The sequence below is a fragment of the Lissotriton vulgaris genome, chromosome 5, assembly GCF_964263255.1.
Source record: "Lissotriton vulgaris chromosome 5, aLisVul1.2, whole genome shotgun sequence".
NCBI lineage: Eukaryota > Metazoa > Chordata > Amphibia > Caudata > Salamandridae > Lissotriton > Lissotriton vulgaris.
Window position 1 is genome coordinate 52,450,114 of NC_141693.1, and position 288,358 is coordinate 52,738,471.

The window sequence follows — 288,358 nt, forward strand, 5'->3', positions numbered from 1 at the left end:
TTTCTATATTTTAGAAATCGATATTAAATTACTTACCTTCAATTCGATATTTTTCACCACTATATTCTGTCCATTCGATATTTTGTCCATTCTATATTTTGACTTCGATATTTTGTCTTTTCGATATTTTGAATTCGATATTTTGTGTAGTTACCGAGTAGGTTCCAACATTAGTGCTAGGAGTGCGCAGTGTGTGCGTACCAAACTACTATTCAAGAAATAAATATATACTTAATATCCTCCTGTGTTTTGTTAGCTTGGGTGGTTGGGGGGGACTAAGCACATACTTATAACTCTGTTAAAGATCATTAAACCAGTGCTTACAAAGGATGTGTGCGATAATAAAAAAAGTTTGCACACTTCTTGTATTACATATATTTGTAGATTGCTGGGGGTCAAGCAAAAACTCAGAGAGATGCAACTGCAATACATGCTTTTATACCCCGCCAAGCTCAAAGTTCTGTCAAAGGGGAAGGCGCACTTCTTCGAGGCCCCGGCCGAGGTCTGGGAGTGGCTGGAGATCCGGGGGGGATGATCTTCCTCCGGGAGAGCGGGGGGTCCCCCGTGAAAGATGGGGCTCCAAACTGCCTAGGAGACGCAATAGCAGACGGCGGCGCCGTTCCGGGGCTGCGAACAGTCAAGTGAGCGGCAGAGTTTTGGTCGGTGAGGACGGCGCCTTACATATGAGTCCCGCGGAGGTGGCCGACGACCGGACGGCTGGACTCCCCCTTGAAAATTATGATATCCTGGTCCCGGACACTCACCTGGAAGCGGCTTCAACCGAGCAGCCTACTGCCACGGCGGTCCCGGAGACTGCGGCGAGCAGATCCCAAGGGGCTGGAGATCCCTCCTGAGAGACTTGGAGATTTATGTGAGCAAATAGTGGCTGATGGGTGACTCAGTATGGTGGCTGAATGTTGGCCAGTTAGATGGGTGGGGGCTCCCTGAGGCTGTTTCTGGGGAGGGAGGGGTGGAAGTCTCCCCGTAGTTATAGGACCTGGCGTTTGTTGGTGTAGTGGGTTGGCCTCTTAGGCGCATGGGGTGGCTGTGCACGTCCTGGCACCAGCAGGGTAAGGGCAGAGTGGCACATGTGGTTGTTGTTGACATTTTGCTCGTGGGCAGGGGGTGGGGGGCTCGTTTGACTGGGAGATTATGGGGTAATGTCGGGGCATCAGTTGTATTACAGGTCGGGCACTGCGGAGGGTACACACTGTGCGGGGGAGGATACGACGGGGTAGCAGTGTTTGGCAACCATGGCGTATAAATTTCTGAGTTGGAACGTGAGAGGGCTGGGCACATGCACCAAGCGATATAGGGTCCTCTCCTACCTCCGGAGACACAAGGTGTCTATAGCTTGTTTACAGGAGACCCACCTGGTGGATGACGGGGCACAAAAGCTGGGGAAAAAATGGCTTGGGCAGTTGTTTCATGCATCCTTCTCCTCTTATGCTAGAGGGGTTCTGGTTTGGGTGGCACCTGGGGTGCCGTTCGCTATGCAATATATGGAGGCAGACGTTCAGGGGCGGTATCTGCTTCTTAGGGCTACGCTGGATGGGAGGGATTTAGTTATAGTGAATTCCTACGCTCCCAACACTGATGACCCGACATTTTTTGGGGGATTGCAGGACACTTTTATTCATGATATGGGAACCCTGTTGCTTTGGTTCGGGGATTTTAACTGTATCCTTGATCCGGTCCTGGATAGGTCTCCCCCTCGGGAGGGTACTAAGCCCCGCATGACTGCGCAGCTTAGAGAGGTCATGAATAATGTGGGCGCAATAGATATCTGGCGCTTGAAACACCCGTCCCAGCGGCTGTACACCTGTTTTTCGCCCACACATAATACGCACAGTTGTCTCGACAGGATATTAGTGGCTGATGCCGGAACTAGCCTGACGATTGAGGTGACGCACCAGGCCCGAATCTTGTCCGATCATTCCCCGGTGTCCTGTGAGGTTTGGTGGGGTTCCAGGTGGCTCGGCCTCGCACCTGGAGGCTCCCGGCGGACATCCTTCGTGACCAGCTGGGGAGGGCGCACGTGGACAAGGAGATAGAGGACCACGCGGATCTCAACTGGAGTGATGGGACGGTATCCCTGGCCACCAGATGGGAGGCCCTCAAGGCAGTTGTGCGGGGTGCTTGTATGGGGCTCACCTATGGCGTTCGAAAGCAACTCCTTCACGACCTCCAGTGGGAGGAATAGGCGCTCCTGCGTGCTCAAACAGTGGTCGACCCTAGTAGTCCCCAGCAGCAGGAGGAACAGGCGGCTCGGACCCGGGTACATGATGTCCTGGATCGGTTGGACAGGTACACTCTGGGCCAGTATAGGCAACGCCTTCACCGGGAAGGGGACAAGTCGGGGAGGCTCTTGGCCTGGATCCTGAAACGGGAACAGACCCCTGAATGTATTGTTGCCCTACGTGACCAGAAAGGCGCAATAGTTTACTCGGAACAGGCCCTCCTCGAGGTCCTTCAGTCCCATTTACAGCTTGTGTATCAGGCGGACCCGGCCATTTCGATGGCCACTTATATCGCTTATTTACAGGACTTGACCCTCCTGACCCTTTCGGATTCGGACCGCGAGGACCTGGACTCGGGCCTGACCCTCCTGGAGATGCATGAAGCGCTGGCTCGTTTGCTGCGCGCCAAATCTCCGGGCAGTGATGGATTCCCCCCGGCGTTTTACTATGAGTTTTGGGAACGTCTGGTGCCTATCCTGTTGCAGGTCTATCTTGAGGCCTTTGAGGGGGGTGCTTCCGAGGAGCATGGCTCAGGGAGAAATCCGCATGATTCTCAAGTTAGGGGGGGACAAGCATGACCCTTCCTCATACTGCCCCATCACTATGATCAACACTGATGTTAAGATCTTGACTAAGCTGCTGGCTACCCGGCTGGCGCCATATATGGGACAATTGGTGCATCAGGACCAGTGCGGTTTTATACCTGGTCGTAAGACGGCAATGAATCTGAGGCGGTTAAACCACATACAGCATGAGATGAGCGGTAGAGAAGAGCAGACGGTGTTGGTTTCTATAGATCTGGCCAAGGCCTTTGACACGGTCGATTGGGGCTATTTGCAGGAGGTACTCCGGAAGATGGGTTTTGGACCCAACTTCGTTCGCTGGGTCGAGATTTTGTACAGTTTCCCTAGTGCCCGGGTCCGCCTTGGCGGAACGAGATCGGAGGAGTGGCAGCTGGGACGGGGAACGAGACAGGGTTGCCCCCTGTCGCCACTGCTCTTCGCCCTGGGGATAGAGCCCGTTTGCGGTTAAGGCTCGTTCTGAGCTCCAGCAGTGGGGCATCATGGTGGGCGACACTTGTAATGTTCTGTCGCTCTACGCGGATGACGCGTTGTTCTATTTGTCCACATCTAGAGAGGCCCTACCGCAGTTGTTGAAGCTCCTTGACTCCTTTGGGGATACGTCGGGCCTGCGACTTAATCGCGATAAATCACTGATTTTCCCGCTTTCGGGTTTTGACTCTGTACACATCGAGGATCTGCCGGAACTGGGCTTACGCGGGGAATTGACCAGCTTTAGGTACTCGGGCATTCACGTTGCCTCGTCGGAGGCTCAGGCCCTGGCCCGTAATGCGGACAGAGTGATTGCCTCGCTGAGTCAGTCGGTTAAATTTTGGAACACCTTGCCACTCTCCCTTATGGGGCGGCTGGCCATCGCAAAAATGGTGATGCTGCCACAGATGCTGTATATTCTTCGGTATACGGTGTGCCCTCTCCCACCGAGGGTGTTTCGAACCCTCAATTCACTGCTGATGTCCCTGCTTTGGGCAGGACGGCACCGCAGAGTGGCCCTTAGCACCGTGGTGTGCTCCTTTTCAGAGGGAGGTTTAGAGGCCCCACGCTTTGATCTTTATTATTATGCGGCACAGCTCCTTCTGGCGGCCAGATGGTTTGCAGATGTCGATACGTGGGAGACAAAGCTGTTAGTTGGCGGGCCACGATGCAGGAGCTTCAGCAGGCACTGATGCGGGGCTCGGGGGCCTCACCCGCGCTCCCGTATGTGGTACGGCACACGGCTAGTGTGTGGCAGCGTTTTGTGGAGAGGGTTCTGCACTCGGCGCCCTTTCATAGAGAGTTGCCAATTTGGATCTTGGCCCCGATGGTGGAGGTGGAGAGTCTCCTTTCGAGCATGGAGGGACGGGGGCTGTGAACTGCTTGCAGATCTGTACCCATCGGTTAGCTTCCTGAATTATGAACAGGCGGAGGACACATTTGACCTGAGCGGTGGGCAATTCCTTCAGTATCAGAACCTGCGCTCCATTGTGCGTTCAATCTGGCAGCAGTGTCCTGAGATTCCCCAAATGACCCATACACTTCATATCATATTGACCTGTGGAAGGGGGCAGAAGTTGATAACTTTGTTGTACGCGGCGATGAGACGTGATTCACCCCCCCCCCGGTCCCACCCTCCTGGGCGGCGTGGGAAGGGGACTTGGGTGCACTTCTGGATCAGGGTCAGCGGACGTGCATAGGGTCCTTAACGAAACGAGTGTCCTGTAATGCTCGTTTTAAGCTTATTCATTTTAATTTTCTTCATCGCACCTATCTTACCCCCAAAACGGTGAGCCGTTACTCCACGAATGGACGGGACAACTGCCCCAGGTGTGGCGTAGCAGGTGGCGGGATTTTTGCATATGGCCTGGGAGTGCTCTTCCCTGGAGAGCTTCTGGACTGGGGTGGTGAGTCGCATAGTAGCCGCCACCGGGCTTCGAATTGAATTGTACCCCTTACATTGTCTGTTGGGTTTGGTGCCTAGGCCCAGGAAACGGAAACTTCTGTATAGGCTGCTGCAGTTGATGCTAGGTTTGGCTAGGCGCAGGGTTGCCATCACATGGATGGGACAGCGGGCCCCTGAGGTAGATAATTGGCTTAAGGATGTGAGGGAATGGGCACTCGCAGAGGAAACGCACATGCAGAGTTCCAGAAAAGATGACAAATTGCAGGAAGACCTGTTGGCTTGGCGAACCCTGTGTATGGGAGGGTTTGGCACAGAGTCACACTCTGATTCAGAGGGGACCAGCGGCGACCTGTTCTCGTCATCTGAATCAGGCCCGGAGGAAGGGGGGGATGCACGTCTATGAGTACTTGATTGCGGGGTGCGGCTCATGGGTCCTGCTCTAACTTCCTCACGTACACTTGAACTGTAATTCTGGTAATGTTTCTCTGTCACATGAACTTCCTTGCTTGCAGATGTAGTCCTTTCTGTAGAGTGCCATAATGAGTCCATCGACATGTGTACTACGGTTTGTAATGATGCCCATGTGGGGGGTGGGGGGTTTCGCTTTTTGTATTTCTCGCAAATTTGTTTGAAAATAAAGGTTTAAAAAATAAAAGGCTGTTAGGCAGCCCCTAATTAAATATCTCTGTGCTGTTGAACATGCGTGCCACTTGCCCACTAAGCTTAGGACGCTGCGCCTATTTAAGGATGCTGTTATCCCCCTTGACCTGAACAGATTACCTCCATAGCTGCCCCCCTGAAATGCGACCCCATCATCGCCGGCACTTGGTCGGATTCATTGCCCCTCTTCCTCCTTCCCTGCGCACGTTGCTCTTGCTCTCGCTTCTCTGTCCCTCCTTTTCTCCTCTTGTTCTCCTCTCCTTGTCTACCCTTTCCTCTTCTACCCCTACCACTCTTTGGGCCCTGGGCCCCGTTGGGTTGGTTGTTGAATTTGGGCTAGTTGCCGTTTGCTTAGAAGGTGGGCCTTAAGGGTCTTACTTCCCCACATTCTGCAGTATGGAACGCGGCCGGCCCCTAGTGGGCTGTAGGCGCAACGCTGTGTACAATCTAACTTTCTGCATAGACTCTTAGCAAAGTTAATGCACTGTACAATCACGCGGCCGGCCCTGGATAGGGTTGTAGGCTTACCGCTGTGTATCTAATACTCCTGTGATGGGTGTGTTTTTGTCAGAAAATAAAAAAATACTTGAAACAAAAAAAAATGCGCCACTAATAGTTTCAAGAACAGTTTACCATTCCTGCTCTGTGAGGTTTGATTTCAAATGGAATTCACCAATAGAAGGAACTCTGCGCAGGCCGGGCTTCTCTCAGCCTTGCAACATCCTGCCTGCCGCAAAGAGGAAAGGCAGCCCACATTCCAGCACTCCTCATGTTCAGCTCAAAAACACCCTTTTCCTGCCCGGACTCGCTCTGTTCCTTCCCCGCTGGTGTGCCCGGTATCTGCGTGTTACACACACACAAACACTGCAGATTCGCAGGGCACCCGGGGACCGCTGAGAGGATACACAAAGCCCGTGCCTGGCATTCCTGGTGGTGGCCCGGTGTGTGTCCTGCACTGCGGCAGGCCGACCAGTGGGGAACTTGCTGCAGTTAGCAGGCTGCGTGCCCACTGCGCACAAACCCACACACAACTCCCCACAGCCACACACGCACACACAAAGTCTGGGCGCCTGCCAGTTTCCTCACCTCACAGGGCGGCAGTCCCTCACGGCGGCCCGGGCCCTTTCTGGTTGCACTGCGGGGCTCTCACCATAACATTCCTGGACGGCTGCTAACAATGAAAGGTGGACCCGCACTGCCAAGAAGCAGGGCTCCCAGTACTGATGTCACTCCCGGCCGGGCCTCCCTCTGACGACCTGGGCCGGGAGGAAGGCGGAGCCCCGGGGCCAGGGGAGGCGGAAAGAGGAGCTCTGCTTCCTCGCCCCAGGAAGAGCCCAAGCCAGGGCGGCTTGCACGCTACTTGATGGAAAGGAGTCGGCTTAGCGGAGAGGAGAGCGCCTTCAGACAGACTGGGCGTCTACTGTCCACGCAGCTTCCTCTCGTAGAAAAAAAAAGCTTTCTCCGTGGAGCCGACGGGGGGGGGGGGGGAGAGAGGGGGGAGTGATATCTCCTGTCCTGCGTGCGCGTAGACAGGGAGGGAGGGGGAGCGAGGAAGCGACCTGAGCCCTACGCACGTGAACATCTCCTATTCATGCGCGCGTCCACATTTCCAGTCCGTCTTTTGCGCGTGCCCATCTCTTGTTTCGCATGAGAGGCAACTCAGTAACAATATTTCTCGCTGGCAGCAGCGATACACGCTGCGTTCGCCAGGCTCGACCTAAAAAGAAACAATGAACAATCAAATGAGAATGCTGAAATCTGAGAGCCGAGCATGCCTCGGGTGGGAGCGCGTGGTGAGAGCAGAGATGACAGCTCGCGACCCCGAAGAGAAACACACACTGTAGACATCAGGGCCGCATTCCTTAGCGCCTGGGGAGGGATTGCATGCGAGGCACTGCAGAGACAGGTACAAGGCCGCGTCAGAGGAATGACTGGATGGCGTTTGCGTTTCTAGGGACTCAGAGCAGCAAGTGGAGAGGGAGAGGTCTGGGAGAAGGACGTTCCATATGGAGGCTGCGCGGGCCGGAAAAGAACTGCCTGGGGCCTCGTTTGTTTTACAGTTTGTGAGCCCGCCTTTAGATTTGCATGTCTCCCGCTAGAAGATAGGGGTGGGTTTGCTGAGCCATCTTTTAGATTTGCATGTCTCCCGCTAGAAGCTAGGGGTAGGTGTAATATGCCTGTGGCACCCCAAGTTGCGGTGCACCTGCCAGCGACGGCTTCTTAGCACTTGCCCAACCGATGAATGTCCAGGAGAGCGCACCTACCTATGCTATGGGGCGCAACAAGGAGGAGTTGCCTGTGGAAAGGCAAGGGTATTCAGAGAAAAACAGCCCCACGCAGGGGTGTGTACAGAAGGACTGCCCAGTTGAAGAACACACAAAGCAGGGGCGTAATACGGGCCCACGCGTTGCGGAGGAGGGCCCTCACTTATCATGAATGAATGCTGCGCAGTGAGCACGCAACGCCCGGCGGCCCGGCCTCTTAATACATTAAATGGTGTTCAAGGCATGCACGCCTGGGCCCCTCCGGTCCGGTACCTCAGAGACACATCAATGATGATCATTATCTATTAATAATTGCTGCATGCGCGCACTCGGATGGGCCTCAGAGCCTCGCCCGCGCTCTTCCAGCCGGGCCTCTGAGCCTCTTAATTAAATGGTGAGCGGGCACCCAGCCGAGCCTTTGAGCCTCTTAATTAAATGGTGCGCGGGCCCCCAGCCGAGCCTCTGAGCCTCTTAATTAAATGGTGCGTGGGCCCCAGCCTCGCCTCTGAGCCTCTTAATTAAATGGTGCGCAGGCCCCCAGCCTCACCTCGCCTCTGAGCCTCTTAATTAAATGGTGCGCTCGCCCCCAGCCGAGCCACTGAGCCTCTTAATTAAATGCTGCGTGGGCCCCCAGCCGAGCCTCTGAGGCTCTTAATTAAATGGTGCGCAGGACCCCAGCCGTGCCTCTGAGCCTCTTAATTAAATGCTGCCTCTGAGCCTCTTAATTAAATGCTGCGCGGGCCCCCAGCCGAGCCTCTGCGGCTCTTAATTTAATGGTGCGCGGGTGGGGCCGGGGCCGCCTCTGAGGCTCTTTATAATTAAACTAGCAGCCCGTCCCGACGTTGTCCGGGTATGAATTGCTGCCAGCCAGTTGTATATTGTTTAGTAGGATTTCGTTTAGATAGCATTTCTTATCTGTGACAGGCCTGTGAAACGCTCTGATTCACAGTGCACTGCTGATGCACTTAAGAGTGCGCGTTCAGTAGTGTGTGAACTCGAGTTTCCCTACTTTATTTTTCCTTGCAATATTATATAGAGCGAACTCGACAACATGGCATGAGCACAATTTACATTACAGAAGAACACATTCATTTGTGGTAGTGTCGTAAATATTTAATTTACCATCTTAATTTCTATGCAGGTAAGTACTTAATCAATAATAACTCAATCGGAAAGAAAGAAAACAGAGTCCGTGGTGTTAGAGTTCTTAGGGGTTTTATTCCTTAAAAAGGAATCGTTCCGGAATTGGATATCATGTTCCTGCAACCACACAGGGTTCAGGAAGGGATAGAGCAATGTTTTATTGACAGTACATAGCTTATATACTTAATTTACATCATAGAAAGCAATATAGTAGGCGTAACAGCTGAGAGTAGACAAGATAACAGCATCCACGTGTTACTAGTACGTAATCAGAAGGCATGGTCTAGGCGTAACTGGAGGTGTGCTCTAGAAACGTCACTGGTAGGTGTCACATGTGGGTGGCACTAAAACAGAAAGGTTGCAATGTCAGCAGAAATCAGAGGCTTGGATGCGCGCGCAGCTGCATGACGTGTGATTGGCGTGAAACTGGAGGGTGCAGGGGGCTTGACATTTACACTGACGGAAAGAGACAGAAGTCTGGCATGTCAGATCAACTTGTGCTTCTATCATATCTGATATCTGATGTTTGGGAACTGAGCTATCTGGGCGGAAAGGTCTCTAGGGCAGAAGCTATTCTATACTGACTGTGAGTGCGTGTATAAGCGCCTGAATGTCTGCATGAGAAGCGTGGGGGCATGGGCCTTCCATGGGAGCATGGTAACAGAGGCTATGAATTACTTGCACGGAGACAGGCCGGCCCTTCGGTTCTGCAGCTGGGGAATGTTTACTGAAACTAGAAGGCAGGAATGTATCTTCGAGGAGCGGAACAGATAACTCGAAGGTTGTAGTCAGTCTTGGCAGGCAGCAGGCTGAGCTAAGCGTGGTGGGCCGCGCTGGAAGTAAGGCAGAGTTCACAGGTACGGGGGCAGCCTGGGCAGCCTGGGCTGAGGCTTTCAGAGTCAGGAGGAAGAAAAAAACTCGATGGCAGGAATTCAGGGCCTACTTTGCCAGAGCTGAAAAACATGTAAAGTACACTACAAAAAGACGTTGGCATAGCATACTTAGGAACGGACTATTCAACCCATTCAGGGTGGGTCTGAAAGAGGACATGTTAACGTTGGACGCAAATGTATTTGCGTCTTCATAGCTGGCACAGGAGGGAAGTTACATGCACTTTAACTCGTACATGGAGACGGTGGGGTACACGATAGGGAACATAACTTGACCAAAAATTTATATTTCCTCATTCCCTCCTTGTTCCCTACGGACCCTTCATGATAAATCGATCATCATGAATTGATCAGTTTGTTCTTGTAACATAATTTGTTCGTCTCTCTTCCGTTGTCTGTTTGAGAGAAAACTGGAATGTTCAATGCACGATGTGGCACACAGTCCACATATCGCCGGCCCACACTGTAGGCACAGGCAGCAGCTGAATACTATGACAAGGCCAAGGCCTAGGAAGGATAGGATCTTCCATCCCCAAGCGGACAACGTTGTCCAGAACCAACCGGACCAAGTCCAGGTGCCTGGATTCTGATGTATTAAACTTGCAATTTTGTGAAGACGTGTAATAGCTTTGTATACAGATGGCGCGTTTTCTGGAATGAAAACACAGCAACTTGACCCGATGACCTTACAGGCTCCACCTCTATCTGCCAAGATGACGTCAATAACAAGACGATTCTGAAGGACAACAACCCGCATGGCGGACTGCTCCTCAGTTAGGTTACCTAAGGCGGAGGCAGTTTCATGTACTACAGCTTCAAGGGTTCTAGTTAATCTACGTATTAATTTACTGTTTTGGACGGGGCCTAAAAAGAAAAAGAATCCTTTATTAAAATCGGTGTATTGTTCCCATGCCGTTTCAGTATAGTCGACAAGCGGGATATCTCTTCGGAGTCTATTCTTTACTAGATTTGTGTTTCTGTGATAATCAGGAGGGGCTAGAAAAACAGGTGGCAGGAGGAATGCAATATAACAGGTACCATCCCAATCTGGAGGCAGACGTATGTATGCGGTATGACCACAAACAAAATAAGAATGACGGGTAGCTTTAAAGGATGATTTACCATGATCACTGAATTCGACCACAGTAGTACATGTACTATGACCTAAGTGTACTGAACCTTTCTTCCTGACACATAATTCACCAGTGACTGGTAATACTGACATAGCGGGCAGAACTGGTGCAGCTTCGGATTCAACAGTAAGAATCATAAGGTTAATTGTGTAATTACTTAATCCATATACTTCATTTTCTAGATCAGTTCCTATTCTAATGGGGAGTCCCTCCTTATCAGGGTAACAGACGTCGAGCAGGACTAAGTTCAGGTTTCCCCAAACCCAGTTCCCGTCGAAAACAGCAATATCAGGATCTAAGGAATTAATTATTTTGAACCATGCACCACAGGAGCCATTGTGAGTGAACGGGTACGGAAAGAGGGGCAGAGCTCCCTTGTAATTCTGGTAGGGAGGGAGTCGGCCACATATCCAGCAGTTTGTAGCGTTATTAGTCTGATGGGAGTGATGTAACATACTAATGAATGTGTTGTTGCGCAGCGCAAGTCTGTAAGAAAGTTCATGTGGAGGTAACTCACTAAAAGAATGTTCAGCAGAAACATTGTAAGCAGATTGTTCACGCTTGAAAATAGGGCAATAGATTGGAAGAAGTATACTTGCAACAATAATCAGAATACTTAGAAAAAACATAATTAATAATGTCACTATACAGTGACTACGCAGTGATTTGCAGTATGTACGTTTCTTGAATTGTCTCTCTCTCTCTCTATCTCGATCTAGGGGATACATGTCAGAAACTATTTAACCGATTCACCTAGGGGAGGACTTAAACAATTAAACTGTCTGACTTGCTAGATCGAAGCTTTAGTCGGTACTCCTCTTGGGGAGTTTTCTCTCGTTCAGGTATTTTAAAGTCACTAGGTTTATACAGTCTTTGGTGGGGGTGGGCGAGTCAAGGTCTGGTTTCAGTTCGTTGCATAGTTTGATATGACTCGTATGGACCCACCCCTTTCTGCCCTCCAACTTCACTGCGGTCCTCGTAGTAAGAAGGACGGTCTTCGGTGCTTTCCAGCGGGGCTCCAGCGGGCTTTTCCTGTCAAAATTCCTCACTAGGACCATGTCGCCAGGACGGACATCATGCGGCTTTACATCAGTGTTGTCAGGAAATGCTGCGGCAACCTGTGAACGACATGATTGGAGTGCAGACATCAAGGAGGCAAGGTAATCTGTCAACATGTTACAATCAACATCGGTAATTTTCTTAGGAATGGGCGTCCCCCACATATTCGGTGGTCTGCCAAAGACCACTTCATACGGGGATAGTCCTGATCTCGAATGTGCAACCATTCTCATATAGAACAGTGCAACTGGCAGGGCGACTATCCAGTCGACCCCTTTCTCCTGGCATATTTTGGCAAGGCGGATCTTAAGTGTCTGGTTATGCCTCTCTACAAGGCCTGCGGCTTCGGGATGTCGGACACAGTGGAATTTCCACTGATATCCTAGCAAAAGGGAGACATGCTTCATGAGTTCGGATGAGAACGGCTGTCCGTTATCTGAGTACACGACACGAGGCAGGCCGTATCGTGGGAAGAATTCTCGAACCAGCTGCTTGGCAGTGGTCGGGGCAGTGTAATCTGAGACTGGGTATGCTTCGGTCCAACGAGAAAGTGCACAAACAACTACGAGGACATATTTGAATCCTCGACAACGGTCCATCTGGATATAATCCATCTGGAGGACTTCAAAAGGGTGATCGGGAGGATGAAATCCACCTTGCTCTACAGGGACGCTTTTACCTGGATTGAACTGACAACAGATCATGCAAGTACGCACTTTCTGTTTTGCTGCTGCTCGTAAGTGTTTGTTGTACCAGAGATTCTGTAAACTGTCTAACATAGCTTTTTCTCCTAGATGTGCAGGACTATGTGCTGTATTTATCATGATTTGAACCATTGAGTCGGGGAGGAACCATGCAGGTTTTCCCTTTGTGACCCATCCTTGATCTGTCTGGATCCCTCCTAGTTCAGTCCATTTCTTTATTTCATCTGAAGTGGCATGTGTCTGAATATCGATTACGTCTAGGGTGGGATCCCTGACGGACATACACTGAGTTGGTACTATTGTCTTTGTCACATCAGTAGTCTGGGTGTGAGTCAATGCTGTATGTTTTGCTGTCTGGTCTGCCAGGTTGTTACCCTGGGAAACAGAATCTGTAACCTTAGTATGTGCTTTACACTTCATGACTGATATGCCCGAGGGCAAATGTATTGCTTCTAATAGTGCTTGAATGAGGGGACCGTGTTGGATCTTGGCACCATGAGAGGTCAAAAAACCTCTTTCTTGCCATAACATGCCGAAGTCGTGTACGACTCCGAATGCATAGCGGGAATCAGTGTATATGTTAACATTTCTGTTCTTGGCTAGAATACAAGCTCGGGTCAGAGCGATGAGCTCCGCCGCTTGAGCAGACAATGTGTCAATACGGTGTGTTTCTCTAACTTCAGTTTCAGTGGTCACTGCATATGCGGCCACTAATTCTCCTGTACTTGTTCTCATGCATGAACCGTCCACATAAAGTGTCAGGTCTGGATTTGTCAGTGGAACATCTGTTAGGTCTCGTCGAGGTTTTGTTACTGTATTAATGATCTCTATGCAATCATGCGGTGTTGGATCTGTCATAATTGCAGGTAACAATGTTGCGGGGTTCAGGATGCTACAGCGTCTGATTTCTATGTGTGGCTGGAATAGTGTCAATTCATAACCTGTCAGTCGTGCTATAGTCAAGTGTTGAGTCTGGGTTCTGTTTAAAAGAACCTCTACAGAATGTGGAACTTGAACTGTTAATGGATGTCCTAAAACAATTGAATCGCTCTGTCTGATTGCTAATGCTGTTGCTGCTACTGACTTTAAGCACGCAGGGAGTGCCTGGGCTACTGAGTCCAATGTGCTTGAAAAATAAGCGCAAGGCTTATATGAACCTGCTTGGTCTTGAGTGAGGACAGACAGTGCTGTACCCTCACGTTCTGTAACAAAAAGTGTAAAAGGTTTGCTGTAACATGGTGTCGCTAGAACTGGTGCTTGGCATAATGCTTTCTTTAATTCCTCAAAGGCTTGTGTATGTTCCTGAGTCCAGGGAAGGACAGTCGAAGTCGCTGCCTCCTGTGTTGTTAACTGAATGAGTGGTTTGGCTAGAAATGCATACTGAGGAATCCATTGTCTACAGTACGAGGTGAGGCCTATGAAGGCCCGCACTTCCTTTTGTGTCTGGGGTTGTGGCATATTTACAATTAACTGAATGCGATCGGGAGTGAGCTGTCTCCCCACTTTGGACAGCAAGTGACCCAAGTACACAACTTGCTGAACACAGAATTGTAGCTTCGAAGGAGACACCTTGTGTCCCTTGTCGGCCAGAAAATGTAAAACTGTCAGTGATGCTTGTTCACATTCGGGCTCACTTCGTGCGGTGATCAGCAGATCATCGACGTATTGCAGTAAAGCGGTGTTAACTGGCATTGTGATACAATCAAGTTGTCTTTTCAGTGCTTGGCTATAGATGCTGGGGCTTTCTGTGAATCCTTGAGGTGCGCGTGAAAATTTGAAACTTCGTCCATTTAAACTGAATCCGAAGAGATATTGGCTCTCTGGATCAATAGGTACACTGAAGAAGGCGTTCTTGAGGTCAATTACAGTAAAGAACGTCGCTTCTGAATCAATAGCAGTCAATAAGGATGAGATGTCGGGAACCACAGGGTACTGTGGAATAATGCATTTATTCAGTTCTGTCAATCACCAGCCGATATACTGGCGGTGCATTGGGATCAGTACGTTTAAGAATCGGAATGATGGGTGAATTACAGATATTGGAGTCGGTCTCTACGACCACTCCCTGGGTAATGAGCTCTTCAATGATTTCCAGTAAAGCCACTACAGCATCGGGTGGTAACTTGTATTGTCTGATTCTGGGTAAAACTACACCTTGTTTGAGTGTAACACGGTATGGGGTAATGTGCATACAACCTACATCAGTTGGGCCTTTTGCCCACAGGTGATCTGGTACATTTTTCAATCTGACATCAAACTCACGTAACATATAATGACCCTTGAAATCCCGCAGAAAGAGTCTGACTCCTTCCGGGGAACAGCAGATCACGGCTCCTAGAGCCTTCAATGTCTTAATTCCTAACAGATTTTCTGGACATGATTTCGTAAGTAACAAGTCTGTAACACGTGATAATGGACCCACAGCCAGGGGAACCGGTTCTGATACCTCATTTACAATGGGCTGTCCTGAAAACCCAAGGGAAACATTCTGTGAGCCTGAGAGGGGTGCCCCTGGAACTTCATCATGACTAATCGTGGTGCGACTTGCCCCTGTGTCAATTAAAAACTTTCTGTCTTTTCCCAATACTTGACTATGTACATAAGGACCCTCTTGATCTACAGGAATCTCAATAAGAGGCAAGCCACCCTCCCTCTCTAGGCTGTTTCATGTATATCGTGGATAATCGGGGTAAGCGGACTGGGCATACTGGTACATCTGTTGTGAAACTTGCTGAGTTGCGGCAATGGGCTGCGGCTGTGATACCGCTACTGTCTGTGCTGTATGTGATGAAGCATGCGTAGGTTGTGCATTCTGCATGGGCTGTATATTCTGTGAAGACTGATGCTGGTTATGGTCTTGTCTAGGCGGATGCGGTCTTTCTTTAGTTTTTCCTGTTGCTATATTATGTTTCAGAACTGGGCATTCGTGTACGTAATGACCTGGCTGCTTGCAATAGTTGCATGTCCCTTTAACGGGAGCTGCAGTGTGACCTGTCTGGGTCGTACCCTTTCTGTGGCCGTCGGTTGGGACCGATTGGGCTACTAGCATTTTCATTTTCGTGTCTTTCATACGTTTCTGTTCCTGATCCTGCTCTTCTCTAATTCTGTTCTGATGGTATTGTAACATTTGTAACATCTGTGATGGCGTATTTGCTTGCCATGTACTCTCGACCTTGTATACACGGTTTTTAACTGCTAACAGATAATTCTCGACTAACTTTGATACAAAAAGATGCGGGTACGACTCGCTACTTGGTTTAAGACCACTATTAATAATGAAACATTTCTCGAATCTTGAATAGAAGTCACTAGTATCTTCGTCGGGTTTCTGTTTACAGGCTGAGATTGCATCCCAGTCTTCCTTTCTAGTTGTCAATAATCTTGGCAGAACCTGTACTATCAGACCTGGTAATGCTTTAGTTTTCTCCCCAAGGCCTACCCCTGGGACACGTTTGTTCTCTTCGTCTTCTATTTCTGCCCATACAATCTTTTTCTCTCCCACCTCCCACCTCCCATTCTTTTTCTTTTAGTTTCTCGTAGATGCCCGTGGGCAGCAGTACCTTTAACATTTTCGTGATATCTTCGTACGTATAATCCCCCATCAGTAACATGTCTTTAAGCTCTCTATGAAAACCTGCAGGGTCTTTATCATGGCACGGGACTAGTTTCTTCATTTCTAACAGTTCTAACTTAGTCAGAGGCGTGTGTACATACACTCGTTTCAAGTTATGATCGTCACCCATAACTGGGTGCACTTCTCGTAAGGGGTTCTGACTTTCAATGCCATGCCGACGTTCTATATGATACATTTTCCTTTCTGGGGGCGGGGCGGGGACATATTTGGAGCTGATGAAAGTGTCATATCTATGGCGTTGTTCTAGAATTATTTGAATTAATTTGGTACTTAAACCTCTCCATCTGTCCATGAGTAGTTCTTCTAATGTTTCGTGTAAGGGACCTGGATCAGAATGTTGATTTCTGTATTTCGTGAGGAGGTGCTGAATCATGTATACACCTGCTAATTTCTGCTCGTCTGGGGAAAGGTTCAGGAATGTCTGTGCTACGGTGTCATCATTGTATATATCCGGATTGTCAGTCCATAATATGGCTGACCGGGCTAGTTCTTGTTCATCCATAGAATTGAGTACATGGTACCCTACTCGATCTCGAAGCCTTTTATCAGTCTCCTGGAACTGATGTTCAGCAGAATTCGGGTTTGTTAAGGCAGAGAGAAAAACTCTCTTGCTTTCTGGACGGATGCCTTTCCTAAGGTAAGTTCCCTTACCTACATACGCTATAGTGTCTGTAGTCTTTTCTGGTTCTTCAGGTTCTTCTTCCCCCTCGGGGAAGAAGAACCTCACTGTCCGTCCTGGCGACATGGTCCTAGTGAGACAGCTCACTCCCGATCGCATTCAGTTAATTGTAAATATGCCACAACCCCAGACACAAAAGGAAGTGTGGGCCTTCATAGGCCTCACCTCGTACTGTAGACAATGGATTCCTCAGTATGCATTTCTAGCCAAACCACTCATTCAGTTAACAACACAGGAGGCAGCGACTTCGACTGTCCTTCCCTGGACTCAGGAACATACACAAGCCTTTGAGGAATTAAAGAAAGCATTATGCCAAGCACCAGTTCTAGCGACACCATGTTACAGCAAACCTTTTACACTTTTTGTTACAGAACGTGAGGGTACAGCACTGTCTGTCCTCACTCAAGACCAAGCAGGTTCATATAAGCCTTGCGCTTATTTTTCAAGCACATTGGACTCAGTAGCCCAGGCACTCCCTGCGTGCTTAAAGTCAGTAGCAGCAACAGCATTAGCAATCAGACAGAGCGATTCAATTGTTTTAGGACATCCATTAACAGTTCAAGTTCCACATTCTGTAGAGGTTCTTTTAAACAGAACCCAGACTCAACACTTGACTATAGCACGACTGACAGGTTATGAATTGACACTATTCCAGCCACACATAGAAATCAGACGCTGTAGCATCCTGAACCCCGCAACATTGTTACCTGCAATTATGACAGATCCAACACCGCATGATTGCATAGAGATCATTAATACAGTAACAAAACCTCGACGAGACCTAACAGATGTTCCACTGACAAATCCAGACCTGACACTTTATGTGGACGGTTCATGCATGAGAACAAGTACAGGAGAATTAGTGGCCGCATATGCAGTGACCACTGAAACTGAAGTTAGAGAAACACACCGTATTGACACATTGTCTGCTCAAGCGGCGGAGCTCATCGCTCTGACCCGAGCTTGTATTCTAGCCAAGAACAGAAATGTTAACATATACACTGATTCCCGCTATGCGTTCGGAGTCGTACACGACTTCGGCATGTTATGGCAAGAAAGAGGTTTTTTGACCTCTCATGGTGCCAAGATCCAACACGGTCCCCTCATTCAAGCACTATTAGAAGCAATACATTTGCCCTCGGGCATATCAGTCATGAAGTGTAAAGCACATACTAAGGTTACAGATTCTGTTTCCCAGGGTAACGACCTGGCAGACCAGACAGCAAAACATACAGCATTGACTCACACCCAGACTACTGATGTGACAAAGACAATAGTACCAACTCAGTGTATGTCCGTCAGGGATCCCACCCTAGACGTAATCGATATTCAGACACATGCCACTTCAGATGAAATAAAGAAATGGACTGAACTAGGAGGGATCCAGACAGATCAAGGATGGGTCACAAAGGGAAAACCTGCATGGTTCCTCCCCGACTCAATGGTTCAAATCATGATAAATACAGCACATAGTCCTGCACATCTAGGAGAAAAAGCTATGTTAGACAGTTTACAGAATCTCTGGTACAACAAACACTTACGAGCAGCAGCAAAACAGAAAGTGCGTACTTGCATGATCTGTTGTCAGTTCAATCCAGGTAAAAGCGTCCCTAGGGGGGATAGGAATTTCTTCCTCTAGTATCCCTTTCCTAGTTCCTATCTGCTTTAACTTGTTGAGAAACGGCATCTTGTTTACTTAGTACTGGACGCTCAATCCTTGCTACTTAATACTAGATACAGTTAGTTAGACAAGAACACAATAATGCACATTAAAACAGTCACACTCATACCACGACATTGATCACATGAAGAAAAACATTTGCGACATATATGACTATCCCCTATATCGGATGTACTGCTAAACAGCACAGATACACTGCTGAGAACAGTGCAAGAACTTGAATCATCGGATGTACTGCTAAACAGTACAGATACACTGCCTAAAACAGTGCAGACCGGACTTGTGTACCCAAACCCGTCTAGATACGTCCCAGCAATGGTACTCACCGGGAAGCACGGAAACAGAAGGCCTCGGAGAACTCGACTGGACTGGACTGGACCGGACTCGACTCGACTCGTGGATACTTCGGAAAACTGGTGGGCCTCTTGACACCTCGGACCTTGCTTCTTTCGGCTAGGCTCTGGTCGGGATCCTCCGCACTCCTCACCGCCTCGTCTGGGTACTGATCGCAATCTTCGTCACCTCCGTAGGCCAGAGGGAGATACAGGAAATCCTGCCGGTACGCGTAGTTTCCTTCTAACTGATGGCAGGGGACAGAGCTTGCAACGCACCAACCGGCGCGTGAGGTGGGGGAGGGGTCCCTATTCGGGCGCCAAAATGTCGTAAATATTTAATTTACCATCTTAATTTCTATGCAGGTAAGTACTTAATCAATAATAACTCAATCGGAAAGAAAGAAAACAGAGTCCGTGGTGTTAGAGTTCTTAGGGGTTTTATTCCTTAAAAAGGAATCGTTCCGGAATTGGATATCATGTTCCTGCAACCACACAGGGTTCAGGAAGGGATAGAGCAATGTTTTATTGACAGTACATAGCTTATATACTTAATTTACATCATAGAAAGCAATATAGTAGGCGTAACAGCTGAGAGTAGACAAGATAACAGCATCCACGTGTTACTAGTACGTAATCAGAAGGCATGGTCTAGGCGTAACTGGAGGTGTGCTCTAGAAACGTCACTGGTAGGTGTCACATGTGGGTGGCACTAAAACAGAAAGGTTGCAATGTCAGCAGAAATCAGAGGCTTGGATGCGCGCGCAGCTGCATGACGTGTGATTGGCGTGAAACTGGAGGGTGCAGGGGGCTTGACATTTACACTGACGGAAAGAGACAGAAGTCTGGCATGTCAGATCAACTTGTGCTTCTATCATATCTGATATCTGATGTTTGGGAACTGAGCTATCTGGGCGGAAAGGTCTCTAGGGCAGAAGCTATTCTATACTGACTGTGAGTGCGTGTATAAGCGCCTGAATGTCTGCATGAGAAGCGTGGGGGCATGGGCCTTCCATGGGAGCATGGTAACAGAGGCTATGAATTACTTGCACGGAGACAGGCCGGCCCTTCGGTTCTGCAGCTGGGGAATGTTTACTGAAACTAGAAGGCAGGAATGTATCTTCGAGGAGCGGAACAGATAACTCGAAGGTTGTAGTCAGTCTTGGCAGGCAGCAGGCTGAGCTAAGCGTGGTGGGCCGCGCTGGAAGTAAGGCAGAGTTCACAGGTACGGGGGCAGCCTGGGCAGCCTGGGCTGAGGCTTTCAGAGTCAGGAGGAAGAAAAAAACTCGATGGCAGGAATTCAGGGCCTACTTTGCCAGAGCTGAAAAACATGTAAAGTACACTACAAAAAGACGTTGGCATAGCATACTTAGGAACGGACTATTCAACCCATTCAGGGTGGGTCTGAAAGAGGACATGTTAACGTTGGACGCAAATGTATTTGCGTCTTCATAGCTGGCACAGGAGGGAAGTTACATGCACTTTAACTCGTACATGGAGACGGTGGGGTACACGATAGGGAACATAACTTGACCAAAAATTTATATTTCCTCATTAGGCACGGGGAGACAAAGCGATTTGCCTGGAATCAAAGGATGTTGAGCTGATGCCGCGATTCGAATGTATCTCCCCAGCTCTAAAGTTCGCAATTCTAGAACTTGTGGCGGGAGGTGTGTCTAAAAGTGTATGTCGGTGCTGGCCATCAATGAGAGAGACCTGTGCTTTTTTCAAATGGGTGGTGAAAAAATATGAGTATGTTGCTGGAGATGTGAGCCGCCGTGCCACCAATGTACTTACTGGGGGAGGGTAAACACACATTATTCCGAACTTTCTTTCCGCATACCATCACTCCGCATACTTTCATTACGAAAGTACCATGACTCCGCAATGCCATTATAACGCATGGCATTACATTTTATATGCTTTTACCAAGCATACATTTACAACGAAATTCGTTGTAAATGCATGAATGGTAAAAACCCTTTTTTTATGTTTGGATAAGGTAAGTATGGGTATAGGGGTATATGTTTTGGGGTTCTAAGGTATATGTTTTGGGGTGTTTGGTTATTTTAAGGGTTCAGATATAGTTTTGGGTTATGGTGTACAAGGGTAGTTTTAGGGTTTAGGGATAGGTATGGGTTTTGGGGTACAGGGGTATTTTTAGGGTTCGGGCTAGGTTTTGGTTTTGGGGTACAGGGCTATTTTAGGGTTCAGAGGTAGGTTTGGGTTTTGGGGTACAGGGTTATTTTTAGGGTTCAGGACTAGTTATTGGTTTTAGGGTACAGGGGTATTTTTAGGGTTATGGGCTAGGTTTGGGTTTTGGGGTACAGGGGTATTTTAAGGGTTCAGGGCTAGGTTTGGCTTTTGGGGTACAGGGGTATTTTAGGGATTAGGGGTAGGTTTGGCTTTTGGGGTACAGTGGTATTTTTAGGGTTCAGGGCTATGCTTGGGTTTTGGGGTACAAGGGTATTTTTAGGGTTCAGGGGTAGGTTTGGGTTTTGCGGTACAGGGGTATTTATAGGGTTCAGGGCTATGTTTGGGTTTTGGGGTACAGGGGTATTTTTAGGATTTAGGGATAGGTTTGGGTTTTGGGGTACAGGGTATATTTATAGGGCTAAGATGGGTTAGTGTTTAAGGGTGTTGCGGTATTTTAAGGAGTAAGGGTGGGTTATGATTATGGGGTGCAGGGGTATTTAAAGGGAGCAGGGTGGGATTAGCACACGATATGAGACACGGCATGAAGGGCGGAACGTACCACACGCCCGCAGCGTTTGTCATGCCCCCAGCACACGCCCACAGCACAACACAGACACGCCCACAAGGGACTACTTTGCTGGCACGGTTCTTTTACCTTTTAAATGTATATGGTGGGCGTCTGCATAGCCTATTCCGCAACTTTCTTTCCGCATACCATCACTCCGCATACTTTCATTACGAAAGTACCATGACTCCGCAATGCCATTATAACGCATGACATTACATTTTATATGCTTTTACCAAGCATACATTTACAACGAAATTCGTTGTAAATGCATGAATGGTAAAAAACCTTTTTTTATGTTTGGATAAGGTAAGTATGGGTATAGGGGTATATGTTTTGGGGTTCTAAGGTATATGTTTTGGGGTGTTTGGTTATTTTAAGGGTTCAGATATAGTTTTGGGTTATGGTGTACAAGGGTAGTTTTAGGGTTTAGGGATAGGTATGGGTTTTGGGGTACAGGGGTATTTTTAGGGTTCAGTGCTAGGTTTGGGGTTTGGGGTATAGGGGTATTTTTAGGGTTCAGGGGTAGGTTTTGGGGTACATGGGTATTTTAAGGGATCAGGGCTAGGTTTGGGTTTTGGGGTACAGGGGTATTTTTAGGGTTCGGGCTAGGTTTTGGTTTTGGGGTACAGGGGTATTTTAGGGTTCAGAGGTAGGTTTGGGTTTTGGGGTACAGGGTTATTTTTAGGGTTCAGGACTAGTTTTGGGTTTTAGGGTACAGGGGTATTTTTAGGGTTATGGGGTAGGTTTGGGTTTTGGGGTACAGGGGTATTTTAAGGGTTCAGGGCTAGGTTTGGCTTTTGGGGTACAGGGGTATTTTAGGGATTAGGGGTAGGTTTGGGTTTTGGGGTACAGTGGTATTTTTAGGGTTCAGGGCTATGTTTGGGTTTTGGGGTACAAGGGTATTGTTAGGGTTCAGGGGTAGGTTTGGGTTTTGCGGTACAGGGGTATTTATAGGGTTCAGGGCTATGTTTGGGTTTTGGGGTACAGGGGTATTTTTAGGATTTAGGGATAGGTTTGGGTTTTGGTGTACAGGGTATATTTATAGGGTTAAGATGGGTTAGTGTTTAAGGGTGTTGGGGTATTTTAAGGAGTAAGGGTGGGTTATGATTATGGGGTGCAGGGGTATTTAAAGGGAGCAGGGTGGGATTAGCACACGATATGAGACACGGCATGAAGGGCGGAACGTACCACACGCCCGCAGCATTTGTCACGCCCCTAGCACACGCCCACAGCACAACACAGACACGCCCACGAGGGACTACTTTGCTGGCACGGTTCTTTTACCTTTTAAATGTATATGGTGGGCGTCTGCATAGCCTATGTCCTTCTGCTGCAACTGCCCTTTCCAACGCTGTATTGGGTGTTGTGATTGGTGCTGTGGTTCCTGAGATTACCCGCCTCAAAGGTTTGGGCTCTCTCTTTCTTATATTAGTACTAGCAGCCCGCCCCAGCGTTGCCTGGGGCAGAAGGGGGCTGGGGGCAGCATTTCAGGCTTACGTGCACTCATGGCTCCTGCCCGTCCCACCGCCCGTCCCTCTGTGCGCGCCCGCGGCTCTTGGCTGCTTCACTTACCTCACCCGCCGGCGTTGCCCGGGGCAGAAGGGGGCTGGTGGCAGCATTTTGGGCTTGTGTGCACTCATGGCTCCCGCCCGTCCCTCGATGTGCACCCGCGGCTCTTGGCTGCTTCACTTACCTCACCCGCAGCTCCTCCCCGCGCTGCTGATTTTACCGCTCAACTGCTCCTCCGCTTCTCGCTGCTCCTCACCGCTTGACTGCCGCTCGCCGCTCCTCCCCGCGCTCATGTCCTCCGCTCTTCCTGTTGCTCCTGAACGCCGCTCCTCCCCGCGCTCCCAATGTCATCACGCAGACGTCGCGGCCGGCGCTACTTGCAAGGCACTACTTTCTTTTTATTTCAAAATTTTTTAAACAGCGTATACTTTTTATTTTTATATAGCCTATGTCCTTCTGCTTGCCCAGAGGTTTTCAAATATGTCTTGGGTGTTTGGATTGGTGGTGTACTTTTCGAGTTTACCTGGCTCAAAGAACACAGGGGCATATTACCAAGCAATAGCGATAATTATCGCTATTGCTTGGTTAGAGACAAAAATTTACCGCAGAGCTGCGGCGATTTTTACCGCAAATAAACCTTGGTATTACCAAGGTTTATCGCAAATGCGATAAAAATCGTCGCAATGCATGAATATCGCTGAAAAGTCAGCGATATTCATGCATTACCGAGCTAATGCTCTTAGCCATGTTATCCACCTCCCATTGGATAACATGGCTAAGAACTGCTCAGGGCAGGTGTTAGCTTTTGGAGATATTCACGCTTAGCGCGAATATCTCCAAAAGTTGGTAATAGGAGACAGCGATGTTAGCGACTGTTTTCAGTCGCTAACATCTTGGCACGCCCACTTTGCATGTCATTAGTGATAAATATCACTGACATGCAAAGTGGGGCCCAAGATGGTCGCTATCTCCTACTAGCTGTCGCTAACTGGTGTTAGCGACAGCTAGGTAATAAGGAGATAATTTTATCTCTACTTTCTTGGCTTTTAAAGCCAAAAAAGCGGAGATAAACCCCCTTGATAATATGCCCCACAGTTCTCTCTTTATAATAGTAGTATAGATAGCGATATTTATCGCTAAGTATGGTTAGAGACAATTTTTTTATCGCTAAGCATCGCCTATTTTTATCGCTTAGGAACCTTGCTATTATCAAGGTTTATCTCCTAAGCGATAAAAATCGGCCGAAATGCATGAATATCGCTGAAAAGTCAGCGATATTCATGCATTATCGAGCTAATGCTCTTAGCCATGTTATCCACCTCCCATTGGATAACATGGCTAAGAACTGCTCCTGTATTTACAACAAGGGGTGGTGAGGGACAGAGTCTCTGAATTAAGCAGAAAGCTCTCATCGAGTCAAGAGATCAGGGCTAGATCCAACACCGTTTTTTAGCTCATTGCACCATCCCAGTTTCAGAACCTGGCTGTATGCAAATTAGTCTGTTCCTGTCCCAGTGCATGATGGGAACAGGGCAAACCAAACTACAAAAGCCAATTCTTACACTGGGAAGGAAACAAGCTCCCGGGGACCGGTTTCTGGCATTACAGCCGTCTTCGGCCCGGTTTGCTTGAATCCTGATGGTGCAATGAGCAAGGGTCTCACATCTGAGAATACCCTTCCACGCTTAGGGTGGACAAAAATATTTACAACAAGGGGTGGTGAGGGACAGAGTCTCTGAATTAAGCAGAAAGCTCTCACCCAGTCAAGAGATCAGGGCAAGAGAACTGGGTAAGAGTGGTCTGTTTAACTCAGACACTCTGTTCATCACCACCCCCTTTTCTAAATCGTTTTTGGCCACTATAGATGTGGCAGGGTATACTCAGACATGAGTCCCTTTCTCACTGCTCCATCAGGATTCAAGCAAGCCGGGCCGAAGAAGGCTGAAATGCCAGAAACCGGTCCCCGGTAGCTTGTCTCCTTTCTGGTGAAGAATTGGCTTGGTAGTTTAGTCTGCCCTGTTCCCATGATGCACTGGGCCAGGGACAGACTGATTTGCATATAGCCAGGTTCTGAGCTGGGATGGGGCAGTGAGATAAATAACGGTGATGGATCAAGCCCTGATCTTTGGACTGGGTAAGAGTGGTCTGTTTAACTCAGACACTCTGTTCATCACCACCCCCTTTTCTAAATCGTTTTTGGCCACTATAGGTGTGGCAGGGTATACTCAGACATGAGTCCCTTTCTCACTGCTCCATCAGGATTCAAGCAAGCCGGGCCGAAGAAGGCTGAAATGCCAGAAACCGGTCCCCGGTAGCTTGTCTCCTTTCTGGTGAAGAATTGGCTTGGTAGTTTAGTCTGCCCTGTTCCCATGATGCACTGGGCCAGGGACAGACTGATTTGCATATAGCCAGGTTCTGAGCTGGGATGGGGCAGTGAGATAAATAACGGTGATGGATCAAGCCCTGATCTTTGGACTGGGTAAGAGTGGTCTGTTTAACTCAGACACTCTGTTCATCACCACCCCCTTTTCTAAATCGTAAGAACTGCTCCTGGGCAGGTGTTAGCTTTTGGAGATATTCGCGCTTAGCGCGAAAATCTCCAAAAGTTGATAATAGGAGATAGCGATGTTAGCGACTGTTTCCAGTCTCTAACATCTTGGCACGCCCACTTTGCATGCCATTAGTGATAAATATCACTGGCATGCAAAGCGGGTCCCAAGATGGTCGCTATCTCCTATTAGCTGTCGCTAACTGGTGTTAGCGACAGCTTGGTAATAGGGAGATAATTTTATCTCCGCTTTCTTGACTTTAAAAGCCAAAAAGCGGAGATAAACCCCCTTGTACATATAACCCACAGTTCTCTCTTTATAATAGTAGTATAGATAGATATACGCACGCATGAATATGTATGCATGTATGTATGTAAAAACACATTTGCAAGGCTGCGCATAAACCGGGACAGGCCAGACCAGACATAGAAGTAAGACTAAAAAACTTTAGTTCTACTTTTATTTCTTCCCGGTTTTTGATTTTCAAAATCTGGTCACCCTAATTGTAATCGTAGCTAGATAATGTACTGTGTTTTTATGCATATAATGAAATTAGTGTGCAGTTTGGATGTAGTTCCCAATATTGCCCACGAGATAGCAATATGGGACCATAAATAATTGCTCACTTTTAAGTCGCCATGCAAACTTGTGCTGTCGTTACAATGTTCTGTCCTTTTCCCTTTATTACCAAAAGCCAGTTTTACAACGTGCTTCAAACATCACCTGCTTTTAAAGGCCTGCGGCCGTTAGCTTTCCTCACATGCCGCAGGGTCAACATGGGAGGGATTTAGAAAAACACTCCGAGTGGAGCCATCATTCGAAGCAGAGTAAATGTTTATACCAGACGAGGTTAATGTAAATGTGGCAGAAACTTCCGGTGGATGCATGCATTAGACACCATTAAGTAGGCAATGCATAGAGAAGATGTGAAGGCATGCATGCTGACAGGGGAGGTAAGCATACAATTTAAGAAGAAATGTATGGAAGGTGGGAAGTGGTTTATGTGAGTCAGAAAAAGATGTGCGTATCAGGGAAGAGGTTTATGGACAATGAGAAGTCCTTTCGGCTAGGAACACATTCATGCAAGATGTTTATGTAAACCTTGATCTACGTAGGAGGAATGAAATAAGAGATGATCTATGCACAAGGAAGGGACTGTCATCGCGAGCCGGCGGAACTACAAAAATGGCCGCTGTGATGTCATTTTGTAGTCCCGCGGGCCGTTTTTTCACCGATGGTCAGTGTTGCCAGCTCAAAGGGCAGTGAGTTATAAAATACGAATAAACAGACTCTCGCTAGTAAGAGCGATAGTTTCCTTGCAGGCATCAGCCAATACCTTATAAAAACGGGGCAGATATAAAACGAAGAAAAAGTAGTCCCCTTTGCTGAAACAATACTAAAACGCCCAGGTTCTTTCCCGATGTCATCACGCAGACGTCGCGGCCGGCGCTACTTGCAAGGGACTACTTTATTTTTATTCCTAATTTTTTAAACAACATATATTTTTTATTTTTATATAGCCTATGTCCTTCTGCTTGCCCTGAGGTTTTCAAAGATGTCTTGGGTGTTTGGATTGGTGGTGTACTTTTCGAGTTTACCTGGCTCAAAGGACACAGTTCTCTCTTTATAATAGTAGTATAGATGGATGGTGGATCAGGGTGGGTCGCCGCCGCGCAGTTGTTTAAGCGACGCATCTGCACGTTGTCCAGGGTGGGGGTGGGCAGGGCTGGTGAGGTGACCAATGCCCTGATCGAATTTGCCATGATGATGACATGCGCTAGGAGCGCGCGCGCAATTAAAAGTGCGCGTGAAACAGACTGGTGTGGCACACCAGGACCCAGCCACGCTCCAACTACACAGGACTGTCCGAAGTCCATCACCGGCCATAAATAATTTGAATTAATTTATTACTAGCCCCCCCAGCCCCTGCCTTGCCTTCTGCTGCCTGCCCGGCCGGCCCGCCCACCTCACGCCCGCCTCTCTGAAGCCTCAGCCTGCAGGCCAGACCCAGCCCCAGCCCTCAGGTCACTCTGCGTCGGAGCCTAGGCTTCCACATGGGTGACTTCACCTTCCTCCCCAGCCTCACTTTATTTTTAGAGCACTGCAAATGTGTATATTACAACCGCAATAATTAAAGTTATTAAAAGATACCCAAACAGACTTTATATCCCTTTCAACTACAAAATGATGTTGATAACGCCGTGCTTTAATTGGCCTACTAAAAAAAATTATTCAAGTTGAAAAATAGGTTTCTTTTGACTACATTTCAATAAAATCCCTGCTGAAAGAGAATGAAAACGGAGTTTTAATGCTATTACACTCTACGCTGCCAATAACAGGTGGTAAAGAATTAAATATGAAATATTTGCATATTTTACATAGTATTCCTTTTAATGACCGATGCTCAGTTTCTAATTTTACCTGCTTGTGAAGGCAACGTAAATGATTATAAATTGTAGAATAAACAAGTGGAAGTAAAACCTGCATGTTTAAATCTTTGAGAATGGGCGGTTTGCACTTTACTGTCAAACTATGCACCATGTAGCTAAATGGCGGGAAAACAACGTCACCCAGAGCCTCTTATCTGGTTAATACCCACATATAAAACATTGTGTCTTCAGAAATCCCACTCTGTTTTGAGGGAACCAATGGGCATAGAATTGTTTACGAAAAAAGAAGCAGCAACTAAAACGGCGATAACATAGACTAATACGACATTCCTTGTTAGGAAATGATTTCCATGTAATTTAAATGTATGCATGAATATGTAATGAACCTCCAGCGGAAATGCCTCTTGAATTAAGTAGACATGGCCCCCATTCACACACACCCTTCTAAAACCCCTTTCCACTGCCATATTATCAATGACCTATTCTCTTTCTACACTCAGCATTTAAATTGAACGTATATCGAAGGTACACACACTTTTGTAGGCAGTCTCCGGCAATCCAACCAGACCCATGCCTGGTCCTTCCTTGCGCATCACCGAGACCAGGGGGGGGGGGGCTCTAGGCTCATGGCGGCCCTGGGCAGGGAGCATAGGTAGGGTACCCTGGAAGAGGGGGTCCGGGCGGGTGTTTGGAAGTGGAACCGAGCCGGAAGCCACCAAATTCCTGCCTGGGGCCGCCAGGCAAATATGTATCCATCCTCAGAGGATTATTATATTAAGGATATATATTGATGTGGTGGCCCCCTGGGGTTTGGCGGCCCTGTGCAGGCGCACAGCTTGCACATGCCTAAGGCCGCCCCTGCCGAGACGTGCTGGGATGCTCCAAACTACCACCTTTAGGTCAGAGGAGATCTTCATTAGTCATTCCACCCTTTCATACCAGACGGAAACGTTCCACAGGCCTCACAACCCAGACGGCTGCTTCCCAACTAGACCTTCTACTTGTCACCTATGTCATTGAATCCCTCTGAAAGGTGGCCCTTCCTGCCTGCACACAGCGCCGGGCTAGAGCCTGTGTAGCCCCTGTGATACCAGAGAGTTGCCTGGATTCACCATCCACTGCTATCATTCTAGACCATGCCCTGCAGCAGCCAGCATGATGCCAGCTGGGCAAGAGCCCTTCTAACTACTCTGCAATAGAAGCTTCTATGACACTCACTGGCATGGCTGCTTCACTCATCTCTCCATGAATGATTCTCTGGCACTTCATTCCTGGACTTTGCTCTTCTGTATTCCGTGAAGATTGTACTTTGGTACAGGATTACGGTGCCATTTGAGGTTTTATGTCATGTACCCCACATCTACTTCCACGACAAATTACAAGAAAAGATTTAAAATGGCCACCTCAACAAGACGCCCAGAGTACCTCAGTGTTGTAGTTTACATGAACATCAAAAGTGGCCCGGCTAAAGCAGACATCCTGTTCTTTATGAAACTTCCCAAGGAATGGCAAGAAACTCTCCTGAAATATTCAATTTTTTTTTTTTTTTTTTTAATTGAGTTTCTTAAAACGTACAACAACGCGACTCAGCGTGGAGCATTACCTTATACAGAGCAACCAAATCAAGCATGTGAACAAGAGTTTCAATTTGACAAAAGCACCAAGTGCCACTGGCAACACTGCACATAGAGAAGCCCCTTGCTCGTTTAATCATTATAGATAGATTACAGATGTCACAGCACTCATGGTGCACACACCTAGAAAGCAATACCAGCTTAGATTGCAAGGCGAAAGGAGCTGAACCCTGACACACACAGTCTAACTCTGCGTCCATGAGGGTGAACCGTTAACACCACTGGCAGATGTGAGATTGTAAGTATTATACAGTTCCAGACATTTTTTGGCCTGCTTCGTGGAGGGAAAAGCTCGCTAAAGATCTCCGTCTGCATACAGCAGAATGTCATGTCGTTTGTCCATCGAGCGAGTGTAGGGAGCGGACCACGAAACCAGTTGATAGCAACCCTGCACTTGGCCATCAGCATTTCCATGTCCACCAGCCCCCTGACTCCTTTGGGAATTGACTTGGAGTAACCTAACAGTGCCCGCGTAGGGTCAGGATCGAGGGGCAAGTGAGTGATCAGACCTATTTCCTTGACAACTGAGACCCAAATGGCTGCAATTCCCAGACACGTCCAGGCCAGATGGAGGAAGTCCGTCAACGCAGCGTGACATCGTTCACAGTTCGCAGTGTCCCTCAAACCGCACCTGTGTAGCCTCTCCGGCGTATAATAAATCCTACTAGGGGACTTGAAGTGTACCAGGCGGTGCCGGCCATTTAGTGATATCCGCTAAGTACTGGTACAGCAATAGAACCACACTGTGTCTGTTATTTCTATGTTCAAGTCGCTTTGCCATGCTAAACGTGGCTTGGTGTAATGGTTAGCTCTATATGACATAGATGAATTGTAAATGGTAGCTACTATGCGTTTGGGGGATTTCGCGTGTATGGTGAGTGTTAAAGCTGCTAATTCAGGTGGTTCCAGATAGTCATCACCCAGTTGCTCTTTCAATGCATGTAGCGTTCTATGAAATTGGAATCTCGTCAATATAGTAAGTTCTGCTTCGTTGGTAGCAAACTCCTCCCATCCTTTAGCAACCCCATTGTCAAACAATTCCCCCACAACACGTACCCCCAAGGCATTCAGTGCTTGTGTGACCCCATACTCTTTGCAGGGGTGGAACCATGTACACCATTTACTAAGGCTAATGGGGAATACAATATTGCACCAGCCTGTAATTATAATAAATGTTGCCAAGCGTGCGTTTTGACATTAATAGAATCCAATATGCAAGTCCTGCAATCTGCCGCTTGAAACAGCAGGGCAGGGAGCTGGAGTGAGGCGACCACCTCTGATTCTATATGAAGGTGAGGTATATCTGGGGGGCCATGCATCTAATAATATGCATTGTGTGGCCCTGTAATATAAATTGAAATCCGGCGTGCCAAATCCATCCATAGAATAGGGAAGCACACAGATCTGCCGCTTCGCGCGTGGCTGCTTACCCGCCCACGCTACTCTAACCATCAAAGAGGTGAGACGGTCAAAGACCCCTGAGTGCTTAGATATAGTGGACCCCTGATATAAACTTTGAAGGTTTCCCAGACAACCTGGTAGTCATCCACAGAGCCCATATTTGTCTAAAAAAAAGTCTCAATTGCCTCAGCGAGTTCTTCCTTGAAAACCGCGTCTAATAAAGAATAGAGATGGAAAGGCCATGTGAATGGGGGTATGCGTCTGCAAGGTGTGTCCAGCACCAATAGAATTGGCGAATAGTCTGAAAGTGTACGTGGCAACACCTTCCATGATCGAACCCTGTCACAAAGTGGCCTAGCTGAAAGCCAGTAATCGATTTGGGGGTGTAAGTTATGGTAGGCGGAATAGTGTGTGTAGCCACCAGTGTTTGGGTATTTCAAACGCCACACATCTGACTGGTCGAACCTAGTCAATGCACACTCAATCACCCTAGCGGCAGCAGAAATGTTTCTTACAGGCCCACCAGACCTGTCCAATGAAGGACTACGCACAAGATTAAGGCCCCCCCCCCCACAATTGGTGTCCCTCTCTATAGTCCTGTTACAATGGGGGATCTCACCTGCGCTCCCAAATATCTAAATTAAGTAGACCAAATATAGGTTCAAATTGACAACGAAGTATCAAACATATTACATTACTGGACCCGACGTAGCGTGGACAATAAAGTGGGGTATTGCAGTTCAGCTAGAATAATTACTGTTCATATTTATTTCAATTCAGAGGACATGATGACCGTTCTATTAGTCTAGAGGATGAGATGAATCTTCTGTGACGCGATTTCATTTAAAATTTTAGGTGATTATAATCACATCATATTCAAGTCTTGGGTAATACGGTGTGCACAAGGGTGACCCTATGACCTTGGTGGCGTTATATACTTTCTTTTATATTCCTCTCAAAACACTGGTACTTACTAGGTGGATGCTTACTATCCCTATTTACCTTCGGTTAGTATGCTAAAAATGATAGTATACTGATATATATTTATTTGATTTTTATAATACAGCCCTGATGAAGTCATTGGCCGTTGTATCGGGCCAGACGAAACACGTTTTGGCTGTACTGACTGTATTGGAATTTGATACACCAAGCAACAAAACTTAAGAACAAAGAAGAACATCACGACTAAACATATAATTGTGGACATTAACTTTATAATTTTTGATATTGGACACATTGAAGTTTCAGACCAGGATTGGAGGAATGATCACTGCCCGCTTTTGACCAGTTATTTATGGTCATAACAACACTGTTAGAAAATTGTGATTGATTAGAATTTCATGTTTGATACTTCGTTGTCAATTTGAGCCTATATTTGGTCTACTTAATTTAGATATTTGGGAGCGCAGGTGAGATCCCCCATTGTAACAGTTTTATCCCCACACCAGGTGTGGTTCTCTGAGGGTAGTCTGGTAACCACCCCCTTTCTCGCCTAGCAGCACCACTGATTATTTCAAACAGTATTAATCCCTGGTAATACAGAGAGCGCCCTTACCAGCAACGTTACCAGCTGTATATTTCCTCTCAATAGTCCCACCTTATCTGCCAACCCTGCAAAAAATTCAGGGCAATCAAAATTTGGGCCATAGATATTGACAACCAATAAGGTTATACCCTTCCCATAACACCTAGTAATGATGTATCTGCCCTCGGCATCAGTGAATAATGGGTCTATGGTGAGTGCAGATCCAGGGTTGGCCCAGGTAAGCACACCACGCGCGTGTATGTTACCTAGCAGGCTCCTGCTCCGTAACATGGGGCAATTAAGTGGGAGATGAGTTTATTGCAGCAGGGCTACCTCTATATTATGTCTCGTCGGGTATGAAAGGACTTTACAGAGTTTTCTATGATCGTTTAGCCCCCGGACATTCCCTGTGAGCACTCTGAGTGTGTCCACTGGTGACACACCACCACCTCCCTCTGTACTTGAACTAGGGTCAGTCATTGCTGCCATACATCAAATATGTTTGGTGCTATGCTACAATACAGCAAATGCATTTGTCCAATATCTTGCATGATTCAACATCTGAGTCTCAACAACCCTACACCCCCCTCCCACATCATGATTCTCCCAACTCGGACCTGACTAACCAATACCCCAAATTCCACATAATACAAATAGAACATTGTGCTGCTCTGGACCAAAAAGAAACAATCCCTCCCACCAGAAAACAACAATAACAAAACCCCAAGTGTGTGTTACACTCGTAGGTGTAGGTTGCCAACTATGTACCGTCGACCAAATGGACGACAAACGACAGCCCTCCGCATTCCATCTAGCACATTGTCAGCGTTCACAAAAGACTCACGCACCCCGCTTATGTTATATATGTGAAGCAGAGTGCACAGCCCAACCAGACCCACAACCAAACATTAATGGGCAAACCTGTGCAAAATATACAAAAGACAAAAGCAGCACGCAACCAGAATAGATTCAAAAACTCTCCCCCATCTTTACAGCATCAGTCATCTTCAGTAAAATATCTGGACAAAGTATCATTCCCCCAACATATAAGTCTTATCTGTGAGACGAACAACGTGTTCCTCCAGGGAGACCCCAACCGTACCAGTCAAGGCTTCTCTATCTGGGTTGCGCCTCTGCTCCTTTTCCCAGTCCTTCATGACCTTTTGAAGTGTCTTGGGGTCCATGAAAATATACGACCTGCCCTGGCGGTTAACACGGAGGCGAGCCGGATATAACATCGCGCAATCAATGTTCTGGTCTCGCAACTACTTCTTGAGTGTCACAAACTGGCGACGTGCCACATGCACCTTCATCGTGAAATCCGGGAATATAGCGAGTGTAGACCCCTCGTAATGTAATGACTGCTTCTCTCTTGCTGCCCTTAACGCGGCATTCCTATCATGATAATTAAGTCGCTTTGCTGTAATTGGCCTCGGAGGTGCACCCGGAGCCGGACGCGGGCCCAAGGAGCGATGCGCCAGTTCAACCACAAACATGGGCGAAAAGGTATCAGAGCCCAAAAGTGTAGTCAGAAGGTTCTCGATGAACTGTTCCATGTTGGCGATAGATGTTGATTCCGGCAGACCAGTAATTCATAGGTTACTTCTGATAGACCTAGCCTCCCAGTCCTACTTCTTGTCTAGTAGCACTTGTAGCGCCCCGATCCATACACTTATGACCAGTGTCCATATCGGTCTGTGCTTCTTCCACCTCCGTAATGCATCGTTCCGCCATGTCAAGGCGTTCCACCTGCTTGTCCAACCTTTCAGACATCCGGCCCATGCGGTAGGAGAAGAAGTCTATCTTCATCCCCAATACCTTTAGTGAGTTCTGCAGACCTTTTTCCATGGAAACCAAAATGTAAAGCCAGCCGCGCTAATACTTTCGGGTCGCGTTCCCGATATATAAACATTAACACTTTTTGAAGTGCAGAGTGATTTCTTCTCTAGATTTTGTCTACAGAAAGTGAAAAATATGTTAATAATAATATTTCTTCTTGAATGTTTCTATTAAGTTGTTTGTTTAGTTGTTTGCAGTTTAAATTTAAAAGAATCTGTGAGGTTCTCTGCATTGTATCTGTTATGAAGCTCTGTGGTTATACTGAATAGGCAGCTACCATATTGTTATATGACATCCCTTTATTAATGTAATAACTGCACTTTCACAATTGCTTTATTAACCTTCTTGCTTCTCACATTTGCTTTAAAATGCACCATTTACCCTCTCTTTTTTCAAAAATGTCCCCACTTTAATGGTTCACATGATGCTCTCCCACACAACGTTTACGCCTCACCATTTTCAAATGTCACCAGCCACCACTGGTTGTCAGTCGAGTTTTTATGGAAATCCAGGTTTGGGTTAGGCTTTCAAAGTTTTATATTAGTGTCCATTAATGTCAATTCTAATTCTGACCCGTCATAGTTATTCTTCATCCATAGGCAGTTCCTAACACAATTGGACCACTCTTTGGCATTGTTCAGATTGCTGCAGTTCCAGAGACAATAGGATCGCTCCTTGGCATTGTTCTTATTGCTGCAGTTCCAGAGACAATAGGATCACTCCTTGGCATTGTTCTTATTGCTGCAGTTCCAGAGACAATAGGATCGCTCCTTGGCATCGTCCTGATTGTTGCCTCAGTAAAATGATCAGCTTTTGACATTATTGTTACAAATGGCGTAGATTATATGTTAAGAGCGTTTTCCACTTTTTCATTAGAACTTTGAGAAAGTCAATATAGAAATATTTCATTTAAATGTTGGAGGTTTCAAATCGAAATATGCCAGATTTTTTGGCAGTGGGGCAAAGTGGTAGGTGTTGGGCCTGGCCACCAGAGGTGAGGGGGGCCCTCCATGTGTTTTGTAGGGGGGGGGGGCTCAAGTTTAGTTACGCACTGACTCAAAGGGTATTTAAGCCAGGGCAAGACCCTGTGTGTAGAAGAAAATACATCTTCCACGTTGCTGCTTCACAGATTTGAGCGCGTCCAGTGTTCCCTGAGGGAGCTCACGAAGGGGGGAGGGGGCGAGTCTGAGGGGTCGCTCTTCTGTGCAGCAGTTCATTATGCTTAAGATGTAACTGAGGAACTATTTTGTGGTCAGCCACCATGAATGTAATCCGCCTAACAAAGATCAACAATATGAAAGAGAGAACCCAAACTCAAGGATGTTTTAATGGAGTGAACTAACGTATGGATATTCTGCGAGTGACAAAAAACTCAACTAGAAACAGCAGAGAGGCCATGCATCCTACCAACAGAAGAAGAACAGACAGAAGAAGAAGAACAGACAGAGAAAGCAAAAGAGGCCAGCCGTCCAGCAGAAGGACAGCCTACCCAGTCAGAAAAACACGAAACGTTCAATCCCATGGATAGAACCTCTCAAACAACAAGCGTGTTCCCGAAAGTGAAAGAGGACCGCGCAGCAGCCGGAGCATGGGGATCTCTTGTCTTTATGGTGCCAAGTGTTTCTAATTTTAAAGATAAGAAAGTGCTTTGCTACTGCAGCAAAGCAGGCGAGCCAGTCCGGCTCACAGGCAAAAGGGCATGTACAGAAAACCCTCATTTTCAATGGCAGGCCACCGTTTATCATAAACGGTGATGCCAGCCAATGGAAATGAGGGGCGGGGTTAAAAGCCCTTTTCTAAAACTCCTTGTTCTCAATAAATCTCGCTGAGGCGAGCAGCTCTTTGCTCTGCAACGCCACCCAAGACCTAAAAAGCACTGGCATAGTCAATAGGTCTCACCTTTGGGACCTTATAAGTCTTTAGCCATGCAACAGTTGATGTTGTTGCACCAAGGATATTGTGCTGGATAACTAAACACTTATATGGTCCCAAAGGAGAGACCTATTGGCTATGCATATGTTTGTTATTCCTGCTCGGGGGGTGGTGGAGTGGGGGCGTCGGTTGAATGCTGGGTCGCACAACACACCAGAGTGGGTATGATTTATGACCTGGTTGCCATAACGATGCAGCTGCGCATTAGCATATTGGCAGAGCGTGGGATGGATTGCGGCCATTGATTAGTTCATGGACCACTGATGCCCATTTGTTAGGGAGAGGTTGGTGGCCGGCCTCTTCCCAAACTAGCATGTCGCCCTTTTTCAGTGCGAGGAACTTGGGATTCCGTCGTCGCCGGCGTGTCCCCCATTACGCAACGCAGAGCTTTCAGGGGTGTCAGAAGGAAAGTTCATTCCTCGCCCTGGCCCCGCCATTGCTCATCAGCCTGTTAGGGCCAAGTCTCTTTTTGGAAATTAATGGCTGCCCGTATTGAAGCCATTAGTTGTTGCCATGAACATCTAGGCAGAAAGCAAGGCTCCCCCTGGAGGGCCTGATGTATGGAATGTGCTTTATTACAACCATAAAACTTACTGACATTTAAATGCTTCTGCAAATAGCATCCTGGTATCAAACTTTAGAATTAGGCGGAAATTGAAGCCATAAATTAGGGGATGAGTGTACTTTGCATTATGCAACGTGATCTGTCGCCCATAGGAAGGCAGGACTATGTTCCCGCCATGACTGGCCCAGAAAGCCCACCTGTACCTCGCCCAGCGGACACCAGCGCTGCGCCCGCTGTCGAGAATGGGGCAGTGAATAAAGAATAGGTTCCGGCGAAACAGCCACCCATTATAATTTCACCTCCTAGCTCAGAAACAATTTAGCATCTCCAAGGGCGACTGTTTCTGCAGTGCATCACGATTTCTGTTTAGATTCAGGAGTTACAAAATGGCTGCGACTCAGACCTGATCAATGATGCTGAGCATGGAGGCCACGGGGCAGCCACTGAAGCCAAGGCTACCTGGTGCAAGCCCACCTGCTCCTTGCTGAGTCCCGGGGGGCAATGTTCACTCAAGTAATGACACCCGCGCCTCATGTTGTACTGCGTCTTATGTCAATATATTTAATACATTTGTTTTGAGGAGGCCCGCTCAGATTCTGGACCTATACCAATACCTGCACTCCGCCGTTTACTCCTCCAAGAGGGGCAGCCTTTGTCTCCCTGGCCTTGCAGGTGACAGTGGCAAAAAATATAATGGTTAAAAATCACCGCTTGTCCCAACAAACTCCGCTTTACTCTGGCTTGCCCTCCCTAAGACAGTGCCTGCTACACTGCCGGGTAACTCCATGCTTTAACGGATTGTCCGCATTGGAAATAGAAATTAACTGGGCACCATAAAGGAGGTACAGGAAATGGAGGAATGGTTGAGGGACTGGGGTCTGCAGAGTGTGAGCGCAGGAAGAAAGGAGCCCAGACTGGAGTCAAGGATGGAGGGAAGAGAAGCAAGAGAAAGAGAGGGTGAAGCCCATCATTAGCACTCCGAGGGGCCTGACTTTGGGAGAGCGGACAGATAGATTAAAACATTCTGGACACTAATGTACCCATCCATGGAAAGACTAACATTCCATGCATCCTATGGATTTCATGTGGCAATGCTTGGCATGTCCACACAGTGTCTTGTGCAGCAAAACAGGAAACAGGAATGGCGAGGAAGGAGGGGGGGGAGGATGCACGTAGGGCGCGCTGCTCCTGAACACTGGGCTCTGCTTCAGAAAAGGGGGGGCCAATCGGCCCCCACGCAGGCATGGCGGGGCCCGGCCCCTCCCATATCCCGGCCCCTTCGTGGTGGCTGGTCCCGCCCCCTTGCCCCGGAAGTAGTTGTGTGCTTCCGGGCCGGGGGGGCGGGGCCGCGACCACGAAGGGGTTAAGAGCCTGGGGAGCGCGGGAAGCGGCCTCTTTGTGCCCGCGCTCCGCAGGCTCGCTCCTCGCCCCACCGTGGGGCTCTTTAATTTTCCCCACCCTCCATCCCCTTGGTTAGCGAATTGGGTAATGACAATGGTAGGTATACTGTTTAATGTTGTCACTTGATCATAAGAATGGTATGATTGCTGCCTCGGGCGTTCCCCCCGTTCACAGGTGGGATGTGCAGGTATATATGCTTGGTGCTTTGCTGTGGTTTTTTAACTAATTCTCTCCTTAGGCCTTTTTTCCCGTTTTACAGGAAATGTACAAATGTAGATGTTTTTGTGTGTTGCTGTGGTTTTTTAACTAACTTTCTCCTTAGGCCCCTTTTTTCCCTCTTAGAATAGCAATGTCGTATTTATTATGTGGGTCTGGCGGTAAGGTCATAATCGGTGAGCAGCATTTTAAGGTCCTTAGGGGGGGGTGGGCCCATTCACGAAAGGGGCCGCCCATCGGGAGGGGCCATTGGTCTCTCCCAGAACTTCAGGGGCAGGATATGATATCCATTACTTAGAAGGGTGCGGGGGAGGGAACCACGCTTTCCTCAGGCTGGTAGCCACCCCTCACAGACACTATGACGTCATCAAGGTGCGCAAGTGTGGGCCCTCCTGTTATGGTTTAATGGAGTTCAGAGCGCACGGGGTGAAACGTGCCCTGGGTTGCGCATGCGCATCTCGAACGTGAGAGAGTAGCTGTAAAGGATCTGACACCGGTTAGCGACCTTGCCGTCCGACTTAATTATTAGAATGCTTAATTTTCAGGATGTTTAGATTCGGTTAGGAAACACGCTGTACTAGATATTTGTTAAGGTTAGCCCATCTTACAATGTCAAAATGGATGTAATCTAATGTTCTGAAATGTGCATTCAATAATTGTCAAAATGTTTATTTTATTAAAATTTTCATTTTATTTTCATATTTTAATAAATACGGCCAGGGGTCCCTTGACCCCTGCCTTCCAAAGACCCATGTGTTGACTTGCTGAATTAAGTAATGCAATTTGTGTAGTAAGGAGGGGGGTGGCCGGTAGTCCCAGACCATGCAGGACATGTGAGGAGAGGAGAAGAACACAATGTTCCTGCTCGGAAATTAGCATCAGAGCACAGACCGCATTGGGGAGGGGCGAATGGAGCAAAGAGGCCCGGGGTGTGGCAACAGAGGGGGGCACAACTGGCCGCCCTGGCCATTACATAGAGGAAAAGGCGGCGAACAGGGGAGGGTGGGGAACGGGTTGAGTGGTTATGTAATAGGGGCAGATGAAACTGGGAGCATGAATCGCCACCGTGGTGGGAGGTAAAGGGGTGGGGCGGGCGGAGGCAGCCGGCATCGGGCATTACTAGCAGCACAGAGGAGAGAGTTTAACCAGCGATGGCAAGAAAATAGGAGGGGCGGGGGAAGCAGAGAAGAAGGGAGGAGGAGGTGAGAAGGGAATGAATGGCAGAGCTCAGAGTAGGGTGAAAGAAAAGGATGAGTAGAAAAGCAGTGAGGGCACAAGATAGTGAAGGCGGTAGGGAAAATACCTGAATGAGGATGAGAAGGACACGAATAGAGCAGTGGCGGGTCTTTAGAGGGTAGGCAAAAAAGGTGCGCTGAGGACATGTGAGTGAAATGAGCACGAGTAACAAGCTGCTGCCACGCAATGGAATTATCAAGTGAAAGCACGACATGCGCGTTGTGCCTGCCTGCAGCCCTGCCTCCTTTTGGGACGGCCCATCCGGACTCGATCATGGCTTGTTTACATAACACGCCTGTTGAAAATTAGATTACGATGTGAACATTACCAGCGCCATATTGTCCAACTGAGGCCTCTGCGAGCGCGTAAGCAGCAGCCATTTTAGATACCACGACCATTCCGTGCATCGCAGATCACCTACCCGTCACCCTGACCTCGCTATCATCCCCTGCACGCTGACCACCCCCAAGCACACATGCTAGAGTCATAAAGCATCCTCAGCGCGACCCAGCCCCGGAACCACTTCCTGTGCCAAACCCACATGCCCTTTTATCCCCCACGCATGAACAGGCCCCATCAATAACCACCTCCCCTGCACCTGCCTGTTCGATCCGGTACAGTACACAGACAAAATATCGAGTTTTAAATTTCGATATACAATTATATCGAAGTTTAAATATCGATGGGACATAATATAGAAGGTAAGTAATATCGACAGTCTTAATATCGATATTAGTATGATATTAGTAATTTCGAAGTTTTAAATATCGATGTCAATAATATCGAAATAAATAATTTCGATGTTACTAATATCGATTTTTAAATACATTTTGTGTATATTATATTGTATTTATTATGTTTTATTATTTATTTTTAATATAATTTAATTAAATATTGTCTTTTAGTACTGTAGCGGGTTGTGGGTTTATAGGGGAATAGGGTGGGAAGTAATTTAATTATGTTAAATTAATTATTAATTAGTAGGAAATATTAATTAATTAATTGAGAATTAATTTTTAATTAATTTTTATTAATTGATTAATTGATAAATATGTTCTGTAGCGGGTTATGGGTTTATAGGGGAATAGGGTGGGAAGTAATTTAATTATGTTAAATTAATAATTAATTAGTAGGAATTATTAATTAATTATTTGAGAATTAATTTTTAATTAATTTTAATTAATTGATTAATTGATAAATATGTTCTGTAGCGGGTTATGGGTTTATAGGGGAATAGGGTGGGAAGTAATTTAATTATGTTAAATTAATTATTAATTAGTAGGAATTATTAATTAATGAATTGAGAATTATTTGTAAATAATTTTAATTAATTGATTAATTGATAATTATGTTCTGTAGCGGGTTATAGGTTTATAGGGGAATAGGGTTGGAAGTAATGTAATAATGTTTAAATAATTATTGATTAGTAGGAATCATACATTAATTAAAAATAATTGGTAATTATATTTAATTATTTTGGTAATTATTTTTAATTATTTGATAAATATGTTCTGTAGCGGGTTATGGGTTTATAGGGGAATAGGGTGGGAAGTAATTTCATTATGTAGAATTAATTATTAATTAGTAGGAAGCATACATTTATTTTTATTAATTGGTAAATAAATTTAATTAATTGGTTATTAATTTTAAATAATTAATTAATTGATAGATGTAATTTATAAGTATGTAATTTAAACCCCTACGCTATCCAACACTTTCCCTACTGTTGCACTCTCTGGAGTTGGAATAGTAATTGTTACCCCTAAGCTATCCAACACTTTCCCTACTGTTGCACTCTCTGGAGTTAGAATAGTAATTTTTAATCCTACGCTATCCAACACTTTCCCTACTGTTGCATTCTCTGGAGTGGAAATAGTAATTTTTACCCCTACGCTATCCAACACTTTCCCTACTGTTGCACTCTCTGGAGTTGGAATAGTAATTGTTACCCCTACGCTATCCAACACTTTCCCTACTGTTGCACTCTCTTGAGTTGGAATAGTAATTTTTAAACCTACGCTATCCAACACTTTCCCTACTGTTGCACTCTCTGGAGTTGGAATAGTAATTTTTAATCCTACGCTATCCAACACTTTCCCTACTGTTGCACTCTCTGGAGTTGGAATAGTAATTGTTACCCTGACGCTATCCAACACTTTCCCTACTGTTGCACTCTCTGGAGTTGGAATAGTAATTTTTAATCCTACGCTATCCAACACTTTCCCTACTGTTGCACTCTCTGGAGTTGGAATAGTAATTGTTACCCTGACGCTATCCAACACTTTCCCTACTGTTGCACTCTCTGGAGTTAGAATAGTAATTTTTAATCCTACGCTATCCAACACTTTCCCTACTGTTGCACTCTCTGGAGTTGGAATAGTAATTGTTACCCTGACGCTATCCAACACTTTCCCTACTGTTGCACTCTCTGGAGTGGGAATAGTAATTTTTACCCCTACGCTATCCAAAACTTTCCCTACTGTTGCACTCTCTGGAGTAGGAATAGTAATAGTTACCCCTACGCTATCCAACACTTTCCCTACTGTTGCACTCTCTGGAGTGGGAATAGTAATTGTTACTGCTACGCTATCCAACACTTTCCCTACTGTCGCACTCTCTGGAGTGGGAATAGTAATTTTTACTCATACGCTATCTAAAATGTATTTAGCTTTTTTATTAGTTTTATGTTGTTATTAATTGTTATTTATGTGAATATTTTATGTAAATAAATGTATTAGTAATTTATTACATTTTTATTTGTTTTTAAGTTATGACAATAATTAATTTAGAGTTATTATTAATTAAAAATATATTATGTATTATATATTTATTAACATTAATTTGTATTACATTATGTATTAATTTTAAATATTATAGTACATTTTTAAATATGTTTATTACATTTATAAGTATTATTTTGTTAATATTACATTTTTATTATATTTAAAAAAAACGATATTTTACAAAAAACAATATTTTTGTCATTCTATATTTTATTTTCGATATTTTTGTACTTACCTTGTTAGGGATAGGATTCCTATATTTTTGACTTCGATATTTTTGTTCCGATATTTTTGTATATCGATATTTTTGTTTTCGATATTTTGTCAGACATTCATCCGGTACCAGGCAATAACCAACCCCTGCGGATACAGTTTATTACCCTTGTACAGTAGAACTTGCTTCCCCATCAAAAGGGGCTGGAATTAATCAATGCCACGACCCCCTCAGATCTGACCGATTACGCATACTTCAGATCCTGCCGGAATGCCCAGATACGCGATAGCAATCACCTGCTGAGACCTGGGTGGGGGACATTTGCTGTTGGGTATGTGTGGGAACTAGCTGGAAGCGGGTATTCCGGGGAGGTAATAAACCAATGTCAGGAATGTGTTACCCTGCAATAAAGAGTTGAGATCATGTATAAAAGCCTATGCCACAGAGATGCAGTTAGAGCACCTTGAGAAGACATTTCGTTTGTCCTATTTGACGTGTTCTCCTCTGGAGAAATAAACCCGTTCCTTGCTTTCCAGTTACTAGCGCCTGCCTCTTTATTTGATTAGCTAATAACCAAGTGAATTAGAGGCGACTAACGCCAAGCAGTGTTGGATAATATCTAGAGAAAAGCTGTTTTTTCACACGCCTCGTGAAGATAAGAAAGTGCTTCACGACAGACGTAAACCAAGCCATCCAGTCGGGAGGGGCTGTCCCAAAAGGCGAAAGGGAGGCAACCATAAAAACTCTTTTGCAATGGCAGGCCACCGTTTAGCATAAACGGTGACGCCAGCCAATGGAAATGAGGGGCGGGGCTTCAAGCCCTCTTCTGAAAGTCCTCGTTCACAATAGATCTCGACGAGCGTGCAGCGCATGCACTGCAATGCAAGGCGAGACCTAAGAAGCATAAACAAAGGGGTATTTTTTATTGTTGTTTTTCCTTTTGACAGTTTTAGATAGTGTGAATTCAGCCCAAGATAAAGGCTATTTGAGCGTTATTCATGAGCACCGAGTACAGTACACAAGATCAGATTTTTAGGTCTTGCCTTCCCAGCAAGCATGCGCTGGAAGGCAAAAATACCTTTTCCCATCTCTTTGGCTTTTCAGCCAAGCAAGTGCATGTGTTCCATTGCCTTCAATGGCAACACGTGCACGTCAGGAGAGTCACTTGCTAGAGCGCGCGCCGCCATCTGGCAGCAATTATCGCTCCTGCGAGTGAATCTCGGAACCCCCCTCCTCCCCCCTGCTGACGCGCGCGCCTCCCCCTGCTCCCTGCAGCCTGCCGCAATAGTTTGCACTTAAAACGCAACCGTTCCATTATGTCCCCTTCTCCGCTGCAGAGAAGGGACAAGAGTGTTCCCGGCCGCAATCTGAGCAAACCATGAACAGAATTCATTATTCTAAGCCTTGAAGCCATCAACACGCCCTCGTGCCATTTCCCTCAAGGAGGAAATGCTGACCTAACGTGCGATAGCGGCAGTTATTGGATGCTTGCACTGGGTCAAAGAGGCAGCGCCCTCTTTGTTCTCCTCCTGGTGCCGTGGGAGCTTTTTTTATTTTTTGCTGTCAGTTCCCCCAGGGCACAAGCAGGCATCCACTTCTGTCTTTTTGCTGAAATCAGCTGTCCTGACAGAAGTGGATGCCTGCTTGTGCCCCGGGGGAACTGCAGGACTGCTAGTCTGCACTGGGGCTGCTTTTTAGGTCACGGCCAACGCAGCGCGCATGCGCTGCATAGGAAAGGGACCTTATGTCAAGGGCACAGCTTTCCCTGCAAAAACGTGCACGCGTTGCATTACTTTCAATGGCAACACGTGCACGTCTGGCTATTTCCTTGTGGGAGCCAGCAGCTGGCGCAATATGGCAGCAATTATCGCGCCTTGCCCCTCGCTCCCGCGAGGGAATCGCACAAGCCCCCTCCTCTCGCCCCTCCCCCTGCTGCCGGCAGCCTGCCGTATCCTCCGAATGTGTGTGGGGTGGCGCGCCTTTAAGTGAAAAACATCTTAAAAGGAAAACATTACTGTGGTATAAACGTTAAAATTCCTCACTTTAACTTAAGCTATCACATACATCTCCTGTACGTTTATTAAATGGGCTCACTGTTCGAGAATAACCTTAAGATTTAAAATGTACACACCCACGTCTGTAGCTCTTTAAACGTCTCCGGAATCTTTTCGGCTAGACAATCATCCGACCGGTGCCTGGGCACAGACAAAACACATCTGTGCAACACTTGAGCCACACAAACTCACACACATACAGATAAATGGAGTAAACAAAGAGGAGCCAGGCATTCTGGATAGAGTCGCCAAGCAATGGAAAGACGTCAGGGTTCATCTGCGGAGGCAGCGGCCTGCATAATTGTCACCTCTTCGCCAATAGCGATACATATTTATTTTGTATTTCTTCGCCGTTCCACGCTTCTTTTGCATGATTTGAGGCCCAGGCCCTGACTGCACATAATGAAGCCCTGTTTGTCTTCATTGTGTGGCAGAGTGAAGAGAGCAGTTGACGTCCTAATCTCACTTCACTCGGGCTCATTAAAGAGATGGTACGAGGGTGACGGCTGGCAGGCCATGCATTTAAGTGCTGTTACCCAGGCCTCCCAATATTGTCAGAGTGCCAAGGCCTGGGAAACTATGGATGCCTGCAGCCGGCCGCAGCTCCAGACACCTCTCAGACACACTCTGTAAATGGAACAGATTCATGAATTTTCATGAAACGGAGAGAACAAAATATGCTGTTTCCACAGCACCAAGCGGTAAAGTATGCAGGTCTCATTTCCTTTACTTTGCTCTTCAGCACAAGGAAAAGTGGGGTTTTAAAGTATGGAGATCGCAGGGCCCAGTCTGCAGCACTAGTGAGCCGTGTGGGAAACAAACCGTGATTCTATGGCAGGACCGGAGGCTTCTGATTATGCTTTCTTATTTCTTTACTGCAAAACACAGCAGCCAATGAAAGTAAAACTACAGTATTGAAAAACCACAATACCCATGAGGCTTTGAACCACGCCTCTATCATTACAGCCAATCACAGCACACATTAGCATACAAAGTAGAGAGACACTAATTTGGCCTTCCCTTTCTTTGCTGCTCCGCAGCCCAGATAAGGGCCTCTCTACCTTATATGCATAAACGTATTAGTATATTATGATTGCGATATATATAAATTGATAAATCGTGTTGGGGATTGTTTATTGAATTGTGCATTGATTTTTTGTTGCCAGTGTTTGTAATGCCCTTGTCAGGCTGAAGCGCCTTTCGCATTGTACCGTGTGCACGAACTTTCCTCTGTGTCCCCTTGCAGCGTGCCCGCTTCTTCCGACTTTCTCCCCGAAGCGTGTGTTGCGTTGTAGGCCCCCACCGCTCTCATCGCGTACTGCCGGCAGCGATTAGCTGCGACGCGGATGCGGGGAGAGTGGCTTGGCCCCCACCTCAGGGAGCTGGGAACACGTCGGGGCCTTCGCAGGCGCCCAGCGTGCGTCCCCAGGGCTCGTGCGCGTTAAGACACTCGCGCAGCCCTGAATCAGCGCCGATCAGAGACGACTTTACCCGGGCTGAACTGGGATTACCGCAGCAGGGCAGGAGTCAATTTGGGGCCTTTTTTCACTCCTAATTAAAGCGCATCAATCGGACGATCTCCAGGCACCTGATTAACCCTTAAGCTACACAGGGCCTTAGAGCCTGAATTTTTGGGACCCCTTCTGCTGTCTGCAGATAAGGTTTTTTTTTTCCTCCATTAATCCTAAGACTGGGTCTGTGACTCTGTGAGTGTTTTTTCTTGGTATTTTATTGGCTCCTGCGCCAGGCACTGCTCCCAACCGACACCCTTCTTAGGGTTGGATAATTGAGCTTCCATCTGGGGACTGTGAATTGGAATACTCTTCTAGTTGATGATGGCAGAATTTGATTGCTACCAGGAGGAAGTTGATGCTTCCGGTGAGCAGGGGGATGAAGAATATTATGAAGAAGAGTCCATGGAGGACCTTATTGACAAAAAGCTTGACGCAAAACTTGATAAAGCCTTTTCATCCGCCCTGTTACCTCTAGCTAAGAAATTAGAACTCCTTGTCCCCGCAGGTCCTAAGGGTCCCCCTCCCACAGACCCTGGTCAGCCTACGACTCCTATGCCCCGTGAGTCCCCAGAGTCCGCCTGGCCACATCTCCACTCCTATGCTAAGATTTACAAGTCCAAAGAAGGCGCTAAGGACGTCCTCTCGTCCCTCCCTCCTCCTCAGTCCTCCCCTAATCCGGTGGCTGACACCACCACTGACACAGATACGGACACAGATTCCTCCCACTCTTCCAAACCTCGCAAATGCGCAAAAAAGCGCAAACATGCTTCTTCACCAGTTACTCAGCCCCCCTTTCATGTTCGACCCCTCGGACATCGTCCATCCTAGATCCTCCAACTGGGTCCCCCCCTGCAGTGGCGGAGTACCTACAAACCCACTTACGCAAGGGATTTGACAAGGAAGTCAGAGCCCGTCTCAAGTCTGAATGTCCCCGTCCAGACTTGGCCCATAAGGTAACCCTTACACCATACATTGACACATCAATGACCACCTTTCTGAAGAAATATAAAAAGGATCCCAAAAGGGGGATTGACCGCGCGCTGAGAGCGTGCCAGGATCAGGGTCCTCGACCTTTCTGGCCCTTTGGCAAAAATACTCGAGTTGGCTCTCCAGGCTCAGGAGACAGGTGCTGCCATCCACCCTGAAGTCCTGGCTGGTTGGGCTCAAAGAGCTATCTGTATGTTAGGGAATGCTTACTCCGCCCTTGCTTCAGAACGAAGAAAGCCGGTCCTGCTCAGGATTGATCCTCAATTAGTGGAGCTGGCCTCATCAGAACCAGGGCTTTTGGCGGAAGGTCAACTTTTCGGAGATAAATTTGTTAAAGATATAGCCAAATTTGTCAGCACGTTCGCTTCATTGGACAAATCTCAAGCGTCTTTGAAAAGAGTTCTTCACCAGGTCTCTGGTAGGGCTGGGAGTGGCAGAGGACGCTCGACCTGCTGCTACTCAAATACAGGTCCTCAAAGAGGATATGCCTCAAGGCGTGGCAGAGGTTACACTCAAGAACCGGACCAAGCGGGATTCTATCCGTCCAGATCGCATGGCTACAGAGGCCGCATCAACCGGAGTGTCAACTGAGGTTATAAGAATTTCGACAACCAATCCTCTGGTAAGTCCTGTGTGTCCAGCGACCCCTCTAGGGGGCAGACTGCAACACTTCATGATTAATTGGGTGAACCTCACCTCAGATGCTTGGGTCCTTCAGACTGTGCAGGGTTACCAGATAGAAATGTTGGAGTGTCCCCGTCAGGCCTTTCCCCCTCCCCCTCTCCTTTTTTCCCATCTAGGGCAGAGTTTTATAGACTCAGAGCTGGAAGAGCTGTTAGCCAAAGAGGCTATTGCTGAGGGCGCCTTCTTTCCAGAAGGGCTTTGCAGCAACGTCTTCGTGGGGCAGAAAAAGGGTGGCGGTCAGCGCCTTGTGTTAAACTTGAGAGATTTCAACCCTCAAGTAGTGTATCGCCACTTCAAGATGGAGAGTATACACCTCTTGCAAGATCTCCTGTTGGAGAAAGACTGGATGGTCCGGTTGGACTTGAAGGATGCTTACCTTACTGTCCCTATCTGCCCCTCACATCAGAAGTTCTTGCAGTTCCAATGGAAAGGGCAGTGGTACCGGCATCGCTCGCTCCCCTTTGGTCTCTCCTCAGCTCCTTGGGTGTTCACCAAACTCCTCTAACCAGTGGTCTCTCGTCTTCGAGAGATGGGGGTACGTCTTATTGTGTACCTAGACGACATGCTAATTCTGCCACAGGATCAGAATCTCCTCCTCACTCCTCTGGAGTGGACGATGTCCCTGTTACAGAATCTGGGGTTCGTCATCTATGTCAAAAAATCAGTGATGCTTCCTGGGCAACAGATGGAATTTCTGGGTTTCCTGATAGATTTGGTTGCTGCTCAGGTCCTGCTCCCGGATTTTCCTGGAAGGTACTCTGCCACTACAGAGATCTTGCGACCCAGGCAAAAATGCCAAAACTCCTTCACAATGTGGACTCCTGCTCCCGGTGAGCAAAATCAGGTCCATAAAGAGGGAGATCAGAACTACCCTGTGCAAGGAATTGATTTCCTTGCGGGTTCTAGCGAGGATTGTGGGCCTCCTGGCTTCCTCGATCCAAGCCATATTCCCAGGCCCCTTACACTACAGAGCCCTTCAGAGACTAAAAATCTTTTATATTCAAAGGAAATTTCCTTACGATCATCTCATTCCCCTATCTCAGGAAGCTCGAGAGGAGCTTCAGTGGTGGCTGGAGCACATGACAGCCTGGAATGGGCGAGCAATCTTCGGCACTGCCCCGGACGTGGTCGTCGAGTCCGACGCCAGCCAATGGGGTTGGGGTGCTCACTGTGGGGAATTTACCACAGGAGGACGATGGTCAGCAGAAGAACTAAGGTTGCACATAAATTGTCTAGAGTTGTTGGCAGGGTCCTTTGCCATCAGGTCTATCTCACCCCTGAAAAGCAATTGTTGCATCCTGCTCCGGATGGACAATGTCTCGGCGGTGAGATACATCAATCGATTAGGGGGGACGTAGTCCACATTGTGAAGGGAGTTTTGGCATTTTTGCCTGGATCGCAAGATCTCTGTAGTGGCAGAGTTCCGTTCCGGGAAAATTCAATCAGATTGCTGACTGGAATTCCCGGTTCCTTCGGGATTACAGTGACTGGAGGCTTCACCACCACTGTTTGCTCAGATCATGGTTATGCAAGGCCCATGTCGGATAGACCTGTTTGCATCTCGCCTCAATGCCCAACTTCCCCTGTTCTTCAGTTGGAGGTCGGACCCGATGTCGATGGGAACGGATGATTTCCTGCAACATTGGGGGCAGCAGAAGAATTATGCGTTTCCTCCGTTTGCTCTGAATCCGAGGGTGGCGGCCTTTGTCCGCCATCAGAGGGCTTCACTAGTGTTGGTGACTCCGTTTTGGTCGACTCAGTAGTGGTTTCCCACAACGTTGGAGTTATCTTTGGACCTTCCTTTCAGGCTTCCAGTTTTCCCGACTCTTCTCCAAGACCCAGTGGGAGCGAGCCATCCGCTGGTCCTGCAGAATCAGTTGACACTGATGGTGTGGACGCTCTCAGGAGACATGAGAGCATGGCAGGCCTTTCACAGGCGGCTGACAACTTTATGCAGCAAGCGTGGGCTCCTTCCACACGAAAAAGATATTCTGCTTCATGGAAGAGATGGGTGGGTTGGTGCCTTTCAAGACAGGCGGATACCGTGGGTTTGAAGTTTTGAATTTCTTGTCAGAATGTGCTGAATCGCACCTAGTTTACAGGTCAGTTAATAATTTCAGATCCGCCATTTCAGCTGGATATGATCAGGTTGATGGGAAACCTGTAGGGATGCATCCCCTGGTTTGTAAGTTACTTAAGGGTGTCCGCGTGGTTAATCCTCCTCGGCCCAGGTATTCCGCCTTATGGGATGTTAATAAAGTTCTCTCTCTTTTGGAATCCTGCCCCGATTATGGTGATCTGTCTTTGAAGCAGCTTTCTGCAAAGCTTTCAATGTTACTTTGTCTTATTTCATGCCGTAGAGTATCGGATGTTAGAGCCTTAGACTTGGCTGGTAGGATGTTTTCTCCACAGAGTGTTTCTTTTGTTATCACAAGACGGACTAAGACCATGTCTCCTTCAGTGGAGTATCCTGCTTTTCCATATAATAACAAAGTATGCGTGTTACAGTGTTTGAAATGTTAGGAAGAACGTACTATTGCACACAGAGCTGAGCCTTTGGGTCAATTGCTTATTTCTGTTCAGAAACCTTTTAAACCAGTTGCTGCTGCTACCGTAGCCAGGTGGGTTCGTTGGGTCATGTCAGAGGCTGGCATTGACATTTCTGTTTATGGTGCTCATTCCGCTAGGGGAGCCATGGCCTCTAAAGCATATTTGTTAGGATCCCGTTTGGAAGACATCCTTAAGGCTGCTGATTGGTCTTCTGGTTCAATGTTTAAAGTGTTTTATTATAAACCTATTCCTCGCGTTTCTGATGCTGTGATTGATGAGCTTTGAACCAGCATAATCAGAAGCCTCCGGGCCTGCCATAGAATACAACATTTTCTAGCTATTGCGACAAGAATTTTAGATTCTACTAAGGACACGGAGGCGAGGATTATCCCACCCGTTGGGACAGTTATGCAACTGTAAAGTTGTTTTGATGTTATGTTGTTTAACAACTTTTATGCCTACCCAATGAGAAATGAAGTTGTGGGCTCCCTTTCTCAAACTTGTTTTTCTGTTTCAGGAAATGATTCTAACAAGAGTTGAGTGTCTACTCCGGATGAAGCTACTGTACCTTCTTGACAGAAGAGGATTCCTTCGTTGGTTATGGATTATTCTCTGTTGAGATTTCCTACGGGAACTGTTCTTCTCTCCTTGAGAGTTTAAGGTTTTGTTTGTTCTTATTGGACTGATTCGCGCAAAGAAAGAGGAGGCCAGATTAGTGTGTCTCTACTTTGTATGTTAATGTATGCTGTGATTGGCTGTAATGATAGAGGCGTGGTTCAAAGCCTCATGGGTATTGTGGTTTTTCAATACTGTAGTTTTACTTTCATTGGCTGCTGTGTTTTGCAGTAAAGAAATGAGAAAGCATAATCCTCGCCTCCGTGTCCTTAATAGAACCTAAAATTCTTGTCGCGAAAGCTAGAAAATGTTGTATCCGGGTGGTGTTTCTTTCCAGCTTCAAAGGAGAACGTTTACCTGATACCGAGCGTCCAAGAGCTCCCCCTGGTGGCTAATTATTTAATTAGGCCGCTGGACACAAAACAGTTGCTGGGAGTTAAGATATACCTCTTTTTTGGAGTTTTTATTTTGCCTTCCACCATAACACGAAAAGTACTATTATGTAATTTTACAGTTTAATCCAAGGCGCAGGTTCTCATGACCTCTTCCGAATGTAGGTTCTCAGTCACAACTAGTTCTTCTTTGACGCTGGACCTCTAAAAATGTTGATAAATCCGTTTATTTAGTAACTTTAGCACTAAAGTATAGTTTCTTCATAACAGGAATTCTGCAACTCGCAGACAATTTCAAATCGCGAAGCGCCACCATTTGTCTAATGTATTCATCTCTGCACGCGTTGAAGACATTTTAAATCCCACCCCGTGTAAGCTGAAGACTATTATCAACTGTTACGAACCCTGGAGCTACAAGACTGGCAATAGGCGCTTCTCAGGGAGTCCGCACCCCAAATTCACGTCACTGCAAGTGGCAACAAACCACCATCTCAGGCCGACCCTTCGCCCCCTGAGCACTCTGTTTGTCCTCCAGTCAGCTAATTGTGGGATATATTTGTATTACTTGATGGTCATCTTGTTTGCCTTTATTAATTACATTTTTTCATTCGAAGTCTCGATGATTTTTTTCTTTATTTGAGCATGGCATTGTTTTGCTGTGTATTGCTGGTGTCTTTTTCATTCAGGGGATAGACGCCTTCATCGTAGGCATGGTCATTGGTTTTTGGAGCTAAACGCTCATCAACGGTTTTACTTAAGAGCTATTACGCTGTCGCAGCAGTGCAAACCTTGATTTTTAGAAGCGAGTTCGCTTTTCACCGAGGTATTCAAATAGACATTGTGGACAACAAGAGCTCTATGTGCGTGGCTGTGGTGCCATTGGCTGAAAACTCATCAGTACCAATAAGTCCACAAACTCCAAATGCATGGAGGGCGTGAACCCTGTGGAAGTTGAGTTCATCCATTACCAGTGCAATGCAAGCTATGGCGAGAGGAGCCCTGGAGGGCAATGCAAACATTCCCATATTTGCTGTATTGCACCGCCCAGAGTCATCCCTACCAATTCCAATGCTTTAAGCAAAGAACAGTAGTGTGGTTTTGCCACCTTCCTTGTGGCATTATATGCTTTTGGGCTCAAAGGAGGGTATGAGCTGCGCTTGCAGCGGAGTATGGAAAGAAGCCTACTCTCTGACATACGTCTGCATGTATAGGTGGCAGGCAGGACACCCTGTGCTTCGAGGCACCACGCCATCAGGAGAAGTCCTGAGGGGGTTGGTGATTTGTAATCTGCCCTTCGTTGCTAATGAGTCAGCCGAACCCATTCACTAGTGTGGATTAGGCAAGTAGGAATCCCTTCTCTGTAGTGATCCCCACTCCGCAACCGCCAAGCTAACAATCAGACTTACTCGCACGCCTCTGACACCTTCTTTGAAAACACAAGGTTGTTGTCTCATGCTTGTTTTTTATTGCAACCACAGCATACATTTTATATGGTGTTTGATAAGATCCTTTACTCTTTATGCCATCGGTAATGTGCTCTCATCAATCCAACGTATTCTTGCAAATCTGCTTCAGGGGATGGCTACATATCTGCAGGAAACCGAGTTTCCAGTCGTAGGTCCTTATTGTAGGCGACCTTGTATTTTTAGAACTTGTTGTCCTATTAGATACCTTTAGAATCTAAATTGCAATACTCAGAAATCCCTTTTTTGTAATTAAGTTGAATGAATGCTCACAGCCGTAAAAGAAGTATCCCTTTTATATTTGGACCGGTGGCTCGCCCAAGAATGGTATGTAACCCATATGCATGGTGTTGTGTCCAGTTAGGCAGAGTATAAACAGTGTGTTATCTGCTCTGAACAGTAGACTGTGATCCTTTACTGGGGTGAATAAGCCGCCCCTGGTAGACTTTATACTCCATAGAAGTCACAACAAAATTATAGTTGGCCAAGCAAAACACCTTTACTCCTAAGAGGGCCGAAGAAGAATTCTTGCAGAATAAATCTTCAATATTCGCACTTTGTAACTGGAGTAACCAGTAACTAGTGAAGCTAAGAGGCGACCTCGTGTTGTGCATAACAAGGTGAGAGGCTTGAAAGAACACTCTACTAAATGCAACATACACCCCACATAATACCACTCAATACCACATAATTGCATGCCACATAAGTACACTCTACTCAATACAACATAAATACAAACCACATAATATCAATCAGTGCCACATAATAACATGCCACATAGTTACACTTTACGCAATACAATATAAATACACTCCACATAACACCACTCAAAATCACATAATCACACCACATAATTAAACACTACTAAATGCAACTTACACTCCACATAATCCCACTAAGTACCACATATAACACTTTTTATTAGAACTTGTCTACATAAAACACATCAGTCCCAATACACTACAACATGGCCAAAACTTCAAAATAAACACATAAGGTCCCAAAAGCGCGACCTATTGGCTATGCCAATGCTTGTTCATTTTTCCTTTCCTCCCTTCGCAATCGTGGACACACAGCTATATTCATGGGCGCCATGCTTTATGTTTCAGCACGGCACCCGATTTGCTCTTGCACCCTTCTGCTTGTTTTCTCTGCCATTCGTGTCCTTAGCTATAAGTGCATGCCATCACCCTGAGCAACACTCACACATCTTCAGTTGTGCTGCAAACGTGTAATCACATACTGCGCAGGAGCCCGCAGAGTCACTGCCACTACCTGATCCACACTGCAGTGAGCACTTCTTTACAATTGTTGCAGCCTCGCTGCTTTCCCCTTTAATCCAGACTTGTTTTTTTAGGTCTCGCTACCGATGCAGCGCATGCGCTGCTCACGTAGCGAGACGTATTGTCGCGGTGTAGCTCGCGAAGTGAAGACAGGAGAGGTGCACGAGCAAACCAAAGCCATTGCAGTCAATGGCTGTAACCGCGCGCCTTAGGAGACACACGCTGTGAACGCGCGCGCTTTAGGAGACAAGCGATGCGAACAGCCGCGTCTCTTCTCGCGCTCTCCCACACTTTCACAGCACGTGTCTCCTAAGGCGCACGGTCACAGCCATTGACTGCAATGGCTTTGGTAAGCTCGCAGCAGGTCTGCACGTCGAGGAGGCTCAGTAGCCGCTTCAGTGGAGCTGGGTTGCGCTGTGCACCAGCAGCATGTCTGTGACGTGCTGCGTGGGACAGGTAAGGAGAGACCGTGACCGTGCTGCTACTGTGTTTGTTCGCTACAAACGCCAGGCCTACGGCAGTCCTTAATACCGTAAGTGATCTCTAGCGTAAACGAGGGCCTCACACCCTGGCTGCACCTCTGCCCCGACAGTACCAATATTACTTGTATGAGTTGTGTCTACCGGAAATTAGCTGCTGTGGTAACCTTGTATCTGTGCCTCTGCAGCCCCTCACAGATTGAAAAACAGAGGTGCGACACTTGCGGCTACCGAAATACTTATGTTGCGTTATGTTAGGTTACATTATTTTATATTCGCCATATGTGTAGCACATTTCGGGCATTTCCTACATTAATATGGCTTGTTGTCCTTAATACACCTTGCGACCAAAAGGCAGAAGTTATTTCTCAGTGCGCAGTCACTCAGTGCGTTGCTGTGGCTGCCACGGAGTGTCACTGCTGCCCACAGCCACTGGGAGGCACTGCATCACATCTGTGTCCATTAAACGCCATCTAATGCAAGACTCTGACTAGTCGCTAAGAGACGGCGCAGCACTGGTGCCTGTCTCTCGTCCTTCCAAGGCATCTTTTAATACCATATTCCCCCCTCTACCGCGCCTTTCCCTGCTGCTGCAGCAGGGTCTCCCTCTACCACGCCTTTCCCTGCTGCTGCAGCAGGGCCTCCCTCTACCGCGCCTTTCCCTGCTGCTGCAGCAGGGCCTCCCTCTACCACGCCTTTCCCTGCTGCTGCAGCGGGCCCCCTCTACCGCGCCTTTCTCTGCTGCTGCAGCGGGCCCCCTCTACCGCGCCTTTCACTGCTGCTGCAGCGGGGCCCCCTCTACTGCGCCTTTCCCTGCTGCTGCAGCGGAGCCTCTGGTGGCACAGACACTGACGGGCCAGACAGTCTTTAATGTTCCAATATCTGGGGAAAGTGTCTTTTCGAGACTCCCTGCCAGAGCCAGCGGCTCCCGAAATATTCTTTCCCCAAATGCGTCCCCTGTGTGCACGCGCTTGGCGCAGGTTGTGTGGGACTGAAAGACGAGGTTGAAATTTGGCCTATCGGTCGGCACAGTATTTGTGTCTGAACCAGTGACGAATGGCAGATGTCTCTGCAGGAAAGGACTGTGTCTGTAACTTGTCACCTGAACGTCGTCTCCTCCCGGGTCACCGCCTCTATGTTGTGTCTTTCAAGACCGCATGTGGCGCAGGACCCACTCTTAGAAGTCCGGAAGTCTGTGTGTCGGCGCAGACCCCAGTCGGAACTGGGAGGTAGAAGCTGGGGCCGTCTTTTCTGATGTGGTAGTTTTACATACAGTGTTACTTTGGGGCGTCGCCCCATAAACAAACAATGACTTGGACCTCATTGACTGCGCCGCGCCATTAATCGTCCAACTTTACTTCCAGTTCCTTCATTCCCATGCCGCGCCCCATCCTTTCTGGCTCTTTCCATCTTCCCTCCTTCTTTATCAATCGCCCGCATCATCACTTCCTTTCTTAGTTTACCCTTTGACCTCTTTAGTCCCCCAATGCCTCTCCCCCGCATTTCCTCCATGTTTCCTTGCTTCCTTCCTCTACTGCATCTCTTCCATCCTCCCTCTGCCTCCATCCTGCGATACTCAACACCCTTCCTTTCTTCCCCTCTATCTCTTTACTACCTTCCTTTCTTCCTCCCACAATCCTCCCCATCCTTCCTTCCTTACTTTCCTTAATGGCTTGCTGTCATTACTTCCTTCCATCCACTTGCTCTTGCTACTTGCATTGCTCTCTCCATCAGTTCCTTCCTCCCTCCCCTCCCTTCCTTTTTCTCTCTCTTGCTCTGCCGTTCTTTCCTTCATCCCATCCGTACTCCCTTTGTACCTGCATTTCTCGCTCATCTTTCCTCACTCCTTCCATTTGTTTCTTCCGTCCTCTAAACCTTGGCCCCTCCATGTATCCCTCCTTTCCTTTCTTCCTTATTCCTTGGATACCTCCCTTAGTCCCTTCTTTTCTTCTTCCCTTCCTCTGCCATTCCTTCTTCCTTCCATCTTCTTTTCTTTGTCTCTTACTCCTCCATCTTCTCTTCCGCTGTTTCCCTCGCTTCCAACGTTCCTACGTCATTCACCCTTCCTTCCTCTATTATGCTCCTCCTACTTCAGTCTTTTTATATGTTTATTTCCTTCTTTCTTTCATAGATCCTCCTCCTTTTCCTACATGTCTTCCTCAAGGTCCCCTGTATGGTAATCTCACCTCTGTCCTTGTCGCTAGGGCCCGGCACCGGCGCGGACCCTTGCTCGGACCCATACCATGGGCCCAGTGCTGACTCTGCAGTCGAGGTGAGGTCTGTCGCAACCTTCATAAGGAGTCATGGACACTTCAAGGCCCTCCTCACCATCCACAGCTGCTCCCAGCTCCTCCTGTACCCCTTTGGATACAAATGCACCGACCCAGCAGATGAGTCCGAGCTGGCGAGTGACCCCAATCCTGCTCTGTTGTTTCAGGTCCTGTCAGGCATGTTTGTTATTCTCTGTTTGTTGGCTCTACAGAGGGTTATCTATTGAGGAAACGCCGGAGGGTCTTTATTCTGAAACCCCTCGACCTCTCCAGTCAATCAGTCCCCAGTTTTGTATTTCCTTTCAGACAGCTCATTTCTGGAGTTTCAAGCAATAGACTTGGTTACAGTTGTAGAAGAAGACACTTGTGTAGGTTTCCATGCTGGTCCCCCAGGGCCAGCCTCTGGGATGCATGGGTATCACAGACCAGGGCTGCACTGTGCCCCAAGCTCCCAGGAACAGGCCCTTGACCTGGTGTCTGGAAGCCAAGGTACGCTGCAGCCTTTCCACCATGTGAATCTCAACTAGTTTGTTCAGAATATTGGACTTTCATCTATTTTTTCCCCTGTTAATTTTCATGTTATTCATTTACCGTCTATAAATATATTGTCGTTTTTTAACTCCGGTTTAGGTGTCTGGATGTTTAGAACTCATTCTTAAACAAGCTTTGGCATAGCCAATAGGTCTCACTTTGGCAGCTTATAAGTATTTAGTTATGCCGCACAATATCCTTGGTGCAACAACATCAACTGTTGAATGGCTGAACACTTATAAGGTCCCAAAGGTGAGACCTATTGGCTATGCCAATGCTTGTTTATTTAAGGGCCTGGGAGATGAAATGATCTGCCCTGAATCACAGGATGTTGAGCAGACGCTGGAACTCAACCCTGATTCCCCATCTCTGCAACTCTGGCCATCAGGCCACACCTGCCTATGCACACGCAAGGCATGAAAGTTGGAGGATATTGTTCTTGGGAAGGACACCGGAGCCAAGGGGACAATGGCCAAGAGCTGAGCAACTGAACAACAGCGAGGCCCCTTCTATTACAAAATGATTCCCCAGCCCTCCGGCGCAGGAGCACCCGAACAACAGCGAGGCCCCCGCTATTACTAACCTACTCAGCCCTCCCCGGCCCTCCACTGCCTCAGGGCAATGGCCAGGCAGGGGAGGGGGTAAAGCACAAAACACAGCTGCTGGGCCATCCGTGGGGGTGGGGGGGGGGGCGGCTGAGGTGAAGATGGTGCGAGTTTACAACATCACCTGGCTCCCACAACCAGACCCATCCTTCCTCGCCTGATATGCCCTGAATGAGAAAGGCCATGGGCGAGGTGTTAATGCAAACACTGTTTCTGGGCTGCGTGGGCCCCAGGGGGGCAGGTGAAAATGGCTTAAAGGCCTGAGCAACACCAGGCCCCCAGGGAGGCGGATTCTGGCCACACAATCACCCGCTCCCCAGCCCATCATCAGCGTGGTTGCTTGGTTGGTTTCTTCCAGTTAAAATATTGTAATCCAATAAAAATTAAATTCAGTCCAAAGTTGCTCACGTGGGTTCCGCTCTTCGAATCTCGTCGCCAGTGAAATGAAGAATAATCCAAGTATAGATAACAAGTAATCTTTAATACTTGAAGAGCTCACATATAATCATCCAGTCAGAGCTGCATCCAGGAACAACTGTCCTTTACAAATGATGCACAGAAATATGACATACATAACATTCCATATTCCAAAAGCACTAACTAGAAGATGAACATAGGAAGGAGAAAGAATATTAAGAATGCAAACACAACAGATAATCGCTGAAGGGCCATAGCACATGGCCGCCCTGCGAGCCTGCTTTACTCTCCCTGTCCAGTGCCCTCTGTGGACTGGGAAAGGGGAAAAAAAACGTCCCACAGAGGGCACTGAGACACCAGCCCTTCGGACAGTGCCCGAGTGCCCGCAGCACCAATCCTTCTCTGGGTGAACCCCCCACCCCAAAAAACACACACATTGACACCCTTCCAGACAGTCCTCGGTCCCCAGGAGGTTGCTGCGGCTTGGACGAGGTCAGTCACCGTCAGTGACTGATTATCTGACGGGTGATGTGAGTGACTTCTATGGTGCTACCACCCTCTCAGGGGTGGGGGTACCTGGATTTCAATTGTGGCTGACAGTGCAGCAGCCCCTTTTTAAGGAGCTAGGTATCACCAAAATTGAGGACTGTATTGCTTGGCTCCCCTAAGATATTGGGTTCCCATATGGTCTAAGCCTGAATTGACATCATATCTTTGAATGGAGTTGTATAGATCATGTTAGCACGAAAGCAATCTTACATACTATTTATACATTACTAGCAGCCCGTCCCGACATTGTCCGGGTATGAATTGCTGCCGGCCAGTAGTATATTGTTTTGTAGGATTTCGTTTTGATAGCATTTCTTATCTGTGACAGGTCTGTGAAACGCTCAGATTCACAGTGCACTGCTGATGCACTTAAGAGTGCGCGTTCAGTAGTGTGTGAACACGAGTTTCCCTACTTTATTTTTCCTTGTAATATTATATAGCGCGAACTCGACAACATGGCATGAGCACAATTTACATTACAGAAGAACACATTCATTTGTGGTAGGCACGGGGAGACAAAGCGATTTGCCTGGAATCACAGGATGTTGAGCTGATGCCGAGATTCGAACGTAGCTCCCCAGCTCTAAAGTTCGCAATTCTAGAGCTTGTGGCGGGAGGTGTGTCTAAAAGTGTATGTCGGTGCTGGCCATCAATGAGAGAGACCTGTGCATTATTCAAATCGGTGGTGAAAAAATATGAGTATGTTGCTGGAGATGTGGGCCGCCGTGCCACCAATGTACTTACCGGGGGAGGGTAAACACCCATTATTCCGCAACTTTCTTTCGCATACCATCACTCTGCATACTTTCATTACGAAAGTACCATGACTCCGCAATGCCATTATAACGCATGGCATTACATTTTATATGCTTTTACCACGCATACATTTACAACGAAATTCGTTGTAAATGCATGAATGGTAATTCATGGTAGTTTTAGGGTTTAGGGATAGGTATGGGTTTTGGGGTACAGGGGTATTTTTAGGGTTCAGGGCTAGGTTTGGGTTTTGGGGTATAGGGGTATTTTTTAGGGTTCAGGGCTAGGTTTGGGTTTTGGGGTACAGGGGTATTTTCAGGGTTCAAGGATAGGTTTGGGTTTTGGGGTACAGGGGTATTTTAGGGTTCAGGGGTAGGTTTGGGTTTTGGGGTACAGGGTTATTTTTAGGGTTCAGGGGTAGGTTTGGGTTTTGGGGTCCAGGGGTATTTTAAGGGTTCAGGGCTAGGTTTGGGTTTTGGGGTACAGGAGTATTTTAGGGGTCAGGGGTAGGTTTGGGTTTTGGGGTACAGGGGTATTTTTAGGGTTCAGGGCTAGGTTTGGGTTTTGGGGTACAGGGGTATTTTTAGGGTTCAGGGGTAGGTTTGGGTTTTGAGGTACAGGGGTATTTATAGGGTTCAGGGCTAGGTTTGGGTTTTGGGGTTCAGGGGTATTTTTAGGGTTTAGGGATAGGTTTGGGTTTTGGGGTACAGGGTATATTTATAGGGTTAAGATGGGTTAGTGTTTAAGGGTGTTGGGGTATTTTAAGGAGTAAGAGTGGGTTATGATTATAGGGTGCAGGGGTATTTAAAGGGAGCAGGGTGGACACCCGGAGCTGGAATGTACAGAACCTGGGAAGAAAAAACAATGAAATATTGGGCACAACGCTCGCTTTTTTTTCCATAATCCCGCACACGCCCCCAGCACACGCCCACAGCACACGATATGAGAAATGGCATGAAGGGCGGAACGTACCACACGCCCCCAGCGTTTGTTACGCCCCCAGCACAAGCCCACAGCACAACGCAGACACGCCCACAAGGGACTACTTTGCTGGCACGGTTCTTTTACCTTTTAAATGTATATGGTGGGCGTCTGCATAGCCTATGTCCTTCTGCTGCAACTGCCCTTTCCAACGCTGTATTGGGTGTTGTGATTGGTGCTGTGGTTCCTGAGATTACCCGCCTCAAAGGTTTGGGCTCTCTCTTTATTATATTAGTATGGATTAAAGGAAAGAGATGCCTATATTCTCATTTGTGTGAGAAATAGGAGTTACATTTTAGTATATGAACTAATATGATCTTAAATGAATTGAATAGGTTTTTAAAAGATTATTAACTGTGCCGTAGTATTTGATCTGATGAATTATTGAAGATAATTGAGCTTTATATTGAATTATGGCTCGTTTGGCTGGAACAATAAACAACCTGATTTGTGACTGACACTGCCCCAGCCCCCCTTGCAGCCCAAATAGTTCAGTCCACTCCAGAGAGAGAGGGGTGGGGAGAGTCTCACCTCTGGTCTAGATGGGAACCAATGGCAGAGCTGCAATGGATGTTGCAGCTCCACCATTGGTGGAATTACTCCCCTGTGGTGAGGGTCTGCCAAGGCCTAGCCTTGAAGAATTAACTATTGGGACGTGGCTAAGGATGATTCAGCAGGTGCAGTGACACCTGGGCTCAGGGGATAAAGGGGCTCACTGCACCCCAACTATAGATGTGTGTTTTTAACTTCCACTTTGGGGCATGGAGCCCATTTGCACCGGTAGCAGTAATGCCCACAGCACCCTCGCTGCTGCACTGATTAGAGTCCGCCCTCTAGTGGTGGGGTGGGGGTAGCACTGAGAAAGAAAAGGAACAGCAGGCGAAGATCGAGGCTGGGAGGTCTGGGGCAGGAACAGCAGGGGGTGATGGGTCAGGAGCGAGGGTCCTTGGTAGAGCTGTGGGCGAGGCCTGGTACAGGAGCAACAGGGGGCCTCAGCTCAAGGAGGGGGTCTCAGTAGATCTCTGGCAGCTGTGTACAGAATCTTGGAAAATAACAAATTGCTGGTGTGTTTAGCTGAGAAATGTGGAAAAGTACAGGTAAAGCACAGGAGACAGTTGTGACAGAGTCTGTTCTGTGCCTGTAACATGAACCAGGAAGGCCCAGCGCAGGCAGAGAGGGGCAGACGCACAGACACACCCACTGCAGACAGAGAGGGGCAGACGCACAGACACACCCACCTCACAAAGAGAAAGAAATGAAACTTACCTTCACTTCCTGCATTTCTGCATCATGGCGGCAGCAGCTCAGCTCGGGAACCTCAAGGAAGAGGCCACTTGTTCCATCTGTTTGGAATATTTTACTGATCCGGTGATTATTGATTGTGGACACAACTTCTGCCGCTCCTGCATCACTCAGAGCTGGGAGGAGAAAGATGGAAACTTCCCCTGTCCACAGTGCAGGGAGATATCTGGGAAAAACCTCCGACCCAACAGACAACTGAAGAACGTAGTGGAAATTGCAAAACAGCTTCATCTGCCCCCTGTGAAGCCCCAGGAGGAGAATCTGTGTGAGAAACATAACCAGGCACAGCTACTGTTCTGTGCAGAGGATCAGAGGATGATATGCTGGGTCTGCCGAGAGTCCAAGGAGCATAAAACTCACTCAGCAAGTCCTGTAGAGGAGGCTGCAGAGGAGCACAAGGTACGTCTGTGGCTTTCAGGGACAACCAACTCACACCTTAAACCCTGTTGAGAAGCCTGCAAAGGTGTACATGGCGTGTGTGTGTCTTTGTGTGTGTGTGTGTGTGTGTGTGTGTGTTTACAGTATGGACAACAGAGGAGCACAAGATAGGTCTGTGAAAATTCAGAGATCAGAAAGTCACTCGGTGCTTCACATCAAGGGGCAGCCTGAGCACAGACCCTGTGTGTACAAATGTTCAGAGGCCACAAGTCACCCTGTGTGTCCCACGGAGGAGGCTGCAGAAAACAAGGAAAGTGTGTGGATTTCGAGGGTTCACAAGTAAAGACATTGTAAGTTCTACCCAGGAAGAAATTGCAGAGGAGCACAAGGTATGTCTGTGGGTGTTCAGCATTTACAAGTGAATTCACTCGTTAAGTCTTTAAGAGGATACAAAGTATATTTTGGGGGGTGAAGGGATCAAAATTCACACCATCAATCCCATAGAGTAGGGTGCCTAAGAGTACATAGTGTGTATGTGGGTAGTCAGGATTCACAAGTGAAGACACTCTCTGAGTCAAGAAGAGAAATTTAAGGAATATATGTCAGCTTTCACGGATCGCAGGTTGTATACGTACCTGTGTGCTCTTGGGCACCCTTCTCTTTAGGACCCTCAGAGTGAGTTTAGATCAATTAAAACACCAAACATACTTTCTATCCCCTTAAAGATTTAATCACTCACTTGTTAATCCGAAACACCAACAAATATCCCCAGCTTCTTACTCTGTGGAACCCTGTATGAGGCTGGTCTACCTTTGCTCGTCTGTTCTCTGTTGCAGACCCTGTATGAGGCTGGTCTTGGGTTCTGTTCTCTGTTGCAGACCCTGTATGAGGCTGGTCTCTGGTTGTCTGTTTGTCATGGTTCCTGGACCCTCCCCCTTCCCCCACGCTTGCCTGTTGTCTGTGTGCTTGACGAACGCTCGTATGGGTACAGGAAATCCTCACTTCCGGTCTCGGCTGGTAGCGTTCCAGCCGGCGGCCGGAAGCACGACCACGTCATCGGAGCGTCCAGGAAAAGTCGCTTATTAAGCGCGCTCCCCGAAGCTCGGCGCTTCGTGTACTTTCACGGCGTGTTCCCGCTGCGGAACTCCGTATTACCGGAAACCAGAGCCAGAACTCGCCCGTACAGATAGCGCAGGAGCGCGTTTGTATGTTTGTTTGAGCCGCGCTAGGAGCGCATATCTTGCTTGCCTTTACCACGCTGGGAGCGCATATCCTTGCTTTGTTTTCACCGCGCTGGAAGCGCATACCCTTGCTTTGTTTTCACAGCGCTGGAAGCGCATAATTTTCCCTTCGGTCCCCGCGCTGGAAGCACGTTTCCTTGCTTTGTTTTCACAGCGCTGGGAGCGCATAACTTTACCTTGGGTCATAGCGCAGGAGCGCATACTTTTACTTTGGTCGCAGCGCTAGGAGCGCCTGGTATTCTCTCGCTTTCCACTTCCGTGATGGCAGCAGGTCAGCTGTACAAATAAGGAGGTAATCTGTGTCCCATCCGAGTGTTGTGGGTTGTGATTGCTAACTAACGAACGGTGGCTAATCAGTGTTCCCTTGTCTCCCTGTTCAGTTGCTGCCCTGAAACTACTCGCGAGAGGGAATGCCGCCACCACCATTCCAAGCATTCCTGCCCTAGGTATTTGGCTGCCATCCTCACTCGCATCCTATTCCTGGTCTTGTTACCTACCTGGAGCAGGGGAGGGTGTGTGTGGGGGCGGTAGTCCGTGTCGTCTCTGCGAGGACCCACCACAAGAAGCAGGTACTTGTGGGGAGTCATGGAACACTCTTCTGTGTTGCAGACCCTGTATGAGGTTGGTCTCTGGTTGTCTGTTCTCTGTTGCAGACCCTGTATGAGGCTGGTCTCTGGTTGTCTGTTCTCTGTTGCAGACCCTGTATGAGGCTTGTCTCTGGTTGTCTGTTCTCTGTGGCAGACCCTGTATGAGGCTGGTCTCTGGTTGTCTGTTCTCTGTTGCAGACCCTGTATGAGGCTGGTCTCTGGTTGTCTGTTCTCTGTTGCAGACCCTGTATGAGGCTGATCTCTGGTTGTCTGTTCTGTGTTGCAGACCCTGTATGAGGCTGGTCTCTGGTTGTCTGTTCCCTGGTTCAGACCCTGTATGAGGCTGGTCTCTGGTTGTCTGTTCTCTGTTGCAGACCCTGTATGAGGCTTGTCTCTGGTTGTTTGTTCTCTGTAGCAGACCCTGTATGAGGCTTTTCTCTGGTTGTCTGTTCTCTGTTGCAGGCCCTCTATGAGGCTAGTCTCTGGTCGTCGGTTCTCTGTTGCAGACCCTGTATGAGGTTGGTATCTTGTTCTGTTCTCTGTAGTGGACTCTGAATGATGCTGGGCTCTGGTTGTCTGTTCTCTGTTGCAGACCCTTTATGAGGCTGGTCTCTGGTTGTCTGTTCTCTGTTGCAGACCCTGTATGAGGCTGGTCTCTGGTTGTCTGTTCTCTGTTGCAGACCCTGTATGAGGCTTGTCTCTGGTTGTCTGTTCTCTGTGGCAGACCCTGTATGAGGCTGGTCTCTGGTTGTCTGTTCTCTGTTGCAGACCCTGTATGAGGCTGGTCTCTGGTTGTCTGTTCTCTGTTGCAGACCCTGTATGAGGCTGATCTCTGGTTGTCTGTTCTCTGTAGCAGACCCTGTATGAGGCCTGTCTCTGGTTGTCTGTTCTCTGTAGCAGACCCTGTATGAGGCTGGTCTCTGGTTGTCTGTTCTTTGTAGCAGACCCTGTATGAGTCCTGTCTCTGGTCGTCTGTTCTCTGTTGCCGATCGTATATGAGGCCACTTGTGGGACACCCCCGCGCCGCACGGCCACCAGCTGCTGCGTGTGTTCCCCTCTGCCTGCCTTCTGCCTCGCCGCCGGCCTCGCTGACGCCGTGGTCGCTCCCCTCTGGTTTCCCAGTTGTTTTGCCCTAAATTTGTGCTTGTCTGTTCCTGCCGTCTGCTCGCGTATTTTGCTGTTTTTCCTTGTTTTGCCCGTAATTTGTGCTTGTCTGTTTCTGCCGTCTGCTCGCGTATTTTGCTGTTTTTCCTTGTTTTGCCCGTAATTTGTGCTTGCCTGTTTCTGCCGTCTGCTCGCGTATTTTGCTGTTTTTCCTTGTTTTGCCCGTAATTTGTGCTTGCCTGTTTCTGCCGTCTGCTCGCGTATTTTGCTGTTTTTCCTTGTTTTGCCCGTATTTTGTGCTTGTCTGTTTCTGCCGTCTGCTCGCGTATTTTGCTGTTTTTCCTTGTTTTGCCCGTAATTTGTGCCTGTTAATTTCTTTGTATCCCCTGTGCCGTGTCCAGTTTCCTTCCTGATTGGCCGCCTACCTCGCCGCCCTCCGCTCTCGCTTCCCGCCACCGCCATTGGCCCCGCCCCTTTTTCTCTTCTGTTCCCTCCCCGCTCCCGCCTCCCAGCTGCTCCGCCCACCCGCGCACTTCGCCTTAAATGGCGACCGTGCGGACGCGCAGCGGTCACGCGCAGCGGGCGCGCCGATTGTGCGCCGAAGGCGCGCCAAAGGTAAGCCCGTCTGCGCCCGTCCGCGACCGGATCGCGACCAGCGCCAGGACCCCTGGCCCACGAAGACCCCGACCGACCCGCCTGACGTACTCCGCCGCCACCCTCACCGCTCTCAACACCGGCCGACCCCCAGAATGCCATCAAGCCTCTCCACGACGTACCCACGGACCCTTCAGCTGCCACGCCTGCAAGTTCACCTGCATCCGGACCTGCCTCGCACCAGCACCCACCAAGCCGAACACCAGCAGTACCCACCTCAAGTGCATCCTGCTCAACACCCGCTCCATCCACAGACATGCCATCGAACTCTGGAACCTCCTTGACACCACAGCTCCAGACGTTGCCTTCCTCACGGAGACCTGGATGAACGCCTCTTCAGCTCCCGACATCACCATCGCCATCCCAGAGGGCTACAAGATCGTCCGGAGGGACCGAAACGCCAACCAGATGGGAGGAGGCATCGCCATCGTCCACAGGAGCACCATCCGTCTCACGACCAGCACCGACAACTCCCTGACCACCGCCGAACACCTGCATTTCCAGATCCACACCAACCCGAACACCACCCTCAGAGGCACCCTGATCTACCGACCCCCTGGACCACGCACACAATTCAGCGAGGACATCGCCGACTTCGTCAGCCCGCATGCCCTCCCCTCCGCTGACTACATCCTCCTGGGGGACCTCAACTTCCACCTGGAGAACAACAGCGACCGCAACACCATCACCCTGCTCGACAACCTCGCCAACCTGGGACTCAAGCAACTGGTGTCCACCCCCACCCACCTCGCCGGACACACACTCGACGCTGTCTTCTCATCCAGCAAGGACATCAACTTCAGCCACACCACAGAGCTTCAATGGACGGACCACAGCTGCGTCCACTTCACCTTCAAGAAAACAACGACCCACCACCACCAGCAACAGACCGCCCGCAGAAGCTGGAACAAGATCACAGCAGACCAGCTCGCCACCTCCCTGAGCCAGCACCCTCCTGCCAGCTCAGCGAACCCCAGCCAGGCCGCCGACAACCTCACGAAGTGGATCAGCAACTGCGCGGACGAACTCGCCCCACTGAGGACCCCGCCCAGCAGACCCGGCAGCAAGAAAGCCCCATGGTTCACCGACGAACTCAAGAGCTCCAAGAAGAACTGCCGAGCCCTCGAGAAAGTCTGGAGAAGGGAACCGACACCGGACAACAGGACCTCCTTCAAACTTGCCACCCGGAAACACCACCAGCTGATCCGCGCCGCCAAGAAAACAGCATTCAAGGACCGGTTGGACAACAACGCACACAACTGCAAGGAACTCTTCAACATCGTCAAAGAGCTCTCCAACCCCAGCGCAGGAAACAACGACATCACCCCATCGCAAGACCTCTGCAACTCCCTGGCTTCATACTTCCACAACAAGATCGCGGACATACACAACAGCTTCAACAACCAACCAACGCACACCATGACCGAACAACCACCCCCCACCACCACCCTCCACGCCTGGACCCCGATCAGCACCGAAGACACCATCCGCACGATGAACTCCATCCACTCCGGATCACCGACCGACCCCTGCCCTCACCACGTCTTCAACAAAGCCGACGCTGTCATCGCACCCCACCTGCGAGACATCATCAACACATCCCTCGACACCACCATCTTCCCCGAGAGCTGGAAACACGCCGAACTCAGCGCCCTACTCAAGAAACCAACAGCGGACCCCACCGACCTCAAGAATTACCGCCCCATCTCGCTCCTCCCGTTTCCAGCCAAAGTCATCGAGAAGACCGTCAACAAGCAGATGGCCGCTTTCCTCGAGACGAACGGATCCCTCGACCCCTCACAGTCCGGCTTCCGAGCCAACCACAGCACCGAGACCGCCCTCATCGCCGCCACCGACGACATCCGAGCCCTGATGGACAATGGAGAAACAGCGGCCCTCATCCTCCTAGACCTCTCCGCGGCATTCGACACGGTCTGCCACCGCACCCTAGTACGGCGCCTCAGCAACGTCGGAATCCAGGACAAGGCGCTGGAGTGGATCACCTCCTTCCTCGACGGGAGAACACAGAGAGTCCGCCTACCACCGTACAAGTCAGAGGCCACCGAAGTCATCTGCGGCGTCCCCCAAGGATCATCTCTGAGCCCCACCCTCTTCAACGTCTACATGAGCCCCCTCGCGGCCATCGTACGCAAACACAACCTCAGCATAATCTCCTACGCCGACGACACCCAGCTGATCCTCTCCCTGACCAACGACCCCGCCGCCGCCAGAGCCAACCTGCACGAAGGGATGAAAGAGGTAGCCGAGTGGATGACGACCAGCCGCCTGAAACTGAACTCAGACAAGACGGAGGTCCTCATCCTGGGCTCCTCTCCCTCCGCCTGGGACGACTCCTGGTGGCCTCCCGCCCTGGGCACCGCACCCAAACCGACAGACCATGCACGCAACCTGGGCTTCATCCTGGACTCCTCCCTCTCCATGACCAGGCAAGTCAACAACGTCTCCTCGGCATGCTTCAACATCCTACGCATGCTACGGAAGATCTTCTGGTGGATCCCCACCGAGACCAGGAAGACCGTCACCCAGGCCCTCGTCACCAGCCGACTGGACTACGGCAACGCCCTCTACGCCGGGACCACCGCCAAGCTCCAGAAGAGACTCCAGCGGATCCAGAACGCCTCAGCCAGACTCATCCTCGACATCCCACGAACCAGCCACATCTCCGGACATCTGCGAGACCTTCACTGGCTCCCCGTCAACAAAAGAATCACCTTCCGCCTCCTCACCCACGCACACAAAGCCCTACACGACCAAGGCCCGAGCTACCTCAACAGCCGAGTCAACTTCTACGCTCCCAAACGCCACCTCCGATCAGCCAACCACGCCCTCGCCGCCGTCCCCCGCATCCGAAGAGCGACTACAGGAGGAAGGTCCTTCTCCCACCTGGCCGCCAAGACCTGGAACTCCCTCCCGACCGACCTGCGCCTGACCCAAGACCACCTCTCCTTCAGGAAGAAGCTGAAGACCTGGCTGTTCGAGCAGTAGCGGCTCCCCCCCCCCCCCAGCGCCTTGAGACCCCACGGGTATGTAGCGCGCTTTATAAGTGTCACTGATTGATTGGTCTCTGGCTCTGTTCTCTGTTGCTGACCCTGTATGAGGCTGGTCTCTGGTCGTCTGTTCTCTGTTACAGGCCCTGTGTGAGGCTGGTCTCTGGTTGTCTGTTCTCTGTTGCAGGCCCTGTATGAGGCTGGTCTCTGGTTGTCTGTTGTCTTTTGCAGACCCTGTATGAGGTTGGTCTCTTGTTGTCTGTTCTCTGTTGCAGGCCCTGAATGAGGCTGGTCTCTCGTCGTCTGTTCTCTGTTGCAGACCCTGTATGAGGCTGGTCTCTAGTCGTCTGTTCTCTGTTGCAGGCCCTGTATGAGGCTGGTCTCTGGTCGTCTGTTCTCTGGTCGTCTGTTCTCTGTTGCAGGCCCTGTATGAGGCTGGTCTTGGGTTCTGTTCTCTGTTGCAGACCCTGTATGAGGCTGGTCTCTGGTTGTCTGTTTGTCATGGTTCCTGGACCCTCCCCCTTCCCCCACGCTTGCCTGTTGTCTGTGTGCTTGACGAACACTCGTATGGGTACAGGAAATCCTCACTTCCGGTCTCGGCTGGTAGCGTTCCAGCCGGCGGCCGGAAGCACGACCACGTCATCGGAGCGTCCAGGAAAAGTCGCTTATTAAGCGCGCTCCCCGAAGCTCGGCGCTTCGTGTACTTTCACGCCGTGTTCCCGCTGCGGAACGCCGTATTACCGGAAACCAGAGCCAGAACTCGCCCGTACAGATAGCGCAGGAGCGCGTTTGTATGTTTGTTTGAGCCGCGCTAGGAGCGCATATCTTGCTTGCCTTTACCACGCTGGGAGCGCATATCCTTGCTTTGTTTTCACCGCGCTGGAAGCGCATACCCTTGCTTTGTTTTCACAGCGCTGGAAGCGCATAATTTTCCCTTCGGTCCCCGCGCTGGAAGCACGTTTCCTTGCTTTGTTTTCACAGCGCTGGGAGCGCATAACTTTACCTTGGGTCATAGCGCAGGAGCGCATACTTTTACTTTGGTCGCAGCGCTAGGAGCGCCTGGTATTCTCTCGCTTTCCACTTCCGTGATGGCAGCAGGTCAGCTGTACAAATAAGGAGGTAATCTGTGTCCCATCCGAGTGTTGTGGGTTGTGATTGCTAACTAACGAACGGTGGCTAATCAGTGTTCCCTTGTCTCCCTGTTCAGTTGCTGCCCTGAAACTACTCGCGAGAGGGAATGCCGCCACCACCATTCCAAGCATTCCTGCCCTAGGTATTTGGCTGCCATCCTCACTCGCATCCTATTCCTGGTCTTGTTACCTACCTGGAGCAGGGGAGGGTGTGTGTGGGGGCGGTAGTCCGTGTCGTCTCTGCGAGGACCCACCACAAGAAGCAGGTACTTGTGGGGAGTCATGGAACACTCTTCTGTGTTGCAGACCCTGTATGAGGTTGGTCTCTGGTTGTCTGTTCTCTGTTGCAGACCCTGTATGAGGCTGGTCTCTGGTTGTCTGTTCTCTGTTGCAGACCCTGTATGAGGCTTGTCTCTGGTTGTCTGTTCTCTGTTGCAGACCCTGTATGAACCCGGTCTCTGGTTGTATGTTCTCTGTTGCAGACCCTGTATGAGGCTGGTCTTGGGTTCTGTTCTCTGTTGCAGACCCTGTATGAGGCTGGTCTCTGGTTGTCTGTTCTGTGTTGCAGACCCTGTATGAGGCTGGTCTCTGGTTGTCTGTTCCCTGGTTCAGACCCTGTATGAGGCTGGTCTCTGGTTGTCTGTTCTCTGTTGCAGACCCTGTATGAGGCTTGTCTCTGGTTGTTTGTTCTCTGTAGCAGACCCTGTATGAGGCTTTTCTCTGGTTGTCTGTTCTCTGTTGCAGGCCCTCTATGAGGCTAGTCTCTGGTCGTCGGTTCTCTGTTGCAGACCCTGTATGAGGTTGGTATCTTGTTCTGTTCTCTGTAGTGGACTCTCAATGATGCTGGGCTCTGGTTGTCTGTTCTCTGTTGCAGACCCTGTATGAGGCTGGTCTCTGGTTGTCTGTTCTCTGTTGCAGACCCTGTATGAGGCTGGTCTCTGGTTGTCTGTTCTCTGTTGCAGACCCTGTATGAGGCCTGTCTCTGGTTGTCTGTTCTCTGTAGCAGACCCTGTATGAGGCTGGTCTCTGGTTGTCTGTTCTTTGTAGCAAACCCTGTATGAGTCCTGTCTCTGGGCGTCTGTTCTCTGTTGCCGATCGTATATGAGGCTGGTCTCTGGCTCTGTTCTCTGTTGCTGACCCTGTATGAGGCTGGTCTCTGGTCGTCTGTTCTCTGTTACAGGCCCTGTATGAGGCTGGCCTCTGGTTGTCTGTTCTCTGTTGCAGGCCCTGTATGAGGCTGGTCTCTGGTTGTCTGTTGTCTTTTGCAGACCCTGTATGAGGTTGGTCTCTTGTTGTCTGTTCTCTGTTGCAGGCCCTGAATGAGGCTGGTCTCTCGTCGTCTGTTCTCTGTTGCAGACCCTGTATGAGGCTGGTCTCTAGTCGTCTGTTCTCTGTTGCAGGCCCTGTATGAGGCTGGTCTCTGGTCGTCTGTTCTCTGGTCGTCTGTTCTCTGTTGCAGGCCCTGTATGAGGCTGGTCTTGGGTTCTGTTCTCTGTTGCAGACCCTGTATGAGGCTGGTCTCTGGTTGTCTGTTTGTCATGGTTCCTGGACCCTCCCCCTTCCCCCACGCTTGCCTGTTGTCTGTGTGCTTGACGAACGCTCGTATGGGTACAGGAAATCCTCACTTCCGGTCTCGGCTGGTAGCGTTCCAGCCGGCGGCCGGAAGCACGACCACGTCATCGGAGCGTCCAGGAAAAGTCGCTTATTAAGCGCGCTCCCCGAAGCTCGGCGCTTCGTGTACTTTCACGCCGTGTTCCCGCTGCGGAACGCCGTATTACCGGAAACCAGAGCCAGAACTCGCCCGTACAGATAGCGCAGGAGCGCGTTTGTATGTTTGTTTGAGCCGCGCTAGGAGCGCATATCTTGCTTGCCTTTACCACGCTGGGAGCGCATATCCTTGCTTTGTTTTCACCGCTCTGGAAGCGCATACCCTTGCTTTGTTTTCACAGCTCTGGAAGCGCATAATTTTTCCTTCGGTCCCCGCGCTGGAAGCACGTTTCCTTGCTATGTTTTCACAGCGCTGGGAGCGCATAACTTTACCTTGGGTCATAGCGCAGGAGCGCATACTTTTACTTTGGTCGCAGCGCTAGGAGCGCCTGGTATTCTCTCGCTTTCCACTTCCGTGATGGCAGCAGGTCAGCTGTACAAATAAGGAGGTAATCTGTGTCCCATCCGAGTGTTGTGGGTTGTGATTGCTAACTAACGAATGGTGGCTAATCAGTGTTCCCTTGTCTCCCTGTTCAGTTGCTGCCCTGAAACTACTCGCGAGAGGGAATGCCGCCACCACCATTCCAAGCATTCCTGCCCTAGGTATTTGGCTGCCATCCTCACTCGCATCCTATTCCTGGTTTTGTTACCTACCTGGAGCAGGGGAGGGTGTGTGTGGGGGCGGTAGTCCGTGTCGTCTCTGCGAGGACCCACCACAAGAAGCAGGTACTTGTGGGGAGTCATGGAACACTCTTCTGTTTTGCAGACCCTGTATGAGGTTGGTCTCTGGTTGTCTGTTCTCTGTTGCAGACCCTGTATGAGGCTGGTCTCTGGTTGTCTGTTCTCTGTTGCAGACCCTGTATGAGGCTTGTCTCTGGTTGTCTGTTCTCTGTTGCAGACCCTGTATGAACCTGGTCTCTGGTTGTATGTTCTCTGTTGCAGACCCTGTATGAGGCTGGTCTTGGGTTCTGTTCTCTGTTGCAGACCCTGTATGAGGCTGGTCTCTGGTTGTCTGTTCTGTGTTGCAGACCCTGTATGAGGCTGGTCTCTGGTTGTCTGTTCCCTGTTTCAGACCCTGTATGAGGCTGGTCTCTGGTTGTCTGTTCTCTGTTGCAGACCCTGTATGAGGCTTGTGTATGAGGCTTGTCCTGGTTGTTTGTTCTCTGTAGCAGACCCTGTATGAGGCTTTTCTCTGGTTGTCTGTTCTCTGTTGCAGGCCCTCTATGAGGCTAGTCTCTGGTCGTCGGTTCTCTGTTGCAGACCCTGTATGAGGTTGGTATCTTGTTCTGTTCTCTGTAGTGGACTCTGAATGATGCTGGGCTCTGGTTGTCTGTTCTCTGTTGCAGACCCTGTATGAGGCTGGTCTCTGGTTGTCTGTTCTCTGTTGCAGACCCTGTATGAGGCTGGTCTCTGGTTGTCTGTTCTCTGTTGCAGACCCTGTATGAGGCTTGTCTCTGGTTGTCTGTTCTCTGTGGCAGACCCTGTATGAGGCTGGTCTCTGGTTGTCTGTTCTCTGTTGCAGACCCTGTATGAGGCTGGTCTCTGGTTGTCTGTTCTCTGTTGCAGACCCTGTATGAGGCTGATCTCTGGTTGTCTGTTCTCTGTAGCAGACCCTGTATGAGGCCTGTCTCTGGTTGTCTGTTCTCTGTAGCAGACCATGTATGAGGCTGGTCTCTGGTTGTCTGTTCTTTGTAGCAGACCCTGTATGAGGCCTGTCTCTGGTCGTCTGTTCTCTGTTGCCGATCGTATATGAGGCTGGTCTCTGGCTCTGTTCTCTGTTGCTGACCCTGCATGAGGCTGGTCTCTGGTCGTCTGTTCTCTGTTACAGGCCCTGTATGAGGCTGGTGTCCGGTTGCCTGTTCTCTGTTGCAGACCCTGTATGAGGTTGGTCTCTTGTTGTCTGTTCTCTGTTGCAGGCCCTGAATGAGGCTGGTCTCTCGTCGTCTGTTCTCTGTTGCAGACCCTGTATGAGGCTGGTCTCTGGTCGTCTGTTCTCTGTTGCAGACCCTGTATGAGGCTGGTCTCTGGTCGTCTGTTCTCTGGTCGTCTGTTCTCTGTTGCAGGCCCTGTATGAGGTTGGTCTCTTGTCGTCTTTTCTCTGTTGCAGACGGTATACAGTCAAAATATTGAGTAAAAAATATAGAATTGCATTAATATCGAATTAAAAATATAGAATGGACTAAATATCGAATGGACAGAATATAGACAACAAAAATATCGAATGTAATGGACAAAATATCGAATGGACAGAATATAGACAACAAAAATATCGAATTTGAGGTAAGTAAGTTAATATCGATTTACATAAATATAGAAAGTCAAAATATCGAAGTATATAATATAGATGTTAAATATATCGATTTTTTTATAATATCGAATTTTTTAATGTGTTTTTTATATTAGTATATGTGTGAAAAGTGTATATTTATTTTATAATTTATTTTAAGTAATGACTTTTATGGTATTTAATTTTTGCGTAATTTGATTCTGTAGCGGGTTGTGGGTTTATGGGGGACTAGGGTGGGAAGTAATTTAATTATAATTGATTAAATGTTTTAATTTATTTATTGGTATTTATCTTGAATTAATTGTTAATTAATTTGTAATTGGTAATTAATGACATTATAAATGGTAATTCATTTTTATTAATTGATTCATTGATAATTATGTTAATGTTATTAATTTATTTACTGTAGCAGGTTGTGGGTTTATAGGGGAATAGGGTGGGAAGCAATTTAAAAATAATTAATTATAAAACATTTATTTATTGTATTCATTTTTAATTAATTGTTAATTCTTTTTCAATTGCTAATTAATTAATTGTAAATTGGTTATTAATTTGTATTACTAGGTACTGATTTTTAATAAATATTTTTTATTTGTATTTTTAATTGATTAATTATTATAATATATGAAATTAATTGGTAATTTTTTTAATTAATTTGTAATTGGTATTAATATATATATTTTTTAAATAAATATATGAAGTATTTACTTTCCCTACTGTCGCACTCACTGGAGTGGGAATAGTAATTTTTACCCCTACTCTAGCCAAGGTTTTCCCTACTGTTGCACTCTCTGGAGTGGGAATAGGAATTTTTACCCCTACGCTATCCAACGCTTTCCCTACTGTTGCACTCTCTGGAGTGGGAATAGTAATTTTTACCCCTACGCTATCCAACGCTTTCCCTACTGTTGCACTCTCTGGAGTGGGAATAGTAATTTTTACCCTCTTGCTATCCAACGCTTTCCCTACTGTTGCACTCTCTGGAGTGGGAATAGTAATTTTTACCCCTACGCTATCCAACGCTTTCCCTACTGTTGCACTCTCTGGAGTGGGAATAGTAATTTTTACCCTACGCTATCCAACGCTTTCCCTACTGTTGCACTCAATGGAGTGGGAATTGTAAATTTTAACTCTACTCTATCCAATGCTTTCCCCACTGTTGCACTCTCTGGAGTGGGAATAGTAATTTTTACCCCTACGCTATCCAACGCTTTCTCTACTGTTGCATTCTCTGGAGTGGGAATAGTAATTTTTACCCCTACGCTATCCAACGCTTTCTCTACTGTTGCACTCACTGGAGTGGGAATAGTAATTCTTACCCTCCCACTATCCAATGCCTTCCCTACTGTTGAACTCTCTAGAGTGGGAATAGTCATTTTTACCCCTACACAATCCAACGCTTTCCTTTTTTACCCCTACTCTATCCAACGCTTTCCCTACTGTTGCACTCACTGGAGTGGGAATAGTAATTTTTTCCCACTTGCTATCCTACGCTTTCCCATCTGTTGCACTCTATGGAGTGGGAATAGTAATTTGTACCCCTACGCTATACAGCGCTTTCCCTACTGTTGCACTCTCTGGAGTGGTAATAGTAATTTTTACCCCTACGCTATCCAACGCTTTCCCTACTGTTGCACTCATTGGTGTGGGAATAGTAATTTTAACCCCTACACTAACCAACGCTTTGTCTACTGTTGCACTCTCTGGAGTGTGAATAGTAATTTTTACCCCTACGCTATCCAACGCTTTCCCTACTGTTGCACTCACTGGAGTGGGAACTGTAATTTTAACCCTCCCACTATCAAACGCCTTCCCTACTGTTGCACTCTCTGGAGTGGGAATAGTAATTTTTAGCCCTACGCTATCCAACGTTTTCCCTACTGTTGCACTCTCTGGAGTGGGAATAGTAATTTTTACACCTACGCTATCCAACACTTTCCCTACTGTTGCACACTCTGGAGTGGGAACTGTAATTTTAACCCTCCCACTATCAAACGCCTTCCCTACTGTTGCACTCACTGGAGTGGGAACTGTAATTTTAACCCTCCCACTATCAAACGCCTTCCCTACTGTTGCACTCTCTGGAGTGGGAATAGTAATGTTTACCCCTACGCTATCCAACGTTTTCCCTACTGTTGAACTATCTGGAGTGGGAATAGTAATTTTTACCCCTACGTTATCCAACGCTTTCCCTACTGTTGCACTCTCTGTAGTGGATATAGTCATGTTTACCCCTCCGCTATCCAACGCTTTCCCTACTGTTGAACTATCTGGAGTGGGAATAGTAATTTTTACCCCTACGTTATCCAACGCTTTCCCTACTGTTGCACTCTCTGTAGTGGATATAGTCATGTTTACCCCTCCGCTATCCAACACTTTCCCTACTGTTGCACTCACTGGAGTGGGAATAGTAATTTTTACCCTCCCGCTATCCAACGCTTTCTCTACTGTTGCACTCACTGGAGTGGTAATAGTAAATGTTACCCTTTCCGCTATCCTACGGTAAAATTTTTGTATATTTTTTAATGATATTATGTTCATATATATATATATATATATATATATATATATATATATATATATATATATATATATATATATCTATACTACTATTATAAAGAGAGAACTTGCACCTTTTGGCCAGGTAAACTCGGGAACCACAGCGCCAATCTACACACCCGATACATCTATGAAAATGTCAGGGTGTGTAGATGGACATAGGCGATATAAATAATGGAAAAAAAAGTAAATAAAAAAAATTACGTTTGTAAACAAAGTAGTCCCCTAAAAGTAGCGCCGGCCGGGACCTAGCGCTGGGCACTACGTGACGTGCGTGAAGACGACAAGGAGGAGGGCGGTGCAGTTACGAGCGGCTGTGCAGTGAGTGAGGAGGCGGCACAGGTAAGGAGGCAGCAGTAAATGAAAATGTCTGGGCGGGAGAGGGGCGCGAGTGAGTCTGAGCGAGGGGGGCGCGAGTGAGTCTGGGCGGGTGGGGGGTGCGAGTGAGTCTGGGCGGGTGGGGGGTGCGAGTGAGTCTGGGCGGGTGGGGGGTGTGAGTGAGTCTGGGCGGGAGGGGGGTGCGACTGAGTCTGGGCGGGAGGGGGGCGCGAGTGAGTCTGGGCAGGAGGGGGCGCGAGTGAGTCGGGGCGGGAGGGAGTCGGTGCGGGAGGGGGTCGGGCGGGAGCGGGTGTACTGCCCCCAGCCCCTTTCTGCCCCAGGCAACGCTGGGGCGGGCTACTAGTGGATTATAAAAGTACAGCGTTGCTAATATACATTAGAAATTGCTGCTTCAGTAACTCGGGAGAATGAATAATATATATTGGAATGAATTACTTCGAAGCACGTATTAAATAAAGACGTGTGTTGAAGTTTGGGTCACAGTGCATCGGATCTATGGGAAAATGTGAGAGGTTAAGGCATAGAGAGTGCTTCTGGAGGAAAACTGGGGACAGAAGTGCTCATCTATTAGAATGTTGCACGGCACAATGCCACGGAACGTCAAGATGATAAAAGAATCCGCATAAAGTGCGTGGCTGTGCTGCCTGCCGGTATTAGTAAAGGGAAGCGAGACAGTGACACACTGTGAAAAGTAACATCGCCTCATTCGCCTGGGTCTGGTGCACACCACTTGTCACTCGTCTGTTGGAGACTTACCCTCCCTATGAAAGATGTGTGGTTTTCATGACACATTTTGAGAACTGGCAGTTAATGTGGCTGGAAATGGCCCCTTTCAAGATTATCGCTTGTGGAAAAAGATTTTTGTTCCTCTCATCTTCTCTTAGTGTGAATATCATTTCTGCAGATATTCAGTAGAAGGGGGATCCCTTTCTGCAATTTACATGCCTGATTAGGTGTTTTACTATGGACTTGACAATGGGCAGGTTAAAACCCATCGGCAGGCTGTAAACGGCTGGGACAAGTGGGGAGACCTTTAGAGCCCAGCAGTGTGCTGTGATTGGTTGGGAGTGGCGTATAAACTACTTAGAGCCCATCAGCATTCTGTCATTGGTTGAGACTGGTGCAGCAGAGCTTTAGAGCCCATCAGCATGCTGTAAATGGTTGACACAGGTACAGCTGAGCCTTTTAGCAAACAAGATGGCTGTGATTGGTTGAGAACGGCGCAGCAAACCATTTGAGCCCATCAAAAACAAGGTGATGGATGGAATGCTTGAATTATACTCAGCCACTCTAAATTGCGCAAGGCTACATCTCAATCCATTATTTTTTCGCAAACCAGGCAAGCTCAGTTTCGACCGAACCATGTGCCAATCAGTCTTCACCTTGCTCCAATGGAAATAGTCCAGCCTGAACTGCCATGCCATGGTCCACTTTGACTCAGAACACCAGCAAATAAGGACTGTTTTCAATCTTACCAGGGCTCATAAGCCATGTATAGCTTTGTTCCAGTGGCACAGTGAGAACGGGACCCACTTCTGGACATACTCATCCCACTTAGGGTATCAAAAACAAGGTGATGGATGGAATGCGTGAATTAATCTCAGTCACTGATATATAGGCTATATAAAAAAAATAAAAAAAGTAAATTAAAAAAATTACGTTTGTAAACAAAGTAGTCCCCTGAAAGTAGCGCCGGCCAGGACCTAGCGCTGGGCACGACGCGACGTGCGTGATGACGACAAGGAGGAGGGCGGTGCAGTTACGAGCGGCTGTGCAGTGAGTGAGGAGGCGGCACAGGTAAGGAGGCAGCAGTAAATGAAAATGTCTGGGTGGAAGGGGGGCGCGAGTGAGTCTGAGCGAGAGGGGGCGCGAGTGAGTCTGGGCGGGTGGGGGGTGCGAGTGAGTCTGGGCGGGAGGGGGGTGCGACTGAGTCTGGGCGGGAGAGGGTCGCGAGTGAGTCTGGGCGGAGGGGGCGCGAGTGAGTCGGGGCGGGAGGGAGTCGGTGCGGGAGGGGGGCGGGCGGGAACGGGTGTACTGCCCCCAGCCCCTTTCTGCCCCAGGCAACGCTGGGGCGGGCTGCTAGTATATATATATATATATATATATATATATATATATGTGTATTAACAAATCAATTCGAATGTTTTTTTTTTAACTTACATTACTTATTTATTAATTGTAAGGTATTTTAAGTATGTTTAAGTTAATTATATTTATTATTTCATTAATTTTCAATTACTTTAAAGCATTTCAAAAATCAATATTTTGACTAACTATATTTTTTACAACGATATTTTTGATTCAATATTTTTGTACTTACCTGTTTGGAGATAGGAATTCGATATTTTTGCATTCAATATTTTTTACTCTATATTTGTGTCATCGATATTGTTTCAGTGATCCGTTGCAGACCCTGTATGAGGCTGGACTTTGGTCGTCTGTTCTCTGTTTCAGACCCTGTATGAGGCTGGTCTCTGGTTGTGCGTTCTCTGTTGCAGACCCTGTATGAGGCTGGTCTCTGGTTGTTTGTTCTCTGTTGCAGACCCTGTATGAGGCTGGTCTCTGATTCTCTGTTGCAGACCCTGTATGAGGCTGGTCTCTGGTCGTCTGTTCGCTGTTGCAGACCCTGTTGAGGCTGGTCTCTGGTCGTCTGTTCTCAGTTGCAGACCCTGTATGAGTCTGGTGTCTAGTTGTCAGTTCTTTGTTGTATCCCATGTATGGTGCTAGCTTCTGTTCTCTCACTGTCTGCACCTGCTTCTGCTTAAGGTTTAGTAGTAGAAAGCATTGTTCTATAGTGAAGCCTCAAAGATGGTTCACTGTGGGCCACGGCCCAGATGTCATTTAAAGGGAACTGGAATAGAGACACCCTGAGGGTACCTCACAAATACCAAAAGACTGAGGGTATATATTTAATTAGTTAGGGAGGTATATATGCAACATTCAAGAGCAATATGGATATGTGTGGCTAGAATTAGAACCCGAGTTTTTGTTATTGGTACGTACATTCTTGATATATTTTGCCAGTATAGAGCAGTAAACCAGGTGGGTCGCTAGGAAGATGCAATTGTTGGAGAAGGTCAATGGTGGGCCGTCGGGTCAGGGGTTGAGTTCCTTCAAGACATGTGTCTTCAGCATTTTTCTATTTTGTAGGAGACTTGGAGCTGATGTCATATCGCTATTGATGCTGTATCAGATCCAGATAGCGTGAACAGAGGAGGCTTACCTTTTTACTTTTTTTCCATCTTACGTTATTTTGTCTCCAGTGAGGTGACTGATGTTGTCCACTAGACTTAGTTTGTTTGCCAGGTAAGCCGGGGTCTGGTAATCGAGCGCCTAATGAGTGATATAAATGATCTTGAAGATGATCTGGGCTGGACGGGGGAGCCAGTGTAGGTCTTTTGATGCGGAGATGATATGATCAAATTCCTTCAAGACCTTGATGAGAGGTGCCGCTTCGTGTATGCTTCCTTTAATAGTGCCAGGGTGTTATTGGGGAAAGAGTTGAGCAGGGCTTTGCCTTCACCCTCATGGAAGAGGACTTGTACTGTTGTTCTGATGTTGTTTTGTTTATGCTACCTTTCAGGGGTGCTAGTGTAGTATTGGGGATACTATTGAACATGTCTTCACTACTTCCACTGCGGAGAGAACTTGTTCTTGTTCCAACCAAAAGAACTTCATTTTCTTCAAGAGAGAGATTTGGAGCCAAGCTTACTTCTTTCCAGCATGTGGCTTGAATGAGAGGTGTGTGTTGGGGGTACACCTGAAAGTTGAAAAGCCAGGCTTGAACCTGGGGTTGTTTTGAGCCGGTGGTATACAAGAAGAATTCAACATTTGTGGGGTTTAAATTTAGAACGTTAGTCAGAATGTATGAGTTTGGGGTAGGATTTGGGCAGGTTGGAGAAAGCTGGTAAAATTATGGTTTCCCCCTTTGGGCAATCCAATGCAAAGTCAGGTGGCCAATCCAATACGAAGTCAGGTGCCAATCTTTTTCGGGCAGTAAAATGTCATAACTCTGAGTGCGTTCCTCGCAAAAGAGGAATTTCTAAATCTGAGTACATCCCCTTCCAACCATAGCCGGACTTTGTATAAACGGTGTGGAACGCTGACGCTGGTATCAGGTGTTTTCACCATGATATACTCACTCAGCGCTATTCCCACCAGGCAATCCATCAGATTCTGGTAAACTAATGTGACTTCTACCACACTGTCATCATTTTCAATGCCCACTTCCTGTTCAGAAGCAGAGTCCTCAAAATCCGAGACATGCCTGACCTTTAGACTGGCTACCATCTACTTTTTAAACTGAGGTTTTGATATTTTAGTTTTCTCTTCATTTTTATGTATTTAGATGAGCATTGTGGGTCCTTCATTTGTTTCAGGGGCTCTTCTGACCTCCACTTTGACCGTCCTCGTCAGAACGTCTTTCGGGTGTATCCTGAAAGGAATGAGAGGAACATGTGTCAGTATCCTGATATCTATCAGGCGGTTTAACATGATTATGGTTACTTAAATTGTAACGTTTTTTGGCAGTGGAAACCCACGTTGTGACTGTTTTTTCTTGGTTTTTCTTATTGTCCCACTTATTTTTTGTAAAAGAGTTGGGTTTTTTGCTTAGAATTATCTTTTTTAGAATTACTCCTAGCCTGTGGCTTTCCTGGTCTGGCTCCCAAATTATCTCTTCTCAGCGTAGCATAAGTTTCTTCGCTAATTTTAGGCAATTCGCGCTCCTGCTCTGCAGGAGTCAATTCCCTTGGGCGTATAGCTAACGCTGCTGTTTCCTCATTAATGTTACTCAACATTATGGCAGATACTGCGGCAAAATTGCCCATCAGTTTCATCCTTAATTCTAGGACAGGTGCTGCCCCACGCTCATTCTGCACCTGTTTTAAAACTTCAGGTAACACTGCCACAGAAGGGATACTACGGACTGAATAATAAACACATGTGTATCACATATGTGAAGACCTTGGTCATAATGCTAACAAAATGGGGGATAATTTAACACAGGAAAATACCTTGGCGCTCGCCAATTAACGTGAAGTTAACAAAAACAGATGAAGCAGTATTAGCGGTGCTACAGGTGACGGAAAACCCCTAAACCCTCAGTTGTGAGACCCAAGGGTCGGAAATGTGCTGAAACCAGTTCCTGTGCACATGCATACAAGTAAAATGAAAGTTAAAAGTATTGTTGGCGGAAAGATCGAGGTAAGTAATGTTTCTTGTAGAGTTTTATTCAAAAGATACCCGAAGTCCAGCCAACACGTGTTTCTTCAATAGGGCATAACCCTTGACTTCTTCAGGGCTGTTATGCAGTGAAAGGTATCTTAGACCTAAAAAAAAGGTGAACTCCTGTGTGGACTTTTTGGAGAAATTAAAACTCTGCAAACTTGACATTGACTTGGTACGGATTTATGGATGGAGATCTTTTTGGTAAAAGCAAAGACTGTGGAGAGATTGTCTGAAGATAAACAGGGGGTTTTCCTATTTGCATTCGTGAAGGGGAGAATTGCTTTTACTGTTAATACGGTGCTCTGTCCCCTTGGTTTGGGGGCCCCCTCTCGTCTAGTACACTTCTTTAAAGTGCTGCCACGTCTAAATGTTGCCAAGCATTTAGGCGTCAAGTTCTGCACAATGTCTTTATCAGTTAGCAATAAGTGCCAATGATTAAGCTAATTTACCAGGGATTCTGGCCCTAGGACCAAACAGGCCTAAAGAAGAGACACCAGTGTCTGTCTCCTTGTCTATGATACTTGGGACTGGTACTACAATCTGGATATGTGTGGCCGGTACTTACATTCCTGATATGTATGACTAGTACTTACAATCGGTATGATATGCGCCTATACACACAATATCGTATTGTTTTGTTATGTGGATTTTTAGAGCGCGGCTCATCACCCGTGAGGGTATCCAGACACCGAGTAGGGCAGGCCTACGGGTAGATGAGAGATCATGCCTGTGTCGTCAAGAAGAGTCACGGCATGAGGTTCCTTCTGAAGTCCATGAGGGAGGGGGAGGTTCTGAGGTGTTGCAGGAGGCTGTTCCATGTCTTGGCTGTGAGGTATGAGAAGGCGTGTCCTTCGCTTCAGGCCTTCTTGATGAGAGGGAGGTGTGCTCTAGCCTGGGACGTAGATCAAAGGTGTCTGGCGGGTTGGTAGAAGTTGAGGCGGTGGTTGAGGTAAGTTGGATCAATACTGTTGTGGGCTTTATGGGTTTGGGTGAGTAGCTTGTACTTACATCTTTCATGGACTGGGTGCCAGTAGAGATTGTTGAGGTGCAGAGAGATGTTCAGAATGAGTCTGGCGGATACTTTCTGGGTGGTTTGGAGTCGGCCTAGAACATGGGCTGGGTTTCAGAGGTAGAGTGTGTTTCCATAGTCAAGTCTGCTTGTGATAAGTAGCTGGGTGACTGTTCATCTTCTGTTAAGTGGTATCCACTTGAAAATCCTGCGTAGCAGTCGCAGGATGAAGAAACATGATGAGGCGATGGTGTTGATCTGTCTGCCCATGGAGAGGTTGGTGTCCAGTATGATCCTGAGGTTCTGACCATGGTTCGTAAGGGTGGGTGGGGGCCACCAAGAGACACTCCCAGGGGGAGTGGTTGTTCCCAAAGATAAGGACCAACATTTTGTCTGTGTTGAGCTGGAGGCAGTTGTTTTTCATCCAAGCAGCGACATTGCTTCAGCAGTTGGTGAAGTTTGCTTCGGCGCTGCTGGTAGAGGTGCTAAGGGAGAGGTTGAGCTGTATGTTGTCAGTGTAGGATACTATCTTGATGCCATGGGCTCTCAGGCTGTCCACGATGGGCGTCATGTAGATGTTGTGTGTATGGCTGAGCGACAATCTTTGAGGGTCGTGGGGCCAGGGTTCCTGGCACTGGGAGCAGTCCAGGTGCAGACGCGCTTGCCTTTGCCACGCGCACTGTGCACATCCACTGCGAGATCGCGCTGTGGCCTACATTATGTAGGGACACAAGTGGGCGGTGCTTCTGCTGTTGGGAAGAACCGTGAGTTGGAAAATCCCAGGCGGGAATACCTGTTCGAGAAAAAACGGGCATGAAATCCTGGGCAGCGGCGATGTCACTTGGGCAAACCGATGTAAAGTTGGACTTTAGGTCTAAACTTAGACTTTTGGTCTACGTTTACCTTTGTGAATCGGGCCCAGGGCTTGTGCAGTTGTCCCTTTAGTGATTCATTTCTGTAAGTGAGACCACACCCTACTGATCTTTACATATTTCTTGCACTCTCATCTCTGCAGGTAAAACTTCAAGAGCAGCTGCGTCTCCTGAAGAAAGAGGAGGAATATAGACTGGAGTCTAAAGTCAAGGACGAGGAACAATGTAAAACCATGAGGGTGAGTGCCAGCAGTGAACCCTGTGGGTCTGGTCATGTCTGCACTTTAGTCTATGTGTGGACCTGATAAGGTTCCAAACATACAAAAACCGATGAGTCACCCAAAGGAATGGGTTATCAACACCACCAGGTAAATTCACTGACCGGAGTCACTGCCATGGATATAGGGGCACAAATTTGCCCAAGGTGTGTCCTCAAATAAACAAAGTGTAGTGTCCTCAGAGACATTTTTTACAATAGAGCTGTTCTCGAATTTTAAAGGCTATTTGGGGGCTGAATGAAGGTTGGACAAAAATGTCCATGTATTACGTTTCAACATAATAATAGGTGTGCGCCTGAATTGAACTTAGCTTCCTTGTATTGTATAATTTCTAAAATAAAAACACTAATTACTCTGCTGACCTGAAGGTATTTAATTGGTGTGTAATAGTGTGTGTATGTACAATTGTGGCATTATCTAGCTGTGAGCATGCACTAGTTTGTCTGAGCACGTTCATGCTTATGTGTGCGTGTCTTAGGATGTGTTCATATGTGGACGTCTCTGAAATTATCTTCGGGAGTGCGGTCATGTCTGCGCATCTCTGTTTCTGTGGACATAGATAAGTGTTTGTGTGTGTGTGTTTGTGTGTGTGCGTGTGCATGTATGGATGTTGAGCCACATAGTATGCAAATTCATGTGCACATTTGTGTGTGTGTGTTAGGGGGTTGTGTATGCTTTCGTCTGGATTTATTTTCTGTGAGTTTGTACTTGCATATGTGAATGCCTGTCTATAGGTTGGCATATTGAAAGGTCTGGTAGTGTTTGTGAGTATGTAAGTACATGTATGCTTCTATATGAGTGTGTGCACTGAGAGTACCTGTATGCGTGGGTGTGTCCATGCGAAAGTGGGTATTTGTAGGTTGTGTAAGCACTGGTTATGAATATTAATCTCTGAGTTTGTACAAGCATCTATGCATCTATGTGTGTATCTGTATGAGTGTGTGCCTGTGTGAGGTTATGTGTGCATGGAGTGGAGATATGCATCTGTGAGTATGTGCATGCATCTATGCGTCTGTGAATGAGCACACTAATGTGTCCTTATGTATGAGTGTGTGCCTCTGTGAGGTTATGTATGCACGGAGCAGACAGAGATATGCATCTGTGAGTATATGCATGCATCTATGCATCCATGTGCAAGTGTGATCATGCATTTGTGCATATGTAAGAGTGTGTGCCTCTGTAAGTTTGTGTATGCATGTATCAGAACACTGTTCAGAGGGCCACCTGGATACTGGACCCAATCCAGGTGTCTGAGGTCTTTTTCTCGCGATGTCCCAGGGTCCGCCCTCCTATGGATCCTGTTCACCTGGGTCAAGCACCTCCTTCTGGGCCTGAATCTCATGTGGGTAGTGTAGCTCAAGCAGTCAAGGCTCCTTCGGGGGAAGCTCAGATCAGTGAACATGACTCATAACTCAACGTGGAGCAGTGCGAACAATAAATCAAATGTTTTTACATAAAAAGAAGTATTCTAATTCTAACTCTACACAAACAAAGGTAAACAACATTCAAAAGCAATATTACAAACCCCTTGAGGTCAGGGCTCTAGTAGCACACAGCAGCAGAACTTTTAAAATGGTGATTGAGCCTGTAGGCCTCATTCCAGTGGCACAGGGTAAAAAGTAACTGTTCGCCACTACTGATCACTACACGGTATGGTGTCACCACAACACTTGTGCTGCTTAACTCCTGGTGAAGGCGGTAGCCTTCCACCACTGTGAGGGCAGCACTTTCAGCGGTCCCCCAGTTCAACAAGACCCTGCACTCCATGAGACAGGCCTGTGTCATGGCGCACACATATGATCCGTTTTTGCCTGTGACAAACAATCAGCCTTGGGGATCCAGACAACAACACAATTGGGCACTGGGGGACGGGGTACACGTGTCTCACCACGCAGAGGGGTTTTCCATCCCACCCCCATGGCTCTTGAGTTATCTATTCATCCATTGGACTGACTCTGCCATTGTGTTGAATTTCTTGCTTGGGTGTGGACATGTTTACCTATGACCTAGCCATGTAGATGGTATATGCAGCCCCATGTCTCCTGGCAAAGCTGTTTACAATGAGAAACTGACATCTTGATAGTACGCTGCCACCACCACTTTAGTCAGGACTTGGGAAGTAGTGTCCTGTGGGTTATGGGGACACGCTTGGCACGCCTCTTCACATCAGCGAACAGGTTCTGAAACGTAAATTACCAAGGATAGGCCTAGGCCTCTTTGCACCCATTATATTAGGGGGATTACGGGCCTCACAAAAAGTCAGGGTACCAGTTTCACAGGCAGTCAGGCACTCCGTGCAGGGGTACATGCCAGGTTACCATTCTGGAGGCAAGTCCTCTCCTAATGTACCATACTGTACTGTTCACTTAATACCTTCTAGCAGGTACCCTGTCTCTGGACATTTCTTACCTAATTGTGCTGTGGGACGCAGAGAGTAGATGATTCACGTTGTCAACTGGTCCCCAAACTAGGAACCCTGTCCTGACGAAGACTGCATTGGACCACAGAGGGTAGAAACACATTGTGTTGACAACATGGAGGAAGAGTATGAATTCAGAATTGAATATGAAAGGTGTTGCCAGTAAATCATTCCACTCAGGGAAGCATATATTTGATAAACCTATGAGTCTCCTCAAGAGCCACGTTGATCAGCCCTGATCTCACAGAGTAGCATCTTTTAACTTGGGTGATTTACAAGTCCCTGCAGTATGTAAAAATCAAAAAATGGTAAATAGTGATGGTGATGATGAACTATATGTTTCTCACTTTAATCAAAGTTCTATTCCAATCATATATGCAACAGATATACTAATGATAATACAAAATAAGCTGCATATTAGATTTATCTGCTGTCCGCCTTTAAATATTTCTAAAATAATGCAAATCAGCCAAGACTGATCCATATTCCTCTACAAATGTCTTTAACACTAAAATATTGGAACTAGTGGTCAGCTCTCTGCATGTTTACTTTTGGACACTTCTGAGCACAAGAGGCATTCCTCACTTGTCCTCATCGATGAAACAGCCGCAGACTTCCCCAGAGCATTTCACTAAATTCCCAGTTTCAAATGTGTTCACATACAGGATTCTGCCATGTGTTGAACATAAACATTACAAAATAATTAAATGGAAATAAACCTCAGTCCCACCTATGTTTCAGGGAGCTATACTGTTAGAGTTTAACACAACAAAGGAACACTTTCCTTATTAGGACTTGTGACACAACACGAGGACACAACCCTGTACCAGGGAGAGAGCTAATACGTGCAACACTCTGCCAGGATTTGTGACACAATACAAGAACAAAGCACTGCCAGTACTGGTTACACATCACAGCAGCACAAACCTCTACATGTATACTAGTGACACAGCACAGGAGCACAGCCATTTCCCTGTACAATAGTGATACATACAGGAGCACAACTTCCCACATGTATCGTAGTGACTCAGCACAGGAGCGCAACCCTCCACCTGTATACTAGTGACACACACAGGAGCATGCCCCTCTACCTGTATACAAGCGACACTGCACAGTAGCACAGCACTCCACCTGTATACTAGCAACACATACAGAAGCACAACCCTTTACCTGTATACTAGCAACACTGCACAGGAACACAGCACTCCACCTGTATACTAGCAACACATACAGAAGCACAACCCTTTACCTGTATACTAGTGACACATATGGGAGCACCACCCTCTACCTGTATACTAGCAACACATACAGAAGCACAACCCTCTACCTGTATACTAGTGACACTGCACAGGAGCACAGCCCTCCACCTGTATACTAGTGACACATATGGGAGCACCACCCTCTACCTGTATACTAGCAACACTGCACAGGAGCACAGCACTCCACCTGTATACTAGCAACACATACAGAAGCACAACCCTTTACCTGTATACTAGTGACACATACAGGCGCACAGGCCCCCACCAGAAGTGGAGAAATGCCTGACTCCACAGTATTCCTCCGTCCAGCTCTCCATGGTGACGCTTGAGAGACAAACCTCTCTCATCAGCTGAAACCCTTCTATTCCATGCCGGGGTGTGATATACTTCACCTGATGGCTCACACCCTGTTATTCTATGCTAGGGTGTGACATACCTTATCTGATAACTCACAGCCTCCTATCCTCAGATAGGACAAGATGTCACACCAACCTCCTCGCCCATCCTCTCTAGGAATTTGTTTGGGAATTACCTGAAGGAACTGGAGCTGTAACACTGATTTATCTGGTAATTCTTGATTTCTCGTTTTCATAGCACAAAACTCATAATCCTGGTATAATTTTAAGTATGACATTACTACTTTAGTAATTCCACATCACTCTCAATGGATCGATAGTAGGATACCCCCTGAGCGTCTCCTGGGTGGAAATAGCCATGTCCTCGCAGCACAGGGGCAGCCCGCACACCCCACATCTCGTGCCTTCCACCCCAAGTGCTGAAACTTCCTGGCCCCCCTTCTTTTACATTCTCTCGTGTGACTCACGCTTGACTTCAGTCAGTCTCTCCACTCAGCCCGTCTCTGGGACTTTGACTGTCTCTGCCTGCGGTGGGTTCTCTTCCTTGCACTCGCTCCATGGATCGAGCGTCTCTGCCTGCGGTGGGTTCTCTTCCTTGCACTCGCTCCATGGATCGAGCGTCTCTGCCTGCGGTGGGTTCTCTTCTTGCACTCGCTCCATGGATAGAGCTTCTCTGCCTGCGGTGGGTTCTCTTCCTTGCACTCGCTCCATGGATCAAGTGTCTCTGCCTGCGGTGGGTTCTCTTCCTTGCACTCGCTCCATGGATCGAGGGTCTCTGCCTGCGGTGGATTCTCTTCCTTACACTCGCTCCATGGATCGAGGGTCTCTGCCTGCGGTGGATTCTCTTCCTTGCACTCGCTCCATGGATCGAGTGTCTCTGCATCTTCAGAAATTCAGACCTGTCTACAGTTTGTGAGGTGTCGGAGGGAAGGGGGGGGGGCAGGAGTGTGAGAAGGACGTCAGACAGTAGAAGTGAAGTTATTGAATTTAAAACGTTTTAAATAGCGCGAACAAGATCCCAAAGGATATCAGCGTGCTTTACAATGGATGGGAGGAAGGACATAAATGCAATATCGACATAACGTGAGAATAAAAAAAACAGGGATAATCGCATAATTACAAGAAAAATGAGTCAAGGAGAGTAATACAATAAACAGGTATATAGCGGGATACTAAGGGGGGCACACTATGCGGTAAAAAGAACAGCATCAAATGATGGTACAATGGTTGTAGGATCAATGACTTCGAGTAGTAAGGTACTGAGAGGCTGCAGGTCAGAAATTCGGAAAGTCGCGCTAGTGATCTGAAGAAAGTATCATGCTCTCCACCTCCCTCTGGACTCCCACTCTCAGGACGGCTTGTTGGAAGCTTTTTTATATCTAACCATCTTTTCTTTGCTCCTGACAGGACACGTTAAAAATTGAGAAGCAAAAAATTGAATCTGAGTTTGAAAAACTGCAGCAGCTCCTGAAAGAAAATAAGCAAACACTGCATGGAAAACTGGAGGAGATGGAGAAGAAAATCACCATGGTAGAAAATGCAAATATCACCAAACTGTCCAATCAAATCACCTCTCTCACTGCCCTGATGACGGAGATAGGAAAGAAGTGTGAGGCGCCGGCGTGGGAACTCCTGAAGGTGAGATACCGTTTGGTAAATACAACAAAAGAAGAAAGTGAATTATCTATATTTTATTTGCAGTGTTACATGTGTTGGAGGAACACACATGATCTCCTGTCAGGGTCAATAGACAGTGACGCCATGCACTCCGACAGGCACACAGCATACATAAAGACAGTACTATACTGTCCCTTTTATGCTGAGAGCTCAATATAATATACAAACAGTTGACTTTACATTAAGTTCTTATAGTGTCACATACATGTCAGTAACCCATCTCAATATGCAGATGAGTTGTTTTATATTTATGCATTTTTTCTTATTATGTGCGGTGCAGCACACCAACCAATCCCAGTGACAGTAATTAACATATGGAGACAGGGGAGCAGAATGTAAAAAAAGCAGGATAAAAATGTGCAGCATAGTAAGAAGCAAAATCTGTGAGAATTTGAAAGAAACCATCTTCCTCAGAAGAGTGAAAACATTTCTTTCTCTTCTACAGCGTTTACTTTTTTCCTAATGGACACTACATATTTTAACTTCATGTTAGGATGAACAGTGAGCTATGTAATTCGTCATTTAGAAAAGGTAATGATTTTTTTTTGGGGAATATTCATTTATTGCCATTTTGTTCTATCATAACAGCAGATCACACTATATATATTATCAATAAATATATCAGCACTTAAGTTCACTCTGGGAACAGTAAATGAGTAAGTAATGCATTTATAGAGCGCGCGGGGCGTCTGTGGTATGCCAATGTATCAGTGAGCAATATAGAAGTGGAATTAGTGTACATGGAAACGTTTTGTTCCAATATTATAGTAAACGGAATAAACAAAGTCGTTAACACTCCATCAGGGTGAAGCCAAAAATATAAATTTACAGTTATAATAACAAAAACTGACAACAACAGATTAGGTCCTCGGGGCGGCAACTGAAGCACAATAACATGATCACTGTAAGAACAGGGGGCCCCATTTATAAGGTTTTACCGTACGGCAGCGCCGCACGCCTTCCTGTTGCGCTGCCCTACGGTAAAAGAAAAGGGCAGGAATGTGGCCTATCTATCAGGTACAGCACATTCCTGTCCTTTTCTCCTGCGCCGGCGCACAATGGGCTGCTGTGCGCCAAGGCAGGCACTTTTTTACCATGGCGCAAGGAAGCCTGAAGAACCGGATTTACTTAGAACCCAGCGGTGCCAGGGATAACGCCCGATGTCTTCGAGTTCCCCTGCCTTGGCAAACAGAGACACAGGACACTTCTAGATGACGTCAAAGACCAAGTTTATTGGTTGCAACCAGGAACAGAGATCTACGAAGGACAACACGGGTGGTTCGCCAGAGACTGCACAAATTCTAGGAGCGGAGCATCGTCCTTTATGCCAAAAATCAAGCCTTAGGCTACATTCCAGGCTAGCATTAAACTGACCAATGAGCAAGTGACATTTCAAACATATCGCATAACGACAGTCCCACTTTCCGTTGTCCAGCCCCAAAAGATGATCAAGCAAATTCCAGTTTTCCTGTTCGATCAGGCCGGACAAACCCATTATAAAGACCTCAACCCAAATCAGTGATTAAGCCATAAAGGAAGGAACAGAAGCAGATGAGAAGCAAGATAGAAGGGTGTGTGTATGTACCATAAAACCACCAATGTCCTGCTCTTTTTCTGACCAGCTGCTTAACAAGGAACTGGCTCAGCGAGGTCAGCCTCGGGCAAGGGAGTCAGTTCGGCCAGGTCACACAAGAGTCAGCTAAGGTGTACGTGTCCCAAAGACTCGTTCGGCCATAGTCATCGGCCTATGTGAGGGCAACCACACAAAATGGCTGCCACATACAAAATGGAACCGGAGGGTTCAAACGAAATCCCTGAATACGTAGTGTTCTCATTGATCGATTATAACGAAAACACTCATACACACCGCACTCATCATTTGCGGTTCGCTGATACCAAAATCGTCTATATCCGACAACCTTTATTGAGCAGGTTCAAAATCCACGGAACCACAGACCCTCCTTTTGCCCTTACATAGGCAATAACCTAAACTCACGTCAATCTGAATCCAGGTCTATATTCATCAGGTCATCAAGATGTTGCTGTAGCATCATCCTAGTACTTAGCATCTCTCTCTGGACAGGTCTCCTCGCACACGAAGTAGCACAAAGGCCACATATAGCAGGAGCACACTGTACGCAAAGACAGAACAGGAAAAGGATAGCTAAGACCACCCCAATGACCATCAGAATCTTCCATCCCCACATAGATAACAATCCCCAAAACCATCCCATCAAAGACCAATCTCCCTTTTCTATATGTATAGAATCGGAGATCTTATGTAGCTTGGAAATGGCCTGGAAGACTGTCGGAGCGTTGTCTGGAATGAAAACACAGCAGCTCGATTGAATCAGTTTACAAACCCCACCTCTATCTGCAAGTATGACATCAAGAGCAACTCTGTTCTGAAGTGTCATAAGTCTATCCGACTGGAGCTCAGCAGTCAAATTACTAAGGGCACCGGCAGTTTCGACTATGGTGGACTCAACCACTCTCGTCAACTGGCGAATGTTCCTGCTGTTTGCCATAGGTCCCCAGAACGGCAGAAAACCCTTGAAGAAGTCTCCCAACTCTTGCCCTGCGGTATCTTCCTCACTGAAGATACCTCTAGCAACTCTCATCTTATGGTAGTCTGCCGCAGCTGTAAAAGTAGGGGGCAACAGGAAAGAAACAAAACATGAGCCCGAGAAATAAGGGGGCAACCATGTGTACGCTTTGTCGTAGCAGATGAAATAGGTACCCTTAGCTGCTAAAAACAACGGAGAATTTCGGGACTTGAAAACGTACGTCTCAGTACAGATGCTCTTCCCTAACTGAGCTCTCGGATTCTTGCCATTACCTTGCAGACAATAATGACCCTGATGGGGCACTATCCAAATCGGAGGGGATCTCTTTGCTCGCTGACTAATGCTCAAGCTAACTCCATATCCAGTCAAGTTCCATCTGGCGTATGCCTGTAACTCCTCTCTGGGAATAGTTCTATACGAGTCAATGTCTCTACTCATATTTGTGATTCCCACTACCAATGCTTTGTTGCTCGAGTTACCTTTCGCAGAACGTGGGGAATAGGGTTCAATGGCATACATGAACATTGTCTGAAACGCCCACAAAGAACCATTGTAATTAAATGGTAGGACCAAGTACGGAATACCCTTATCTGCAGTATGGGGCATAAGACCACACACCCAACAATTAGTTGTGTTCACTACTAGCTGGTGTTGGTGCAGAAGCTGAACAAAAGAATTATTAGCAAATTCCATTTTCCTAACAGTTTCATGTTCGGGCAGAGGGTGAAAAGAATGTGAAGAAACAGTAAAAGCAGGTATAGGTTGTACAGTGGGTGCAAACGTCACGTCGAAAGAGAATGTCACATAACCAATTAAAAATATCATTAAACTCAGTAGCATAAATAAGCACAATATAAAAAATCTTTTCAGGATGATCAATTTGTGTATCTTGCTTTTAAAACTCATTGTCTCTACAGGTCTCTCCAACTCGAAGTAATCCATCCTCACTAAATATGCTGCTCGCGGTGGAAGGGTGTTCTATGCTAAGGAATGCTTCTGTCAACCCAGGACAACTCCCTTAGGCCAACCAGAACCTTCGACCTAGTGTCTCAGGCTTGCACTCCAAAGACGTCGGCAACCGCGACCCTACAGCTGAACCCGGATGGCGGTTCGAAAAACAAAAATAAGCAGATCCTCGGAGGAGAGTTAACCTGCAAACAGAAAAATCATAAAAACTTAATTTATTAGTCCCACGACTCTTGGTCGCAAATTATAACGATCTTTCCCAGAGAATGTCTGTTCTTTGAATAGGAGTTCAGGCTCAGTAGTGTTCAATCGATTCGAAGGAGGCACAGCTTCTTGCAAAAGATCTTCACTTTCTTTCTCAGAATGTGTTCCAATCAGACGGGCATCGCTGAATGGCAAAAATCGTGGCACAGTTTCAGTCTCAGAGTCTGGAAGTCCTTCCTGGACCCATCGGTCGTACGGTAAAAGCAACGGGGCCCGTTTGCAGTGTACGCCGTGGATCCAGTTTTTCTTGCCTTGCACTCGAACTGCAGAACGTGTAGATAGTAGAACCAGGTATGGTCCTGTCCAGCGGGGCTGCTCGTTCTTGCTCCGCTGAAAGTTCTTAGCAAAAACCCAGGCACTGAGTTCAATGGCGTGGCCTGGATCTTCGGAAGCCTGTGGCAGACTATTGAGAACCTGTTGATGTAAGACACGTAGTTTAGCCGTCAGTTCGTGCAAGTAATCAAGTAACACAGGGTATTCGATCTCGCTAAATTTTGTCGGTCTTGGCACACCCCAAATGTTTGCCGGGCGGCCAAACACAACCTCATACGGACTCAAACCCATTCGCGAATGCACAGTCATTCTAGTGGACAAAAGGGCTAAAGGCAAGGCATCTGGCCATTGTAAACCAGAGCTCGCTTGGATTTTGGCAAACTTTAATTTGAGAGTGCCATTATAGCACTCGACTAACCCATCTGATTGGGGGTGATTTGCAGCGTGAAACTTCTGCCGGATTCCTAATCCCTCACATACTCTCTTCATCACTTGACCCACAAATTGACTCCCATTATCACTCCAGATCATTCTTGGCAATCCAAATCTAGGGAAAAACTCTTTCGCTGTGGACAAGGCAGTATTGTCCTTCAAAGGGTAAGATTCCACCCATCTAGAAGAAGAGCAAACATACTTCAGGTTGTTGCACCTCTCCATGTGGATGAAATCTAGCTGCAAAGCCTCAAACGGATACGTTGGAGGAGCAAAATGACCTGCTGGAGTTGGAGTTCCCTTACCAGGATTGTACATCAAACACACCATACAGTTCTAATCTTAACCAGATTCTCTGCACACTTAGGAATTCCTGCGTTCTGCCAAACCGGAGCCAACAACTTGCAAATCCCTTTCACGCTGATATGTGCCATTCCATGAGCCATGGTAACCACTGGAAGCACATACGCATCGGGTAACAACCATCTTTGATGCTCTGACAAATCAATCCAACATCCATTCGAATCCAGTCTACCCTTACCCTCTCTCTATTCATTCAACTCTTTCTCTGTAGCTTCAGCTTGGATGGATTTCACACTCTCAATCGTATCTTCACACATACTTCTATCTGGAACCCATCTCGCCGGACCTGCAACATACATTCGGCTCATCACATTTCTCGCAGTTTCTTTCGCAACTTCATCCGCAAACGCATTTCCGCGACCAACATCATCCGTGACTTTCTTATGCGCACTGCATTTCACAATCGCTACTTGCAATGGCAAAATAAGTGATTCAAGAAGTTCGTTCACCAACTGACCATGCTGGATCCTAGTCCCATGCGAAGTCAGGAACCCACGTTCATGCCACAAACGTCCAAAACTATGAGCCACACCAAACGCATACTGACTGTCAGTGTACACATTCACTCGTTTACCTTTCGCCAACACACACGCTCTCGTTAATGCAATCAACTCTGCTGCTTGCGCCGAATTGTGTGGGATACGTGCAGCTTCAAGTATCGTATGCAAAGTCGTAACAGCATATGCCGCAGTCGTATCGCCATTCGGAAGCTTAAAACACGAACCATCAACCCACAAAGTACCATCACACTCTGGAAGAGGAGTATCCTTAAGGTCTATCCTCCCTTTCGTTTCTTCCTCAGTTCTAAGGAAACAGTCATGTTGTTCTTCAACATTATCTGTCTCAACTGAAATCGGCAACAACGTGGCTGGATTCAACGTGTTGCATCTTTTAATGTGCACATGACTCGCTAACAAGGTCAATTCGTAACCCGACAACCGAGCACTAGTTAAGTGCTGTGTCTTGGTACGATTCAACAAGGTATCCACTGCATGTGGAACCATCACAATCAATGTATTGTCCATTACCAAACCAGCAGACTGTCGAATCGAGATAGCCGCTGCCGCTGTAGCTCTTAAACAACTCGGCAATGCTCTAGCTACAGGATCCAAAGTCGACGAAAAATAAGCACATGGACGCTGCTTATCGCCAAACTGCTGAGTCAAAACTGACAATGCGCATCCCTCTCTCTCGTGGACATACAATGTGAAAGGCTTGCTGTAGTCGGGGTACCCAACACAGGAGCCGAACACAACGCATCGCGTAATTCTGAAAAGCTCTTCTGACATTCGTCAGTCCAAGGAATAGGATTTGGAGTATCCTTAACAGTAAGAGCTATCAAAGGTTTCGCCAGCAGCAAAAAATTAGGGATCCACTGTCTACAATACGATGTGATACCTAGAAAAGCACGTACTTCTCTCTGAGTCGTAGGCACACTCATTTTCACAATGGCTTGAATTCTTTCTGGGGTCAGTTTCCTTCCCTCCTTCAATAAGAGGTGACCTAAGTAGGTAACTTCTTGTCGACAATATTGCAATTTCGAAAGAGAAACCTTATGATGGAAATCAGATAGATGACGTAACAACGACAAAGTAGCCTCTTTACAAATCTCTTCATTGTCAGCAGCAACTAACAGATCGTAGACGTACTGTATCAAAGCAGCACCATCAGGTAACACCAACAAATCAAGTTGTGTCTTCAAAGCTTGGCTATAGATTGATGGACTCTAACAATAGCCTTGAGGAGCGCGCTTAAAGCGGAAACTTCGTCCTCCTAAAGAGAAGCCAAAGATATCTCTACTTTCCACGGCAATCGGGATGCTGAAGAAAGCATTCTTCAAGTTAATCACCGAAAACCACGTGGCTGTAGCCGGGATCAAAGTCAGTAAAGCGGTGATATCAGGTACAACAGGAAATTGCGGAACTACAATCCTATTCACTTCATGAAGATCGATCACAAACCTATATACAGGGGGTTGTGAAGAATCCGTTTGTTTCAGCACGGGCAAAACCGTCTATTGCACACATTTCCCCTAGTTTCCTCAATCACATCTTTCTCAATTAAATCATAAATGATCGCTAAAAGTGCTTGCTCGCCATCACTGGAAATCCTATATTGTGGAATACGAGGTAGTCTAGCATTCGCTTTCAACGTCACAACATACAGCGGATTCTCCAAAAGACCCGCATAGTTCGGACCAGTAGCCCAAAGAGAATCAGGGATAGACAACAATTCAGCTGGAAGTCGGTCTTTAGACAAGTACATAGGAGAGACCACTCTCTTACCCACTGTAAGCTGTACTCCTGAAGGAGAACAGTATAACGTCGCATATAATCTCTTTAACAAATCCAATCCCAACAAATTCTCACCACAACCTGTCGTCAAAATGAGGGGTGCTTCAAATTCACAAGGTCCAACAGAAATAGACAAAGGATTAGAAATTGGATTCGAAACCGGGGCGCCAGAAAAACCTACTGAAACATTAGTTAAGCCAGCCAAAGGAGTTTAGAGCGATGATATAACTCTTCGCAGCACCAGTATCCAACAGAAAAGGCTCCGACACACCTGATGCCATCACTTCAACATAAGGTCCACTCTGATCTACTGGAACTGAAACAACTCCCTCTCTTTGTCTATGGCTGTCCTGGCAATCATTACCATCCATAGTCTCACCTTCGGCATAGTAATCGTCCGCGTAGTACTGTGCCGTCCTACCAGACGCACCGTTCTGTTTATCAAAGCTATTCATAGAATTCTGTGGAGGCAAGGAACGCATATTCAGACCACGACCTCTACCTCTAGACGCTTGTTGACCACCACGTCCTCTCACACCAGAAACACCATTTGTGCGCTGTAACAGCACCGGACAACTACTCTTGAAATGGCCCTCTTCCTTGCAATACACACACTGATTAGGACCTACAAGGAAACGCTGTTGAGAATACTCGAACCTTTGCGAGTTTCTCTGATATTGCTGAGGTTGCTGATAATCGCGCTGATTATTACAAGGCGGATAAGCTTGCTGTAAAAGAACCTTTGTTTTCAGATCTTTAGTCTTCTTGTCGGCTCTATCTCTCTCATCCTTGTCTCTGTTTTCGTAATATTGTGCAGTAGCCAATATCTGTGCCGACGACGAAACTGCCCAAGAACTTTCTGAATCCTTCAACTTATTACATAACTCGGGAAGCAAATTATGTACAAACTTGTTGACGAACAACCGTTGCCCACCTTCAGTACTCATGTCTTGACCACTGTGGTCAACAAAGGTTTCGTCGAACCTAGTGAAAAAGTCAGACACACTTTCATCTTTCTTCTGTTTACACGCAGACAATTTATCCCAATTCACTCGCATAGCGGGCATTAAAATCTTCATATAATCAATAATTCTACTGGGGAGGTCTGTAATTATAGGCTCAGGTTTAGCACCACCAACTTGTCGACCATCTGCAGCGACAAGATTAACCCACGTATCACCTAACTCATGTGCATGATTCTCGTGGCGAATCTTTGCCCATAACGGTTGTGAACCACATTCCCAAACAACATGTCTATATCGGCCAGATTCATGATACATGAACCTGCAGTCTGCGATAACTCCTTGTAGTACCCTGCAGGTTTTTTACGAGGATCAGCTAGAGTCTGTTTAAGGGCCAAGACTTCAGCTCGCTTCCACGGAACATGTACCCAAACCCGCTGAAAATGAGCCGGCACGGCTGGTGGATTATTACCTGCACCAGCAGCTACCGCGTCTCTCCACACCGGAGGAACCTCCCTCATTGGATATTGGCGCGTTTTCATCCTAACAGACGGATCAGGCTCAAATAACGGCTGAGAAGGAGACTCGCTCCTAAACGACAGCAGTGTCGCTACTGCTCTTTCAACATTAGAACCCACTATAGTTCCCGTCGCAAACTCGGACTGTACACGGGACAACTCAGGCGGAGTCTGTCCCAAATCATCATCTTCCCATTCTTCACGAAGAAAAGTACACATTTTCTCAAATACATATCTCTGTTTTGGTTCTTCCCATTGCCGAAAAAGATCCATAACAGACTCTAGATCATACCTTAAAGTATTAGTAGCCCATTTACGTGCTAAATCATCCAACACCATTCGTTCTTCGGAACCAGGCAAATAACTACGTAATTGTTTACGCTCTAAAATAGGGGTCATACCTAGTGACCCAAAAAGAGGAGACAAAAGACTAGTAACGGTACTTGTCATTCTCTGTTGAACAGAAGGAGAAGTCGACACAAGGACAGGAGGGAAATCAGGGTGAGAAGTAGTAGCAGAAGGAGTAGATAATACAGGAGACAAAGTTGTAGAAGCTGGAAGCAAAGTTGGGAGCAAAGTCGGCGGCCCTTGAGGAGGCTGCGGCAAAGGAATAGGAACCGACTGAGAAGGAGCTGTGGGTGGTACAATAACGGGAGGTAAAGCAACCGGAGGTTGCGGAGGTGGTGCAGGTTGCGCAACTAAAGGTTGCGCAGGCACTGTAGCACTTTGCGCATAGGGTGGCGGCGAACTTAACAGATGGGACATCAAAGGATCTTTCTCAAGATCCTGCTTTTCATTTTGCATTGTAGGCAAAGCTGGATAGCATTTATCAATCGCCATTTTACGTTGCCTGTGCAACTGCTCACCTTCTTGTTCTTCTTCATTATCTCTAAACTGTATAGCAGCTTGCACCATTGACATACCCCGTTCTCTTTTATTCTTCTTCGCTAACTTAATTTCTTTCTGTTTGGCTTCCTTTTGCCATAGGCGGAAAGAGTCCAACATCGCCGGCCGGGCTTTCTTCTTGAACAATTTAACTTCGAGATTGTCTAAAATCTCTGTTTCAAAGCTACCATAACGGGGCCACTGTAGGACACCGTCTTTTCTCGTATATTTTACCCATATGTCATTATACGTGATAGGGCCCACTCCATGTTTGACATAAAGTTCATAGGTCGGAGTTTCAATCGGAGGAACCGGACACGAGTCCTCCAATCGGGAATCCTTTTTGCAACCGAAACAAAACCAAGTACCAAATTTGCTACGACTAGGCATCTTTGCTCACTAATCGAGCTTCAAACTTCAAGGGAATATTGAACACAAAAGCCTTGTGAACACACGAGTCCCTCGGCTTTGGAACTTGCAATACCCAAATCAAAGCGATCCCGAAGGATACCAAACAAAACTAAGGACTGGGAGACGCTCCACTCATACTTAACTGAAATGTCGATGGCGTCACCAGAAGACCCGTCTATTGTCTCGCTCTGCAAATCGTCTAAAGCGCTTCCAAGACAGGGCGACAGTCAGGGCAGCAGTCCTTCGTAGCCGTCGGAAAGCGGGGAACCTCGCAGCAAAGACTTTCGGACCACGACGACATACAGGGGTCGCTGAAGTGGCAGGCCTTCCTCCAGAATTTTTACACGAAGCTCCTCACAATCTTCGGGCTTGGACCGGAACAGCTGAAGTCGCCCCACATTGGGCGCCAACTGAAGAACCGGGTTTACTTAGAACCCAGCGGCGCCAGGGATAACGCCCGATGTCTTTGAGTTCCCCTGCCTTGGCAAACAGAGACACGGGACACTTCTAGATGACGTCAAAGACCAAGTTTATTGGTTGCAACCAGGAACAGAGATCTACGAAGCACAACACGGGTGGTTCGCCAGAGACTGCACAAATTCTATGGAAGCGGAGCATCGTCCTTTATGCCAAAAATCAAGTCTTAGGCAACATTCCAGGCTAGCATGAAACTGACCAATGAGCAAGTGACATTTCAAACATATCGCATAACGACAGTCCCACTTTCCGTTGTCCAGCCCCAAAAGATGATCAAGCGAATTCCAGTTTTCCTGTTCGATCAGGCCGGACAAACCCGTCATAAAGATCTCAACCCAAATCAGTGATTAAGCCATAAAGGAAGGAACAGAATCAGATGAGAAGCAAGATAGAAGGGTGTGTGTATGTACCATAAAACCACCAATGTCCTGCTCTTTGATCTTTATCTGACCAGCTGCTTAACAAGGAACTGGCTCAGCGAGGTCAGCCTCGGGCAAGGGAGTCAGTTCGGCCAGGTCACACAAGAGTCAGCTAAGGTGTACGTGTCCCAAAGACTCGTTCGGCCATAGTCATCGACCTATGTGAGGGCAACCACACAAAATGGCTGCCACATACAAAATGGAACCCGAGGGTTCAAACGAAATCCCTGAATACGTAGTGTTCTCATTGATCGATTATAACGAAAACACTCGTACACACCGCACTCATCATTTGCGGTTCGCTGATACCAAAATCGTCTATATCCGACGACCTTTATTGAGCAGGTTCAGAATCCACGGAACCACAAGCCTGCGTTGCGGGGATGATTATTTTTGTGCAGGAAGGGAAACATTCAGAGGAGGCTTTTGTCTCTTTCTATGTGTGTTGCAGAATGACAGTAAAATAAAGGTATTTCTCCTCGTTGTGCCTCCAGCAATGCTAATGCTAGAGCTTTATGAATTGTCTACCGTGAGAAAGCATTAAACTTTCTTAAACTGGTGGCGCTGCCAGAGTGGGGCGGGATGACACATGTATTTCTTGAGAGCAAAGTCTAGGGTTTAAGAAAGCGTTAAGCACTTTAAATAGCACTTTGGAAGAATTTTCTGCCTGATTGATTTGGTTAGAAATATAAGTTGTCAATTTTATGTAAGGCTTCAGAAGAGTAAGTGATTCTTGGGGGTACCTCAGTTCTGATGTAAGGGAGGCAGGGGTTCTGGCTCCTGGCGACGAACGGGCGCCGACGGGTTTCCGCACTCGCCTCCTTGGGGCAGAGTAACAGCGCAGCGATGTGTGCTGCGTTGCTTTGCTGTGGATCTATCAAGCCGCTTAAGGGTTGTATTGTGGTGCAAAAGCAGCTCAATCCATTCATAAATATGGCCCTAGGGATCATCTTTCTCTGGTTCCATGCCCAATTCTGAAACAGTCTAAGGTGAATTTGTTTATTCTGATCAGGGCCGTCAATGTTGGTACAGAAATGTAATTGACCTAATAAAGTTAGCCTAAAAGCCATTTCTGCTTTTAGGAAAATTATAGATAAATGTTTGTTTATCACTTGAGCTCACTTGAGAAGGGGCGTGGCCAAGCTAGAGCTCACTGTAGACCCTTGTCTGATAATGAATCCATGTTGCCCGGGATGACCAAATCTGGGGCTCAAGACCACCACACCCATGTAGATAAAAATGTGGATTACAGTTTCTTTTCAATGAGAAAATGTGAGACTTTTCTATTTCAAAGATGGGGAAACTCTTGCTCCTGTTAGAATGGTGGTCCGTAGCCCGTTAATGTGACCTCTTGAGGAATCTTCAGAAAGACTGGATGAAAAACCCTGACAGTTCCTTGTATTGCTCTCACTGAAGACCATGAGGAACAGTATCCGGAGCATCCCAAAGCGACCTCACGGCTTCCTTAATATCTGTAACTCTGAATGTGAATTTAAGATACAAGACGGTGCCTGGGTCCAAGACCACAAGAATAACAGCCATAAAAAGCAAAGATATTGATAGGAGATTGGACCCCTTCACAATACCCGCCACAAATCTTGCTTACAATGTTGGTAGCGTGTATGCCACTCACCCATCCCAATATGCAGGTTAGTTCTTCCTGCATGGTTCTTGCATGTCAGTAATCTATCCCAATATAAAGGTCAGTTCAGCCTACGATGTTGCATGCTCCCCAGTAACCGATGCAAATATAAAGGTGAGTTCAGCCTACAGTGTTGCTTGCATGCCAGTAACCCATCCCAAATAAAACTTCAGTCCAGCCTACAGTGTTGCTTGCATGCCAGTAACCCATCTCAATATATACTTCAGTCCAGCCTACAGTGTTGCTTGCATGCCAGTAACCCATCCCAGTATAAAGCTGAGTTCAGCCTATGGTGTCAAATGCATGTCACTAACCCATCCCAGTATACAGGTGAATTCTGCCTGCGATGTTGCATGCATGCCAGTAGCCCATTCCAATATAAAGGGCAATAAAACAGAAACAAAACTCAAAAGGGAGTGCCTCAAGAGTCCAACAATTGTATTGGAGAGTTTGGTCTCTGTGTTTCTTCTCTCCTCCTTTCACGAAGTACACATAGTTCATTGGTGTCAATATCAATGTACTCTTCTCCAATATCAAAGTAACATTGGAGCAGTGGTTTGAAGTCTCAAAACAATGCTCTTTATTATTCTTCAGTACATCGAAGAAACACCCAGCCAATGTGTTCCGTCCTCTGAGAGGACTCAAAGAAAATTTACATATGTACATTTACAATCATATCTAAAAGCACATCATACAAAATAAATGATTAATCCATTACAATTCATATACAGTCTTACAACGTACACACACAGGCTCACACGGAACAACGTTTACATACAAACCATATTTTAAAACAATACGTTGTATCACTTATTACATGCACATTGTTTTCCTATAACATACTAACACATAGTTCACCATTGAAAAGACATACAATCACCAATCCCCCATTTTATTGACAAAATACATTTCCATCATTTATCCTACCAAATCAGAGTGTTATATGAACACCTTTCTAGTGAATAGTTCATTAATAATTTACCACGTCCTCAACTCGGATATCTAATCCAATAACCTTACTTAATGTATTTAGTTACAGCAATGTCACAGCGAAGTCTAAGTGTAAAATCGATCAATTATCCCCGAAATACCTAGTTTTACAAAAACATATTAAGATGTACAGGATTCATATTAACATCAAAAAAAGATTTTTACGGGGCATGGCTAGCAGCCAACGATGGCGGCCGCAGCTTAGAGAGGCTCCCGAGGCAAGGCGGCTTCCCGCAGCAATCCGTTCCATTTATCCGTGTCTTCACGAGCTCTAAGGGGAGGACCAGACCCGGAGGCCGTGCGGCTACCAACGCAGCAACTTTGGGGTCGGCGACGGCCCGAATTAGCATCGAACCGCCAGACGGAGACCGGAGTGGGGAAAGGCCTAATGTCTGCCTGGAAGCAGCGGAGTCGCGGCAAGTCTATAACCGGCCGGAAGTGACCTGGTGGCGGCGGTGTGGAGCAGTAAGCCCCAGCCTATCGTGAGTGTTGCTCCGAAAACCCGGCAGATTACTCTCCGGAGGACCGAAGACACGAGATGAACTCCGCGACGCCCATCGATCCTCTACAACTCCGCAGGATTTGGCCAGGGGCGCGGAAGGAGCAGCGAAACTCGAACGCAACGCCGCCATTTTACTGACTACGCAGATACCACCTCGCGGGCCTACACACGGGACAGACGCCACTACAAGTGCAGGACCCGACCCGATCTGTCCTCCACCCTGCTGCAGCCTCTGGCAACGTCAACACCAAGTGCACTATGTCGAACAGGGGACCCAAGAACAGCACCACCCAAGTTAAATTGGACAAATTCGCGTATGAAAGGCAGACGCCACCCCAAGACCAACGCAAGACCTCGGGGAAAACAACGGAAACCGAGGGGGCGAAAAAGGCCACGCTTGAAGATGTCCTGGCGGCTTTAGCCCAGGTGCAGGCGACAGTGGGGGTGACGGCCACGGAAGTCACGCTGATACGGGCGGACCTCCAGAAAATTAGTGAGAAAGTCAAACAGGTCGAGGTGGTCACTAAATCCTTGGTTGAGGATGTTTCCGAACTGCAAACAGCAATGGAGCGTTTACAGACAGACAACAAACAGCTCAGAGATAAACTGGATGACCAGGAAGGCCGTTCCCGGCGCAATAACGTCCGAATTCTAGGTGTGCCGGAATCCGAAGACACGGGGGCGATGGACCTCTATGTGGAGGACTTGATTAAAAGCCAGCTCCAGCCCAAAGGACTCTCGAATTTCTTCTCCGTGGAGAGGGCCCACCGAGTTCCGGGGGGAAAACCAAAGTCTGGAGGCTCGCCCCGACATATCTTGGCTAGACTATTTAATTTCAGGGACCGTGACGCCATATTACAGGCCGCGAGAGTGGCACCGGCCATTCAAATTCAGAACTCAAGGATTGCCTTCTTCCCGGACTACACAGCCGAAGTTTCCAAGAGGAGAAGGACGTTCCTGGAAGTTAAACAAACGCTGAGAGAAAAGGAACTACCATACTCGATGCTCTTCCCGGCTCTGCTCAGAGTCATAGCAGACAAAAAGGTGTGGTTTTTTGACTCTCCGGATGCTGCCCGGGACTGGCTGGAGGGATGGCACACTGTTGGTCGGCAGCGAAAAACTCATAGACCGGACCACGGAAGCGCAGGCCACAGCAAAAATGGCTCACAAACGTCTGGTCGTGGGGGTGGAGCAGAGAGATCTCCCTCCCGCAGCTTTACAGGAGCAGGAGGAGAGGAATAATTCCAAACCCGGGATCTGTTTCAGTGACAATCAATGCTTATTGACTTTACATTCTCTTTGCTGCACATGGACTCTGGCATGGCTAACCCAGGAGCACGCAGGGATGCCGCCTGCTCGGGGAGACACTCTCCCCCCTACACGCAAGTACTCTGGTTGAGGGATGGGTTAAGCATTCTGCTCAGTTGGGGGGGCGGGCAGTTAAAAGTCCGTTAGGCAGGGATGCAGGGAGGGGGGGAAGAGGGAAGGGATGTTTTTTGACTGTTAGGAAATTGTATGTTAGGTCACTGAAGAAGACGAAATATTCACCCGAGCTAATCCCGGAAGGGGAGAATGAAGTGAGGCTTCCAACCTACACGAGAACGCTTATCATCCTCCAGCACATTTACACACCCGCCATGGCTGCCACACCTCTCCACCAGCACCTAGTGGCACCCCTGGGGCCAAATGGCTGACATCCCAGCGGCTGACGGGGGGAATGTAGACCCCGAGACACAATGCCCCTCCCTACGCTTACTGTCTTGGAACGTGAGAGGGCTGGGGGATAAAGTGAAGAGGGGGCTAGTACTCACCGCACTTAAGAGACACAAACCCACAGTAGCACTATTACAGGAAACCCACTTAACAGGGGAGACCACCAAGGCCTTAAATAGAAGAGGATACAGGATGATGGTCCACTCGGATTTCACGTCTGGTTCTAGGGGTACCGGAATTCTAATGCATAAAAACACACGATTCCTCCCCCTGCAAACTAAAACGGATGACCAAGGCTGCTTTGCAGCGCTACAAGGACAATGGGAGGGGAGACTCTTCAACCTAGTTTCAGTATACATCCCACCAGCACTTCAATCGGTGCACCTCCCTAAACTGGGCGAGTTTCTCCTATCTCTCCCGGAAGGGGAAGTTATTCTCGGGGGAGACTTTAACGCAGTTCTGAACACACAGCTTGACAGGTTCCCAACACCAGCCTCCACGGGAGGGGTCTCCCGCCTTCAGCAATTCTTAACAGCCATGGGACTGATCGATATTTGGAGACACCTCCACCCCATTGTACGGCAATTCACTTTCCATTCTGCAGTACATGGTAGTCTGTCTAGAATCGATCACTTCCGGACCCTAGGGGATGGACTCCATTACATAGACGCGATGGAGATCCACCCGCGGGGGTCTCGGACCACTCCCCACTGACCCTCACACTCTCCTCACAGGCACAAAGACGTAAACGCATCTACCCCATACATGCTGCATACCTCAAGATCCCCCAAGTTCGCAAAGCTCTTAAAAAAACAACAACACAATACTACACTGAGAATATACACTCGGTACGTTCTGCCGAGGTGCTTTGGGAGGCGTATAAAACGGTGCTGCGGGGCCACGCTATTAATTCCGTCACGGGCTTCAAAAGACAACGGGCTCAGGAGCTGATTGCTCTGGAGTTGACCCTACAGACACTGACTACAACTCATGAACAACATCCCACTCCATCCACCCTGCATGCACTCACCTTACAACAACAGCTGTACAATGATCATCTGCGCACACGGGTCAGGGAAAGCCTGTCCGACACTCAGAATAGGATCTATGAAGTGGGCGATAAGGCTGGGAAAATGCTGGCGTGGCTCGATAAAAGAGATGGGAACTCGAGAGGCATTCCAAGACTGAAAGATGAACGCGGGGAGATTCACACTAACCCGAGACACATAGTAGAATTGCTTGCAGACCACTTCGAACGGGTGTACACCCCCGAACACACGGTAACGCCAGAGATGGCCAGAGACGTGTTGGCCCCAGTTGGGGTCAATACATTAACCCCGGAAATATCAGAAGAGTTAGAAGCGGACATCACCGCTGACGAAATTCAACTGGCGATCCGTGCTTTGAACCCGGGCAAGGCAATGGGGCCAAATGGTATACCGGTGGAGTGGTATCAGGCGATGCCGGAGACCCTCAGTATACATCTGCTCGAGATGTTTAAGGACTGTTTGGATAAAGGTACGTTCCCACCGGATCAGAGAGCGGCAACCATAGTGGCCATCTCTAAGCCAGGCAAGCCGCCTGAAGATTGCTCCTCATATCGCCCCATATCGCTGCTTAATGCAGAAGCCAAAATTTTGGCTAAACTCCTAGCACTGAGAATTTTGCCCCACCTATCATCCCTTATACACCCGGACCAGTCCGGATTCATGCCCCATCGTAACACAGCGCTAAACTTGCGCAGATTGCATGGAGTGCTGGCACGGGCGGACACAGTAGACACTCAAGCAGTGATTATGGCACTCGATGCTAGGATGGCCTTTGACCTTGTGGAATGGGCCTATTTATTTGAGACCTTATCACGCTTGGGATTCGGGCCCCACTTCATCGTATGGGTGAAGTTACTGTACACTGACCCACGGGCACGAGTGGTGGCCAACGGCCATATCTCCCGAGAGTTTTCCTTGGGTAGGGGCACGAGACAGGGCTGCCGCATATCACCATTGTTGTTCGCTCTCTCACTGGAACCCCTCGCGACACTGATTAGAACTTCGCCCCACCTTCAGGGTATTTGCTGGAAGGAAGGCTGGGAGGATCGACTGTCCCTATATGCGGACGACATGCTAGTCTATCTCACCAACCCGGAGACAGGAATCCCCGCTCTACTACACCTTTGTGACACCCATGGAAAGATATCCGGATATACACTGAACTGGGGCAAATCCGAATTGTACATCCTGAAGGGTCAGGCCCCGGTCCTTGACTCGGACTGCCCTTTACGGATAGCCGGCACATCGTTTAAATACCTGGGCATTCATGTCACCAGAGACCCAGCAGAATTCGTGGCCAAAAACTTGAAACCCCACCTAGACAGACTCAAACGAGATGTACATTTCTGGTCGGGACTCCCACTGACACTTTTGGGGCGAGCAGCACTCTACAAGATGATGGCCCTGCCCCGTTTCCTCTACGTCCTCGAAAATACACCCTACCCGGTGATCCCAAGGTTCTTCCAAAAGGTGGCAGCACTAGTCTCCAACCTCCTATGGGGGAACCTCCCCGCCCGTATAGCACAATCCAAACTACATAGGGGGTGGTATGATGGTGGTATTGCTTTACCCAACCTAAAGTTGTACTACTGGGTGGCGCACCTCAAACCCATTAACCAGTGGATCCACACTTTACAAACCGAACCGGCATTCCAAGCAGATAGAGCGCAACTTGGCACTGACAGTCTACTAGCCCCATTATATGACCGACGTAAAACGCGCACATTAATGGGACCCACCAGGCTTACTGTAGAAATCTGGCACACGGCAACGGCGGCCCTGGGTTGGAAGGGTAGAATTACCAAGCTAACCCCGCTATGGGACTCTCGAGTCCTCGGCAACATGAGGAACAGCAAGGGTTTCTCACACTGGGACACAATAGGAATCTCCACAGTGGGCGATCTTTGGGAGAGGGGTGGAGTGATACCCTTCCAGAGACTGAAAGAACTATATGAACTCAGCGACAGGGAGCTCTACAGATACGTTCAGATTCACCACGCACTATTAACTGCCTTGTCCGCCGATACTGATCTGCCTGAGTCTTCCCCGCTGGAAGACCGCCTCCTTACGGACTTTATGGTCGAGCGCGCTACATCCCTTACATACCGCAAACTACTTAATAACCTACCAGACCCAACATTGCCCCTGAAGGAGAAATGGGAGGGGGACACCAGTGAGATGTACGAGCAGGAATGGAATGAGGCGCTAGCTTCTCCTAAGGAAGTGGGCATCTCAGCGCTGCTGAGATTAGTTCAATTAAAAATTTTACACAGAGTATATTACACAAGGACAATGCTACACCGTATTCACCGGACACAACGTCCATATTGCCTGCGGGGGTGCGGGGAGGAGGGTACATTTTACCACACCATCTGGGACTGCCCCCGGATTCAGGAATATTGGAGACAGATACTGCGAACGATTTCACAAACACTAGAAACATCATTATTGCCAGACCCAAAAAGGTGCCTCCTAAACGTGTGGGAACCTACAGATATTTCCAGATATGACCAAATCTGGGTCACAGTGGGGTTGCTTATAGCGAAACGAGATATTGCACAAAAATGGGGAGTGGCGGAGGTACCAACCAAGTCAGTGTGGTGTCGGAATATGGATAGAGTAATGATAACGGAACGGGCGGTATACTCCAATCGTGCCTGCCCGGGAAAGTGGAATAAAATTTGGACCAAATGGAATGTATATAGGGGGGAAATTTGTGATCCTTTGCCAGAAGACGAACAAGATGATTCAGATGAGGAAGAGGCAGAAGGCTAGTCTACCGCACAGATTGGGGGAAGAGGGCACTGGAGGCGAGGTGGAGATGTTCAGTCGTATTGTAGTGCAGGGAACCCACGGGTGAACTTTGGGGGTCTCAACTTGGGAGAGTTGTCCACAATGACAAGTATACAGTGATTGGGTTCAAGTGGTGAGCTGGGGAAGACACTGGTGAGGGACATCTTGGTAAAAAGACTATACAAACATGATATTGTCATTTACGTGATCGCTTTGATATTCCTAACATTTATTTTGTATTCCTGTTGATCGGGGGGGGGGGAGAAAAACACAAAAACATCATACCAAAAACCAATAATTCTTGAAAAGACTTATGCTAATGCTGCACCTTTTCCTTCCGGCAGCTGTACCGTTGTTTCTGATACTGTAAAGTGACTATTGAATGTACATTGTTGCCATTTGATCTAAAGACTGCTATAGCGGCCAGCCCGTTGGGTTGTAGGCGTTCCGCTGTGTAATTTGATGGTGCAATAAAGGTTTTTGCAAAAAAAAAAAAGAAAAAAGATTTTTACATTTAATTAAAAAAATATTCCTATTGGAAAAAGACCTATGGGGTCATTAGGATGGCGGGCGGACTTTGTCCGCCTGCCATCCTTTTGTGAAATGGGACATCGCTGTGGGGGTCCCGTCGGTGACATTAGGATGCGCCCGCCATTAGGATGCGCCCGCCACACTGGCGGGCGCATCCTGCATTCTTGGAATTGCGTCGGGTGGTGCTCTCAGCACCGCCCGCCGCAATGCCAAGAAGGCATGTCGTGCACTTCCATGCACAACGTGGCAGGCACCTCGCGGTTGTGCATGGAATTGCAGGGGGGTACCAGAGGTACCCCCCCATTTGCACCCCCCAGAATCCCTGGGGGCCCGCTACAGGCCCCCAATTGCGTGAACCGCCTGCCTTTCCCCGCAGACATACTAATATGGATGGCGGTGTCTCTCAGACACCGCCACCATGTTAGCAGCTTTTCCGCACGATCGACACTTCAACAGGGCGGGAGACTGGCAGGCGAAAAGACCGTCCGCCGCCATGGTAATGTGGCGGGGGGAAATTTAAAGCGGGCGGATCGCCATACCAATGACCCCCCAGTATCTACAAATTCTATTAATATTTAACCTGATATTTGATATCTTTCTATTTTTTTTGTTAAGGGCATAAAATGTTCAACTCCTCACTTGGAACACTTGTACTGCTCCTACATTGTTGTAGGGAAATACCCGGTGACCATATATAAATATCACAGCTTCATATCCACACTCCATTGGGTTCTGTAAAATATAAATCAGGAAAAACATTTTTACCCTCCCAAAAAAGTTTAATTATTCTAAATCTCAGCTTGATATCCATCATAGAGTCCCTTAGGAAATCATTCCATGCTATAACACCATAAAGTTACACACTTCAAACAAGTAAAGGACCCCCCTCTATATATGAGTTAATCTTCTCCAAAATCACTAATCTTGACCTATACGTATCAAAAAAAGAGCAATCCCAAGTGCATAATATCCAAAGACTACAAACAGAACCAACTACTTTCCAATACATTGGGTAAAAGCACCCGAGCCACAATGCAAGCAAAATATAATTCACTCTTTTCGCCACTGACCTGTAAGCTCAAACTGAATAATACGACAAGCCAGCACCGTCACTAACCTTCTGAATCTTTGTAGATGACACTGATTCTATAAAGACATTTTACACCATTCACCATCCACCTTGGTTAACATAACCGATCACTCTGCCTCAACGACTTTAACGGACCAAAAACACATTTGGACCAGAAAGGAAAAACCCTTTCCTGTGAATTCATTGGTTGTTAGGATAGTCCAATCACAGTAGTTAAAAATCTATGGTCACTCCTACCACTATTATGGTCCAGAAACATTATTTGACCAGAAATGAACAGCCCTTTCCTGTGAATTATAACAACCAATGAATAGATGAGGGCTCCAGAGATCCATCTCTGGAGCTGGTTTCAGGCAGTTCCTGATAATGTATTTATTTGCCCAGAATGGTCAGGCCAAAGTTTGTGTTCACTCAGACGTGGCAGTTACTGGGAGTAGAGGTGGGTGTGCATTGATGGAATCGGAGACAAAGGCACAAAAGAGGGAGATGCCTTCCAACTCAGCTGCTACACAAAACTGTCCACAGCAACCATTCTGGAGACGAATGAAAGAGGAAGTGATCCGGATCTGTCCCGGTACATCTAAGTGGCACCTGTCTCCCTCCTTCCTTCCAGAGGAGCCTGGTCAGCTTCAAGGACTTTAATATACCCATAACCTCCCTCCTTGTTTGGCAGACTTTTTCCATCTTTCCGTCTTCCGTATTGGGTTGCATTGACACACAGCAGAAACAAAATTAAATCCACTTAGGTTAACGCACAAGAGACACGTTCCACGCTCACCCTAATCCACACATGCAACACTCATAGTGCACACACAGTCTTTATACATGTCTTCTGCAGCCTACCCACAGCCCCTTACCCTAACTGTTCAGACTTAGCTGGCCATATATTAAAAGGCAGGCTCTATAGGTTACAGCTCCTAATTCCATTTTAACAGCGACTACAGTGGGTGAGACCTTCTTAGGAAGACTTACAACACAGGAGAGGTCAAGGACCAGTGGTGAAAAGGTGAACTCTTGGGGTTTTCAGGGGTAGAGACCCTTTTTAAAGTACACAGCCTATCATAGCCTCTGTTGTGTCATGTGACCTCTTTCAGAACATTACAGATTGTGCTGTGTCATGGGATTTCCATTCTGGATATCACCGCCTGTGTCGACAGAATATCAGACTTTGTACGCGGCTGTGGGGGCAGCTCCCAATCTCTTCAAACAAGAGATAGAAGAGTCAATGAATCTTAAATTTCCAAACACATTTCACTCCTAAAGTAATACTAAATGTTAACATCTTCTGTGGAAACTGATCTCATTGCATTTCTTTCTCTGTTTTGCAGGATGTCAAGAGCACCCTGAGCAGGTAAGGCTGATGTATTATCCTCCTCTCAGTGTGTATGAAGCATGCCTTGCTGCTGCAGTGTGCAAAGTCCACTACTGAGCTCACAAATCCCTATCCTGAAAAATAAATATGTCAAAAACCTAATTTTGTAAAATAAATACTATTCACCTATGGTCCTCAAAAAGTTAGGTCCAGTACTTTGAAAGATCTAAACTGTACCTGCACTATTCTCCCTGGTCTCAGAATCCACAATATATCCACACGTTCTTTCAAACCCTTCATTTTGTTTTGAGAAATCTTCAGATCCTCATAAAAACTTTATTGAGATCTCAGAATTCTGCTGAGTCCTCTGAAAACATCAGTGAGTCCTGATAATTCTCACTCGCATCCTCTGGAAACTCGTTTGACTGCTGAAATAATTGAACTTCTTTACATTTCGTTAACTTACCACCAGTCTTATAAAAAGTGCCATGATCGCACAGCCAACTTCATTGCATTCCTGGAAAACCCCTCAAGTTTTCTGTCAGGTTTAGGGATTGTGCACAGCTGGTCCTCGATGCCAATCTCAAACCTCTTGTCACATATCGCTCAAAAAGGCCTTTGGAAAACAGTTTCCAAGGATATTCTCAAAGGGGAAAGAGCGGATAGAGTGGAGGGATCCACACGGGACTCAGTGGGTCCCAGAGGGTGAGTGTCACAAGCACTGAATTCTGATGAATAGTTAAGGCACAGACTTGTAGCTAGGAAAGTAATCACACTGCAGACCGAGTATGGTGAAACATACCCGACCATATGATTAACTCCAGATCCGCACCCTTCCCGCTTCAATGTATAAATGCCCCAGTTTTAGGCCTTAGCTTTTTATCCACACAGTAGGTGATCTTGAGCCCAAGGGTGACAGGGACAGAACCATTAAACCCTTTACTGTACAGAAAAGATAAAATGTGAACAACAGGTACAAAAGCGAACAAACTAAAACGAAGGAATCAAAGAAACAAATGAGAGCACCGCCAGGCACAAACTAGTCTGGCAAGCAAGAACCTCAGAACACTCAAAAGCTGCTCGGCAAGTTGTTTTTGAAAGTTGTTTCCAGTTGACTCTGCCTGAATAGTCCCAGAAACCTTCTAGCGCCACCTCTTCTCTGACCTGTGTCTCCTGAGCTCCATCCCCAGTCTGTGCCTCGGGGTCCACAGGCCCATTGTCCAGCTCTTCCAGTGACCTGCTGCTGTTCTAGTTTTACAACCCTGGGCCTTGATGGTAATATTCTTCCTACTCTTGTGGCTGCAAATCTTAAATTCTGACATGGCTGAGATTGTCCTTTTATTTGCCACAATTCAAGATGTCCCAACAACTGGGTTAGAATTTCCTAATCATGATGACAATCCTCAAAACATCTGTTTTGTGCTTCCAAATATGATTATAATTTGCTTAAAGACAAATACTTTGTCCAGTTGGCTCCTTGTAATCCGAAGAGGTCTCATCCAGTTCTCATAAACCTCATTGTAATCCATAGATCTGCTCCTAGACCTGTTAATCTCTCTCCAGTCTTCCTTGTCTTCCCTCCTGTCCATCCTTTTGGGTCTCTAGAAGTCTTGTTTCAATCCTCAAACCTCTGCCCTGGTTACTAAGGGCTCATTCTAGGAGCAAATGCTTCCAGTCCCAGTGTCTTCCTTTCAGTCCCTCTCTTGGGTGTTTAGAAGCCTCCTTTCAATCCTCAGCCCAATTCAGCGAGAGTCAATAGTGTATTGCTCGTACATCATATCATCTTAAGCAGTTTTGCCTGTACATAAACACACTCGCACACCGGCCCCTGGTAAGAACAAGCCGGGAGCAGCGGAGCCAAATAGGAAAGACCGCAGGGTCGTACCCTCGATGAAGTGAGTCTGTGTGTGTACGGAGTGGCACGGGAATGGTTTTGTTGGTCACGTGCATAGTATGCCTACCGGGTGCGAGTCGCCCCTCCCCCCTATAAAAGACATGAAGCAGGTTGTTGTCATTCACCGCGTAGTCTTTATTAAAACTTCACACAGTGGGATTAATCCTTTATTCAACTTGAATAAGGTTTAAGGTAAATCTTTCAAATTACTTGCATGTCAACACAACAGCGTTAAATAATCTCAAAGTTATAGATTGCCATTATATTTACGCCCCGCTCTCCAAGGGGCCTTTTTGCTTGTCCTTTGGGCTGTGCCAGCAGGCTACAACCAAGATAGCCTGCTCTCCTTATGTTGACCGCCCTCCGGTCAACAGAGCCGCAGGTAAATAATCTGCCACTACTTGTGACAAACATACCGGGGTATACCCCCTCCAATGTTTATAAACCAACACCCGTCATCACAGGTAGGGCAGGAGTGGTCAGAACCACCAGCAGGTCAATCCCCCCTCTCCCGCCAACCCAGAGTCCCACCATGACTGCTTGCCCTTTCCACGGGCAGCCAGTCCATACCAAAAGGGGAAGTCCACACCCTTTTCTTGCCTGGGACCCCGCCACAGGGCGAGTAGCTTACTGGCGCGCTCGCCCTCCCCCCGACCTATATCTGGGGCCGTGGAAAACCTCCCTTCATTTCCGGGTGGGCCTTCCTCACTTGCTGTTCTCCGGCTGACCTGTGGCTGCCAGTCCTATCGTACAAGGTAAACAGTTACTACATTGACTTCCAGGCTGACCGCCATTACTTGGAGTGACATGCATTCCTTGTCAAGCTACCTGGCAGTTATGATCCGCTGAATAAAATACCCATTGATGATTGTCAGCTTGGGGAGCATCTGGAGAATCCATGGTCTAGAAGGCTACTTTACTCCATTGTACAAATATAATGCCGGAGAACGCAACGCCCGAGGAAAGAGAATGCAGAAAATGAAAAATACCGCTGACGGAACCTAAACTTAGCTAATGAAGTATCGCAGTAAATGTAACCTGCGACCCTTAGTAACTGTAGTCGGTCACATTAAGAACGTCTCCGTATATAAATGAATGCAACTTCACCTCCTTACAATGGGGAATGTGAACGCCTTGACCATGACCTGTAAACTGCTCTGATAAAGTTGCAAATTAACACCAATTATTCATAATAATGATGGTCAAGTGAGATGGACGTTTCCAGGAAGGCACATTTGTTTAGGCAGAGAAATGGCACCTTTTTTTTAAAAGTTACGCTTACTTATTAAAAACCATTCACGGTGCCACTCAAAAGAGTGGGAAATAAGTAAACCATTTCTTGCCAGAAATGAAGTTATCAGTTATTAAGACTAAGGTAACCTAGTGCTAGTCTATTGGTAAATGAGTCATGAAGCAATGGTGACGGCGACCTTTTGCACTTTTCACCATCAGGACATATAGGACGTAAACACCTATGTCCTACCGATCGAGCAGAATAACGAATTGAATTACCGAACATGAAACTGGGGAACACTCGATTCCCGTCCCCTGCTAAGTGATTGTTTACCAATTTATAAAGAATGGGATAGTCAGCTTTGGACCAACAATATAATGATGACCGCTATAAACATTTTTTTTAATCTTGAGAAAAGGAGTGGTGCAATTATCACGGAATCTTGTCAATAGGATCACTTGGGTTTACGTCCCCCAGGACGGGCTACCCATGCAAAACTTCAGAGCACAATTTAAAACACAATCTTATTTGTTGTTGAGGAAGCTGCAATATGAATAGTTTGAAATATGAACTTTGAATAGGGAGAAAAATGTAAACCAACCTGCATTACATATGTTGCTGGTGAAATGGGTGTCCACACAAAAGCATGTACTTGTGTATTACCGTGGTATTGGTAGTTCCAGATCCAATTACTTTTGTAATCCCTTAGTTCTTGCCCCGATGTTGAGCAGCCTAAATTCCTGAGTGGACATAAATACATCTGAGGGTTTTCTGCAGCTCTCATACTTCTGATGGGGCAATAACTGTTATTTCGTCACTCAGCAGAACAAACTGCCAGTCACAATGAGGGCCAATATACTATAGCGTCCAGAGTGCTATTGTCACTATACATACAGATGTTAGCGACAGCTTTCTAGCAATAGCGGGTGGTGTGAGTGCCGCTTTGCATGTCAGGTTTTCCCCCTTCCCCATGCAACATTGATGGTTTTGTCGCGATGTTGGCCCTTCCCTCCCGCTATTGCTGGAATATATATCATCATCGCGCCAATTGTTGGTAATACACATGTTTAACATGACTCTCCTCCACTGTATAAGCAAGCACATCAATGATCAGTTTATTGTAGCATAAAACAGATGTAAAATGTGCTGTAACATATGCCATGCCTGTTTTTCCAGGTATGGTGTCTATGCAGAGGATGCATAGTGTACCAACAGTTCTCCAGTTCTGCCGGTTTTGGAATGCTATAAATTGCCCTTTTAAAGTAGTGTATTTTAGAAGCAAAATACTTGTGAAGCCATTACTCTGCTTTTAAACTAAATATGAGGCTGACATAACTCTGAGAGTAATATGTGACCAATGGACAAGCACTGCTCAAGGGAAATCAACTGCTTTATACACCACATGTTCCAGCGTTCCAATGACAGTGTGTGCATCACATATTACTATAATTTGTAATGCATTAACAGCCATTACAGAGAATGTGGCCATTCTCCCTAGCGAAGTTTTGAAGAAATTAGTAACACTTTGTAAAGCACATTGCTCAAGCAAAGTTCAAAGACAACATTGATTTCTTAGTGGATTTGACACTGTATATGCTCGGGTTATAGAAAAGAATTTAAAGCACGGTTGTAGTTTTAACATATGCTATTAAGAAGCACTATTTCTGTTTCTCTCGGAAGTACTCACAGGATAAATCCACCAATATATATTGAACTTGAAGAAATGCTAACATATTTTGCACCTTGCAACACTATTTGAGTTATTTCAAGGCGACTAACTTTGTTGCCAACTCTTTAGTACTAGTGACTTATCTCATGGCTCAATTATGCAGTGCCCACGAGATCTGCTCCATGTTGTGTTCTGATAGTAACTATTTTATTTTTAGGGTAGCACAGATTTGTAACAGAATAATTACCAAAGAGTAAAATTGCCAACTGCATGGAACTCATAGGATTCAAAAGGAAGGAAAGATGTACGAGCAATCAAACCTGCAACTTGTCGGTCACACTCCTTGTGCAGTGACCCACGAAGCCCACTTCTTTTAGACCTGTGCATAGCTGCAGCTTCTGTCAATCATATGTTGCAATGACTGCAAGCCTCCTTTCATCAAAAATCAGGCAGAGACACCTTTCTGTACGTGCTGTGATAAATATTTAATGAGCGCATTGTCCAACCCCAGAAGGAATTGTCGGAGAATTAGCCAAAAGGCCATCATCATTAACAAAAACTTTGCGAAAATTGGTTATAAGTGTACTTTGTATTGAAATCTGCACAACGTGCTTTAGCTAGCAATTCACTCACCCCCCTTGTCAAATCAACAAAAACGATTTTGTTCTAATCATAATGGATTTCTCCAAAATGTTTAAAATGCACAGTTTGCCACGCCATTTTATTGCATTGGCTCTGAGGATAACTGCAACCACTGCTTGAATGAAGTGTCAAAGATCGTTTTGAATCATATGCTTGTGGATTCACCGAAGCCATTACATAGGATCGGTTCAATTCCCTCAAGTGCGGTCGGGTTGCTATAAGTGCATTGATGTATTTAAAAGCCAAAAGAATGAAGAAAGTAGGGCTACCAGTTTAACAAAAAGTTCAACATTTTTGGAATTGAAATCACCTTACATTTTTGAGACTTTAAATGATTTATGTGTTCTCACATGCTTGCTGTTTCACTGATGGATGAGAGGGGTGAGAGTCAAGGCGAGGAGCTCATTTGCCCAAGATCACATAGTTTAACTAGTGAAACTATGACTTTTGACTACCTCAAAGCCGTATTGTATGTGCGCTGATGGCCCCTTGTGCCTGCTATGCCGTGATAGAGGAGTGTTGTTTTGAAAAGGTCAACACGCCCTTTTTGGTGCATTGTAACAGGGGGGTGGGGGGGGGACCACTTTGCCTCCATGGCCCTGTGTGATGAGTCTGTAAAAATGCGGTGAATAGCCTGCGATCCACCACACGTGCCGAAATTGACCCACACAAAATGCATTGGCACTCTGTGCATTGTGCTCATGTTTGTAGTCCCGGATAAAAGATCCTGCAAGCTATACTGTTATGTACAAAAGTTCCAAAACAAGGGCAATACATCTTGGCTGCATAGTGCTTCAGCACATTGCAAGGTAGTCCATGCAGAGGCCTTGAGTGTAAAGTTTGCAGTGAGCTCTAGAGTGCAAAATCAAGGTGGTATTATTGGCGATACAGCGCAGGAAACATCAAGTAAAGGCTCAGACAAGGCATTACTCGCTTCTTGGACACAGGAATCACTGTCTGGGGTTCTGGCACTTCGTCTGACCCTCTAAGTCGTAAGTTCTAGGCCACATTGGTTCTTTGGAATCATCACCAATGGATTTCAGGTTGTTTTAACAAAGTGCACAGTTGACTAAGTGGCTCGGTTCACTGTTAGATTTAGCTGTATAAGGCTTTCTTAAAAATATGCTCCAGTTCAACCTCTTGTCCCTCCCCAAATATAAGAAGGGTGCTATGCACTGGTCTGCTCCGACAGCGTTCAAATGCAGAATCTCATACCCCATTTGTGAGCCTTTAGCCCTCATATACCATAGCGGTTTAGAAAGTACCTTTTTAAGCATCAACTCCTTTATTAGATACCCTGTTTTTTGAAACATTGGTATGTTTTATAAACGGACGTGCTGTTCCAGACTCAAACTGAGGATAATGTGGCGTGCAGGTCATAGCAAACAATTTGAAAAATGCACTTTTGGATGCTAAGCTCACAAAGGCTAAAATACCATGCTTCGAGTTGAACCTTTCTTTTACCGCTAAATATAATCAAGGCTTAGATAATGTTGTAGTTGACACAGTGGGCCAAACAGTAAGGTGAGAAATAGGAGCGCTAAAGATAGTTCTTAGGAAATGGGGCACCGGGAAAACTCTACTGAAAAGGGGTCACGAGCAAGGGCGACATAATTGCTTTTCCTTTGAACAGGATTGAGAATGCTCTCTCTAATCTTCGTGAGAGATAGGCAAAGAAGGTAACTGGGACTTTAAAGGTGTGATGCAATGCTTACTATTTCTTTGTTATTTATCCTACCGGACATATGTGAGGATGTGTTTATAGCCATGTGAAAAAAAAATGCGCAGGGTAGCGCTATGCGACAGGACCGGTGTTCAAATATTATACTAATGAGTGCAGATTTCCTTCCATGTAGAGTTCAGGATTTCTAGCGATTTCGAGATCTGCATGCATCGCTATGGAAACGTGAGGCTAGACAGAGCGACCGATTCTGTTAAGTTGTTGAAGCATAGAAATAGATCAAAGGAAAAAACACGTCCTGCACGGCATCCGTGGAGTGAGACGGAATCGGCTTCACTTTTTATTACCTTGCGTTCCACTCCTCGTTTGTTTGTGCCAGCAGCCATCACGACAGGGAGAATAATGGGCTCCATGAGGCTTCCGCCATTACATACCACACTGCGCATTTCTTCCACGTTCGCAGCTTACATTACGGGCGAGGCCCCTGCTCCGGGCCTGGAAATTCACCACGACTGCGTACCTTTCAACAGCGCTTTTCCTCGAAGAAAAGAAAATGGAAGAAGAATCAAGTGGTCTGCAGCCTAGAACAACCCTCAAAGACGTGAAATCATTTCATTAAAGTAAACTCGATAAGAAAGTGTGTTGCAGACAATGAGAACAACGCTGACGAGGACGTGACACGTGTACTGTGCCTAGTGTCTTATTAATTGCAAATGTTTGGGTGTGATCTAAAATATCTCTCTCCATCTTCCATATGAGTTGTGTGTAAAGGGCTGTGGTGGGCCCTAGGCCCTCATGCTGGCAAGCACACATGTACTGACGCAGGACACACTGGAGGCATGGTGCAACTGGCCCAGAGCACGTGCGCTCAGCCTCTTTTATTGATGCTGTGTCACATGACCAGTGACATCAGTGGTGGGTGGGTGTTCAGTGTGAATACAGGCTTCAGCACTAGACTGCTGACTTGTGCTGGGCATTACATCCCTTCCCAAATTGGTTAAAATCAAACCAAACAGTAAAAAGTCCAAAAGCCTGTGGGGGAAAGAAAACACAGAAAATAACATTGGACTTTCGCTTTCAAAACGAGTCTCTTGGGCTGCTTGCAAGCCGCAGGCAGTATAGTTCTTTCGTTTGGGATTAACAGTTCTCGGTGGCACGGATCGCAGTTGTTCGGCGGGTTCATTCTTCTTCTGTGCTGTCTGTCCGCTGTTCTCAGCCCTGCATTTTGCTTTGCTCTCTTGGTGATGAATAGTTAAAGAGAGATGGATGACATGGTTGTTGTTTGTCTTCCGGCTTCTTTTCTCCATGCTGGTTGCGTGATGTTTCCGGGCAGGCTTCAGTGTGTTTCTTGGCAGGTAAAAAGAGTAGGTGCGAACATCCCTCTCATTAGGATGCCCCTCTCGCCGGTTTTCTTCTGCCACAAGATGTCCGGGAGGACCTCTTTGCCAGGTTTCCACTGGACTGGTGTTTTTGGTCGCGTTGCTCTACCATAGCCCTCGGGCCGTGAGCAGGGCGCTCCACGAGCCTCACCGTCGTGTCCTAGTTCCACCTGAAGGTTGAGTTGTCGACTCTCTTCATTGCTCTCGAGGCTTTCATCCTCTTGGGTTCTGCAGACGTGCTTCTGTAGATCTGTCTCCCGTGCGGGACTTGCTGCCACCAAAGTCCCTTGAGGCCTCTGATTCTGGTTTGCCACGGGCTGGTGCGAGGTAGGTCAGGTCCTCAACTTCCGGAGGCCTGAGTAGTCTTGCCATCCAATCTTCCGCTCAAACCCCAGAGGTAGATGTCGCCAACAGTCTATCTTGCTCTCTTCTGCGATCGCCATGTGGATGGATGGCTCGTAGGTGGTTGTCTTTGGTCTGCGCTGCCGGTGTTCTTGCCAGGCTTGTCTTCCATTGCACTCAGGTGTTCCAGTGCCTGTCCCTTTCCTTCTTTCCGCAGGGGTGGCTTCCTTCTTCTTTTCTTAGCGGCGGCGGCCACTCTGTTCTTTCTTCCTTCTTCTTACCCTGACAGTCGTGCCACTCTGATTACTTCTTCCTTCTTTTCTTCTTAGTGGCAGTGGCCACTCTGTTCTTTCTCCTTTCTTCTTTTCTTCCTTTCTTCGGTGGCGGCATGCCACTCCGATCTTTCTTCTTCTCCTCTTCTCGCGACGTACCCATGTGTCCCCTTTTCTTCATCTTCTCTGGCCAGGCTTCCCCATGCAGCGCGCCCACTCTGCACGTGTCTTCCTGGTCTTGTCCTAGTTCTAGGACACTGTCTTCTTGTCACTCACTTCCAGGGTTAGCGTCACGACCTTCACATCTTCCTGTTGCTTTCGTTAGTTTGTGTGGTTGAAGTTCGTGGGTCCAGGTCCTCGGACTGCGCCTTGTCTGAACTTCTTGGACCTCGTGCTGGTCTCGTCTGCCGAGGTCTGGCAGGTAAGATTCGTGGTGCTGAGCTTCTTGGTGCTTGGTGACCATGCTGAGTGGCCAAGTTGCTGTTGTGCAGATTCTTCAATGCTACGGGTTGACTGCGCAACCATTTTCTTTTCATCGCAGTTGAGTTGCTTTGGTGCGCATCTGGGTGCGCTTTTCGTGTCTTCTTTGTGACTTGCTGCTTTGGGCTAGTGCTGTCCGCACTGCTGCGCATTTGCGCCATGCGCCTTCGCACTTCCTGGTGCTGGGTTCTAGAACCATCGTTGGTTCGTGTGGGGGGTGTTCCTGCTTTCGCCATTCTGCTGCAGCGATGGCCTGTGGCCACTAGGCATCGCTGTCTTCTCTTCTGGCGTGGTGTAGATGCTTCTTGGGTGTTTGCTTCTGGAGTGTTGCGTCACCACTCCATGGATCTTCTCCTGGTCGTGCTTCTTCTGTTAGGTGCTGGTTGCGATTCTTGTGAACGTCTTGTGGGCGCACTTGTCGCGCGTTCTCTTGGATATCCTGTGAAGAGTCGCTGCACTCCTGGCGCGCTTCTGGGGTTTCTGTCGCTTTCCTGGGGTCGTCTTCACGCTCTTTTGTGCTGCTGGCGCGCGGCTGCGCATTTACCTTTTCTCTTCCTCAGCGTTGCGATGGCTTGTTTATTTCTTTGGACGTGACGGCAGGCAGGTTGCTGCCCTTCGTAGTCTTTAACTGCAAACCTTCCTTGTGCTGCCGGTGATGCATCTATCTTCCTCGAGCTGGGATTGATCGGAGCTCTGTGTTTGCAGGGAGCTCGCTTTGTCCCTCATCGGTGAGTCATTTTCACACCAGTTCTATTCATTTATCAGCCGGTCGGGTGTTCATTGCAGCCCGCCTCTGACTGCTAGGCTCTTGTACGGCATCGGTTTGTAGCGCATTCCTGCAGTGCCTCGCAGTTCTCCTCACAGGGCTGCGCTGCATCCGGGGCTCAGGCCGACGTTGGTTCTCCTCTCTCCACCTCGCTGCCGCAGCCTCGTGCCACACGCTGCGCGGGGTGGAGAGGTTGCTGTGGGCTTGGCAGAGGTGTTAGCGCTTGGCGGGTGACCGTGGTCAAACGTGTCAGGGTGAGAAGAGCTTCACACTAATGCGGTTGGGCTCCGCTTTGATTGTTTGAGTGCCCGGCAGCTCTCCTCACGCTGCGGGTGCTCTCCTCTTCAGTTAATCCCCCCGCCGCTGCTCTTCATACACGCTACGGGGGAAGTTGCAGGCAGGCCGCGGGTGGGCTCCGCGAGCCTTGCTTTATCATCTAGGCAGTTGCGGCCGACGTCGCGTCGCAGCAGGCAGGCCGCGGGTGGGCTCCGCGAGCTTTGTCTTAATTACGGGGGCCAATGTGCATCGCCGCTCGCATTTCAGGGGGCACTTCAAGTGTTCATGTAATATAGCGGGTGGGCTCCGCTTTTAGTGCTTCACAGTCTGGGGCTCACCTTCGGCCGACGGGCCTGTTCTTACGCGGGTGGGCACCGCGGTGGTTTCTTCGTCGTCTCCTCAGGGTATCGCCATGGCAGGGCGGGCCACGGCAGGCTGGAGAGGTGCAGGTGGGCTCCGGTCACCTCCTCCTTCTTCTCCAGGCCCGGGGCTCGACACACGCCCCACGGGCCTCTCGGCAGCCGGATCTGTTCGTCGCAGGGGTGCTCTCAGGCGAGCAGCATTCTCTTCCCCTTTTCTTCTTGACGTTTTTTTTCTTAGCTGGCACGCATGGGCACAGCTAAACCCTCGTCGCCATTGTAAAGGGCTGTGGTGGGCCTTAGGCCCTCATGCTGGCAAGCACACATGTACTGACGCAGGACACACTGGAGGCATGGTGCAACTGGCCCAGAGCACGTGCGCTCAGCCTCTTTTATTGATGCTGTGTCACATGACCAGTGACATCAGTGGTGGGTGGGTGTTCAGTGTGAATACAGGCTTCAGCACTAGACTGCTGACTTGTGCTGGGCATTACATCGTGCAACTGTTCAATGGGCAGCTACCAGCTGGGTGAAATTTTGTTGTAGGAGGTTGTTATTATACAATGCTGCCCTCATGTGGGAATACGCGATCTAACAGCGCGTTTAGTCAAGATGACCGGGAACTATTGTGTGGTGAAATTTTTAGATTTAAAACACGAATAACTGTATGAATTTAATGTCCCTTACACGCATCGTTTAGGCGACACAAACGACTCTACCACTCACCTAAATGACTATGCTGCGAGGCCCTCTCCTTTTCTCCACGTGCAGTAACCCAGCTACCGTTGTACTTCTTTGCTGGGCTGCTGCCGCCGGAGCTGTAAAGAGAGGACAAAGAGGGTTAGTTCAGCCTCCCCCGAGGCTTTTGTACCCTCGGGGGAGGGAAGGTCGGCCCTGCCTCCCTAATGACGTGTGCTGGCTCTTCCCTGTCCTTGTTCCACCCTGAAGGCGTCCCATGCTGGCTCCCGCCCCCGGATGCCACTAAGGATCGGGTGGCGCCGCTCAATGTTTGCATTTTCTCGGCCTCACTTTTGGTTTGTCTCACATCTTTAACCTCCATTGTAAACAAAAAGAGTGCGACTACAGGGCGACCCCCGTCTCCACGCTCTCCCGAGAGGCGATCAGTTCAACACCAATGGGTGAGTGCAGCATGCATTAGTCTGTGTGTTACCAGGGCGTGATTGATGTAGGTGAATTTAAAACCATCATTAAACATATCTCACTCATGGGGCATGTTGTGACCAATGAGGGGGGCTTCAGTTCTCTAATTGGAAGCAGGTGTTTGTATTTGGAAAAGGCATTCACTGTTGTGGCTGTTGTGCTTAAGATGATATGATGTACGAGCAATACACTATTGACTCTCGCGGAATTTGTGAGTATTCAACGTATATGTATTGCTACAGGTGTCCTGGTGAGAAAGGCTCATGTCCAGGTACTCTATTGCTGATAGCCGAGGGGTTTATTTAACCTCAACGTTATAATATATAGATCTCACAATGGGATTCATTATAACGTACCGGCAATTTCATACTGGTGAAAAATACCATAAATGCCGGTGTTAATATGGACTTTTTGATTACAGGTTGGACACAAAAAAGAAAGTATACACTTTGCCCCTAGATGCAGTCAGTTACATGCATCTGTTGTGTATGAACTAGACACCGCGTAACACGCACACACCAGGGAGGTGATTCTAAATCACCCTGAGAAAAGCCCCGGACCCTCCTGGGCCATAGAATAGGGTTGAAACATGTTGGTATAGGGTCATAGGACCATTAAATCCTAATTCCTCTTGGTATTCTTTTTAACTTCCCCAACTTCTCCACTAAGAAAGGGATACCTTGGAGAGAGCCAGAGGAGTTTCTAATCATTATGCCATCTGATCTCATTCTTTTACCTGCTCCCTGGAACTTGTTCGAGCCCACCCTGACCTTAAGGAGTCCCATGACGCATGACACTCTTAGAGTGTGTGAGGGTTATTTCAATATTGGGAATCATTGAACTTGACCAGTTTGAATCAGGCATTGCAGGATTGTCTTTTTACCAATTGACAGGCTTTATTGGCTGCCAATCTATGCTCCTTCATCATTGCAAGCAGAGTGCCTGGTTTGTTCAGTATTCTGTGCTTTTAGTGGGGTTTTCACCTGTTATCCTCTCCCAGCCTCTGCTCAGTAGGGTGTAACTGGGTTGCCATGGATCACTGGAGCTTTGAATGTCGTGTGCCAATAGTAGCAGGCGCTGAGCACTGGTCCAAAGGAGCGCCTGTGATGACAGGATTATATTCCTAACTAGCGGCCCATCCCGACATTGTCCGGGTATAAAAAAGAATGTCTGCAATGGTTTGAATAGGTGAGAATAAATTATTTCAAAACCTCATGGTATACAACATTTCTTGTTTCATGGGAATCAGGATTTAGAATAAATTGGTTGTCAGCATTCCCGGACCTAGAGAGGGCGACATATAACTGTCCATGAATGAAGCAGTCCTCTCGTAAGTCTATCCCAATGACTTTGTATGTCTGACCTTGTGATTTGTTTATGGTGGATGCAAAAGCAATGTTAATAGGGAATTGTAAGTGTTTAAATCGAAATGGTAGATCTGTAGGGATCATGGGTATTCGGGGAATATGAGCTAACTGTCCATCAGCAGGGCCAGTGAGAATAGTGGTCTCAATGACATATGGTAAAAGACCTTTAACTTGGAGGCGCGTCCCATTGCAGAGATTAGGTGGATGCAGGTTCCTTAATAACATGATAGGAACACCGACTTTAATTTGGAGTGTATGAGGGGGGAGTCCTGAAGGGTTAAGTGAGTTGAGGAATTCTTGCGGAGAATGCACGGCGTCTTGTGTATCTAATACTGTATCAATGGATTTATATATTTTGGTTTCACCGGGGATGTGTTCATTGATATAATGTACTGCCAAGTTTCGGGGCGCAACTATAGACCTTTCGCAAATCCATGTGTAATCTTTGCATAGAGGATGCTGAATGTCTGGGTAAACACGTTGTATGAGGTCATGTAAGGTACAGAGAGGCTTACCTAAGTCATGCATGTTGATAATGCCATTAGTGTCAGGTATTTCTCCATTACCCACTTGTAGTAGAAGATCTGCAAATACTGTATCTCCACCTCCTAAATATATTCTCATGTTAGTGCGTAAGGTAATAGATTGTACAGAGTTCCATAAGTGTGATGCTTTTAGCATGCTTTTAGTATATCAGCATGCTTTCCTCTAGGCACCACAGGAAGAGTCTGGTGAAAGTCACCAGCAAACACAAAAGTCACGCCTCCCATGATGTTGGAAGAATTTCTAATGTCTTTTAGAGTTCTGTCAACTGCCTCTATATGTGAGCGGTGTGTCATTGTACATTCGTCGCACATAAGAGACACATTTTGAAGCAGTGTCCCTAAAGGTCCGTTTTTCTGAATAGAGCATATAGAATCCTTTTCAAGGGAAACAGTTAAAGGTAGTTTAAAAGTAGAATGTGCGGTTTTTCCACCAGTGAGCAAAGTGGCAGCTATTCCAGAAGAGGCAACAGCAAGAGCCAATTTGCCTGAAGATCGAATTTTGGCTAGTATGAGGTTTATTAAGTACATTTTTCCTGTCCCACCTGGGGCGGCTATGAACAAAAATTTGCCTTGGTTGTTTTCCACACTATCAACTATGGTGTTGTAGGCGAGTAGTTGATCGGGAACTAAGTTCGGCAAGTGTTGAGCAAGGTAGTCATGTAGTTCGGTAATATTATGTCTGTGAGCTATATTGTGGTATCCAGTTTGGTTTGTCCTGACCGCTGGCGGCAGGCAGAAATCTTGTAAGGACTTCTCGCTTAATAGATACAGTGAGTCTTCTATTTCTATTAGTCCTAGGTTAACAATGTCATTGGTGATTGGCATACAGTAATTATGAGAGTGCAGACGCATAGTGTGTGTTGTATATCTTCACATAGATCATTTTTTAAATCTTCCCATAAAGCCATACGATCAGATGGTTGACAAAATAGCAAAATTGTTACAAACAATTCCCTGAGTTTATATGGAGATTCTGAAAGTGCCGCATTAGCTAACGTAGCTTCCAATGTTCGTCGTCTTCAATAAGACCGAGTTGTTTACAGGCCGCCTGATAGGTTGGCATTAGTTGCCCGTTAACAGTCAAAAGACTCTCAAAATCAGTAGGGCCACGGACATGTTGTAAAAGAATCCTTAAATGGAAGCATTCAGATTGGTTTGGGTGAATACTGTACATCCTACCAAGAGCTGAGTCTTTCCTAACCCCAGGGTGACCTAGTACCTCCTGTCCGCGTTTCCGACGTGTAAACGTTGAATGGACCCATGTGTAGTACTGTGGAACTTCATAGTATAGCAAGGTTGTGGCAAAATTGTCAGACCCACATAACTGAAAGAACGCGGTAAGGGTTGTTGACAGAGAGTTTTGTGCAATGCACCTAAGGTTAGTGTCATTAAAATACACTCTTTCTCCATTCGGTAGATGTACGGCCAAATGTGTGACAGTGGGATGCCTTTCATGAATGTGAAACTCAAGAAGCCTCCACGCGCTAATATAACGGCCATTCACATATGTTTCTATCTCATTGTGTTTGTTTTGTATAGTAGCAGTTGCCTGATCAGAGCCTTTGTTGATATATTTGCATGTATATTTTATAGCTTTTACTGCTTTGGCAGTATTCTATATTAATGTGTGCATTAAAAGAGCGGCACAGTACAGGGGAATATGGAACAACCCACATATTATTTACAGTGACCTCCGCTCCTCTGACTGTGATTGTGGCAGTATGCCCACCATGCTCAGTGCTTCTTCGACAGTAAACGGGATACCCATTAACACCAGTTTCTGTCTCATCAGTGAGCCCCCTTCGGTATTTCTTAGTACAAATACCGTTTTTCATACAGGGTGAATGAATGTTGTGTTCCCCACATGGGCCATGGAGCATGTTTTCTTGAAAATTTGGAATAATAGTTGATCCGTAACAGGATCAGGCAGCTCGGCTTATATGATGTGATCTACTTCGTCAGGCTGTATTTTACTTTCAAGCCACAATAAAATGTGTACGTGAGGAAGTCCTCTTTTTTGCCAATCTATTGTAAAGATGTACGCTTTAGTTGTACCAAAGTTTGCTTTTTGGTTCAGCAGCTTCATTAGTACTTTCACCTTTAAATTGAACACACGCGCTACGATGTCATGCCTATCGTACGATTTTTGATTTGGGAATAATTGATGTTTAATTTCTGTCCATTCTGGATTGCATGTGAAGGTGATAAACAAATCAGGTCTCCCATTGTGTCTGACGTATGTCATGGCATCCTGTGTTTTTTCGTGCATGTACCTGGGTGAGCCTGTGAAGGTAGAGAGTAATATAACGTGTTGACAAATCCTAAAAGGTTTTCGATGTCAGATTAGCAAAGGGTGCACTGCCATCAGTGGACGCATCAATAAGTAGCGCGCTGTGTAGAAGTGGTGCAACTGTGTGAGTGGAAAAACCTTGGAACAACTCAGCAGTTAGTAGAAGAAACTACCAACTAAATGAATAACAGGAGTACCCTATGCACACACACAAATATCAAACAAAAATTATATAACAGTCATGTAACAGTGTACAAATAAACAAAGCAACAGAAAGTAGTGGGGATCTCCTGTGGGAGAGTAGTCCGATGAATCCTTTATTATGTTAGACAGCCAGCCGACACGTGTTTCATCGCCTATGCGAATCCTCAGGGCTGAAATAACAAATAGGTAACAATGGAGCATCTCGTATGAAGTTGTGCAGTAATATTGATCACAACATCTCATGGTGTGTGAAAACATGTCATAGCTTCCACTATAGTGAAACAAAACTTATATTGGCAAATGAGTGCACCCAAACGTAATCGTGGCGATTGTGCGCATACTGAGTGATTAACGGTTTGTGCTGGTAGTGTATATGTGACAACGTGAAAAGAGTCTAGGTGAGGATAGTATAGGGGAAAATTCTTTTAATATAACATGACTTAGTTAATGTTTCCTCATAAAATATAGGAGTTCTGTATAGACATATTGTGTCAAATATCATGCAAACGAGTGTAGCTAGTAGTGATCGGTTCATTCACACTTCGTGTAAAATAACCATTAATCAAGGTGACGTGTGGGTGCGAATATTCGTGGAGAAGACACATACCTAAACGTGGCTGTGTCAAACCGGGAGGTCTGTATAAATGAAATATAAAGAAGAAGAAAGGAGGAAGAACTCATAAGTCAAATATTTTCTCTGAGAGCTGGGGCATATATATAAGAATCAAAATTCCGTTAGGACCTAGCTACCATAGGAAATCCGCAACATTCTATTGGGAATAACTTTGGCGCCGGTTGAGGAATGTGCGTGTAATTTTCCAAAATTTTGGCCAGCTCTGCTGCGCTCCTTCACTGAAAGTTTCGGGGGGATTCATGAAGTGGGGGCTGAGAAAAAAGGGGGGTCCCAAAACGTTTTTTCCCCATGTTAATTTCCATAGGACGTTCTGACAAGGCCACAGCCCGAACCGCTGAACGGAATTACACCAAACTTGGCAAAATTGTAGGGGCTGGTTCGCAGAAGTGCCTTTGCTATATTTGGTGAAAATTGCTCCATTGGTTTTTATGAAAATGAACTTCAAAAACACATATATATCTGGGCGGAGCCTAACCACACATCTCATCGTGAGCACTTCATCCAAGAAGTGTTGGCAGCCATCTTGGGACCAATATACATGATAGCACCTCATTAAAAAGCATTGTAGTTAATAGAGGGTTTTAGGACATTATAAATCATTTGTTGATGGTACCATACTCATTTTAGGAATTGTGGTGTGTTCTAAGGTGATTTTACCATGTGAAAAAGCCTTCTGCTGGGATATCATGAATCATGTTTGAAAGAAAACTATTATCTCATGCTTTTCCCACAGTGGTTTGGAAGGGGATCTATAAGCTAAACTGAAAGCATATTTTCTGTAAATTCACATTATCTTTCTCAGTCATGTGAGAATGAAGTCTGACATTCTCAGTAAAACATGTACATCCAACAAGGACAGAGACTGTCAGTTGATTCCTTTGTGTTCTACTGCAGCCTCCTAGAGTGTTCTAAAGAACAACTAGAGCGCTAACAGTCGATCCGTGCAGACACGCTAATGCTGGGGGTACTGTGCAGCAGAACATGTGTCTCCGTTTGTCCAGCTAGTGCCCGAAAGCGCCCCAGCGATATGTGTGCGTGTGTGGCTGCTGTCAAGTCCCTTGGCCACACAGTGTCCAAAAGCAACACCGCGATGCTGTGCGTGTCTCAAATTTCTGCCTCTGCATCTGATGATGACGGCGCCAACGTTCAGCGTGTGTGGCTGCTGTCAAGTCCCTTGGCCTCACAGTGTCTAGCTGCTGTCAAGTCCCTTGGCCTCACAGTGTCCCAAAGCAGACCTCGATGCTGTGCGCTGTGCGTGTCCCGAATTTCTCGCTGTCAAGTCCCTTGGCCTCACAGTGTCCCAAAGCGGCACCTCGATGCTGTGCGTTGTGTGTGTCCCGAATTTCTCGCTGTCAAGTCCCTTGACCTCACAGTGTCCCAAAGCGGCACCTCGATGCTGTACGCTGGGCGTGTCCCGAATTTCTCCCAATTAGATGGTGTGCTAACGCGCCTGAGCCGTCCTGGACTGCACAATGTGCCTGGGTGCCTTTGCACACATCTGAAGCACGGCGTGGTGCACTGAGACGCCACACACCTAGACGCCACACACCGCATCAACGTCGTACGTGATGGGACGCTATTCTCACACTTTACAACCCATAAACGTACACGCCCACCACAATTCTGAACGCACAACGCTGCAGGCAGCATACTCTCGAACGCTATTCTCACGCTTTACAATCCATAAACGCACACGCCCACCACAACGCTGAACGCACACGCCCACCTCAGAGCCGGTGCTAATTCCAACGGACTACTTTGTCCCACAACGTGCTTTGTCCCCTCCAAAGTATATGTTGCGCTGGTGTATAGCCTATGTCCATCTGCTTTGCCTCACCTTTCCAATGCCGCATGCGGTGCTCCTGTTGGCGCTGTGGTTCCGGAGCTTACCTGCCTCAAAGGTTTGGTCTCTCTCTTTATAATATTAGTATGGATATGGATAACAGGCTGTCTGTGGAGTTCCTTATGTTATCCTGTAAACAGTATTTGTTCTGTAACACCAAAATTATTTATTTACTGTTTCAGATGTAATAATGTGATGCCTCAGTGCCCAGAGGTGGTGAAGAGTTATAAAGGTAAATACGATTGGGTTTTTTATGCATGTTTGATACTGTTTATGAAAATGATATAGTTTGTTATAGCTATATGCTTGATAGTGTGCACACATGACAAAACAGCAAAACATCTAACTATGCACACAGCCCAAGACAAAACATTGATCAGTTCAACTCGAGGCAGCAGAAGCAAAATAACTTAAAAGGTATTTTTGTAATGACAGTACGCACTAGTTCTCAAATCAGAGTCCAAATGCTTAGTTTGCATCTCTACCTTCTAACTTTTCCAGAAGTTTTAAAAGATGTTTTGGGATTGCATGCCTTTGAAATATTGTGTTTTTTCAACCTTGAACATCTCCTCAGTTGATAGATCTCCTGACCTGTTTCCTGTTTGACTCTTGCTGCCCTCCTTGGATCTTAAGAAATTCTACTGCAGTAATTTTGCTTTTGGAAATACTGATGCTGTGAAGACCGGTAATTTCAGGCTACACATTTACTGCATTATTCGGAGATGTTCCATATGGAAGAAAAAATGAAAATTGTTTTTTCGGAAGGAATCATCACGCACACCTGAGTGTTGTCAGAAAGCCACTTTATTCAGGAGCAAGCTGGGCACACCGTAATTATATTGTCACACCTACTAATATGTATATATGTATGTTTGTATGTATGTACATGGTATTTCTTTATCGCAAACAAAGCTAAAAGCCAGTGCAGCCTCATCTTTAGCGCCCTTCAGTCCGCCACCAGAAGGAACTCTGAGATGTTACTTCTGCCCCCCAACCTATTGGTTGTCTGACCTGCCCATCCACCACCTTCTCAGCACCTCTGTCACCGTCTCAAAATAAAATGTATTTGCCAGCAAAGGTGAATGTACACTATCATGTCTAAATTACTGTGGGTTTTCATAAACAATGGCTACATGCCTCACTACTGATACCCCCTGCACCTTACAAAGTCCGACACCTCTCTGTTCACATCCTTCCATACCTTATAGCTGAGCCGTAGGTAGCCCATAGGGCGGGGTGCTGTGTAAGTAAAAGCTATAACATGTCCTGGTAGTGGCAAACACCCAAATTAAGTTTTTTACTACTGTGAGGCCTACTCCTCTCATAGGTTAAAATTTGGATTTCCTTATTACACTTTGAAACTGTAATTCCTGATTGAGAATGAGTAGTCATATCATGTTTTATATCTTTGGAATGGTAATTATAAATTCTCATTACTGGTAAAGCCAGATTTAACATTACTGTTTTAGAAATACCGCTTTTAAGAACGTGGACATTTCTTTGCCATTACTGCTCTGTATTCCTGCAGCCTGTCTCTAATACACGTGGGTGGGTGACAACTGCACTTTGTGCATTTCTTCTAAACAGCCATGCTCAAAGGTAGGATAGGTTTGTCTCAGTGCATATCTTCATCCTGATGGCTCATCATGGGCAGGATGGGAGGGAGGAGCTGACACTTACACCAGAATGGGCAGTGTCCTGTCGCCAAACAAAGGGCTGATTACCCAATACAGATATTCTGTAGCCAGGGCTGAGAAGAAAGACCTTCTATTGCCTTCAAAGACTCTTCTTTAAAGCCACATCCTCTTCAAAGGCACAACTGGGTATAAGCAATGGGTCTCTGACCTCTCCAGGTAGTACACTCCTGGAACTGAAACCACTGGACAAGGAGAAGAACTGCTGTTCTGAGGATTTTTACTTGATAGACTGCATCTCTGGAAAAATGCTGCCTTTTTGTGCTCTCTGCTGCCTGTCTGCTCTCTCTAACTGTCCCAGAGTGTCTCCAAGGGCTAGCTGACAAGCCTCCAGTTCTTCAAAGAATCAGGGACATCAAAGTGTTTAACCCTGCTTCTGTGCCTGGTTCATTGGAAGTGACTCCAGGAACTTGCTCCATCAAAATCGACGCATACTCTGCTGCGACGAGCAGTGTCACTGGAACCGTCGCATCGCCATAACCACTGAAGGACGATTGACACATCGCTCTCACAAGCATGGAGAAACCTGGTGCATTGGTTCCAGATGCATCACTTAGACCACTGAATTGCTGCCTTCACTGAAAGACGATCGCTGCATCTCTTCGACATTCACAGAGAAACCCAGCCCATCGGCTACTGAATGAACCCTCTGTGGAACCAAAGCTTGTCTCCGGAAAGGCGCATCACCATCAACGCCTGGAACAAAACAAGCCAGCTCTTCAACTGCGGGAGTGAGATTGACGTATCCTGAATCTCGTGCTTGCCACAAGGACTAAAGTGCTTTTGCTCAGGAGGCCCTGTGTGGGTCCTGTAGCTGGCTTGCGCTTCTTTGTAGGAAGCCTAAACTCTTGACTTTGTCCCAGTCTGGCAAAACCACGTAACCCCTTAAAGCGTTTTTTGCTTCTAAGTGCTAGAGCTAGAACCACATTTAATCTTCGAAAATTCATATCTCGACTTCTTATTGGATCTTTGTCATTTTGATTTTGTTTAATATATAAAATCATAATCTATTTTTCTATACATGTGTGGATCCTTTTTGTGGTGGTTTCATTGTGGTACTGTGTGTTGTGTTGCACAAATACTTTACACATGGCCTCTTTAGATACGCCTGAGTGCTCTGTGCCAAGCTACCAGAGGGTGGGCACAAGTTATCTTTTAGTGTGTATCTCACTATCCCTGACTGTGGTTCCTGCTCGGACAAGGTGCATACTCTGACAACCAGAAACACAAATTCTGACATTGGTGATCGTTTGAGAAGTTAGGACTTGTGTTTGTGCAATACCATGTAGTATTTCAGTGTTCACTACTACTTTACACTGAAGACCAATCCGAACTCTTTTTCATACCTCCTTAATTGGCTTTTTGATTGTTTGCTAAACCATGTCTCTGTGGAGAAGCATCTGCACCTGCATTGATGGGTTGTGAGCTGGCCAAGCTGGAGACGTACACCGTGGCCAACTCATGGATTACTGTACAGGGTCGACCTGTCCTTCACCAGGAAGGTGGAGCTGCAGAAGATGCTGAGGGCCCGGGCAGGGGCCCATAATTCAGGGGCTGGGACCCCAGAAGAGGAGGAGCAAGAGATTGAGGACAACGAGGAGCTGATCCTAGATGCTGAGCTGGATCTGGGACTGTCGGTGGTCGGGGCCAATGACGTGCTGGAAGCAGTGGTGGTAACTATAGCAGGGAGCAGTGTCTCATCAAAGAACCTGTCCCCAGAGAAGCTGGCAGATAGGGGGGAGGAGAGAAAGCTCAAGCTGGAGCTTGCCAAGTTAGAGCAGGAACAAAAACTTGCCAAACTGAAATGTGAGAAGGAACAAGCTAAAGGGGAAAGGAGGTTGGCTGTTGTGGAAAGGAAGATGTCCCATGAGCGGAGCCTCCATGAAGGAAATGACCTTAATAGGGTCAGCCGGGTCACGCCGTGACCACCTCTTTGCATTTCCAATAATGAAGAGTCGGTCAGACAGAATACAAACCAAAGCATTTATTAATCATACGCTGCAGCGGAGCACAGTCTGACCAGTCTCCTGAGAGGACTGCAGAGGGACTGACCCCTTTCTACATAGTAACACAAATATACATTTCCAACATCTCCAAGGGTCCGCCCAAACTGGTATTGGAATCAGGCCATGGTGAACAAAGAAGACATCGAAGGATGAACCATGGCACAGGACTGGGTACATACTATCTCGACCCCAAGCCCACTCAGCCGGTGCCTGCCATTCTAAGATGGGGGAACGAGTCTATCTAACAGAAAAGGTATGCAACAATAGATAGTACATTCATTTATTGCAGCAAAGCTTCAACCTTGTGAAGTACATGCTGGAGGCACAGTGGCAGCTTTTCTGCTGAGGCGGGCATCATGAGACAGAAGCTCGATCTCGGTTATAGAACAAGATGGCGTAAATAAAAATGGCACCATGAATGTTAACTTGATACAGAATAGAGTAGAGTTTGAGCATAGCAAAAGGGGCATTTCAGTTCTATGCATTACGGAAATAGCATTTCAAATCTAACAGACCCTCCTTTTAGCATTTCATGCTTACATTTTTATTGGGTCTATCAGGTAAGGGTCTTTACAATTCTTAAAATGGGGAAAGGGAAATACTCACATAATCTGTCATAATAAGTATATAACTCTTGATTATAGCTTGTCCTGTAGAATGCCAACATACATAATCAATACTCGAAGATGCCTTCGTCTATATTAAGCAAGTCCTGTATACCCTGCATCAGCATAGCCTTTGCATTAGAATCGTCTCTCACGGTCTTGGGACGCGCCTTGAGCATTGTTACATAGCAGGCACAGCAAGCAGGGAGACAGTGTGTACATAAGCAGCATGTCAGGATAATACCTGCTATAGCAACCAGGAAAATGAGAATCTTCCAACCACAAGTAGCGAATAGGCCCCAGAACCAACCCATGAATGACCAGGTACCGTTCTCCTGGTGTATCTCTGAGGCTATCTTATGCAACATCAGTATGGTAGCATACACAGTGGGGGCATGGTCAGGCACATAAACGGAGCCACTACTGCCAATGACGCGGCTGGCCCCACCTCGATCGGCTAAAACCAGCCTTGAAGGGCAACAAGTCTCGTAGCCTGGACCTCCACTGTGATGTTGGTCAATTTTTCTGTTGTATTATTAACCCCATCTACTACCCTAGTGAGCCATCTAATATTAAGACTGTTGGCAATGGGGCCCCAGAACGGTATAATGCCTTTCATTGCATCTGTGAACTGCTGCAGAGTAGTGTCTGTCTGATCTATATCTTCAGTGTTGATCATTCTCTTAAATCCGAGGGCAGGGATGCCCCTACGCTGTAAGCGATGGTCTTTATGGTAATTGGTAGGGGCTATATATACTGGTGGCGGAAGGTAGGAAAGGTGACACACCTTCCTGACCATCCCTCAGGGAGCCAAACATAACTGCGAGCTCCGCAGACAAAATAAACATTGGGTGGCGGGATCAGGGGTGGGCTCTTCGTTGCTCTCAATGTGTAAGTAGTGTTACATCTGCTCTCCCCCACCGCTCTCCCTCCAGCCCCCTGAACACCAAAAGGGGCTATGACATCCACTACTGCCAAGAGTATTGGCTTATCTTTAGTAACATTGTGGGGCTTGGAAGGACGGGTAGTATGCAGGTTCGTTGAACTGTAGGAAATTGGCTCTTTTAACCCGCGACCAATTTCCCCCTCTTACCCCTTTTGCCTGAAGGCAAGAGCTCAAGAACAACCCACCAAGCTGCTCTCGGCCTGTGGGAGCACCAGGAGGAACTCTATGCTGGAAACATACATTCTGTGTCAGAGTGCGAGAACTAGTACTTTTTCGCTCCAGTGTGTCAGTCTGAGGAAATAAATGGCCCATGCTAAGCAATGTGAACCAGCCCTCACAACTATTAACATATGACAGGGGCATGGGTAGCAATTTCTCACTTTTATGTGTTACGGAGGGCATCAACCCACATACCCAATATTTTGTCGCATTATAAGCAGTGTGCGTTTGATGTAAGGTCTGGATGAACACATTATCCTTATAAGACTTCCTGTGTTCCTCCTTGTGAGTCGATGGGTAACAAAAATGTGCCGGGGGAACAGGCGTAGTAGCTATCCAGGTATGTATGGGATATTTCTCCTCAAGAAAGAAAGTTACCACAAGCACCAATATTAAAGAAATCCGAATAATTGCTACGAAGACAATTTTACTTTTCACAGACTAAGCTGACCAAACAGACCCATCCTGCCCAGGACGCGGAGCTGCAAAAGGCTGCTCTTCCTCCTGAATGGGGCGACCAAATGGATATTTTTTCTTTTTTGTCAAACAATGAAAAAGACTTACACTTGAGCCAAGCTGGACAAATAATAATGACTGGAAAAGAAAACCAAAATTAATACTATATATATTGTTTGTCAGGCATTGGCGGTGTTGAGTCCTGGTAGAGGAGCTGTGCGTCCAGCTCAGATCCCGATCCCATGTGGCAGGGCAAAATCTTCTCCTCATAGACACAGTTTCTTTGCCCTGTTCGGTGACTGTCCGAAAAAACACACTAATCTCCCTTTCCCTAAGCTATCTCTTGTACCACGGGCAGGGCACACTCACCCTATCCTTCAGCAACGCAGTTCATCCCTAGCCATTAAACTTTCACTTTGGTGCACTGCTCCTTTTACGGGGGCGCAAATTGTATCTCAACACTTCAGGCACAGCGGGGTCAGAGAACAAGAGGTTGGAATCCAGGGGACCAGAAGGCAAAGGGTCACACTCAGACAGGTCGGTGCACTGGGGCTCAGTTGAGCATAACTCAATCACAAGTGGACTAACAGACTGGGGCTCCTGAATGACCTTAATTTCAGGTGGCACCGCATCATTCAGCACTGCAGGACTCTCTTCTTCCGTTGGTGCCCATATGAGGCGGGCGTCTGAAAAAGGAATGAACCGCAGCACTTGTTCTGTCTCACAATCCCCAATCCTGTCTGCTACGCACTTATCTTAAGGCAACAGGAGGGGCACCCGCTTACAATGTGTGCTGTGTATCCAGTTCTTCCGACTGTCAACTTTCACCGCAGTCCGTGTGGCCAGAAGGACCTGCAAAGGTCCCTTCCAGTGTGACTCCAAGCTGCTCCTCCTTGCAAAGTTGTGAACTAGGACCCGATCACCGGGCCATATCCGGTGGCCCGGACCCTCTGGATGGGGCTGCAATGCCTCAGCGATCTGTTGGTGAATAGAACGCACATTTTTTGTCAATTCATAAAGACAATCTGTCAATAAGGGGTATTCTATGTCAGAGAACTTTCGAGGGCGCGGGACGCCCCAGACATTTGCTGGCCATCCAAACTCGAATTCATAAGGGGATAATCCTGTTCTAGAGTGAGCTGTGACTCTCGTTAAACATCAGAGCTAGGGGTAAAGCATCTGGCCACTGCAATGCTGTACTCTCTTTGATCATGGCCATTTTCAACTTGAGAGTACCATTGTACTTCTCCACAAAACCTGCGGACTTGGTGTGGTTTGCCGCATGGAACTTTTGCGTAATGTGCAACCCAAATGTGTACTGGCTGTCAGTGTATATATTGACAGCCAGTCCCTCATTCAGCTCACAGGCCCGAAGAATGGCCACCAGCTCTGATGCTTGTGCTGATTGACAGGGGACCCGTGATGTCGCAACTACAGTGCGTAGAGTGGTGATAGCGTGTTCTGCTGTTGTCGTGCTGTCTGGTAATTTAAAACAAGAGCCATCAACATATGGTTCCCCTTGAGGTTCAGATAGGGGGACATCAGTCAGGTCTACCCTTCCCTTCGTCTCCTCCTCTGTACGAAAAATGCAATTATGCACATCCATCTCCTTGCTCTCAGAAGGGAGGGGTAGTAATGTTGCTGGGTTCAGGGTGGCACATGTTTTGATGGTGACGAGTGGTGCAAACAGGGTCAACTCATAACCAGTGAGACGTGCACTGGTAAGGTGCTGCGTCTTCGTTGTGTTCAAAAGTGTGTCTACAGCATAGTGTACCATAACTGTGAGATCGGTATCAAGGACGAGCACTGCTGATTGTGGTATAGAAATGGCCACGGACCCTCTCAGACAGCTCGGGAGGGCTCTGGCGACACTGTCCAGAAATATGCACACAGTCCTTGCTTAGCTCTAAAGGCCTGTGCTAAAACAGACGTCTCGTATACACACAACGCGAACAGCTTCTAATCTGGGTTGCCAAGCACAGGTGTAGAAGACCTATCTTTAGTTGTTTAAAAGCAAGCAGACAGTCTTGCGTCCGAGGCAGGGGTTCATGTATATCTTTAGTGGTCAGGCGCAAAAGGGGCTTTGTTACTAAACCAAAATTCTGGATCCAGTGGCTGCAGTATGAAGTAATACCTTTAAAAGCCTGCACATCCCACTGCATCTTGAGGATGGGCATCTTAGTTATAGTAGCAATACACTCCGGTGTTAGTCTCCTTCCCTCCTTCGACTGTAGATTACCTCAGTAGGTGACCTCCTGTCGACAATATTGAAATATACAAAGGGACACCTTATGTCCATGAAGGGCCAAATGTAGCAATAATTGAAGTGTTGCATCTTTGCAACCATCCTTCGCATCTGAAGCAATCAAAATGTCATCCACATACTGGAATAGTACATTAACTGAGGGAAGGACGAGGGAGGACAATTGACCTTTGTCTGTAGATACTGGGACTTTCAGTATAGCCCTGAGGAACCCGATAATCGAAAACATCTGCCGGCTAAGGAGAACCCGAAAAGGTACTTGCTATCCGGGTGTATTAGAATGCTGGAGAACGCATGCTGGGTTCAGGGTGGCACATGTTTTGATGGTGACGAGTGGTGCAAACAGGGTCAACTCATAACCAGTGAGACGTGCACTGGTAAGGTGCTGCGTCTTCGTTGTGTTCAAAAGTGTGTCTACAGCATAGTGTACCATAACTGTGAGATCGGTATCAAGGACGAGCACTGCTGATTGTGGTATAGAAATGGCCACGGACCCTCTCAGACAGCTCGGGAGGGCTCTGGCGACACTGTCCAGAAATACGCACACAGTCCTTGCTTAGCTCTAAAGGCCTGTGCTAAAACAGACGTCTCGTATACACACAACGCGAACAGCTTCTAATCTGGGTTGCCAAGCACAGGTGTAGAAGACCTATCTTTAGTTGTTTAAAAGCAAGCAGACAGTCTTGCGTCCGAGGCAGGGGTTCATGTATATCTTTAGTGGTCAGGCGCAAAAGGGGCTTTGTTACTAAACCAAAATTCTGGATCCAGTGGCTGCAGTATGAAGTAATACCTATAAAAGCCTGCACATCCCACTGCATCTTGAGGATGGGCATCTTAGTTATAGTAGCAATACACTCCGGTGTTAGTCTCCTTCCCTCCTTCGACTGTAGATTACCTCAGTAGGTGACCTCCTGTCGACAATATTGAAATATACAAAGGGACACCTTATGTCCATGAAGGGCCAAATGTAGCAATAATTGAAGTGTTGCATCTTTGCAACCATCCTTCGCATCTGAAGCAATCAAAATGTCATCCACATACTGGAATAGTACATTAACTGAGGGAAGGACGAGGGAGGACAATTGACCTTTGTCTGTAGATACTGGGACTTTCAGTATAGCCCTAAGGAACCCGATAATCGAAAACATCTGCCGGCTAAGGAGAACCCGAAAAGGTACTTGCTATCCGGGTGTATTAGAATGCTGGAGAACGCATGCTGGGTTCAGGGTGGCACATGTTTTGATGGTGACGAGTGGTGCAAACAGGGTCAACTCATAACCAGTGAGACGTGCACTGGTAAGGTGCTGCGTCTTCGTTGTGTTCAAAAGTGTGTCTACAGCATAGTGTACCATAACTGTGAGATCGGTATCAAGGACGAGCACTGCTGATTGTGGTATAGAAATGGCCACGGACCCTCTCAGACAGCTCGGGAGGGCTCTGGCGACACTGTCCAGAAATACGCACACAGTCCTTGCTTAGCTCTAAAGGCCTGTGCTAAAACAGACGTCTCGTATACACACAACGCGAACAGCTTCTAATCTGGGTTGCCAAGCACAGGTGTAGAAGACCTATCTTTAGTTGTTTAAAAGCAAGCAGACAGTCTTGCGTCCGAGGCAGGGGTTCATGTATATCTTTAGTGGTCAGGCGCAAAAGGGGCTTTGTTACTAAACCAAAATTCTGGATCCAGTGGCTGCAGTATGAAGTAATACCTATAAAAGCCTGCACATCCCACTGCATCTTGAGGATGGGCATCTTAGTTATAGTAGCAATACACTCCGGTGTTAGTCTCCTTCCCTCCTTCGACTGTAGATTACCTCAGTAGGTGACCTCCTGTCGACAATATTGAAATATACAAAGGGACACCTTATGTCCATGAAGGGCCAAATGTAGCAATAATTGAAGTGTTGCATCTTTGCAACCATCCTTCGCATCTGAAGCAATCAAAATGTCATCCACATACTGGAATAGTACATTAACTGAGGGAAGGACGAGGGAGGACAATTGACCTTTGTCTGTAGATACTGGGACTTTCAGTATAGCCCTGAGGAACCCGATAATCGAAAACATCTGCCGGCTAAGGAGAACCCGAAAAGGTACTTGCTATCCGGGTGTATTAGAATGCTGGAGAACGCATGCTGGGTTCAGGGTGGCACATGTTTTGATGGTGACGAGTGGTGCAAACAGGGTCAACTCATAACCAGTGAGACGTGCACTGGTAAGGTGCTGCGTCTTCGTTGTGTTCAAAAGTGTGTCTACAGCATAGTGTACCATAACTGTGAGATCGGTATCAAGGACGAGCACTGCTGATTGTGGTATAGAAATGGCCACGGACCCTCTCAGACAGCTCGGGAGGGCTCTGGCGACACTGTCCAGAAATACGCACACAGTCCTTGCTTAGCTCTAAAGGCCTGTGCTAAAACAGACGTCTCGTATACACACAACGCGAACAGCTTCTAATCTGGGTTGCCAAGCACAGGTGTAGAAGACCTATCTTTAGTTGTTTAAAAGCAAGCAGACAGTCTTGCGTCCGAGGCAGGGGTTCATGTATATCTTTAGTGGTCAGGCGCAAAAGGGGCTTTGTTACTAAACCAAAATTCTGGATCCAGTGGCTGCAGTATGAAGTAATACCTATAAAAGCCTGCACATCCCACTGCATCTTGAGGATGGGCATCTTAGTTATAGTAGCAATACACTCCGGTGTTAGTCTCCTTCCCTCCTTCGACTGTAGATTACCTCAGTAGGTGACCTCCTGTCGACAATATTGAAATATACAAAGGGACACCTTATGTCCATGAAGGGCCAAATGTAGCAATAATTGAAGTGTTGCATCTTTGCAACCATCCTTCGCATCTGAAGCAATCAAAATGTCATCCACATACTGGAATAGTACATTAACTGAGGGAAGGACGAGGGAGGACAATTGACCTTTTAGAGCTTGTCTGTAGATACTGGGACTTTCAGTATAGCCCTGAGGAACCCGATAATCGAAAACATCTGCCGGCTAGGGAGAACCCGAAAAGGTACTTGCTATCCGGGTGTATTAGAATGCTGGAGAACGCATTCTTCTAATCAATGACAGAAAAATATGTGGCAGAGGGAGGAATCATGGTCAAGAGGGAAGTGATGTCGGGGACAACAGGGAACTGAGGCATTACTATCTTCCTCACCTCGTGCAAATCAATCACAAAACGGCAGACATCAGGATGATCATCAGGGGGGCCTTTTTTAGATGGGGAGAATAGGGCTATTGCACACATTCGCATTTGTCTCCTCAACAACCCCATATGCAATCAAATCCTGTATAATCTGCAACAGCGCCCGTTCTCCCGCCTTTGGTATCTTGTACTGGGGAAGACTGGGCTATTGCACACATTCGCATTCGTCTCCTCAACAACCCCATATGCAATCAAATCCTGTATAATCTGCAAAAGCGCCCGTTCTCCCGCCTTTGGTATCTTGTACTGGGGAAGACTGGGCAGGACAGCATTGCCTTTGACTCTGATGGAAACCGGGTGAATCTGCAATAGCCCTATGTCCGTATCACCTGTAGCCAATAACGTCGTCAGCACTTCCTTAAACTCTGGGGGAAGAGGCTCATCCTTCGACAAACATTGCTTGGAAATGAATTCACTGACTTGGGTGCTATCGTCATATAGACAATGAAATACAAAACAGGGGGAGGTAGAGTTAGAGATCAGCCAGGTTCGCCCTCCACAGCAATACTTATTCAAAAAAGATCTGAAAAATTCAGATCCTGAGAACCTGACTAACTACTGGAACATGACACCTTTAGGTCTGTTTCCGAAACAGGGAAAGAAAACTTTTTCTTTATAGTCCCCTCACTCACCGGAGTTTCCTCACGGTGACATGCTTCATCATTGGGGCTTCCCAACCCGCTGCGGGTTGAGGCATGCTACGACTATCGCAGTTGCGTAGGAGCACTTTTTTATGAAGACTATGTGTCGTGTAATGTGAGAGAAAGGGGAAAATGAAGTGGAGTGAAAAATTAAAAATATCCTACTAGTGAGCTAAACTAACTTTATTCAAGCTCCTAGTGGATATATTAAAAATGGGGTGGTTTACTAGGTAAACCGGTTCTATTATGGAACACAGTGCCTAGTAAAAGTGTCAACTAGTTTCGACCTGTACCCCACAGCTCTTCTTCAGGACTACAGCAGGGTCCAGCCCTGTGAGTGCCACTCCAAAACAAAAAGTGAAAAGTATGCCTATATTAATATATGAATATACATACTCTTTTCTTGCAATTCATTGGCATATCTGAAAAGAAAAATACTTCCAATGTTAAAGGTTCAATGTTCATTTACCAAGTGGTGTTAACAAAATTAAAAAGTGACATTTCATAATAACATGGGGTCTGAATGACCTTCTTAGTGATAGTATATAAACACCTTCACCCGTTTCACATACACACTTTCCAGAACCGAGTGGTCCCCTCATCTGAAGGAACACCCTTCGTGAATTGCCTGTGACTATACATTAATATAAACCGCACACATGTGACCTGGTCTGTGGGTCCAACACAAAACATAACGGACAAAACAAACAAAAGAGGAAAAAATCATACTTTTGCTGAGGTTTCACTGAACCTCATGGTCAATCGCGGGAAAGTCATATGTCCCCGTAACTACGGGTATTTCAGGAACTCATTATTTTTTGGCGCATACAGGTCATGATCTCCAGTCCATAGATTTTTCAGTGCATAGATTTTTATGCAGGGTGGGTTATGCTATTAACCACATGGCTGCTGGGCGTTTTCCCCCCCTGTGCTGGAAAATGCCATTTTAGTGGCACCATGACGAGCTCAGCTCGTCATCAGCACACGACACCCGTGGGTGATGACGAGCTGAGCTCGTCATCAGCATCGAAAGGGTTAATAAACGCAGTTCTTTATATTGTGTACCATTATTTCGCCAGGAGGCCCCACGGGATGGTGTCATTAAGTCCATTGGTGTCAGTTTTCAACTTATACACCCAACGTTGTTCTTTATTCAGGAGGCGATGTTCCAAGTTATCTTGTCCATACAGTCTTTCAAGAATTACCCATTTCATATCGTTGGGCGTATGATTACATTCAATAAAATGGGATATCATTTTGGTTGTAATTTTCTTCCGTCTGATATTACTTCTGTGTTCGACTATCCTAGTGCTGACTTTTCTAGTTGTCATTCCAATGTAGTGTAATTGACAGTTACAGGTTATCATATATACTACTCCAGAAGTATTACAATTCGTGAAGTCTTTCAATTCCCAAGTCAAGTTATTGTTGAATGTTATTCTTTTTGTGGCTTTTGTCAAATGACAGACACTACAATCCCCACATGGGTAATGTCCTGTAGGCACTGTACTGATGGTTCTTTGTTTCGGGTTCCTGTTTTCCACTTGTGGGCGAGTATGGACTAAATGGTCTTTCAAATTTTTGCTTCTTTTATGGCTGAACATCGGTTTTGGTATGTCCAGACTACCACAGTTCAGGGTGCGCCAGTGTTTTCTGACGATATTTGTTACCATGTTAGAGGCAATATTGTAGGTGGTAATGCAAATTGGTCTTTTTTCACAGTTCTCTTTGGCGATTTTTGGTTCCAATAAAGCCTCCCTGTTGTTATTAGCAGCTCGTTTTTTTGCTTTTTTCACCAGATGTGCTGGGTATTGTCTGTCTAATAGTTTTTTCGTGAGGTCATTGGCTTGTTGGTTAAAAGCATCCTTGGAACTACAATTTCGTCTCAGTCTTAGAAACTGGCCAAAGGGTAAATTCTCTTTTAAATGTCTCGGGTGAAAACTATCAAACACTAAAAGGCAATTTCTTGCAGTTGGTTTGAAGTGCGTAGTAGTGCTGAGAGACGATCCATTGACCGTGATATTTAGATCCAGAAACACTAGTTGTGACCTACTCATAGTGTGAGTAAATTTGAGAAAAGGATCTTGTTCGTTTAGCCACAACAAGAAATCTTGTGCCTCTATCTCCGTACCTTCCCAGATGAGAAGGACATCATCGATATACCTTTTCCAGAGACTCACATGTTGTTTGTGAGGGTTAGAATCATTAAGAACTTTCCATTTCTCAGGTGGTCCATTTAGTCCATACTCGCCCACAAGTGGAAAACAGGAACCCGAAACAAAGAACCATCAGTACAGTGCCTACAGGACATTACCCATGTGGGGATTGTAGTGTCTGTCATTTGACAAAAGCCACAAAAAGAATAACATTCAACAATAACTTGACTTGGGAATTGAAAGACTTCACGAATTGTAATACTTCTGGAGTAGTATATATGATAACCTGTAACTGTCAATTACACTACATTGGAATGACAACTAGAAAAGTCAGCACTAGGATAGTCGAACACAGAAGTAATATCAGACGGAAGAAAATTACAACCAAAATGATATCCCATTTTATTGAATGTAATCATACGCCCAACGATATGAAATGGGTAATTCTTGAAAGACTGTATGGACAAGATAACTTGGAACATCGCCTCCTGAATAAAGAACAACGTTGGGTGTATAAGTTGAAAACTGACACCAATGGACTTAATGACACCATCCCGTGGGGCCTCCTGGCGAAATAATGGTACACAATATAAAGAACTGCGTTTATTAATAGCATAACCCACCCTGCATAAAAATCTATGGACTGAAAAATCTATGGACTGGAGATCATGACCTGTATGCGCCAAAAAATAATGAGTTCCTGAAATACCCGTAGTTACGGGGACATATGACTTTCCCGCGATTGACCATGAGGTTCAGTGAAACCTCAGCAAAAGTATGATTTTTTCCTCTTTTGTTTTTGTCCGTTATGTTTTGTGTTAGACCCACAGACCAGGTCACATGTGTGCTGTTTATATTAATGTATAGTCACAGGCAATTCACGAAGGGTGTTCCTTCAGATGAGGGGACCACTCGGGTCTGGAAAGTGTGTATGTGAAACGGGTGAAGGTGTTTATATACTATCATTTTCATTTTCCAATCTTTATTTCGACCATTTGGTCATAAAAGATACACATTACAGTAAAATCACATGAACTCTGTCAAATTTGATAAAACATCAATACATGATTTTAAGATCAACACAGACAATAAAAACAATTAATGCGAGTTGGAGCAAATCTAAAATCTACCCAGTATTTTTTAAAAAGCGATTGCGCGTATACCAAACATTCGTAAGGAATTCGGAGAGTGCAAAAACAGTTGGGCCGGAAACATCGGATTTTAAAATCCTATACGTAGGTGCATATTCCCTGCCACCCAAATTCTTAATCAAGGGGAGCAGCCAATGCTTTCTGGCTGCCTTATAGGCTGGGCAGAAAAAGGCCACGTGCAAGTCATTTTCCTCTTTATCATCACAAAGAGGACAGTGCTTGGTGGAGGGGACTTGTGACCAGGAACTTGTAAAGGACCTAAAAGGCAATGTACCGTATCTCCACTGAAGAAATAACTTTCTGCTAAGAATAGGATATATAGGATCGAAAGCCTTCTCAAATCTGTAGAGGTCCTTGGTTTGCAGGAATGTAGAAGAAAGGGACCCCTCTGTCTGGGTAGCTAAGGCCCTTGCCCTTTTGTGTTCATGATACAGATTCGCCAGAGATCTCTTGGAGATTCTTGAAGCTACAATTGCCGGTTCAGACCACAATTCAGGGAGCCCCAGATCGGTGCAAATTGATTGGATATTTTGGACCCAGGGAATACTCAGCGCCTTGGGGTGATTTAATAGTTCGACCAGTTCCGCCCTATAATCGGCGAGATCATCGCCACTCCATAGCCTGCGCCAGAAGGCAATGGGTCTTAGACTTATCTCGTCAGCAAGTGGCCGTAGCCCTAAGTCAAGCCTCAGAGGAAGGAGTGGAGTGCTAGGGGGAAGTGCGTCTATCTGTCTTATAAACCTATTTTCTGTAGAAGACAGGTTCCGGCATGGGGTGTGGCCCCACAGTTCAGCCCCATACATAATCGCCCCCCTGGCCTGGGCCTTGTATATCTGAATTAAGGCCCCCAACGGGCGGTAGGACGAGCCGGTCATCATCCGGGATATACCACCGGTAGTTTGTATTAATTTAAGGTTGGCCCTACTCTGATGGGGCCCCCAGGTCATAGTTTCGTTGAGCGTCACGCCGAGATATTCAAACGTGGCTACTCTTTCCAGCCGCACTGCTCCCAGTTGGGGATTCGGGCGCTGTTTGGGGCTCGGATTCAATACCATATATTTGGTTTTTGTGGCATTGATTTCCAGCCCTCTATCCTGACAGAAAGCCACAAAGGCATCAAGTATCCTTTGGATGCCCATGGGTGTTTTAGATAGCAACAGTGTGTCGTCCGCGAACATTATTGCGGGCACCCTGTTGCCATTCAATTTGGGAGCATCTGTGTAGTCGGTGGCGTTAAGATGAGCGATTACCCCGTTGACGAAGAGGCAAAACAGGGTCGGCGCCAGCACACAACCCTGTCTTACCCCTCTGCCAACGGGGAATCTATCAGTCAGTTCCCCCGACCTCCCACACCTCACCTGGGCATAATTATTATGGTGCAGCCTCTGCAAGGTCAATAGAATATCTGGGGGTACACCCATCCCTGCCAAGATGCTCCACAGTTTCCCCCTGGGTACTAGGTCGAAGGCGGCCCGTAGGTCCACGAAAATCGTGTACAAACTGCCGCCCTCGAACCTCGCTGTCCTCCAATAGACCAGATTCAGTCTAAAGACCTGGTCCACAGTCGATACCCCTTTCCTAAATCCTGCCTGATAGGGACTGAGGGCGCCCACCTCCTCTATCCATTCCTGAAGCCTGTTCAGGAGAACCCTGCCGAACAGCTTCTGTGCTACATCTATCAGGCTAATCGGTCTGTAGTTGGCTGGGAGGAGGGGGGATCCCTTTTTGAAGATTGGGACCACCTCAGCCCCCAGCCAAGTACTAGGGATTTCCATCCCACCGAGGATACTGTTGAAAAGAGCAGCGAGGTAAGGCGCCCAGACGGTGGGCTCCTGCTTGAACAGATCTCCCTGTAGCCCATCCAGTCCAGGCGCCTTCCCCGAAGCCAGACCTGAAATAGCAGCAGTGACCTCACTCAGTGTTATTGGATCCGCCTGGGGGTCCATCCTCTCCGGGTCAATAGGCGCAAGAAGTTCTCTGGACTCAGCACTGTATAGGGACTGGAAGTGGGCCTGCCACACTCCCGGAGCTATATTAGGCTCCACTGCCGAATGGAGACTCCCTGATCCCCCATTCACAATCCTCCAGAACAGGCGTTGATCTTGTATTGCCAGGGCCTTTGTGAGTTCTTCCCACTGGTTTTCCTCCCATTCTATTTTAGCCTGAGCAAGAAGCTTCTTGTAGGCTTGCCTGCATTGCTTAAGGCGTTCCCCTCCTATGCCCTCCTTAATTACTCCAAGGAGTTCTGTTTTGGCCCGTCTACAGGCTGCATTGTACCATTGTGTTCTACCTTGGCACCTCTCCCTTGGCTTTCGTGAGCTACGAGTAAAGTGGGGAGCCGCAACTTTTATGAGTTCCTCGTGGGCATCAAACAATTTGCTCCTTATGTCTTTGTTGTTTGACACAATGTCAAGGGTCCCAACAATTTCCAGGATTGGAGTAATCTCTGCATAAAGCAGTGGGAGTTTATCCTTGTTTGTGACCATATGCTCCCACCTAATTCTTCTCCTACTGTTATCTAGGAGGAGCATGGGGTGATTCCCTTCCTCATGGGTCACTGGGGCCTGGGGGCCTGGGTGGACGAGGTCTAACTCAAGGGCATTGTGATCACTGTCCATCCTGTCTATCACCCTGAAATCCTGTATTGTTGACCACCTCGCTAATTGGACCAAAACATAGTCCAAATGAGACTCTCTCCCCCGTCGATTGTAAGTATTTTTGCTGGGTATGTCAGATTTTATTCTCCCATTACACGCTCTGAGTCCGAACCTTAGAGTAAGGGCAGTAATTTGCAGTGCCAGTGGGGTCCAAGCTTTCGGAGGTGGAGCATCAACCCCTGGTACTGCCCACCTAGCTTCTTCTTCCGATGAGAACCCTTCAAGAAGGCCGGGGAGTGGCTCAAAATGAGAGTTAAAATCCCCACCCACCACATAGTAGGAATCAGTCGACAGTTCAGATAAAAAATTTGAAAGTTCATCAAGGGTCGGTGATTCCTTTGCCGTTCCCATCGGCCTAGAATAGATGTTGACCAGCAGGAGATTTGCTTTGTTTGGCCATGTTAATGAGACCGCAAGGATGTCATCAGAGTTGAGTGGGAGCCGTGTGGCCACACAGCCCAAATGAGCAGCAACCCACGTCGTGAGGCCCCCTCATGGGCGGCCTTTGCCTTCCCACCTTGCTGGGATGAAAAAGACGAGTAGCCTTGGTGACCATAGTCCTCTCTGGCCCAGGTTTCCTGGAACATGCATATGTCGCCAGTCTCTATGTACTTTGCCCAGGCCGGCTCTTCCAATTTGTTAGCCAATCCCGCAATGTTCCAAGAGATTATCTTCAGATGTTCGGAGGTGGCAGTTGCCCTACCGTGTGGGTTGGAGGAGTTGATTCCAGGCTCCACATCAGTTGCGGGGCCTGTGGCCGGGGCAGCAGAAGATATATGTGGCACCGGGGGTCTCGACGCCCCATTGTCGGCAAGGAAAGGGACCATAGTTGTCCCCTCATCAACGACTACTCCATCTGAGGCTAGGTGAGAAGATTCGGTTCTGCCGTGGTCAGAAGCAACTGGATCGTTCAGTGGGCCAGAAATTGAGCCGGGGGACACAATAGGGAGTTCCAGGAGGCCACAGGAGCCAGAGACCCCTGGCGCTGGCTTACAGACGGTAAGTCAGTCGACCCCATCCAAACCGTTCAGACAATTAAAGCGATTAAAATCGCAAAAGGGGGTGTCCGGCGGTTGGAAGTGCGGGCGTTGTGCAAAGCCTTTATGTCTACGTCTGTATTCCACCCTTGTCCAGTCATCATGCAGTGGGACCTGGTGCCTGGGAATGGGGGGGAAGAAGAAAGATACTGGGAGGGTCTGTATGGTCGAATCGAGGGATCTGTTCACTCCATCACAAATGTGTCGAACCGTGCCCGGGTCCTTAAAGGTTACCATAATACAGTCCCCCACTATGGTTTTCCTGGTCTTCCCTAGCCATGGGACCCTTCTCACCATAATAATTTCGTTATTGAAATGGGATGGCAAGGGTCGGTTCCAGTTAAGCCATTTGATTACCTTTTTCTTAAGGGATTGGTAATCCTCGTTTTCCCCTGATCTTAAGTGGGGGGCACCTGCTAAGACCACCATTAGTCTATTTGCTTCAGGCGGGAGGTTTGGCCTCCGGGGTCTGGGGGTTGACCAAACGGGCATGTGTGGGGAGGCGTTGACCTGTTCTTGATGTATTCTAGAGGTCTCAGTTTGAGAGCTATGGGGGGCTTGATCCAGTGGGTGAGTAGGTCTGTTGCTTTGGTTATTGTGCCGTGCCTGGAGTTGGATGGCCATAAGGGGTTGCAAAGGAGGGGCAGGTGGCGAGTTGCTGGGGGGGGCTTTAGTGGCATTTGTTATAGTTTCTACTTTGGAAGAATCCCCAGCAGAGGAATGGGTTCCCACTAGCTTTGTCTGCTTACTTACTAGAGTGTTCAGAGTGGTAAGGGAAGTCTCTAGTAAGGTGAGCCTAATCTTGACTTTTTTTAGGCTATCGCTAATGGGCTGCAAAAGGGAGCGGAGTAGAAATTCGATACTTCCCGTGGCAGGGAGTGAAAGGTTTAGGTTCGATGGGATGACCTCTGGTTCTTTGGTGGTGACAGTTATACTGGGGTTTGGGGGCTTAGGGGGTGGAATGGTAGGCACTATCTCCATAGGCTTCCCCAGTAGAACAGTGTTAGTGTGTTTCTTGCCAAAGTCAAGATGTGATATTTTGGATTTCCCCCGACCCCCTACAGTTTTTCGAGCACGTTTGCTGGGTGGGGGCCTATGTAGCTCCACCACAACGTTTAATTTGGACTTGCTCTTATTAGCTATTTGCATAGGTGGGGTTTGGGTTACCAGGTTAACAGGAGTATGCGAAGACTCTAGGGGGGCTGGCTCTGTGTTTTTTCCAGGCGCTTTCCCTGGGGTAGAGGGAATTTCCCTTAGTAAGACGGGAAAGTCCTCGAGTGTCGAATTAATTAGACTACTGGGTGGCGTGCCTTCCTCTTGAGTGGTGGGGTAAGGGATAATATCGGTCAAATGTCTCGTTTTCATAGATTCAATGGAGCGCCTGCGCTCCACCCTACGTTTCTCAAGCGAGCTTTCCTTGTCCGCGTCTCCTTTAGTAGATTTGAAATAATTATCCAGAGTCCCAGTGCTGGAGGCGCCATCCCTTGAGGGAGTTTCCCGTGGTGGAGGCGAGGGCATTGCCTTACTTGAAATGGAGAGTGGGATCAAGAGAATGGGCCCAGCCCGGCCTCCTTCGGCCCCTGACGGCCACAGACGGTCCCGCCCTTGTCCCGGGCTTCTCCCGGCGTGCTCCCGCGCGCTCCCGCGCAGCGGTGTTCGTGCACTTACTTATGGCCTTGGATGCAATTGGATAATGGGTAAGGGCGGGGCGATGAGGGAGAGCGGCCCAGGTGTTGCGGGCGGAGCTGAGCTGTGACTCTTGGGAAACTGAGTCCAGCCCCTCCTGCTCGCAGCCCTCACAGCCCTTAGCCCTGGTCAATCCAAACAACGGCTGCTCCCAAGTTCCAAGCGCCCCTTAGCGAAGCGGGACCCGCGCAGCGGGTTCCGCGAGGCGTGAAGTCAGAAGCAGAGGCGATCCTCACGCAGTCCAGCAGGTCCACGTACTGCCCAGGTATGTGCAAAAGGTGTCCCCTGGCTGCGGTCCCAGCAGCAAAGTCTCTCAAATCAGAAGCTCTTTCCACTGAATTGCTCTGGACAGCTTCTTCCAGGATCTATCAGTTTATGTTCAGGTTTCTCAGTCTCTGACTGTGCAGCTCTTTTCCTGAATATTGAAGCTCATTTTTTCCTGACGTTTTTTTTGCAGATTTACACGATTATTGTCATTATTCATAATCATTTGTGCATTCAAGGCTGGATCAATTTGGAGAATGGTTTCCCCTTCGGCAGAGGTGTAAGCTGCAGCAGCTCCAGGCAGCCAGCTGAGGGTGCACCCAAGGCATGACGAGAACCCTCGGTCCAGTAACAATATCCTTAACAACAGGGTACCTGAGCAGAAAACTGTGCAGACATTTCCAGGCTCTCTCCTCCTCCTAGGGCTGGGGTGGGGATGGTGCAGATTTGGGGTCTGGGAGAGGTGGTGGGAGGGGGGGGGGGAGTGTGAGGGTCTGAAGATACAGACAGACAGGGCGTCCTTCTTCCTCTGCAGCAGGCTGGACACAGAGGGAGCGGCAGGAAGCGATGTGACCATCAGGTGCTGGTGCTGTCTCTGCCTTCACTAAGAAGGTCATTCAGACCCCATGTTATTATGAAATGTCACTTTTTAATTTTGTTAACACCACTTGGTAAATGAACATTGAACCTTTAACATTGGAAGTATTTTCTTTTCAGATATGCCAATGAATTGCAAGAAAAGAGTATGTATATTCATATATTAATATAGGCATACTTTTCACTTTTTGTTTTGGAGTGGCACTCACAGGGCTGGACCCTGCTGTAGTCCTGAAGAAGAGCTGTGGGGTACAGCTCGAAACTAGTTGACACTTTTACTAGGCACTGTGTTCCATAATAGAACCGGTTTACCTAGTAAACCACCCCATTTTTAATATATCCACTAGGAGCCTGAATAAAGTTAGTTTAGCTCACTAGTAGGATATTTTTAATTTTTCACTCCACTTCATTTGCCCCTTTCTCTCACATTACACGACACATAGTCTTCATAAAAAAGTGCTCCTACGCAACTGCGATAGTCGTAGCACGCCTCAACCCGCAGCGGGTTGGGAAGCCCCAATGATGAAGCATGTCACCGTGAGGAAACTCCGGTGAGTGAGGGGACTATAAAGAAAAAGTTTTCTTTCCCTGTTTCAGAAACAGACCTAAAGGTGTCATGTTCCAGTAGTTAGTCAGGTTCTCTGGATCTGAATTTTTCAGATCTTTTTTGAATAATCATCATATAGACACCATCAGAGGAGCATGAAATAGTCGTGTGTAGCCTCTTCAACAAATCCAGACCCATTAAATTCTCTCCTCAGATAGATGGCAGTAAAAAGGGTGAATCTACTGTGAAAGGACCGATAGTCAGGGCTAATGGCTCAGAGAAGGGGCTCACATCCCGTATGCCTGAGAAGCCTACCGAAACATTACTTTGGCTAGACAGGGCTGCGCCAGGGACCAGTGGACGAGAAACAGAGCTATTCATTGTGTCTGTGTCCACCAAGAATTTCTTCGCTGAGCGATGCAGATCAGCAGTAACATAGGGTCCCCGCTGATCCACAGGGATCGGAACTGATCCCTCACCCTGTCCTTGGCTGTTCTAGCCGTGGGTAAGTCCCGTCACCTTGTCCAAATCTTAGTCATCATGGTAATACTGACGCCCCCTCGGATCATCGAAATAGTTCCTCTCAGACTGACCTTTCTGCTTCTCATCTCCTCGATCTCTGCCATTTGCCCCTTGTCTTCGCCCTCATCCTCTGTGTCTCCGTCCTCTCAGTACCTCAAGACTTCGCAGCAACACCGGACACTCATTACGCCAATGCCCCACCTCCTTACAGTATACGCACTGATTAAGCCCACGGACCCTCTGTTGCCGCTAGTACGGGCACCTGCTGGGCCGGACCAATGCCTCGTCCTCTGCCGTTGCCCAGGGACACCTGCTGCATCAATACTTTTGTCTTCAACTCCTTATTTTTCTTCCCTACTTTCTCCTTTTCTTGTGCTCATAATACTGTGCTAGACTTAATATGGCCGACGGGGAGGATGTCATCCAAGTGCTCTCCGAAGCCTCCCACGATCTCTGGAAGCAGGTTCGTAACAAATCTATTGACAAACAACCGAATTCCTCCCTCCACTGACAAGTCCGGTCCACTGAAATCCCAAAACACCCCTTCAAATCTAGTAAAGTTGGATACACTTTCATCTTTCTTCTTAAGGCATGCTGTTAACTTATCCCAATCTACTCTTCTAGGTGGAATCAGAGAGTGCAAATACGTGATAATTCGGCCTGTCAAAGCTAGCATCTCAGCTTTAGGCTTCTCACCAGGCTTTCTCTCTTTGTCCCATGCCCTTATCTCTTCCCATGTGCCACACAACTCCACTACATGGTCCTGCATGTGCACCTGCCGCCATATATCAACCGGGACCAGCAAGCTGAAAAACATCTCAATGTCGGCCAGCGTCATCACTGTCGAAGACGCAGCCTCTGGCAACTCTTTGTAATAAACAGTCTGATTTTTTCTAGGGTCAGGTAACTGGGTCTTAAGGGACAAAACCTCCCTTCTTTTCCAAGGAGTATAAACCCACTGTTCCTGGAAACGGGCCTATACTCGCTGTTTGATGAAGTGATTTCCTTCCCAAAGCTCTGTTAATTCGGGATGATAGATGGGATGCACTTCCCTCATCAGGAACTGAGACACTGTGATCGGGCTCCTTTGGACCAGCCTGCCCCGGTATCCAATTAACGTGGCAACATTACTAAAAACATCATTGGGGGCCATGTCGGCCGCATACACTCTATCCCGAATATCCTAAACAATTTGGGGGGCAACACCATTAAAACACTGCTCCCATAGCCCAATCAAAGTAGCGATGTGTTTAAGGGCATGCTGGTGCACGAACGGCTCATAATCTTTTAGTACACTCCACACATCCTCCACACTGTAAATTGGGTTCCGAGCCCACTGAGAGGCTTGATCAGCCACCATCTTCTTCTCCACATCACCAACATCAGATCATATCAACACTCGCCCCATTCTCTCCTTTGCAGCCTCTCGATCCCCTCCCTCGAGTCTCTGCACCGGCGTCCCAGCATACAACAAGGGTGGGAAAAACTGTGAGGGTAGGGGCGCACTCAGAGATATTATGGGGACTGGGGACAGGGAGGCTAATGTCTGTGCGGTGAGCGTAATAGGGAGAGAGAGAGAGAAGAGCTAGGGGCAACGGGCACAGCAGATCGGCCTAAGATGTCTGCGGCCTCTGCCGATGGAGCCGGAGAGGAGGGGTGCTCCATCCGAGACGGCCGAGTCAGGGGCGGGGTGACCATTACAACTTGGCGTTGTCCTTCGTAACTTGTGCCATAATGTACTAAACAGAATAGGGCCCCAAGGCCATGTTTTACGTACACATCAAAATTCGTGGTGCCTTCCGAAGGCGCATCCTGCCTCTTTTCCAATCGAAGAAAACCTGGTACGCAGACCGTACCTCACAAGTCTCAAATACTAGCCAAACCCCAGGCGTTTTCAAGAAAGGGACAAATTACCAAGTCGCATGGCAGGGCGCTCATGGGAACCCTGTATTTTCTTAGACGGTCCGCAGACCTACCAAGTTCACAACAAAGCAAGAAATGTCCTTTAGACCATAGCTAAACTACTCAAGCCGGCATCTGTTAGACCTGGCACCATTGGTGTGGGTCTCCCTTCCATTTTTTGCTGTTGCCTTTTATGTTTTTACTGGTTTTAGAAGCTTTGGGCACTGTGCCACTGCTATTCAGTGCCACAGTGCAAGTGCTCCCTATGGTAAATTGATGTATGGATTAGTGACTCCATGATTGGCTTATTTGGTTTACTTTTCAGACCCTAATACAGTTCACTGCGTGTGCCCAGGGCTTGTAAATCAAATGCTGCTGGTGTGCTTGCGGCACTGATTGTGCCACCCACCGGAGCAGCTTGTAAAGTGTGCATCAGGCCTGCCATTGCAGAGCCTGTGTGCAGCCTGGTACTGCCATGTTGACTTGGTAAGTGCACCCACTTGCCTGTCCCCAACCCTTCCCTTTTCTGAATATTAGACACCCCTAAGGTAGGCCAAAGGGCAGGGTGCTTTGTAGGTAAAAGGTAGGACATTCCCTGATGTATGTGGCATGTCCTGATAGTGAATTACAGCCATTTTCGTTTTTCACTATTGTAAGGCTACCTGTCCCCATAAGCCAGGTTGGGCAGTTTGATTATAACACCTTATAATCCTAACTGACCCAGGGAGCATGGTAGAAAAACGAATTTAGTATGCCTGAACTCAGAATGATATAATACGTCTTTTAGTGAAGTTGTTTTTAAAATTCTGTGTTTGAAAATACCACTTTTAGAAAGTAGGTATTTTCTTGCCTAACTATCCAAGCCTACCTCTGCTAGGTTGTGTATTCCTTGACTGGTTTTTGAGTGACTGGCGATGGGGGGCTCCAGGAGGCAGGGTGAGTCAGCACAGGGCTGAATAGAACTATCTGTATGTAGAGTGGTGGGAGGAGTTGCACCTGGGCCTGAATAGGGATGTGCCCGCCTTCTGCAATGCTGGCTCCACCTCCTGGAGTGTGTCTGATGACCCTGGCCCACACTGTCAAAGGAAAGAAGGATTCCTGTAAAGAAAGTGCTCCAGGTCTGCACACAACTGGTTTGGACTAGGTACAGACACTCTCTGCTTTCAGAGACAAAGGATTTTGGTGTATAAAAGGGGGGACCCAGACCCCAGATTTTTAAATCACTTCTGGGAATCAAGACAAACCTTTGCTGAGGAGAAGAACCAAGGAAGCTGAAGGAGGAGACTACCCCTGTGCTTTGTGTTTGGGGGTTGGCCTGCAGTGGTTGCTTCATCGCCAAAGAAAGGAGAAGAGGACTGGGTGCGCTTTTCATCAACGTGAAGAAGAATCTCTAAGGGCTTGAACTTGAGCTTGCCTCCTGCCTGAAGTCTCAGGGATACAAGACTTCACCAACCAGCTCCCCCCTGAATTCCCTTGCTGGGAATTGAAGTGCCTGCTGTGGTGCTGGTCCTTCTGAGAGACTGCGTGTCACCACCACAGCAGTTGCTGTCTCATCACCGGAGAAGCGTGCCGCCGCCGCAGAGGTCGCCGTCGCATCACCAGAGAAGCATGTCGCAGGGCCTGTCGCGGCAACAAAGATCATCGAGTCACCGTCGGGCGTGCATGTATCGCATCAACGTTATTGCATCGTAACCAAGACGCCATTTTGTCGCATCGCACCGGAGAAGAGTATTGCATCGAGTCGCCATCCTGTCACAACATCTAGTAGCTCATGATCAGTTAATAAATGAAATAAAGCCTTGCACACCCTAGGTTTCCTACCTTTATAATTCCACCCCCAATTTTGAAAATCTTCCGAAGTCATCTTTATATTGAAATCCCCACACAAGTATAACGGAGTGGGCCATGTGGCAAGCTCTCCATTCAGATACTCCAGTATTGGGGCTTCGTCAAAGTTAGAACCATATATTGTACACAGAGTAAAAATAGCCACCCCTGCCCTGCATTCAACAATAGGCCACCATCCGAACGTATCTGTTGACTGGGTGTGAGTGTATGATTTGTTCAGATGCTCCGTCCATCACCACCCCCTTTTGTACCGCTTTGTTCACCATAAGTTGGCAGGGTACGCTCAGACGTGAGTCCCTTGCTCACTTTGCCACTGGATTCAAGCAAACCTGGCTGAAGACGGCTGAAATGCCAGAAACCGGTCCTAGGAAGCTTGATTCCGGTCCAGGGAAGGCATGGCTTGGCAGTTCGGGCTGGACTGTTCCCATGAGGCACAGGGTCAGACTGATTTGCATATTGCCATGTCTGAACTGGGGTGGCAGAGTCGGCTAAAGATCGGTGATGGATTAAACCCAGATCTGTTGACTGGATGTGAGTGTTTGATTGGTTGAGATGCTCCGTCCATCACCACCCCCTTTTGTACTGCTGTGTGCCTCGAGAGATCACAATAGTCTCTGAGTAATACCCCATTAAGCAAATCTTCGCCGAGGGGAGATGATAAAGGGCTTTTAGAGCACCTATATAACCCTGCCCACAACCCATTTGTTGCAATCCCTGCCAAAGAAAATTCCACGAAACCCGGTCAAACGCCTTTTCGGCATCGAGAAAAAGCAGGCCAAGTTCTCGAGATTCTGCCTGTGCAATATCAAGGAGAGTAACTACTCTACGCACATGGTCTACCGTCCCTCTCCCAGGTATAAAGCTGTGTTGTTTTAATGACACTATTGATGGTATAATTTTTGCCAGCCGTGTCGCCAAGATTTTTGCGTGGATTTTACCATCTGCGTTCAGGAGAGAGATTGGGCGATACGATCCTGGTAACTCAGATGGTTTCCCCATTTATTAAACACAAATATTGGCCTCAGACCAGGTTCGTGGAATCACCCCTTTTGTGCAGTTGGAAAAACTTTAAGCATATCGGCCTAGATGTATCAAGATTCCATTTTGCGAATCTTAAATAGCGATTTTTAGCGAATCGCTATTTAGAATTCGCAAAATGGAATGTATGTAAAAAAAACGCTTTTTTATAGCGATTCCTTACTATTCCTTATTTGCGAATTCGCATTTTGCGAATTCGCAAATAAGGAATAATTTCCCATGCATTCCTATGGGCCAGGAGGCCCATAGGTATGATTGTGAAGTAATTCTCAAATTGCGAATTCGCAATTTGCTAATCGCAATTTGAGAATTATTTCAAGGGTGCAGGGGTGTCTCAAAGACACCCTTCTGCAACACTGAAATGTACATGTGTATGCATATGGCGCACATACATGCCCTAAGGGCATGTGTGTGCGTCACATGCCACCCTCAAAAATGACAATTTGGTCATTTTTAAAAGAATTCGGAAATTAACATCAACTACAATTTGGTGTTAATTTGCGAATTCTTAACCAAAATTCACAATGTAAAAATGCTACATACATTGCATTTAAGGAATCGCAAAAATTGCGATTCCTTAAATGCTATAGCAAAATAAGGAATCGCAAATTTTAGCGATTCCTTAATTTGCGAAATTTTGTTGCATGCCAAAACATGCAAAAAGGCCGTTTGCGACTCGCAAAGGCCGAAATTCTGCAAATTTCGGCCTTAGCGAGTCGCAAAAGGCTTGATACATCTAGCCCATCATCTTTAATCTCCTGAAAAAATGTCTTGAATACTTCCAAGGGGAGTCTGTCCGGTCCCACAGCTTTCCCTACTGCGAGCGAATTTATGGCCTGCTCTAACTCTCCCAACAAAATGGTTTCCTCAAGTATTTCAGAGTCCGTTTGAGCCAATTGGCCCCAAAGAGAAGCTGGAGATCCCATATCCGTCAAAGAAGAGCCCCCAGTACCATTCTCTGTGTATAATTCTATATAAAAGTCCTGATCAGACACAATGTCCCCAGCCGAATTCTGGATCCCCGTTATTCTTTGTTCAGCCTCTTTTACTCTCAATTTCTGGGCTAGACACCGCCCTGTGGCCTCGCCATACTCATGACACTCTTTTCTAAAAGTTTGATATTTTATAGCGATCTCCTTACTCCATTCTAGATTAATTTTAGCCTTACATCTCGCTAAATTATTCTGGAGTGCTGTATTATAAACTGCAGCTAACCCATTAGCTAATCCCTCCTCGGCGATCTTAAGCTCATCATATAAAGCCTGCAATGTCTGTTTCGCTATTTTAGATTTTAAGAACCTGAAACTCTGCGTTTCCCCTCTAAATCCCACTTTAAATGTGTCCCATACAATCCCCCAGGACGCAGAATATCTATTAATTTGAGAAAATTCTTTTATCCACACCTTCATGTGATCAATACATTTTTCATTTATCAAATGCTTCCTATCAAATGTGGGGCCACACATCGAGCTAGTGCTGGATTTTCAACTACAACAGGTGCGTGATCCGAAGTCACCCTTGGATGTCGACAGATTTTCAACCCCGAAAACACTGATGTAGGTGCAAAACAATAATGAAAATGAACAAGCCTACTGTGGGGGTACGAAAAAAACCTGTATCCTGGGTCTTGTCTCTGCAGACTACTCCACACATCTAGTAGCTCATGATCAGTTAATAAATTAAATAAAGCCTTGCACACCCTAGGTTTCCTACCCTTATAATTCCACCCCCAATTTTGAAAATCTTCCGAAGTCATGTTTATATTAAAATCCCCACACAAGAATAACGGAGTGGGCCATGTGGCAAGCTCTCCATTCAGATACTCCAGTATTGGGGCTTCGTCAAAGTTAGACCCGTATATGTATTACTGTAATTTGGACACTTATTCTGCTTTCCTTTGTTGTGTTTTAACCTGCGCCGTATACCCCTGCACTTCGGATTTCTCCTGAGGCGGAAGCCGGGAGACGCTATTCTTCTCAGGATAATATTTTAATTAGTGAAACTTGTATACCCACCGCATTACTGCCTCAATTTGCGCCGCATTCCGCCTCTTTTGCATTCACTCAGCCGATTAGGAGCTGCGCTGCAGTTGGGGATTAGGAGGCTGCCTGTGGCTTTGGCCGACATCTTGGGGGAGGCAGGCTCGCAGGTTGGTGGTCCAGGCTTGCTGGATCGCGCTGTGACGCTATAAATCAAGGCGGTCATGGCTCCGCGCAGCGAACGCGCCTCCCACGCGCTGAAGGAGCGCCAAAGGAAAGCCCGTCTGCGCCCGTCCGCGCTGAGGATGTGCCAGGGGCCAGGCGGGCTGCCCCTCGCTTCTGCTTATTGGTAGGGAGCTCCCTTTATTCCTTAAACACCCTACTCTCCCTAAGGAGTGGTGTTGCTCACTGGCTAGAGGCGGCAGACCCGGAAGCAGAGGACGGCCTGGGACCAGGGTTCAATTCCCGACACGGCAGGGTCGCGGACCAGGGTCAGCGGACTCGATAATTCTCGCCTCGGTGCCTACTCTAACCAGGGATCACATTCTGCAACTCTGGGCATTAGCTTGCCTCATCTCCACAACGACCCCCACAGACGCCGGGGATGCCTGGTTTCACCTTGGAGATACCCAGTAGGGACCATCTCGCAGGGAAAGCCAGGACGGGTTCCCCAGCGGTCTATAGCGCGGAGATACTCCTTCTGGAGTCGATTCTAGCGCTTTAGAAACCCACAATTAATTCATTAATTAAGGCCCCCATCTAAATCATGTCAGCATACTTTTCCCCCTGACAAGATACATCTTGCTCACTCTTGTGGTTGTAATCATGGATACACTAGGAATACACATCCAAAAAAGTTGCCTGTGTCCACTAAAGCACTGAGGTCTACTTCCTCTGTAAAAGAGGTAGGTTTCCCTATTAACTCTAGGTCTCTGTGCAAAAATAATATTGCATTCAATGATTTTGTGTCGCAAAGGAATCCTTCCTGGGTCTTTATTACTGAGACCTGGGCCTCAGAATCTTCAGGCCCTGACCTGGTCGGTGCCATTCCCCCGGGTTATGTCCTGACTAGAATGGACTGAACGGGGCGAAGAGGTGGTGGCCTAGGATCACTGCACAAAACCTCTTTTATTTGCTGGTTTGATTTTCTTACTACCTCATCTGATTCCTTTGAGGCTTTAAATTTTTCCATTAATTCCACCTCTACTGTTTCTTTCTCAGGTATCCTTTGTTATAGGAAGTCCATGAGTCGCACACTACTCCACCCACCAGCGGGTATACCCCAAGAGCATCACGGTAAATGCAGTTCTTCAAAGCGTGTGCGCCTTTCGTAGATCTTAAAGTGTAAAAGCGAAGTTGCAGCACCAACTCTGGACGCCGATGTTTCCTTCATATTTTCCTTCATCAGCAGAGTATAGGTAGTTTTCGGGGGTTTGATGTGCAGGCTGCCTAATATTATCAGGTCTGGTACCTCTCACGGCGCATAGGTGCGTTGTCCGAGCTCGTCAGCCCAATGGCTCGAGGGAACCATTTTTAAATGAAAGTCCATGGGTCGCACACTACTCCACCCACCAGCGGGTATACCCCAAGAGCATCACCGTAAATGCAGTTCTTCAAAGCTTGTGCGCCTTTCATAGATCTTAAAGTGTAAAAGCGAAGTTGCAGCACCAACTCTGGACGCCGATGTTTCCTTCATATTTTCCTTCATCAGCAGAGTATAGGTAGTTTTTGGGGGTTTTCTGTGCAGGCTGCCTAATATTATCAGGTCTCGTACCTCTCACGGCGCATAGGTGCGTTGTCCGAGCTCGTCAGCCCAATGGCTCGAGGGAACCATTTTTAAATGAAAGTCCATGGGTCGCACACTACTCCACCCACCAGCGGGTATACCCCAAGAGCATCACCGTAAATGCAGTTCTTCAAAGCTTGTGCGCCTTTCATAGATCTTAAAGTGTAAAAGCAAAGTTGCAGCACCAACTCTGGACGCCGATGTTTCCTTCATATTTTCCTTCATCAGCAGAGTATAGGTAGTTTTCGGGGGTTTGATGTGCAGGCTGCCTAATATTATCAGGTCTGGTACCTCTCATGGCACGTAGGTGCGTTGTCCGAGCTCATCAGCCCAATGGCTCGAGGGAACCATTTTTAAATGAAAGTTCATGGGACGCACACTACTCCACCCACCAGCGGGTATACCCCAAGAGCATCACGGTAAATGCAGTTCTTCAAAGCATGTGAGCGTTTCGTAGATCTTAAAGTGTAAAAGCAAAGTTGCAGCACCAACTCTGGACACCGGTGTTTCAGGATTATTTTCCTTCATCAGCAGAGTATAGGTAGTTTTCGGGGGTTTGCTGTGCAGGCTGCCTAATATTATCAGGTCTGGTACCTCTCACAGCGTGTAAGTGCGCTGTCCGAGCTCGTCAGCCCAATGGCTCGAGGGAACCATTTTTAAATGAAAGTCCATGGGTCGCACACTACTCCACCCACCAGCGGGTATACCCCAAGAGCATCACGGTAAATGCAGTTCTTCAAAGCGTGTGCGCCTTTCGTAGATCTTAAAGTGTAAAAGCAAAGTTGCAGCATCAACTCTGGACACCGGTGTTTCAGAATTATTTTCCTTCATCGGCAGAGTATAGGTAGTTTTCGGGGGTTTGCTGTGCAGGCTGCCTAATATTATCAGGTCTGGTACCCCTCACGGTGCGTAGGTTATAGGCCTCCGGGTCCCAGAACTTCTTTTACCCAGGACTTGATGAATCTTTTCGAACCTTTCCTGGATAGGCCTAACTTTACTCTCCTAGGCGATTTTAATTTTCACTTAGAGAAAGCTAGTTCGAGAGACACTACTTCCTTGGTGGAATCCTTAGCCACATGTGGCCTGATCCAGCTCGTGGGTGGTTTTAGGGAACTGCAGCCAGACGCCCGCTCCATGTCATCATATCTCTACCCCACAAATGTAGCACATTTGAAAGCATTGATGAATTCAAGTCACCTATAATTGCATCAGAACCTCAAGTTCAGGTGGAACACCATGTTTGAATAAGTAAATTCGAGTGGGCGTTGTCACTGTTCTCCATTTACACATTCCATCTTCCTGTGTTTGATTCCTACTGGAACAAGACAGGCGGTTTATCAGTGAATTTAAAGCTACATGTACCATATCCTTGGTTACATCCATCTTTGAGAAAATTAAGGATTGCAGTTTTCTACCCTCCTCATTTAATTGAAGTGAATTTAAAACCACATGTACCATATCCTTGGTTACTTCCATCTTTGAGAAAATTAAGGATTGCAGTTTTCTACCCTCGTGAGAAATGTGTAATCAAAGGAACTTTGATGACATCCCTTAGGCACTCAAGTAGGTGTAATCCTCCAAAAGATTCACTGAGAATTAGGTATTTTCAACTGAGTTTATTTCTCATTTTTCAAGTTTTTGATAACTTCCAATTCAAAAGATATGTCCACTGCCATAATGCATATTAATATTCACATTCCATATTAATATTCTTGCTCCAATGCATTTCGGGCTACCAGCCCTTCATCGGGGAGCCTATACAAGAAAAGACGAACATATCTGTCATATGTTGGCGACTGTTTGTCAAGTGTATTTAGAAATAGTAAGAGAAAATAAGGCTAGACCCTTAGTTCAAAGTATTCACCAAGTGACGTAAAAAGAACACCAATTCCGTGTGAACTGCAGCAAAGTACGCGATGCTTAACCTCAAAGTTACCAATGGATAGTACGAAAGAGCTTGACAGAACGTTAAGACAATGTAGTTCACCGATATCTTAATGTGCGTAATAGTGAAACCAGTTACCCAAGATAGAAAGCGTGCTACGCCAGCAATGCATAAAGTTCTAAAGCGGCATGGAAACTTACTTATGGCGAGGTTCACAGCGTTTCGAAAAAACGCCGACCGCAGACCGGCATGGTAATCCGGAAATGCGGTGGTGATGTTAATAAACAGTCGTGAATGGTTAGTTCTGGAGCACGTGATCGCGAGTAGAGAAAATGAAAAGAGGACTGAAAAGTAAACATGTGTCAATGTGTAGAACAATAAAGTACATAATGGTGCTGTAGATAAGAATGTATCACAAATGTTAACGTAATAAAACAGGTTAGTTGACGTCCATATTATAAAAACCACACAATGGAGATGGGATCAGAACAGATGCACCCTCGTGGTGCAGTTACACAATTAATGATGTTACAGATAACATGAAAATTCGATCCGTTCATTTAAGCCAAAGGGCTTGATCGAGTTTAATTTGTAAATCCAGAAATTTTCTCTCTGTAGTAGTACCCTGTTATTGTCTCTTCCTTCCAATTTCTGAATAATTTCCAGTGCCATGAATTTCAGTTGGGCTATGGTATGGTTAGAATCCAAAAAATGTGACGCTATGGATGATTTAAGGTTTTTTGTTCGAATGTTCGATTTATGTTCATTGACGCGGGTTTTTAACTTGCGTTCCGTTTTGCCCACATACACCTTCCCACATGGGCATTTGAGTAGGTAAATTAAGTTGGTAGAGTCACATGTAGCTGTGACTTTTAAGTTAATGTTGTAGCCTTTCATGGGGTGTGATAGTTTATTACCTGTGATTACGTTATGACAATTATTGCAGTTGTTGCATGGTCTGGTACCTTTGTGGATCACAGATTGTTCTGTGGGATGTTTGAGAATTTCACCCAGGTTTTTGCCCCTTGTGTGTGCAAATATAGGTTTAGCTTCAAACATGTTGTTAAAATCTGTCTCTAACTGTAGCATTGGCCAATGTCTTAGAACAATCCTTTTGTACATTGAGCTGGCATTGGAATATTTAGAAACAACGACCATCCGGTCATCTTCTTTTTTCTTGTTTGAGGGTTGTAAAAGTTCTTGTCTGGACAGATCTTTTACTTCATTTTTAGTTTTTTCTAGTAAATCATCTGGGTATTCTCTCGCTTTGAAGCGGTTGATCATTTCATCCATTCTGCTTTCTAGAACTGTAGGGTCCGAGATGATTCTTTTGACTCTCAACAGTTGAGATTTGGGTAGGTGATTTTTTAGAGATGGCTGATGGAAACTCGAATAATGTAACATGTTGTTACGGTCAGTTGATTTTCTGAAGATATCTGTCATGATTTGTTGGTCTTTTATGGTGATGCGAACATCCAGAAAAGTTATTGTGTTTGAGTCAATGGTCCAGGTAAACTGAATGCGTTGATTGGCTACGTTTAGGTTGGTTAATGCAAGTTCCAAGTTAGCGCGTGGACCTTTCCACAAGATAAATAAATCATCTATGTAGCGTACATACATCTTTAAATGATTTTTCCACAACGGGTTCTGCCAGATGTTGTTGTTCTCAAACTCTCCCATGAAAATATTCGCGTATACTGGGGCAGCCGAATTACCCATACTGGTGCCCACTAGTTGCAAGAACCAGTTGTCTTTGTAGGTGAAATAGCTGTGGTAAAGCGTGAATAGTGTTAATTCCATCAAGAATAATTTCAACGATTCCTCTACATCCAGTTTCATGATAGCTTGTTCCATGGCATCTATACCTTCCTGGTGTGGGATAGAAGTGTATAGTGAGCTGACATCTGCTGTGCACAGCCATAATTGCTCGTTGGGGTCTATTTGAATGTCTTGTAGTCTTCTCAAAAAGTCAGTAGTGTCGCGAATATAGCTAGCCATTGACTGAACGACAGGTTGAAGATGTCGGTCTAGGTATTGACCTACTGGTTGGTGTATGCTACCGCATGTTGACACGATGGGTCTGATGGGAGGGTTCATCAAGTCTTTATGAATTTTTGGTACAGCATATATTCGAGGACTTTTAGGGTGCGATTTCAATAAGAAGTTCTTGGTTTTTTGCTTGATAACACCCGATGTTTGTGCTTTGTTGACAATTTCTTGTAGTATCCTCATGAATTGTATGGTTGGGTTTCCAGCCAGTTGTGAGTATGTGGTCTCATCAGATAAATGATCATGAATTTTTTGATGGTACATTGTCGAATTCATAACGACTAGAGCGCCGCCCTTATCTGCTTTGATGCATGTTATGTCATCGTTGCTTGCAATTTTTTTAAGCATATCACGGTCCTTTTGTGTGATGTTTTTGAAAGGACTTTTCTTGAAATTGATGGTTTGCAGGTCTTTTTTGACCATTTGTTCGAATAGGTCAATGGTTTTGTGACTTTGGGGAGCTTGAAACGAGCTCGTGGTTCTTAAGCCCATGAGTGGGTCGGGTTCATTGTCTCCCGTTGATGGTACTATATTAGTAAAGAAATGACGTAGTTTTAACTTTCTGATCAGTTTGAATGTACTGATTTCCAGTTCTAAAAGGTCAGTTCTGGTCGTTGGTACAAAGGAAGTTCCCTTCTGGAGTAGTTTAATCTCTCGTGAAGAAAAGGTATAGTCAGATATATTAATCACTAATTGAGGTTCATTCTCTTTTTGGGATCCTTCTTCGGTTGAGTTGTACTTCTTGTTTGAGGTGGTCCTGATTTTTGTTTTGCTCCTCCTGGATCGTCTGTTTCTACGACCTGTTCTAAAAAATCGGTGGTAAGAGAGGAGTTTGATGTACTTGGTGTCTGTTCACTTGTAGTTGTTTGTTTGGGTGGTGCTCCTGGTCTTTTGTAACGATTGGATGTGTCGCTATCCGATGATGATGTTTCGGTGTTTTGGGTATAAGGGCGATTCCTTCTTTTTTGGGCATACACCTCTGCCCAGGTGTATACCTCCCCTAGTTTGTAGTCCGTGGTATCGCGGCGAAATTTCCTCAGTTTGCGTTCATTAATCTCATTAGTGTGTTTTTCCAATTGTTGTTTGATGTCGTTCAAGAAGGTATCTAGTTCTTCGGTTGTCATGGTTTTGCTGAGTTCCTCTGTTGTCTCTGATATTTCCTTTTCTAGATCAAGTAGTATTTGGGATAATTCCTCAATAATTAAAAGTATCAAGTCAAGGCTACACTTGTTGAGTATAGCGTACCAACGATCTTGAAAGGATTTAGAATTTTTGCAAAGTGAAGGCTTCAAAGCAATTCGTAGGCCTCGGGGTATTCGCAGATTTTTATGATATTTCACTAAGGTGTTTGCATGTAATTTCTGGTTTATCCTGCGTTTCGATAAGTATAGAAGTTGTTTTATGTTCTGTTCCTTGCTCCTGGTGGTGGAAGCTTGTGTTATGTCGTCTTGAATTAGGGCGTATATTCTTGTGGCTTCCTCATTGGCGAAGGCAAAGGTGTCTGCCCTGGCTTCCGTTGATCTTGCTATATCTTCATATTCCATGTTGGTGATTTTTTGTATTGTCTGATTTGACGAAACTTTGTTTTGCGTGCATACAGGTTTATCGGGTGAGATGATGTAAACAGAATTGTGTATAAGGAAACCCGTGCACTGCTGTTGATGTGATTATCCAAACAGTTTGTTTTTTTAGGTGCTCTAAGGTGTCGCCCAACACCCAGGGCGATATTGGAACAATCGTGAGAAATGTGTAATCAAAGGAACTTTGATGACATCCCTTAGGCACTCAAGTAGGTGTAATCCTCCAAAAGATTCACTGAGAATTAGGTATTTTCAACTGAGTTTATTTCTCATTTTTCAAGTTTTTGATAACTTCCAATTCAAAAGATATGTCCACTGCCATAATGCATATTAATATTCACATTCCATATTAATATTCTTGCTCCAATGCATTTCGGGCTACCAGCCCTTCATCGGGCTTGATGGAATTAACACTATTCACGCTTTACCACAGCTATTTCACCTACAAAGACAACTGGTTCTTGCAACTAGTGGGCACCAGTATGGGTAATTCGGCTGCCCCAGTATACGCGAATATTTTCATGGGAGAGTTTGAGAACAACAACATCTGGCAGAACCCGTTGTGGAAAAATCATTTAAAGATGTATGTACGCTACATAGATGATTTATTTATCTTGTGGAAAGGTCCACGCGCTAACTTGGAACTTGCATTAACCAACCTAAACGTAGCCAATCAACGCATTCAGTTTACCTGGACCATTGACTCAAACACAATAACTTTTCTGGATGTTCGTATCACCATAAAAGACCAACAAATCATGACAGATATCTTCAGAAAATCAACTGACCGTAACAACATGTTACATTATTCGAGTTTCCATCAGCCATCTCTAAAAAATCACCTACCCAAATCTCAACTGTTGAGAGTCAAAAGAATCATCTCGGACCCTACAGTTCTAGAAAGCAGAATGGATGAAATGATCAACCGCTTCAAAGCGAGAGAATACCCAGATGATTTACTAGAAAAAACTAAAAATGAAGTAAAAGATCTGTCCAGACAAGAACTTTTACAACCCTCAAACAAGAAAAAAGAAGATGACCGGATGGTCGTTGTTTCTAAATATTCCAATGCCAGCTCAATGTACAAAAGGATTGTTCTAAGACATTGGCCAATGCTACAGTTAGAGACAGATTTTAACAACATGTTTGAAGCTAAACCTATATTTGCACACACAAGGGGCAAAAACCTGGGTGAAATTCTCAAACATCCCACAGAACAATCTGTGATCCACAAAGGTACCAGACCATGCAACAACTGCAATAATTGTCATAACGTAATCACAGGTAATAAACTATCACACCCCATGAAAGGCTACAACATTAACTTAAAAGTCACAGCTACATGTGACTCTACCAACTTAATTTACCTACTCAAATGCCCATGTGGGAAGGTGTATGTGGGCAAAACGGAACGCAAGTTAAAAACCCGCGTCAATGAACATAAATCGAACATTCGAACAAAAAACCTTAAATCATCCATAGCGTCACATTTTTTGGATTCTAACCATACCATAGCCCAACTGAAATTCATGGCACTGGAAATTATTCAGAAATTGGAAGGAAGAGACAATAACAGGGTACTACTACAGAGAGTAAATTTCTGGATTTACAAATTAAACTCGATCAAGCCCTTTGGCTTAAATGAACGGATCGAATTTTCATGTTATCTGTAACATCATTAATTGTGTAACTGCACCACGAGGGTGCATCTGTTCTGATCCCATCTCCATTGTGTGTTTTTTTTAATATGGACGTTAGTCAACTAACCTGTTTTATTACGTTAACATTTGTGATACATTCTTATCTACAGCACCATTATGTACTTTATTGTTCTACACATTGACACATGTTTACTTTTCAGTCCTCTTTTCATTTTCTCTACTCGCGATCACGTGCTCCAGAACTAACCATTCACGACTGTTTATTAACATCACCACCGCATTTCCGGATTACCATGCCGGTCTGCGGTCGGCGTTTTTTCGAAACGCTGTGAACCTCGCCATAAGTAAGTTTCCATGCCGCTTTAGAACTTTATGCATTGCTGGCGTAGCACGCTTTCTATCTTGGGTAACTGGTTTCACTATTACGCACATTAAGATATCGGTGAACTACATTGTCTTAACGTTCTGTCAAGCTCTTTCGTACTATCCATTGGTAACTTTGAGGTTAAGCATCGCATACTTTGCTGCAGTTCACACGGAATTGGTGTTCTTTTTACGTCACTTGGTGAATACTTTGAACTAAGGGTCTAGCCTTATTTTCTCTTACTATTTCTAAATACACTTGACAAACAGTCGCCAACATATGACAGATATGTTCGTCTTTTCATGTATAGGCTCCCCGATGAAGGGCTGGTAGCCCGAAATGCATTGGAGCAAGAATATTAATATGGAATGTGAATATTAATATGCATTATGGCAGTGGACATATCTTTTGAATTGGAAGTTATCAAAAACTTGAAAAATGAGAAATAAACTCAGTTGAAAATACCTAATTCTCAGTGAATCTTTTGGAGGATTACACCTACTTGAGTGCCTAAGGGATGTCATCAAAGTTCCTTTGATTACACATTTCTCACGATTGTTCCAATATCGCCCTGGGTGTTGGGCGACACCTTAGAGCACCTAAAAAAACAAACTGTTTGGATAATCACATCAACAGCAGTGCACGGGTTTCCTTATACACAATTCAGTTTTCTACCCTCCTCATTCAATTGAAGTTAACAAAATTGTGCATGAATACAGACTTCCTGAAGAAGGCTCACGCCGAAACGCGTTGAAATGGGAATGCACTTCTGTATTTTATAAATTAATTGGACTATTTGTCATCATTTACAAATATTGTGTCATATGTAATGATTTTTTTGTATGTACTAAGTTATAATAAGACAAAAAATATTTTCTATAAAAAAGTTGATATAAAAAACAATAAAATATTAGAATATATCAATATATTTTTAGTGTCAGTTTAGTCATTAGCGTTTAGTTTTCTTTCTCTTTAGTTTAACAAGCACAAAACCCAGTGCAATTTTGTCCTCTCTTACCCCAAATGTAGTCTCCTTGCCAGGGCTCATCCTATTAGGCAGGGGCCCCTTTCTTTCTAAAATACCAGCTTGTGGGTGGTCCCACCCATTTAGCCGGCCACACGCTCAATGGCATTTTTTCCAATGACACCAGACTCAAGATAGGAACCCGATTCCTCTGGCATGGTCAGACCACCTGGCAGTGCCTTTGGAGCTGAATGCTCCTCAATCCTCCCCTTCTTCCGCTGACACCAAGATATGGGAACTCAGACGAAATTTTAAGCAGATTAGTAATGAAACCCTAAGGGCTAAGACAGGGCTGTAGAAAACAAGAAAGGAAGTGGCATGCCCATCCTGAACCCTCTGGAAAAACACAACACAAACTTCTCCTTAAAGCATACAAGTCAGCGATAATGGAGGAGAAAAAGACTTACTATGCCAATCTGACGGCATCGCTAAAATCATCCAGGGATCTTTTTAAGATCATTGATTCCCTCTCTGCCCCTAAGACCGGGGAGCGATAGTCGAATCCCAGGAGCTCTGTGACGACATCTCAACTTTTTTCTACATTAAAATGGTTGATATTTATAACTCTCTCGAACTCCTCAATGCAGAACTGGATGCTAGCGCTCTTCTGCCCTCCTCCCTTGCACCTGTTCCTCCAGTTGTGAAGCCAGTGTTGAGTTTTCGTGACTTTCCTTTGCTCACTCTAGATGGGATTAATCACCTCCTTGATAGCACCAAGTCAGGTTCTCCCCTGGACCCTTGTCCCTTAAAATCCTTGAAAACATGCAGGGAGGTGATTGTCCCCCCCTCCTTGAGGTGATGAACCGGGCTGTTACAGAGGGAATTTTTCCATCCCCATGGAAAATGGCGGTGGTTAAACCGCTTCTGAAAAAGGATTCTTTGGACCCGGGGGTCTTGAAAAACTTTCGTCCAATTTCCCTGTTGCCGGCTCCTGCTAAAATTCTGAAGGCTCACCTAAATTGCCATCTCACCACCTTCATTGAGGACTCTAACCTCTTGGATACTTCGCAACACGGCTTTCGAAGTAAACACAGCACAGAATCCGCCCTCACAGTCGTTATTGACAACATCCGTGCTAACAAGGGCCAAACCACTCTTATATGCCCAGATGCATCAACCTTTTTAGGAAGTGCAAACGGTGCGATTCGCATAAATCGGCTTTTTGCACTTCCTAAATTGGTTACTGGGATGCATCAAGCATTTTTTGGAAATCGCTTTTTTTTGCGAGTTCCAAAAAATGCGATTGCTGTTAAGGAATCGCAAATTTGCGATTCCTTAACAGCAATGCATCATCCTCAAAACATTTGCGATTTTAAAAATTGCAAATGCAAATTACCACGAAGTTGAACTTCGTGGTAATTTGCAAAAATGTTTAAAAACGCATGAAAATGCATTTTATAAACGTGTACGTTACAGGCACACATGTCCTTAGGACATGTGTGTATGTAACTCACATGTAAAAGTGCATTTCATGGGTGCAGGGGGGGGTCCTTTGGACCCCCCTCTCCACCCTTGAAAGGCGTTGATGCATTCCGATTTGAAATTGCGAATTCGCAATTCCCATTCATTCTTATGGGCATTTCAGCCCATAGGAATGAATGGGAATATCGGATTCGCTATTTGGAACTCGCAATTTTATTTGAATTCGGTAAAAATTGCGATTTTTACCGAATTTCAATAAAATAGCGAATTTAATGATGCATTGCCATTTGCGAATCCTTAATTGCGATTCCTTATTTTTCGCAATTAAGGAATCGCAAATGACAACGTTGATGCATCTAGGGGTTAGTCCTTCTCGACCTCACGGCAGCCTTCGACACCCTGTCCCCCTCGGTCTTGGTTTCCAGGCTGGGGGAGATAGAGGTTGGAGGCTCGGCACTTACCCCTAGATGCATCAACGTTGTCATTTGCGATTCCTTAATTGCGAAAAATAAGGAATCGCAATTAAGGATTCGCAAATGGCAATGCATCATTAAATTCGCTATTTTATTGAAATTCGGTAAAAATCGCAATTTTTACCGAATTCAAATAAAATTGCGAGTTCCAAATAGCGAATCCGATATTCCCATTCATTCCTATGGGCTGAAATGCCCATAAGAATGAATGGGAATTGCGAATTCGCAATTTCAAATCGGAATGCATCAAAGCCTTTCAAGGGTGGAGAGGGGGGTCCAAAGGACCCCCCCCTGCACCCATGAAATGCACTTTTACATGTGAGTTACATACACACATGTCCTAAGGACATGTGTGCCTGTAACGTACACGTTTATAAAATGCATTTTCATGCGTTTTTAAACATTTTTGCAAATTACCACGAAGTTCAACTTCGTGGTAATTTGCATTTGCAATTTTTAAAATCGCAAATGTTTTGAGGATGATGCATTGCTGTTAAGGAATCGCAAATTTGCGATTCCTTAACAGCAATCGCATTTTTTGGAACTCGCAAAAAAAAGCGATTTCCAAAAAATGCTTGATGCATCCCAGTAACCAATTTAGGAAGTGCAAAAGGCCGATATATGCGAATCGCACCGTTTGCACTTCCTAAAAAGGTTGATGCATCTGGGCATAAGTCTCCTGGCTTCCTTTCTCCATCAAAGGGAGCAAAGAGTCAAGCTGGGCAAGTTTCTGTCCCCTTCCAAGCCTGTGCAATGTGGGGTCCCTCAGGGTTCTTCTCTAAGTCCCTTATTGTTTAACATTTATGTGACCCCCCTTGCCTCAGTTGTGAGATCCTTTGGGTTTGAGGTGTTATCTTTAGCTGATGATACCCAAATCTTGGACTCCCTCACCCAATCGGTGGCCGACTCTGCCTCGAAGTTCAGATCTTGTATGGATGCAGTCTCTAAGTGGATGATCCGGAACTTTTTAAAACTCAACGGCGATAAAACAGAGATCCTGATTTTTTAAGGCAATCGGGATATCTGGTCCAGTGACTGGTGGCCGGCTTCTCTTGGGGATTGTCCTGTCCCCTCTCACTCGGCCAGAAATCTGGGGGTCCTGATTGATACCACTCTTTCTTTTGACCTTCAAGTTAGCAGGACTGTGTTCACCTGTTGCGGTATTATCAGGGTCCTCAGAAAGATTGCTGCATACCTCTCTCCAGCTACCCGGAAGCAAGCCACAGTGTCTCTAGTCTCTTCAAAACTGGACTACTGCAATGCTTTGTACGGGGGTATGAACAAGTCTTCTGTCCATCGCCTTCAGATGGTTCAGAATGCTGCGGCCAGGATTGTTCTGGATCTTCCTCGGCTTGCCTCAATATCACTGGCCCGGAAAAACCTCCACTGGCTCCCTGTCCAGTCTAGGATTTCTTTTAAACTTCTCTGTCTTGCCCATGGGGCTTTCTATGGCTCAGGTCCCTTCTTCAGCCCTACAGTCCTAGTAGAGTGCTGCGCTCCTCCTCCAAAAATCTTTTTCTTGTCCCGCGATTTGTAAAGGCTAGATGGGGAGGTAGAGCCTTTTCCACTCTGGAGCCTAGGCTCTGGAACTCCCTCCCTGTAGAACTGGCTGCTCAATCTTCGCCTGGACTCTTTTGTAAACAACTAAAAACCTGGCTCTTTCTGGAGGCTTACCCGTAGACCCTTGATCTGGTGCTGCAAGATTCTGTGTTGTTTGTTTGTAATTTTCTGTTATTGTCGGCGCCTTGATGCCCTTGGGCTAAGTTGCGCCATACAAATCCCCCATCATCATCATCATCATATATTGTACACAGGGTAAAAATAGCCCCCCTGTCCTGCATTCAACAATAGGCCACCGTCCGAACGTTTCTGACAAATGGCGCCCAGTAGCTTGCACAAAAGGTTTTGCTAAGATCACCACCCCTCTTACCAAACTTGACTGCCGAGAGGTTACTAGCACCGTATATCCTAATTCAGCTAAGACCTTACGTTTTGCCCACGGGATACGAGTTTCTTGCAAACACACTACATCAGGCTGGATCACTGCCTTTTATTATAATTATTTAGCCCGCACACATTCAGTGTGCATATTCGGAGACCTAAGTTTGACATATCTTCACAGTTGCCATGCCTACAGGCTTATATACACGTCTTTTTAGCCCTCTGAACAATTCTTTGCTGCTATAAAACTTCCTTTTTCCTTTGTTTTTACCCCTCCAATTCCCCTCCACCCCCCTCCACCACTCCTACTGCCCCCTACCACTCCCACAAGACCCACCATGACCCCCCTACCTCGAGGCTTTATGACTGTTAGTCCTAGCGATGACATGCTCCTTGCAAAAAAGGTGCCTCCCACACCCGTGAGCCCACCCAACCATTGAACCTAGAAATAGAAGAAAAAACACGTACAGCCGGGTCTGGTGGCTCAGTGGACTAAAACAGCCACTGCAGGGGCCTGTGTTCGACCTCATGGTCACAGGTTCAAATCCCGGCGGGTCCACTCAGCCATTCACCTCTGATTTACAAGCAGCTGGACTCTGTCAATTAGTCACCACACCCACTCATCAAGTGGGACACAGCTTTGATGGTCTTTTCACAAACAACCTCAGGTTACAGAGACAACATTGCAGAAACCTAGAACGACACTGACGTAAACATTATAGCCCCCCTGAGAAACAAACCTATAAGAACGCTTTGGCCATATACAAACGCCTTATCATATCAGGAAAGAGCAACTTCTACTTAACTCAAATTGAATCTGCTCAAAACTCTCCCAAACAGCTGTTCCAAGTGGTCAATAAGCTCCCCAACCCCCCCCCCCCCACCTGCCCAATCTCTGACACCTCACAAGCCCTCTGTAACTCACTAGCCAACTTTTTCGCTGACAAGGTCACAACTATTTTCTCGGCTTTCACCTCTCACACCCACCCCAACCTCACGAATCCGATTCCTAACCACCTCGACACTTTCACTTCCCCCACTTTTTCAAACTTCCAGAAGGTCACCCCCGAACAGATCTCTCAACTAATTTCATCCATCAGATCAGGATCCCCTCTGGACCCCTGTCCACCATCCATCCTCAAACTTATCCCTGATGCCATAACCCTCTCCCTCACTAACATCTGTAACTCCATGTTCCTCACTGACTCCTACCCCTCCGTCTGGAAAAAAGCAGTTATCAAACCCCTTCTGAAAAAACCTACTCTTGACCCCTCATCCTCTTCTAACTACAGACCTATTGCCTGCCTCCCATTTCCATCCAAAATCTTCAAAAAACGAATGAACAGACAATTATCGGAGATCATCAACCTAAATCACCTCCTTGACGACACCCAATTTGGATTTAGACAGGGTCACGGAACTGAAACGGCCCTCATAAAGGCATCCGACGAGATCAGGATGACCCTAGATCAAGGATGCGCAGCAGTCCTGATACTTCTGGATCTGTCCGCCGCCTTTGGCACGGTCGATCACGCCACCTTGATCGACCGTGTCTCAACCTCGGGCATCACCCACACAGCCAGAGACCTCCTAGCCTCTTTTCTTGCCAACCGCACCCAAACAGTAAAGCTAGGCTCCTTCTATTCACCTGTCTTCACTCTCCCTTGCGGGGTGCCCCAAGGATCCTCACTGAGTCCAACCTTATTCAACTTTAATGTTTCTAACTTGGCAAGGGTGATAAAATCCCACGGTCTAAGTTTAACTTCCTACGCTGATGACACTCAGCTGGTACTATCAGTACACAAGGACGGGAAAGCAGTTGCGGCCAGATTCCAGGAGGGAATGCTAGCCATTAGCTCCTAGATGATGACCAACTGTTTAAAACTAAACTCCAACAAGACGGAGGTAATGACCTTCGGCAACCTCTCTCCAGGATGGTCCCCTACCTGGTGGCCCAACGTGATGGGTCCTCCTCCACAACCCGTCACCAAGGTCAGAAATCTGGGGGTCCTGTTTGATGATAAATCACCATGCAAACGCTGTCGTCTCCACCTCTTTCTTTACCCTCAGAAAAATTAAGAAACTACTCCCATATCTCCCAGCCTCTGCCGGCAAAACGTTGATCACCTCCCTAATCTTCTCCAGAACTGATTACTGCAACGCCCTCCTGCTTAATGCCCAAGAAAAGGTCCTTAACAAACTCCAGTTGGTGCAGAACGCCGCAGCAAGAGTCCTACTAGGCATCCCCAAGTTCAAATCCATCACCCCGTTCATTCGCCAACTTCACTGGCTGCCCATCAGAAGCCAAACCAAATTCAAAGCTTTATGTATTGCCTACAAGGCTATCAACAAGTCAGGACCTCAGTTCCTAAAAAAGGCCTTCTGCCTATATGTACCCACCAGATCGCTATGCTCTTCCTCAGCATACCTTCTACCTGTCCAACAAACCAAGAAAGCCTCCTGGGGAGATAGGTGCTTCTCAGTATCTACAGCCAGACTCTGGAACTCCCTTCCTCTCATCATCATAACCAGTCCCACCCTCATCACCTTTAGGAAACAACTGAAAACCTGGCTGTTCAACCAATAACCCCCCTACAGCGCTCCCCTGTCTGATTTTAATCTGTAAGCGCCGAGACACCCCAGGGTATTTGCGGGCTATATAAATCGCCCAAACGTAAACATAAACATTTGAGGTCGATAAAATGAGTACCATTGAGTTGGGTAATAATAAACATCTGTTATTCAGCGCCAGGACAACTTCGGGTAATCGTGCGCTTTACAAATACACCTGTTATGTTATGTTATGTAAAGCTCAATAAACAACCAATAGTAGTTCATACTCATTATCTCCCCCCCCCCCAAAAAAAAAGAATTACCCTTCTACAACTACTGGGGTGTATACAACTTCATAGGCGAGAGGTATGCTACAATTTATACATATGAACACAAAGGGAACCTATAAATTAAACAATACTCCTATAAACCTAATCGATCCTTATCCTCCTTTAAGGGTTTGCAGAAATTCTTTCGCCAATATTTCAGAAGTAAAAAACCTAGTACTCCCTTTATGCACAATTTTCAGTTTAGCTGGTTGTAATAAGCAAGCTTCAGCCCCCTTATTTTGAAATGACAAGATAAGCTGACGTAGTTGCCAGCGCTTCTCTACCGTCTGATGGCAGTAGTCTGGCCTCACAAAAAATTCTCCCCCCTTACTAATTCTTTTTCTGTCGGGACGGGCCAGACCTGAAACGGCTTCTCATGCCAAATAGTTGTTAAATGAGATCAGTATAGCCCTTGGTTTGGACACTTCTGCTGATCGCCCTGGCCTAGCCCTAACAGAAAATGGAAAGCGATGAGCCCTTTGCACCTCTGTCTTCAAGTCCCATTGAGTTAATTTCGGAAACGCCTCGGTAAACAATTCAACAATAAATTTTTGAGGATCCTGTCCCTCAGCCCCCTCCGGAATTTGAAGTACCTGCAGATTGTTCTGCCGTGCCCTGTTCTCCAAATCAGTGAGTTTCCATAATATATCATCCTTCCAGCTTTCTGAACTCGCTTCCTCCCTATGAGTCATAATTGTTTGATATATGAGACCCAAGGATATCTCTTCTGTCGGCTGTACCATTCTGCGCACCCCCGAGGAATCAACTGTGCCTGGGGTTCTAACCCCCGTCTTTTGTACTGGTAATGGATAGTTGACAAAGTAGCAAGAATCCTCTTTCAAAGCCCTTTTCTTCCGCATTGTCAGCGGGCTTCCCTTCGATGATTCTCCTCTCGTATCCTCAGGGGGGTGTAGTACTATGCTCACTCAGCTCGCCCCCATTTTGAGCCATAATCTTTTTCCCATTTCTCATCATCTCATCAGCAGAGTGATCCAAAAGATCCGAAAAAAACTTCTCCACAAGATCCACTAACTCCTCCTCCTTCGTTAGTGGGTCTAAACTGATTAATTCTGACCCCTTCAGAGCTCCGCCACACCAACATAGCCAGTCATGTCATTTTCACTTCTTACAACTGCACTGTTATCAGTACCCGGCTTCTGAAGTACAGTTGATTCAGCACCTTGACTACTCAGTTCCATGGGTCCCCTCTCACTGTTGCTCACTCCTACTAAATTACTTCCATCCGTTTTCCCAACGCCCTTAGACAATTCCATATTGCTACCAGATATAGGATTGTCCTGGGTAACGACGACATTCCAGGTATTCTCTGGTATGCGAGAGTTCTCCCCTTTAGCTTCCTGATGTCTAGGGGGCTCCACAACAGACTCATCATTCACCGCTCCTGGTAGCTTGTCTATTTGAGGATTCCGAATACCCCTGTTCTCCATCTTCCCACTCTTCCCACTTTTGTCTTGTGAGAACATTTGCGGGATGGTGCATTTCGCGGGGCTACCCGCTCCCATAGAGTTATCACCGGTACTATTCTCGCCCTTATTTACTCTCCCATTTGCATTAGAGGGTTTCTTACCGCTCGGTGGCGCCGCGGTTTTCCCTGCAGTTCCAGTATCTACCCTGGTAGCCACCCCATGAGCAGCCGCAATCATGGTAGCGGAAATATCATCAGCAGGGGTCCGGGCTTTCACTCTGGCTCCCTTGGGCGGCATTATCTGCAATCCACAGTATCCCGTTCTGGCCCCGCCCTGAGTTTTGCCTGCAGCAGTTACTGTTTCCTGAATCAGCGTCGGCGTCCATGCCCGACCCCTTCCGACTACAATGTATCCCAGACAGAGTTTACTACGCCGATAACAGATAGCCGTCGCAGCAGTCCAAAACATGACGATAATCCCGCATCTGAACTTGCACACCTCAGTAAGTACTCCGAACTCGCTCAGGGTCCGCTTTAGTCCGTTTTGTTCCTCATATCCTCTTGCCATCTACAGCATAACCTTAAGATTGTAGAAAGACGGGAGCAACCAGCTCACATGATGAAGGTCATATTTGTGTTGTATTGTGAGGTGAGTTCTGTTGTGGATAGGTTGTCTATGATGATGGGGAGGAGTGTGCTTACCTTTTCTTCTAAGTCACTCAGCAGAATTTGATTTAGGTTTCTCACCCAGTTGGGGGGGGTTCTTGTGTACGTGGCAGGCATGGGATAGTTTGGTTGATGTGGAATAGAATTAAGTGGTGGTCTGACCAGTCCACCGACAGGATGTGGTTGATGGTGACTGTCTGCTTGGGCTATGATGGCATCCAAGGTTGATCCTCTGTTATGTGTTTGTTCTGTACAATGTTGGGTAAGGTTGGTGTTATGCAGCAGTCCAGTCAAGGTTTGGATCATCGAGTTGCTTTCCTCATTCCATTGTAGGTTAAGGTCACCAAGAATTATGCTGTTAAAGTCCTGAAGAGCACAGTGAGTTATCAGGTCGGAAAGGTGTTCACCGAATGTGGTGGTGTTGCCAGGTGGATGGTAGAGGAGATGCCATGGTAGAGTTTTGTTATCACTCATCTTAATGTTGGCAGTTAGATATTCAAATGAGTTGTAGATGAAGGAGTCGATTTCCGTTACAGAGTTGCAGTTCTTGTGTATGATTGCAGTGCCCCACCTCGTTTAATTTTTCTATTTTTGTTAATGATTGACAAGCCTGGGGGTACAATCATGTCCATGAATGGGGCAGAGAACAAAAAGTGATGGTGTAGGAGACGCGAACGGACGACGCAACGGGACCCGCCATTACGGACTCTAACTTGGTCACAGGTGGGCAACCCTATGCACTATTCCTGAATATACAGAACGGACTCTATACATTAGTCCTTAGTCCCTACTGATTACCCCATGTATTTATTTTTTTATTTTTATTTTTAGCTGTTTTATAACGCGCTCCGTTACTACCAGAGTGTCCTGGCGCGGTATGAATTACTAGAGGAGTCGCATTGACCAGCATTTTAAATAACAGTGGATCTGACGGACCTCGTTTCATTTTCTAAAACATTGGAAGGAGTGATTAAAGTCTCCTTGATACAAGACTAGTGGTTTATCAAATTTTAAATCGATTTGGAGAGAGACAAGTATGTATGTCCTGAAGAAGATGGTACATTAATCATTTGTTACCACCGAAACGCGTCAACGCCAGTTCTCCTTTTGGTTACTTCCAGGAACTACCTCATGTCTATCAAAGATCATGTTCTAAAATACTGATGGTGTTTATGATTTGATTCCTGTTAGAAAGAACCGATTTTGATGTATTTATTTTTTCACATTTGACGTGTCTCTCTTGGTAGCTTCTATATTTGAATACAAGTTTTGGATTGTTTTTAATGCTTTTACATCATTTGAGTATATTATGTAATAAACCTAATTTGCGTTTTTAATTTACATCTTTTGGTTTTTTATCCTCTTGTTGTATATAGCTGTTCTTTTGGGGTTTACCTTTTAGGTATTTTTAATTACCTTCAAATCTGGTCAGATGTGGTATAAATCAATCATATGTAAAACAGAAGCAGTAATTACAGCCTTTTTTTGTGTCATTAAATCTCTAATTCTGAATCTCTTCTCTGCAGTGATGGTGACTCTGGATCCTGACACGGCTCATCCTCGGCTCCTCCTGTCTGAGAGGCGGAGACGAGTGAGACGGACGGACACAAAACACCCCCCGCCGGACACCCCCAAGAGATTCACCTACTACCCCTGTGTGCTGGGGAGCGAGGGGTTCACCTCCGGCAGACATTACTGGGAGGTGCAGCCGCTGCTGGAGGCGGGAGTGTGGCGTGTGGGGGTCGCAGCAGAGTCTGTGAACAGGAAGGGAGAGATCACATGGTCACCTGAGGGGGGAGTCTGGGCTGTGCAGGGGTGGAATGGTCAGTACTGGGCTCTCACCTCCCCTGCGACCCCTCTGACCCCTGGTGAGAATCCCCGGAAGCTGGGGGTGTATATGGACTACGAGGGGGGGCGGCTGTCCCTGTACAATGCTGACTCCATGGAGCTCCTCTACTCCTACCCGCAGGCCCCCTTCACACAGAGGCTCTTCCCCTACTTCTATCTCAATGGAGCGGAGCTGAGGCTGGTGTGAGAGCTGCAGGGAGCTTCAGACCCTCATCCTTCCCTCCCACCCCCCTACAGGAGCAGAGCCGAGGCTGGTGTGAGAGCTGCAGTGAGCTTCAGCCCCTCATCCTTCCCTCTCACCCCTACAGGGGAGGAGCGGAGCTGAGGCTGGTGTGAGAGCTGCAGGGAGCTTTCGCCCCTCATCCTTCCCTCCTCCCCTACAGGGGAGGAGCGGAGCTGAGGCTGGTGTGAGATATGCAGGGAGCTTCAGACCCTCATCCTTCCCTCTCATCCCCCTACATGGGAGGAGCGGAGCTGAGGCTGGTGTGAGATATGCAGGGAGCCTCAGACCCTCACCCTTCCCACCCTCCCCCTCAACTGTCATCCACACCAACATTCCAAAGAATCTTTAAACACCAACATTCCAAAGAATCTTCAAACACCAACATTCCAAAGAATCTTCTTCACAAGGACCCTCCCACATGTTGCCATGACACCCAGAAGCCTCACGTGAAACTGACTGCTACATATCTCTTTTCCTTGTACAATTTTAAAACAAGGGCAGGAAATGTTTGCCGTGTGAATCATGCACCAGACATTATGTAACATATGATAAAGTCTCTGTAAAATTCAAAAATGTATATTTCTTTGGCATGCAGAGCTTTGACATTAATATGCACATTATAGCGCTGCGCTGAGAAGTACTTATTGAAAGTGATTGTTTTTAAACATGACCCTAGAAACCATTCCTGCCCCGCCCAACAACAGTGCTAATATTAGTGACCTCAGAGGCAAGACAGTTGTCACGTGAACCCTGTATGTAAACCAGATTCAGGACGGCTTTAGGACTGTGCGACCGGTGCAGCCGCACCTGGGCTGACCTGGGAGCGGCGCTGTGTGCAGAAATAACTTTAGATTTTAAAAGCACCTGCTGCTTCCTTGTGTGTCCAGCAGGTTTCAGGCAACAATAAAAATGTCTAGATAACGCAGGAGAATAATGTTTCTGCTGGAGAGAGATGGAAGTTTTAACTTGTCACAGTTTTGACTCATCATTAAGTAGCGCAGAGGGTTAATATGCCGGCTGCAAAGAACATTGTAGTGTCCTGCATATTATATTGTAAGGGGGTTTACCAGCCCTGCTCAGCCAGTGCCTGTGCTCTGGCTCATTGGAGTGTTGGAGTCTGATGAGCCTCGGAATGTTGGGACACAGAGCTGTAGTGACAGCTCCTGGTGGGGCTCTGAACTACAACGTAACTACATGATGTCCTGTACTTTACTACCGGTTATCTTCATGGAATAAACATCTTGAAATACAACCTTCCTGAGTGGACCTCCTTCACTACAAGGATCACAGAACGGTAATCCTCAATGATTTGTGTAACATTTCCTATAGACTGATTTACACACTCATTGCCTCTGTTAATGTATGTTTGATGTAAAGTGCTCTGACACCCAAGAGTTGACATGAGTAGCGCTATAAAACAAAAGACACGCATGTGAAGGAGGAGCTGTGTAGATAGGAGTGTCAGTGTTGGAAGGTGGGATGAGGGAATATTTGGAAATGGCGGTCATGGGCGAAGGGGCGCGAAAAAATATTGTCACACCTGGCGCCTCTAACTCTAAAGCCGGCTCTGCCCAGATTCTTTTAGATCCATTAATTCAAACACAATAGGTTTTTGTAGCGCTGCTATTCTAACCTCATGGTTCTGAAGGTGCTTTCATATGTGATGGGGAAGAAAATGGACCATCGCTGAAGTCAAGTATTTGTCTATGATCACAAAATGTGGTTTCGCGGCGAAGCCTAAATGAATCCAGGTGTTCTAGTTTCCTTTTGTACAAATTACCTACTAAATGGGTATCAATTTGTCTCTCCTTTTTTACCTTAAATATTAATGCTTTTGTGATCCATCACCTGTGAATTAAGCTGATATTTCTTTGCCAGGGTTTAAAACTTCTTTCTGTGGACGGTGTTTTTGTAACGTGAGCATGACGAGGCCAGTGAAGATATATCACAATACAGAACTATGTTTTGAACATTGCAATTCCTAAACTGCAAAGATTCCATCACAATTACAGACCAGCAAGTATAAGTTGTTTCTTGTGAGACATCGGCCCTGCTGCACAAGCCACTGTTGTAATTTATGAAATGTGTATTGTGCAAAGATGAAATCTCTGTTGAATTAAAAAATGTGTATTTCTTTAACACGTGGAGCACATTATATTGTTGCGCTGAGAAGTACTTATTGAAAGTGATTGTTTTTGAACATGAACTTAGAAAGCATACTTGCCCGTGCCCCGGCGATTGCACTATTATTAGTAACCTCAGAGGCAAGACAGTTGTCACATGAACCCTGTGTGTAGCCCAGATTCAGGGTGGCTTTAGGACAGTGCGACTGGTGCAGCTGCACCAGCACCTACCTGGGAGAGGCGCGGAGTTCAGACATGATTTGGGGTTTTAAAAGCACCTGCTGTTTCCTTGTGTGTCCAGCAGGTTTCTGGCAACAATAAAAATGTCAAAATAACTCGAGTGCCTAATGTTTCTGCTGGAGAGAGATGGAAGTTTTGTCTAGTGGCAGTTTTGACTCATCAAAAAGTAGCGCAGAGGGTTAAAATGCCGGCTGCAAAGAATGTGTCCATTCAGATCAAAGAACAGTAATCCTCATTTGTTTGTATAACATTTCCTGTAGACTAAGTTACACATATAAGAGTCATTGCCTCTGTTAATGTGTGTTTGGTGTAAAGTGCTCCGACACCCTATGGTTAGTATTCGCAGCGCTATTGAACAATAAAAGCGTGTGGAACTCGGCTCTGTAGAGATGAGTGGAACTGTTGGAAGGTGGGAGTGAGGGACTCTTTGGAGAATTCTTCCATGGGAGTGAGAGGGGGCTCCAAAAAAGACTGTCGCACCTGGCGCCTCTTACCCTAAAGCCACCCTGCCCAGATTCTTATAGATTGAGCAACAATATATGCAATTAAATCAAACACAATAGGTGTTTGTATCACTGGTATTCTAAACTCACTGATTTGGAGGTGCTCTCATGTGCGATAGTGAAGAAAATGGAGGATCCGTGGAATCAAATATTTGACTAAAGTCACACAATTTTAGAATGCGACGAAGCCTCGATCAATCCAGGTTTTCAGGTTTCACTTTATACAAATCAGCCACTAAATGGCTTTCTATTTGTCTCTTCTTTTTCCCTTAAATGTTAATGCTTTTGTGTCCCATCACCAGTGAATTAAGCTGATATTTCTGTGCCAGGGTTTAACACTTCTTTCTGTGGACAGTGTGTTTGTAACACTGAGCATCACGAGGTCAGTGGAGAAATAGCACAATACACATCTATTTTAAAACATTACGGTGCCTAAACTGTAAAGATTCCATCACAATTACGGACCACTATGTATAACTTGTTTTCTTGTGAAATATCTACCCGACTGCATAAGCCACTATTGCTATTTATGAAATGTGTATTGTGCAAATGTATGGCTTTCTTGTAAAGCTGATCCAATAAACTTGACTTAACTAGAGAGTGTTCTCACTGGACTCATCAAGAGGCGCCACTCCACTAGCGCACTCACACACAGCTCCCGGGGAGCCAGTCTGACTCTGTCTCAGCCCTGCCATGAGCACTTATCTCCGTGGGTGTCCAGATGCACATGCCTTCAGTCCTGGTGTGGGGTGAGAGAGAGAGAGAGAGTGGTAGAAGTGATGGGAAGAGAGGGGGCGAGAGAGAGCACAAGAGAGTGGAAAAAGTGAAGGACAATGGGGGTAAGAGAGAGTGTGGTAGAAATGGAGGGAGAGAGATAGTGATACACTATAAGGGAAGAAGAGAGAGAAAGAGAGTCAGAGTGTGATAGAGCCCTGATCACCGCCACGGACAACATCCGCACCCTTCTCGACAGAGGAGAATCGGCCACCTTATCCTTCTTGACCTCTCCACCACCTTCGATATTGATTCCCACCACACACTCATCGAGACTGCACCAGATTGGAATAAAAGGAGACACACTCAGATGGGTGGCATCATTCCTCTCAGGACGCACACAGAGAATCCGCCTCACCCTTCACCTCAGAACCCACGAGCACCATCTGCGGCATCCTCTTTAAAAACCTACATGACACCTCTAGCCAACATTATCAGAAACAACATCAACATCATATCCTACACCGACGACACCCAGCTCATCCTCGCGCTCTCAGCAGACCCCCACGGCCACCAACACCTACTTCCACAACTGCATAACGAACGTCGCAGCCTGGATGAAAGAGAACTGTTTGAAGCTCAACATGGACAAAACCAAAGTATTGAACTTTGGCAACCGGAACAACACCTGGTGGCCCACTGAACTCCGACCCAACCTCACACCAAAAGACCACGCCTAAAACCTCAGCATCATCCTAGACAACACACTCACCATGAAACAACAGATCAACACCGTATCCTCTTCCTGTTTCCACACTTTCCGCATGCTGTGAAGAATCTTCAAATGGCTCCCAATAAGCATGAGAAAAACAGTCACGCAAACCCAGCTGTTTTGACTACGGCAATGCATTGTACACTGGTACCACCACCAAACTCATGAGAAGGCCGCAGAGGAAACATAATTCAGCGGCCAGACTGATCCTCAGCCTGCCTAAACCGACCCAGCACCTGAGGGACATCCACTGCCCCCCCCCCCCCCCAGCCAGAAACGATGCCAATTCAAACTACTGACAAGCGCCTGCAAAGCTCTCACTGACCAAAGACCATTATACATGAACCACCGCCTGAACTTCCACCAACCATCTAGAAACCTTCTCTGCCCCTCCCCTACCCTGGCTTAGACACCGCGCATCCACCACACCAGTGGCCGCTCCTTCCATCAACTCACCGCCACGTCCAGGAATGCTGTCCCTCTCCAGTTCCGTACATCACCCCTGCTGACGGACGCCGACCCTCTACACTTCATTCATCACCTTCGCTGACGGACGCCATCTCTCTCCACTACCATACATCACCCTCGCTGACAGATGCCGTCTCTCTCCACTTCAATACATCACCCTCGCTGACGGACGCCATCTCTCTCCACCTCCATACATCACCCTCGCTGACGGATGCCGTCCCTCTCCACCTCCATACATCACCCTCCCTGACGGGCGCCGTCCCTCTCCACCTCCATACATCACCCTCGCTGACGGACGCCGTCCCTCTCCACCGCCATACATCACCCTCGCTGACGGATGCTGTCCCTCTCCACTTCCATACATCACCCTCGCTGACGGACGCCGACCCTCTCCACTACCATACATCACCCTTGCTGACAGACGCCGTCTCTCTCCACTTCAATACACCACCCTCGCTGACGGAGGCCATCCCTCTCAACCTCCATACATCAGCCTCGCTGATGGACGCCGTCCCTCTCCACTTCCCTACATCACCATCGCTGACGGACGCCATCTCTCCCCACTTCAATACATCAGCCTCGCTGACGAACGCCATCCCTCTCCACTTCTGTACATCACCCTCACTGACAGACGCCGTCCCTCTCCACTTCCTTACATCAGCCTCGCTGATGGACGCCGTCCCTCTCCACTTCCATACATCACCCCCGCTGACGGACGCCGTCCCTCTCCACTTCCATACATCACCCTCACTGACGGACGCCGTCCCTCTCTACTTCCATACATCACCCTCGCTGACGGACGCCGCCCCTCTCCACTTCCATACATCACCTCCACTGACGGACGCCGTCCCTCTCCACTTCCATACATCACCATCGCTGACGGACGCCGTCCCTCTCCACTTCCATACATCACCCTCGCTTACGGACGCCATCCCTCCCCACTTCAATACATCAGCCTTGCTGACGGACGCCGACCCTCTCCACCTCCATACATCACCCTCGCTGATGGATCCGTCCCTCTCCACCTCCATACATCACCCTCGCTGACGGACGCCGTCCCTCTCCACCTCCATACATCACCCTCGCTGACGGACGCCGTCCCTCTCCACCTCCATACATCACCCTCGCTGACGGATGCTGTCCCTCTCCACTTCCATACATCACCCTCGCTGACGGACGCCGACCCTCTCCACTACCATACATCACCCTCGCTGACGGAGGCCATCCCTCTCAACCTCCATACATCAGCCTCGCTGATGGACGCCGTCCATCTCCACTTCCCTACATCACCATCGCTGACGGACGCCATCCCTCCCCACTTCAATACATCACCCTCACTGACGGACGCCGTCCCTCTCCACTTCCATGCATCACCCTTGCGGACGGCGCCGTCCCTCTCCACTTCCATACATCACCCTCACTGACGGACGCCGTCCCTCTCCACTTCCATACATCACCCTTGCTGACAGACGCCGTCCCTCTCCACTTCCATACATCACCATCGCTGACGGACGCCGTCCCTCTCCACTTTCATACATCACCCTCGCTGACAAACGCCATCCCTCTCCACTTCTGTACATCACCCTCACTGACGGACGCCGTCCCTCTCCACTTCCATGCATCACCCCCGCTGACGGACGCCGTCCCTCTCCACTTCCTTACATCACCCCCGCTGACGGACGCCGTCCCTCTCCACTTCCATACATCACCCTCACTGACGGACGCCGTCCCTCTCCACTTCCATACATCACCCTCGCTGACGGACGCCGCCCCTCTCCACTTCCATACATCACCTACGCTGACGGACGCCGTCCCTCTCCACTTCCATACATCACCCTCGCTTACGGACGCCGTTCCTCCCCACTTCCATACATCACCCTCGCTGACGGATGCCGTCCCTCTCCACCTCCATACATCACCCTCGCTTACGGACGCCGTTCCTCCCCACTTCCATACATCACCCTCGCTGACGGATGCCGTCCCTCTCCACCTCCATACATCACCCTCGCTGACGGACGCTGTCCCTCTCCACTTCCATGCATCACCTCCGCTGACGGACGCCGTCCCTCTCCACTTCCATACATCACCTCCGCTGACGGACGCCGTCCCTCTCCACTTCCATACATCACCTCTGCTGACGGACGCCGGCCCTCTCCACTTCCATACATCACCCTCGCTGGCGGACGCCGTCCCTCTCCACTTCCATACATCACCTCCGCTGACGGACGCCGTCCCTCTCCACTTCTGTTCATCACCCTCACTGACGGACGCCGTCCCTCTCCACTTCCATACATCACCTCCGCTGACGGACGCCGTCCCTCTCCACTTCCATACATCACCCTCGCTGACGGACGCCGTCCCTCTCCACTTCCATACATCACCTCAGCTGACGGACGCCGTCCCTCTCCACTTCCATACATCACCATCGCTGACGGACGCCGTCCCTCTCCACTTCCATACATCACCCTCGCTGAGGACGCCGTCCCTCTCCACTTCCAAACATCACCTCCGCTGACGGACGCCGTCCCTCTCCACTTCCATACATCACCATCGCTGACGGACGCCGTCCCTCTCCACTTCCATACATCACCCTCGCTGAAGGACGCCGTCCCTCTCCACTTCCATACATCACCTCCGCTGACGGACGCCGTCCCTCTCCACTTCCATACATCACCCTCGCTGAAGGACTCTGTCCCCTCTCCACTTTCATACATCACCCTCGCTGACGGACGCCGTCCCTCTCCACTTCATACATCACCTCCGCTGACGGACGCGTCCCTCTCCACTTCCATACATCACCCTCGCTGACGGACGCCGTCCTCTCCACTTCCATACATCACCTACGCTGACGGACGCCGTCCCTCTCCACTTCCATACATCACCATCGCTGACGGACGCCGTCCTCTCCACTTCCATACATCACCCTCGCTGAAGGACGCCGTCCCTCTCCACTTCCATACATCACCTCGCTGACGACGCCCGTCCCTCTCCACTTCATACATCACCTCCGCTGACGGACGCCGTCCCTCTCCACTTCCGTACATCACCCTCGCTGAGGACGCCGTCCCTCTCCACTTCCATACATCACCTCCGCTGACGGACGCCGTCCCTCTCCACTGCCATACATCACCCTCGCTGAAGGACGCCGTCCCCTCTCCACTTCCATACATCACCTCCGCTGACGGACGCCGTCCCTCTCCACTTCCATACATCACCATCGCTGACGGACGCCGTCCCTCTCCACTTCCATACATCACCTCCGCTGGACGGACGCCGTCCCTCTCCACTTCCGTACATCACCCTCGCTGACGGACGCCGTCCCCTCTCCACTTCATTCATCACCTTTGCTGACGGACGCCGTCTCTCTCCATTTCCATACATCACCCTCGCTGACGGAGCCGCCCCCTCTCACTTCCATACATCACCCTCGCTGACGGACTTCAGGAACAGACCTGAGACCTAGCTTTTCGACTGATCTCAGCAACCAAGCGCCTGGAAACCCTCGCGGGTGATAAGCTGCGCTCTACACATACAGATTGGTGACTGATTTATTGAAAGAGGGGGAGGAGGTGGGTGAATGTGAGAGCGAGAAAGAGGGTGGCTGGAGGAGAGAGAGAGAGAGGAAAGAGAGAGAGAGAGAGAGAGACTGCCAGCAGTCAGTCTTCAGGACGAGTGTCTGATCAGATGAAGGCGCTGCACATCTGAAGGTTGTCGGCTCCCACTGCCTGTGATGGACTGAGGTGACCTGGGCCTTTCACTGCTGCATTACAAGGACACCAGGCTTATGACCTGGCCAGCTCGACCCTATGGACTAGCAGGGTCCATATCTAGTGCCTAGGTTCTGCAGCCATCGGATCGTGGCAAACCACTTTTGCTATGAACATACCTAAAACAGTCTTTTTAGGTCTCGCTAGACCTATTGTTACCGAGTTCCTTGTGAGCGACCTAGATCTGCCACGAGCGCCGATTACACCTCGTGGACGCGCCCCCTGGCCCCGCCCCCCCAGCCGTGCACATCTCTTGCTCCAACTGTGCACAGCAAGGCAGCCTCTCGCCTCTCAATCACACGCACACACACACACACACACCACACACACACAGGAGCGCACAGAACCCCCCACCCCCACCCCACACAACTAAGCAGCACACTCAGACACATGCACACACACATTCCCCCACCAATACCACTCACCCCCACTCACCTGCCTCTTTCCGGTGTCACTCTCCCTCCGCAGCAGGTCAGTCTCGGCATCGGCATCAGGCTCCATGTCTTCTCCGGCGATCCTCCCCTGCTTACGTGCACGCTCACGGCGGCGTCTCGAGCTCTCCAACCTCGTGCACTACTCGCGCCTGAACCTGGGGAACGGGATCGTTTTTTGCGGTGTCTCGCGCTAGTGCGCGTGCAGCAGTTCGTTTCATTCTTGTTAGATTCAGCACCGGCAGGACACGGCACACTTAAATCCCTTACTTCAAATCCCAGGTTGCAAAGAAACCAAGGACTGGATACGCTACTCATACATGGACCTTGGCAACGTTAAAGTTCTGGTTACAGGAGGCACAAGGTTAATGAGAGATGAGCGTGGGGGGTATAAGAGGCGGAGAGGTTGGTAACGCGTAGGGAGGGTAAGAGATACAGGTGGCTAAACAGGTATGAGGGATACAGGATGGGGGGTCTCACCGAAGAGCATCCAGCTGTTGTCCGACAGGCAGTCCATTGTCGGCAGAACTGTTCCAGCACCCAGGCAGGAATGTCCAGTAGCAGCTGGGGTGCGGGTCTTGGCACCCCCGCGGCAGGAGCTGCCATCCTCTCTGCTTCGGACACAGCGCCTCCAGCTGCCCTTACGTGTGCTCCTCGGCTCTGGTCTCACTCTCTGGTCTGTGAGGCACACGGTAATCCTCCCTGTCCTGTCCCACCCTTTTTTCGTCTGTCTCTCGCGCTCTGCCTGCAGGTTTACAGGTTCTGTCACTTTCTTTTTCTCTTCGGTAGTCCTGTTTCCGTCACTCCGCTGGAGCCCTGCCATTTCCCGTACTTTCTATGTTTCCCAATGCAGTGAAGGCTCGGCCCAGCTTCCCTTTCAGGCCCCGCCCTCGCGGCTGACGACACGAAAGAAAGTCAAAATCGGAAACAGCTGAACTGAGAGCTCCTCTGGGACTTAGCAGCGGTTCAGGCGAGGAGAGAGAAGTGACTAATGTAGGCAGGTAGGAAGGTGTCTGCTGCGGTCGAGGATGTATGACCCCGGGGCAGGGCGATGTCTACCGTAGTGAAGTTGAAGAACTGTATGTATCCCACTGGAGAATAACAAGAATGAAACTGATAACCAAAATGCACCAAATACGTATATAGTCAACAAATTCAGGGTAAGTGATGGAAGATCGAAAAGAGAGGGATGCAGATACATTCTATGCAACCATGATGCAAACAGAATCTTCACGTAGTGCTGTCTGGGAATATACATTCTAAGCCATAATACAAAATACAAAGCAATGAGGGAATAATATTGCAGAGTTTGAAATGGAAATGACGTATTTTTCGAGAATAAACGAGGCGCAATAGTTACGAATTCCTTAAGATGAAAAGAAGAATTTTGAGTGTAGCCTGGACTTTCAGGGGCAGGTGCTACAACTGACTTGCCCGTCGTGTTCCCCTTACTCTCCTGGGACAAGAAGGCAGAAGTAGGAACATAAACCTGCTTTTCAGACTCGTGTTTACTGCCTCTGGCATTCGCCCATGATACTGCCCTTAAGTGGGCTGGCTGCAGCAAAAAGGAGAATGCTGGCAGGCTTTGTAAAAATAAATAAAAGTGCAAGGATCATAATTTCTTTAGAAGCCCACCTCTGTCCCTGCAGGCAGCCACGTTTTGATTTCTCTGAACGCTTCTTTCTTTCACTGCCCTATACTGCTTGTATTTTAAAGTCACTCATGCAAGTCCTTTAGCATCCTAGCATTCTTGCTTTGTCACTGCTTTCTTATTTCTCCCTCACCTCCTTTCTTCTCATCTTGCCTTTTTTAGGTCTCGTCTGACACTGCACACATGCTGTCGCTTGCAAAACATTTTGTTAGCTTACAGGTGGCTTAGACACTGCTTCATTGGTTACCATTAATTGGCTTCATAGTTCCTGTAATTTCATTACTTCTCTTTGTGAGTGCGCTCCAGCTTCACATTCCTCTTCCTGCGTTTGTCCCTCCCCTGGAGACTGGCCTAAGTACTGCTTCCTAATTCAACTGTGTGTCCTTCCACTGCTCTGGCTTCCATTTGTACTTGTTTTTTAGGTCTCGCCTGTCAATGCGCTTGCGAGAGATACTGGGGCTCAACCAGAGCTTAACCATCGGGCGATTTGATTCTGTGCCCGTGAAAAGCAAGCTCAATGCGCAAGTGCATTGACCTAAAAAGCATGTGCACATCAAAGCCACCAGCCTCCCTCCCACAGGCATCCCCAAGCATGCGCTGTGCCTCAGGCATTTCTCCTCCCCTAGTTTATTCACTGCCCACGGCTTTCACTTTGACGGCCGCTAGGCCGTCTCTCGTTTCGTTTCCTCTTCTTTCTATCAACAACAGTCAGTGTCCACTTCTCTTGCTCTGCCGCTGCCCCTCCCCCTCTCTCTTTCCTCCTCTTCATCTCTGTCTCGCTCCTCCTCACTTGCTGAAAACCATTATTTTAACAAACGGCTCTTACCCTCTCATTCCTCTCCTTTCCTTGTTTAAGGACAGTTACACTCGGACACAATAACCACATCAATACAATGCATTACACCAAGTGCAGCGTTGTTAGAATGAAGCCTTCCCCAGAGTTGGTCCGGAACCACAGACAGGAAACGGACACTGGAGGTACCCAGAGTTCAGACCTGTTGGCGTTGCTAGTGCTTCTCAGTGTGGATAAGCATGCACATGAAGCATACTCTTCTATGCTGCTGTGTCAAAAAATGGCTCACTTCGACGTATTTCCATTGGTGTGACGCGCCCACTTTTAGTCCGTCTTTTCATGCGATGGAAGAAAATTGAAAACGCCCTGGCCTGTGTCACACCACCACACAGTGACCCCCGCCTCCGCTGAGTGTTGCATCTCTGACCTATCGGGCCACCCCCGCCCGTCGCTCTGTGCCCTTCACCAGCTCCTAAAAGGATGAGCACCCTCTCTAGCTTACATAAACGAGTAAAGACTTACACATCTGACACCGCTGCCTTTCATGCACGCTTTAAAACCAATCCTGCTATCAAAACTGCTTTTAGGGTCGGAGGGCGAAGGCCTGACCTCGGATGTGCACAGGGAAAAGTGCTGCAATGTGATTTATAGCACCCAGAGGGTCGATCAAAGCTATCCACAATGTGTGCGCTGATGCGAATGCCAGTTTAATGGGCGGCTCTTAGCGCGTTGACATTGGTGGTTCGGTTGCTGGCCTGCTGCGGCTTCTGTGCCGTAGGGGGCAGGAATCCCCCCGTTTGCAGACGCCCACGGCTGTCCCAGAAAGGCCGTAATCGGTTCCACAGTTGAATTCCATGATGAAGAGGTTCATTTAATGCGAATCAATGCTACCTTTGAAAACTTGCGTTTTACCAGACACCTTTGCATTGTAGAGTTAGCAGCGTTTATCCACAAAGAAACAAAAACCAGAAGCAAGGTGCTTAGCTGCCTCCAACATGCGAAATGGATGTCTGTTACTGCACTTTAAGCAGCACTACATTTGTCATGCTGCTCAAAGGGCCCATCTCCGGGAGCACTTTGCGTTACTTCTAATTCAGTCATAAACAAAGGAGTTCTCTTGGACTCTGGATTATTCTTCCCCATTTAGGTTAGCTCTGTAACCAATAATATGGGTTTTCCACCACTGTTTCTTAGAAGGCGAGGATGTGGAGTAAGCGCCAGAGCTGCCGACTTGTTAGACAAGTCGTCATCTGTCATTCATAAATATTTCACTCGTATCTCATACCGAATTCCATTACTGTTTTTTTACTGACTCCTTTTTATTATATTTATTATTATATTTACTTGGCAGTATTCTCCATCTCCTGAGCCTATTATCGACGCTACAACCCTTTATCTTCTTGTTATTGTTGGTAAGATTTCTTTTGATAAGCATGAAGAGTGAGCGATTTTTTAATATTGGGAGAAGGGTTTTACATTTACATATTATATTTGTAGGGTCGTGCTTAACTACTCCTGTGGAACATTGGGTTATTATTGTAGCAGCTACGGCATATTTCTCCTTTTAAGGAATATTTCACATAGCATGGTGTTGAAATACACTATACTTGTCAGTACTTTCATTTTCTTTCGTTAATTTTTTCACAAAGATTATGTTGCATATTTTCTCTACCCTACGCAGGGGTTAGAGGACACTTGAATTGTTGAGGTTACTTTTTTTGTGTACTTGGTCCCCTGCTACCACTCCCGCGCCCCCCACGCCTCGCACCACACTTCATTGGAATGCCTCCCTCCCTCTTCCAAGACCTGCTGACCGGCCTTCTCGGCTATCAGTCACTTCATTCCAACTAGTTTTTTTTGTTGACTCGACGTCCGTACCGCACCACCTCCTGCTGCGTCACCAATTTGATTAATTCACCTAGGCATCACTCCTTCTAAAATGCCCTCTCCATGCCCCTGCTCGAGCCCGCCAGGTTTGCTCCCAAATGTTTTGTTGAAAAACAACAACATTTCAGTGTTGCTGTCCCTCCCCCACTGGTACTGCAGCTCGAGTTTCACAAGACCGCCTGGGCCCCTCTTCCCCCAGCACCTCTTCTTCCCTCCCTCTCTCCGCTTCCCTCCCTCTTCCAAGACCACACGCTCTTCTTCTCTGCTGACCGGCCTTCTCGGCTATCAGTCACTGCAGAAATCCCGCCCCTCTCTCCCCTCCGCTCTTCCCTCTCTCCTTACTCTCCCCTCTCTCCTTACTCTCCCCTCTCTCCTCACTCTCCACTCCCCCCTCTCTCCTCACCCCCCCTCTCCCCTCCCTCTCTCCACTCCCTCTCTCCACTCCCTCTATCCTCACTCTCCCCTCTCCTCAGTCTCCCCACTCTCCTCTCTGTTCTCCCCTCTCCTCTCTCCTCTCACTTCTCCCCTCTCTCCCCTCTTATCTCTCCCCTCACTCTTCACACTCTCCCCTCTCACCACTTTTCCGTCTCTCACCACTCTCCCCTCCCCTCTCACCTCAATCTCCCCTCTCCTCACTATCCTCACTCTCCTCACTCTCTCCTCTCACACCACTCTCTCCTCTCACCACTCTCCACTCCCTCCCTCTCCCCTCTCACCACTCTACCCTCTCACCACTCTCCACTCTCCCTCTCACGACTCTCCCCACTCTACCCTCCCTCCACTCTCCCCTCCCTCTCTTACCTCCCTCTCTCCCCTCTCCTCCCTCTCCTCTCTCCTCCCTCTCCCCTCTCTTCTCTACCTCTCCCCTCTTCTCTACCTCTCCCCTCTCTTCTCTACCTCTCCCCTCTCTTCTCTACCCCTCCCCTCTCTTCTCTACCTCTCCCCTCTCCTCACTATCCCCACTCCCCCACTTTCTCCTCTCTCACCACTCTATCCTCTCTCATCAATCTCCCCCTCACCACTCTCCCCCCTCACCACTCTCCCCTTTCACCAATTCCTCTCTCTCCTCACTCTTCTCCTCTCTACCTCCCCCTCTCTCCTCTCTCCCCTCTCTCTCATCTTCCCTCCCCTCCCCTCTCCCCCACCCCTCCCCTCTTCCCTCTCTCCTTACTCTCCCCTCTCTCCTCACTCTCCCCTCCCCCTCTTTTCACTCACCCCTCTTTTCACTCACCCCTCCCTCTCTCCTCACTCTCCCCTCTCACCTCACTCTTCCCTCTCCACTCTTTTCACTCTCCCCTCTCCTCACTCTCACCTCTCCTCACTCTCCCCTCTCCTCCCTCTCACCTCTCCTCACTCTCCAATCCCTCTCTCCCCTCTCTCCACTCTCCAATCCCTCTCTCCCATCCCCCTCTCTCCTCACTCCCTTCTCTCCTCACTCCCTTCTCTCCTCACTCCCCCTCTCTCCTCACTCCCCTCTCTCCTCACTCCCCTCTCTCCTCACTCCCCTCTCTCCCCTGCATCTCCCCTCTCCTCACTCTTTCTATCGCCCTCACTCTTTCTATCGCCCTCACTCTTTCTATCGCCCTCACTCTAACTATCGCCCTCACTCTATCTATATATCACCCTCACTCTATCTATATATCACCCTCTCTCTATCTATCGCATCACTCAGCACCACCACCGCATCACTCGTCGCCACCACAGCATCACTGAACGCCACAGCATCAATCTGTGCAACCATTCAACAACTGGTTCATATATGTTCTTTCAATGTTTCAAGCTTTATTACAAATGTCACAAAAAGATGTTAATATTTCACTTCTGTTCTTAGATTTTCGTCACAATAAAATACACTCAACAACATAATCTTCACAAAAGTTATTTACAAAAGTTTAGGCTATTGCCATTTTAAATTACAATAACTTTTATTTAAGTATTAATTATTTTAAAAAAATTAAAAGCCATTGTTATTTGTAATATCAATACATCTAAGTCACGTAAATACAAAACATTTTGCATTACAAATGCTATAGGTGCCACATTTGCAAAAGATACAATTATTGGCCTTGTAAATGACAAAGCTATTAATTTCGCTATTTTTAAAACCAACACATAAATAAAAAATGTGTAATTTACAATACCAATAGCTCAAACTTTCCTAATGCGAGACCTATTGCATTGCAAATGCTTGTTTCCTTTGTGTAAAGACCTTTCATTGTTTGAGTTCCCCCAGGTCTGTTTTCCATGTGTGTCCATGTCACTGACTTGTGTTTATAGAAAATAGGGCACTTTCACTCCTGGTACTGTGGCTTTGACAAAGACCGGGCAGGTTGAAAAGCATCAGACTAATAAACTTCTTTGAAGAATCTGTTGGAGTGCGGGCGTCTTCTTGCGCGTCAGTGAGATTACAATTCTGCACCAATACCCGAGTCCTTTACCCATCTTGCCCTGCACCAACCCCACGAGGTGGAAGAGGTCGGAAGAACTGCAGGGAGCAGTTTCATGGTTCAGTGAGTCAAAAAACCAACAGCGACCATCAGGGGACATTCCTGTCCTAATATCCTATTTTTTTAAAATAATTAGGTACACACATCTCTTCCAACATCCTTCAATACTCACCCGTAACTCTTGCCCTTCTGAACTAGGGGTCGACTCATAACACGGCCACCTCACCTAAACACCTGATCACTCCATCACAAAAGCCGCCGATTGGGGGGTTACACGTCTTTACCAACAAAGGGGAATGGCTCAACCTTAAAGTTGGTGCCAAATCTCAACAGCTCTTGAGCGTAAAAGAGACCACACCGCTGCTCTTCCGGCATTTATCTGCCTACTCACTGATATCACGTATGGGAGGTGTTGGTCGGTGTGGGATGCAGGGGTATCTAGGGAGTGAGGGCTTGAAGATGAATCAGTTGCAGTGGGTGGTTTGCAAACGGCAAGGGTGCAAGAGTCAGGGAGTGTGGAGGAGCCAACGGGGTCAGATACAACATCAGCAAACAAGACCGATAATGTTGCTTGTGAAGTTCAGAAGGTGACGTCTGAGGAGCAGAAAGGAAAGGCAAGGGGAGGAGAAGGTTGGAAATACAGGAGCGAGAGTGAGAAAGATAAAAGATTGTCTTACATGGGAATAACGATGCCTTTGGGAGCGCATTTATCGAATTATATGAAGAAGAAATGGAAGGGAGAATGTGTGGATGTTTCCAATTTATTTCACAGAGAGATACCAGTGAAAGAGGATCAAAGGGAGAGGAGTTGTTCTCTTTGTGAATTCTTCAGCACCTTCTTATAATAGGGTTTGTCAAGAAGAGCTGGTCACAGGCTGATTTCACGTTATCTGGATGATTTCCTGTTTCTTTGGAAGGGAGGGTCAGGTAATGAACGAGAAGTGTTGGACATTTTTCAGGCCCTGCAGAGGATTTTGTAGCAGAAAGAATTGTGACGTGGATTTTGGGGGCGTTCCTTGGTTCAGTGGGCGGGAAAGTTCTCGGGCAGCCATCCATATGGCCGCTTGTTGGGACCACCAAGTAGTAGAGATGAGGTATGTTGGTGGCGTAAGAGTGGGATGAGGGGGGGCAGCTGTTGCCATTATTGGCTGAACTATTTGTGGGCAGAGGACGTCCAGATTTACGAATTATAAATCTAGGAGACAATGATCTGCGCCCCTACTGGGCCTCTCTCTGCTGAGGAGCATGAAAGAGGACTTGAGGCTGAAGAGCTTTGGGGCTGCACATGCATCGGATGGAGTGGATCTGTTCCAAAAATAGTGTGGTGGGATGACTAGAAACGCTGTTTGTTGTGCAAGCATGGGGATAAAAGAAGATGAGGCCATGGATGTCATTGAGGAGTCGCCAGGGGTGGCAGCTGCGACCCCTGGCTTGCTCCGTGTGACCATTGGCCCTGCCCTTGTGACCCCTGGCACTACCCTTGTGACCCCTGGCTTTAAAGGGGGTAAAATCAGTGTGTAGGACACTGGGACGGCTCTGTAATCAGTATTGTCTGCCTTTTTTCATTTTAATGGTGGAAAATAGCTTATTTTTCACTATTAGTGAAATAAAAATGGAGCACATTCAGGACATTTGTTGGCAGCTGTGGTCAGTAAAAATGGTTTTAAATATATGTTGTATGCATGCTTACGGGTGAGAGTGTGTGTATGTGCGATCATGCGTCTGTATCTGTAAGAATGTGTGTGTGAGTGAAAGTGAGTGAGACTCAGTGTCAAGGGGTGAGTGTGATTGTGTGAGATTGAAACTCAGATTTTCTATTCTTTGATGCACAGCAACACTGCACCGAAGTTGGTTGGTTCTAAGGATCGGCCCGTTTGCGAATGGGAATGGGTTTGATACATGTGCCCGTCAGTCTCAAAACCCATGGGAGGTTGCATGGGAACGCCGATGCACCTCCCACGGAACGCCCCTTTGATACAAAATAACTCAAAGCAGCGCATAGCGCAACTTGACGCTACTTTGAAATACTATCCAGCGCAAACCCTCAGTCGTTGCCATGTTCAGGGTCATGTGACATGGGGCTCTTTAATTTTATGTGAAATCTCCTCGATAAGATGTAATAAATCAAAGTTTGCACTGGGCTTCATCTTTTAGAAAAAAAAGGTATTTTTTCTGTGCACAGGGCAATGCTACACGTGAAAAATAATACAAAGGTACAACGGTTTCTACATCTGCAAACAGGCACCGTGTAAGTAAAGGGGAGATCTGGGGTGTGTGCTCCAATCCCAGTGATCCACCCTCCTCGACTTCTGTCACACTCATTATTCTCCACATCCCAGGAGGAGTGTGAGTATTGTACCCTGATCGCAGTATCCAATATTTCAGGTGGCGGTGTGAGTAATGTACGCTGCTCGCAGTATCCAATATTATAGATGGCGGTGTAGTATTGTACGCTGCTCGCAGTATCCAATGTTACAGATGGCGGTGTGAGTAATGTACGCTGCTCGCAGTATCCAAGATTATAGATGGCGGTGTAGTATTGTACGCTGCTCACAGTATCCAATATTTCAGGTGGCGGTGTGAGTATCGTACGCTGCTCGCAGTATCCAATATTACAGATGGCGATGTAGTATTGTACGTTGCTCGCAGTATTCAATATTATAGGTGGTGGTGTGATTATCGTACGTAGCTTGCAGAATCTAACATTATAGATGGCGGTGTAGTATTGTACGCTGTTCGCAGTATCCAATGTTACAGATGGCGGTGTGAGTAATGTACGCTGCTCGCAGTATCCAATGTTACAAATGGCGGTGTAGTATTGTACGCTGCTCACAGTATCCAGTCAGTCAAGAGGTCTTTATTTGATTTGCATCATAAAAGACAAAATACATAAAAAAAACAGTTCATACAATTTTACATATAAGATATTAAATACGTTACATTTTAAAACAATGTTAAAAAAAGTATTAAATTTAGACAATGATGTACAAAGGACCCCTGACTACATAAGAGCAATACTAAGTTGCAACTAAAAACTCATAAAAAACATATACAATGGGAACTTCATTTACCAAGGTTGCGAATGCGAATTGACCAAGCCCAACTCATAAATTTTGCTACACCAATGGCAATAGGGGCAGAAGTATCAGTTTTTAGAATCCTAGTCGCTGCAACAGCAGATCTAGTACCTAATAAGCGGCAAACTGGTAAAAGCCAAACTTTTCTGAGTAACAAGTACATAGGGCAGCAGAAGAAAAAGTGTTCAATATTCTCTACTGCTGTTACACAGAAAGGACACTTATCGCTGCCACCAGTCGACCAGGAGTGCGTAAGCCCCCGCACAGGTAACGAGCCTACTCGTAATTGATGATACAACTCGTAATTGATGATACAAAGTATCCAATATTTCAGGTGGCGGTGTGAGTAATGTACGCTGCTCGCAGTATCCAATATTATAGATGGCGGTGTAGTATCGTACGCTGCTCACAGTATCCAATATTTCAGGTGGCGGTGTGAGTATCGTACGCTGCTCGCAGTATCCAATATTACAGATGGCGATGTAGTATTGTACGCTGCTCGCAGTATTCAATATTATAGGTGGCGGTGTGATCATCGTACGCTGCTCGCAGAATCCAATATTATAGATGGCGGTGTAGTATTGTACGCTGTTCGCAGTATCCAATGTTAGAGATGGCGATGTGAGTATTGTACGCTGCTCGCGGTATTCAATATTTCAGGTGTATGTATGTATGTATGTATTGGTACTCTTTTATAGCGCATGTCTGTCACCCAACGGGTATCCTGGCGCTTTGACTAGAAGGAACCTGCTTCGCACCATGCTGACTTACAAGAACTAAAGTGATCCAACCCTAGGAAAGAGATGTGTTTTTAAATTTTTCTTAAAAGAATTGAGATCATTCATGCTTCTCAGTCCTAGCGGAAGAGCGTTCCATAGCCTGGCTGCCGTAAAGCTGAAAGATCGGCCGCCCAGCCGCGATCTCAGAACTTTAGGCACCACAGCCAGGTAAGCAGAAGCCGAACGTAGGGGTCTGGACGGAGTGTACCAATGAAACATATTCTGTAGTGGCACTGGGCCTTGTCCATGAAGGGCCCTGAATACAATACATAAAGATTTAAAATCGATCCGCTGAAGGACCGGTAACCAGTGAAGGTCCCTTAGTGCCTGAGATGAAGAGTCAAGGCGGCGACGAGCAAGCGCTAATTTGGCTGCGAGATTCTGCACCGATGCAGTTTTCCTATCAGAGTAGATGGTGCTCCGAGAAATAGAGCATTACAGTAGTCCAGGCGACTTACAATAATGCTCCTCACCACCTCTGGCCTGCTGTCCATGGGAAGCATCGGAAGGACCTTTCTCAGCATACGAAGCAGTCCGATAGAAGTGCTCACTGTTTTATTGACGGCTGCATCCAGTTGGAGATTGGACCCAAACATCACTCCCAGATTACGGACCGAGGTGGCAGACACAGTCGTGATCTGGAAGGAAGGCGGCCAAAAGTCCGGCGGGAGAGGTCTAGGGACGCGATCAGTAGTGCAGTGTAAGACTTCTGTTTTAGAGCTGTTAAACTGCAGCAAATTCTGATTCAGCCAGTCCGCAGTTGCGAGCATACAACGGTGGAAGGTGTCTAGCGCCACTGCTTCCTTGCCCTCAAGCGAGAAGACAAGTTGAGTGTCATCCGCGTAATTCATCACCGCTATGCCGAAAGATCTAATCAACGCAACCAGGGGCCGCAGGTACAGGTTAAAGAGGATAGGGCTGATGGCCGACCCTTGTGGAACACCTTGCTCCACTCTTCTGATGTTAGATTTGAAAGGTGGCAATGACACTACCTGATGGCGATTTCCAAGGTATGATGTCAGCCACTTCAGGGCATGGCCTGTCACCCCTACTTCCTCTAATCTTTTAATCAGAATTGCGTGACTTACTGTGTCGAACGCGGCCGACATATCGAGCAGCACTAAAAAGGCTGCTCTTCCATGGTCGGCTCGCGTCCTGAGATCGTCTAGCACAGTCACCAACGCTGATTCCGTCCCGTGGGCCGGTCTAAACCCGAATTGAACCTCATCCAAGCAGGACCCGGTCTCCAGGTACTTAGACAGGTGTTTTGTAACCCACTTTTCCAGAATCTTTATTGGAAACGGGAGCAGGGAGATAGGTCGATAATTCGCTGGGCAAGCCGGGTCCAAGGTGTCCTTTTTAAGAAGAGGGGATACCACGGCTAATTTCCAGCAGTCTGGTACCCGTGCTGAAACCAGGGACTGATCACAGATGGCAAACAGAGGGGGGAAAAGTTCTTCCCGGAACAGCTTCCAGTGTTTATGTGGAAGCGGGTCCAAAGGTGATCCCGACGACACGCTGTGAGCCAAGGAACAGAATTCCTCAAAAGTTGGAGAAGGAAAACAGTCCAACCTGGCAGAGCTGGGGGTTATTTCTATAGTAGGCCCGGGATGCGTTTCGTTACATCCTTGAGGATTACAGCTAGATGTAGCGCCAAGATTGTTCAGAATGGCTGCGATTTTGTCCTCAAAGGCCTGTGCCAATGAATCGCACAGAGACTTAGATGCGGAGATAGCATTAGCCGCACTAGCAGGGCATGACAGGTCCTTCACAATCTTAAACAAGGTCTGTGATTTGTTTACTGCCACCCGCAAAGACTCTTCCAAAAACCCGGCCTTCGCACATTTAATCTGTGCTTTATAGATGGACAGGGCCTGTTTGTAGAGAGCCCGATCGGAGTCCAAGTAGTTCTTTCTCCAAGTACGCTCGGCCCGCTTACATTGGAGTTTAAGTTGAAGCAACTCCTCGGAAAACCATGGCATAGCTGGAATAGGCCTGTTTCTGATTTTCCGTAAAGGAGCCCAGGAGTCTAGGGAGGACACGATCCGTTGGTTAAGCCTTTCGTAGCTCAAGTCTACGTTTTCCTCTAGGGTTAAGCCCTCTGAGAGTAGTGAAGGTAGAGGGGACTGACTCAAGAGTTTTGACCATTGTCTGGTACTTTTAACATCACCTGGATTCCTATTTCTCTCCTGCCCCACCTTGGGCGTAAGAGAGAAATGCACCAGCGCATTTCCTGGGGCAGGATGTTCCGTACAGTTACGTACTCTGGATCTGCGAAAACTAAGTCCAGTATGTGGCCCTTTATGTGGGTATGGGTGAGGACCAACTGCTGCAGCTGAATACTCAGGCAGGTCTGGGTCAGGTCTGTGAGCGCTGTATCTCCAGAACCGCCTAACCAGAGATTGAAATCTCCTAGTACCATTAACCTTGAGTGCGAGGTGGATAAATCAAGGATTAGCTCAATCAGCCCTGTCACGGCCGAAAAAGGGCTGGATGGAGGTCTATAGCAGAGCAGACCGGTAAATAGAGCGCCCCCCTGCCCATTCAGAGAGAAGGCTAGTAGTTCACAACCAGGAATGGTCTTGATGTTAATCAGGGATAGATCTATTGACTCTCTGAAAATTAAGCCCAGTCCTCCCCCTCTAGCACCCATCCGAGGGATGTGCCTGATTTTATATCCAGAGGGGCAGGCCAAGCCCAGCTCCACTGCACAGTCCGTGCTTGTCCATGTCTCTGTCATGAGTAGAATATCTAACTCATGGCAGTCAATTATGAAGGCGATATCTCCGTGATGTAAACACAGCGACCTTACGTTCAGAAGGCCGCAGATAAAAGAGTCTGTCTGCTTCCCCGATGCCACTGCTAGTCCCCTTAGCGAGGAACTGGTGTTAATGCATAGGAGTTCATCTTGAGTGTAGGTGATAGTCTCCTGAGATGGTAATCCAGGGGGACCGGCCCCCGGCGCGTCAGTTACGCGAACTGGCGCAAACGGGCTTACCTCCGGCGCCCCTGCGGCGCACCCGCTGCGCACCGTCGCTGCACGCCTGTCTAGCAGCCATCTTAAAAGCCAGGCTAAGAGATCACGTGGGTCCTGGCAGGGCGAGTGGCTCTCCCTCACCCAAGATGGCGCTCCGTGAGGAAATCCTTCTCCCCAATCCAAGATGGCGCTCTGAAACCAACGCGATGATTACACAGTGCCCCCGAGTCCCTTCTACCCCACGAAGTGTGGGTGTGCAGGACTTAAATGCAGCTAAGAGCTCCCTGTAATTCCCTCTAAGCAGCGCAGGCAAAAGAAATGTAGAAAGATCGGGCGCTCGGCGCAAAGCAAAGGAATAACAGTTTTAAAATATTAAAATTCAAGAAGAGCGTTTTACACGCAGCGCGAGTGCTGGAAGCTTGTAGTCTGCCTGAGCGAGGTAGGAGGTCCTACTTTTATTACCTCCTCCTCCAATGCGTGGGTCCTGGCAGGGCGAGTGGCTCTCCCTCACCCAAGATGGCGCTCCGTGAGGAAATCCTTCTCCCCAATCCAAGATGGCGCTCTGAAACCGGCGCAATGATTACACAGTGCCCCCGAGTCCCTTCTCCCCCACGAAGTGTGGGTGTGCAGGAATTAAATGCGGGTAAGAGCTCCCTGTAATTCCCTCTAAGCGGCAAAGGCAAAAGAAATGTAGAAAGAGCGGGCGCTCGGCGCAAAGCAAAGGAATAACAGTTTTAAAATATTAAAATGCAAGAAGAGCGTTTTACACGCAGCGCGAGTGCTGGAAGCTTGTAGTCCAAGCACTAGCCAGTGGAGTAACAAAACTTCAGAAGACCCCTGCACTGTACATTGATGGGGGGGTCCCCTTGCCATGTTTTCATGCCTTAAAAAATCCAATATCCACATGTCATTTGCAGCACTTAGCGAAGGGAAACTTTATTGAGCGCTATAGAAAAAATATTATTGTTATTGCTAGGCTGATTTGCTGCACTAGAGGTAAGAGGGTGACACTATGTCTCTCGTTTTATAGAAAACTGAAGGCATAAAAAGTGACCTGAAGCAGACACTATAAGCTTGAATGTTATTCTACGGGCCAAAACAATTGTGCTCAATATTTAGCTCTAAATGACTCTTGAATACATTTTCATTCTCTATTGACCACGATCTTCTGTTTAAATGCCGCAAGCCCATTTAATTCTCCAGTTTTTACTCACTACAAACCAGCATTTCTGCTGACATCAGAGAAAGAGGGAATGTTCCTAGTTGTACAGAGCAGATGTCCAGAATGAACTGCCTTTAGGTTCCCTACTGCCTGTACGAGGCCTGTCATGTATTCCTGAGCCTGTGACGTGCAGGTTACACATGAATCGCTGTAGCAGGTGCATTAAAACTCCGCGCCCTGCTATTTTATCAACGTTTAAAGTTGTGACCAGGGAGCGAAACACACATAACGGTGTCACATGGTTGAACCTGCTTAGTTATTGTAACATACTCTGCATCCTGTCGCCTGTAACAGCACATGCCCCTCATGGTGTGATATGTAGACCCCTAGAATGGGGGAGGGGTCAAATGAACAATAGGGGACCCTATAATAGGGAACCTTGATATGTTGTTGTTTGCTGACATTTCAGCTTTTCTAAGTGAAAAGAACTATGGTGGTGTGTATCAGAAAAGAGACCACATCAGGAACTACTTTGATCCGTTGCATATCCTTGTATTGCAAAAGCGGTGTGTCCATTGCACAGCATGAACAATAAAAACAACCCACACGGCCCAGAGATAGTTCATTAATCATCTTTTTGAACATGGCTGCTTTGCGAGCTTACAACACAGCAAAACCATTATCTACATCAGTACATGAAGGAGCTGTTTCCTGGTCTTTACTCTTCGTCCTGTACTCTTTAGAGTGTGGAGCCGTTCCCGCTCTTTACTCTCTGTCCTGTACACTCTGGCATGTGGAGCCGTTCCTGGTCTTTACTGTTTGTCCTTTTCACTCCAGCCTGTGGAGCTTTCCCGCTGTTTACTCTTTGTCCTGTACTCTCAAGCGTGTGAAGCTGTTCCCGGTCTTTACTCTTTGTTCTGACCTCCCTGGCGCGTGGAGCTGTTCTCGGTTATTACTCTTTCTCCTGTACTCTCTAGCGTGTGGAGCTGTTCTCGGTCTTTACTCTCTGTCCTGTACTCTCTAGCCTGTGGAGCTGTTCTCGGTCTTTACTCTTTGTTCTGACCTCCCTGGCGCGTGGAGCTGTTCTCGGTCATTACTCTTTCTCCTGTACTCTCTAGCGTGTGGAGCTGTTCTCGGTCTTTACTCTCTGTCCTGTACTCTCTAGCGTGTGGAGCTGTTCTCGGTCTTTACTCTCTGTCCTGTACTCTCTAGCGTGTGGAGCTGTTCTCGGTCTTTACTCTCTGTCCTGTACTCTGTGGCATGTGGAGCTGTTCTCGGTCTTTACTCTCTGTCCTGTACTCTCTAGCGTGTGGAGCTGTTCTCGGTCTTTACTCTCTGTCCTGTACTCTCTAGCGTGTGGAGCTGTTCTTGGTCTTTACTCTTTGTTCTGACCTCCCTGGCGCATGGAGCTGTTCTCGGTCATTACTCTTTCTCCTGTACTCTCTAGCGTGTGGAGCTGTTCTCGGTCTTTACTCTTTGTTCTGACCTCCCTGGCGCGTGGAGCTGTTCTCGGTCATTACTCTTTCTCCTGTACTCTCTAGCGTGTGGAGCTGTTCTCGGTCTTTACTCTCTGTCCTGTACTCTCTAGCGTGTGGAGCTGTTCTCGGTCTTTACTCTCTGTCCTGTACTCTCTAGCGTGTGGAGCTGTTCTCGGTCTTTACTCTCTGTCCTGTACTCTGTGGCCTGTGGAGCTGTTCTCAGTCTTTACTCTCTGTCCTGTACTCTGTGGCATGTGGAGCTGTTCTCGGTCTTTACTCTCTGTCCTGTACTCTCTAGCGTGTGGAGCTGTTCTCGGTCTTTACTCTCTGTCCTGTACTCTGTGGCATGTGGAGCTGTTCTCGGTCTTTACTCTTTGTCCTGTACTCTCTAGCGTGTGGAGCTGTTATCGGTCTTTACTCTCTGTCCTGTACTCTCTAGCGTGTGGAGCTGTTCTCGGTCTTTACTCTTTGTTCTGACCTCCCTGGCGCGTGGAGCTGTTCTCGGTCATTACTCTTTCTCCTGTACTCTCTAGCGTGTGGAGCTGTTCCTGGTCTTTACTCTCTGTCCTGTACTCTGTGGCATGTGGAGCTGTTCTCGGTCTTTACTCTCTGTCCTGTACTCTCTAGCGTGTGGAGCTGTTCTCGGTCTTTACTCTCTGTCCTGTACTCTGTGGCATGTGGAGCTGTTCTCGGTCTTTACTCTTTGTCCTGTACTCTCTAGCGTGTGGAGCTGTTATCGGTCTTTACTCTCTGTCCTGTACTCTCTAGCGTGTGGAGCTGTTCTCGGTCTTTACTCTTTGTTCTGACCTCCCTGGCGCGTGGAGCTGTTCTCGGTCATTACTCTTTCTCCTGTACTCTCTAGCGTGTGGAGCTGTTCTCGGTCTTTACTCTCTGTCCTGTACTCTCTAGCGTGTGGAGCTGTTCTCGGTCTTTACTCTTTGTTCTGACCTCCCTGGCGCGTGGAGCTGTTCTCGGTCATTACTCTTTCTCCTGTACTCTCTAGCGTGTGGAGCTGTTCTCGGTCTTTACTCTCTGTCCTGTACTCTCTAGCGTGTGGAGCTGTTCTCGGTCTTTACTCTTTGTTCTGACCTCCCTGGCGCGTGGAGCTGTTCTCGGTCATTACTCTTTCTCCTGTACTCTCTAGTGTGTGGAGCTGTTCTCGGTCTTTACTCTCTGTCCTGTACTCTCTAGCGTGTGGAGCTGTTCTCGGTCTTTACTCTCTGTCCTGTACTCTCTAGCGTGTGGAGCTGTTCTCGGTCTTTACTCTCTGTCCTGTACTCTGTGGCATGTGGAGTTGTTCTCGGTCTTTACTCTTTGTCCTGTACTCTCTAGCGTGTGGAGCTGTTATCGGTCTTTACTCTCTGTCCTGTACTCTCTAGCGTGTGGAGCTGTTCTCGGTCTTTACTCTTTGTTCTGACCTCCCTGGAGTGTGGAGCTGTTCTCGGTCATTACTCTTTCTCCTGTACTCTCTAGCGTGTGGAGCTGTTCCTGGTCTTTACTCTCTGTCCTGTACTCTGTGGCATGTGGAGCTGTTCTCGGTCTTTACTCTCTGTCCTGTACTCTCTAGCGTGTGGAGCTGTTCTCGGTCTTTACTCTCTGTCCTGTACTCTGTGGCATGTGGAGCTGTTCTCGGTCTTTACTCTCTGTCCTGTACTCTGTGGCATGTGGAGCTGTTCTCGGTCTTTACTCTTTGTCCTGTACTCTCTAGCGTGTGGAGCTGTTATCGGTCTTTACTCTCTGTCCTGTACTCTCTCGCGTGTGGAGCTGTTCTCGGTCTTTACTCTTTGTTCTGACCTCCCTGGCGCGTGGAGCTGTTCTCGGTCATTACTCTTTCTCCTGTACTCTCTAGCGTGTGGATCTGTTCCTGGTCTTTACTCTGTGTCCTGTACTCTCTAGCGTGTGGAGCTGTTCTCGGTCTTTACTCTCTGTCCTGTACTCTGTGGCATGTGGAGCTGTTCTCGGTCTTTACTCTTTGTCCTGTTCTTTCTGACATGTGAAGATCTTGCGCTCACTCCGGCATAATAACTTTGGAGACTGTCCTGGATCTTGTGAAACGAAACAAGGGGTGAGGGTTTGGTGGTGTACAATGTTCCTGACCCGGACTCGACCACAAAAGAAACGTTTCTCCTGGGGTTTAAATGGGTGTTTTGTTAGAAATTATTTTTCCCCTTTGCAAGTTTAAAGAGACGTAGGATTTTGTTTTCCTCTGCCGCACCAAACAATTTGGATCTAGTAAAAGGCAATTTATGGACAAGAGATCTCTGGGTCGCCTCTAATTTCCATGACTTCGAAAGGATGCTGATGATGTAGCAGCTCATAAAGTGTCAAGGGAGGCATCTGACAGAAATGTAGACATCAGTTCCATTTGTGCCAGAACAGATAGATCTTAATTAGCCTGGATGAATCCAATAACCCCTGAAAGTCCATCAGGAGAACTTGGGTTGCATATTCCGCCTACAAACTTGCCCTGATTGCACAAAGGGCTGCAGCTTATGATTGTTTTCAAGCAGCCTCTACCTTTCTGTCCACAACATCAGGAAGCGCAACATCTTCAGATACCAGATTGGAAGAGGAAGCCTTAGATGCCAATATGCTGCTTAATCGAGGAATTGGAGGACGTTCCTCCTCAAACCCTTGCAACAGATGCCTCTTAATCAAACATCGGGGTATAGAGGTCTTATCAGTGTCCTTCTATTCTTTTTTATGTTCTTTTAAGGACATCATGTAGGGGCAAATCCTTCATGTGTGCCTGACTGTATTGCTAGTAGAAACCTTCCTCAACCTCTGGTTTATCTTCAAAGCCGGAGAGTCTCTCATACGCTGAAGGAGATCTTTCAACTCGAGCCTTTCACATATTTGTCCCTCTAGTCTGTATCTGGATCCTCTTCCTGGTCCTCCTTTTAGCTCCCCGGGGTTCCGCCGCAGCAGCATCTTCTGCCTCCTTAATCAAATTCTGCAGATCGGATCTAGAGATCTGCAGATCCTTCTCGGCCTCCACTGGAGGATCGATATTGGGCTGCTTCTCAGTCACCTTTCTTGCAGCCATCTTGAGCCAATAACAATAAGATGCGCTAAAGCAGTGTCATTAAAGCAGGGAGAGGAGAGGAAGTGACCACCATTGAGGTGGGTGACAATAAACATCTGTTACTCGGCACCAAGACAGCCCTGGGTGAACGTGCGCTTTACAAATACAGTTTATGTTATATACAGCGGTGCCTCCCCGCGCCTGCCGGGTTAAACAATACATGCCTCAGTGTCTCTCATGGAAAGTAGCCCTCCTAGTCACCATTACTTCCCTAATGCATACCATACAAAAGCCTTTTAGTCGTATAAGATAGGGTAGTTTTTAGAACCAAGTCTCTTGCCACCGGTGATGTCTCCTTTCTGCCTCAATCACATCATTGTACTTCTGTTTTTCTTCCCACAGCCTGATTGTGTCTCCACCCGCTCTAGATGTTAAAAGGACACTTATGGATTACATCGATAGAGGCAAACCATTTGGTAAATCAGGCCACGTATTCGTGTCATTCAGTAAACCTCACAAGGGAAAGGAAATATTCAAACCGGGCATTGCCAGAAGGATTGTCAAAGGCACCAAAACTAGATATATAAAAGCCAAAAGAGCACTTCTTGCTTCTCCACGGGCACACTGTACTCATAACAAAGAGGGACACAATTACCTTCCTAGGTAACATCCCCATAGCTGACATCTGTAAGGCGGCTACATGGTCAACACCATACACATTTACTAAACACGAGTGTGTGGACATACTACCCCGCTAACAAGCATTGGTTTATCAGGTGGTGCTAAGACCACTATTTCAGACCTCTACATCATCACCACGCTAGCCACTACCCAGGCGGGGAGCCTACTACCTTTGACACTAAAGTAAGCATGTGTATCTATAACCACGCATGCTATAAACGGAAAATGTTGCTTACCCTGTAGGCATCTGTTCAGAGCGTGTAGTGCTGTAGATTCACATGCACCCTCGCTTTCCCCAGGAACTAGTGCAATGATGCAGATCTATACAATTAATTTTATTTGTGGAGAAGTGTGGCTCACTGGTTAGAGCAGGCAGACCCTGAAGCAGAGGTCAGACCCGGGACCAGGGTTCAATTCCCGACGCGGCAGGGTCTTGAGCTCAAATGTCCACAAACTCGATAATTCTCGCTTCGGTGCCTGACCTAATAATGGGTTCACACTCTGCAACTCTGGGCATTAAGCTTGCTTAATCTCCACAACGGCCCCCCGCGGCGGGATGCCTGGCTTTCACCTTGGGGATGCCCGTTAGGGGCTATCTCACAGGGAAAAGCCAGGACGGGTTCCCAAGGCAAGCGCCGAGGTGCCTCCGGGTGATTCGAGCGCTATATAAGAACATACAAAAAAAAAAAAAATTTGCACTATATATATTGCTCTAATGCACCATATCTTTCGTTCACACTCCATACAATCTTACGTCCGCTGTCTGGAAAATAATCTAACATGGAGTTGGTGCCCATCTGCAATGTACGTTGAGAGGAGGAGTCACCCTGTACCCTGTGACTCGAGATCCAGAAAAACAACTTGCAGATGTCAGAGCCCAACACTAAATAGCAGGAGTATTCTAACCATATGAATATATAGCACCACACGCTACAACTACATTCCTACAGGGTAAGTGGCATTATATATAGATATGTATTTGTGGCACCTGTGTCTGTAGATACACATGCTCTGCATACTCCTGCCATCTAGTTTAGGGCCTGGATGTTTGCAAGATATTTTTTTCCTTCGAAGACGTTAGTCATAAAACCTGTTGTATCTCCTGCTTTGTCCCAGGATGCATCAGCATAATGGCTCCACCTTAGATTGTTTTTTCCAGCCATCGGGTGCCAACACTCGGAATGCTGCTCTGAAGTCAAAGCATCAGCAAAATGCTGAAATACCTTAAGAGGGTTCTGTTTTGGAACCAGCAGTTCTGGAGAAGAACTACAATCGCTTGCACCCAACATATTTGATCTTTATCTCTGTTGTTCTCAAAGGTGCTCCACAGGGGACTCGGCTTCTTGAGGGTTTTCGTCGAGAGGTCTTGGGGCGATTCTCGCTCCGGCATGGAGAGGACGTCTTTTCACTTTCCGCAGGGCAATGCTGAAAACGCTTGTTCCAACCGCCACAGTCTATGTAATTTGTGTCTTTCACCCAAACAAAAGCAGTCTGACTGGAACAGGCTCCGGGAGCATTACAACATGCAGACTGAAAGCCCGTCGGATACACTCCCCGTCTTCAGCTTTGAAGATCTCAGACACTGAAGGTCTGCAGAGGGCACATCAAGAGGAGGAAGAGGCCGGTCCATCATCCAGGCAATAATTTGAGCAAAAGCCGGAGGCCTACTCCAGCGAACCTTCTTACACCAAAGAGCTAGAACAGTGGTTCCCAAACATTTTGGACCTGCGGCTCACTTGACCTATTGGCCATTGGCCACGGCTCCCTATTATGTTACTTTTTCTTCGGGTGGAGGGAGGATGTAAGTTTGGACTCGGAAGTACTTCCATTTTACTCCCTGAAAATAATTGGGATGAAGCTGATGAACATATTATAATTATATTTGTAACATAATAAAAATGAAAGCAGTTGTTAATAATAAACTTTAATTGTTAAAGTGACTGTAAGTGCATAGAATCATTCCTGCGTGTTTATGTGGCCTGTGTTAATCTCACTGTGCCTGTGCCATGATCTTCCTGACTTTGTTAGAGCTTCTATTCACCTTCTTTTCCCTCCATCTGTTTCGATGCATCTTTCTGTTTGTACTTCTGTGTTTGGAGCAGAAACTTAGCTCAAGCACAACGGAGCTCTGAAGTGTGGACTTACCCTCGCCCCTATTTGATCCAGCTCAATGTCCCTGCACATGCTTAAAGGCCCATCACGTTTGTAAAGGCGCCTAGATGCTCCGCTTTAGCCCTCAAAATGCTTAGATGCACCACCATGGTCCATAAGGATGTGGTCAGAGATTTGAAATGGCTTGAATACACGGCTACTCTGAAGGTGCTTTGATGCACATCTTAGTGAGTCCTTGCAGGTGCTCATATGCACCCTTATCCCTGAAGTCAGAGATACCCTTCCTCTCTGGGTCTCTACCAGCTGTGACAACCTCCTCTCCCCTTGCACTACTTCCACATTTGAGATATCCACTTCCTGTGAGCTCCTTTCATATGTGAGACTCTATCGCCAGTGGTGCTCCTGCCACCATCTGTGAGGTCCTCCCCATCTGATCTGTGCTGCTACCACTTGTTATACACCTTCAGGGTGGCGCTGTGTGCTTCTTCTGTTCATCCTCTCTAGTGCTCGAGCTCTTGTGCATGTGGTGTACCCAGGGGCAACTGAGTTATATTATCAGAGGGCTGGGCAGGATGGGTGGTGCAGTGTAAGCCTGCTGGGAGGCAGCCGCCGTAGAGCTGCAGTGTTTGTGTGTGAATGGGACACAGCGCTGTGCTTTTCACACTAAATCATTGCTCATTAGTGCCTGCTGGGAGGCAGCCGCACTACAGATGTGTATGAGTGGGATGCTTTCCAAAACAGAGTTTTGGTGACTTCCCAGTCATAAGGCAGAGGCTCTGAGATTATTGTGGCAAATTGGCAAAGTCCAGTTTGACGTGATCTCTCCCCGTGGATCTCAAGTACAACAGGCGTACAAAAGTACTGCTTTTTAGGTCGAGGGACCGTTAAGCTGCGAAGCAGCTTCCGGTCCGGAGAATTAATGTCTCTCAGTAGCTCAGTAGATCCCGCCTCCTTGCCCCGTCTCTTCTCCATTGGCTGGCTTCCTAAACGGAGGCCAGCCATTGGAGGAGAGATCCGTCACTCCGATGTAGCCCCGTCCTTTTCGGATTTGGGGGCGTCATTTTTGCTGTTCTTTAGACTGTGACGTCGTCCGTCACTCAGCACAGCAAAACACGCCCCCAAATCCGAAAATGTCGTAAGCTTTGTTGCCGCCATTGTTGCCCAGCCGGCGCCGAGTACGGTGATGCAGCGCACATGCTCCGGCACAAACTGCGGATGGGGCTTCTGCCCAGCGCCTCGGAGCCCAGCTGCAGTCTTTTCCGCCCACACGCGATGCAAGGAGAAGCAAATTGCTCCTGCCGCTTACTTGCACACACGCTGTGCAAGGAAAAGCACACGGCACATACCCCCATCTTCCGAAGCCCCTTCTGCCATCGCAAGCTGTGCGCTAGAGCCTGGACTGGGAGCCGGAGCTTCATTCTGGCGACAGCAGCAGCGGGCATTGTGCTGGAGCACCGCAACAGCTGCCACCGCCGTGGACTTCACCCCGAGCCCCCCGGAGAGAGGTGAGATGAGCGAAGCTACGGGGAGAGGGGCCTCCACACTGGCCTCGCCGCCCCCTCCCCCCCCCCGCCGGCCTCTCCCTGCCACGGCACCGCCAGTGGCAGCACCTCACTCCCGCAGTGCCAGTGCCCTGCCGCCCTTGGCATAGTGATATTGAGCGGGATGGAGCGGCATGACTTCCTGGTCTCCCTTACCGTGAGTGCTCCTTAATATCTGACACCGCTGCAAACATTTTGTGGGTGCAATTTAGTGTTGTATTTCGCTTCTCCAGAAAGACCGAGTCATACCTTTGTTTATTTAGCTGGCATCGTGACAAAATTGCCAAGCTAGCCTTGCCAGAAGTCGAAAGGTTTGGCCGTTGTTAAGTAAAACAGCGGTTGGCTTTTCGGCGTGGTATTGATTTCTAACTGCCTCTTGACTTTGTTGCGAAGGTATGTGGTGGTGAGAAGCATGGCAATCTGGTGCCCGTGTTCTACAGTAGGGCTGACATACATTTTATGACATACAGCATAGCGTGCTCAATCTCCACTGCTGTGATTTTGATTTTCTCAATAGGACTACTGCATTTAGGTATTTTTCATCTGGAATTGCCTGCCTTTAAAGTACACTATCCCTGTTTGTCAGTATGTTGTCAATAGGAACGCTTACATTTCATTAATATGCTCGTTAATAACAAGGTCGGACTGAGAACAAAAAACAGCCTCGACAAATTTGTTAAAACTGTGCAAGTGAGCAATGTGCTATGTCGTTTGTACGGCGCAGCATATCCAGGCACATTGATGAACTTTCCCAGAATGGTCTGAGAAGCGCTTCTACACAAAATAAAGTGTAATAAAATAGGGTGAACATGTGCATTTTACAGTACCATTTTTCAAGTTTATTGACTAAAAAAGTATATTAAGTGCTGGGTGTTCTGAATGGAAACTAGTAAAATATTGCAGTACTGAGTAGCAACACTACTTCAAGACAGACAATCATATAGCATGTGTCAACAAAAACAATATATGCCAGGTACAAAAACTGGATGTACAACAGGCAGATATTAGTGCACGAGGAAAAGTAGTGCCTATCTGATCCAGTGTCCCGCTGGATGAATGCTGACCCAATATCATACACAACAAAGAACAGTACCAGTTTAAATTCTGTCAGGAAAATGTCTACAGTCAAAAGATCGCTGATGTACAACAAGGTCAGTGTTGTTCATTGTACCAGGAAGCAACAAAATGTGTTAAGGGCTATTTGTCTACTAGGAATGTTGATCAACAGTATGTTAAGGCGGTGCAGGCTATTTATTAAATATGATGCTCATACACAAAAAAATGTGAGTTTTGTAGGTATCTGACATTTCTATAGCATGGACATAATTCAATAATTCTCCTTTCCCACCCCCCCCTCCCGCTAACCGTGTCTCCTTTCCCGCCCCCACGCTGTCCGTGCCTCCTTTCCCGCCCCCGCTGTCCGTGTCTCCTTTCCCGCCCCCGCTGTCCGTGTCTCCTTTCCCGCTCCCCCCCGCTGTCCGTGTCTCCTTTCCCGCACCCGCTGTCCGTGTCTCCTTTCCCGCCCCTGCTGTCCGTGACTCCTTCCCCCCCTCCCGCTGTCCGTGTCTCCTTTCCCGCCCCCCCTCCAGCTAACCGTGTCTCTTTTCCCGCCCCCCCCCTATTCTTTAGAAAGCGCAACTGAAATGCTTGGCTTTCAAGTCTCCTGAAGCACATATTACTAGGTTTTGGCTTCAGATTTGGGTTTAGGATGCAAGGATGGTCCGTTGTCTAGAACCATGGACCCTTGAGTGCCTGCATACATGTTTTAGGTGATTAAAGGTTTGTTTTTGAATCGTGATTCTAACGACTGATCAAACGTTCCTGGCTGATGTGTAGGGTGGAGCCATTTCTTGACTGTACTGAGGGCTTGCACATGTTGCAGAATGTCTTTGATTTAACACCCGACTCCACCTGGAGTCATTTTGACTGCCTAGTTATGCTACTCCTTATTGTTTCACTTAAAAATGTGCTGCTACAAGCTTTTTCCTTGATTCTGCAGAGGGTGGTAATGCCGAGGAGTGTGATATGCCTGTGATTCTCAGAAAAGGACAGGACTGGTTTTGCTGTGATGCATCAAAGGGAGTCGTCATTCTGATTCAGGGTGGGCGCTTTCTTTGCCACTGACCTTTTATTCAAAAGTAGAAAGCTGTACCTTTTTGAAAATTGAGAGGAGTTGTAAATTGTTGTGAGCATTCCTGTGATACAAATGATAGGTAAAGGCAGGGTATGTTGGACGATATTGCTGAAAAGTGAGCAGCACTGTGAGTGGATCTGTCTGTGTGTGTGAGTGTCTCTGTCTGTGTGTGTGAGTGGCTCTGTGTGTGTGAGTGGCTCTGTCTGTGTGTGTGAGTGGCTCTGTCTGTGTGTGTTAGTGGCTATGTCTGTGTGTGTGAGTGGCTCTGTCTGTGTGTGAGTGGCTCTGTCTGTGTGTGAGTGGCTCTGTCTGTGTGTGTGAGTGGCTCTGTCTGTGTGTGTGAGTGGCTCTGTCTGTGTGTGTGAGTGGCTCTGTCTGTGTGTGTGAGTGGCTCTGTGTGTGTGAGTGGCTCGGTCTGTGTGTGTGAGTGGCTCTGTCTGTGTGTGAGTGGCTCTGTGTGTGAGTGGCTCTGTGTTTTTTGTGTGTGAGTGGCTCTGTCTGTCTGTGTGAGTGGCTCTGTCTGTCTGTGTGAGTGGCTCTGTCTGTCTGTGTGAGTGGCTCTGTCTGTGTGTCTGTGTGCGTGGCTCTGTGTGTGTGTGTGTGGCTCTGTCTGTGTGCGTGGCTCTGTGTCCGTGAATACTCTCTAGTTCTCTAATGCTCACCTATTGCCATTGTAAATGACAATACCATTTATTTATGTTTAAAAAAAAATGAAAAAAACGTCATGAGCAATGCCAATAGCTCTACCTTTCATAATGCCGAGACCATTGCATTGTAAATGCTTGTTGGCTTGTGGTTCTGAGACTTTCTGAACTGCATAAAAATAGGAACGGGTGATTAATTTACCAGATTCTCTTTAGTTTTAATTTAAAATGACAACAATGGGTTTGGGTGATTTATATAAAGACAGTGTGGTGTGTAGAGCTCGGGGAATCTCTCATGATTACCCGATCGTACATTTCACATTTCCTTTCTTCCGAAGCTACTTGTAATGACAATGGCCTAGAGGCCCTGCAGAACACGGGCAGCAATAACGCTTTGCATCGCTCCTGATTGCATCTGACCCCGCCTAACTGGAAGCTTTTTGAAGCATGTTACGTGCTGGGGCTGTGCTAAACCATTTTCTCCAGTAGACGCTGACAGGGGGTCGTTCAGAACTCCCCCTTGACAGTCCCAAATGGGTTACTCGGCACCGCAAAGACGTAATCTACAAACTTTTTACATCACAAAAATCTTATTCAAACCTCCCTTTCCCACATTCCTAAGTTGTGCGCGGCGCCCCTGGCTAGCTCTTACGGCGCACCAGGCTGCCGCGGCGCACAGTTTGGGAACCACCGAGCTAGAAGCTCAAGTGCATCATAGAGGGCTAAAGACTAACAGGTAGATTCATGAAAGAACAAGCATTTACAATGCAACGGTTTCGCCTTTGACAAAGTTAGAGCTACTGACATTGTAAATGACAACATTTTTATTTATGTGTTGCTTTTGAAAACAGATAAATAAATGGCCTTGTCATTTACATTGCCAATAGCTTAATCTCTAGCAAATGTGAGACCTATTGCATTTGCACACACACACATACACAAACATGCACAAGCAGTACACTTTAAAACACGTCATCTACACCCAGTACTGTACGCCTATAGCATGCATATATAAAATTCAAGCAGACTATACTGTTTCCGCTCGCAGTCGAACAGTTGAGGATCCTTTTCTTGCCCTGAAGCCTGCCTAACAGTGACTTGCCTGTGACTTGGGAGCCCGTGTGCTCAGTCTCCTTCTGAAACAAGGAAACTACGTCCAGCGACCGGGAGCGGGACTGCGAGGACCAGGAGCGCTTGCAGCAACATCATTCCGCGCACCTGGTGCCTCTTCCTGCCCCCTCCTCCCTGTGAGCTCAAAACGACTCGCGGCCCCCGCTTCGCGGGAGCCGCTCGCAGTCGAACTGTTGAGGATCCTTTTCTTGCCCTGAAGCCTGCCTAACAGTGACTTGCCTGTGACTTGGGAGCCTGTGTGCTCAGTCACCTTCTGAAACAAGGAAACTACGTCCAGCGACCGGGAGCGGGACTGCGAGGACCAGGAGCGCTTGCAGCAACATCATTGCGCGCACCTGGTGCCTCTTCCCGCCCCCTCCTCCCTGTGAGCTCAAAACGACTCGCGGCCCCCGCTTCGCGGGCGCCGCTCGCAGTCGAACTGTTGAGGATCCTTTTCTTGCCCTGAGGCCTGCCTAACAGTGACTTGCCTGTGACTTGGGAGCCCGTGCGCTCAGTCTCCTTCTGAAACAAGGAAACTACGTCCAGCGACCGGGAGCGGGACTGCGAGGACCAGGAGCGCTTGCAGCAACATCATTCCGCGCACCTGGTGCCTCTTCCCGCCCCCCTCCTCCTACTTAGCCCAGCCTCCCTACGCGAACGTGGGACGCGCGCGGACGGAGGCGCGGGCGAAGACCGGGCAAAGAGCGGGCCGTTTGAGGCCGTTCGAGTACGGCAAAGTCCGGTCCGGGCCCCCTCCTTTTCATTGCTATATTCAGGACTTCTACCTTTCAGAGCAATGAGCACTAGAGAAACTAGAAGCAAAACTTCTTTAGCTGCGGCTGGAGCAGTAAAGGGCCCCATTGACACTTATTTTGCCAAAGCTGGATCCCTTCTGATTGAGGAAATCGAGGTGCTGGAGAGAAGAATCTCTCAGGAAATAGACTGGGTCAGGAGATCCTCAATGGGCCCAATGGCCCAAGCCAGAACTCCAGAAGGCAGACCCGAAGTGTCAAACAGCGAAAGGACTGACCTAGTACCGTGCCCACTCCCATGCATCACAACAACTGACCTTGAGTTTACTATCGAAGTTCCTAGTGAATTTGAGAACATGAGCCTAATGGCTCTACCTAATACCCAAATCCCTCAAACACCAGCAGTAATCCCCCAAACAATACTAGTTAACAACACAGAGGCAGCTAACGATAAAGAGTCTAGCTTAGATAGAGATAGGGGGGGTGAGGGAAGGGGCAATACAAAAAAAGAAGAGGGGGGTACAAAATAAAGAAGATAATAGGACAAAGTTGCCAAAACTCAAACAGCCGAGAGGTAAAGGGGGGAAAGGAGCTATCACTGTTACCACCCTAGAGAAGTCGGGAATAACAACTCCCCCTAGAATCCACAATACAACGCCATTACCACCGCCTACTAACATCGCTCTAGTGGATAATTCCTCCCATGAAATCACACTGGAGGACATAGGCACACTTCTTAGGTCCCTATTGAGCCCCCTCGAAGCTAGATTGATTAAGATTGAAGCTAGATTAGTCACCATTGAGAAATCTACTGTGCAACTCGCTGATTCAAGGAAACTCGACATCAGTGGAGCTAAAGCAGCAAAAGTGTGACCGGAACCAAAGTCCAATAAGGGCAACGGACCCCCCATAGCTACAAAAAACAAGCTACCCCCCACAAACCTCAAAACTCCACAAGCCATTCCAAACAAAACACTGCAACCCCTGAACGCCAATAATGCCCCAACTACAATTCAGCACACAGTAACTGCCACTCCAAAAACAATTCCCCCCCCCAAAGATACTGCTCTGACTCTAACTGATACTAAGGGCGATTCACCATCTACGGGAGAGAAATCTAACCCCACCCGTAAACAAAAATCCATGAACCTCCCCCCAGAAGCAGCCCCTTACACCTTAGTCCTGGCGGGGGTTCCGGAATTAAAACCCTTGACATATGAATCAACAACTTCACTTAGGAACAAAGTTATTAGCTGGCTCTCCATAAATAGACCACTCCCGAGAGGAATAACCAGCGATATCTCCATGGTCAGGCGGGCCACGTGGGTGGGTTACTCCAAAAAATCTATAAGGGGAGACTGTATTCTGGTTACCTTTAGAGAGCAGAACACAGCTGCATATATTTGCGCCTGGGCTTCTGATGATTTTGGCAGTAACATTCAATCACTTCCTCTCTCATTTTTCTATCCATCAAGCCTTTACAACTTAGAGGACCAGAGATGGGGGCACCACCAAGAGCTGCTGGAGGATTGGGAAAGTTGTCATAGGGAGAGAAATGTTCCTCCTCGCCATAGAGGGCGATCTACAGACCATTTCTTACCGTATGGGGAGGAGGCTGGCTGGGAAACTGTCACAAGGAGGAGGGGTGGCGGTGGAGGATACATGAGAGGAATTCCGGGGCCCCACAGAATACATTATCCAGCCTATTTACCTACTTACAACAGATATAGTAGTTTGGAAATGGTAGACTGACAATCGGACGAAGAGGGGGGAGAATTCCCAGTATCTCCTAGGACTGAGATTAGTGTACTCCCACCACCCGTTATACAAATATGGGCATAAAATATAGTGGAACCAAATCTAGCTCCAGAACCTAGCATGGAGGATCCTATTGTGACCCCTATTAATATAATATCCGATATGAGTCATTCCCCCATAAGTCAATTGGCGTCCATGGAGGATAACGTTGACAATTCCTCCACTATAGGACCAGCCACTACCAAACTGCACCCTATAACCGTGATTTCATGGAACGTGGCAGGCCTAGCTAATAAAATTGACTCCACAGAGTGGGGCTTTTACATCAGCTCCAAAAACATACTACTTTTCCAGGAGACCTGGGCGCGTGAGGAATTATCATTCCAGGGTTACACAGCCTTTTCCAAACCCGCTAAGTGGGGGGGAAGGGGCAGCCCATCGGGAGGACTTGCGACTTGGGTAGCAATGGACCTAGGCTGCCACGCTACCTGTCTAGAGACCGCCTCAGACGACATATTGGCTGTCCTATTAGAGTGGCCAAACTCCTCGAAGTTGGTAGTTGTTAACATATATTCAAGGCCGGTATCCATGTCAAAAGAATCCAGTACCATAGATGAACTTTCTGCGTTCCTAGAAGGTATTCCATGGGAACTTGCATGCCTGGTGGGAGGCGATTTAAATTCACAGTACGAACCACTACCTGGCCTACGCGATGGCCCCTCTTTCGAGGAAGATTCATGCTGGCTTGTCGCAGAGACGGTGGCCCCTTCCCCCAAGGCCTGGACCCCCCTGGCCTTGCAGATAACTGCCCTTACTTTAAACCAAGGCCTAAGGGCCTGCAATGGCCGCTGTAAATCGGACATTCCTAGCACTTATACCTATAACAAAATAGGTAGTGAATCGAGACTGGATTATATCCTCGTTAAATTGTTTATGTGGCCACAAATAGTCAACTTTAAAGTCACCGAAAGAATGGACAGTGACCACAACGCCTTGTAATTGTCCTATTCCATACTGGGGCATGAGGCCACATCCTATGGAACGGACAAAGACAAGTCGGGACTATTACTTGAAAACAATCGGAGAAAAGTCAAGTGGGAGAAATTGGCCAATAGCATAGACAGAATACCACAGCTATACGCAAGGATTATCCCGCTTCTGGAGAGGGCCTTTCAGATAGGGAAGGAGGTGCAAGGTGCTGATAACAGAGAAAAGCTTGCACAAATACATGCAGATATAATTAGTACCTTAGAGCTGGATCTGTTCTCATCCACAGGGAAAAGAAAAGGCCCCCCGGGTAAGACGACCTGGTACAATGCCACCTGTAGGGAATCCAAGGCCAAATTGCTACTTGCAATAAAAGGACGCCATAGTAAGGATGAAATCCAAGCCAGGAGAAGATCTTACAAAAAGCTCCTGGAGAACGCGAGGGCGAAATGGGACCAAGTTTATTGGGAAAACCTCGCTAGATCACTAACCAACAGAGACTCGCGCAAATTTTGGCGCATAGTCTCTAATGGCACAGAGGACTTATCTTCAGCAATCGAGCCCAACATAGCCCCTATGATATGGCAGAGTCATTTTCAGGCACTGTATTCTGAAGAAGAAGGGTTTCCCAATATAGCAGGCAGTACAATGGCTCTTGATCCAACTGGGGTTCCTTTTACTTAAAAAGAGGTGAGGGAGGCCATTACTGGTCTAGCCGCAGGGAAAGCCCCTGGCCTCGATGGGGTGCCTGGGGACCTGTTTAAGCAGGAACCAGGGATATGGGCTCCATATCTCACATTGATATTCAACGCCATCTTGGGGGGAATGGAGGTTCCGGATACTTGGATGGGAGCAGAGGTGGTCCCAATTTACAAAAAGGGGTCCCCCTGCTCCCAGCCAACTATCGTCCAATCAGTCTTATCGATATATCCCAATAGCTTTTTGGAAGACTGATTTTGGACCGGCTACAGGCCTGGATAGACGAGATGGGTATTTTGTCCCCCTACCAGGCGGGCTTTAGACAGGGTGTATCGACAATAGACCAAATTTTTAGGCTGAATCTCCTTTATTGGAGAACAGCTGTAATTGAGGGCGGCACTTTGTATACTGTCTTCGTAGACTTACGTGCCGCCTTTGATTTGGTACCTAGAGCGAAATTGTGGAGAGTCATGGAGGAGTTGAATGTCCCTGGAGACATCTTGGCAATCCTGATGAGATTACATCATAACAACTATGCCCGCCTGAGGTGTGGCAGAGGTGGCAAATTAACCGAAAGGTTCCCCGTTCGCAGAGGGGTAAGACAGGGTTGTGTGCTCGCACCGACCCTGTTTTGCCTCTTTGTGAACGGGGTCGTTGCCCACCTGAACAGGATTGCCAATACTGATGCCCCAAAATTGACCGGCAGCAGGGTGCCTGCAATTATGTTTGCAGATGACACCCTGCTGCTGTCCAAATCCCCTATGGGCATTCAACGTGTCCTGGACGGATTTTTGCAGTTCTTCTCAGAGCGGGAACTTGAAATCAACCCACAGAAAACTAAATACATGATTCTTAATCCTAACCCCCATAATCGAGCTCCACCTAGGCTAGGCACAGTCCAATTAGAATGAGTGCATACTATTGAATATTTGGGGATCACTCTTAAGGAACATTTAACGTGGTCGACTCACCAGACAAAAGTGACCATCAAATTGGCTCAGTTGGCGGGTGGCACTATGAGACTGGCGAACAAATCTCCCTACCGGCCACTTACCCCCATTATTCATATTTACAAAACTCAAGCCCAAGCGGGTGTCACATATGGGGGCGAGCTGTGGGGTCATATTCAATCGTCTAAATTACAATCAACTGAAAATAAATTCCTGAGACAGATTGTTGCCCTCCCTCAGAGCACTCCACTACTTCCTCTTAGATTGGACTTGGGCATCCGACCAATATCGGAGGAGCTGGGTCTCAAACCTCTGACATTCTGGAGGCGTCTATGGAGCAGCCCAGACCTTTTAACCGCTTGCTTGCGGCAGGAATTCCAGCCCTGTGCTGGACATTCCAATCGCTGGCGTGGTCGTGACGGAACCATTCCGTCATCAGCACAGCCCAACTTTGACTCATGACGGAATGGTTCCGTCACGAGCATGGAAGGGGTTAAACTATAGAGCGGAGCTACAGGAATTCATGCAGTTACACAACGCCAGGAGAATCCCGTGGATGACCTACATTAAGGGAATGTTGGAGGAAATTGGTTTCCCGGAACTATGGTTGGACCCTCTAAACACCTGTTCAAAGATCCCAAAAAAGGTACTTGTGAGCAATGTTCCCTCTAATTTTTGTCCTCTGTGTGCGGCAGTGTAAGGTCTCTGTGCGCTGCAGCCAAGGCTATGTGCGCCAACAACCCAACCACGCTTGTAGACCAGGGCTTTAAGTGGGATGAAAAAACTGGGTGTCTCTCAAAGGGGCGTGACTGATGCAATTAAGGGTGTGGCTTAAAAGCAATTAAGCTAAAAATCTGAGCTTAGCATAGTGTGCCACCCGACTGATATTTTGCTTCTTCTGTCATTACATCCAGATATTTAATACAAGTAACATTACACCTTCAAAAAGCCAGGACTATTAGCGTTGTCAATGGTTGTTTGTGGCATAAAGTTGTATATAATATTGAAACTGCTTCTGCTCTTGTGGTAGAGGTTGTGGCTTAATGCTCGAGCTGCCGATTTAGGAGATGGGTTTTGAGTCTCGGGTCAGATTAACATCCTGCGATTCTATGCAAATCAATTAATCTCCCCATGAATACAAATAATTAAATAAATCATTTATCGGGTAATGTCATCTGCTAGTGACAGAGGAGGATTGAGGTATGAAAAGAGGCGCCCCTCACAGACTAGGAAGGAGTAGGGCAGCGTGGGGTGCACCACAGTAAAATAATGAGTAAATATTCAACTTATGCAACATATGCAACTGACACACGTTACACTTTAAAACAGCACTGCTGTGTTATAATTGGGAAAAATGTGTGCAAGCGTACAGGCAGGGAGCATGGCAGGAGCAAGAATGCACTCTCTGAGATGGTGATGCAAGTAGCTTTGCTGTATGAATCTTTAAACCATTTATTCCACTGCTACTCTTCCATGGTATTCAAATGTGTTTTCTTTCAACCTGTGGTCGGTCAATCAAACTTGTTTTGTTTTTTATTTCTTGCTCCTTTATCTTGCAGCAAGGGGTGGTGGTGTCTACTTGTTTCAAAGATGACATCAGACCTCCAAAAACAGTGCAAACAGCCACCCATGAACAATGGTTGAAGTGGATAAAAACACTTTGAGAACTGTGATCCTGAGTGCAAAGGGGGCGTGGTCAGTGGGTGTGGGGGTGAGGTCAAAGAGGTGGCTAAAAATAACAAAATAATCTGTAACTAATGAGCTCGTCTTTCATCTTAACATAGCTGCATAAAAAATAACGCAAGCACCTCAAATGAAAAATAAATACTTTACATTATGAAATCTCAATCGATTAAAGAGAACACTGCATATGTGTGTGTGCGTGTAATCAGTCACAGAACTGAATCCATGGTTGGTGCAGTGGGGAATAGTGATTTGTGTATTTACAGTGCTACGAAGCCCCAGTCTGTGACAGAAAGCAGTGAGACTATGTAAGCCACTGCTTTACAATCGTATTGCACATAGATAAGCTGCTGTAAAATGTCCAAGAATATTTAGTGACAAAGACAAAACAAGTGCTTTAAAAATATATATTCAGTAATACCAATCAGACTTACCTAGTGCGAACATTTATTAGACATGTCCATTAAAAAGACGCACCCCAGACCTCTCCCTCAAAAATAAAAAATCTTTGTCACCATGAAGTTTCATGTGACTCCATCAATTAAAGCCTATAATAGATATCAAGCAGCCTTGAAACCAGGGCCGGCGCTAGGCATGGGCAGAGTGGGCAGCCGCCCAGGGCCTCGCGGCTGTGTTACTGTGAGGGGGGCCCCTCCACGGGCCCATCAACCTTTGAAATGGTGCCATTGTAAGAGTAACAGGTGGGAAGCCCCCTCCCTTGGGGTTTGCAGCCGTGGTGCAATCAGCGAGGCCCACGGCGGGGGCCCCCTCACTCCCAGGCTGCCATGGACTGAAAGTGCAATATGACACCCCATCCCTTTCAGATGCTGCAGTGCAGATTGGGCCCTGATCAGCCTAATCGCTGAATCTACATAAAAGCAGTTAGGAAGATGCTTGAATTGGCGTGAGGTGTGAAGTGAGCCCTGCCCCTGCATGAAAGAAACGCAGAGCAACCTGCAGGGCTCACAACACAAAACCATAGAGTGATCTCACATTACAAAAGGCGCTGCTCCTTCTATGGAAGAAATGGATAAAGGGCTTATTATTCTTTTCTTTTTTTGCAACACTGTTTTTTTTTCTCAAACAAGCATGTTCATCCAAAACAAACATAAAAGGAGTTTAACATAAATAATAACTCCAGTTATAAGCGCTTGGTGTTTTTTATTTTCATGTAATTTACATGAACCGAAGGAAGAATGATCAATTCGCTCTTTAAAAGTTAAGTTGAGATGCTAACATTCAGTTAGGGGAAGCGATGGGGGGGTGATCCCACATCCATCCTTATCACCCCAAGGGGAGTGCAATGAACCCTCCAAGATACACCCAAGTCATATAACCCCTCAGGCCACTCACCATTCATTGCTTTACGCATCTGAAAAGTAATATGAGAGCAGTTGTGTAACACAAAATGATGGGGTCCCTCACTGCAGAATGTGATAATGGGCCCCAGAGTCTCAGGTTGGGTTAGCTCGATGGGGTACAGTGGATGATAGTACAGCGGCGTCTCAGAGAGGACGGGGGTTAGCTCGATGGGGTACAGTGGATGATAGTACAGCGGCGTCTCAGAGAGGACGGGGGTTAGCTCGATGGGGTACAGTGGATGATAGTACAGCGGCGTCTCAGACATCCTCGGCGGCTCGGCGGCGGTCTGCACGCTTCCCATGAAGGACAGGGGCGCGTGCCTTGAGAGACCCCCGACGAAGGGTCCATTTGTACCCGAAATGCATTGGGTGAATGTGAAATGTTGAAATAATGGAACCTGCTATGATTTGGAAAAAATGAATTTAATGAGAAATCATCATTAAAAACCATACAGAAAGATGGTACAAAGGAAAACGCATTTAAGGATTCTTTTTTGAACTATGATGATGTAAATAAGAGGACTGATATTGGTCCATGAAAAAAAGTGTGCACACCTTGAACCTGAGAGCAGCACCCCCGCTCTCACCTATCTCTATTTACGTGACAGTGTTCCTAGACAAAACACTTAATGAGGGAGTCACACAAAATTAAGAAATCATATGAAGATTGATGAAAATTACAACAATAAAAGAGTGCAACTGTTGGCTAAAATAAGATCCTGCCCAGAGTCTCCCACATCTCACAGATATTCATTGGCCCTAGGCTGAATGGGAGGCCCCTGGAGGGATGGAGCCCTCAGAAGTGTTGTGGGCACATCTGTGCTGCAGGGGACTGTATTGCGCCCAGGCACAAGACGTGAAGCAAGGTAAGAGGCCGGAGAGAAGAGTGGTGAATAGCAGGGTATGTAGGGGAGCGGTGGAAGCTTGAGAGGCAGAAACAGTGAATGGAGAGTAGAGGTGATAGAGATAAAACATGAAGGGGGAGATTTTCAAACCTTTTGTGCAGGTTTTGCGTCATAAAAGTGACGTTGACCAGCGCACATTTTTTTTGCTGCTATTTTCTTTCCAGCGAAAACTTTGTGCTGGAAAGCACCCTCTAAGTAGTGCAAAGAAGCGCAAAGCACTGCTTTGCGTTACTTTGCGCCGAGGGGGTGGTACATGGGCGTGCCCATGTAACCACCCATGCCCTTTGATGCAAAACCATATTAACAAAAATTTGTGAACATGGTTTTGCGACAAAAGTTAACGCCCCTTCAAAGGAGGCGCTAACAAGAGAAATGCTTTCATTTCTCCATGCTTTTACGACTTTGCATGTGCACTACACTGCGCAGCACGTATGCAAAGTGCGAAAAGCGTAGTATCGTACCCAGCATAGTATTTTGCACAAGAAGGGTACCCTTCTGTACAAAACCTATGCAACACTCATGCACACACCCTAGCGCTTCAGCGCTAATGTGTGTGCATGGCGCACACAGCTGAAACGAGTGACGGTGCAAGGGAAAGGGGAGGAGAGAGCCAAGTGTTTGAAGATATAGTGCTCTCCTGCTCCCTGGCTGTCGCGCAGGGCAGCGCAGCCGCACGGGGTGGGGGGGGGAGGGGTAAGCTGCGATGCGTCACATGACTTTTTTCGGAATATCCCCAAAAGAGTTGAGAATGGAGGGGCGAGGTGGACATGGGGGACGCAGAACCCGTGAACAAAGTAGAAGAGAAAGATGAAAGGCAGTGCTTGGATAGGCGAGGAAGATATAAGAGAAGCAGAACCCTCAGGAAAACTTAAGTGTCATAGAGAGGGAATGGTGAGTGTTGGATATAAGAGGGCAAGACAACCAAGAGCAGGTAAGAGGCTAGGGTAGAGAGGCAGGGGAGAGGTAGAACCAGTGAGAGAAGGCTAGAGACTGCAGAGAGATGAGAGGTGAAGAGCTCAGCAGGTAGGTAGGAGGTGGGTGTAATATAGGCAGGATTTGTGAGAAAGGTAAGAGACAGTAGTTAAGATAAAGTGAAGTGTAGAGCATGGAAGGGAGACATGAAGTTATGAGACAAACAGTGAGACAAGGTAAGAGGTAAGGGGATCAAAGAGGAGGTGGATGCAAAGGGGACAGACCAGCAAGGAAATCTTAGGAGTCTGAAGGAAGAAACGAGAGAAGAATGGCAGTACATGGATGCGGTATGTAGATGTAAGAGAGGCAGAACAATCAAGAAAGCTTATACAGGGAAGAGAGAGGGAATGATGAGATGTGGATGTAGAAGGCCAGAATCGGTGAAAAAGGTAAGAGGCTGGCGGGAGATGAGGCATACAGCATGGAGGAGAAAGATGGATATAAGGACATAACGAGAAAGAGAAGCAACAAAGTTGGGGATAGCAGAGAGATTGATGTAAAAGGGGCAGAATCCATGAAATAAAGTTTGAGGAAGAGATGATAATATGAATGAATAATGAATGGAAATAGGTGGTGTAAGAGGCAAAATCTGTGAGAAAAGATTAGAGTGTTCAAGAGGATGAAAATCGAGAGAAGATGGAGATGGGGCAGAACCAGTGACAAAAGTTATAAGGCTGGGGGAGAGATGAGCAGTGAAGATAGCGTAGTAGAGTTTGATGGAAGAGTGGCAGAATCAGCAAGAGGAGAGAGGAAGGTAGTAAGGGGAGAGTTGTATGTAATGAAGTAGGAGCAGAAAGAAAAGATAAAAGGAAAGAGAAGCAGTTAAAGGCATGGCTGGATTTAGGATGGCATAACCAGCAAAGAAGATAAAGACTGGGTAGAGAGTTGGGATGTGAAGAGTAGGACAGAGAAGAGAGAAGTGGATTTAAGAGGGGAGGAATCAGCAAGTGAATATCAGAGGCAAGGTGGAAAGATGAGAGGTAAAGAGTAGAGCATGGAGGTGTGAGGGTCAAGATGGATGTAAGAGTGGCAGAACCAAAGAGTAAAGGTAAAAGGCTTGGGCATTGGGGAAAGATAATACGTTAAAAGGAGAGCATGCAGAATGAGGTGGATGTAAGAGGGGCTGAACCAGCAAGAGAAGAAAGTAGGCTGAGCAAGAGGTGAGGTAAAAAGTAAAGCACAGAGGAGAGAGGTGAATGTAAGTGGGCAGAACCAGCAAAAAAAAGTAGGAGGCTGGAGGAGAGGTAAAATTGTCTTTGAACTAGCATGTGCTGCTAAGTACATTGAGCCTTCTGCCAAAGTTTTCAATTACCTGCCTCGTTATTTTCCAAGTTCCCTCTCATCCTCTTATTTGTGCTTTCTGTTTACTGGAGCATTTTCAGGTCGCTCACCCGAACCATCATGGATCCCTTTATGTTGATGTCCATGCCTGCTAAAACCAAATGCCTTAACCTTGAACTTCATTGGTGCAACTGGAGTATCAGGGAGCCACCTGAAGATCCACTGTACAGCTATGGGACAGTCTGTCTTAGAATTTTATTCATGCACTAATCTGGAAACATTGGTTTTGGAGAGATAGAGGCATAGCTTTTAAACCCCATTTGACGTGTTGCATTTCCACATAATACAGCTTTAAAATATTTGCACTTCTTTTATTAGGGCTATTTTTTGTATTTGTAGCCATCTCAGTGATGTACACATTAGAGAGGTAGCTTCTTGCAAAGCTACTTCAACAGTGACAAAAAATGATTAGTCAGTGGACACTTCTGTGATACTACATTTTATGCAAATTAGAGGGGCCTCACATGTTCCTATCCTGCCCAGGGCCCCACGAATCCTAGGACCGGCCCTGCTTGAAACAATTGCATTTACATTTCTTTCAGGAAGCAGGCACCATGGTGAGATTGCTTGTTTGCATTACAGCTTTCTGTAGCCCTCAGTTTCACAGCACAAGGCACCCGTGCCTTTCCCTTTAGCCCGGAGACACCTCAAGGTCTCCAGCTACCTTCATTAAGTCTTTTTTTAATCAAAAGGTATGGAGACTGTTTTTGTGAAATTAACAAAAATAATGTGCATGTTGTTCCCCATCGATCCCGCCCACTCCGTTCTCTGCCATTCAGGCACACAGGCACACAGGCACACAGACCAGACTACACAGAGCTGGCGCAGCAAAAGCTGGTAGCGTTTGACTTGGCAACCTTTTATGCGGATTAAGTAGCTCGAGATTCAGGCTATCATTGATCAACTGCCCCGCTTAACAACTCGTATCTCTTGTGTATGACAATTGGAACTTTTAATACAATGCTTCATGCAGTATTTCTGTCATTTCTAACCACTGTAAATAAGAAATGGTTTGTCACCCTTAGAAGGATGAAAGGCTGAGCTGGCCTTTCCGAGAATCAAACTCATGACCTGCAGAACACCTCAAAGGTTGAGCGTTTAGCTTTCTGAACAAAATTGCAGTCTTCCTTTCATTTTAATTAACATAAGAATTTGACAACATATTTTTCATCTAAGGTTTCTACATTTCTCCGAGACCTGATGCGGCGAATACTTTTATAAAAAAACATTGCTAAAAGTCAAAAAGTTTTGCCTTTAAAAGGTGAATGCGAATACTGACTTAATGCCCTATCAACGTTTTCGGAGTTTACCAGTTATAAAGTTGAAAATAAGGGACATTTGTGCTCTTTGAGAAATGCCACCTTACCTCTTTCTTACGCCTTGAAGTGCTTGGAAGTACTGACTAACATTTAGAATGACGTCTACACTGCCCCACTTCGTCCACAAACGAATTTATGTGTCTTTTATTTGTCTCCATGGTGGGGGGCTGGTGGGGGTTGGGGGGCTGATTCTACAAGCAAAAGGCAGAGTGGCGCTGCAGGGGCTCTAAAGCGGGGGGGGGGGGGGGGGCATCAAAGCCTCATTAACAAGCAATCTTGTTAATGAGGCTTTGAAAGACTTGTAAAGTACTCGGGTGAGGCTCGGGAAGCGGTCTCATCATGGGCTGACACACATGAGGGGGGAGGGAGGGGCGAAGTGCGTCTGGTTCCTCCAGTGTGAGGTCGGTTTTGAGTGACTGTTCCGGGATGTGCTGTGTGTGCGCGCTTCACACACACCACTGCGCGCTCGGGAGAACAGAGGTGCGCGGCCGCCCAGGGGCGCACCTTCCTGGGAACAGTGGTCACAAGTCACCTGTGTGTCCCACGGAGGAGGCTGCAGAAAACAAGGAAAATGTGTGGATTTCGAGGGTTCACAAGTAAAGGCATTGTAAGGTCCATAGAGGAAGAAATTGCAGAGGAGCACGAGGCATGTCTGTGGGTGTTCAGCATTTACAAGTGAATTCACTTGTTAAGTCTTGAAGAGGATACAAAGTATATTTTGGGGGGTGAAGGGATCAAAATTCACACCATCAATCCCATAGAGTTAGGTGCCTAAGAGCACATAGTGTGTATGTGTGTAGTCAGGATTCACAAGTGAAGACACTCTCTGAGTCAAGAAGAGAAATTCAAGGAATATATGTCAGCTTTCAGGGATCACAGGTTGTATATGTACTGTGTGCTCTTGGGCACCCTTCTCTTTAAGACCTTCAGAGTGAGTTTAGATCAATTAAAACACCAAACATACTTTCTATCCCCTTAAGATTTAATCAATCACTTGTCAATACTGAACACCCACAAATATCCCCAGCTTCTTACTCTGTACAACCCTTTACGAGGCGGGTCTGCCTTTGGTCGTCTGTTCTCAGTTGCAGACCCTGTATGAGGCTGGTCTTTGGTTGTCATTCTCTGTTGCAGACCCTGTATGAGGCCGGTCTCTGGTTCTGCTCTCTGCTGCAGACCCTGAATGAGGCTGGTCTCTGGTTGTCTGTTCTCTGTTGCAGACCCTGTATGAAGCTGGTCTCTGTTCATCTGTTCTCTGTTGCAGACCTGTATGATGCTGGTCTCTGGTTATCTGTTCGCTGTTTTAGACCCTGTATGAGGCTGGTCTCTGGTTATCTGTTCTCTGTTGCAGACCCTGTATGAGGCTGGTCTCTGGTTGTCTGTTCTCTGTTGCAGACCCTGTATGAGGCTGGTCTCTGTCTGTTCTCTGTTGCACACCCTGTATGAGGCTGGTCTCTGGTTGTCTGTTCTCTGTTGCAGACCCTGTATGATGCTGGTCTCTGGTTGGCTGTTCTCTGTAGCAGACCCTGTATGAGGCTGGTCTCTGGATGTCTGTTCTCTTTTGCAGACCCTGTATGGGGCTGGTATCTGGTCATCTGTTCTCTGTTGCAGACCCTGTATGATGCTGGTTCTCTGGTCGCTTTTCTCTATTACAGACCCTGTATCAGGCTGGTCTCTGGATGTCTGTTCTCTGTTGCAGACCCTGTACGAGGCTGGTCTCTGGTTGTCTGTTCTCTATTACAGACCCTGTATGAGGCTGGTCTGTGGATGTCTGTTCTCTGTTGCAGACCCCGTATGAGGTTGATCTCTGGATGTCTGTTCTGTTGCAAACCCTGTGTCAGGCTGCTCTCTGGTTGTCTGTTCTCTGTTGCAGACCCTGTATGAGGCTGGTCTCTGGTCGTTTGTTCTCTGTTGCAGACCTTGTATGAGTCTGGTCTCTGGTTGTCTGTTCTCTGTTGTAGACCCTGTATGAGGCTGGTCTCTGGTCGTCCGTTCTCTGTTGTAGACCCTGTATGAGGCTGGTCTCTGGTCGTCTGTTCTCTGTTGCAGACCCTGAATGAGACTGGTCTACCTTTGCTCGTCTATTCTCTGTTGCAGACCCTGTATGAGGCTGGTCTCTGGTCGTCTGTTCTCTGTTGCAGACCCTGTATGAGGCTGGTCTCTGGTTGTCTGTTCTCTGTTGCAGACCCTGTATGAGGCTGGTCTTTGGTTCTGTTCTCTGTTGCAGACCCTGTATGAGGCTGGTCTCTGGTTCTGTTCTCTGTTGCAAACCCTGTATGGGGCTGGTCTCTGGTTGTTTGATCTCCGTTCCAGACCCTGTATGAGGTTGGTCTCTGGTTGTCTGTTCTCTGTTGCAGACCCTGTATGAGGCTGGTCTCTGGTCTTCTGTTCTGTGGTGCAGACCCTGTATGAGGCTGGTCTGTGGTTGTCTGTTCTCTGTTGCAGACCCTGTATGAGGCTGGTCTCTGGTCTTCTGTTCTCTGTTGCAGACCCTGTATGAGGCTGGTCTGTGGTTGTCTGTTCTCTGTCGCAGACCCTTTATGAGGCTGGTCTCTGGTTCTGTTCTCTGTTGCAGACCCTGTATGGGGCTTGTCTCTGGTCGTCTGTTCTCTGTCGCAGACCCTGTATGAGGCTGGATTCTGGTCATCTGTTCTCTGTCGCAGACCCTGTATGAGGCTGGTCTCTGGTCTTCTGTTCTCTGTTGCAGACCCTGTATGGGGCTGGTCTCTGGTTGTCTGTTCTCTGTGGCAGACCCTGTATGAGGCTAGTCTCTGTCTGTTCTCTGTTGCAGACCCTGTGTGAGGCTGGTCTCTGGACGTCTGTTCTCTGTTGCAGACCCTGTATGAGGCTGGTCTCTGGTCGTCTGTTCTCTGTTGCAGACCCTGTCTAAGGCCAGTCTCTGGTTGTCTGTTCTCTGTTGCAGACCATGTATGAGGTTGGTCTCTGGTCATCTGTTCTCTGTCGCAGACCCTGTATGAGGCTGGATTCTGGTCATCTGTTCTCTGTCGCAGACCCTGTATGAGGCTGGTCTCTGGTCTTCTGTTCTCTGTTGCAGACCATGTATGAGGTTGGTCTCTGGTCATCTGTTCCCTGTTGCAGACCCTGTATGAGACTGGTCTCTGGTCATCTGTTCTCTGTTGCAGACCCTGTATGAGACTGGTCTGTGGTCTTCTGTTCCCTGTTGAAGACCCTGTATGAGACTGGTCTGTGGTCGTCTGTTCTATGCTAAAGGCCCTGTATAAGGCTGGTTTCTGTCTGTTCTCTGTTATGTTGTTATGTTAAAAACACTTATGAAGCGCACGTTCACCAGGCGGTTTCATGGCGCTAAAGCAGAAAGAAGAGTTTGTGAAAGGCTGAGATTACGTGTTATAGGCTTGAGCAAACAAAAAGGTCTTGAGCATCTTTCTAAACTGTCTATACGTGGGGCTCAGTCTAATCTCTACCGGGAGAGAGTTCCAGAACTGCGGGCCTATAACAGCAAAGCGAAGGCCACCTAGCTTATTGCGGTTAAAAGAGGGGATAGTCAACCCGTTTTGATGACAAGAGCGTAAGGCCCGGGAGGGAATATATCTTTGAATGTTCGCTGTAACCAAAGCGTGACTGCTACCGGACAAGGCTTTAAAACTGGTACAACCCAGTTTAAAGACACACCTTTTGGCAATAGGAAGCCAATGTAGATTTTTCATTATAGGTGTCACATGCTGACATTTTGGTTGAGAGAATATAAGTCTTGTGGCTTGTGTTTGAACCAGCTGAAGACGTCTAAGTTGGTAAGCCGGGATGCCACAATAGAGAGAATTGGCATAATCCAGTCGGGAAATCACTAATGCTGAGACAACCAGGATCAACGCCTCCCTAGACAAGAATCTGCTGATCTTCCTTATTCTCCGTAATTGGAAAAAGCCCGCTGAGACTACTGAGCGTATCTGGGCATTCATTGACAGATCATTAGAGATTGTGATGCCCAGACTTTTAGCTGAGTCTACCGACTTCGGAGGGTTGCCTAGTGACACCGGCCAGAAATTAGTGTTCCAAGGATTGGAAGATCCACCTGTGAGGATCAACTCAGTTTTATCAGGGTTGAGCTTAAGTTGTAGCAGACCCTGTATGAGGCTGGTCTCTGGTCGTCTGTTCTCTGTTGCAGACCCTGTATGAGGCTGTTCTCTGGTTGTCTGTTCTCTGTTGCAGACCCTGTATGAGGCTGGTCTCTGGTTCTGTTCTCTGTTGCAGACCCTGTATGAGGCTGGTCTCTGGTTGTCTGTTCTCTGTTGCAGACCCTGTATGAGGCTGGTCTCTGGTTCTGTTCTCTGTTGCAGACCCTGTATGAGGCAGGTCTCTGGTTCTGTTCTCTGTTGCAGACCCTGTATGAGGCTGGTGTCAAGTTCTGTATTCTCTGTTGCAGACCCTGTAAGAGACTTGTCACCGTTTGTCTGTTCTCTGTTGCAGACCCTGTATGAGGCTGGTCTCTGGTCGTCTGTTCTCGGTTGCAGACCCTGTATGAGGCTGGTCTCTGGTTCGGTTCTCTGTTGCAGACCCTGTATGATGCTGGTCTCTGGTTGTCTGTTCTCTGTTGCAGACCCTGTATGAGGCTGGTGTCTGGTTCTGTATTCTCTGTTGCAGACCCTGTATGAGGCTGGTCTCTGGGCATCTGTTCCCTGTTGCAGACCCTGTATTAGGGTGGTCTCTGGTTGTCTGTTCCCTGAGCAGACCCTGTATGAGGCTGGTGTCTGGTTCTGTATTCTTTGTTGCAGACCCGGTATGAGGTTGGTCTCTGGTTGTCTGTTCTCTGTTGCAGACCCTGTATGAGGCTGGTCTCTGGTTGTCTGTTCTCTGTTGCAGACCCTGCATGAGGCTGGTCTCTGGTTGTCTGTTTTCTGTTGCAGACCCTGTATGAGGCTTGTCACTGTTTGTCTGTTCTCTGTTGCAGACCCTGTATGAGGCTGGTCTCTGGTCGTCTGTCCTCGGTTGCAGACCCTGTATGAGGCTGGTCTCTGGTTATGTTCTCTGTTGCCGACCCTGTATGAGCCTGGTCTCTGGTTGTCTGTTCTCTGTCGCAGGCCCTGTATGAGGCTGGTGTCTGGTTCTGTATTCTCTGTTGCAGACCCTGTATGAGGCTGGTCTCTTGTTGACTGTTCTCTGTTGCAGACCCTGTCTGAGGCTGGCCTCTGGTTCTCTGTTGCAGACCCTGTAGGAGGCTGGTCTCTGGTTCTGTTCTCTGTTGCAGACCCTGTATGAGGCTGGTCTCTGGTTGTCTGTTCTCTGTTGCAGACCCTGTATGAGGCTGGTCCCTGGTTGTCTGTTCCCTGTTGCAGACCCTTTATGAGGCTAGTCTCAGTCTGTTCTCTGTTGCAGACCCTGTATGAGGCTGGTCTCTGGTTGTCTGTTCCCTGTTACAGACCCTGTATGAGGCTAGTCTCTGTCTGTTCTCTGTTGCAGATCCTGTATGAGGCTGGTATCTGGTTGTCTGTTCCCTGTTACAGACCCTGTATGAGGCTAGTCTCTGTCTGTTCTCTGTTGAAGACCCTGTATGAGGCTGGTCTCTGGTTGTCTGTTATCTGTTGCAGACCCTGTGTGAGGCTGGTCTCTGGGCATCTGTTCTCTGTTGTAGACCCTGTATGAGGCTGGTCTCTGGTTGTCTGTTCTCTGTTGCAGACCCTGTATGAGTCTGGTCTCTGGTTGTCTGTTCTCTTTACAGACCCTGTATGAGGCTAGTCTCTGTCTGTTCTCTGTTGCAGACCCTGTGTGAGGCTGGTCTCTGGACGTCTGTTCTCTGTTGCAGACCCTGTATGAGGCTGGTCTCTGGTCGTCTGTTCTCTGTTTCAGACCCTGTCTATGGCCAGTCTCTGGTTGTCGGTTCCTTGTTGCAGACCCTGTACGAGGCTGGTCTCTGGTTGTCTGTTCTCTGTTGCAGACCCTGTATGAGGCTGGTCCCTGGTTGTCTGTTCCCTGTTGCAGACCCTTTATGAGGCTAGTCTCTGTCTGTTCTGTGTTGCAGACCCTGTATGAGGCTCGTCTCTGGTTGTCTGTTCCCTGTTACAGACCCTGTATGAGGCTAGTCTCTGTCTGTTCTCTGTTGCAGATCCTGTATGAGGCTGGTATCTGGTTGTCTGTTCCCTGTTACAGACCCTGTATGAGGCTAGTCTCTGTCTGTTCTCTGTTGCAGACCCTGTATGAGGCTGGTCTCTGGTTGTCTGTTATCTGTTGCAAACCCTGTGTGAGGCTGGTCTCTGATCGTCTGTTCTCTGTTGTAGACCCTGTATGAGGCTGGTCTCTGGTTGTCTGTTCTCTGTTGCAGACCCTGTATGAGGCTGGTCTCTGGTTGTCTGTTCTCTGTGGCAGACCCTGTATGAGGCTAGTCTCTGTCTGTTCTCTGTTGCAGACCCTGTGTGAGGCTGGTCTCTGGACGTCTGTTCTCTGTTGCAGACCCTGTATGAGGCTGGTCTCTGGTCGTCTGTTCTCTGTTGCAGACCCTGTCTAAGGCCAGTCTCTGGTTGTCGGTTCCTTGTTGCAGACCATGTACGAGGCTGGTCTCTGGTCTCTGTTCTCTGTCGCAGACCCTGTAGGAGGCTGGATTCTGGTCATCTGTTCTCTGTCGCAGACCCTGTATGAGGCTGGTCTCTGGTCTTCTGTTCTCTGTTGCAGACCCTGTATGAGGTTGGTCTCTGGTCATCTGTTCCCTGTTGCAGACCCTGCATGAGACTGGTCTCTGGTCATCTGTTCTCTGTTGCAGACCCTGTATGAGACTGGTCTGTGGTCTTCTGTTCCCTGTTGAAGACCCTGTATGAGACTGGTCTGTGGTCGTCTGTTCTATGTTAAAGGCCCTGTATAAGGCTGGTTTCTGTCTGTTCTCTGTTATGTTGTTATGTTAAAAACACTTATGAAGCGCACGTTCACCAGGCGGTTTCATGGCGCTAAAGCAGAAAGAAGAGTTTGTGAAAGGCTGAGATTACGTGTTATAGGCTTGAGCAAACAAAAAGGTCTTGAGCATCTTTCTAAACTGTCCATACGTGGGGCTCAGTCTAATCTCTACCGGGAGAGAGTTCCAGAACTGCGGGCCTATAACAGCAAAGCGAAGGCCACCTTGCTTATTGCGGTTAAAAGAGGGGATAGTCAACCCGTTTTGATGACAAGAGCGTAAGGCCCGGGAGGGAATATATCTTTGAATGTTCGCTGTAACCAAAGCGTGACTGCTACCGGACAAGGCTTTAAAACTGGTACAACCTAGTTTAAAGACACACCTTTTGGCAATAGGAAGCCAATGTAGATTTTTCATTATAGGTGTCACATGCTGACATTTTGGTTGAGAGAATATAAGTCTTGTGGCTTGTGTTTGAACCAGCTGAAGACGTCTAAGTTGGTAAGCCGGGATGCCACAATAGAGAGAATTGGCATAATCCAGTCGGGAAATCACTAATGCTAAGACAACCAGGATCAACACCTCCCTAGACAAGAATCTGCTGATCTTCCTTATTCTCCGTAATTGGAAAAAGCCCGCTGAGACTACTGAGCGTATCTGGGCATTCATTGACAGATCATTAGAGATTGTGATGCCCAGACTTTTAGCTGAGTCTACCGACTTCGGAGGGTTGCCTAGTGACACCGGCCAGAAATTAGTGTTCCAAGGATTGGAAGATCCACCTGTGAGGATCAACTCAGTTTTATCAGGGTTGAGCTTAAGTTGTAGCAGACCCTGTATGAGGCTGGTCTCTGGTCGTCTGTTCTCTGTTGCAGACCCTGTATGAGGCTGTTCTCTCGTTGTCTGTTCTCTGTTGCAGACCCTGTATGAGGCTGGTCTCTGGTTGTCTGTTCTCTGTTGCAGACCCTGTATGAGGCTGGTCTCTGGTTCTGTTCTCTGTTGCAGACCCTGTATGAGGCTGGTCTCTGGTTCTGTTCTCTGTTGCAGACCCTGTATGAGGCTGGTGTCAAGTTCTGTATTCTCTGTTGCAGACCCTGTAAGAGACTTGTCACTGTTTGTCTGTTCTCTGTTGCAGACCCTGTATGAGGCTGGTCTCTGGTCGTCTGTTCTCGGTTGCAGACCCTGTATGAGGCTGGTCTCTGGTTCGGTTCTCTGTTGCAGACCCTGTATGATGCTGGTCTCTGGTTGTCTGTTCTCTGTTGCAGACCCTGTATGAGGCTGGTGTCTGGTTCTGTATTCTCTGTTGCAGACCCTGTATGAGGCTGGTCTCTGGGCTTCTGTTCCCTGTTGCAGACCCTGTATTAGGGTGGTCTCTGGTTGTCTGTTCCCTGAGCAGACCCTGTATGAGGCTGGTGTCTGGTTCTGTATTCTTTGTTGCAGACCCGGTATGAGGCTGGTCTCTGGTTGTCTGTTCTCTGTTGCAGACCCTGTATGAGGCTAGTCTCTGGCTGTCTGTTCTCTGTTGCAGACCCTGTATGAGGCTGGTCTCTGGTTGTCTGTTCTCTGTTGCAGACCCTGTATGAGGCTGGTCTCTGGGTGCCTGTTCTCTGTTGCAGACCCTGTATGAGGTTGGTCTCAGGTCGTCCGTTCTCTGTTGCAGACCCTGTATGAGGCTGGTCTCTGGTTGTCTGTTTTCTGTTGCAGACCCTGTATGAGGCTTGTCACTGTTTGTCTGTTCTCTGTTGCAGACCCTGTATGAGGCTGGTCTCTGGTTGTCTGTCCTCGGTTGCAGACCCTGTATGAGGCTGGTCTCTGGTTATGTTCTCTGTTGCCGACCCTGTATGAGCCTGGTCTCTGGTTGTCTGTTCTCTGTCGCAGGCCCTGTATGAGGCTGGTGTCTGGTTCTGTATTCTCTGTTGCAGACCCTGTATGAGGCTGGTCTCTTGTTGACTGTTCTCTGTTGCAGACCCTGTCTGAGGCTGGCCTCTGGTTCTCTGTTGCAGACCCTGTAGGAGGCTGGTCTCTGGTTCTGTTCTCTGTTGCAGACCCTGTATGAGGCTGGTCTCTGGTTGTCTGTTCTCTGTTGCAGACCCTGTATGAGGCTGGTCCCTGGTTGTCTGTTCCCTGTTGCAGACCCTTTATGAGGCTAGTCTCTGTCTGTTCTCTGTTGCAGACCCTGTATGAGGCTGATCTCTGGTTGTCTGTTCCCTGTTACAGACCCTGTATGAGGCTAGTCTCTGTCTGTTCTCTGTTGCAGATCCTGTATGAGGCTGGTATCTGGTTGTCTGTTCCCTGTTACAGACCCTGTATGAGGCTAGTCTCTGTCTGTTCTCTGTTGAAGACCCTGTATGAGGCTGGTCTCTGGTTGTCTGTTATCTGTTGCAGACCCTGTGTGAGGCTGGTCTCTGGTCGTCTGTTCTCTGTTGTAGACCCTGTATGAGGCTGGTCTCTGGTTGTCTGTTCTCTGTTGCAGACTCTGTATGAGGCTGGTCTCTGGTTGTCTGTTCTCTTTACAGACCCTGTATGAGGCTAGTCTCTGTCTGTTCTCTGTTGCAGACCCTGTGTGAGGCTGGTCTCTGGACGTCTGTTCTCTGTTGCAGACCCTGTATGAGGCTGGTCTCTGGTCGTCTGTTCTCTGTTGCAGACCCTGTCTATGGCCAGTCTCTGGTTGTCGGTTCCTTGTTGCAGACCCTGTACGAGGCTGGTCTCTGGTCTCTGTTCTCTGTTGCAGACCCTGTATGAGGCTGGTCTCTGGTTGTCTGTTCTCTGTTGCAGACCCTGTATGAGGCTGGTCCCTGGTTGTCTGTTCCCTGTTGCAGACCCTTTATGAGGCTAGTCTCTGTCTGTTCTCTGTTGCAGACCCTGTATGAGGCTGGTCTCTGGTTGTCTGTTCCCTGTTACAGACCCTGTATGAGGCTAGTCTCTGTCTGTTCTCTGTTGCCGATCCTGTATGAGGCTGGTATCTGGTTGTCTGTTCCCTGTTACAGACCCTGTATGAGGCTAGTCTCTGTCTGTTCTCTGTTGCAGACCCTGTACGAGGCTGGTCTCTGGTTGTCTGTTATCTGTTGCAAACCCTGTGTGAGGCTGGTCTCTGGTCGTCTGTTCTCTGTTGTAGACCCTGTATGAGGCTGGTCTCTGGTTGTCTGTTCTCTGTAGCAGACCCTGTATGAGGCTGGTCTCTGGTTGTCTGTTCTCTGTGGCAGACCCTGTATGAGGCTAGTCTCTGTCTGTTCTCTGTTGCAGACCCTGTGTGAGGCTGGTCTCTGGACGTCTGTTCTCTGTTGCAGACCCTGTATGAGGCTGGCCTCTGGTCGTCTGTTCTCTGTTGCAGACCCTGTCTAAGGCCAGTCTCTGGTTTTTGGTTCCTTGTTGCAGATCATGTACGAGGCTGGTCTGTGGTCTCTGTTCTCTGTTGCAGACCCTGTATGAGGCTTGTCTCTGGTTGTCGGTTCTTTGTTGCATGCCTTGTATGGTGCCAGCTTCTATTCTCTTATTCTCTGCACCTGCTTCTGCTTAAGGTTTAGTAGAAGAAAGCATTGCTTTATAGAGAAGCCTCAAAGAGGGTTCACTGTAGGGCACGGCCCGGATGTCATTTAAAGGGAACTGGCATAGAGGCACCCTGAAGGCAAATACAAAAAGACTGAGGGTATGTATTTAATTAGTCAGGGAGGTATAGATGTAACATATTCAAGAGCAATATGGATATGTGTGGCCAGAATTAGAATCTGAGTTTTTGTTATTGGTACGCGCAATCTTGATATATTTGGCCAGTATAGAGCAGTAAACCAGGTGGGTCACTAGGAAGATGCAATTGTTGGAGAAGGTCAAGGGTGGGCTGTCGGGTCAGGGGTTGAGTTCTTTGAAGACGTGTCTTCAGCATTTTTCTATATTGTAGGAGACTTGGAGCTGATGTCATATCCATAGGGATGCTGTACCAGATCTTGAGAGCATGAACAGAGAAGGCTTACCTTTTTACTTTTTTTCCATCTTACGTTATTTTGTCTCCAGTGAGGGGATAACATGATCCTGAACTGATGTTGTCCCCTAGACTTGGTTAGTTTGTTTGCCAGGTAAGTCGGGGTCTTGTAATCGAGCGCTTCATAAGTGATGCAAATGATCTTGAAGATGATCTGGGCTGGACGGGGGAGCCAGTGTAGGTCTTTTGATGCGGAGATGATATGATCAGAGTCCTTCAAGACCTTGATGAGAGGTGCCGCTTCGTGTATGCTTCCTTTAATAGTGCCAGGGTGGTATTGGGGAAAGAGTTGAGCATGGCTTTTCCTCCACCCTCATGGAAGAGGACTTGTACTGTTGTTCTGATGTTGCTTTGTGTATGCTGCCTTTCAGGGGTGCTAGTGTAGTATTGAGGAGACCATTGAACATGTGTCCCCTACTTCCACTGCGGAGAGAACTTGTTCGGTAAGTCTGAAGTCATCTGCCAGCCGAAAGAACTTCATTTTCTTCAAGAGAGAGATTTGGAGCCAAGCCTACTTCTTTCCAGCATGTGGCTTGAATGAGAGGTGTGTGTTGGGGTACACCTGAAAGTTGGAAAGCCAGGCTTGAACCTGGGGCTGTTTTGAGCCGGTGGCATACAAGAAGAATTCAATATTTATGGGGTTTAAATTTAGAACATTAGTCAGAATGTATGAGTTTGGGGTAGGATTTGGGCAGGTTGAAGAAAGCTGGTAAAATTATGGTTTCCCCCTTTGGGCAATCCAATACAAAGTCAGGTGGCCAATCCAATATGAAGTCAGGTGCCAATCTTTTTTGGGCAGTAAAATGTCATAACTCTGAGTGAGTTCCTCGCAAAAGATTAATTTATAAATCTGAGTACATCTCCTTCCAACCATAGCTGGACTTTGTATAAACGGTGCGGAACGCTGACGCTGGTATCAGGTGTTTTCACCATGATATACTCACTCAGCGCTATTCCCACCAGGCAATCCATCAGATTCTGTCAAACTATTGTGACTTCTGCCACACTGTCCAGCATTTTCAATGCCCACTTCCTGTTCAGAAGCAGAGTCCTCAAAATTGGGGACATGCCTGACCTTTAGTCTGGCTACCTTCTTCTTTTTAAACTGAGGTTTTGATATTTTAGGTTTGTCTTCCTGTTTATGTATTTTGATGAGCATTGTGGGTCCTTTATTTCCGGGGCTCTTCTAACCTCCACTCTGACCGTCCTCCTTTGAACGTCTTTCGGGTGTATCCTGAAAGGAATGAGAGGAACATGTATCAGTATCCTGATATCTATCAGGCGGTTTAACATGATTATGGTTACTTAAATTGTAACGTTTTTTGGCAGTGGAAACCCACCCTGTGACTGTTTTTTCTTGGTTTTTCTTATTGTCCTACTTATTTTTTGTAGAAGAGTTTGGTTTTTGCTTAGAATTATCTTTTTTTAAATTACTCTTACCCTGTGGCTTTCCTGGTCTGGCTCCCAAATTATCTCTTCTCAGCATAGCATAAGTTACTTGCTAATTTTGGGCAATCGGGCTCCTGCTGGGCAGGAGTCAAATCCCTTGGGGGTATAGCTAATGCTGCTGTTTCCTCATTAATGTTACTCAACATTATGGCAGATACTGCGGCAAAATTCCCATCAGGTTCATCCTTATTTCCAGGACAGATGCTGCCCCACGCTCTTTCTGCACCTGTTTTAAAACTTCAGGTAAACCTGACAGAGAAGGGATACTAAAATGGGGATAATTTAACACAGGAAAATACCTTGGCGCACGTGTGGTAAACAGATGAAGCAGTATTAGCGGTGCTACAGGTGAGGGAAACCCCCTAAACTCTCAGTTGTGAGACCCAAGGGTCAGTAAATTAGCTGAAACCAGTTCCTGTGCACACGCATACAAGTCAAATGAAAGTTAAAAGTATTGTTGGCGGGGGCGTGGCTAGCGGCCGAACATGGCGGCCGCCTAGAGGACTAGCTCCGGTAGAGAAGCGGCCACTCAGACTATCCGTATTACAATCCGTGGCTGAATCAGACCTCAGGCGGGGGAACCGAAAGCCCGGGACCGGGTGGAGTTCTGGACTTTTTGGTTCCGTCCAGAGGTGTCAGGGAACAACACCCGAAGACCCCGGAGTTCCACCTGCCTTGGTGCACAAATAAACAGAAACACGGGCTTCTCGATGGTGGCGTCAAAGACCAAAGGTTTATTACTGCAGGGACACAGAAGTCACAGAAACCACGCATGGGCAGTGTCTAGGAGCCTGTTCGATTTGTACAAAGAGGGTTGCTCCTTATATACTAAAAATTGGGCTTCAGGCAAATTCTTCACATGTTAGTACATTCCCAAACCTTTGTGTCCTAAACAATAAATATTTGGCGTTACACAGGAACCGTCGATAATATCTGATGCCAAACATTACGAAGAGGGGTTCCCACTAGTTCATCACAATCCCTTGTCAATATTGCATTCAAGAGCCGGACCGCCTCATCGTAAATTTCGTTACCTCCCCCTAATAAAGATTCAGAAAGAAAGGAACGGAGCCAGGTGTGGAAGATAGGAAAGTGGGATAAGGGATGTTTGTGGGTTGTAAATGGGCAAGGCTACCGGCTTCGGCCGCCTAATCGTGATCAGGACAATGGACGCGAAGACCAGTTTAGCAGGACTGGCCTCGGGCAGAGGAGGCAGCCTTTGTCGAGTCATGCAGTTACAGCGTGTTCTGTTCCAAGGTGCACGTGTCACTAGAGAGGTGAATCGCCGGCTAAGCCTACGTGTCCTTAATTGAAATAAAGTGATCAGAGGTTATTGCGTATGTGAGGGCAAGAAACACAAAATGGCTGCCATGATCTAAGATGGATGCCATGGGTAGATCAGAAATGTGTTTGTAACAGGAGTACTCTTGCTCGTCGCATAGCGAAAACACCAGGATATGCTAAATGGATCATTTGCGGTTCGCTGATACCAATATTATGTATTTCCGACAATGTTGAAAACACGGGTTCAAATTGTCACGGAACCTCAGGCCCTCCTTTTGCCCTTACATAGGCAATTACTCAGTCTATGTCAGAATCTAGTTCTATGCTCATCAGGTCAGTGACATGTTGTTGTATCATCATCCTCTCTCGCGCCTTTTCTCCAAACGCAGGTGGTTTTCTAAAACAAGTTGCAGCACAAAGACTACACAGAGCAGGACCACACTGGATAATCAGGCAGCATGAGAATAGGAATACTAAGATGACACCAATGACCATTAGAACCTTCCATCCCCATGCTGATGTCAGAGTCCAAAACCACTCCATGAAGGACCAGTTTCCCTTGTCTACATGAATAGAGTCGGAAATCTTGTGTAGCTTCGAGATCGCCTCGTAGACTGTTGGAGCATTATTAGGAATAAAGACACAGCAGCTCGATTGGATCATTCTGCATACCCCACCTCGGTCTGCAAGTATTACGTCTAGAACCATACGGTTCTGCAACGTCATGAGTCTATCCGCCTGAAGCTCAGCTGTCAAATTGCTAAGGGCACCAGCAGTTTCGGTGATAGTAGATTCAACTACCCGTGTTAGCTGATGTATGTTTCTACTATTGGCCATAGGCCCCCAGAATGGAAGGAAACCTTTGAAGAAGTCTCCAGCTTCCTGACCAGCGGTATCTTCCTTGCTGAAAACACCTCTTGCTACTCTGGTCTTGTGATAATCGGATGAAGCAGTGTATGTTGGAGGCAACAGTCGAGCAATATAACATGAACCTGAAAAGTCGGCAGGCAACCATGTATACGCTCTGTCTAGACAGATGAAGTAAGTACCCCTAGCAGTAAGAAAAGCAGGGGAAGAGTTAGCCGGAAACACGTAAGTCTCTACGCACTCACTCCTCCCTAGCTGAGCTCTCGGATTTCTCCCATTACCTTGCAAACAGACCTGACCTCGGTGAGGTACGACCCAGATTGGAGTTGGGCTTTTACGCTTGCTTTCTCCCAAACTAAGGCGATACTCTGAAGAGTTCCAACTCAAATATACTCGCAATTCGTCTCTAGGGTAAGATGGAGTATTATTGACGTCCTTGATCATGTCAATAATTCCCTGGACTAAAGCTTTGTTGGCAGAGTTATATTTAGTGGAACGTGGTGGACGCGGAGGATAGGTTTCAAGGGCATAAGCAAAGATGGTTTGAAGGGCCTGAAATGATCCATTATAGCTGAAAGGCAAAACCAGATAGGGAATACCTTTATCCATAGTGTGGGGTATCAAGCCACACACCCAGCAGTCTGTAGTGTTAACTACCAGTTGGTGTTGGTGTAAGAGCTGTACAAAAGTGTTGTTGATGAATTCTGAGCGTCGAGCTTGCTCATGTTCCGGAAACGAGTGAAAAGAGTGTATAGAAGAAATAGTAGAAGTAGCAGGATCAAGGGGAGGTACTGTAGCTACTGGCATAAAAATCAAACTCATACCAAAGACGATTCCACCCACCAACGTTATCAAAACAATTAGAAATGTAATAGCACATTGCATCAGGAAACATTTACTATGAAGTATTCTGTAAAGTCTGTTTCTGCGAACATAAATCACATTTTCTCGTTGCAGCGCAGGAAGCTCCATCTTCTACAATCCACTCGCGACCACTGATGATGTGTACGTAGATGAAAATGCCTCTATCAGCCCTGGGAGTTCCCAGAACCAACAGAAGGATCGACCTTGTGTCAGACCCCCGCAGATTCAACTAGACACACAGCCACGACCCTACGGCTACCCAGACGGCAAGGCAATATTAAAAACCATAAAACAATAGCAAACTTCCTGGCTGAAGGCAAAAGTTCAAGATTTCAAATATCACAATAGGCAGTTTCCTGCTTTATTTGTCCATATGACGAGATCGTAAGTTGTATCTTAATTTTGCAGGAACTGTTTGATCGGCAAATAACGTATCACTAGTAGCTGTTGCAGTGTTCAGGTTCGCAGATGACAGAGTTTTTTCTGATGCAGAGGACAAATGTTCAGAGTTCAAAGGAGTCTTTTCAGGAGGAGAGTCAGAGTTCGGAGTGTCGGTAATCAATTCGGCATCGCTGAAAGGGATGAACTTTGGCGTTTGTTCAGATTCGGAGGCACCAATTCCCTTCTTCACCCAGTCGTCGTAAGGAAGTGGTAGAGGCACACGTTTGACATGGGACGCATGTATCCAATGCTTGCGACCAGCTACACGAACAGCGGTTCTTGTCGCAAGCAACACCTGGAAGGGGCCAACAAACTTCGGTTGAAGGTTCTTTGTCCTCGCGAAGTTTCTGACCACAACGTGGTCGCCGGGTTTCAGCTGATGCCCTGGACTCTCCGGAGGCTTTGGCAATGCATCGAAAACCTGTTGGTGAATAAGACTCAATTTAGCAGTCAAGTCGTAAAGGTAATCGATCAACATAGGATATTCCAGAGAACAAAACTCCTTCGGCCTAGGCACTCCCCACACATTTGCCGGACGGCCAAAAACAATTTCGTAAGGACTAAGCCCTACTCTAGAATGTACAGTTGCTCTCGTAGATAACAAAGCCAAAGGTAGTGCGTCTGGCCAGGATAAACCCGTGGATGCCTGTATTTTAGCAAGTTTTAGTTTGAGGGTGCCATTGTAACCCTCAACTAAACCAGTAGACTGGGGATGGTTTGCACTGTGGAACTTCTGTTTGATGCCCAGACCGGCACACACACTCTGCATAACTTTCCCTATAAACTCACTTCCGTTATCTGACCATACAATCCGTGGCATTCCAAACCTAGGGAAATATTCTTTGAGAAGAATTTTGGCAGTTGATAGGGCAGTATTGTCCTTTAGTGGATATGCTTCGATCCATCGGGAAAAAGCACAGACTACCACCAGGACGTATTTTAAATTATTGCACCGGTCCATGTGAATGAAGTCTAACTGAATCACTTCAAAGGGGCAAGAAGGTGGAGCGAAGTGACCAGCAGGAGTTGGAGTTCCCTTGCCAGGATTATGCATCAGGCATACCATACAATTTTTCACCACTCTCTCTGCACATTTACTAATCCCATCATTCTTCCAGACTGGAGCCAACATTTTACAGATTCCTTTAGAACTTATATGCGCTACTCCATGCGCCATCGTCACCACTGCAAGCACATACGCATCAGGCAACATCCAACGCTGTTGTTCCGACAAGTCAATCCAACACCCACTCGAATCCAACTTGCCCGTACTTTCTCTCCATACACGTTTCTCTTCCTCAGTTGCCTCTTTCTGAATCTCTTTCACACTTTCCACTGTATCCTCACACATTCCAGACTCAGAAATCCATCTTGCAGACGTAGCAACATACATTCTACTCATCATATCTCTAGCTGTCTGTTTAGCAGTTTCATCAGCAAAAGCATTCCCACGACCAACATCATCCGTGATTGCTTTATGAGCACTGCATTTTACAATTGCAACTTCAGTCGGCAAGGTTAGAGATTCCAACAAGTCGTTAACTAGCTGACCATGTTGAATCTTAGTCCCATGGGACGTAATGAAACCTCTTTCTTTCCACAAACGGCCAAAACTATGGGCCACGCCAAACGCATACTGACTATCTGTGAACACATTCACTCTCTTTCCCTTAGCTAAAACACACGCTCTTGTTAGAGCTATTAATTCTGCAGCTTGGGCAGAATTCTGACTCACTCTTGCAGTCTCCACAATCGTTCTCAAAGTCGTTACCGCATAAGCAGCAGTCACATCACCATTCTCCAATTTAAAACATGACCCATCCACATACAACGTGCCATCTGGATCTAACAATGGGGTGTCTTTTAAATCAATTCGTCCTTTTGTCTCTTCCTCTGTTCTAAAACAACAATCATGGGGCTCGGAATCACTCGACTCTTGATTAGCCGGCAACAGCGTTGCTGGATTCAATACATTACATCTTTTGATCTGAATATGACTCGCTAGTAATGTCAGCTCGTAACCAGATAATCTCGCACTGGTAAGGTGTTGTGTCTTGGTTCGATTCATGAGTGTGTCAACAGCATGAGGAACCATAACCACCAGCATGTTGTTCATCACCAAACCAGCAGATTGTCGAATGGAAGCCGCAGCTGCCGCTGTAGCTCTCAAACAACTAGGTAGCGCTCTAGCTACTGGATCCAATGTTGATGAAAAATACGCACAAGGGCGTTGTTTATCACCAAATTTCTGTGTCAGAACACTCAACGCGCAACCTTCTCTCTCGTGAACGTAGAGCGTGAATGGCTTGCTGTAATCAGGTGTACCCAATACAGGAGCTGAACATAATGCTTTTCGTAACTCAGTAAAACTCTCCTGACATTCATCAGACCATGGCACCGGACTCGGAACATTTTTCCCAGTCAAAGCTACCAATGGTTTCGCTAAAAGAGAAAAATTTGGGATCCATTGCCTACAGTAAGAGGTAATACCCAAAAAGGCACGTACTTCTCTCTGTGTGCGGGGAACACTCATCTGCGTAATTGCTTTTATTCTCTCTGGGGTCAACTTCCTTCCCTCCTTTGACAAGAGATGACCTAGGTAGGTCACTTCTTGGCAGCAGTATTGCATTTTCGAAGGTGATACCTTGTGATTCAAGTTGGACAAATGATGCAATAACGAAATCGTAGCTGCTTTGCAAGTTTCCTTGTCATCGGCAGCCACTAGAAGATCATCTACATACTGTACTAAAGCAGAACCTTGAGGAAGGACAAAGGAATCTAACTGACTTTTTAATGCTTGACTGTAAATAGATGGGCTCTCACAATAGCCTTGTGGAGCGCGTTTAAATCTGAAACTTCGACCTCCTAGACAGAAGCCGAAAATGTCTCTGCTTTCCTCGGCTATCGGAATGCTGAAAAAGGCATTTTTCAAGTCAATGACTGAAAACCATGTGGCTGTAGCAGGAATCAATGTTAACAAGGCAGTGATGTCTGGAACCACAGGAAACTGCGGGACCACAATCTTATTAACCTCCCTGAGATCAATGACAAACCTATATACTGGAGGTTTCGTAGGATCAGTTCGTTTCAAAATCGGTAATACAGGACTGTTACAGACATTTCCTCTAGTTTCTTCAACCACACCTTTCTTAATCAAATCTTGCACAATCAGTAAAAGTGCACGTTCACCTTCACTAGAAATTTTATATTGAGGGATTCGTGGAAATTTGACATTTGCTTTTAAAGTGACTACATATGGTGGAATTTCTAAAAGGCCTACATCATTAGGACCAGTCGCCCAAAGAGTATCAGGGAGTGAACGCAGCTCTGGCGGGAGTGCATCCATTGACAAGTACATCGGAGAGGTGATTCTTTTGCCCAATGTAAGCTGTACTCCTTCCGGAGAACAGTACAATGTCGCATATAGTCGTTTTAACAAGTCTAAACCAAGCAGATTTTCATTACAACCCGTCGTCAAAATCAAGGGTGCTTTCAATTGACACGGTCCAACAGAAATAGACAAAGGACCAGATACGGGGTTGTAAACAGGGGCGCCTGAAAAACCTACAGAAACATTTGTTAAGCCGGACAAAGGTGCGCCAGGGAGTTTCGCATGAATGATAGAACCAGTATCCAACAGAAACGGTTCGACTACACCTGATGTTGCTACTGCGACATAAGGCCCACTCTGATCCACTGGAACTGATACTACTCCCTCTCTCTGTCCATGGCTGTCCTAGTACCCATTTTGTTGAAATCCCTCATCTACTTCACAATAGTCTTCAACATGATACTGTTGAGATCTATTTTGTTGGGAAGACTGTCCATTTCGCTGATCAAAGTGATTGGAAGGGCGATCATTCGTCTGTGGAGGCATAGCACCTCGCCCTCTACCTCTAGAATTTTGCACAAAACCACCACGACCTCTCTGAGCTGCTGCTGCATTATTTTGCGCTAAGATCGGACACTCATTTTTGTAGTGACCTTCTTTCTTACAGTATGCACACTGATTCCATTGATACTGAGGCCTAGGTGAGCTATAATCTGTCCTCTGATACGAACCTTGCTGCGTATTAGTCTGATTCGTGCGAGGCGGATACGCCTGCTGCAAAAGAACTTTAGTCTTTAAATCTTTCGTTTTCTTGTCTGATTTCTCTTTCTCCTCTTTATCTCTATTTTCATAATACTGTGCAGTTGCAAGTATTTGCGCAGTTGTAGAGACAGCCCACGCACTTTCAGAATCTTTTAATTTATTACATAACTCAGGTAACAAATTGTGCACAAATTTATCGACAAACAATCTCTGTCCTCCTTCTGTACTCATATCCTGACCACTGTGATCTACAAAAGTCTCTTCGAACCTCGTGAAAAAGTCGGAGACACTTTCGTCTTTCTTCTGCCTGCATGCGGACAACTTGTCCCAATTAACACGCAATGCAGGCATCAGAGTCTTCATCAAGTCGATTATTCTACCTGGAAGATTAGCAATTAGAGGTTCGGGTTTGGAACCACCTATTTGCTGACCATCTGCTGCAATGATAGCTGCCCAATCACCACCTAGGGCAACTGGATGATTCTCTTTACGTATTTTAGCCCAAATTGGCTGTGGAACTACATTACCAAATAACATGTCAATGTCCGCCAGATTCATTACGCAAGCCTCAACTGTCTGTGTTAATTCCTTATAGTATCCGGCAGGATTTTTACGCGGGTCTGGCAAGGCCTGCTTCACTGCTAGTACTTCGGCTCGCTTCCATGGAATGTGTATCCACACTCTCTGGAATTGCGCCGGAGCGGCTAAAATACCATTCGGTGCGTCAGCTTCCACAGCTTCGCGCCAAATTGGAGGAACCTCCCTCATTGGATATTGGCGATTTAGCTTCGTACTACTTTTCTCTAAGTCTCTCGGAGAACGAAGTGATGGATCATTCCTATAACTTAAAATCAGTTCCATCGCTTCTTTTATATTTTGACCTACAATCATTCCTGCAGCAAACTCTTTCTGAATCTTAATTAAGTCTTCTAAATTCGATTCAACATCATCTTCTTCTACTTCCTCACGTAAAAGCGAGCACATCTCGTCAAAGACATATCGTTGCGTTGGTTCATTCCATTGCATAAATGTATCTAGTACATCTTTCGTACTATATCTCCTACTCTTCGAAATCCATCTGAGAGCCGTGGAATCTAAAATCCCCCGTTCCTCAGTACTTGGAAGCTGACTACGCCTTTGTACAGAATCAGAAGTAGGAGTCTTAATTAAGGTTTTATAGAAAGGAGACAGAATGTTAGAAACAGAATCAGTGATTCTTCGACGAACAGAAAGTGGAGTCAACATACTAGCAGACGCAGAGAACACAGTCGAAGTAGGAATAGATAACGGAACAGTAGGGGTAAGCGATACAGGTATAGGTAGAGAAGTCGGCAACCCAGGAAGAGGAGGTGCCGAAGGAATATTCACATTAACCACAGGAGGTACAGGCACTTGATTCTGAGGGGCAGGAGCAGGAATACCAGGTTGTCCAGCAACCGGCAATTGAACATTCTGTACGGGTGGAGCCACAATACCCTGTGCATACGGTGGGGGTGACTGTAACAAGTAAGACAACAGAGGATCGTTTTCGGGATCCTCTAGTATCTTAGTTGTACTCGATGGCAAGGCAGGATAGCACTTGTCGATCGCTAAATTATGCTCTCTAATGGCCACCTCTACGGCCTTCTCAGATTCGTTGACTTGCAGTTGTTTAGCCGCCTGCTCTAAAGTCAACTCTTGCTCTTTCTGTTCTTTCTTCAACCTCTTAATTTCTCTCTGTTTGGATTCTTTTCGCCAGTAACGGAAAGAATCAAACATTGCCGGCCGGGCTTTCTTCCTAAACAATTTCGCTTCTAAATTGTCAAGAATTTCTGGTTCAAAACTACCATGTAGTGGCCAACTAAGGACACCATCCTTTTCAGTGTATCGGACCCACACCTCATTATAAGATATAGGACCCACACCATGCTTACAGTACAAATCATATAGGGGAGTCCCAATCGGAGGAACCAGACATGAGTCCTCCAATCGTGAATCACTGTTGCAACCGAAACACGACAACATACAATTTCTCCGACTTACCATTTTTCAGTCCGGAACACAGAACAGACAAAACAAGAAACAGATATGTGCACCTGAACCAAGAACTTAGGCCTACCAAAAGCAAACTGATGTATCGATACCCAAACTAAACCAAATAGATTATCGTAACCAGAATAACCAGTGATAATCTTACGAAACAAAACCAAACCAAGAACCGAAAAAAGGATTTTAACAACCCTCACGAATTAACCAGCTAGCAACCACTAAATACTTAACTGAGGCACTGAAGACGTCACCAAGGAGAAACCCGTCACGTTTCGCCGTACTAAGGACTGCACCTCGGGTCCAAGACAGGGCGACGGTCAAGGCAACGGCCCACTGCAGCCGTCCTGAACGGGAACCCTCGTGGAAGAGAACTTCGGGCCACTTTTGCGATATGCCGGGATCGATGAAGTGGGGCGCCTCCCTCAGGAATCTTCACACGAAGCTTCTCGAACTCTTCAGGCTTTTGGACCGGTACCGAATGACGTCGCCCCACGTTGGGCGCCAATTGGAGTTCTGGACTTTTTGGTTCCGTCCAGAGGTGTCAGGGAACAACACCCGAAGACCCCGGAGTTCCACCTGCCTTGGTGCACAAATAAACAGAAACACGGGCTTCTCGATGGTGGCGTCAAAGACCAAAGGTTTATTACTGCAGGGACACAGAAGTCACAGAAACCACGCATTGGCAGTGTCTAGGAGCCTGTTCGATTTGTACAAAGAGGGTTGCTCCTTATATACTAAAAATTGGGCTTCAGGCAAATTCTTCACATGTTAGTACATTCCCAAACCTTTGTGTCCTAAACAATAAATATTTGGCGTTACACAGGAACCGTCGATAATATCTGATGCCAAACATTACGAAGAGGGGTTCCCACTAGTTCATCACAATCCCTTGTCAATATTGCATTCAAGAGCCGGACCGCCTCATCGTAAATTTCGTTACCTCCCCCTAATAAAGATTCAGAAAGAAAGGAACGGAGCCAGGTGTGGAAGATAGGAAAGTGGGATAAGGGATGTTTGTGGGTTGTAAATGGGCAAGGCTACCGGATTCGGCCGCCTAATCGTGATCAGGACAATGGACGCGAAGACCAGTTTAGCAGGACTGGCCTCGGGCAGAGGAGGCAGCCTTTGTCGAGTCATGCAGTTACAGCGTGTTCTGTTCCAAGGTGCACGTGTCACTAGAGAGGTGAATCGCCGGCTAAGCCTACGTGTCCTTAATTGAAATAAAGTGATCAGAGGTTATTGCGTATGTGAGGGCAAGAAACACAAAATGGCTGCCATGATCTAAGATGGATGCCATGGGTAGATCAGAAATGTGTTTGTAACAGGAGTACTCGTGCTCGTCGCATAGCGAAAACACCAGGATATGCTAAATGGATCATTTGCGGTTCGCTGATACCAATATTATGTATTTCCGACAATGTTGAAAACACGGGTTCAAATTGTCACGGAACCTCACGGGCGGTGCCGGCGGCAAGTACCCGGGCGAAAATTGGATGCCAGGCAGCTGAGAAACAGCCGAGTGTCTGCGGAACCGGAGCACAGGCCTGAATCCGGGGGACCCAGTGGCAGGTGGTGCCGACCGGAAGTGCGACCAGGCCGGCGGCGGCGGACCGGAAGTATCCGGGACTAGAAGGGGGCCTCGCGAAGTGCCCAGCAAGCTTCAATTGTCGTCCCCGGAGGCGGCGGTGAATTGATTAGGAAGCTGCAACGCTGCTGGAGGGACGGTGGGGCTACCCGTTACTGAAACGCCGCCCGGAGCTGAACGCGGCAAGACGGTGAGGTGCCGCTCGTAGCAGTCGGCGGAGCAGGAGAGATCTACGGGGGCTACAGGAGGCCTGGAGAGTTCTTCCCCCCCCCGCACACATCAGGCCTGGAGGCGGCAGCACCGTGAAACGAGCCGAGTGAGCAGGGCTACGCAGCGCGAGCCCTGGAGGGCTCAAACAAAGGTTTTACTGACTGCTGCCCTAGCTCAATAACCGTGGACCTTGGGTGCCGCGTTGCGCCACACAACATTGGCGCACACACGAGTCCACTACAGCGCCGAGGGGCACAGGGGTCCCCAACTGAGGCGAGGCGCCGCCTGTGGCAATTCGGAGACACAATACAACTCCACGCTGTGTCGCAGCTGTGACCCTGAGACACGGGGAAGGTGCTGGGCGGCCAGGGAGGACAGATCGCCAGGCTGGGCAGGAGTAATGTGGCTGCAGCTCCATTGACGTCTGAGGTACATCGGGTGCAAACCCCCATTTACGTTGATCTGGCTGCCTGCCTCAGCGCTACAGGGGCCGGGCCGGACCGGGCCACAGACCGGACTGTATCTGTGGCTGATCCCCCCCTCCCGATCCCTCCCTCCTGCAGGCCTAAGGTGTTGACGGTGAACATCATGGCGGGAAAGGGCTCCAAAGGCTGCGCGACTCAAACACGTATCGAACGATACACAAGCGATAAAACTGCGTCCCCTCCAGCGGAAGGACGGCACACCTCCACGAAAACGGCGGACAACGCGGGGACGAAAAAGGCGACCCTGGATGACGTGATGCGAGCGCTCACGCAGGTCCAGACTACAGTGGGCTCTATCTCAACCGAAATAACTCTCATTCGAGCGGATCTCCACAAAATGGCCGAAAAAGTGGGATCGCTGGAACTGGTCACAAAATCACTGGTGGAGGATGTGTCGGAGCTTCAGACGGCGATGGAGACAGTAGTGGCGGAGAATAAAATGCTAAAGGAAAAGCTGGATGACCAGGAAGGACGCTCCAGAAGGAATAATATACGAATTCTTGGAGTTCCGGAATCGGAAGGTACTAGAGCAACTGATCTCTTTGTGGAAGAACTCATCAAATCACAACTCCAACCTAAAGGGCTATCAGCGTTCTTTTCGGTCGAAAGGGCGCACAGAGTACCAGGTGGCCAGCCAAAACCGGGGGCATCCCCATGACCAATCCTGGCGAGACTGTTCAACTTCCGCGATAGGGATGCCATCCTGCAAGCGGCACGGATATCCCCACCCGTGAAGATTCAGAACTCCACATTGGCCTTCTTCCCGGACTACACGGCAGAGGTGGCCAGGAAAAGAAAGACGTTTCTGGACATAAAAAAAGAACTCAGGAGGAGGGAGATCCAATACTCCATGTTATTTCCGGCTAAACTACGGGTGGTGGCGGAAAACAGGACATGGTTTTTCGATAATCCAGAGACTGCCCGGGACTAGCTGGACGGCTGGCGACCAACCTCTCAGTCCCGCCGCACAAGGTGGACTAAAAAGGACCAGCATATGAGAGACCGTGACGACGTCCGAACGGAAGAACCGGAGGAAGAAAGAAGCTCACCGGTGAGAGACAATGTTAGTGCAGATCTGGAGGTGGATATTTAGCGACCCGGCAGGTACGAGACTTTCTTGATAATGGGACTGCCGCTTGGACTGCCATGGACACTGGGCTGAGGGCCTCTGCAGAGGGTAAGAGGGGTCGCTGACTCCGGGGTACTCTTCACCCCCAACGAGCAAGTAACTCTGTATTTCTACTTGGGTGGGATCAGGCACTCTGCTAAATTGGGGTGACGGGCAGTTTTAAGTCCGTGTGGCAGGGAAGCAGGGAGGGAGGGAGTTCAGGGTAAAGGGGGGTTAGCAAGGTTTGATGTTTCGAATTGTTTGACTCTACAGATTACACGAAAAACCACTCTAGTCACAGTACGCCGGACTCCACACACCGGGCAAGCCGATACTGACCCGAGGAAGATAAGCCCGTCACTGCATACGAATAAGGGCGTCCATGGGGATGGGTACACACCAGATACACTGACGCCACGCCCTACGGGACTCATGTCCGTATTTACAGATACACAATGGCAAGAATGTCACAGTCAGGTAACGTAGTAGACAGTCCCGACACGGGGCCGGTGCCGCCGTTGCAACTAATGTCATGGAATGTCAGGGGTCTGGAAGACAAGGTGAAGAGAGGGTTGGTTCTCCAGAGTATTAGAAGGTTAAATCATGATCTGGTCCTCCTTCAAGAGACGCATTTGGTGGGTGCGGCTGGCAAGGCTCTGGATAGACGAGGGTACCGCATGATAACACACTCAGACTTCACTACGGGGTCCCGGGGGACGGGCATTTTAATGAAGAAAGCATCACGATTTATTCTACAGACTACTAAGACTGATGGTCATGGCCGCTTTGCAGCAGCGTGTGGACAGTGGGAAGGAACGTCCATCAATGTGGTGTCTGTCTATATCCCACCGGCACTGCATGCGACTGCACTTCCGGACCTGGGAAAGTTCCTCCTGGAGCTCCCGGAAGGAGACCTAGTGGTGGGAGGAGACTTTAATGCGGTAGCCCATGCCACACAGGATAGGTTCCCGATTCGGGTGCAGACACCTGGCCCATCCCGATTCAGTGAGTTCATGGAGGCACAGGGATTGATAGACATATGGCGGCACCTACACCCCGGGGATCAGCAATACTCTTACTACTCTGCAACACACAACTGCCTGTCCCGTATTGACTACTTCCTTACACTGGGGGGTGGCCGACTCACGATAAATGATGTAAAAATAAGACCCCGAGGTATATCGGATCATTCCCCTTTGACCATGAGCCTGTCATGCACGGCGATAGCCCTTAAGAGAATCTACCCAATCTACCCCGGATACCTCAAGATACCTCGCGTCCGTAAAGACTTAAAAAAAGCAACTAGATACTATTTTGCGGAAAATTCAGGCTCAGTGTCATCCCCGTCGACCTTGTGGGAAGAGTATAAAACAGTGTTAAGGGGGCAGGCGATTGCAACAATAGCGAGTCATAAACGTGAGCAAAAACAGGAACTGCTAGCTCTGGAACTAAAGCTAGAACAAGCAAACGTGGCCCATATGGCACACCCGTCAGAAGATACACTTCACTCACTCCACCTTTGTCAGCAGTTACATGGCGACCTTCTCAGGCGACGGACAGTAGAAAATATTGAAACGACTGCGCATAGAGTCTATGATATAGGGGACAAAGCCAATAAATTATTGGCTTGGCTAGATAAAAAAAGTGAGGGCAGCAGACATATAATACAATTGAAGGATTCGGAAGGGATATCGCATTCACGTCCTCTGAGATTATAGAAATCTTAGCTGACCACTTCCAGGAAGTCTATACCCCAAAAGATGTAGTTACGGCTGAGGCGGCGATGTCGGCGCTTCAAGATACACAGGTCGAGATTCTACCGCTGGAGGCGGTGACTGAACTGGAGGCAGATCTGACGGAGGATGAGATTCAGACAGCAATTGGTGCGTTGCACACGGGTAAAGCAATAGGCCCTAACGGGATTCCGATTAAGTGGTTCCAGACAGTATCAGACACCCTGAGCTCACCTCTGTTAGCCATGTTTGCGGAGTGTCGGGAGATGGGGGTTCTGCCCCTGGATCAACGAGTAGCGACCATAGTGGCCAATCCCAAAACCAGGCAAATCACCCACAGACTGTGCGTCGTACCGCCCGATCTCGCTGCTTAACGCAGAGGCAAAAATTCTGGCAAAACTGATAGCAAACAGATTGACCCCGCACTTAAAACACCTGATACACCCGGATCAGTCAGGCTTCATGCCACACAGAAGCACGGCACTGAACCTCCGGCGTGTGCACGGGGCACTGGCGTGAGCCCACTTGCTGTTGGAACCGGCGGCCATTCTATCATTGGATGCCAGAATGGCTTTTGATATGGTAGAGTGGCAGTACTTGTTCGCAGTCCTGGTTCATATGGGCTTTGGTCCCAAGTTTATTTCTTGGATTAAACTATTGTACACAAACCCGGTAGCGCATGTAGCAGCCAATGGCCACATCTCCCGAGCGATCCCCCTGGCCAGAGGGACGCGTCAAGGGTGCCCACTGTCCCCCCTACTATTCGCGCTGGTACTGGAACCGCTGGCTACTACCATTAGGACCACTCCACTATTAAAAGGACTACAATGGGGAGACGTCTGGGAGGATAGAGTATCCCTGTATGCTGACGACATGCTAATTTACCTATCCAACCCGGAGGCGGGCATCCCGAAACTGTTGGCAATCTGTGATACGCATGGTCTGTACTCCGGATACACAATCAACTGGACAAAGTCAGTCATTTACGTACTAAAAGGTCCTGCGCCAATTCTTCATGCTAATTGTCCGCTGGTGATAGCCGACACCTCATTTAAATATTTGGGCATACACGTCGCTAGTGATGCGGGTGTGTTCTACGATTGAAACTTGACACCCCCGCTTACCCGCCTGAGGGCGGATGTGAGACACTGGAAAGCCCTACCCCTTACACTGTTGGGGCGCGCGGCGTTATTTAAAATGATGGCGCTGCCACGCCTCTTATATGTACTGGAGAACACCCCAGTCTCAATTCCGCCTTCCTATTTCCGGAAAGTGACAGCGGTGATGACCGATCTGTTATGGGGAGAGCGTCCACCCAGAATAGCGCACACTAAACTCAATCGCGGGTGGTACGACGGGGGGATAGCTTTCCCAAACATGCAGCTTTATTACTGGGCGTCACAGCTCAAAGTAATTAATCAATGGATCCACGCCCCACATGATGACCCGGCATATCTAGCAGATAGAGCGCAATTGGGAACACACAGTTTGCTGGCTCCGCTGTATAATCCAGGCCTAACGGCGAAACTAATCGGTCCTACCAAACACACTGTATCACTATGGCACAGGGCATTTGCACGACTTAAGTGGAAAGGGGTCATAACTAAACTTACTCCACTATGGGACACTAAACAACTGGGCTGTCTTAGATCCAGTAGGGGCTTTACCCAATGGGACAATATTGGAATCACGACGGTGGGAGACCTATGGACCTCTACTGGAATGGTCCCTTTCTCACACCTGCAGCAACAATATGCATTAGGCCCCACTGAAACTTACAGATACATACAAATAAGGCATGCACTAATGGCAGTAATTGAGCCAGGGTCGACTGTCCCGGAATCCTCACCTCTGGAGGATCGACTTCTCACAGACTTTATGCAAACAAGCGCCACCTCACTCACATACCGCAAATTACTGAATAATCTCCCGGATCCCTTGCTACAGCTAAAAGAGAAATGGGAAACTGAGTTAGGCACCATGGATGAGACAGACTGGAATGCCGCACTGGCGTCACCACGGGAGGCGGGCGTTTCCGCCCGGTTCAGGCTAATACAACTCAAGATACTACATAGAGTATACTACACCAGAACCACTCTACACAAAATGCACAGGGCGGAAACCCCGTATTGTCTTAGAGGATGTGGGGAGGAGGGGACACTGTTGCACACACTTTGGGAATGCCCGGCCATCTTGAGCTATTGGCGGCAAGTCATGCGCACCATCTCCCAAGCCCTTGACACTTCCTTAACGCCGGGTCCGCGTGTATGCCTACTGAATGTATGGGACGGAACTGACCTGACGCATCGGAAACAGCAATGGGTCACTATTGGGACTATGGTGGCCAAGCGCGACATTGCACAGAGGTGGGGAGTGGCGGAAACACCTACGCTAGCACTATGGTGTAGGACGATGGATAGACTTATGTTGACTGAACGTGCAGTGTACAAAATGAGAGCCAACCCTCGCAAGTGGAACAAGGTCTGGGAGGCATGGAATAGGTACAGGGGGGACTTATGTGAGCCGCTTCCTGAGGAGGAGGATGACAGCTCAGGAGATGAAGAGGAGTTGGATGAATGAGACAGTAGGGAGTGGGTAGACGAGCAGAGGAAGGTAGGGACCGGGTATTAGAGGTACTGCTTAGCCTGGAGTTCGGAGTGGGAGGGACAATAGCCTGGGAATTCTGTACCGGCACGTGACACTGGGGATAAAATGTGGTGAATAACAGTGACTATTTACTCTGCATGAGTCTAAAGTTTTGTTTTAAGTTATAAAAAACAAAAACAAAAAAGTAAAACGACACATACTCTACTAATGTATCCTGAATGCCTTTTGTATTATGCCAAAAAAAAATAAAAAATTTGCTGCCGGACCGGAAGGTTGTCGGCTAAATAGCTGTGTATCGTTATGGACGTGATGCTGAATACGAAACGTTTTATTATGATACGATGGAAAAAAAAGCACTGTACTAATGGCAAATCTAAATAAAGTCTTACACCAAAAAAAAAAAAAAAAGTATTGTTGGCGGAAAGATCGAGGCAAGTAATATTTCTTGTAGAGTTCTCTTGTCTTTATTCAAAAGATACCCGAAGTCCAGTCAGCATGTGTTTCTTCAGTAGGGCATAACCCTTGACTTCTTCAGGGCTGTTACGCAGTGAATGGTATCTTAGACCTAAAAAACGGTGTACTCCTGTGTGGAATTTTCTGAGAAATTAAAACTCTGCAAACTTGACTTTGACTTGGTACGGATTTATGGATGTAGATCTTTGTGGTAAAAGCAAAGACTGTGGAGAGATTGTCTGAAGATAAACAGGGGGTTTTCCTATTTGCATTCGTGAAGGGGAGAATTGCTTTTACTGTTAATACGGTGCTCTGTCCCCTTGGTTTGTGGACCCCTTCTCTCTTGTCTAGTAGACCTCTTTAAAGTGCTGCCACATCTAAATGTTGCCAAGCATTTAGGCGTCAAGTACTGCACAATGTCTTTATCAGTTAGCAATAGGTGCCTATGATGAAGCTAATTTACCAGGGATTCTGGCCCTATGACCAAACAGGCATAAAGAAGTAACACCAGTGTCTGTCTCCTTGTCTATGATACTTGGGACTGGGACCTACAATCTGGATATGTGTGGCCGGTACTTACATTCCTGATATGTATGACTAGTACTTACAATCTGTATGATTTGCGCCTATACATTCTATATCGTATTGTTTTGTTATGTGGATTTTTAGAGCGCGGCTCATCACTCGTGAGTGTATCCAGGCACCGAGTAGGGCAGGCCTACAGGTGGATGAGAGATCATGCCTGTTTCGTCAAGAACAGCCACGTCTTGAGGTTCTTTCTGTAGACCATGAGGGAGGGGGATGTTCTGAGGTATTGCAGGAGACTGTTCCATGTCTTGGTTGCGAGGTATGAGAAGGAGTGTCCTTCGCTTCTGGCCTTCTTGATGAAAGGGAGGTTGAAGGTATCTGGTCTGTTGGTAGAACTTGAGACGGTGGTTGAGGTAAGCTGGATCAATGCTGTTGTGTGCTTTATGGGTTTGAGTGAATAGCTTTCCTGGACTGGGGGCCAGTAGAGATTGTTGAGGTGCAGAGAGATGTTCAGAATGAGTCTGGCAGATACTTTCTGGGTAGTTGGGAGTCGGCCTAGAACATGGGCTGGGATTCGGAAGTAGAGTGTGTTTCCATAGTCAAGTCTGCTTGTGATAAGTAGCTGGGTGACTGTTCATCTGCTGTTAAATGGTATCCACTTGAAAATCTTGCGTAGCAGTCGCAGGATGAAGAAACATGATGAGGCAATGGGGTTGATCTGTCTGCCCATGGAGAGATTGGTGTCCAGTATGATCCTGAGGTTCTCGCCATGGTTTGTAATGGTGGGTGTGGGCCACCAAGAGGCATCCCAGGGGGAGTGGTTGTTCGCGAAAATAAGGGCCAACATTTTGTCTGTGTTGAGCTGGAGGCAGTTGTTTTTCATCCAAGCAGCGACGTTGCTTCAGCAGTTGGTGAAGTTTGTTTTGGCGCTTCTGGTAGAGGTGGTAAGGGAGAGGATGAGCTGTATGTTGTCAGTGTAGGATACTATGTTGATGCCATGGGCTTTGACGCTGTCCGCGACGGGCGTCAGGTAGTGAGGTTCTGTAAATTACTAATTCATTCGTGCTCAGCCTCCATTTTGTAGTCGCCGCCATCTTATGTTGCCCTCACTCAGGCAGCACGGCGAACACGATGTTTTTGTCGTTTCTGCATTCACGTGTCAGGTGGCTTATTTGTCTATGTTTACTAACAAGTGTCAGGGTCTGGCCGAGTACACTAATTCCTGTCTGAGCTGATTGATCCCCGTCCGGACTATTTGTTGGTTCGCACCATTCTTTCCTTTAAGTTATCTTATCTGCTGTCCTTCGCTACATGTCTCATGCATTCTCCTGTTTCACGACTGTTCTTCTAACAAATACAGCTGTGTTTTCTCTACTCGTAAATCGAATTGTGTAGATTCATTTGTAATTTGCTTAAGGGGTCGAGTGACAAACACAACCGGGAACTTGAGTTACTTTGGACTTAAAGTATTGTTTATAACGTTTGTTTATGTCTCATGCTCTTGTGTGATTGCATTTTGCATTGTATTGTACCGTATATAAACCTGTGCGCCACGGAGTTAAGTGGCAGTCTCTTTTGAACCTCGTTTTACTAACGACTTCTAAGACCACTGTACTAGCTGCAGCTAATAAATCCCATCTTCTACGCCAGACGAAGGGTCCGTGTCTCTGTTTCTGACAAGGCAGGTGAATCCCGGGGATTTTAGGCGTACCCTGCGCCGCCGGGCCTTAAGGCTGCGGTTCTCCAACAGCTGTTGTGTGCTCGGCTGAGCGACGATCCTTGAGGGTCGTGGGGCCAGGGTTCCTGGCGCTGGGAGCAGTCCAGGTGCAGACGGACTAGCCTTTGCCACGCCCGCTGTGCACAATCACTGCGAGATCACGCTGCATCCTACGTTATGTAGGGCCACGGGTGGGTGGTGCTTCTGCTGTTGGGAAGAACAGTTAGTTGGAAAATCCCGGGCCGGAATACCTGGTCGAGAAAAAATGGGCATGAAAACCTGGGCAGCGGCGGTGTCACTTGGTCAAACAGAAGTAAAGTTGGACTTTAGGTCTAAACTTAGATCTAAGTTTATCTTTGTGAATTGGGCCCAGGGCTTGTGCAGTTGTCTCTTTAGTGATTCTTTTCAGTAAGTGGGACCACAATCTACTGATCTTTACATATTTCTTGCACTCTCATCTCTGCAGGTAAAACTTCAAGAGTGGCTGCCTCTTCTGAAGAAAGAGGAGGAATATTTTCAGACGTCTAAAGTCAAGGAAGAGGAACAATACAAAACCATGAGGGTGAGTGGCTGCAGTGAACCCTGTGGGTCTGGTCATGTCTGCACTTTAGTCTATGTGTGGACCTGATAAGGTTTCAAATATACAAAAACCGACGAGTCACCCAAAAGAATGGGTTATCACCCCCACCCGGTAAATTCACTGACCGGAGTCACTGCCTTGGATATTGGGGCTCAAATGTTCCAATCGTTTGTCCTCAAATATACCAAGTGTAGTGTCCTCGAAGACATTTTTTACAAAAGAGCTTTTTTTCGGTTCTTGAAGGCTATTTGGTGGCCGAATGAAGGTCGGACAAAAATGTATATGTATTATGTTTAAACATAATAATAGGTGTGCACCTAAATTGAACTTAGCTACCTTGTAACGTAAAATTTCACAGGCGTTTCACAGGCCTGTCACAGATAAGAAATGCTATCAAAACGAAATCCTACAAAACAATATACTACTGGCCGGCAGTAATTCATACCCGGACAACGTCGGAACGGGCTGCTAGTACATATATATATATATAAACGTAATCTTAATAAAAAAATTACAATATTTTTACCGTAGGATAGCAGAAAGGGTACAATTTACTATTACCACTCCAGTGAGTGCAACAGTAGAGAAAGCGTTGGATAGCGTAGGGGTAAAAATTACTATTCCAACTCCAGGGAGTGCAACAGTAGGGAAAGCGTTAGATAGCGTAGGGGTACAAATTACTATTCCCACTCCAGAGAGTGCAACAGTAGAGAAAGCGTAGGGGAAAAAAATACTATTCCAACTCCAGAGAGTGCAAGAGTAGGGAAAACGTTGGATAGCGGCAGGGTAAAATTTACTATTCCCACTCCAAAGAGTGCAACAGTAGGGAAAGCATTGGATAGCGTAGGGGTAAAAATTACTATTCCCACTCCAGAGAATGCAACAGTAGGGAAAGCGTTGGATAGTGTAGGGGTAAAAATTACTATTCCCACTCCAGTGAGTGCAACAGTAGGGAAAGCGTTGGATAGCGTAGGGGTAAAAATTACTATTCCCACTCCAGAGAGTGCAACAGTAGGGAAAGTGTTAGATAGCGTAGGGGTAAAAATTACTATTCCCACTCCAGAGAGTGCAACAGAAGAGAAAGCGTAGGGGAAAAAATTACTATTCCAACTCCAGAGAGTGCAAGAGTAGGGAAAACGTTGGATAGCGGCAGGGTAAAATTTACTATTCCCACTCCAAAGAGTGCAACAGTAGGGAAAGCATTGGATAGCGTAGGGGTAAAAATTACTATTCCCACTCCAGAGAATGCAACAGTAGGGAAAGCGTTGGATAGCGTAGGGGTAAAAATGACTATTCCCACTCCAGTGAGTGCAACAGTAGGGAAAGCGTTGGATAGCGTAGGGGTAAAAATTACTATTCCCACTCCAAAGAGTGCAACAGTAGGGAAAGCGTTGGATATTGGGAGAGTTAAAATTACTATTCCCACTCCAAAGAGTGCAACAGTAGAGAAAGCGTTAGATAGCGTAGGGGTAGAAATGACTATTCCCACTCCAGTGAGTGCAACAGTAGGGAAAGCATTGGATAGCGTAGGGGTAAAAATTACTATTCCCACTCCAAAGAGTGCAACAGTAGGGAAAGTGTTGGATAGCGTAGAGGTAAAAATTACTATTCCCACTCCAAAGAGTGCAACTGTAGGGAAAGCATTGGATAGCGTAGAGGTAAAAATTACTATTCCCACTCCAGTGAGTGCAACAGTAGGGAAAGTAAATCTATACTACTATTATAAAGTAAGAACTGGGAACCTTTGAGGCGGGTAAACTCGGGAACCACAGCGCCAATCCAAACACCCAATACATCATTGGAATTGGCAGGGTCTGCGGAGTGACATAGGCTATATACCCTAAAAAAATATACGTTGTTTAAAAAATATACCTTACAAAAAAAAGTAGTCCCTTGGAAGTAGCGCCGGCCGTATGCGCTAACGTGCTGACATCATCAGGAGCGCGAGGAGGATACTACCATTGCTGTTGTTTTGTGTTGTCCTCTGGGCGCTGGGCGCTACTTGCTGACCCCCCTCCGCGCTTTACCATGGATGTACTCTCTGACTTGGATCCCCTTATTCCCCTGACTGGATGGAAAGTTTTACGGTAGGCGTCCACTGTCATATTCGTGTTTCTGTTTACGCGCAACCCCCTTAAAAACTGTGTTTAAGTTCCTGCTCGGACGTGAAACATCGCCGATGGGAGGAATGCGGGGGTTCATAGCTGCCAAGGTTTCAGATAGCCATGTGTTACATTTTTAAAATGTCAGTGAAATTATGAGTGACATTCTAACGACTATGAGTGACACTTTTCTGCGAGCAAAAATCATGCAATGAAGACTAGGGAAACTTTTAAATTCAGAAATTACAGCCATTTGAGCAACAAGAAACTGCAAGAACTTCTTGAAATTGTTTTGGAGCACCAGAAATGGAAGGACACTAACCTTAGTTTTAACGGATCCCCCTCTAACCCCCTAAACCCCCCCAAGTGCCGAGAGAACTCAGCGAGAGCCAGCCTGGCTGGTAAAACTGACACGCAAGGATTCCCAATCTGTGAAGATAAAAGTTAGTCAGGGGCGCCCATGATAAGGATGAGGAGACAGAGCAGCCCTGCGGCCGGGCCTACAGATTTACTGTGATTAAATCAGATCTGCACTTGCAGATAAACCAGGCTTACTCAGAAGGGTGGATAAGACAGAGCTGCTCTGCCTGCAGATTTTAAACAATATTGATTGTATGTGACTGAAATAATTTATTCAGAGATGATCTACTGTGCGTGCTGCGGCGGCAAGTAAGTTCTGTTCCGGACAGGGACTCTGAGGAATGACGCTAACCTACCCACCCACCTCCCCTACCCCCCCCACTCCTCCCCCGCACCGGGCCCCAGTGCAGACACAGAGAGAACCCTGCCCTGCCTGGTAAAACCTGGAGGAACGCATGTAAATCAGGGCAGAATGTTCTTTAAGGGCAGCCACACCCTGACCCACAAATAATCACTTACGCCCGCACACACTTTACACCCAGTGGCCAGAGCAGAGAGAGCCCTGCCTGGTAAAACTGTCACGCAGTGACCCGGCCTTTAATATAATACCTTACTACTGCCCTAAGATCAATGATGTGAGTCAGACAGAGCAGCCCTGTGGCCCGCCTGCATTTACTGTGATAAATCACATTGATCAGACTGCAGATAAACCAGGAGGCGCGCTGACTCAGGAAGGATTATGAGACAGATCAGCCCTGCAGATGCTATTGTGAGTTAAATCATTTTTTTCAGATGACTCATCGTAGTATAATAAAACACTTACTAGACGAGTTCAGAGACTCGGGGACCTGCCGCACAGTGCTGCAGACTGTGACTGCACTGCTGCATGATGCACTCTGCAGCCGCACTTGCAGTCTTCATCTTCTTCTCCCCCCAGACACTGCAGGCTGCTGACTCACTCGTTCCCCGCTTGGCCGCAGTAATTTGCGCCACCCATGATCACCGATGCCTCTTGCATGGCGGGCGGCCATGACGAGAGTCACTCACTGTCCTGTGACGGCGGTGAGTGAAATTAATTCACTTTTTCACTGGGTCCGGTCGGTCAGTCGCTCTTACACTCGGCGAGGAGGTTTCGACTGATTCAGATTGAATCCCCCGCCGTTCTGCCTCACTTCCTCTTCCTCAGACGTGAGGGCACTGGGGGTCACATCCGGATTTAATAAACCCGGGCGCCCTGGTAGGCCATAATGACTGACAACCAGTAGCATCGTGGACTGAGAGGGCAGGACCCGCCTCCCCCCCACCCCTGTCGGTAATTGGCAGCAGTGTGAGTCAAAGGAAAGCGGCGCCAGCCAGGCGCACGCACAGGTTGGGAAGATTTGTTACTTTATAGCGCTCTCCAGAGCTGAGCAGCCCAGCAAGCAAGCTGCTGGCAGCACGTCTCTCTGAGCACTAGAGCCGGTGCACAGGTGCCGCTGGTGGGGCGCGCTGGCCAGTGGCAAAATGCGTGATAATGCATTTCAGTGCGGTGATGCGGATCACCACACTGAAATGCGTGAGTGTCACACCTGTTGCGTGATACTTGGCAGGACTGGGGTTATTATTTACGTCTTCCATGACAGCCCATGGGCTGCAGTCAGGGCTCGGAGCATGATGTTCTGTTGCTCCCTTGAAAACATGTTTGCAAGAAAGAGCAACTTTCCAACCTTCGGAACAGAGGAATTGCTAACGCAGAGCAGTCCCGCTGCCTTTGTTACAAGGTGGAAAGTTATAGTTTGTCTCTGGAGTAGCGGTGACCTCGTGCGTCCGTAAATGCCGCTCTGTTGGTTGTGTCAGTACCGTATCATGGCAGGTGTGAGTAGATTACCATTTCTGTTTGTTTCCTGGCTTTCTTATAGTTGTGGTTTTGCATGTCCTAATGTAAAACGGGAACGGGAACTACAACCCCCATAATACAACTTTTAACAAAATGACCGAAATACTCACGTGCGCCAGGTGAAAACATGGGCTCCGTCTGCGTAATAATTTACAGTTCGTGGTATTTTTCATTGTTTGGGACAGTTATGCTGTGCACATTGCTTTCTGTCAATGGTTCAAAGGCTGCCATCCAGAGGCGCAACTAGAGCCAAATTTCGGGGGGGGGGGGAGGGCTAATAAAAATTTCGGGGAGGAAAAGTAACGCGGCGTTCAGCGGGAGGAGCGCGGAAGAGAGCGGCGGCGACAGTGGGGCCGTGGGGCTGAGACGGCCCCCGAGGAAGACGCGAGGTAAGCGACGCCCCTCGTGTAAAAAGGCTATTTTGACCGAGCTACACAAACCCGACAGCAGAGACCATAAATAACTGAGTACACATATTCGAGGGCAGTTTGTCGTGTGTGGTGCACGTTTATTAATACTCCAGGTCGCCGTCTGCTGCAGGCCAGAGTGGAGGATGCAGCCTCATTGGGGATTGGTAACTCCTAACGTGGTTTCAGAGAGAGTGAGGAACCAATAGTTGGCCTTCCGTTCGTGCCTTCTATGAGCCGACAAGCACACAGTAGGATGACGTGAGGTAAGGGAGTTCCTGCTACCTGGAAGCCTCATTGCCCCCGGACAACATCGGGACGGGCTGCTAGTACTTCATATATGAATAAAAATAAATTAAATATTAATCCCAAATACAAATAATTAAAAGTAAATAACAATTTGATATAATATAATAATTAATCAATTAAAAATTAAAAATAAATATTACAAATAATTACCAATTAATACAAATTATGTACCAATTAAAAATTAATTAATTAAAATTTAAAAAATTATTAAAAATTACAACAAAACAAAACCAATAAATAAATAACAATATTTAATTATTTACAATTAAATTAGTTCCCACCCTATTCCCCTATAAACCCACAACCCGCTACAGAAAATACATTAATAAAATGTACATAATTATCAATTAATCAATTAATTAAAATTAATTATCAATTATATTTTAATTAATTACCAATTAAAAATTTAAAGATCAATTAATTCCAAATAAATACCAATAAATAAATTTAAAAATGTAATTAATTATAATTAAATTACTTACCACCCTATTCCCCTATAAACCCACAACCCACTACAGAAAATACATTAATAAAATTTACATAATTATCAATTAATCAATTCATTCAAATTAATTGCCAATTATATTTTAATTATTTACCAATTAAAAATTTAAATATCAATTAATTCAAAATAAATACCAATAAATACATTTAAAAATTTAAATAATTATATTTAAATTACTACCCACCCTATTCCCCTATAAACCAACAACCCGCTATAGAAAATACATTAATACAATTAACATAATTATCAATTAATCAATTAATTAAAATAATTACCAATTATATTTTAATCAATTACCAATTAATTAACAATTAATTCAAAATAAATACCAATAAATAAATTAACATATTTAATTAATTATAATTAAATTACTTCCCACCCTATTCCCCTATAAACCCACAACCCACAACAGAATTATATTACGCAAACATTAAATACCATACAATTAACCCCTTCGCTGCTCATGACGAGCTCAGCTCGTCATGAGGCACAGTGGAGCTGTGCTCATGACGAGCTGAGCTCGTCATGAACAATGGGTTTCATGGATCTGCAGCACAGGAGGGGAAACTGTTCTCAGCCAAGGTGTTAATTAATTAAAATAAATTATAAAATAAATATAGACTTTTCACACATATACTAACATGAAAAATACTTTAAAAAAATTAATACTAACTTACTTACCTCAAATTCGATATTTTTGCTGTCTATATTCTGTCCATTCTATATTTTTGTTGTCTATATTCTGTCATTCTATATTTTTGTTGTCTATATTCTGTCCATTCTATATTCTTGATTCGATATTAATGCTATTCTATTCGATTTTTTTGTAGTCTATATTCTGTCCATTCGATATTGTGTCCTTTCTATATTTTTAACTCGATATTAATGTAACTCGATATTAAAAACTCGATATTTTGAGTGTATACCATTGAGAACTGGTCTGAGAGCCAGGAGACCCCACACAACACAGCTCATATCAGGCCTCTCTCCCACTGGCTGTCTGCGTTCTCTGGGTGTTTCTTATCCTGGGAGTATGCTGGCTTCTCTCCTGGACAGACTCTGCTTCTGCAGTGCCTGGAACTCTCCTTCCGTTCCTTACTAGGCAGTCTTCTAGGTGCTAGCAAGACCATCAGCTCTCCCAGCAACTAGGGCATTCTTCAGATTCTGTCCCCTCAGCTCTGGAAGACTGTCTGTTATGCAGACACCAGCCCTGGTTTCACAGCAATCCTTCGAGTACTCTACATAGCGCCGCCTTCATTGGTCAAGAAGTCCTCTACTCAGACCCTTCTCATACCCAGAGTACTATTACCACATGTGCTGCACATCCACCGTGCCGACATGCACTGGACATGCACACGGAAGGTTAACGCAACGGTCTGGGGCCTTCACCAATCAGTACGGTAGACCTCTCACACAGGAAAAATGTCTGGTCATAACTAATTATCCACCATACGTGGTACGTTGCCACCACCATTTTAGTCAGGACTTGGGAAGTAGCGTCATCTGGGTTATGAGGACACGCTTGGCGCGCCTCTTCACATCAGTAAACAGGTTCTGAAATGTAAATTACCAAGGATAGGCCTAGGCCTCTTTGCACACATTATATTAAGGAGATTACGGGCCTCACAGAAAGTCAGGGTACCAGTTTCACATGCAGTCAGGCACTCCGTGCAGGGGTACATGCCAGGTTACAATTCTGGAGGCAAGTCCTCTCCAATTGTACCCTACTGGACTGTTCACTTAATACCATCTGTACAGGTACCCTGTCTCGGAACATTTCTTACCTAATTGTGCTGTGGGACGCAGAGAGTAGATGATGCATATTGTCAACTAGATCTCCAAACTAGGAACCCTGTCCTGACGAAGACCCCATAGGACCACAGAGGGTAGAAACACATTGTGTTGACAACATGGAGGAAGAGTATGAATTCAAAATTTAATATGAAAGGTGTTGCCTGTAAATCATTCCACTCAGGGAAGCGTATATTTGATAAACCTATGAGGCTTATGAAAAGCCATGTTGATCAGCCCCGATCTCACAGAGTAGAATCTTTCAACATGGGTGGTTTAAAAGTCCCTGCATGTCCCTATATCCCTATGTCCCTATATGTTTCTCGCTTTATTCAAAGTGCTATTCCTATCATATTTGCAACAGATATACTAATGATAATACAAAATAAGCTGCATATTAGATTGGTCTGGTGTGCGCCTTTAAATATTTCTAAAATAATGCAAATCAGCCAAGAGACCGTGACTGATCCATATTCCTCTAGAAATGGCTTTAACACTAAAATATTAGAGCTAGTGGTCAGCTCTCTTGCATGTTTACTTTTGGACACTTCTGAGCACAACAGAAACTCCTCACTTGTCCTCATTGATGAAACAGCCGCAGACTTCCCCAGAGCATTTCATCAAATCTCCCAGTTTCAAATGTGTTCACATACAGGATTCTGCCATATATTGTAAATAAAAATTTACAAAATAATTAAATGGAAATAAACCTCAGTCCCACCTATGTTTCAGGGAGCTATACCATTACACTTTCACACAACAAAGGAACACTTTCCTTATTAGGACTTGCGACACAACACGAGGACACAACCCTGTACCAGGGAGAGAGCTAATAAGTGCAACACTCTGTCAGGATTTGTGACACAATACAAGAGCAAAGCACTGCCAGTACTGGTTACACATCACAGCAGCACAAACCTCTACATGTATACTAGTGACACAGCACAGGAGCACAGCCATTTCCCTGTACACTAGTGATACATACAGGAGCACAACTTCACACATATATCCTAGTGACTCAGCACAGGAGCGCAACCCTCCACCTGTATACTAGTGACACACACAGGAGCATGCCCCTCTACCTGTATACTAGCGACACTGCACACGAGCACAGCCCTCCACCTGTATACTAGCAACACATACAGAAGCACAACCCTCTACCTGTATACTAGCGACACTGCACAGGAGCACCACCCTCTACCTGTGTACTAGTGACACATATGGGAGCACCGCCCTCTACCTGTATACTAGTGACACTGCACAAGAGCACAGCCCTCTGCCTGTATACTAGCACTACATACAGAAGCACAATCCTCTACCTGTATACTAGTGACACATACAGGCGCACAGCCCCCCCCAGGAGTGGAGACATGCCTGACTCCACAGTATTCTTCAGTCCAGCTCTTAATGGTGACGCTTGAGGAGCAACCCTCTCTCATCAGCTGAAACCCTCCTATTCCAGGCTGGGGTGTGATATACTTCACCTTATGGCTCTCACCCTGTTATTCTACTCTAGGGTATGTCATACCTTATCTGATATCTCGCAGCCTCCTATCCTCGGATAGGACCAGATGTCAAACCAACCTCCTCGCCCATCCTCTGTAGGAGTTTGTTGGGGATTATCTGAAGAAACTGGTGCTGTAACATGTATTTATCTGGTAATTCTTGATTTCTCGTTTTCATAGAGCAAAACTCATAATCCTGGTATAATTTTTAAGTATGAAATTACTACTTTAGTAATTCCACATCACTCTCAATGGATCGATAGTAGGATACACCCTGAGCGTCTCCTGGGCGGACATAGCCAATGTCCTCGCAGCACAAGGGCCGTCCGCACACCCCACATCGCGTGCCTTCCACCCCAAGTGCTGAAACTTCCTGGCCCCCCTTCTTTTACATTCTCTCGTGTGACTCACGCTTGACTTCAGCCAGTCTCTCCACTTAGCCCGCCTCTGGGTCTTTGACTGTCTCTGCCTGCGGTGGGTTCTCTTCCTTGCACTCGCTCCTTGGATCGAGCGTCATCGCCTGCGGTGGGTTCTCTTCCTTGCACTCGCTCCATGGATCGAGCGTCTCTGCCTGCGGTGGGTTCACTTCCTTGCACTCCCTCCATGGATCGAGCGTCTCTGCCTGCAGTGGGTTCACTTCCTTGCACTCGCTCCATGGATCGAGCGTCTCTGCCTGCGGTGGGTTCTCTTCCTTGCACTCGCTCCATGGATCGAGCGTCTCTGCCTGCGGTGGGTTCTCTTCCTTGCACTCGCTCCATGGATCGAGCTTCTCTGCCTGCGGTGGGTTCACTTCCTTGCACTCGCTCCATGGATCGAGCGTCTCTGCCTGCAGTGGGTTCACTTCCTTGCACTCGCTCCATGGATCGAGCGTCTCTGCCTGCGGTGGGTTCTCTTCCTTGCACTCGCTCCATGGATCGAGCTTCTCTGCCTGCGGTGGGTTCTCTTCCTTGCACTCGCTCCATGGATCGAGTGTCTCTGCATCTTCAGAAATTCCGACCTGTCTACAGTTCATGAGGTGTCGGAGAGAAGGGGGAGGGCAGGAGTGTGAGAAGGACGTCAGACAGTAGAACGGAAGGTATTTTATTTATAACGTTTTATATAGCGCGAACAAGATCCCGAAGGATATCAGCGCGCTTTACAATGGATGGGAGGAAGGACATGAATGCAATATCGACATAACGTGAGGATTAAAAAACCAGGGATAATCGCATAATTACAAGACAAATGAGTCAAGGAGAGTAATACAATAAACAGGTATATAGCGGTATACTAAGGGGGCACACTGTGCGGTAAAAAGAACAGCATCAAATGATGGTCCAATGGTTGTAGGATCAATGACTTCGAGTAGTAAGGTAGCAAGAGGCTGCAGGTCAGAAATTCGGAAAGTCACGCTAGTGATCTGAAGAAACTATCATCCTCTCCACCTCCCGCTGAACACCCACTCTAAGGACGACTTGTTGGAAGCTTTTTAATATCTAACCATCTTTTCTTTGCTCCTGACAGGACACGTTAAGAATTGAGAAACAAAAAATTGATTCTGAGTTTGAAAAACTGCAGCAGCTTCTGAAAGAAAATAAGCAAACACTGCATGGAAAACTGGAGGAGTTGGAGAAGAAAATGACCATGGTAGAAAATGCAAATATCACCAAACTGTCCAATCAAATCATCTCTCTCAAGACCCTGATAACGGAGATAGAAAAGAAGTGTGAGGTGCCAGCGTGTGAACTCCTGATGGTGAGTGGTAAATACAACAAAAGAAGAAAGTGAATTATCTATATTTTGTTTGCAGTGTTACATGTGTCGGCGGAACACACATGACCTCCTGTCAGGGTCAATGCACAGTGACCCCATGCACTCCGACAGGCACACAGCATACATACAGACATTTCTATGCTGTCCCTTTTATGCTGAGAGCTCAATACAATATACAAACAGTTGACTTTACATTAACTTCTTACAGTGTCACATACATGTCAGTAACCCATCTCGATATGCACATGAGTTGTTTTATATTTATGCATTTTTTCTATAATGCGCGGTGCAGCACACGAACCAATCCCAGTGACAGTAATTAACATATGGAGACAGGGGAGCAGATTGTAAAAAAAACAGGATAAAAATGTGCAGCATAGTGAGAAGCAAAATCTGTGAGAATTTGAAAGAAACCAACTTACTCAGAAGGGTGAAAACACTTATTTCTCTTCTACAGCGTTTACTTTTTTCCTAATGGCCACTACATATTTTTAACCTCTTGTTAGGATGAACAGTGAGCTATGTAATTCGTCATTTATAAAAAGGTAATGATTTTTTGAAAAATATTTATTAATTGCCATTTCGTTCTTTCACAACAGCTGATCACACTATATATTATATAAATAAATATATCAGAATTTACGTTCACACTGGAAACAGTAAGTAAGTAATGCATTTATAGAGCGCGCGAATGCGGGGGCGTCTTGTGGTATGACAATGTATCAGCGAGCAATATAGAAGTGGAATTAGTGTACATGGAAACGTTTTGTTGCAATAATATAGAAAACTGAATTAACAAAGTCGTTAACACTCCATCAGGGTGATGCCAAAAATATAAATTTACGGTTATAATAACAAAAACAACAGATTAGGTCCTCAGGGCGTCAACTGAAGCACAATAACACGATCACTGTAAGAACAGGAGCTTCATTTATGAGGTTTTACCGTAGGGCAGCGCAGCAGAATTTCCTGTGCGCTGCCCTACGGTAAAAGAAAAGGGCAGGGATGCGCTGTATCTATCAGGTACGGCACATTCCTGTCCTTTTCTCCTGCGCCAGCGCACAATGGGCTGCTGTGTGCCAAGGTAGGCACCTTATTACCATGGCGCAAGGGTGCCTGCGTTGCGGGGATGATTGTTTCTGTGCAGGAAGGGAAACCTTCAGAGGAGGCTTTTTCCTCTTTCTACGTGTATTAATAAAGGTATTTCCCCTCGTTGCGCCTCCAGCAATGCTAATGCAAGAGCTTTGAAGATGTCTCTGGTGAGAAAGCATTAAACTTTCTTAAACTGGTGGCGCTGTCAGAGTGGAGCGGGATGAAAGTAATCTCCACACATGCTTGTTCAGACAGGCTAGGGGAGTTCTGAGGGATCCCTTTGATTTTGTCTTCAAAGTGGTTGGACAGAGAATCACAAAGTGCTTGTGATGCATGTATTTCTTGAGAGCAAAGTCTAGGGTTTATGAAAGCGTTAAGCACTTTAAATAGCACTTTGGAAGAATTTTCTGCCTGATTGATTTGGTTAGAAATATAACTTGTCAATTTTATGTAAGGCTTCAGAAGAGTAAGTGATTCTTGGGGGTACCTCAGTTCTGCTGTAAGGGAGGCAGGGGTTCTGGCTCCTGACGACAGACGGGCGCCGACGGGTTTCCGCACTGGCCTCCTTGGGGCAGAGTAACAGCGCAGCGATGGTTGCTGCATTGCATTGCTGTGGGTCAATCAAGCCGCTACGGGCCACGGAAGCTGGACTTGCGTGGCTTGATAGATCACACTTAAGGGTTGTATTGTGGGGTTAAAGCAGCTCAATCCATTCATAAATATGGCCCTAGGATCATCTTTCTCTGGTTCCAGGCCCAATTCTGAAACAGTCCACAGTGAATTTGTTTATTCTGATCAGGGCCGTCAATGTCGGTACAGAAATTTAATTGACCTAATAAAGTTAGCCTAAAAAGCCATTTCTGCTTTTAGGAAAATTATAGCGACATGTTTGTTTATCACTTGAGCTCACTTAAGAAGGTGTGTGGCCAAGCTAGTGCTCACTGTAGACCCTTGTCTGATAATGAATCCATATTGACTGACTGACTGACTGAATTCTTTTTAAAGCGCGCTTATGCCAAGGCGTCTTGGCGCTGTAGAACGGAAGAAAAGTCAGGAAGCTATTAGGGCATAGAAAAGAGCCACGTTTTTAGGGCCTTCCTAAAACTGGTTCTGTTCGTGTCAGATCGCAACGTAATGGGCATGGTATTCCACAGTTTCGCTGCCTGGTAGGAAAAAGATTTCCCACCCCAACGAACTCTCTTTATTCTGGGCAAGCGAAATAGATCTTGGCTACTAGATCTTAATTTGCGAGAAGACACATAACGAGGGAATAGATTAGTGAAGTCCTCTGAGCCTCTTCCATTTAGAGATTTGTGGACCAGACAGAGGGCCTTAAATTGGACTCTACGCCTGACAGAAAGCCAATGAAGTTGGCGTATGGCCTGAGATGTCGGATGGCGTTTAGGAAGGTCCAGCAAGACTCTGGCTGTCACATTTTGAATAGACTGAAGCTTTGCGATCTGTTTTATTCCCGTGCCTAGGTACAGTGCATTGCAGTAGTCTACACGAGACATTCCTAAAGCTCCCATCACGTTTTTTCGCAGAGTGAAGGGAATGTAAGGCAAGATTTTCCAGAGAACCTTGATTGTAAAAAAGCATGTCGATGTAACCTGACTGATTTGTGCTGTACAGTTTAGTTCCCCTTGTCAATCATGAAACCAAGGTTCCTGACCTTTATGGCCCGGGACTGGACATGTACCAGCTTCTGGGGGCCACCACAGGTGACTCCAGATAGAAGGTTTTTGACCAAACTCAATCACTTCAGTTTTTCAGTATTGAGTTTTAAAAGGTTCTCACTCATCCAGCTCTTGACGTCTAGGAGACAGTTTCTAAAGCGCTCTGCTGTGGCTTCTACCATCTGAGAGAGTGACACTACTAATTGTGTGTCATCTGTGTAAGACACTAGACACAGAGCATGTGATTTTATTAATACTGCAAGAGGGGTCACATACAGATTGAATAATGTAGGTGAGAGCGCTGACCCCTGGGGTACGCCGCATGGGAGGGAGAACTCTCCAGATTGAAGACCTCCCCAATGGATTTGCTGTAATCTGGCATCTAAGAAAGACTTGAGTAAGGTTAGGGCAGTGTCTGTAATGCCTGATGTTCAAAGTCTATTCAGTAAAAGCCCATGATTAACGGTATCAAATGCTACCGTTAAATCTAATAAAATCAGGGCAGCTCTTCCACCCTCATCCATCGTCCTCCGGATATCCTCAGTTGCCATAATTAAGGCGGATTCCGTGGAATGACATGACCTGAAGCCATGTTGCCCGGGGTGACCAAATTTGGGGCTCAAGGCCACCATCTTTGTAGATAAAAATGTGGATTTCAGTTTCTTTTCAACGCTTACAAGAGAAAATAGGAGACATTTTGGCCTCAAAGATAGGGGCACTCTTGCCTCCTGTTAGAATGGTGGTCCGTAGCCTGTTAATGTGACCTCTTAAGGAATCTTTAGACAGACTGGATGAAAAACCCTGAGAGTTCCTTGTATTGCTCTCACTGAAGACCATGAGGAACCGGATCCGGAGCATCTCAAAGCGACCTCACAGCCTCCTTTATGTCTTTAATTCTGAATGTGAATTTAAGATACAAGATGGTGCCTGGGTCCAGGACCACAAGAATAACAGCCATAAAAAGCAAAGATATCGATGGGAGATTGGACCCCTTCACAATACCCGCCGCAAATCTTGCTTACAATGTTGGTTGCGTGTATGCTCCTAACACATCCCAATATGCAGGTTAGTTCTTCCTGCATGGTTCTTGCACGTTAGCAATCTATCCCAATATATAGGTCAGTCCAGCCCATGGTGTTGCATGCATGCCAGTAACCTGTCCCAATATAAAGGTGAGTTCAGCCTACAATTTTGCATACATGCCAGTAACATATCCCAGTATAAAGGTCAGTTCAGACTACAGTGTTGCATGCACGTTAATAACCCACCCAATATATAGGTCAGTCCATCCCACGGTGTTGCATGCATGCCAGTAACCCATCCCAATATAAAGCAGAGTTCAGCCTATGGTGTCACATGCATGTCACTAACCCATCCCAGTATACAGGCCAATTCGGCCTGCGATGTTGCATGCACGCCAGTAACCCATCCCAATATAAAGGGCAATACAACAGAAAAAACACAGAAAAGGGAGTGCCTCAAGAGTCCAATAATTGCATTGTAGAGTTTGTTCTCTGTGTTTCTTCTCTCCTCATTTCACGAAGTACACCTGGTTCAATGGTGTCAATATCAATGTACTCTTCTCCAATATCAAAGTAACATGGGAGCAGTGGTATGAAGTCTCAGAATAATGCTCTTTATTATTCTTCAGTACATCGAAGAAACGCCCAGCCAATGCGTTTCTTCCCCCGAGAGGACTTCATCAGGGCTCAAAGAAAATGTACATATGTACATGTACAAACATATCTAAAAACACATCATACAAAATAAATGATTAATCCATTACAATGCATAAACAGTGTTACAACTTAGACACACAGGCTCACATGGAACAATGTTTACATACAAACCATATTTTAAAATACTTTGCATCATGATAGAATTCACTTTTCGATGCCCTAATTACCCTATGATGATGTGCGAGTTAGCATCATATGACTAACTAATGAATGTCGTATATGCACCAATGCCGAATTATTATTTCTGCCTTTGCTTATATTCAAATATACGTGTGATCATATTAGTCTCTTAGCTTAGCCTGTGTGCCACCATTTTGTGTAACCCTCTGTGCCTGCGGGCCCTGCTCGCTCTTATGCCCCTCCCGCAGGAATACGGAAATGTACTAAGACAGCAGTTCTCGTTTCTCAGCTTACTGTGGCCGAAACTAACTATTCTTGTTATCAGTAATGTTCTCATGCCCAGAGACGCCGAAGCCCAGCTCCATGGCCTTGAGTAGAGATAATAATGTATCCCTTGCAGGTGCAGATGCCTGTTGTATGAGAGCATTGTTCAGTGGTGTGAGGCTCGGTAACTTTCCACAAGGGGCGTACCCCTTGTTACTGTATTGCATTATAATGTATTGCTGTGATGCAGAGAGTCAGTCCTCTCGTTCGCACTCTTAGGAGTGAGGTCGGACAGGGCCCTCTCATATGAGATTATTTGGCCTAATAAAGACTTTTGTTTATTCTTCTCCACTGTCCGGCTGACTTCCTGTATAGTGACTATAGGTGAGTGCGGTAAGTCACTCGGGTGGATTTGAGCCACGCTTATCAGATGGCGCCCGAATAGGGACCCCGCGATAAGGATCTTTTTCACCCGTAAGTGGGTAGCAGAAGACCGGGGACCCGCTGGTCGGCACGGTGGGCCCGGGTACCCATCTGATGCCGAGCTTGGTTCTCGCAGCGCTGCCCCACCCTGCTGATCGGAAGAGGTCCCGGTTCGGATCTTACGCCGGGGTCCAGAAGGCGGAACTTGAAGCTGACCGTGTTGGTCTTGGCAGCCGGAGGTGGAGAACGGTAGAGGTCGGTGCCGCCTACGGAAGGTGAGTGGTCCACCTGTGATTGTTTAAGGAACGGGAGTGTTCCGGGAGACTAGGGTGTCTCCAGCGGTGTGAGGAGCCGGTGTGCTCCTGGGGCTAGTGTGCTCCGGGGAACTCAGAGTACGAGTCGGTGCTCTGACAGACTTGATGAGGTTGGGGACGTATTAAATGTAATTGTCGGTAGCGATCCGACCGGGTGGTACTGTGGTGAAGGCGTGGCTCATTGTGGGCAGACTCCGGTCCTTACCCTGAACTCCTAGTGTGGTGGTTCAGTGGAGGTGAGATCTGGGTTTCCCGCGGTAAAGTGCGCAGCGATCCATAGTGCCGCACGGGCGGCGGATCTGTTCCCCGTCCTCAGAACAGTTAGTGTACTGTTCGGTCTGCGGTAGAGTCCAGGTTCCCCAGGACTTGGTCGACGGGCCTTGTCCCATTTGGTAACACGTGTTTGGAGATATTGTATATGTGTACGTGGTTCTCTGATGTCCGTCTATATGTGTGTGTGTGAATGAACTCGAGTTGTGATTCAAGGTGAAAGTAGTCAGTGGAGAAGTGCTATTTTTACATCAAAGTAAAGATGCCGTGTTTTAGCAAGTTACGATGTTTTGGATGTTGTTGTCGACCCTCAGATACTAGGCTGGCCGAGAGCCAACCTGCACCCCCTGAAGGGACTCCGAGCTTTGACATGTATGTCAAACACGGACTGGTCCCGATTTTGTTTGGTACTTTGTGGCATCGGTACACTGCTGATAATGTGGATTTACAATGGCCTTTGACGGGCTCTTTTGATGAAGCTAAGTTGGATTATTTGCAAGACAAACTGTTTGCTAGGCGTAGCCGTCAGAGTATGTTTGACTCTTTGCAAGTGTGGCAGAAAGAGGTCAGGAAGCGCAAGATACGAGAGGAAAAAGAGGAGTATAAAAAGTCCACCCAGACTATGGCGCAGAAAGCGAGGGAACAAGTGGGGAATGAGAACGCACTACGTATGGAGCGCGCAGATAGACTTTGTAGGTTGAAAGAAAATAAAAGTTATGTCGTGCGCGAGGACGACCCAGATGAGATGGAGGACATTTTGAATGCTCGACCCCCTCCCCCTTATGCCCCACAGCCCTTGTACCCCTCCTTGCCACTTTCGGCCCCTAGTAGTGCCGTTCCAGGTCCCTCAGCGAGTGCCCCCCAACTATCCCTGCCCTCGACACCCCTTGTTTCTCTACTCCAGGCCACTTCACCTGCACCCTCACCATTTTCTTTAGCACTCCCTACTGTTTCGGCTAGTACCACCCCCAGTCAGGAGATGTTAACACCGAGTCGAGGCGCAGGTAGCGGATTGCTTTCACAGGTACGGAAGTTGCTTACACGCTCTACAGTTGGTTTAGATGAAAAAAGTATGGTGGCCAATCAGGCATGTCAGTGGGCAAGGAATAATATTTATTCGTTTGAGGATATTTGGTCTACTATGAAGGATTTTGAGCCTTTGATGCAGCAGCATGCTTTGTGGCATATGTCAAATGTATTGATACCGCTATGGGAACAGGGGTATGGAGGTGTAGCCCCGGCGGTTTTACGAGATATACAGGCTGGAGCGTACAGAACGAACACGGGGGTGAAGGAAGTGATGAGTAGTTTGCGTGCGCTGTTGCAATATCGGAATGAATTACCCTCTGCCGGCACACCCCATTTCCCAGGTCTCCACCCAATGCGCGAGGTGCACCCTATTTTTCATCCCGAGGTCCCCGAGCTGTTAGATCCAGTAACGAAGGCTGTTACTAGGAACAGGATTGATGCACATTTTCAGGAGCAATGGGTGTATACGCCATGGAAGAGAAGCGAGGTGTTATCATTGAAAGCCCAGCTACCGGATTCTCGAAAGAACCCAACTGCCTATTACAAAGAGCTGACGGAAGCGGCGTCTTCCACTGTGATGACGTTGGCAGATGTTGAATTGTTTTTCGGGCTTTTGGTCCCGGTTGATGTGTGGCGGCAGGTGAAAGGGACTGACCACGTGGAAGAGTTAGGAGGTACATGGCAGGAGCTGCAGGATTGGGACAAGGAGCGCAAGCCAGGGGAGAAGCCGAAGGCTGAAATATTGGCTTTACCAGGGCGCATAATAAAGTATATGCACTCCCTTATTCCCCCGAAAAAGGTAGATTGGGACAAGTTAACGGCTTGTAAGCAGAAAAAGGATGAGGCGGTCTCTGATTTCTTTACGAGGTTCGAGGAAACGTTCATGGATTTTAGTGGGCAGGATGTGTCACAGGATGGAGGGTTACGGCTCTTTGTTAATAGGTTTGTCACAAATTTATTGCCTGAAATATCAGCTAGACTGCAAGCGTCGGAGAGCACGTGGACAACGTCCTCTCCTTCGGGAATACTCAGTATGGCGCAATATTACGAGCACAGGGAAAATGAGAACAAGGACAAGCAGGAAAAGAAGGCTAAGGATTTAAAGACAAGGGTTTTGTTGCAGCAAGTGGCGAGAGGCAGAGGCAGGGGTGCGGCGCCGAGTCGCGGAGGCGGATTTGGGAGAGGTGAGAGCAGGGAAAGGCTGGGACCGAATCAGTGCGCGAAGTGCAAGCAGGAGGGGCACTGGTGGAGGGATTGCCCGCTGCTTCAGTCAAGTACTGGTGTGGGGCGCGGGCGAGGAAGAGGTGGTGGTGATCCCGGGAGACAGGTGGCACGGTCAGAAGGAGGCGGGAGACCGGGTGGTAATTATTTTGACAATAATACAACAAGGCAACAGTTGCAGAGTGGGAGCGGCCAGTACTATAACGATGATTACTCAGTCAATGATTTGACAGGGTTCTCCCACAACTAGGACAGCGTAGGACAGAGCCTGGGACCAGTACTTATGGAAGTTGATCAGAGGGGACCTTACGTCGAAGCCGACTTAATGGGGTCTCAACAAAAATTTCTAGTGGATACGGGTGCAATGAAAAGTTCAGTGGCTCGTTCTCGGGTCCCAGGGGCGGCTCTGTCTGGCAAAAATAATATATCCGTGGGTTTCGCAGGAACTCCGGTGATTAGCCCCATTTCTAAACCTCTCACGTTGACAATTGGCCCTTTTTCTGTTGATTCACCGTTTCTATTGACATCAAATTGTGGAGAAAATTTGCTGGGTTTAGATTTATTGAAGAGATTGCATGCCACCATCTATTGTTCTCCGGATGGCGTGTACCTTACTCTAGGCCCGAATGTTGCCCGCCCACTACAGTGTTTTTCGAAAGATGACCCGTTGCCACCTGAATTCCGAGGAATACCCGACAGCTTGTGGGCTGTCAGTGATACTGATGTTGGAAAAATGGATATTGCCCCGGTGTCGATTAGAGTGAAGGTGGGAGCCAAATTGCCCAGAGTTCCACAATACAGAATTCCTAGGGAGGGAGAAAAGGCCTTGTTACAAATAATACAAGATTTAATACGGTCTGGAGTAGTGGAAGAGACTGATTCGAACATATGTAACAGTCCTATTCTGCCCATCCTTAAAAGACGGTCACCTGATGCTACTGATAATACTCCTGATGTTTATAGATTTGTGATTGATTTGCGGCACGTCAATAGAGTAGTGGAGCCACAGTACCCGGTGGTCTCGGATATCACTACAATTTTGACAATGATACCCCCTTCGGCCAAATATTTCTCTGTCCTAGACTTGAAGAATGCTTTCTTCAGTATTCCGGTGCATGAGGAAAGCCGTTATCTCTTCGGATTCTCATTGGCTGGCCGAAGCTTCCGCTTCAAGAGAATTCCTCAGGGGTACACTGAGAGTCCGAGCATATACAGTCAGGCCCTAAAGGCACAATTGGATGAGCTGGAACTTCCACCTGGCAATGTCATGTTGCAATATGTGGATGATATCCTAATAGCATCGGACGACGAGCAAGGTTGTCGGGATGCTACTGTGAAATTGTTGCACCATTTGGCTAAACGGGGGCATAAAGTGTCCCTTCCGAAATTTCAATACTGTCGAACGGAGGTCACCTACCTCGGTCACCTCCTTTCGAAAGTGGGGAGGAGATTGACGCTAGAGCGCATAAAAGCGATCACTAACATGAAGGTACCTAACACGCAGCGAGAGGTGCGCGCGTTTTTGGGCATAACATCGTATTGTCGCCAGTGGATACCTAACTACGCGTTACTAACAAAACCCCTATTGTATCTGACTACCAAGGAAGTGCGCGAGCCCCTACCCTGGACCCCCGCATGTCAAGAAGCGTTTGAGTCACTAAAAACGTCTTTGTGTTCTGCGCCAGTTCTTGGAACACCTGATTACCAGAAGCCTTTTGTTCTCTATGTGCACGAGGCGGAAGGTTGCGCGTTGTCTGTCTTAACTCAGTGTTTCGGGGGGAAGCAGAGACCTTGTGCTTACTTCTCTGCCATGCTCGACAATGTGGCAAGAGCGCTGCCGAGTTGTCTGAGAGCCACGGCGGCTGCTGCGGTTTCTATAAGACAGTCGGCAGGGCTCGTACTGGGATCAGACCTCACAGTAATGGTACCGCATGCTGTGGACATTTTGCTGAACAGGACACAGACGCAGCACTTAACTAGTGCTCGTCTTACGGGTTATGAGATGACTCTTTTTGCACCCCATGTTACGATTAAAAGGTGTGCTACACTGAACCCTGCCACCTTGTTACCCATCCCTACGGATACAGATACCAATGACGATGACATACATGATTGTTTGTTTAGGACTGAAGAGGAGACAAAGGGGAGGGTGGATCTGACAGACAGGCCCTTGGATGAACCAGACGGGGAGTTGTATGTGGATGGGTCCTGTTTTAAACTGCCAGACGGTACATCAACAGCAGCATATGCAATAACAACATTACAGAGGGTGGTGGAGACTTCTAGGATACCTTATAATTCTGCCCAGGCTGCGGAGATTATTGCCTTACTGAGAGCATGCGAATTGAGTGAGGGGTTAGATGTGAACATTTACACTGACAGCCAATACGCCTTTGGCGTGGTTCATAACTATGGGCGACTTTGGGCAGTACGGGGATTCCTGACTTCTCATGGCCAACGCATTCAACATGGCCCACTGATATTGCGTCTGTTAACGGCCCTGACACTACCTAAAAGATTGGCCGTGATAAAATGTAGTGCACACAAGACAATAGTGGATGATGTAGGGCGAGGCAATGCTTTCGCCGATGAAACAGCAAAAGAGACTGCTAGAGAAAAATTACCACGAATGTTTGTGGCAGGACCAGCTAGATGGGTCCCAGATGTTCACATGTTCGCAGACACTGTACAAAGTGTCAAGAACATACAGAGTAAAGCGACAGACGAGGAAATGAGAGCATGGAAGGAGGGGCAGGCACGACTAGATGCGGATGAATGTTGGACGGATGTGACAGACAAAAGACGATGGATGCTCCCGAATGCGTATGTTCTTCCAGTAGTGACGATGGCGCACGGGCCTGCCCATGTTAGTGCAAAGGGCATATGCAAACTGTTAGACCCAGTGTGGAGCAATAAGAATATCTCTAAATTGGCCACCCACTTGGTCCGTCAATGCATGGTGTGTTTGAGACACAACCCTGGAAAGGGTACCCCTGTCCCAACTGGTAATTTCGCACCCCCCTCTTTCCCTTTTGAGGTGATTCAGATGGATTACATCGAAATGGAAAGAGTCAATAACTTGAAGTACGTCCTTGTAGTCGTATGTGCCTTTAGTAGGTGGGTGGAGGCGTATCCAACGAAAGACTGTACGGCCATGTCTACTGCAAAAATGTTGATAAAAGAGTATTTCTCCCGTTTCGGATTACCTAGGGTGATCTGGAGTGATAATGGCACGTCCTTTAATGCAGAATTAGTGAAACAAATATGTGAAGGTTTGCACATATCGCAGAAGTTTCATTCAGCCTTACACCCTCAGGCAGCAGGACTTGTGGAGCGGTTTAATGGCACGCTCAAGCTCAAGATGGCCAAAATATGTGAGAGTACAGGTCTCCGTTGGCCAGACGCACTTCCCTTAGCTTTGCTTTCAACGAGAGTCACTGTAAATGCAAAAATGGGCGTCTCCCCCCACGAGGTGGTATTTGGCCGACCGGCCAATATTTGGGGAGTGCCCAGGCCAAAATGTTTTTCTGAAGTACCGTACCCTTTGTTGACAGACTATCTGTATGCTTTGACTAAAGATCTTCGTTCTATTCATCAGCAGGTAGCAGACACTCTGAAGCCGTTGCCGGAGGGGCCTGGACATTCCATCCACCCAGGGGACTGGGTCGTCGTGCGAAGATATCAACGGAAGTCCTGTCTGGAGCCAAGGTGGTCAGAGCCGCGCCAGGTGCTCCTCACCACCCGCACTGCACTTCGGATCGACGGAAGGAAAGCGTGGACTCACGCCTCCCATGTCAAAAGAGTCCCGCTCCCGTTGCCCTATGACAAATGGGTACAGGAAGGCATCGCTGATCAAGAGTGTGAGTCTATCCCGAGGTATGCTCCTTTCTCGGATGCTTCACTGATTGGAGAAGAGCGTAGCGGAATTGAGACTTCAGCGAGCTCTACTACTCCCCTTGTTACTAGTGAAGAGATATCAGAAGGTCCAACATTTGCCACAGATACACCTGCCTTGTTCACTGATCCTGAAGTGCCAGGGAGCACTCGCTATAATTTGAGGCCCCGAAAAGAGAAAAAAAATAATAACAAATGAAAATGCTAAAAATGATGGACTAGACACCGGAAGAAGGGCTTAGTGGACTCGCTGAATAAGAAGATTTAGTGGTAGGGATGGACTTATAAGAGCCCTGGTGTTTAGCCGAAGATTGCGTTCTTTGGGACTATAGAGTGGTGCGGGGCCCGAATTACGTGCTTCCCTTGTTTCTGAATTTTTGAATAACATCGTGGGAGATAGGTATGGACGGTAAAAGCCTGCCTGTGAGGCTTTGAAGGACACAGGGAGAAGATCCCTTTTTAAGGGTTGAAGAACCCCTCTGGCCGGTTGAGGATTGTCTGGGACTATTTTTTTTAGCAGTAGTGTGATTTTATTTTTGATTTTTGATATTTTTGAAAAGACTATTCAGAATGTACACCTTTGGCCGACCCATTCCTGATGAGGAGCAGCCCTTTGCAGCTCCCCCGAGACCTGAGCCTGATTCCCCTTGGTTGGCCCTTCCCCGGAAAGGAAAGATTGTGGTCATAATAATTGTCTTGATTGCCTTTTTAGTGACTCTTGGAATATTGTTTTTTCTAGACAAAGCTTACCCCGTCCACGTATTCGCACCCACACCCACTGCTGTTCCTGAACATAATATGATCACTGTTGATTATGGCGAGAGAATGTTGCGTAAAGGCTACAAGGAAAATGTTTTTATTAAGACTTTGCACCATGCACATGCCACCACTAACTTGACTGATTGTTGGGTTTGCGGGCTTTTACCCTCTGCTGCCTATAAGAAAGACAGATTCCTTGCTCTTCCTTTGACTCCGGTAAATAGTTGTGTGGGATGGTACACCCTTATAGGTCTTGTTAAATATTTCCAACAGCCAGATTCCCTAACTCCCCGACTGCAGAATAGGGGGTGGACAATGACAATGCGAGTACGCC

The 288,358-nt window shown here is 47.2% G+C and overlaps 1 protein-coding gene across 1 annotated transcript; it reads left to right on the plus strand.

Annotated features, from left to right (window-relative positions):
* Window positions 1-62,254: 62,254 nt before the first annotated feature.
* LOC147710125 (E3 ubiquitin-protein ligase TRIM39-like) lies at window positions 62,255-182,475 on the plus strand. Its single transcript, XM_086920823.1, has 6 exons — window positions 62,255-62,665; window positions 84,514-84,609; window positions 90,090-90,320; window positions 112,829-112,851; window positions 132,033-132,082; window positions 181,965-182,475. Exons 1-6 carry the CDS (start codon window positions 62,255-62,257, stop codon window positions 182,471-182,473), a joined length of 1,320 nt encoding a protein of 439 aa, XP_086776949.1. The 3' UTR covers window positions 182,474-182,475.
* Window positions 182,476-288,358: the final 105,883 nt, after the last annotated feature.

Excerpts from the sequence above, each read along its gene's own strand:
- LOC147710125 (XM_086920823.1), top strand. The coding sequence starts at position 62,255 with ATGGCGGCAGCAGCTCAGCTCGGGAACCTCAAGGAAGAGGCCACTTGT. Across the intron at positions 112,852-132,032 it reads GTCAAGAGCACCCTGAGCAG|ATGTAATAATGTGATGCCTC; the intron begins GTAAGGCTGATG and ends TTACTGTTTCAG. Across the intron at positions 132,083-181,964 it reads GGTGGTGAAGAGTTATAAAG|TGATGGTGACTCTGGATCCT; the intron begins GTAAATACGATT and ends TCTTCTCTGCAG.